This window comes from Hemitrygon akajei, chromosome 6 (genome assembly GCF_048418815.1).
Source record: "Hemitrygon akajei chromosome 6, sHemAka1.3, whole genome shotgun sequence".
In the NCBI taxonomy this organism is placed as follows: Eukaryota; Metazoa; Chordata; class Chondrichthyes; order Myliobatiformes; family Dasyatidae; genus Hemitrygon; species Hemitrygon akajei.
Genome location: NC_133129.1, coordinates 74,051,622 through 74,339,979, shown reverse-complemented (window position 1 = coordinate 74,339,979; position 288,358 = coordinate 74,051,622). Strand labels below are relative to the sequence as shown.

At 41.0% G+C, this 288,358-nt stretch overlaps 2 protein-coding genes and 2 long non-coding RNA genes across 6 annotated transcripts; 2 read left to right on the top strand and 2 right to left on the bottom strand.

Annotated features, from left to right (window-relative positions):
- The first annotated feature begins 61,911 nt into the window (after positions 1–61,911).
- LOC140729169 (uncharacterized) lies at positions 61,912–66,975 on the top strand. Its single transcript, XR_012099280.1, has 2 exons — positions 61,912–62,162; positions 65,352–66,975. It is a non-coding gene; the product is annotated as an uncharacterized lncRNA (long non-coding RNA).
- A 17,078-nt stretch (positions 66,976–84,053) lies between these two features.
- LOC140729167 (phospholipid-transporting ATPase ABCA1-like) lies at positions 84,054–249,334 on the top strand. Its single transcript, XM_073048637.1, has 50 exons — positions 84,054–84,172; positions 113,256–113,374; positions 128,004–128,097; positions 135,179–135,320; positions 136,700–136,818; positions 155,895–156,016; positions 158,545–158,736; positions 162,143–162,232; positions 170,981–171,218; positions 174,853–174,992; positions 177,156–177,272; positions 184,855–185,052; positions 185,688–185,893; positions 186,032–186,208; positions 187,460–187,682; positions 189,891–190,112; positions 191,177–191,381; positions 191,741–191,854; positions 192,945–193,116; positions 194,141–194,272; positions 195,714–195,853; positions 201,833–201,970; positions 204,135–204,355; positions 204,464–204,536; positions 205,282–205,484; positions 207,229–207,277; positions 208,910–209,026; positions 210,325–210,473; positions 212,409–212,533; positions 215,997–216,095; positions 219,581–219,770; positions 220,928–221,022; positions 221,159–221,191; positions 221,594–221,699; positions 224,743–224,817; positions 226,212–226,381; positions 228,400–228,577; positions 231,655–231,770; positions 233,154–233,298; positions 234,603–234,726; positions 237,038–237,167; positions 238,351–238,471; positions 238,558–238,620; positions 239,388–239,494; positions 241,092–241,233; positions 241,437–241,571; positions 243,025–243,128; positions 244,630–244,722; positions 246,352–246,595; positions 247,989–249,334. Exons 2-50 carry the CDS (start codon positions 113,306–113,308, stop codon positions 248,127–248,129), a joined length of 6,798 nt encoding a protein of 2,265 aa, XP_072904738.1. The 5' UTR covers positions 84,054–84,172; positions 113,256–113,305; the 3' UTR covers positions 248,130–249,334.
- LOC140729168 (uncharacterized) lies at positions 138,889–198,922 on the bottom strand. Of its 2 annotated transcripts, none has more exons than XR_012099279.1 (3): positions 198,711–198,922; positions 186,005–186,101; positions 138,889–139,004 (listed from the first exon to the last, which is right to left on the bottom strand). It is a non-coding gene; the product is annotated as an uncharacterized lncRNA (long non-coding RNA). The 2 variants fall into 2 exon arrangements; XR_012099278.1 differs by lacking the exon at positions 138,889–139,004 and adding an exon at positions 181,947–182,453.
- An 18,003-nt stretch (positions 249,335–267,337) lies between the features above and the next one.
- nipsnap3a (nipsnap homolog 3A (C. elegans)) lies at positions 267,338–287,849 on the bottom strand. 2 transcript variants are annotated; one of them, XM_073048634.1, is made up of 7 exons: positions 287,565–287,849; positions 287,331–287,438; positions 275,766–275,979; positions 275,003–275,161; positions 273,291–273,440; positions 272,017–272,103; positions 267,338–267,628 (listed from the first exon to the last, which is right to left on the bottom strand). In XM_073048634.1, exons 1-7 carry the CDS (start codon positions 287,634–287,636, stop codon positions 267,552–267,554), a joined length of 867 nt encoding a protein of 288 aa, XP_072904735.1. In that variant the 5' UTR covers positions 287,637–287,849; the 3' UTR covers positions 267,338–267,551. The 2 variants fall into 2 exon arrangements, with proteins under 2 accessions (XP_072904735.1, XP_072904737.1); XM_073048636.1 differs by lacking the exon at positions 287,331–287,438 and having other exon boundaries at positions 287,565–287,848.
- Positions 287,850–288,358: the final 509 nt, after the last annotated feature.

Genomic DNA, 288,358 nt, shown 5'->3' with positions numbered 1-288,358 from the left:
GCTATTGTGCTTTGCCTGAGTTCCTGGCCAATATTTACCTCTCAAGGAATGTAATCCAATCATTCACATGTTCTGCTTAATCAGTTTTGCTATGCACAAATTGCCTTTGTTTTGGGTACTATAATATTCAAAGTAAAATGTCAGATGCTCTGGGAGATCCTGAGATTATGTCATGTAAATGTCTGTCCTGTCAGCAAACACATGTTTGAGCACTGACTGGTCCATCACTTTGACAAAGAACGTGATTTACATTTCTGCAAGTCCCAGATACTTTACGTCAGTGATGTTTTCTGTGAAGACACATCACCCAGAGGATCCCCTTCCAATTCATACTGGGTGAACCAGAAGAAAATCTCAAAATAAGCAAGCTTTGGAAAATCAGATGACTCCTTCAGCGGGATAGAGCTTGGAATTTCTGGCTGAAAGGCTATGTTTTGAAAGAGGGAACGGAAACAAGAATGTATCAGACCAATAGCGAGTTTCCAGTAGATTAATGATTTTGCTGGTGTCACTGTGAAGAACAATCTGGCAGTTGTGTAGCAATCTTGCCAATAGATATATCTATTTACACGTTGCCTAATCTTCTCACACAGTTGCGTGTATTACATTTCTCTGAAGACGATCTAGTGAGGGTGCAATAACAAATCACTTCAAACTGCATTAATAACTAGATCCGGGCTGCTGTTCATCTTTGACACATGTTGCCAATTTGGTCATAGTATTTTGGGGAAAACATTAAGAGCCACCCAATCAAAATATCTCCAAATATCAGCTGCAGGCAGCATTTGTCATTCTGGTGTTTCTCATTAACAATAAAATAACAGAAACCCATTTGCATTTAACACACTGCAGACAATGCACATCGCACTTCAGCTGTTTAAAATGTGTGTGGGTTTTCCCCAAAATGCTATGACAAAATTGGCAATGTTTGTCAAAAGTGTGTGGGGTTACATTATGAGTGGGGTTCACCAGTTCTCTTTCTGAAAGTGAGTTTTCTCCAGTTATCTCTCACATCCCACAAACTAGAAGGACTAACCAATATAAAATGCCTTTAGTTTAGGTTTGTAACAGAATCTTGACAGCTTTGATGAGAACAGAGGAAATTTAAAAAAATGGAATTAGAGTAAGATTTGTGAAAAGTGATGGCTGATGTGAACCCAGTGAGCCAACAGGTTTGTTTCCTTGCTCTACAACTCTATGATTCTATGGAATATCATAAATCACTAGTTATATCAGCTGGTTGAGTGGTGCCACAGTAACAAACTTGCACTCAAAGACTGTAAGACCAAAGAACCGATTATGGATTTCAGAAAGGATAAAACGAGGGAACACACACCAGTCCCCATAGAGGGATCAGAATTGGAAAAGGAGAGCAATTTCAAGTTCCTGGATGTCAACATCTCTTAAGATCTGTCCTAGGCCCAACATATCAATGCAATCACAAAGATGGAATGACAGTGGTTATACTTCTTTAGGACATTCCCTCTTCACACTATTACCATTGGGAAGGAAATACAGAAGCCTGAAGGCACACACGCAGTGATTCTGGAACAACTTCTTCCCCTCTAACATCTGATGTCTAAATGGACATTGAACCCATGAACACTTACTCAATACTTTTTATTTCTGTTATTTTGCACTACTTATTTTAACTTATTTGTGCGCGGAAGGTCATGTTTGACAAATCTTATTGAATTTTTTGAAGAGGTTCCAAGCAAAATTGACAAGGGTAAAGCAGTGGATGTTGTCTATATGGACTTCAGTAAGGCCTTTGACAAGGTTCTGCGCAGAAGCTTAGTTAAGAAGGTTCAATCGTTAGGTATTAATATGGAAGCAGTAAAATGGATTCAACAGTGGCTGGATGGGAGATGGCAGAGAGTAGTGGTGGATAACTGTTTGTCAGGTTGGAGGCCGGCAACTAGTGGTGTGCCTCAGGGATCTGTACTGGGTCCAATGTTGTTTGTCATATACATTAATGATCTGGATAATGGGGTGGTAAATTAGATTAGTAAGTATGTAGATGATACGAAGGTAGGTGGTGTTGTGGATAATGAAGTAGTTTTCAAAGAGATTTAGGCCAGTTAGAAGAGTGGGCTGAACGATGGCAGATGGAGTTTAATGCTGATAAGTGTGAGGTGCCACATTTTGGTAGGAATAATCCAAATAGGACATACATGGTAAATGGTAGGGCATTGAAGAATGCAGTAGAACAGAGTGATCTAGGAATAATGGTGCATAGTTCCCTGAAGGTGGAATTTCATGTGGATAGGGTGGTGAAGAAAGCTTTTGGTATGCTGGCCTTTATAAATCAGAGCATTGAGTATAGGAGTTGGGATGTAATGTTAAAATTGTACAAGGCATTGGTGAGGCCGAATTTGGAGTATTGTGTATAGTTCTGGTCACCGAATTATAGGAAAGATGTCAACAAAATAGAGAGAGTACAGAGAAGATTTACTAGAATTTTACCTGGGTTTCAGCACACAAGTTACAGGGAAAGATTGAACAAGTTAGGTCTTTATTCTTTGGAGTGTAGAAGGTTGAAGGGGAACTTGATAGAGGTATTTAAAATTATGAGGGGGATAGATAGAGTTGATGTGGATAGACTTTTTCCCATTGAGAGTAGGGGAGATTCAAACAAGAGGACCTGAGTTGAGAGTTAGGGGGCAAAAGTTTAAGGGTAACATGAGGGGGAATTTCTTTACTCAGAGAGTGGTAGCTGTGTGGAACGAGCTTCCAGTAGAAGTGGCAGAGGCAGGTTCGGTATTGTCATTTAAAGCAAAATTGGATAGGTATATGGACAGGAAAGGAATGGAGGGTTATGGGCTGAGTGCGGGTCAGTGGGACTAGGTGAGAGTAAGCATTCAGCACGGACTAGAAGGGCCGAGATGGCCTGTTTCCATGCTGTAATTGTTATATGGTTAACAACTATTTAGTGGATGTATATATATATATATCTCCACTAAATAGTTAAGTTAACCATATATACACACACACACTTAATTTAACTGAGTTATTTTTCTCTATATTTGTTTATCACTATTCCATTGTACCCCTGCCAGAAAGTTAATAAATATCATGACGTGTGCCAGTGATATTAAATCTGATTTGGATTATGTAGCATCCAGGACATCTTCAAGGAGTAATGCCTCAAGAAGGGAGCATCCATCACCCAGAACATGCCCTCTTCTTAGTTTGGCCATCAGGAAGCCTGAAGACATACGCTCATCAATTCAGGAACGGCATCTTCCCCTCTGCATCAGATACTTTAATTATTTATATACCTACTGTAATTCACTGTTTTTATTATTCGGTATTACATTGTACTGTTGCTGCAAAAACAACAAACTCCACGACCTATGCCGGAGATATTAAACCTGATTCTGATTTGTTTGCAAGAGATAAAATCACGTGATAAGTTAGCAATGTGACATCATCAAAGATGGGCAACAAACCACCAAGGTCCAGTTTCATCATGACAATAGAAGTTTGGTTCTGTTAGAAAGGTCACAATAGATTTTAAAGAGATATGTCTTTCTATGACTGACAGTAGTGAAAACTGAGAGGAAGCTACTGACATGATGAAGGAAGTCCTGACCACCACCCGAGATGGAGGACCTTCATTGCTGCCCTGAAAGCCAGCAGTGTAACGGGCTGTTAAGTCAGTCAGAACAATGAATATCACTAACTCATGATACTGTTGGAAAGACCAGAACTATTTTGATGGTTAAGTCTCAGTTGAATTTGAAAGGAGAGTCATTGGCATGAAATGTATTTCATAAATCTAGACCATTTCTTGTAAAGCTCAGGTAACATGTTAGTCATGATCTGCAGAACGTGAATAAAAAAGTATCTGTACCTGAGCTTTGTGGATCAAGTAACAGCATGGAATGAGGTTCCTTGCTGATGTCAAATATCTACCCCAATGTCTTAGAAAGAGGTTTGAAAGCTACAGAATAAACCCAATGAAAAAATCAATTATGACAATTGGACTGACATGGCAAGAGCAACTTAAAAGATCCCAAACAATTTTGGGCATGACTGTGATACAATTTCCAGTAAAGTCTTTGAGTGGTACTTCATGCTGTCCACCTATAGAGAGTTAGTAATTTAACATCATCAATCAGAACTCAAAACGTGCAGAAAAAGTGGGAGCCATTTTCCTATTACCTCAGATTATCAAATGGAATCAGGTAATTAAAAATAGTTTGTTCATAAACTGGTGCCAAAGGACCATTTTGGAAAGCAAAAGCTAAATTTATATTTGTGTTTGAAATTGCAGATGTTGTAAGGATACTTTTTACAATATACATTTCTGTGGTCTGATGAACAAAATGCATGGTAGCATTTTTGATTGGGCCCAATAGCTACAATCTTTTCAGCTCGGGGCAAAATCAAAATTTCTGCGTGACAGCACTAATTCCTGAAATCCTTCTATGACTGCAATTATTTTGTTTAGAATACTTGCGTGGGAGTCTTGATTGAGTTTAATGCTTTTTATTCATCTAGCTGGAAATTCCTGCACCAAGCTTTCCAAACATGAATCATTGCAACAGTGAACGTCTCTGTCCCCAGAATGATAAAACTTGATTGGTATTGCTGTTACTCACAATGAAGAGTGAGAGCCAGAGGCCAGGGATGGCACAAGAAAAGATGATTGACAGAAACTAATGTCTCAATGATGAAAAGTGATACTTCTTATTACAATATGAAAGGGAAATAGATTTGAGGGGCTGAAGACTTTCTTTTACCACTGCCCCTCTGTGGTTTCACATTACCTCCTGGGTTGCAGGGTACACGTTGGTAGTCTAATCTCTACCCTCTTGTGCTGATTGAAGAGAAATTGACAACAGTGAACTTATAAAATCCCTGAAAACTATCAACATACTATCTAACTTCTTATGGAATTGTTAAATCATGGAAAAAATAAGATCTCTACTGGCCTCTCATAATTTCTACCACTCAACGAAATCTGTTTTCAGTCATCTCTGTTACAGAGAAAACAATACAACAACACCTCTTCATTCTTCACTTAAAGCTACATTTTCATTAGTTCTGGAAGTATCTTCGTGAATCTCTTCTGCACCCTCGCCAAAGCAGTTACATCTTTCCTGTAACGGGGTGACTAGAACTATACTCAGAAGTCTAACTAATGTATGGAGTTTGAATGTATCCTCCCTATTTTACATTCTATTTCTATGTAAAAAATGGTGCCTCTCAGGTCTGCTTTAGATCTCTTCCCTCTTACCTCTAGCTTTAGATTTCCCTACCATGGGAAGACTCTGACAATCCATCCTATCCATTCCGGTCATGATGATACAAACCTCTATGTCCATAAGGTCACCCATCAACCTCTTTTCTTCAGTCTCTCATTGAAAGTTAACAAATTTCATGACCCATGCCCCGTGATAATAAGCCCGATTCTGATTCAGATTCGGAATCTGATTTGGAAAAGTCAAGCTCTTCAGTCTCAGAAACACACTTGTGAATCTTTTCTCTACCCTCTCTATTCTGATCATTTGTACGGCTACCAGAAACTTATACAATATTCCAAGGGCAGTCTCACCAGTATCTTGTACAGCTACAATTTGACATCCCAAATCTTGCATTCAATGCCCTATCCAATGGAGGTAAACATGCCACACCCCTTTAACACCACCTTGTCTACCTCAGTTGCCACATCCATGAATCTAACTGAAGGTAGATTTCTTTGTTTCATAACATTCCCAAAGTCTCTGCCCTTCACTGTGCACTCTCTGCCATGGTTTAACTTCCAAAATGCATCATTTCATTCTTGGCCAAGTTTAATTCCATCTACCTTTCGTTGACCCACTTAACCAACTGATTTAGATTTTAGTGTAGCTCTGGACTTAAAACAATTTCGCTGAAGATACTCAGCAAACTGACGGTGCTAAAGGCTGTCGCATCCTCTGAACCTGATGGCCTGCTTCCTTGGTCCAACAGAAATACCGTTACTGCACAGATGGTGGACGTGTTGGATGCAATTGGCCAAAAATATCTGGATTTAGGAGAGGTCCCGGACAATTAGAAATCTGAAAATGTAATGTCAAGAACGGGCACAGCAGGAATCCATCAAGCAGTTAATCTAACATCTGTCGTCAGGAAAATACTGGAATCCGTTATTAAGTGTGATGGTATTAAGTTTGCTGACAGCAAAGTTTTAAACTCAAATACCTTAAGCCTGATCCAATGTATGAGCATGCTTACCAAAGGGAGGTTATAATATAATTACCTAATCTTCAGAGTCTAGTTCACATCACTGTTTATCATCCATGATGAGTTTAGCTGCCAGTAGCCACTATTTTAGCAGCAGGTCCTCCCTCCCTACTGAGAAGGTGATACTTCCAGCTAACAAAGTCATTTAAACACGGTTCATATATTTTCAATGATGCATGTTTAATTACAAACAACATTCTTAAAACACTTTCAAAACTCAGAGGATTTCTATCTTATAAGCATTTCCAAATTCTATACCATTTCTAAAACACAAAGGATTTCCAAAACACAGGTTGAATTCCTATAAACTAAAAAGAGATGCCAACGAATGGCAGACAAACAATTTGTCCATCGCAGAACTCGAAGGAAGACACACAAAACCTGTGAAGGAAATGGATAGGTTAAGCAAATTAGCATGTAGAATCTAATAGGAGGAAAAGCGTTTATTTATTTAGGAAGAGTACTTGAAAAGTAAACTTATTTAAATGAAATGAGCCTATAAGATGATGCAGAATGAAGAGGTTTTGGGGTACCCGTTCTTAAAAAAAACATACAGTACTTGTCGTACTTGCAAGCATGGCAAGTAATTCAGAAGGCTAACAGTTTTCCATGATGCAGTGCTACAGTGCCCTACCTATCCCTAGGTCAGTTTGAAACAGGTTTCAGTACCCAGTGATTGGCACACTGATAGAACAGAAGTGGTGAAGATAAATCACCTTTGACAACCTTGGGTAAGTATGTTGAGTTCTTTCCGAGAACAGAAAGCCAAAAGAATATTTAATATGTTTCATTCTATATTCATCACACTAAAAATCGAACCTTCAGTCGGAGGAGTACGGATTATAAAAGGAGGGAGATTTTGATGCATCATTACAGGACATGGGTATGACTTCACCTGGAATTCTGCACACAGATTTAGTCTCCACTGTTAAGTAAAGATACTTGTGTTTTGTGAGGCAGTTTTAACAAACTGATTCCTGGCATGAAGTGATTGATATCTGGTAAAAGGTTGAACTAGTTGGGCTGGTGCTTTGGGGAGTTTTCGAAGAATGAAGGGTGACCTTATGGAAACGTAGAAACAGAGGGATGGATAGGGCAGATGCTGGGAAGACCTAGTGATGGTATCTAGAATATGGGGCAAAGGTTCAAATAAGTGGTCTCTCCTATTAAGATGGCTGAGGAGAGATTTCTTCTTTAGTGAGTTGTTACTCTTTGGAATTCTCTTTCCTGCTGAACAGTAGATGCAGGCACAAGATACTGCAGGTGTTGGAAATGAGAGAAAAGAACAGACTGCTGGAGGAGGTCAGACGTTGGGCAGCATCTGCAGAGGGATATGGACAGTGGATATTTCAGGTGCTGCCCCCTAGTGTTCATTCAGCAGAAAAGAAGCTCTCTTGTGTTCGACTGCAGATTGATGCACTCTTTCATTACATGGCTTTGAGACCAATTTGTGTTTGCTATCTTGTACATGCCGTGTGTGACAGTTGGTGCTGTGTTTTGCACCTTGGCTCTGGAGTAACGCTGTCACGTTTGGCTGTATTCATGAGTATTCATGTGTGGCTGAATGACAATTAAACTTGATTTTAACATATCCAAAATGGAAACTGACAAACATTTGACGACAGGGCAGTGAAGAAGCATAAAAAGAACGTGGGGAAGTATGTTTAAGTCAAAATTGGTTCAATCATAAGCTTACTGAGTAGGGCATGAACTCAAGCAACATACACGAAATGCTGGTGGAACGCAGCAAGCCAGGCTGCATCTATAGGAAAAAGCACTGTCGACGTTTCGGGCCAAGACCCTTCGTCAGGACACTCCATCATTTAATGTTTTCTTGTTCCTGTTTGTTATGCTCCCATCATGTACCCAAATAAGAATGAAGCATCAAACATCCAATGTATATTCCTCCCTCTTCTGATTTGCAAAACCTTGCTTAATGAAGCATTTCCAAAAAAACTATCCCTTTCATTACTCAGGGTATGGTTGTGGGTCATATACAAGGAATTCTCAAAATTCAAAGGCAAGTGATAGTTCATGTGCTCCATGATGAGAAGAGATAATCAGTTACGAAACAGAAAATGTTAGAAATGCAGAGCAGGTCAGGTTGCATCTGTGGAAAGAGGATGGCATTTGTTTCAGCTCTGACACCCTTTATCAGGAATGATTTGAAATGCTAACCCCTTTTCTCTTTCTTTAAACACTGCCTGACCTGCTGAGTGCAGGATTTTCTGCTTTTATTTCAGTTTTCCTGGACATATTCAAAATCCCACTGAGTAATACAGAATTACATTGAATTAATACAATACCAATTGCCCACATGGCCCAACAGATACAGGTATAGAAACTGTTCATCTTTCATAAGAGTCTTCTCCCATCAGTGCACACTGATATCTACTTGTGTTCAATTCTCTAAGGTACTTATTTTGTTCCCTATATTTGCCTCAACTTTTGTGTGGAATCATATCTGAATTACCTCCACTCTGAGTAAGGAGATTTGTCCTGATTTTTTATCTGGATCTGTTATTCACCACTATTGGGAAAACCGTGGCTGGTGATCAAGTCTCCCCTCTGCACGCACAACTTATTCTTCCCCTGAGGCAACTCAACATCAACAGTAGCCAAAACTTTGTTGTGCTCAGCAATTCTCTCCGCTATATCTTTTGAACTGGTACTTAGATTAAGGACGGGCTGTTGCATGCCGAAATACTTTCTGTTAAACAAGCTGCTACTCATGGAATCAGTGGGCAAGCCAAGGGCCATGGATCAGAGCATATTTTAGTAATACTACCGTACTGTAAGCATGGTTTCAGCCTAAGGGGTTAGTTGTATGTGGCAATCGGATGGCATACAACAAATAGACTAACTGTGCCCTCAAGCCAGTACAGCCATTAATGTAATCATAGCTAATTATACATTGACGGGAAGTGTATGGTCATGCACTTCGGTAAAAGAAATAAAGGGGTTGACTATTTTCTAAATTGAGTAAAAATTTAAAAATCTGAGGTGCAGAGGGACTTGGGAGTCCTTGTGGAGGATTCCCTAAAGGTCAATTTGCAAGTTGATTCAATGTTCAGGAAGGCAAGTGAAATGTTAGCATTTATTTCAAAAGGACTAGAATATAAAAAGCAAGGATGCAATGTTGAGACTTTATAAAGCACTCGTGAAGCCTCATTTGGAGTATTGCAAACAGTTTTGTGCCCTTTATCTAAGAAAGGATATGCTGATATTGAAGAGGGCTCAAAGAAGGTTCAGGAATTAAAAGGCATCATATGAAAAGCATTTGATGGCTCTGGGCCTGTACTCTCTGAAATTCAGAAGAATTAAGGGTGACTTCATTGAAACCTATCAAATGTTGAAAGGCCTCAATAGAGTGGATGTGGAGAAGATGTTTCTTATGGTGGAGGAGTCAAGACCAGATGACACAGCCACAGAATAGATGGCCATCCTTTTAGAACAGAGATGAGGAGGAATTACTTTAGCCAGAGAGGGGTGAATCTGAGGAATTCTTTGCCACAAGCAGCTGTGGAGGCCAGATCATTGGGTATATTTAAGGCAGAGGTTAATAAATTCTTGATTAGTCAGGGCATGAAGGGATATAGGGAGATGGCAGGAGATTGGGGCTGAGAAGGAAAATGGATCAGCCTATATCTTAAGGTCTTATCTTATATTCTGATCTATTCCAGGCCTCAGCTCCTCTTCGTGTCACCTCCACATCACCTTCAAATTCCCTGAATTTCAAAAATTATCAAACTCTTCTTCAAATACCACCAGTAATCTAACCTCCAGAACACTTCGAGATAGAAAATTCCAAATACGCAGCAGGAATCCCGCCCCCCCCACCCCCACACCTCAGTTTTAAAAGACAGTTGCCTTATTTTGTAGAAATATTGCCTCATTCGAGACACTCCCACTAGTGGAAACATCTCAGCCTCTACCGTTTTACCATTTGTGCGATTTGTTTCATTTTTGAGCATTTTTCTTTGAACGGGTTCCATGGTTTCTTTTGTTTCGTGGCTGTCTGTGGGGAAGACAAATCTCAGGGTTGTATACTGTGTGTGTACTTTGATAAAAGATGTACTTTGAATCTTTGAGTCATGTTCTCTTCAATATAATGACTTCTCATTCTTCTACACTCCAAAGAACACTGGTTTAATCTTTTAGCTGTTGGTGATGAGGGAACTCCTTCATCCCAGGGATGAATGGAATGAATCTCTTCTGGATTGCCTCTAATGCCAGCATGCCTTTACTTAAACAAGAGACCAAAACTGTGCCCAATACTCCAGCTGCAGCATCATCAATGCCCCGTTCAGTTGTAACAATACTTCTCTATTTTTAAACTTTAAACCTTTTGCCTTCTCAATTACTTGCTGCAGCTGCCTATTAACTTTTCGTGGTTCCTGCACGGCAACATGTAATCCCCTTTAGATTATCATACAGCTGGCAGGCAGGGAACCTCGCACCAGGCAGAATTAGCAGACAAGGAAGAAAAAGACGAGCAAAGCAAACAGAGAAAGAAGGAACACATTTCCAGCCTGGTATTTATGACTGAATGATCTCATTGTTTTTCGAATCCAACACTTGCACATTAATTGCAGATGCATGAAAGATCTCACAGCAGATTGCTTTATTTCTTGCAGACCACCAATGGCTAAGTTGGTAAACCGTTCACTTCTCAGTCAGAAGCTGGTGGATTTCATTCTGCTGTGGGTTGATATTCCTTTCCAATGCTGCAACCTCCAACAACCTTCTAATTGCAAGGCTCTATCTGTTCTCTTTGGTGCCTGTGAAGTATCCCAAGTAACTGCAACTTCAGATTGGCCCATGCAAGGACATTTCTAAAGTTGGGACTTGTGTGCATCCACCTTTTCAGACCAGGCCACTAATGTATAGTTGCAAATTTAGGATGATGCTGAGATAATCAGTAACGTCCAGATGCCAACATCAAATATGTTTTAAAAATCAGTAACAGTGCCAATGACTGTGTGGTACCCCAAATTGTATTAGTATTCATGCACAGTGAATAATATGGCATAAAAGCTGCAATATCTTGAAGCTCACATGGTCTCCCAAAGGCTAATTCTAGACAGTGCAATTGTTCAGCGATTCATCTGTGCTGTGTCTTAGGCCTTAAACCAGAGGATCCCAACCTTTTTTATCCCAATCAGCCTTACCATTAACTGAGGGGTCCGTAGATACCAAGTTGGGAACCACTGCCTTAAGAGTACCCTAAATATTTCTTTAAAAAACCCAAAAATTATTACAACCCAGGTAAGTGTGAAGTGGTTCATTTCGGTAGGTCAAATTTGAAGACAGAATGTAATATTACTGGCAAGACTCTTGGCAGTGTGGAGGATCTGAGAGATCTTGGGGTCCGTGTCCATAGGACACTCAAAGCTGCTGTACAGATTGACAGTGTTGTTAAGAAGGCATACAGTGTGTTGGCATTCATCAACTTTGAGATTGAGCTCAGGAGCCATGAGGTAATGTTACAGCTATACAAGACCTTGGTCAGACTCCACTTGGAATACTGTGTTCAGTTCTGCTCACCACTACAGGGAGGATGTGGATACTATAGAAAGAGTGCAGAGGAGATTCTGTAGTGCTTGGAAATAGCTACCGAGGGGATGTCAGGGGTAAGTTTTGCACACAGATGAATAGTGGGTGCGTGGAATGCACTTCCAGCAATGCTGGTAGAGGTGACTACAACAGGGTCTTTTAAGAGACTCTCAGATAGGTACCTGGAGCTTAGAACAATAGAGGGCTATGCGCTAGGGAGATTCTAGCCTGCTTCTAGAGTAGGTAACATGGCTGGCACAACATTCTGGGCTGAAGGGCCCGTTATGTGCTGTAGACTTCTATGTTTCTATGTTAATATTGTCAGTCGCCTTTGTTCAACGCCATGAAGTTTCAGGAATGGTGAACATTATCGTCCAAAGTTTCTTGCTGCTGCCAGCTCTTATAAATGCAGCTGAGAACTCAGACAACCCTTGAAGCACAAACATATTGCACTCTAGCACCCTTCTTTCTACTGGACAACACTCTTCATTTCAATGTGGCTGCCCCAGAGAACGGTTAGGATAGCCTATGTGCTGTTAGGTTCACCAGCAGAAGCCAAGGCAGAAAACACTGGATATACTTAGGTCAGTCAACACCTGTGGTGCAGGAAATGAAACTGGTGCTTTAGGGTTGATGAATTTCCATTGGAACTAGATGAGGGAGGACAAATCTCAGTTGTATTTGGTATATATGCTCTAGTAATAAATGTCCTTTGAATCTTCAAAGATTGTAGTGAAACAAGTTTTAATTTGTAGAGAAAGGATAGGGTTAGGGCGGAATTACAGGAAAGCCTAGTTAGGTTGGTGAATGAATGAGTCAAGTGGCAGTGATCCTTGCCGAGAGGGGTGTGAATGAGACAACGTGAATAAAATCTAGAAATACCAGAGAAGTAGAAACAAGCATTCTGGAACATATGAGATACAGAACTGGGAAGGCAGGTTATATGAATTTTTAAAATTCATTGTTGAGTCCTGTAAAGTCCCTGAGGAGACGATGGAGTGTTGTTACTGGAATCTATACTGGGTTTCATTGGAACAGTACAGCAGTGAACTGACAGAGAAGTCAGTGTGAAAATAGGATGGAGATCAGCAAAGAAAACCAACTGGAAGCTTGGCATCACCACTGCAATCTGAATGCAGTGCTCCATGAAGCAGCCATGCAGTCAGAGTTTAGTTTCTCCGGTGTACTGGTGCTAAAGTAGTGAGCACGAAACACAGAACACACAATTGGAGAAAGTTTAATGAATCACAACTTCACCTGATGGAGTGTTTGGATACTAGGTGCCAGAAAAGGTAGGCAAGCAGTTGCTGCATTTTCTGCAATTGCATGGGAAAAAAAGATTGGTGGAAGTGGAAGAGCAGACCAGTGTGTGACAAAGAGAAAGGTCTCGAGGGGAAGACATGGCTAAAAGTCTCAATGGTAGCAAACCTTGGGCCAACAGCACTGAACAGTTTGGGTTTATTGCAACGTAATACAATTTTAAATATTACTGAACCTGTGTTCTTCCTTTGTGTGGATGAACTTCTAGGCATAGAGATCTATCCAGCACCTGCAAAAAACTGATTTAACTCTGCCAAATTACAGCACTCAATAATCAGCTTACCTTTATTGTTCTGGCAAAACCGGTACCACTCCGATAAAGGGTTTTCACTGAAATATTAATTGTTTCTTTTTCCAAAGATGTTGTCTGACAATGTTTACAGTATTTTCCATTTCGATTCAGATTTCCTACGTCATTGTTTTTTCAATCCAGTGCAGTGCAGTGATGCAACCAGCAGGGGCACTGTCTCAGTTCCAGGTTCAATGCTGGCCTCTTGGCTCTGTTTTGTCTGGAGTTTGCACATTCTCCCTATAACTATATGGGCTTACTCTGAGTGCTCCACTTTCCTTCCACTTCCCAAAAATGTGCCGTTGGTAAGTTAATTCCCCCTAGTGCTTTTGTACCTAGTGGTAAAATCTGGGAGAATAAAATTAAGTCAATGTAGCATTGGTACAAGTAGATGCTTGTTGGATTTGATTGGCCGAAGGGCCTTTACCTGTGCTGTATGACTCTATCAGAGCCAGTTATGGATCGTAATCCTTCTTCACCATCCAAAAAGTAAAATTTTATTTTAAAATCGGTGGTGGTACATGCATTTTTGAGTCGGAGAGTCATAGAAGCTTATAGCACAAAAATGACCCTTCAGCCCATCTAGTCCATGCCAAAACCATTTAAATTCCCATCAACCTGCACCAGAATCACAGTCCTCCATACTGCTACAATCCATGTACCATCCAAAATTCCCTTAAACATTGAAATCAAGCTCACAAGCACACTTGTGCTAGCAGCTTGTTCCAAAATCTCATGACCCTTTGAGTGAAGAGGTTTCTCCACATGTTCCCCTTAATCTTTTCACCTTTCACCCTTAAACCAGGACCTCTAGTTGTCATCCCACCCAACCTCAGATGAAAAAGCCTGCTTGCAGTTACCCTATCTATATCCCTCATGATAATACATACCTCTATCAAATCTCCTCTCATTATTCAATGTTCCTAACCTATCTAGAATAAAGTCCTAACCTATTCAGTCTTTCCTTATAACTCAGGTCCTCCAGACCCAGCTACATCCTTGTAAATTTTCTCTTTACTCTTTCAATCTTATTTACATCTTTTCATGTAACAAAGTATATAAAACAAAGTATATAAAGTATATTACAAAGTATATTATTTATTATATACTTTTTGTTATATGTTATATCTGATAACAAAGTATATTATATAAGAATTTGTGCAGGCCTAATTTGAAGTTGGTGAGGCCTAATTTGGTGTATTGTGTGCAGTTTTGGTCACCAACCTACTGAAGAGATATAACTTGAACATAGCATCCCATCTTCTGTACTCAGTACTTTGATTTATCCAAGCCAATGTGACAAAGCTTTCTTTACAATCCTATCTACCTGCAACACCACTTTCAACAAATTATGGACCTGTATTCCCAGATCCTGTTCTTCCATCATGCCCTACCGTTCATTATGGAAGACCTATCTGTTGTGATGGAAAATAACTGGTTCTTTGAGTCTCAACAGTAGAGGCCTGGACACACACAGTTTTAATAATAAGGAATTTATTTACAAGGGGAAGTCGGGTCAACACAAGCAACTACAATACACAGGAAGCGGTGTGGGGACAGGGTATGGTTACACAAACAAAGAACAAGGGAAAAGCACTACGACAGCTATCCCCCTTGACCTTGGATAGCTGCGGCTCCCTTACCAGGACAAACGATAGACCTTCCCAAACATAAATCAATGCACTTACCTTCAATGAGGTGACCAATAATTTAGGAGTGCATTGATTAGTTGGGAGGGACCAAGTGTTGATTGGCATGTGGTGTGTCCTCCGACCAGCCAGGTGGCAGTGCGTCTGTCACGTGGCCGGTATCTCTGGATACGCTATCCTCTGTATGACCTACCCTGGTTGGTCCTGCTGAAGTGCAAAACCTCCGGCTAGTCTGCACTAAATTCCACCTACCATTTCTCAGCCCATCTTTCCAGCTGGTCCGCATCCTGCTGTAAGCTTTGATTGTCTTCCTCACTGTCCACTACACCCCAATCTTGGTGTCATCCACATATTTGCTGATCTGGTTAACCACATTATTATCCAGATTATTTATGTAGATGACAAGCAACAGCAGACCCAGCATCGCTCCCTGCATCACACTGCTAGTCACAAAGGCAGCCATCTACTACCATTCTTTGGCTTCTCTCACAAAGTCAAAACTAATCAAATTTACTACCTTATCTTGAATGCCGAATGATTGACCAATCTCCCATGCGGGATCTTAGCAAAAGCCTTGCTAATGTCCCTGTGGAGAACATCCACTGCCTTGCCTTCGTCAACTTCCCTGGTAACTTCCTCGAAAAACTCTGTATGATTGGTTAGACACAATCTACCAGGCATGAAGCCATGTTGACTATGCCTAATCAGTCCATGCCTGTCCAAATAATCATATATCCAGTTCTTAGAATACCTTCCAATCACTTTCTTACTAATGATGTCAGGCTCACTGACTTATAATTACCTGGTTTATTTTTAGAGCCTTTCTTAAACAGCAGAACAACATTAGCTATCCTACAATCCTTCAGTACCTCACCTGCCGCTAAGGATGATTTTAATATCTCTGTTAGAGCCCCTGTAATTTCTATACTTGCCTCCCACAGAGTCTGAGGAATACCTTGAAGGCCCTGAGGATTTATCCACACTAACTTGCCTCTAGACAACAAACTCTTCCTCCTTTGTAATCTGTACAGGGTCCATGAACTTGATACTTTGCCTCATTACTATAGACTCTGAGTCCATTTCCTGAGTAAATACAGATGCAAGAAATCATTTTTTGATCTCCCGGATCTCCTTAGGCTCCAGGCATTCTGCTTCAAACTGTTCTAAAATCTAACTTATTAAATTATCAACAAGGGTGGAGCAGGCTGTCCGGCTCAGGAACTAAAATGAAACATGCTGTTTTAGCTTGAAGTCATTCTGACTGAAACATTTCCCTGTGTTCTGGCAGCACAGGACTTGCAGCCGGAATTATGTACAAAGTATACCTTTCACCTCCTTTCTGACGGCCTGTCTCAGGGTTACTATCGGTCAAACTGTGCGCAGGCTTCAGTGTTAACACCAGCTGTCAGAATGGAGTCTCAGGAGTTTATTGCATAAACACACACAGACACAAATAGTTTCTCTTCCTCTCTGCAGCAAATCAGATTAGCAAGCAGAAAAACTAAATACTTTGTTTTTGTCTTCAGAAAGAACAGTGAGGTACACAGAGAATGTACAAAGTGTGATTTGGGTCAAGATTGCATTCCAGTGAAAGGCTACAAAAAAAAAATGCATTTTATTTCTGACTTTATCTCTCATAGATTCTTACTTTCTTACACAATCCCTCTGGTCGGTGCCAATTCTCCTTCCAAATACACCCCCCCCCCCCCCCCCCACCCCCGGAACCTGACTGAACAAGTTCCCACTGATTCAGGGGAGGAAATCAGCATATCATTTTGAAATCTTAATTTAATATAGTGAATTTTGGAAATTTATACCATGTAATGGAGTAAAAAAAAGGATTAAACGTAATACTGTTGCTCAGTGCAAAGCAACAGAGGGGTGAGATCTGCAGCAGCAAGTCTATATCAAAGGGTATGAGGAGAGAGTTGGAATAAAGGAACTGTCATAAATGAATTGAATGACAGAGCAGACGTGAGGAGCTGAATGGCCTGTTCATGCTCTAGTTTTCTGTATTTCTATTCCTATTTTATTAATGACACCGATCAATAACATTTCCATTACATTTTTAAACATGTTTGCTGATTTTCCCTATGGCATTAAGGAGACTGAATTATCTTCATGAAGATGTTCAGTATATTTATTTACAAAACTGGATGTTACTGCTGTGTTAGTTTATTGTTATGTTTTGTAACTTCAAAGGTTTCAAAGATACATTTAATGTCAGAGAAATGTATACAATATACACCGTGAAATTCTTTTTCTTCACAACCATCTGTGAAAACAGAGGGATTCCCCCAAGAATGAATGACAGTTAAATGTTAGAACCCCAAAGCCTCCACCCCACGCTCCCCCGTCCCATGCATGAGCAGTGGCAAACGAACGATCCCCCCTCCCCCACCAGCAAAAAAGCAATGACAACCCCCATCAAGCACTCAAGCGTGCAGCAAAACATCAATAAAGACACAGACTTGCAGTACCCCAGAGACTGCTCATTCACCGGGCAATTCAACCTACCACAGGCTCTCTCTCTCTCCTTAATAAGGGGAAAAGACGTCTTCCCGTTGCACATAAAACAAATTGAAATAAAAGTATGGAGCCAGGAATAATGTTGTTTTTATTTTAAGCATGGTGCACACATAGGACACAGTGGCTTGATGATGTATGCCATTCACATACTTTTCTATGTAGCCCGTAGTTAATTATTTAAATGAACAGGAATGCTTTATCACATACTTCCCCATAGCTTCCCCATCTCCAACACCAAGCACATCTTTCCATCCCCACCACTTCCTGCTTTCCACCGTCATCACACTCAACACATTGTCCATTCGTCCACCCCCCCGCCCACACAGATCTCCCTCCTGGTCCTTCCAGGTGAGGCGACACTTCACCTGGGAGTCTGTTAGGGTCACATACTGTGTTCGGTGCTTCCGGTGTGGCCTCTTATATATCGGTGAGACCCGACATAAATTGGGAGACCGCTTTGCCGACCATCTATGCTTCGTCCACCGGAACAAGCAGGATCTCCCAGTGACCACCCATTTTAATTTCACTTCCCATTCCCAGTCCGATATGTCCATCCAAGGCCTCCTCCACTATCGTGATGAGGCTACACTTAGGTTGGAGGAACTTCAAGCTGATGGCATGAACATTGATTTCTCAGACATCAGGTAATGCCTCCCATTCCCCCCCTTCACCATTCCCCATCCCCTTTTCCCTCCCTCGCCTTATCTCCTTGCCCACCCATCACCTCCCTTTGGTGCTCCTCCCCACCTTTTTCTTTCTTCCATGGCCTTCTATCTCTTTCAGCAATCAACTTCCCAGCTCTTTACTTCATCCCTCCACCTCCAAGTTTCACCTATTACCTGGTGTTTCTCTGTCCCCTTCCCCCAACTTTTAAATCTGCTCCTCAGCCTTTTCTCTCCAGTCCTGCCGAAGGGTTTCGGCCTGAAACATTGACTACTTTTTTCCATAGGTACTTCCTGGCCTGTCAAGTTCCTCCAGCATTTTGTATGTGTTACTCGGATTTATCTTGTTTGTGGTTTGCCTACCTCACCCCTTCCTCCCTCCTGATTTCACCTATCACCTACTACCTTGTACTTCTTCCTCCCCACCCCCACCTTCTTACTCTGAAGTCTGATCCATTTTTTTCAGTTGTGATGAAGGGTCTTGGACCAAAACTTCGAATGTTCACTCTTTTCCATAGATGTTACCATGGCCTGCTGAGTTCCTCCAGCATTTTGTGTGTAATGCAAAGCGATTGCCAATTTTGCTGAATACATTGGGTTTAAAGGCAGAAGTTAGACTGTGCCAACCAAGTTAACAGAAATGAGCTTGGCTAATATAGTGAAAGTAATGCAGGAACAATTAGAACCAAAACCATTGCTGATTGTAGAATGTTTAGGTGTCATAAGTGGAAGCAAAAGAAGGTAAGTCTACTTTAGTGTACATAGCTGAATTGAAGAGCTTGTTTTAACAGTGTCAGTTCAGTGAAGGCCTTAATGAATGCACTGAGAGATCATTTAGCTTGTGGAATCTTACACAAAAACATTCAAAAACAGCTCCTAATTGAAGAACAGCTTACATTTAAAAAGCAGTTTAAATTACTTTATCAATGGAAACAGCAGATAGAGACACAACTAAGTTGCAGTCAGGAATGAATGTGAACATGAACAAAATTGCAGCATTTAAACAGAAACCGGCCTGGCTGAGCAAATTGTGTTACTGTTGTGGTAGGGGCTCGCAGATACTAGACCAATGCAGATTTATAGGTGCAACTTGCAGGAAAAGCAACAAAGCAAGACACACTCAAAGAGCGTGTCAGACAGACAGGAGTAAATGGACTGCTAGGGAAGAGGAAAAGATAAGTCAAGTTGCAGATTTAAAAGAACACTATTCTGCATGCTGTTGATGAAATATCTGATAGCGATGAGAGTGACACGGGTCCAGGTGGGATTGAAATTTACAATGTGAAAACTGGCAATATGGCTTCCAACAGAAGTGAATGGCAAGTTAATTAAAAAGGAATTGGACACCGGCTTGACTGTTTCAGTCATTCCACAAAATGAGTTTGTTCAAAGTTCAAAGTAAATTTATTATCAAAGTACATATAAGTCACTATCTACAAACCTGAGATTCATTTTCTTGCAGGCATACTCAGTAAATCTATTAAATCATAGTACAATCAATGAAGGACCACACCAACAGAGTGGACAACCAGTGTGCAAAAGACAACAAACTAGGTAAATATAAAAATTAAGATTGAAAATAATAATAATAACAATAATTGAATAATTAATAAATATATAAGAAATAAATATTGAGAACATGAGATGAAATTGAGTTCGCCAGTTGTGGGAACAGTTCAGTGATAGGGCAAGTGAAGCTGAGTGGAATTATCCTCTCTGGTACAGGGGTCTGATGGTTGAGGGGTAATAATTGTTCCTGAACCTGGTGGTGTGAGTCCTGAGGCTCTTGTACTTTGTCTCTGATGGCAGCAGTGAGAGTGCATGATCTGGGTGGTGGCAAACACTGATGATGGATACTGATTTCCTGCGACAGTACTCCATGTAGATGTGCTCAATGATCGGGTGGGCTTCACCTGTGATGGACAGGGTCATATACATTACTTCTTGTAGGATCTTCCATTCAAAGGCATTGCTGGTTCCATATCAGGCAGTGATGCAGCCAGTCAATATACTCTACACCATACATCTATAGAAGTTTATCAGAATATTAGATGTTGTGCTGAATCATCACAAACTCTAGGGAGCTAAGGTGTTGGAAGAGCTACATGCTGGGCTTGAGGCATGGTCAAAATGCAAGTGTTGGCTCAAAGTTTTGTCTAGTGACTTGGGATAAATCAAAGTTTCAGCACCTTCCATGCATTATTTGGGATGCCAACACATCCAGAAAATGCCAAGAACATCTTGGAGAAAGGAGAAGAAAGGTACCCGGAGCTGTCAAATCCACTTCCTGCAGACCCAGAGCCAACTGAGATTGCTTCACAGCCAAGAGTCTCACCCGTTAAGCATAGAGATACTCCTTGTCAGGAAAGACACTATCATATGAGAGTAAGTAATCTTCCACAGTGATTAAATCTTTTACCTTGAATGGGACAATTTTAAATTTACTTTTAAGAACATTTAAGTGCAGAGTGCAGAGTTTGTATGTTCCTGTCAGGATTAAAGGCTAAGTGAATAAGAATAAGGAACCTTGGTTCTCTGGGGATATTGGAACTCTGATTAAGAAGAAGAGAGAGATGTATGACATGTATAGGAAACAGGGAACAAAGAAGGTAATTGAGGGATATAAGAAGTGCAAAAAAATAATTAAGAAGGAAATCAGGAGGGCTAAAAGAAGACATGAGGTAGCTTCGGCAGTCAAGGTGAAGGATAATCCAAAGAGCTTCTACAGATATATTAAGAGCAAAAGGATAGTAAGGGATAAAATTGGTCCTCTTGAACATCAAAGTGGTTGACTATGTATGGAACCAAAATAAATGGGGGAGATCTTAAATGGGTTTTTTGCGTCTGTATTTACAAAGGAAATTGGCATGGAGTCAATGCAAATAAGGCAAACAAGTAGTGAGGTCATGGAACCTATACAGATTGAAGAGGAGGAGGTGCTTGCTATCTTGAGGCAAATCAGAGTAGATAAATCCCCAGGACCTGACAGGGTATTTCCTCGGACCTTGAAGGAGACTAGTGTTGAAATTGCAGGGGCCCTGGCAGATATATTTAAAATGTCGGTATATACAGGTGAGGTGCCAGAGGACTGGAGGATAGCTCATGTTTTTCCGTTGTTTATAAAAAGGTTCTAAACGTAATCCGGGAAATTATAGGCCTGTAAGTTTGACGTCGGTAGTAGGTAAATTATTGGAAGGAGTACTAAGAGATAGGATCTACAAGTATTTAGATAGACAGGGACTTATTAGGGAGAGTCAACATGGCTTTGTGTGTGGTAGATCATGTTTAACAAATCTATTAGAGTTTTTCGAGGAGGTTACCAGGAAAGTGGATGAAGGGAAGGCAGTGGATGTTGTCTACATGGACTTCAGTAAGGCCTTTGACAAGGTCCCGCATGGGAAGTTAGTTAGGAAGATTCAGTCGCTAGGTATACATGGTGAGGTAGTAAATTGGATTAGACATTGGCTCAATGGGAGAAGTCAGAGAGTGATAGTGGAGGATTATTTCTCTGAGTGGAGGCCTGTGACTAGTGGTGTGCCGCAGGGATCAGTGCTGGGTCCATTGTTATTTGTCATCTACATCAATGATCTGGATGATAATGTGGTAAATTGGATCAGCAAATTTGCTGATGATACAAAGATTGGAGGTGTAGTGGACAGTGAGGAAGGTTTTCAAAGCTTGCAGAGGGATCTGGACCAGCTGGAAAAATGGGCTGAAAAATGGCAGATGGAGTTTAATACAGACAAGTGTGAGTATTGCACTTTGGAAGGAAAAACCAAGGTAGAACATACAAGGTAAATGGTAGGGCACTGAGGAGTGCAGTAGGACAGAGGGATCTGGAAATACAGATACAAAATTCCCTAAAAGTGGCTTCACAGGTAGATAGGGTAGTAAAGAGAGCTTTTGGTACATTGGCCATTATAAATCAAAATATTAAGTATAAGGAATGTTATGTTGAGGTTGTATAAGGCAATGGTGAGGCCGAATTTGGAGTATTGTGTGCAGTTTTGGTCACTGAATTACAGGAAGGATATTAATAAGGTTGAAAGAGTGCAGAGACGGTTTACAAGGATGTTGCCAGGACTTGAGAAACTAAGTTACAGAGAAAGGTTGAATAGGTTAAGACTTTATTCCCTGGAGTGTAGAGAAGTGAGGGGAGACTTGATAGAGGTATATAAACTTATGATGGGTATAAATAGAGTGAATGCAAGCAGGCTTTTTCCACTGAGGGTAGGGGAGAAAAAACCAGAGGACATGGGTTAAGAGTGAAGGGGGAAAAGTTTAAAGGGAACATTGGGGGGGCTTCTTCACACAGAGAGTGGTGGGAGTGTGGAATGAGCTGCCAGATGAAGTGGTAAATGCAGGCTCACTTTTAACATTTAAGAAAAACTTGGACAGGTATATGGATGAGAGGGTTTTGGAGGGATATGGTCCAAGTGCAGGTCAGTGGGACTAGGCAGAAAAATGTTTCAGCACAGCCAAGAAGGGTCAAAAGGCCTATTTCTGTGCTGTAATGTTCTATGGTTCTATTTATAGAGATGCATTCTACAAACCCCATTTCCAGAAAAGTTGGGATATTTTCCAAGATGCCATAAAAACAAAAATTTGTGATATGTTAATTCACGTGAACCTTTATTTAACTGACAAAAGTACAAAGAAAAGATTTTCAATAGTTTTACTGACCAACTTACCGTAGATTTCGCACTACAGAGCGCACCTGATTAAAAGCTGCTGGCTCTAATTTTAGAAAGAAAATCAATTTTGTACTTGTACAAGCCGCACCGGATTTTAGGTCGCACCGGATTTTAGGCTGCACCGGATTTTAGGCCGCACCGGATTTTCGGCCGCAGGTGTCCCACGTTGTAATATGAGATATTTACACAGAAAGATATTACACGTGAGGATTTTTTAACTTTTAATTAAATCCATATGGTAACATAAACAAATACTTATTGCAAATGCTTTTTTTCGAACCGTGCCTGTAACGCGGCTACTTTTAAATATACGTTGCGTATACTTTTTTACTGAACAACATTCCAATATCTCCTAACGACTGGTAAAAAATATATATACTGCAGCCTACCAGGAAAAGTTATTGATCGCCTTTAACTTAAAAGCAGCGTTCGCTCAGATCTAATGCCGCTCGCCCCCACCTTCCCGTTTATCGCAAACCGGTATTTCCCACAAGACGCGGCGAAACCGGGTGTGACGTCATAGCATCCCGCGATGTAGTACAGAAAACAAATATAGTTAAAACACTTCTAACTTTAACTAGAAATTACTAACAAATGAATTACTAAGCGAAAATATTATAAACTAAATAACTGCCATAAAGGCAGCACAATGCTTTTCTTCGAGTGTTTTCCATGTTGATGAGGGTGAGTACAAATGACTGATTTACAATAATTTAATTGTGAAAGTGCGCTTGATTTATCGTACAATTTCATTGGACCTCTGTGAACTACTCATCAATTTTATTGGTCTACTGTTACGAGGCAAAATGTTTTTGGCGGCATGAAAAAAAATCATGTATTAGCCGCACCGTAGTAAAGGCCGCAGTGTTCAAAGCTGTTCAAAATGTGGGAAAAAAGTAGCGGCTTATAATCCGACATCTACGGTAATTGTATTTTGTAAATATACACAAATTTAGAATTTGATGGCTGCAACACACTCAACAAAAGTTGGGACAGAGGCATGTTTACCATTTTGTTACATCACCTTTCCTTTTAATAACACTTTTTAATCGTTTTGGAACTGAGGATACTAATTGTAGTAGATTTGCAATTGGAAATTTTGTCCATTCTTGCTTGATGTAAGACTTCAGCTGCTCAACAGTCCGTGGTCTCCATTGTCTGATTCTCCTCTTCATGATGCGCCATACGTCTTCAATAGGAGATAGATCTGGACTGGCAGCAGGCCAGTCGAGCACACGCACTCTGTGTCTACAAAGCCACGCTATTGTAGCCCGTGCAGAATGTGGTCTGGCATTGTCCTGCTGAAATAAGTATGGACATCTCGGGAAGAGACGTCGCCTTGATGGCAACATATGTCTCTCTGAAATCCTAATATACGCGTCAGAGTCAATTGTACCTTCACATACATGCAACTCACCCATGCCGTGGGCACTGATGCACCCCCGTACCATCACAGATGCTGGCTTTTGCACCTTTCGCTGATAACAATCAGGATGGTCATTTTCATCTTTGGCACGGAGAACTCGACACCTGTTTTTTCCGAAAACTAGCTGAAATGTGGACTCATCTGACCATAGCACACAGTTCCACAGTCTTTCAGTCTATCTGAGATGAGCTTGGGCCCAGAGAACTCGCAGGCGTTTCTGCATAGAGTTGATGTATGGCTTCCTCCTTGCGTAATACAGTTTCAAGTTGCATTTCTGGATGCAGCAACAGACTGTGTTAAGTGACAACGGTTTCCCGAAGTACTCCCGAGCCCAGGCAGCTATAATTGTCACAGTAGCATGACGGTTTCTTAGGCAGTGCCGCCTGAGGGCTCGAAGATCACGCGCATTCAACAGTGGTTTCCGACCTTGCCCTTTACGCACTGAGATGTCTCTGAATTCTCTGAATCTTTTCACAATATTATGTACTGTAGATGTTGAAAGACCTAAATTCTCTGCAATCTTGCGTGGGAAATGTTCCTTTTGAACTGACTAACAATCTTCTCAAGAATTTTGGCACAAAGGGGTGAGCCAAGACTCATCCTTGCTTGCAAAGACTGAGCCTTTGATGGACACTACTTTTATACCCAGTCATGATACCTCACCTGCTACCAATTAGCCTGCTTAATGTGAAGTCTTCCAAACCGGTGTTACTTGAATATTCTGTGCACTTTTCAATCTTATTTTAACTCTGTCCCAACTTTTGTTGAGTGTGTTGCAGCCATCAAATTCTAAATTTATGTATATTTACAAAATACAATTAAGTTGGTCAGTAAAACTATTGAAAATCTTTTCTTTGTACTTTTGTCAGTTAAATAAAGGTTCACGTGAATTAACATATCACAGATTTTAGTTTTTATTGCATTTTGGAAAATATCCTAACTTTTCTGGAAATGGGGTTTGTATATTGAGGTGTAGTTTATAGTTAAACAGAGAAGAGTGACAATTCTCAGTCAATCTCTTTAATTCAGCTAAGTACACTGAAATGGACTCCTTTTTGATTCTGCTAATGAAACCTAAATCGTTCTTCAATCAACAATGGTTTCAATTCTAAATGTTCCTGCATTACTTTCACAATATCAGTAAAGCTCATTTCACCTTATTTGGTTGGAGCAGTCAAACTTCTAAGCAAACTGTATGCCTTTACTCTGAATACACTCAGTAAACCTGGCATTCACTTCACAATAGCTATTTTATTTGCTTCAAAATACTGCTCATTTCTCTCAGTATACTTAAGCCAGTTATCTGTTGTGCAATTGAACACAGTTATCTTGCCAATGTAGTCAGCCATTTTTTCCTCTTTTTTTTACTTATGACTATTATCACCTGGTATTTACTGTTTATGAATCCATAATTTGTCCATCCATCAATTTTCTTCCTTTTTTTAAACTCAACTATTTCTGTCTCATCCTGAAGAAATATATGCTGTGCTGCTTTTTAAAATTTGAATGCCTGACTGTGCTTTTATTAAACTCGACAGTCTAGCTGTGCTTCAACAGGTAAGTAGTCATCTCAGGTTTGTTTAAAACTTCCTTGTCACCACTGTTATGTTTTGTGATGCCAAAACGTGTCTAACTTCATTTTCACTTCAAGCGAGGTGCACATATATGATGCAGTGGCCATGGTTATGTATGCCTTTCACACAATTTTACATATTATCTGTAATGAATCATTTAAACAAACAAGAATGCTTAATCAAACAATATATTTACTATATTTTTCAAATATTAAATACACAACATTTATGATCTTATCCCCACCTTCTGCTTAATTTGGAAAGTGTTGTAATTTGGGTTTTTGGCTCTAATAACGTCAGATTGAAGTGAATCACAGGCACCTTCTGGGAATCAGGAGAAATATGTTTTGCAACAATTAATATTCCAAATGCTGCAATATTGGCCAATCTTGTACTGCATATTTCATATCTTGTCCTCTCATTTAATATGTAAGATCTTAGCCTGGTTGGCAACTCTTCCCTATGGGCTGAAAGGTCCTGGGATCAGGACTCACGATCCTTCAGCTCAGAAATCTGAATTGCTTCTCCATATATTGGGAAGTGTTGCTCTATTAAAAGATTTCATCTTCTAGCTAGCTCAAGTGTCACACCAAGGCATAACAGCTTCCTCAGAGGGAAATCAAAAAAAAAATGCTTAGGCAATTTCAGAAAACAAGATAAGTTTTCCCTGGTCACCCTCAGTATACATCACTCAAATTATCTGATCCTTGTCGATGTTTCTGAGAGCTTGCTGTACTTAAATAAACAACCAACTTCCCTTCCATTTATTTGCAGTTCCTAAGGATAAAAGATGACTTGTTTCCATTCCATTATGGAGGACTAGAAGAGGCTTGTTGATGAAATCTTTTAATGTATGAGACTGGGGGGAGGGGGTAATTGTAGCAGACAAGATCAAACAGAGCAATGTTCAGATCCAAAGACAAAAATGACAAGGCTTAGCTACATATAGTTAGCAAACGATAGAAGCACATATGTGGTGAACTACATATACCTGGCTTGCAAGCCCCCCCAGCTGACTGCTCCTGTGGCTCCTCCTACTGACCGTGGCTCCTCCCACAGACCCCGGTATAAAGGCGATTGAGGCCTGAGCCCAGCTCTCAGCTTCCCGGATATAGCATGGTGGTCAATTGCTGCTTGTTCTTTCTTCCAGTCAATAAAAGCCGATATCTCACCTCATGTCTCAGAGAGTTATTGATGGTGCATCAACATATCCGACATAGAAAAAGAAGCACACATACACAACTACAGAGACACAAGTGCATTCACCACATACACAGACACGGTCAAATGAAACTAAATTTTTTCTGCCTGGATGTGCTTCCTCCATTTCTGTCATATCATGTGCCTGTCTAAAAGCCTCTAAAATATCTCCACCAAATCTGCTTCCACCAGCAGCCCTGGCTGCACATCTCCTTTAAACTTTCCCCCTCTCACTTTAAAGGCACATTCTTCAATATTTCATATTTCTACCCAGAAAAAAAGATTCTGACTGCCTTATTTCTATACATCATTCATTCTGATCTGTTGCTGAATTCGGTTTACCTAGGTTTTTTTCCTTTCCTTCCAGTCCTCTTTAATTCAGTATATTATTGTATATTAGGGTTTCAGTTCCACCATTGCTGTTCAGCTCAGAGGGCGTCTCAAATTTATTCTCTTTCAGGCTGCGAGTCCTCCGTACTTGCTCTGCATGAATCTCTGGCTCCTAAACTTAAGGTGGACTCTATCTCAGATTCTCCTCAGTGCAGGCATGTAGCTGTTTTATCCAGCTCCTGTAATGCTCAGGGGCCTTTGCCTCCCACTACTATTACAAAATGAGCTCCAGATTCTGTATGCAATGTACACATAAATAAAAAAAATTCTTACATCGTCCCCACTCCCACTCCCCCATATCTTTAAGCCAGAAATTTAACCTTTGCCTCAGTAACCTAAGCAGTTCATTGAAATAAAAAGTCTCCTTCTCAAAACCTGATCTGTTGGCCTCCATTAAATCTTCTTTCAACCTTCATTGATCCAAAGAGGACACCACCAGCTTCTCCAGCAAACCTTGAAATTGAAACCCCCTCATTCCTGCAACCACTTCATTACTTTCTCCAGAACCTTCATATCCTGAACTGACCCTGCAGGTTACCCAGGCTGATACAGTTAATCAAACTTTCCTCCCTATACCTTTAAAAGCAATCAAAAAACATCTAGGGCTTTTAATCATGTCTAGCACAAAGATATCCTTTTAGGTGCAAGCTCCAGAAGCTACATAACAGTTCTACATAACAGTTCTCTGCTAAGAAAAGTGCTGACTAATTTTATTCCGAAATATGCTGAGTTCAGCACCTTTTCTATGCACCATGTGGTTTGAGAACGTTGTAACCGGTGATAGTTTCTGTACAAGTCAAACAAAACTATACTCTGTTGATTATGAAAGCTGAGGTATTTTTGCCAATAATGAAATACCATGGCGCCCACTACACGACAGATGAAAATAAAATCAAAACCTATCAATGCTGGCAAATCTGTAATAAAACCTGACAAAACCAGGCAGCATCTGTAGAAAGAGTGACAATTCAGATCTGCTAATTATTTCTTTTTCTGCAGATGCTGCCTTATGTTTTTCCAGTATTTTTCTGGTTCTACTCCTCTATACAGTGAAATATCTTCTCTAATGTGAATATTTTCTCCTCCTGTTATTGCCCCATCATGCAAACTAGTTATAAATGGTAATTCTTCTGTAAAATTCCCCATTGGTGAACCTGTCCCTTGTGTTACTATGTATAGGACCTGTTGTTTGCAGTCGTCCTAATGTAGAATCTTGATCCAAAACATTGTCCATCTTTTCACCTTCACAGATGCTGCTTGAACCGCTGAGTTCCTCCAGCAGTCTGTTATTTTACGTTCCACTTTACATCATCTTGTGTCTTTTGCTTTCAGCCTATTACCAGTAAGAATGTACAGCATATTGAACGTAAGTAGTTTCACTAAGAAGAATTATTACCAAAACTGCCGCTGATTCTTGGCACTGATACCTTCAACAATGATGAGACTTCAACAAACACTTTTCAAATAGAAAAGGTTGATTTCATAGCCGGCAGAAATGAAATATTTATAATACTGAAGGACACTCGATTATCTTATTACTAAGTAAATGATGCAATAAAATCCAAAGTGGTCAGGATAAACCAGGATGTTTTATCATCCGTTTTATTACACATGGAAATTACAGAAGAGTCAAGTTCTGGTAATTTACAAAACAAAAAGGTTTTGTTGGATTTCACCAGTGTGCCCTGTTAATTTTTAACATTTTTTTTCCGAGATAGTATTTGGAGATAATTAATTGCAACCATGTTTGGGGAATCTGGTGAGCCGTCAGCAGTAGTACCTAGCATGCAAGGTAATATCACCCATTTCTGACCTGGTGCAGAGAAACTGACTGCCTGACCCTCTCAAGGGTTTCACTCAGGATTCTGATGTCCACAGCACTCTTTTGGCTGGTCTTAGTGAGAAACACTGAACCTGGAATAAATGGATAATATTGGAGTTAACCTGAAGGCTTGTCCTGCTGCCACATCTCCTTTGGCAATCATCCTAAAAGTAATTTATTGGATGTAAAACAATTTGGAATATGATGTTTTACAAATTAAAAGAGCTTTTCTTCTTTATTTATCTAGTTATTAAGAGAGAAGATGAAGAACCTCAACATCAGGAACAAAGTGTCAGAGTCTACTTAAAAGATTCAGTAGTAAGTTGATACGTTATGCAAGAAACTGCCTGATTGAAATATAATTCTCTGAAATAAGCAGAGACATCAACACCCAGCTTTCTCTCCCACACCCTAAATGTAGAAAGTCACTTCCGCTTCACCTTTTACTGTAATGCGGTCTTCGAGTCTATGTGGAGTGCAGGAGAATGTTGGGCTCCAAGATTTTTAGAGCCCCCGAATTGGTTCTTTGTTGTTTAATGAGAGTTGTTATTCGGTTACGGCAGGAGCCCCCTCTCTATGGTCTATGGACCCCCTCGATTAACGATAGGGGTAGATGGCATAAAACTTTGGGAACCCCTGGTTTAGAGTTCCTTGTCTTTTTCTCAAGTGACTCACTCTTTGTAGTGCAGGCTCCTGGAGCTTTCTGTTCAAGCTTGTTAAGCTTATTTTGATAGGCTTGGGGATTCCGTGTTAACTTGTATTATTTAAGCAGACGCCCAATTAGGTCCTAGTTTGGAGCATGTTATTTCTTGCCGTGTCACTGATGTTCTTTTGGAATTATTATGAATAAATTCTAGTCACCATCTCTACATTGGAGTCTATCTTTTCTCTGCACTTGGGTTTTAATATTGCCAGCGCACATTGTGACAAATGCTGCCTAGGTAGTAAAGGTGCCCTCATGCTGCTATTAATTAGAAACCTCTCTGCTGGAACTTAGGAGAACAGGTATATTAATTAAAGTAATCTCCAAGGAATGAGGATGTATATCTAAGGCATTCCTGTCACTGACTCGAGGATGAGATCTGCTTTGCAAATACCACAGCTGAGCATGGTCCAGCTTTGTTCCTTCTGACTGAGAAGTATTCATGGGTCCCTTCCAACAAGCCCAATTCTGCACCAGATCTCTCAGGGAGAAGAAATGCTTGTTCGCACAATGTTCTTTACCACACAATATTCCGTGCATCATTTCAGGCGTACATGGCTGGGAGTCAAGCAGTGGCAGGTGTACATTCTGTCCAGAAATGGATTCATGCTTGAATTAGGGTTGTCAGGAACAGTAGAGAGTTACAAAATATTATATGAAGCAACTCTCAAGAGTGTGTTTTCCATCCCCAGACGAGCTTCCTTGAAATTGGTAGTGTTAAACCCTAATTTACAACAGGAGCCTCCATACATTTAATAAGCAAAAACTGAAAGTTCTAGACGTACAAACAAGCTGGATGAACTCAGCAGGTCAGGCAGCATCCGTTGAAAGGAGCAGTCAACATTTCGGGTTGAGACCCTTCGTCAGGACTAAAGAAGGGGGGCAGGTGCCCTATAAAGAAGGTGGGGGGAGGGTGGAAAACCAATCAGAGGAAAGATCAAGGGGTGGGGGAGGGGAAGCAGGGAGGGGATAGGCAGGAGTGGTGGAGAAGGAATCTAAGGGGAAAGCACTATGGGTAGTAGAAGAAGGCAGAATCATGAGAGGTGATAGGCAGCTAGAAGAGGAGACAGAGTGAAGGTGGGATGGGGGAAGGGAGAGGGAGGGAATTACTGGAAGTTGGAGAATTCGATGTTCATAGCAAGGGGCTGGAGACTACCCAGACGGTATATGAGATATTGTTCCTCCAACCGAAGTTTGGCCTCATCATGGCAGTAGAGGAGGCCATGTATGGACATATTCCAATGGGAATTTGAAGGAGAGTTGAAGTGAGTGGCAACCAGGAGATCCTGTCTGTTGTGGCGGACGGAGCGTAGGTGCTCAACAAAGCGGTCCCCCAATCTGCGTTGGGTCTCGCCAATGTAGAGCATGCTGCACCAGGAGCACTGGATGCAATAGATTACCCCAACAGACTCACAAGTGAAGTGATCCAAGATGGTGTCGCGACGCAGCTTGTAGCGGCCACTCCGGAACTGATTATCTGTTATTTGTGAAGTGGGGTGCCGTGCGCAATCATAATCGATTGAAAACGGACGTGGGAGCATGGAGAAACATCAGGAAATTCCAGGAAGACCTTCTTCGTTGCTGCCGCTGCTGCTGCTGTGAGGTCCAGGACTCTGCTGGGAAGAACAGGCCCCCAGTCCTCAGGTTTGCGTTGCCGATGGCCGTTGGCGGGGCTGTCTTAATACGCTTGGCAGAGGATGGAGCTCGGAGAAGCAATGCCGGAGGGGATGGTCGTTGGCTCGGAGGTTCGATGGACTCAGGTCGCTTTCGGTGTGTGCTGCGTCTGCGAGGCTGGTTTCGATGGAGCTTCCATTGTGTGCTGCGTCTGCGAGGCTGAGTCGGGCGGCGCCTTGGAAGTCCATAGCGGGGGTATTCCCTTCTGCCGCCAGCGTGGGATGGCGAGTCTGTAGGGACCCTGGGGACTTGTGGAAACTGTGGTGATTTCTTTTGAACTTACAGTCCTTTAACATCTTGGACTATTTTTACTGTGCCCATAGTCTGTTTTTTTTATCAACCATGCTATTGTTTGCACTGTTGTAACTATATGTTGTAATTATGTGGTTTTGTGCAGGTCTTGTAGCTTTAGTTTTTGGTCTTGTTTTGTCTAGTGGATTTGAGCTCCTTTCCGGAGAACGTGCTAGACGGTAGCGCAATATTAATACGCAGCAGCCTCTCCGGACTCTGGATTGGGGATTGCCAAACATTATGTGGATTTTTCTGGTGTAGTTTCTTTTGTCATATGCTTTTGTGATATCATTCTGGGGGAACGTTGTCTTATTTTTTAACTGCATTGCATTTGTGGTTTCTAAATGACAATAAACTGAATCTGAATCTGAATCTGACCTGGAAGGACTGTTTGGGGCCCTGAATGGTGGTAAGAGAGGAGGTGTAGGGACAGGTGTAGCACTTATGCTTGCAGGGATAAGTGCCAGGTGGGAGATCTGTGGGGAGGGACGTGTGGACCAGACAGTCATGGAGGGAACGATCCCTGCGGAAAGCGGAGAGGGGTAGAGAGGGAAAGATGTCCTTAGTGGTGGGGTCCTGTTGAAGGTGGCGGAAGTTGTGGAGGATAATATGCTGGATCCAGAGGCCGGTGGGGTGATAGGTGAGGACAAGGGGGACACAGTCCCTGTTGTGGTGACAGGAGGATGGGGTGAGGGCCAAAGTGCGGGAAATGGAGAAGATGCGGGTGAGGGCATCATTGATGATGGCAGAAGAAAAATCATGATTCTTAAAGAAAGAGGACACTTGGGATGTCCTGGAACAGAAAGCCTCATCCTTGGAGCAGATGTGACGGAGACGGAGTAACTGGGAATAGGGAATAGAATTTTTGCATTTGGCAGGGTGGGAAGAGGTATAATCAAAGTAGTTATGGGAGCCAGTGGGTTTATAGAAGATGTCAGTGGACAGTCTATCTCCAGAGATGGAGACCGAGAGATCGAGAAAGGGGAGAGAAGTGTCCGAGATGGACCAAGTGAATTCGAGGACTGGGTGAAAGTTAGAGGCAAAGTCAATGAAATTGACGAGCTCAGCAAGGGTGCAGGAAGCAGCACCAATGTAGTCGTCAATGTATCGAAGGAAAAGTTGGGGAGCAGTACCAGTATAGATTTGGAGCATAGACTGTTCCACATAACCCACAAAAAGGCAGGCATAACTAGGGCCCATGCGAGTGCCCATAGCTACACCCTTGGTTTGAAGAAAGTGAGAAGAGCCGGAAGAGAAGTTATTAAGTGTGAGTACCAGTTCCGCCAACCTGAGGAGTGTGGTGGTGTTGGGGAACTGGTGAGGTCTATTGTCCAGAAAGTAGCGGAGGGCTTTGAGGCCTTCTTGATGGGGGATTGAAGTGTATAAGGATCGGACATCCATGGTGAAAATGAAGCGGTTGGGACCAGGGAACTGGAAGTTATTGAAGAGTTGGAGGGCATGGGATATATCTCAAATGTAGGTAGGGAGGGACTGAACTATAGGTGACAAAATGGAGTCGAGGTAGGCAGATACAAGTTCGATGGGGCAGGAGCAGACCAAAACTATAGGCCTACCAGAACAGTCAGGCTTATGGATCTTGGGGAGGAGGTAAAAGCGAGCAGTGCGGGGTGTGGGAATTATGAGTTTTTTGGCTGAGGATGGAAGTTCTCTGTGGTGAACTACATATACCTGTCTGGACTGCTCCTGTGGCTCCTCCCACAGACCCCTGCTGACTGCTTCTGTGGCTCCTCCCACAGACCCTGCTGACTGCTTCTGTGGCTCCTCCCACAGACCCCTGTATAAAGGCAATTGAGGCCTGATGCCCGGCCTCATTCTCCAGGATGTAGTGTTGTTCATTCTTCCAGTCAATAAAAGCCGATACCTCGCTTCTTACGTCTCAGAGTGAGTTATTGATGGTGCATCAGTCTCCGGAGTTGATAAGGGCAGTGATGGTATGGGAGACAATGACTTGATGTTTTTGGTTGGGTCCTGTTCCAGGGGTAAGTAAGAGGAGGTGTCAGAGAGCTACCATTTGGCCTCACTGAGGTAGAGGTCCTTCCGCCAGACCACTACGCCACCACCTTTGTCTGCGGGTTTGATGGTGAGGTTATGATTAGTGCGGAGAGAGTGGAGGGCAGTGCATTCAGAGGGAGTGAGGTTGGAACAGGAGAGAGGAGTGGTGAAGTTGAGATGGTTGATGTCTCGGCGACAGTTGGAGATGAAAAGATCGAGTGCAGGTAGAAGGCCCGGTGGGGGTGTCCAGGAGGAAGAGGAGGGTTGAAGACGGGAGAAGGAGTCATCAATAGGGGGAGGGGAATCCTTGTTAAAGTAGTAGGCTCAGAGATGTAAGCGACGGAAGAAGAGTTCAGCATCATGCCGGCCACGGAACTCACTGAGGTGTGGACGGAGGGGGACAAAAGTGAGGCCCTTGCTGAGCACAGAACACTCTGCCTCAGAGAGGGGAAGGTCAGAGGGGATGGTGAAGACATGGCAAGGGTTGGGGCTGGGATCAGAAGAGGGTAAAGAGTGGGAGGTCTTAGGAGGAAGAGAGGGGTTGGGTTGTTCAGGGAGAGCGGTCCGAGGGGAGGATGAGGGATCAGAGGAATGGAGGGGAGATGAGGGGTGGAGGGAGGGTTGGGAGTCGCGGGGAGGATAGGGGGTGGTAGAGGAATAAGACGAGTGGTAGGACCCAGCGGCAGTAAGAGCGGTCCGGGTCTGGATAGGGTCAGGATCTCGGTTCGAGTTGGATCTAGAGCAATGGGTGTCAGAGTCTGTGGCCTGCAGGGCGCCAGAACTGAGGTCCGAGTCAGAAGCGAGTGAGTCCATGGCGTGCTGGGGGCTGATGCCCATGTCCAGGAGGCCGTGGTTCCAGTCGGGGTTAGAGTCAGCGGCGGATGGGTCTTTGGCTTGCTGGAGGCCTGAGAAGTCAAAGTCCGAGAGGTCGGGGTCCGGGCTGGAGGCAGTTGTCGTGGGCTGCAGGCGGGCGAGCTTGTGATCCTTCTTGGACGTGAGGTAGGAGAAGAAACGGTGGTTGGAAGCGTGAATCCAGCGGAGAATGAAGTGTAGGAAAGATCCGTGGCAGACGGTGGAGAGCGAGGCCCGCAGTGGTGGCAGAGAGAGAGACAGGGTCCGCAGGTATCTCCGCATGGCAGTGAGCGTGGCAGTGAACTGAAAGTTCTAAGCAGGTACCTCAAACCTCCAGAGAGTTGGTGCCTCACTAATAATGCACTTGTCACATAGTCCACTGTTGATCCTCCTTCCACTGCCTTAGTTTATCTTTCTCAGTAGGCAATCCCAAGGTGTTAATACAATTGCCAGGATTCATGATAATCTGACACACTGTAACATATCTAGGAAGGATTTCGTTCTTCAACATTCTCTGAAATTTCTGTATTTAATACTGCAGTCCCTTTCTCCTTGATGGGAGAAATGAGGCAAAGATGGTCTGGAATCTTGTAATAGAAAATCTCAGTCAAATGATGAACAGAAACCCCAAATTAACAAATGAACCTGCAGAAAAGAAATGATTTCAATTGCAGCTTTTAAGGAGATTTTCAGTTTTGGCTAGATCTATTCCTGGAGACATGAGCACATGATGTTGACAAATATTATTGCATTTGACTTATCTGAGTATCTTGGTATTTTTAGCATTCCTAAGATAACAAGAAGAATAAAGATAAGTTGAACCAAAACAAAATATTACATGGAGAGGAAGCAATGAAAATTACATTAGAATCTATATTAATTTAGTTAGTATTTACAATATGAAACCAAGTGGAGAAATAAGCATAAAGAAAATTAGCAGGTCTGAAAAATTATATAAATTACTTGTGCACTAATTTGATGTTAAATGCAAATACGATAGACAGTTTGGTTGAGTCAAACAAGCATTCATCATGCTTTCTAAGCAGCATTTGTGTAATGGGACAACCTTGGTCTCTGCCCAATAACAGACATTCCCTATGGTCTCTACACCACTTCTCTCTCTACAACTAAAAGCAGTCTTCTTTACACACACTTCTATTTCCAGTGGGAGGCCATTGACCTGTAACACTTAAATCTGTTTTTCCCTTCACAGATCTGGATGGTATGTTGCCTCCCAGGTGCCAGGGTCAGGGACTTCTTGGATCAGATCCACGGCATTCTCAAGGGCGAGGGTAAGCAGACAGAGGTTGTACATATTAGCACCAATGTCATGGGTAGGAAAGTTGAGGAAGTCCTAAAGAGAGATTTTAGGAGCTAGGTAGAAAGCTAAATAAGAGGACATCCAGGGTGATAACCTCTGGGCAAACATGAGGAAATCTGCAGATGCTGGAAATTCAAACAACAACACACTGAAAATGCTGTGTTCCACCAGCATTCTGTTTGTGTTGTTTGATAACCTCTGGATTGCAGCCCATGCCACGTACTACTCAGAGCAAGAATAGAATGATTTGGCAGATGAATGCTGGTTGAGGAACGGTTTCAGGGGTAGGGGTTCAGATTTATGGATCTTTGAAATCACTCCAGGGAAAGGTACAACATATACAAAAGGGATAGGTTACACCTGAAGCCGAGGGGGACCAATATTCTTGTGAGTAGGTTTGCTCGAGTTCTTTGGGAGGGCTTAGGCTAATTTAGAAGGAGGATGGGAACTGGACAGGTAGGGCTGAGGATGAGGTAGTTGGTTTACAAACAAAAGCACTGTGTAGTGAGACTCCTAACAAGAAAAGGCTGATGATAAGGCAAAATTGCAGTCAACAGGATAAGTTGCAATGAAAAAGATGGACAAAATCGAGAAGGGTGAATACGGGACTGAAGGTGTTATATCTAAATGCACTGAATCATTGTTGCTAAGAGATTATAGCTGGGAGTTTAACATCCAAGGATACCCATTGAATGGAAAGGACAGGCAGGTTGGCAGAGGGGTTTGGTTAGCTCTGTTGGTAAAAGAATGGAATCAAATCAGTAAAAAGAGGTGACACAGTATCAGAAGGCGCAGAATCGTTGTGGGCATAGTAAAGGAACTGCAAAGGTAAAAAGACCCTGATGGGAGTTATATACAGGCACTCCAAAAAGTAGTAAAGATGTGGTCTACAAAGTACAACAGGAGATAGAAAATGTATGCCAAAAGGGCAATGTTACAACAGTTATGGAGGATTTCATTATGCAGGTCGATTGGGAAAATCACATTGGTGCTGGATTTCAAGAGAGGGATTTCTAGAATGCCTACAAAATGGTTTTTTAGAGCAGCATGTAACTGAACTCATTAGGGGATCAGTCATTCTAGATTGGGTGTTGTGCAATGTGCAAGAATTGATTAGAGAATTGAATGTAAAAGAACCCTTGTGGAAAATGATCATAATACAATCAAATTCACCCTGAAATTTGGGTAGGAGAAGCTAAAGTCAAATGTATCGGTATTACACTGGAGTAAAGGTTATTTCAGAGGCATGAGAGAGGGGTTGGCCAAAATTGATTAGAAAAGAACACCAGCAAAGCTGATGACAGAGCTGCAATGGCTGGAATTTCTGGGAACAATGCAGAAGGCAAAGGATATATATACCCCAAAGAAGAAGAAGTATTCTAAAGGCAGGATAATGCAACCATGGCTGACAGATGTCAAAGTCAAATAAAAGCCAAAGATTAATTAATTATTATTAAAGTCTGTCCCGAGCCTTTGTGGCTCATCAGGCCGGTGCTTATACCGGTTTCCATGGCACAAAGTGACTGAGAGTACAAGACATCCCCCCCCACCCCCCCAGATAGGACACCAGTCTATCACGAGGTTAACCCCCAGCACTTTGCCAGTACCCATTTTCAGCTGGGTGGACTGGAGCAATGTGTGGTCAAGTGCCTTGCTCAAGGACACGACACGCTGCCTTGGCTGGGGCTCGAACTCACAACCTTCAGATCGCTAGTCCAATGCCTTATCTACTTGGCCACATGCCACATCAAAAGCCAAAGAGAAGGCATATAATAGAAAAAAAAATTAGTGGTAAATTAGAGGATTGGGAAGCTCTTAAAAAAACCAACAGAAGGCACCTAAACAAGTCATAAATTAGGAAAAGATGGAATATGGAGGAAAGCTAGCCAATAATATTAAAGAAGATACTAAAAGTTTCTTCAGAGACATAAGGTATAAAAGGAAGGTGGGAGTAGATAGATATTGGACCACTGGAAAACAATGATGGAGAGATAGTAGTGGGTGACAAGGAAATGGAGAACAAACTGAAAAAATACTTTGCATCTGCCTTCACTGTGGAAGACACGAACAGTATGTGGGAGGTTCGTGAGGGTCAAGGAGCAAAAGTGTGTGAAATTGCCATTACAAAGGAGAAGGTTCTTGAGAAACTGAAAGGTCTGAAGGTAGGTAAGTCACCTGAACCAGATGGTGTACACCCCAGGGTTCTGAGAGAGGTGGCTGAGGAGATTGTGGAAACATTAGTAATGATCTTTAAAGAATCAATAGATTCTGGCATGGTTCCAGAGGACTGGAAAATTGTAAATGTCATTCCATTCTTCAAGAAGGGAGAGAGGCAGAAGGAAAATTATAGTCAAGTTAGTCTGATCTCAGTGTTTGAGAAGATGTAGAAGTCGATTATTAAAGATGTGGTTTTGTGGTAACTGGAGGCACATGATAAAATAGGCTGTAGTCAGCATAGTTTCCTCAAGGGAAAATCTTGCCTGACAAATCTGTTGAAATTCTTTGAAAGAATAACAAGGAAGTTAGACAAAGGAGAATCAGTATACTGTATGTTGTGTTCTTAGATTTTCAGAAGGTTTTTAACAAGGTGCCCCACATGATGCTGCCCAACAATTTAAGAGCCCATGGTATTACAGGAAAGATACTAGCATGGATAAGAGCATTGGTTGGTTGACTGCCGGTGACTAGTTTCACAGTGGTCTGTGCTGGGACTGTTTCATTTTACGTTATGTGTCAATGATTTGAATAATGGAATTAATGGCTTTATGGCAAAGTTTGGAGACAATACAAAGATAGATGGAGGGACAGGCAGGTTTGAGGAAGAAAATAGACTACAGAAGGACTTAGCCAGCAGCCAGCTTAAGAGAATGGGCTAAGAAGTGGATGATGGAATACAGTGTTGTAAAGTGTATGACCATGCACTTTTGTATAAGAAATAAAAGCACAGACTATTTTGTAAATGTAGAAAATATTCAAAAATCTGAAGTGCAAAGAGGACTGTGGGGTCCTTGTGCAGGATTCCCTAAAGGATAACTTGCAGGTTGAGTCAGAGGTGAGGAAGGCAATGTGATGTTAGGATTTATTTTGAGAGGACAAGGATATAATGTTGAGGCTTAATAAAGCACTGGTGAGGCCTCACTTGGAGAATTGTGAGCTCTTTTAGACCCCTTATCTAAGAAAGGACGTGCTGACATTGGACAGGGTTCAAAACAAGTCCATGAGAATGATTCTGGGAATGAAAGGCTTGTCATATGAAGAGCATTTAATGGCTGTGCCTGCTACTCACTGGAATTCAGAAGAATGAGGGGTGACTTCATTGAGTCACTGGATGTTGAAAAGTCTCAATAGAATAAATGTGGAGAGGATGTTTCCTGTGATGTGGGAGTCTATAGACTAGAGGACACAGCCTCGGAGTAGAGGAACGTCCTTTTAGAACAGAGATGAGGAGGAATTTCTGTAGGTAGAGAGTGGTGAATCTGTGGAATTCGTTGCCACAGGCAGCTGTGGAGGCCAAGTCATTCGGTATATTTAAGGCCGAGGTAGGTAGATTCTTGATTAGTCAGGACATGAAGGGATGTCGAGAGAACACAGGAGAGTGGGGCTGAGAAGCAATATAGATCAGTCGTAATGAAATGGTTGAGCAGGCTCAATAGGCCAAATGGCCTAATTCTGTTCCTATATGGTCTTATGCTGGCTGAGCTGTAGAGTGTATCCAGTATTTTAGAGTCATATAAAGTTACAGCATGGAAACAGGTCCTTCAACCCACTGAGTAAGCACCAATCATCAATCATCCATTTACACAATTCCTGCATCATTCTCCCCGCAGTCCCATTACCATCTCCTCCCACCAAATTCTAACACCCACCTAAACATGAGGGCAAGCTACACTGGCCAATTAATCTAACAACCCTCACACCTTTGGAAAGCAGTGGAAGCATGAGCACCCAGAAGAAGCCCAACAGCTACGGGTAGCACGTGGAAGCTCCACACCGACAGTACCAAAGGCCAGTGTTGAAACTGGATCCCTGAAGACAGGATGAGCAGCGGCACCAGCTCTGCCAATGTGTGACCCCCGCATGGAAATAAATGCTTAAAGCAGATTGCCTTAAAAGGAAGAGGCAACAGGTTATACTGTAAAATGGCATCCAAACAGTGTGCTGGGAGCTGTGGTTCTGCCAGACAAAGCCAACAATTTCAGCATCTCACAATCAGGCAAAGAATCTATAAATTCCTGCTAGCACCGCGACACATTAAAGAGGAAATTTATTTTGTTCCAGTAAAACTAAAATGAGGAAACCATTTTCCTCATAAAGGTACAGAGTTTTAATGATGTTTAAGTAATTGTGAAACTTTTCTGGAGTGACTATGGCATCTTCTTTATTGCTACTGCTCACAAAGGTACATGATAGATGAGGACCTATAAATCAACACTTTTTATTGAAGGTGTGGACTCCCAATGAATGGCCTTGGCTCATAAAACAAAGTATCAGAAGTCTTTACATTTGGTGCACTCATTTGTTAAAGATACCCTGAGACTACACTGACCCACCTTTACAAAAGTAGAGTAATAAATTCATACAGTCTGTGAACGATTTACAGGAAAGAAATTATACAATTGCTTAATAATTTACATCAAGCTCAGGTTAGAAATTTGATTACCTCACTCTGCTGGTCTCTTTGTTCACTGAACTCTTCACGGCAATTCCACGAAATCTTCGAACTTCCCACCTCAGGCACCAGTGATCACAATGGATTAGTTTTCCAGATTACTCTGACACTCACCAGTTTTTACAATCTGCTTCACTTGTTCATCCACAGGCAAAAGGATCTCTTCTGCAATTAGTACTTCAGCATAATTGTCTTTATAAATGTGAATGCATAATCTTACATATTTTGATCACCAGCTTCCTGGTTGTTACGTTTTGTAACTCCAAAACATAAAAAGCAATTGAAAGGAACCACAGAGCTGGGATAACTCGTGTACGTTCTTCGTTTTACTTTTAACGAGACAAAAACATATGAAGTGGTGGCATGATGATGTATACCATTCACATACTTTTAAATCTAAGCCATAATGAATTATTTAAATGAACAACAATGCTTAATTAAAGTTCAAGGTACACTTATTATCAAAGTATATCAAAGTTTACAAACATATTTTAAACTGCATTATGCAGTTTACAACATTTCTCAAGTATTAGATACACAGCACCCCTCCGTGCTTAGCTATAAACTCCAACACCATATAGAATGCATCTCAACTCAAACAGGTAACATATTGTTCTCTAATTATCTATGTATACACAGTAATCTATATAATACAACTACTATGTAGACATCCACAGCATAACAAATTTTAAATTGTCCCACTCAGGCCTAAGGATTTACTCACTGTGGAGGATTTCTTTCTCTTTTGGGATAATGACTTTCCTGACAATTGGGGTCACTTTGCTTTGCAGGTAAGACTTGTGGCTGTGGAACTATCTCTGGTCTGGGGTCTCCATTGTGGTAGTTGTAGCAGCTGACTCTGGGACTGCAGTAAGTGGTTCTAACATCACTGGACACTACTCTTCTAGGCGTATTGGCATCTCAGATAGTGAATGGAAAGCTGCTCGATCTGCTGGTCTATTCCAGGCCACCGAAGCTTTGAGCCAATGCTTTCATATTGACCATATCTGGATGACCCACATGTAGCACCTCCAACATTTTAACTGTCAGCTTTAGTGGTCTAACAACTCTCAATCCATGCAAAAGGCAACCCCTGTCCAGGGCAAGTCCATCTTGGCACAGCTAAAAATGGGGGAACTGGAATTTCTGCTGCACATTCCAGCATTTCAGGTGCTCATGTATACCAGATACAGTGTGGGATCTTTTCTAGTTTCCCTTTGGATCATCTCTCCCATAATAGGGAGAACTTTGTTTTGCATCAAGATGGCGGCGCGACGACGCAGGGCGCAGCGGCCACTCCAGTAAGGAATATCCGTTATCTGTAAGTAGGGGCCGTGCACAATCCTGATTTGATTGAGAGGGATGTGTGAAGCACGGAGGAACATCTGGCGAAACTTCTGACATGCCTGTGCTGCTGACGCTGCTACTGAGCGACCGGAGAGATCTCCAGAGAGGAAGGCCCCGAATCCTCGGCTTTGCCTGTTGCTTGGTGGCCGGAGCCGGGGTTGAAGCACTCGGCAGAGATGTTGCTCGGTGCTCGGTGTCGGAGGGCTGGTCGGAGGCACGAAGTTGTCGGAAGTTTTCGGACGGACTCACAGTTGGCTGTGCTCGGGTGCTTCCAGAGGCTGCATCGGGAAGTTTTGCCACGTTGGAGGTTTCTTCCTTCTGCCATCTGCGTGAGATGATGGGCTATCTGGGACTTTGAGACTTTTTTTTTACCGTGCCCATGGTCTGCTCTTATCAAATTATGGTATTGCTTTGCACTGTTGTAACTGTATGTTATAATTATGTGGTTTTTTTGGTCAGTTAGTCTTGGTCTGTCTTGTGTTTATGTGATATCATACTGGAGGAACATTGAATTTCCCCTTGGGGATGAATAAAGTATCTATCTATCTATCTATCTATCTATTAGGGAGAATACATCAAGAGGAGTGTCCCCTTTCATAAATTTTTTAAATATTTCCTTTTCCTAGGGTAAATGGGACAATCCATCAGCATTTCCACGATTGTTCATCTTCTTGAATTCGATCTTGTAATTGCGTCCTCCAAGAAAAAGAGCCCATCTCCACATTCATGCTGCTGCTGTTAGAGGCACACTTTTCTGTGGATTGAAAATGGATGCCAGTAGTTGATGATCAGTAATGAGGGTAAACTCTTTCCCATACAGGTACGGGTTGAAACATTTTACATCCCAAACCAGACTGAAGGACTCTCTGTCAATCTGTGTATAAATTTTTCTCTACAGTGGTAAGGGAACGTAATGCAAAGGCGATGCCATTCACACACTTTTACATATAACCCGTAATGAATTATTTAAACAAACAAGAATACTTAGTCAAACAATTTATTTACAATATTTCTCAACTATTACTGAAGTATTAAATACACCACATTGGTGCTATGCCAAACTATTCATTCAAACATTAACAGAAGGATATTAACAGTGATTACACATATATGGTATTTTGTACATTATTCAATATAATGAACTCAATTACAATCTCTGTGTTGATTGTTTCTTCAGGTTCTCTATCTTTGAGCTTCTGCTTTCATTCTATCTTGCATCCCAACTCCTGCTCTGAATTCCGGCCGACTCTGGACCTTTCCAATTTCAAGCTGTTGATTTTGAAGTCACAAAGTTATTTCCCCCATCTCCTTGTCTGAATCACCCCACCCCCTAAAAATTTTCAATTCTACTATGCCTTCTTTCAACCTCCTTGCTCCTGGAATGCTGTATTGACCTGACATTGGAGAAGCAATCTGCATAGGATCTTCAGAGACTGGAACTGCCTTCATGTTACTGTCCTCTCATAAAGCGTTCAACTCTAGCTATGTTGGACTCATGCAATTCAGCGAAGGTCTTATAGGCACTGAACTCCATGCCAGAACTGAAATTCTCTTCCTGTCCACCAGTACCACTGCATTGCATTCAAACATTACTATGTTATAGTATCTCATGCTTTTGCTTCTCACCTTGTTTGCCAGCTCTTGCAGTTGTTCTGAGACCTCTACAAAATAGATCATAGTCTATTTGAAAAGTTTACAGATTCCTTCTCAGAGCCACTTGCAATGAAAATTTAGGACAGCACCAGTTTTGTGATGAACACAGCACTGCTGAATTGTTGCCTTTGATTTGGACTTCTGGGAGTGGACCATCTTTCTATGGTCAGTATGTAGTTCTTCCTTCATTCTGGAGTACTCACCAACCTTCGCAATTATCACTGTCCTATTCACTGACATGAAGCTTCCTCACAGCAAAATATGGCAAATGCTGAAAATCTGAATTAAAGTAGAAATTCTTTTCAGCAGGCCAGGCAGCATCTGAGGGGGAAGAAAAAAAGTTAAAATTTCATGTTAATCATATTACAACATGTGGCAGACAGTTGCTTTCTTCAATATGCCCCACTCTGTGAGAATTTTACCATGGATGCAATGAGGCAGAATGACTCCTGAATCATCCACAGCAAGTCCTTCAGTCTTCTGATCTGCTGTGACCTACTGGTCTCCCCTGTAGCATCCACATGAACTTTGCAAACACCACTAATTATTACCATTATTGTCTTAGAGGGCATTCACCATGAATGAAACTACGGCATGTTTTAACAACATCTCCACACTATGGCTATTTTATGTACTCTTACATTCTAGTGAGCAGCCTTGGGAGAGACAAAGGCTACGGGAGTAAACCCAGACAGCGAATCCAGAGCGGAGTCCCTAATGTGGCTGGGTGAAATTGAACATCCTTCCAGCAGTTCTTGCAGCCAAGCTGGTGTCAAATATATTGCTTCATAAACTTTCATTTGGACTACCCTGGTGAGGCCTAGAGGAGGATCTTGATGACTGGGCATCACAGGATCTCCATACCTTTTGACCAGACTCATGATCACACATTGTCCTTCAAGACAGACAGATGCCAACCACAACCACATTCCAGTATATATAGAATTCTACTAGAATTCTCTCATTTTTTATTCCTTAAACTACGTGATCCTACAATTTTTCATCAGACATCAACCACCCATTTACATTAATCTCATATGTTATTATCTTCGCATGCTCATTAATTCAAAGATTCAAAGTACATTTAATATCATAGCATGTATGCAGTATACAACCCTGAGATTTGTCTTCCCACAAACAGCCATGAAATAAAGAAAACCATGGAACCTGTTCTAGGAAAAACAAAACACCAAACCTTCTCACACGCAAAATAAAAACAAATCACACAAATTCCAAAAAAAAGTGAAAAACACATAATTTAAAACAAAATAGAAAGTGACCTGGCATATTAAGTTGTTTGTTATTTGTAGGCCACGTTGATCAAAATTGCCCAAAACTGCACCAAAAAAAGGAGTGACCAGAAACCAGAAACACATCGTAATGTGAACTACAGAGGCCAATCCACCAACTGTGTCGATTAAACCTTGCCCTAGACCCAGAACTCCAGCACAATCTTCTGACAGCATCAAGGGAGAGAGAGACCATTTGAACGAAGGGACCTTCCTTCAGGAGCAGCAAGTGAGAGAGAGAGAGGCTGTCCCACCCAGACACCTTCTTCCAGCAGCAACGAGCAAGAGATTGGCAGATGGCACTGAACTCTCACTCACCTTCTGATCTTGCCTTAATAATTTCAATATTCCTCAATGCTTTAACCAGTGAGATCACCAAGAAATGGGGTCAATTATGGGGTCGTGCCCTGTCTTTTTTATATAAGTTGCTGTGCTCTCACCCTGATCATGTTTCATAAATTGTTTTCTCTGGGTCCAGGTTGCATGTGTAAATGGTGTCTCGAACATCTGTGAGGGTATTGATAAAAGTTTTTCACTATGTCCTCGTGTGACCTTCCTTGACTGTTTTTGTTGGCACAAATAGACTTGTCAACATATCAGAAATGTTTGAACTTTCACCAACTCTAGTCATTTTGGGTGCTTGCTGTATGAAATTTGTATGTCTTCCCTTGACCATGTAGGTTCCCAGAGGATAATCCAGTTTCTTACCCAATGACATAGTGGTTGGTGGGAGTTAATTGGCCACTGCAGGTTGTCCCTGGTTTGAGTGGATGGAAGGGCTGTCTGAGGAAGAATAATTATTATCTGAAAAAGAATAGGTTTTAAGGAAATAAGAGGGTGAATGGGATTCATTAGATTTCTCTAAGAGCCAGCAATGACTCAATGGGCTAAAGGCTCAATGACAATGAGAAATATGAATAATATAATCTCTTATAAAATTGCTGTGTTTTTTTCTTGTTCTGTGTCTTTCCATGCTTTCAAAATCATTCACTCTGATGAGCATCTCCCCTACTCGACATGGAGGGCAAATGGCTGAGGGTACTCATGTACTCTGAGCTCAGTGATGCATCCATCGTAACCCCTGTCCGTGATTATCCAGAGAATATTTCTTCACACTGAATCGCTATGTTGTTAATCCCAGAAGTAGCAAAATCCCAAACATGATGACTGTGTATTGTCTGTAGGCTCTTTAATTTTGGCACTTGCAAAGGAAAATAATACCGGAAAAACTGCCAACAGAGATACTAGAAACTGCAGTTGCTGGAACGTAGAGCAAAAAAACAAACTGCTGGAGGAACTCAGTGGGTCAAACAACATCTACAGATGCAAAGGGATAGATGATGTTTTTGTGTTAATTCCCTACATCAGGATCAGAGCATCAACAGAATGCTTCATCAGATGAAGTAATCCCCCCCCCCCCATTAACGGCAGTGCCTGGCACACACTTTGTGTTATATACATAGTTCTTAAAGATATGCTTACATTTACTTACATATCACATTTAGCCTGCAATTTTCCCTTGATGGACATTGAAGCAGGCTTTCCTTTGCTCAAATTTCCAAAATTTTTCCTACAAGCATGTGACTTCTTTGGAGTTTGGTTAGCTATTATATCCGGTACCTTTTAAGATTGTGATGGGGAGTGTTTGGTAAATGCACTCCTTGGACATGTGCATTTATACGCACGCACGCACACACACACACACACACACACACACACACACACACACACACACACACACACACACACACACACACACACACACACACACACACACACACACACACACACACACACACACACACACACACAGTCATTCAACCGTCTTACGCATTTCAATGTCTTCTCCAGTGTATTCTCATAACAGGTCCCAAAGGCATTAAGATGCCATGTCCACCATACATGTCGAAATATTCCATTTCTTTAGTTATGATGATTTGTAAATGTGTATATATTGTTCATATAGTGTTTTTAATGTAGATACTTCTGCTTATTTTGTAATAAGAATGTAACTACATTGTGGGGTGCATTATATTCTAATTCATGTGCGGTCTTAAGTTAACTTTGTTGATTATTAAATATGGTATGTCCTGGTGCCTAAAGAAACAGGGCAGTTGGACAGAGAATCAGGCTTCCGGGAGTTCACACTGGACAAAAATATTATGGAGCTATTATTGTGATTTCCTGGTAGATATCTTTTATTAAATATTGGCAGTTCTCTTTCCACTATTTTTGCTAATTTTTGTAAGTTTGGTTTTGACACTTGCATGAAAGTGCGAAGCAACTCCAGCCATTTTCTCGATTGGTCAAAACCCACGTAAGTAACAAAGACCAAGTGATAACATGTTTGCTGTGCTGATGATGAATCCTTTAAAGGAACTTTGATCAATGGCAAGCAAAACTAACTCTGGCCCGACCACCATATTTGGAAAAAGTTTAGATAAAATAACTAATCCTATAGAATGATTCAGGGAATGAACAACTTTGGTACATGAATGGATTGGAGAAGTTGGAATTTATGCCTTTGTTACGGAAGATTCTCTGAGGGGATCTGAGAGAGATACTTTGTGAGTTGGTAAAACAGTTTCTATTGTTGTAGGGAACATACAGTGACTGACAAAAGTAGCACATCTAGCGGAGCTGCTGCCTCATGGCTCCAGTAACCCAATTCTGACTGTCGATTTTGTCTGTACATTCCCCCGTGACAGTGTGGATTCCCCACATGCTCTAGTTGTCAAAGCATTCAGATATGGCCCACGTGTGGGGCGAGATGGAGAGATGGAGAGAGGGAGAGAGGGAGGGAGAGAGTGAGGGAGAGACTAGAGCAGATCAACAGTTCACTGACTTTAATAAGAGCTATCTTCAGACCTTTCAGCTTCACAAGCACCTTCTCCTTAGTAATAGCAACTACACTCACTTCTGTCTCCTGACACACTTGAATTTCTGGCATACTGTTTGTGTCTTGCACAGTGAAGACTAATGCAAAAATACATCTTAAATTCATCTGCCATTCTTTGTCCCCCATTACTACTTCTCCAGAGTCTTTTCCCAGCAGTCCAATATCCAGTCTCACCTCTCTTAAACTTTTAATAGATCCAAAAAAACTTATGGTATCCTCTTTGATGATTGGCTAGCTTACCTTCATATTTCATCTTTTATCTCCATAAGGTTGTTTTAGTTGCCTCCTTAGGTTTTTAAAAGCTTCCCAATCTTCTAACTTCCCACTATTTTTGCTATATTATATGGCCTACCCTTTCCTTTTATGCTGTCTTTGATTTCCCTTGTCAACCACAGTCGTCTCATTCTCCTTTTAAACCAGCTCTTCATCTTTGGAATATATCTATCCTGCACTTTCCACATTGTTCCCAGAAACTCCATTCACTGCTGTTCTGCTGTTATTCCTGATAGTGTACCCTTCCAATCAACCTCGGTCAGCTTGTCTTTCATGCCTCTGTAATTCCCTTTACTCCACTATAATACTGATACATCTAATTTGATCTGCTCTCAAATTGCCAGATGAATTCTATTATAATCACAGCCTCCTAATGGTTCTTTTTACCTTAAGCTCCTTAATCAAATCTGCTTCATTATGCAACAATCCAAAGTTGTCTGCCTTTTATGGCTCTAAAAGCCATTTTCTAGGCATTCTACAAGTTCCCTCTCTTGGGATCCAACGCAATCCTAATTTTCCTAATCTACCCACATTTTGATATCTCCCATGACTATTGTGCTTTTTCTACTTCCCATTGAAATTACATCCCACAAGCTGGCTACTGTTTGAGGGAGTTGATGCACCATCAATAACTCTCGGAGACGGAAGGCGAACGATAGGCTTTTATTAGCAGCAAAATGGAGCACAGCATCTCGGAGACTGAGGGAGGAGCAGTGCCTCCAATCGCCTTTATACAGGGGTCTGTAGAAGGAGCCGCAGGAGCAGTCAGCAGAGGGACATGTCCAGACAGGTATACATAGTTTACCAGAGGAGTGTATCAGGGTCTTTATACCCTTGCAGTTTTTCAATTCTGTCAAGAAGGATTTGATATCTTCTGATCTTATTTCAGCTCTTTCTAAGCATTTGATTTAAGTTTATTGTACTAACAGAGTCACGCCACCGGCTCTTCCTACCTGTCTGTCCTTTCAATACAAGCTCCTAACCATGATGTTCATTCAGTCACAACTCAATGATGCCCACAACATCATACCTGTCGATCTCCAACTGCACTACAAGATAGTAGATCCTTATTCTGTACACTGCATGCATTCAAATATAACACCTTCAGTCCTTTTCAATTTTGCACTTTAACTCACCAAAATAACTGCAATTTTGCTCTATTATCTGCCTGTCTTCCTCAGTCTCACTACACAATGCCGGGATTTGTATACCAATTTCCCCATCCATAGCCCTATCACGCCAGTTTCCATCCACCTGCCAAATTAGTTTAATTCCTCCCCAAAAGCTCTAGCAAGCCTGCGGATGGATATTGGTCCTTCTTGGGTTCAGGAGTAACCCATCCTTTTTGTACAGGTCATACCTCCCTGGAAGAGATCCCAATGATCCAGAAATCTGAAACTCTGCCTCCTGCACTGCTTCCTCAGCCACTCATTCACATGTTCATTTATCCTATTCCTCCTGTAACTCGCATATGGTGCAGGGAGTAATCTAGTGATTACAACCTTGATAGTCCTGCCTCTTTCCTAACTCCTTATACTCACTGCGCAGGACCTCTTCCCAATTTCTACCTAAGCTTTTGATGTCAATGTGCACCGTGACCTCTAGCTGCCAACCCTTACTCTTGAGAACCTGCTGCAACTGCTCTAAGACATCATGAGCCACACACCATCCTGGTTTCTCTTTTACAGCCATCGAGTCTCCTGCCTGTCCCCCTAACTATTGAGGCTCTTATCACTATCACTCTGCCTGACTTTACCCTTCCCTGCTGAACTTCAGAACCAGCCACAGTCCCACAGATGTGCCCTGATAGGCCATTCCCAACATCCAGCAGTATCCAAAAGGGTATACATTTTGCTGAGGGGAATGGCCATAGGGGAAACCTGGACTAACTAGTTTCTCCCCTTATTTCTCCTCATGGTCACCCATCTACTATCTGAAGTTTGCACTCAGTAAATCTCATCTATGAAGTTTTCAGCCTGCCGGATTCTCTGGAATTGATGGCTTTGCCGATGTTGGAGGGGTAGGTTGTGCTGAGGAAGCAAAGACATCGCAGCAGGACTTATTGGAAGAATAGTCAAAAAGTGGCTGATGGAATACAGTTTTGGAAAATGTAAGATGATGCATTTTAGTTAAAGGAACAATAGTGCTGACTATTATCTAAATGGAAAGAAGGTTCAAACATCAGAGGTTCAGAGGGGCTTAGGAGTCCTCATGCAAGACTTTCAGAAGGTTAATTTCCAGGTTGAATCTGTGGTAAAAAAGGCAAATGCAATTGTAGTGTTCTCGCTCAGTTGTAAGAGAACACTGAACTAAACACCGAGGTAAACCATAGTCAATGAAAACAGGATCGCAGTAAGATTAACCATTTACTGTTCACTCTTCCACATTAATGTATGGTGAAAACTGTTGATAAAACAATACAAGATTTGTACAGTATTTGTTTCCTTCTTGATATCACATTTACATCATAAATACTTGCAAAAGTAAACTACAACAACTACATTACATTAAAATGCAGCATACAGTTGGAATCTACCTATGCCATTGACTGCTTTAAATACACTTCAACACAAACTATCCGCAACTCTTTAACTAACGAAAACATAAACCTTATCAACCATCATTACTTTTAACAGAATCAGCGTTAACATTTTAATTCAACATATCGATTATCTCATGAACTTACGGCGTTGCTTCACTATGTTTCTAATGCGTAGAAAGACAACTTTTCTTGCGCTGATCTTGCACATGTGAGCCCTCTCTTTCCCATTTCTCCAAACCAGTATTTTCCCACAAGACGCGGCAAAACCGGATGTGATGTCATCGCATGCCGCGATATGTCACAGACAACGAATTTACTTTAAACAATCCTAACTTTAACTAAAAAATGCTAACAAATGAATTACTAAAGCGAAAATATTATAAACTAAACAAATGCCATAAAGGCAACACAGCAATGTTGGCATTTATTTCAAGGGGAATAGAATATAAAAGCAAGGAGATAATGCTGAGGCTTTATAAGTCATTAGCCAGGCTGCACTCGAAGTATTGTCAACAGTTTTGGGCCCCATATCTCAGAAGTGATGTATTGTCATTGAAGAGAGTCCAGAGAAGGTACACGAGGATGATTCTGGGAATGAATGGGTTAAAATAGGAGCATTTGGCAGCTTTGGGCCTGTACTTACAGGAATTTAGAAGAGTGCGGGGGAATCTCATTAAAATGGACTTAATATTGAAAGGACTAGGTAGAGTGGATGTGGAGAGGATGTTTCCTATGGTGGGGGTATCCATAACAGCCTCAAAATTGAGGGGTGACCTTTTAGAACAGAGGTAAGGAAGAATTTTTTTCAGCTAGAGAGTAGTGAATCTGTGGAATGCTCTGCTACAGACTGTGGTGGAGAGCGAGTCCATGCGTATATTTAAGGTGGATGTTAACAGTTTTCTGATTGATCAGGGCATCAAAGGATACAACAAGAATGCAGGTGTATGGGGTTGAGTGGGATCCAAGATCAGCCATGATGGAATGGTGAAGCAGACTTGATAGGCTGAATGGCCTAATACTGCTGCTATGTCTTATGGTTTTATGGGCTAATACATCCAGCTCTAGCTTCAGTTCCTTGACCTTGTCAGTCAGAAGCTGCAGATGTAGATATCAAGGTAAAATTAGGTACCGTGAAATCCCACATCTCATAGGAGGAGCATTCTAATGCCTAAGCTGGCATCCTGCCTACACTTGTTGTACTTAACAACTTCTCAAGATTAAGTTCTAGCCTGTGCCTGTTCTTGCCCAAGCCTACTGAGCCAAAGCCTGATCACTCTAAACCATTGGCCCACTCCCACAATGGCCGCTCCAATGATGGCCACTGCGCTTACACCTTGGTTCTTTTTATTGGATCCAGCCAAGCGCCTAAAAGGATGTGATGATTGCAGTCTGCCTAAAAGTTCCAAAAGGCCTCGAGCTCTCTTTGAAACTGGCTCACCAATTGACCACTACCCTCAGTGATTGCAGCCCACTAAAAAAAAGTTCAAACAATAGATTTAATCTTTATTTATGACACAGTAGGAGGCCATTTCAGCACATCTATGCTGAATTCTCATAGCTATCTCATTTCGTAAATCTCCCTGTTACCTGTTTCCTGCATTCCCATCAACTTCCGTAGATTTTCCATTTACTTATAAGGAAGGGACAATTTACAGAGGCCAAGTAACCTACCTATCTGGTGAAATAATAACATTTAATAGACATTTGGGCAGATACTGGGATTAAGAAAAAAGATGAATATGGGCCAATTGAGCCAATTTACTAACCTAGATTGGAATTTTGTTGGCATGGACCATTTGGGCTAATAGGCCTGTTTCCCTGTTCTATGGCTCTAGGACTAGGTGCAAAAGGACTGTTCTTTCAGTTTTTCCTTACAAGTTGGATACTTTCATTAGGTGTATTCTAACTCCATTGCTTCACTAAAAGCAAAGCATTATTGCAGGATTGTTTCAAATAACTCAATGCTGTTTTTCAACCCTGTGAGAGAACCATTGAAAAATACATCATAGAATAATGTCACCCATTTCTACCGATTATATCCAAGAACAGTGTGTTATTCCCCAGCATTTTTTTCAGTGCATTACTGTACTTTTTGTTCTCCTTTAGAAATCATTCCAGTCCCTGTTGATAGCTGGCTTGTATCTACAGGGACTTCTTGGGTTACGAATGATCTGATTTAGGGAATCCTAATCAGCCGGTACATTTTTAAAGCATTTTTCAAGATAGAACTACTACTAATAATAATTGTAATAATAATAATTCAAATTATTCATGAATAATTAGACACAGTATATATTGCATTCGTTCAATTATAAGCAGTGTTAGGGTGATTAAGTGCATTATTGCAAGGGCATACAGGGCAATATGATATGGATTTCTATTGAAAATGGACATTTCTGACTCTAAAATGAAACCCCTGCATAACCCGGGGACTGTCTATATTTCTATAGCTTTGTCAAACAGCATGCTGTAAATTTCAATATGCTGTTTTAAAAATAAGTTTTCGTTTTCCTTATATTGCCTCTCATTTCACTATTTTCTTTAAATCCGCTCCTTCAAATTATAAGCCATTCAGCTAGGAACTTCTCCATAATCAATCCAAACCCTTAACAATTTATGTGGTTCCATCAGATCTCCTGGTCCTGTAAGAGAACAGCAGTTTCTAATGTTCCTGCAATGCAACCATCATTCCACCTACCTCTCCCCATCTTACAGCACAATCCTATAGATGCAACACCTGTCCTTTCACTTATTCCCTACCCATTATCCAGGAACTCAAACACTCCTTCCAGGTGAGGGAAGTAGTCATCTTTTTCCTTGCAACCTAGTGTCCTACACTCAGTGTTCACAATGAGACCTTCTCTACGTCGATGAAGTCCAACACAAATCAGGTGATCACACTTCAGAGCATCTGGATCTAGTCCATGGGCATGTCCTGAGCTTTCAGTTGTCAGTCACTTCAATTCTCCATTGAATTCCCACTCAGATCTTTCTGACTGTGGCCCTCTTGTGCTGTTGTAATGAGGCCCAATGCAAGCTCGAGGAAAGCACCTAATCTTCCTCTGGGTATATTGTAACCTTTAGGACTCAACTTTGAATTCTCCAGCTTTAGACAACTCACTCTTTCTTTCTGTCCCTTTACAAGATTCAAAGTTGTTTAATGTCACAGTAAACAAGAGTAAAGGAAGAATGAAATAATTGTTACTCCAGATCTGATGCAGTGCAAAAAAAAGTAATGAGATAAAGTACACAATTAAAAAAACCCACAATGAATATAAATACATAAGATAGCATATATACATAAATTGATTGTATGACCATAAAGTGACACTGGACACAAAAGCATAGGTACATTAGTTGACTCTGACAGGAAATGATAAAATAGTAGTGGTGGATGGGGTGGTGTGGAGGGGATGGGTTAATGGGTGGAAGTGTTGCTCAGCCTTACTGCTCAGGAAAAGTAAGTGTTTTTACATCTGGTGGCCCTGGTATGAATGCTACGTCATCTCCTTTCTGATAAGAATGGGACAAATAGTTCCTGAGTAGGGTGGGTGGGATCATTCATGATGTTACTGATTCTTTAATGGCACCTCTCTGCATGTCTGTCCTTGACAGCAGGCAGGCTGGTGCTGATAATACATTGCACTGCTTTGAATACCTGCTGTTAAGCTTCCTGTCCACTGCAGTATGGTTTCTGTACCATGCAGTGATACAGCATGTTAGGATACTTTCTACTACACATTCCTAGAGTGTAGAAGAAGGAGGGAAGAAGATAGAAGTATACAAAATTATGAGGGGTATAGAAAGGGTAAATTCAAGCCTGCTTTTTCCACTATGATTGGGTGAGACTAGAAGTAGAGTTTGTAGATTAAGGGTGAAAGGTGAAATATTAAAGAAAACCTGACGGAGAACTTCTTCACTCAGAGGGTGGTGAAAGTTTGTAATGAGTTGCTAGCAGAAGTTATGGATACAGGTTTGATTTCAAAACGTAAGAGAACTTTTGATAAATACATGGATTGGAGGGGTATGGAGGGCTGTAGTCTAGGTGCAGTTCAATAGGACTAGGCAGAATAACAGTCTGGCATGGTCTAGAGGGGTCAAAGGCCTGATTCATTCTGTATTGTTCTTTGACTCTATGCCTTATGGTCTCAAAGTTTTATCTGAGAACAAAACAAATACACTGCAGAGGTTGAGACCAATATATTACACACTTAATGTGTCACTAGCATTCTAACAATTTTAAGATATTGATGGGTTACCTTAGAACTTTAAAACATCTGAGGACACTTCCAGATTATGAGTCAGTGTTCAAAAATATCCAGCTACAGTAAAGTGTAAGAAGCTGCCAAATCACATTGATCCTCTCACTAGTGAAAAGATTTCAAATAGTGTTCACTGGCGGTAAAACATTGGAAATATTTTAGATAGGTACAGTACATGGGTGGGAGTGGTATGGACAGCTATAGTCCAGGTGCAGGTCAATGAGACTAGGCAGATTAATAGTTCTGCATGGACTAGGTGGGCCAAAGGACCTGTTTCTGTGCTGTTCTATAATGCTACCTGGAGAATAATGTAAGTATAGATGCACAAAGTCCAAATCTCTTCAGCCCCCTCAGAAAGTAGAGGCATTGTTGAGCTTTTCTTTCCTTCTTTATCAATCTTTTTATTAATGAAAAAGAAGTACATATATATATAGACAAGAGGAGAATTATCTCAAATATCTATATCAATAACAGTTCATATAAAAGGTAATCAAGATTATACATAGTATTAATCTAATAGTATATAATAAAAAGTAAGATAATTGATTCTCCTCTTATTCCACAAAAAGAAGAAAAAAGATAAAGGAACTTTTATAATTTTTATGTACATAAAAAACCCACTAAAATAAAAAAAAGGAGAACATAAAAAGAACTGGGCAGCTCATACTGAGAGTGAAAGCAAAAACAAAGAGAAACTTTCTGATCAAATCCAACATTTCAAGAAAGTAACTGGAAGAGCAATAAATCAAATCATATTGAATTTTGAACTTTCACCAGGTTTCTTCAAATTTAGAGAATGTATCAAATGTCCGACTTTTTCTTTTCTCTGAACTTAAACAGGACATAATGGAGGTAAGCCAATAAATAACAGTAGGTGGATTAGAGTCCTTCCATTTAAGCAAAATGGCTCTCCTAGCCAATAAAGTTGTAAAAGTTATCATCCGTTGAGCTGAAACAGGAATATATCCTGCTTCCAGTGGAGTGATCCCAAAAATTGTTGTAAGTAAATTCGGTTGTAGGTCCAAATCCAAGACTTTTGATAAAGTTTTAAAGATATCTTTCCAAAAATTACTTCATCTATTTGTGCCCATCATTCCTTGATACAGTTCAAGGTAGTACATTGGGTGCATTTGTCAAAGGATAAATTAGCCCGTATCTTTTCAAATATTAATCCCATTTGCGACAGATGTAATATTGAGGTGGTTATTTTAACAGATATGTTTTGGTCTTGTATCAAGATAGATAATATTTGGTGAGCTTTTCTAATTGTGTAGGGTGTGTTCTGGGACTGTGATTATTGGCAAGCTTAATTTAGGTAAATTTCTTGCTGTGAATCTGATTTGTATTTCAATATTTTCAAACAATATAACTACAAAGAAGTTATTAGGAATGTAGGAATGTATGCAGAACAAATTACTGAAGGAAAATACTGTAACTTTACATAGAACATGGAATAGAATTGAATGACATTAGTATTACATTCTGAAAAGGGACATAACTTGCTTATCAATTAAAAGTTGAATCATTCTGCTTTTCAGAATTCTCAAACATGCATTTGAAATCTAACTGAACTTTCCTTATCCCATTTAATTTCCCACTTTTACAGTTTCTGTTTGACCTTGCCCTTCATAATTTTCCAACTTTCCAGTTACTTGTATAGCTTCACCTGCACCAAATCCCTCATCCTATAATCAAATCATAAATGACCTCATCCACATTGTTTATTCACTAAATAATAAAGTTTGATTGTTCCAGGAAAACTAAACTTTAATTGTTGCTTTCCAACAATTGGACATTGTCACAAATCTAGAGAGCCACTGAATGATAGGACCATAAAACCATTAGATATAGGGCAATTTGGCCTATCAAATTTGCCATTCCTCGTGTAATCGTTATGGGATGCTCATCCTTTATAATCTTCAAAAGGTGTTAATTATGCTGTTTTATGAACTGCTGCAGTCCTTCCGGTGAAGGTGCTCCCACAGTGTTTTTAGGCAAATGATTTCCCGTATTTAAACTCACTGGTGGCAAAAGTTTGATGAGATATTTACAAGTCGGGTTGATGTGTTGGGAAACTTGTAATTGATAGTTTTCTTGCACAAGGTGCTTACCAACAAAAAAAAATGAAATTACATTGCTATTATTTATATTGGACCTTTCATAACCTCAAAAGTGTGCTCAAACATTATGCAGCAATGAGATGATTTTTACGATGCAGCTACTGTTGAAATATAAATAATGTGCTTATGTACCATTGATATAAAGAGCATGTGTTTATCTTCATAAATCTCTTCTATTTGTCCCTAGCATTGTTTTAAAGCATCGATGACTTTAATACATTTTTGCATATTCTCCTAGATTTCCTCACTGTTCCTCCTCAGCAATTTTTACCTCTTTCTGTTTCTTCCGTGTTCACTATGTGACATTGTATGGGTTAGTATAGCTATGAAGGAAGGGCCTCAGCCCAACACGCCAACTATTTACTCTTTTCCATAGATGCTGCCTGACCTGCTGAGTTCCCCCAGCATTTTGTGTGTGTTTCTTTGATTTCCAGCATCTGTAGATTTTCCCGTTTTAAAGTTCCATGACTGTTCACTTTACGCTGCGCATCTGCCTTTTTCCAGCGGTGTACGTCACAAAAATTAACCTCCAGATTTCAAAGGAAATAAAATGTGAAAGATAACCTTTGTCTGATGATGCTTCCAACCTTGCAAAACTCTTCTTTCCCAAGGATAGAAACAGTTGCTTATTTGTAAAATCTATCTCATTTATCCTTCATTTGCAAACTATTTTCAAATATCAATTGGAACAGCAATAATTTTGAATAAATGAATATTCAACCTTGTGTCTATTGATGCCCTGTCCTTCAAAGAGGTTGAATGTAGGTGTCTCACATGGAGATGGAGATAGTGTGTTTTAAAGTCAAATCCACACACAATGCAACATTGCTGGTCATGTGAGCCTGGAGAAATCTGTGATCTGTTTTGTTATCAAGTGATTTCTAAATTTACTCACCAGCAGCTAACCTATGTTATGGTGTTTGATCATCATGTGCATGTTTGCAACAAAGTTTTGAACATGATTGGGGCCAAAGGTTTCTTTCACAGAGTAGGATACATTCAGGCAGAATGAAGATTCTGGGCTGACTATCTCACTGACATTTAGATGCAGTTTTATAATTCATTTTCATTTGCTTCTGAAGCTGTCTGATGTTGAAGTGAGGCTCTTTCTCCATTGAGTAACCTCCACACTTTCCCTATAGGGTTCTAAATACCTTGAAACGATCAAGCAGTGAATTTTCAGGTGTTCTCTAAATCTATTGCCTTATCAACAATAATAATTCCTCAGAAGCTCAGGATAACACCATGGACATTACCTTTTCACTGTGTCCAATGTTACTGTGACAGAATAATCTGTCAGTTGATCCTTCATCAAAATGCACACAATTTACACATGGAACAAAAGGCTAAGAATTACTGATTGTCTCCTGCTCTATTTGAGGGATTTTCGACTTAACTCTGCTCCAATCTCTGAAATTGCAGAAATGCTTAGTGTTTTTCTTTTCTATGAGTTGCTGAATCTAGGCATCAGTGACAAAGCCATTTTTTAATAACTGCCATTAATTTCCTCAAATGCGTCTCTTTTTTTGATGATGTAAGCACAGTGAAGCAGCAATTGGACCTATTTCTTATTTACTACCTGTTACGCCACTGGCATTTGGGGCAGCAGTGAAGGTCCTCCATCTCTGGTGGTGTTCAGGGCTTCCTTCATCATGTCAGTAGCTTCCGCTCAGTTTTCACAACCGTTGGTTATGTAAGTCCTGGGTAGAGATTCAGGAATGCCATCACACTCAGATGTAGAAAGATTCTTCATTAATGTTTCCATTACAATTTTGTTTTGCCAGTCAGGGTTGTTAGCCCTGAGCCGAGTCTCCGACCTGGAGGTCCGTTTTTTCACTCTTAGTCTGTCCTCTACCCTTTGTCCTATTTGGCATGAGTGACCCTACCACGAACCAAAACATAAATCCCTGACTCCAGCCAGCATAGCTCACTCTGTCATTGAGGCTTGCAAGCCTCCAAACTATGACTTTGTTGTAGTCCTCTTGCAGAAGTTGGACTTACATACAACTCCGGTGACTTGGGTGTGACTTGAGGTTCCTGTGAATCTGGAGATTTTGTCTTCAAACGCTGGCCCTGATAGACTGGGGGCACCTCTCTCTGTAATGCTAAGGCTCTGAGACTGTCCCCGGCTGCTGTGCTTCGTGTCTGTGAACTTTGTGGCATTACACCCCGCTAATATGATAAACTGATTACCATGGCTTTGGGCCTGCTCCAGGGACTTGGAACCAAGGACTCATTTTGGTTCAGAATACTGCTGTTGTTTGCATGCTTTGTGTTTTTTTTTCTCTTTCTCTGTGCAATAGGGTTCATCTTTACTTTTTTTTAAAATTGGATTCTTTCAGGCTTCTTGCTTTGCAGCTGCTTGTAAGAAACAAATCTCCTGGTTGTTTAATTTATACATTTTTCATAATAAATGTACTTTGAATATATTTGAATTTATATCTGTTAGATGACAGAAATCATCAGTTTGGTATGTGCTATTAGACAAGCCTTGGCAGATAACATCAGTACCTTTCATTATGAGGGCATACTGTCAACCATGGTACATTACTGATGAAAAGACTGAAATGGTATCGTGATGAACGTTGCCAATCAAACAGACTAGTTTGTTCCAGATGGTGTTGAGCTTCTTGAAGGCTGTTAGCATTGCATTCATCTGGGCAAGTGGAGGATTTTCATCATTATCCTGACATGCATCGCATGAGTGAGGGATGGAGATATCAGCAAAATATCCAAGTTCATAAAATTGTAATCAAGAAAAGCAATTAATAGTTTGTATGAACATGCGGGTATTCTTTGATTGGTCTACATAAGCTATATAAGAATAACTTATTTTCACCAATTGTGGATAATTAAAAAACAGTGTTTTCCACAATTCAACCAACACATAATCAAGTTGTTCCATGTAATAAGACAGAAAGAATAGCACCTACTTATTTATTGAATGGAACATTAAAATCAGAATCAGAATCAGGTTCAATATCACCGACACGTCGTAAAATTTGTTATCTTAGTGGCAGAGGTACAATGCAATACACGATCATACAAAAAAAAGAATTACAGTAGATATGCACATGTGTATTAAATAATTAAATTAAAAACAGTAGTGCAAAAGCAGAAGTAATAAAAAAAAGGTGAGGTAGTGTTCCTGTGTGAGTCAGTACTGTATAATTTTACCCCTTTCCCCGCTCCTCTTAGTACTTTCTGAATACCTTGCTTTTCTAACTCTAGCAACTTAAGATGCTATTTATTTTTGAATAAGTTTAAAGTCTGGGTTTTAATTAGATATTTTATCCAGAGTGTCAATATGGAAGTGAGCAGACAAAGCAAGCAAAGTGCACTTAATTTCCTTTATATCAGTACCGATTAGTTAATCACACTTTGAAAGTCTTTCAATAGCTTTCATAAATTGCATATTTAAAACTTTTTAAAGAGAAGTTGGAAAGCAAATTTCAGTTTTACCGAAAGAAAAAGTATTCTCACCAAGAAAATGAAGAATAAGCTAATGTGTCTATGTCTGAGCATGCGAATTAGAACACATCTGGTATTTTGGCATATCGACAGTGGGTTTTGTCTTGTTATAGAGAGTAAAAGATGGACAATAAGAATTGATGTCAAGAGATGAGAGAGATCAAAGGGAGAAAAGGTATGACTTTGTGCATCTTGTGAACTTTATTTTAGCTACCACTCATAGTACCCCTGGTTTCTAGACTTCATCTTCAACGTTTGAATGGGAAACTAGCCAAGTTTACCATTTCTATTTTGTTTTCCAAATCAAAAAATTACTTTCTTATCATTCGCTCCCCTTTCTAAGTTTTTTTCTGGATTATCTTCAGTTTTCATAATTCACAATACCTTAGAATTAGATTCAGTAGTATTTGTTAATCTATTGTACAGCAAGAGACTGTGCAACAGGTTAACAAAACAAGCCTTCACATCCCACAAAAATACCTACTCTTTTTATAGTATGAAGAATATAGTAGTGGTTCAAATACTTAGAAGGATGGGTAGCTCTAGCAAAGAGGAAATTAGAGCTAATAATCCTGATTTTTCAACTAAGAGCAAACAGCACAACGTAGGTACAAACACAAACAAGAAAATATCTGCAGATGCTCGAAATCCAAGCAACATATGCAAAATGCTGGAGGAACTCAGCAGGCCAGGCAGCATCTATGGAAAAGAATACAGTCGATGTTTCGGGCCAAGACCCTTCAGCAGGACTTCAGCTCTTTTCCATAGATGCAGCCTGGCCTGCTGAGTTCCTCCAGCACTTTGTGTGTGTTACATAGATAAAAGCCTAATCTAATTCTAAATTTTCAGCTTCAGCAGTTTGCTACCTTTGAACTTTGTTTTTGCTTACATTTAATGAATTAACTTTCAAGTACAATTTCCGCATCTATCTTGACTCATCAAGACTTTGATGTTCTTTCTGCAAACAATTTGGAAAACCTAATTTGGAAACATGCTTGATTCAGTTTAAACTTGTCTGTTTTTTAACAATTATCTCTTTTTACTGACATTATCTGTATTTGGAATAGTTCCAGGCATTGTATTCTTAGTCTGCGCCTTGGCACTTGATAAAGTAATGAATTGACGTGATTCTTCTGGCTGCCAAGCCAAGTTCAGCTGTAATTGACTTCACTACTGAATAAGTCATGGAAGGAGCGAGATTATTTTTATGATGGCAACTTCCTGTGAGTAAACTTCCACATTTTTGAAATGGAGTGAAAAGTACAACTTTGCTTCTTTGCAAATAATTGCTCAAGAGTTCAGCAGATAAGCAGAAAATGGCCTGGGTTTTATTGGAACATGGAGATAAGCCAGAGAGACCTGTGAATGCAGAATGAAGCATAACGTCCTGAAACTACTCTTGACTGCTCTGCTGCCTTGGCAGAGGTGAGATTTCCAGGTATCTTGTTCACCTTTTACGTGCTGTACTCAGATCCACTGATTTCAACGGTAGTTGTATTGCAGAATTGTAGAAAAGAAAGGTAACTGGAATATGTATTTTATTATTGACTAATATTGTAATTAATTATAACCAATATATAATTGTTTAATAATTTAAAAATTATTAATAAGTTCTACATTTTTTAGTTTACCTCATTTTTTGTGGGATTAACAGAAGGTCTTTGATAGCTGTCAAACCTTTTGGAATGAGGCTTCTCTATTGATTCACCAAGGTTTTGTCACTGATCAGGGCCCTCTGCAGTAATCTAGGACACTGAGCCAACAAGATAGTCTTCTGTGTCTGCCTTTGGTGATATGGGACCAGGGTTGTATGTACAGGTGATGCGCCATTGCCTGATAAATTCAAGAATGATTTCTTACAAACCCATCACCAAGATGAGCTACCTTGAATTCCTGCTTGAACACAGAAGTAATGACACCACTGAGGGGCTTGCAAGGCCATCTCACAGGGCATCTCATGGTTGACCACTTTTGGAAAGTTCTATGGCCAATCAGAGTAAGGTCAGACAGTGCAATCTCCCCTGCAGGAGTGTTGCAAATGTATTTTCCCACAATAATTCAGTTGCTTGGATATTTCTACATTCATTATTGCAAAGACAAGTTTCTGTTGTTCCAAATTCCAAATTATCAAGCAAACTCCAGGATTGAAAGGCATGTCAAATGAGGAGTGTTTGATGGCTCTGGGCTTCTACTCATTGGAATTCAGAAAAATGAGGGGTAACTTCATGGAAACCTATTGAATGTTGAAAGGCCTTGATAGAGTGGATGTGGAGAGGATGTTTCCTATGGTGGGATAGTATAAGACCAGAGGACAAAATCTTGGAATTGTGGGGTGTCCTTTTAGAATGGAGATGGAGAGGAATTCCTTTAGGCAGAGAGTGGTGAATCTTTGGAATTCATTGCCACAGGCAGCTGTGGAGACTGAGTCATTAGGCATATTTAAGGCAGTGTTTGATAGATTCTTGATTGGACAGGGCATGAAGGGATATAGGGAGAAGGCAGGAGATTAGAACTGAGAGGCAAGGTGGATTCGCCATGATGAAATGGTGGAGCAGACTCGATGGGCCAAATGGCCCCTGCATTACTAGTCTAGCTTTTTAATTGATGCAATGAAAACTCAGCTCAGCAGCAGGACATAAAACATTTTTACTGAGGGCTGGACAGCAAGGTAGGGATGGGGAGCTACGGAACACTGGTTTATTTCGGTGTGGCTCAGATCCAATTAAAATGTGAACGAAAATTGTTTTATTTTACCATGAGGAACATGGTTGAGCAGTTTACACTAGTAATGCAAAGACAATTATTTAACTAGATCCCTGGTGACAGCAAATGTTAGAGTATCTTCTTTGTAATTGCCTTTTAGCCCAAGTCCAAAGAAGTCTACCCATTCAATGAAAAATGTTTTTGTGCACATAAACACATGATTTCCTGCCCTGTGGTAAGTACTTTCTGTCACATGACCAATCACCATGTCCATAAATAACCTGTTTGCCTTATTCTTGACTTGTTTTAAAGGCCATTGGTGTGGTGATGTTAGTCACCCATGTGACATATCGGTATTCTGAACGGAGAACTAAGTCCTTGCTATCTTGAGCATCACGTTGCTAGTGGGATAAATGGAAGAGAGAAAGTGGGCAGGGAGATGAACAAATGGCCAGAGCAAAAAAAAAGGCAGTGTGCTTCTGCTTGGTGTAGAGAGAGCCAAGCAATAGGGTGAAAGGAAGTAAGAGGAATAAGGACAGTTTGGAAGGAATAAACTGAGGATGGGAAGAGATTAGGAATAGGCAAGGTTAGGCATTATAGGGGATGAGATTTGGGAACAGGGACAAGTGAGTAAATTAAAGGAAGGGTGTACTTCTGTCAGGGGGAGAAGGCAGCTGTGTGTTTGTGCATACGTGTATGTATATCTACATACATATGGAGTAGTGGTTTCATACATGTCCAACCATGCAATTGTTGTAATGTGTAGAGTCATAAAGTAGTACAACACACACAGGCCCTTCTGCCCAACTAGTCCATGTTGACCTGATCTTCTGCCTAGTTCCATCTTCCTGTATCTGGACTATATGCCTCCATAGCTCTCTCATCCATGTACCTATCTAAACTTCTCTTCAATGTTGCAATTGAACCCATGTTTACCACTGATGCAGTCAAACTTCCACATTTGGACTACCCTCCAAGTAAAGAAATTTGCCTCAGAATCGCGATCTGGTCTCACCTAACGTGAGTGGAAAAAGCCTGCATGCATTCTATACTCCTCATAATTTTGTGTACCTGTATAAGATCTCTCTTCATTCTCCTGTGCTCTGGGGAATAAAGACCCAATGTATTCAACCCTTCCCTATAACTCAGGCTCTCAAGTCCCAGCAACATCCTTACAAATTTCCTTTGCACTTGTTCAAGTTTATTAATATCTTTAATGTAAGTAGCAGAACAGAATGGTACATAAAACTCCAAATTTGGCCCTACCAATACCTTATATAACTTCATTGTAACATCCCAACTCCTATTCTCAACACCCCGGTTAATGGAGGGCAATATGCCAAAAGCTCTCTTTATAATCCTATCTACCTGTGATGCCACGTCTGAGGAATTCGGGATCCGTATACCCAGGACTCTTTGCTCTACTGCCGAATGTGTCTCCAATCATCTTGAAGGTCCTTATGTCTGGATTGAAGGGCTTTAGAAGTTGTAATTGGTGTTTAAATGCTATCCTATTTTGGCATACAAATTAGTTCCTTCCCAGGAGACAGTAGTGCATACTGCAGCCACTTTTGGAATTCTATTTCACTGGCTCTGGTGGGGCTGCATTTTGGTAGTGAAGTATAATGCCCTCACACTGTTATATTACCTTCAAGAGGACCCCAACCTCGCCATGTTTTAGAGGCTTGCGTGCTTCAATAATCCAGAGAGTTGTATTCGCTGGAGTCAGGGCTTTATGCTTGGGCTCTTGGTAGAGTCACCCATGCCAAACAGGTCAAAGGGTAGAGGCCAGACAGATAGTGGTCCACTGATCCTCCAGGTTCAGGGGTTCAGCTCTGGAATGGTAAAACAAAATTGTTACGGAAACACCAATGAAGAATCTTTCTATATCTGAGTCTGATGGCATTTCTGTGTTTCCACCTAGGAGATGCATGACGGACAGTAGTGAAAACCAAGAGGAAGCTACTGACATGATGAAGGAAGCCATGACCATTGCCATAGATGGAGGACCTTTATTGCTGCCCTAAGCACCAGCAGCATAATGGGCAAAAGAGAAAGACTGATGCAATAGAAGCATAATCAATGATGATCTCTAATCTGAAAGTTTTAATTCAAGAGGAGGAATTCTTTTTTTCATAAAGTAACAAAAGGATTGATTTTGTTTTGCTTTTTTTTAACCAACAATAATAATAATTGAAAGAACTTTGGAAAAAGATTACTCTGATGAAATGTATATTTTACATTCCAACCGTGCACTTAGCTTCAAGAATAATTTGCCAACTGTAGGTATTGTGCACAGGCATTTTGTTTGTTTATACATATTAAAACAAAACAGCCAGTGGCAATATGGGGTTTGAAAACATGGATAAGCAAAAACCTAGCTGACTTTGTATGTGCTAGTATTATTAGTGTCATCATCACTTAAGACGTACTAAAAGATGATGCATTTGCCTAAATTTTTAATTATCCAACAATACCAGTTTTGACAATGTTCACAATGCTCTGAAATAAACCAACATTGAAATCTGAAGATTCAATCCCTTCATAAAACTATTTGCCATTTGTAGAGCATATTCTGGAATTTGGGTATATAGCCAATATTAACTTCAGCTACCAATCTTTAGACCTGAATGTGGATTGTAGATTAAATTAAAAATGCAACCCTAGACAATAGCTTCCTGGAGCTGTGGACAACAGTTAACTGAAAAGCAGACACTGCTGATTAACATTCATTTTCAGTGTCCAGAGTGTGGGTGTGAAGAAGAAGGTGTAAAAATTATGTGAAAATGCAAGTATTGTATATACATTGTAACTGTAGAATTCTTCTTTGTTGAGTTGGTCTGTTGGGACAGGGCTGTCAAATAGGGCCCTCAGGCTGGAGAATTCGAGCTGAGCCGTCAGAATTTGAAACAGGCTGTTGGGCCTTAGGAGAAGCTGGACTGAGTTCAGAATAGCTGACCTAGGTGGAGACTGTGCTGCTGCCTGCTACTTGGAGGCACCAGAGCTGGCGCAAAGGTGGTGTACAGTGAAACCATAAGTGACTGTCTTGGAAGTTTATTTTGTGAGCGCAAAACCTTATGGACATTGATTGCTGCAGGCTTGCTTCCCTGCTTGGTGGTGAGACTGGCGGTGAGGCTGCAGTGTTTCTTTGGTTGTAGCAAGGACTAGGCCTCAGTTGGGGTGGGCCTCTGGGCTCGGTTGGGGGTGGTCTCACCCATTGGTGCTACCATCCAGTGGTGGATCAATGGAATTACCAGATGGACTGTCAGAAATCTTCAATTTACGGGACTAAAGATGTGTTTTCTTACTTGACTATGTTCTTTTTTCCCTTTCTCATTATTTTGAATGCACATGTATGTTTTTGCACCTTAGCCCCAGAGGAACAGTGTCTCATTCGGCTGTATCCATGTATGGTTTGAATGACAATTAAACTTGATCTCATTTGAATTGTTCTTTAACCTATAAAATGCCATGTAATATTGGGTCAAATGGGCCTCTTCCTCCAAGAGTGTCCCATTTTCTTGAATAAAGCACTTCTGCACCCACCAGCTTCAGTGTCTCTCTGGTGACTTTGTTCACCCCATTCACACCTGGCAGTAGCAAGATTCAAAACTCATGATTCAAGATTCCAGTTTCAAGATTGTTTACTGCCATTCCTCAGTACATAGCTATCACGGGGAACAAAATGATTGATACTCTAGATCCAATGGAGCATTATAAAAAACAATAAGCATAAAAAACATGATAAATACAAATATAATCCTATAAATCACAACGCACAAATAATTGTATTGTGGTCACATATACATAAGATTAGCATATATACATAGATTGTACGTACATAGAGTGAGTGATGCTAAGTGCAGGAGTATCTGAATGTAAGGTGACTGACAGGAACTGATACAGTGAAGATTTGGTGTTGGAGTGGCAAATTTATGAGCAATGTTTTGTTTTTTAACTCTCTAGATTTTGCTGGTAACTGAGATACAAATAGGTTTCTGCAACAGAGTTGAAGGTTGCTATTAATAAGAGAAAGCATGGACTCTGAACAGACACAAAATGATCTGTACAAAAATGTAGAGATGAGTTCAGTAACGAGACACAAATGGTTTAGTTATTGAACTAACTGGCATGGTTCCTGCAGCAGTGGTGAACTATGCCATTTCCTCTGAGTCAAACCGCTAACAATGAGATCTGTAGACAGAATAATTGGTGGCTTCAATGCTATCTTTAAAAAAAACTTCATATTTGTGGTATATTCTAGAACAATGCAGACTGGAGATTGAAAGTTGGTAGATAGAGTTCACCCACAAGTATTTCAAAAGCTATCTTGGATGCAACTATATTTTCAACCTTGAAATCAAAATTCCAAACTGTTCAAACAAAAATATAACTCTACAGATGTATACAGTTCAGACCTAACAAGCACACGATCTCCACTCCCATTCATCTCTGATCTATCGAGTTAAAAGTGACTGACAGGAAGAGAAATGTAGATAGCCGTGAAAATTTGCTTCAATATGTTTACACATGGGTTATAGGCTGGATTAAATCGGGAATTAAATGAAATAGAAAATCACTACAGATAATGTGAAACAAACATTTACACAAAAGACCTACTATGGCTTGCAAACTTCAATAGCTCTCACAAAGCCACATTTAGTTAAACGAGTGAGTAGTTTAGTCATAGAGGCCAAATTGCCTCCTATTTGTACTCAGTACTTCTATCCATTCTGTTATTCGTGAGATCTTTATTTTAATTCCGTCCCCCTGTACTACTCCGCTTCCTTTTATACTTATCCAGTCAAAGGAAAAGTCCACTAATATTGGTTTGAAAGAAGACCATAAGACCATGGGATATAGGAACAGATAGTCTTCTCTGCCATTTCAACATGGCTGATCCAATTTTCCTCTCAGCTCCAATTTCCTGCCTTATCCTGGTATCCCTTCATGCCCTGGCCAATCAATAATCTAAATGATTCTCCAAGATAATTACAAATAATTTAATTGCCAATATTTACTGCTTTGTGAATCATTTGAACAAGGCCCTTTAAATTATCTTCTTATAGAGCAAACAAGCCTATCAAGGAAGCTTCAATATGAAGCAAGTTTCAAAAATGAACACCAAACATTTCTGTATAATAGTACAAAATAATGAGCTCTTGGCTAAAAATTGTTTTCCAGTTTTAAAAAAACTGACATGGATGAATCAGACTTTGTTTTATATTCCTCTCCACACATGAAGAATCAGAAATAATCTCCAAAAAAACTGCAAGTATATGGAGGTATTTATTAAAAACTGAAAGATTAATAAATGGAATATTTCTACTCTTAGGTATACGAACTTCTGGCTTAGTTGCTGCTGCTGAAGGCGAGCACCTACTTACTGGCAGTTCCCAATACAAGGACTACAACTAAATGCTTCATTAATACCACTTTTCCTGTTAAAAAAAAAATTACGGTAAATGACCTCCGCAAACAATGAAGAAGCAAGTGAGTCGAGGGTTGAAGTGTGCAGGTGTGAGGGGAGGTCGGGGCAAGGTCAAGGCATGTTCAAGCAGAAGTCGAGGCATACTTGAGGTGAAGTTGGGGTGAGCAGAACGGAGTGCCATCAGAGCAGTGGAAGAAAGATTCAGATCCTATCCACCTAAACCGAGAGTGAGGTTTGATCAATCTAAGCGTTAGGCCGATTTCGAAAGGTTAGATAATGGGGCAAAACATGGTGGCGAGTTCTAGGCCCAAGGTGTATCGAAGCGAGAAGGCTTGGATCCTAGAGTGAGGAGCCACCCGATGTTTGGACGATTTAAAAGCCAGGCCAGTTGAATTGAAAAGGCAGGGTGTCAGGACCAGAATCAAGGGTCAGGCCAGATCTGCTCACTGCACCACGATACTTACCCTGCTCTTTGCTGCACTGAGGCTCAGGTTGTGGCCTGCTCCAGGCTTTATGTCTGAGGACTCACTTTGATTCTAAATGCTACTTGATTTTTTTGTTGTTCCTCCCAGTGTCTTAAGTTGCATTGGGCAGCAAACTTGCCATTTCTTTAGCATTTGTCTGTGTTTTATGAGGCCGAGTTGCTAGCTCGATGCTCAGCCCAGTGTGGATGGAAAGCTTGCAAGGATTCAAACCCAGCCCACTCACCTCAAGGTCCAGTGCAGATGCCCCTATACAACCGGCCAGTGATTTTTATTGTTTGCATGATTTTTTTTTGTTCTCTCCCTGCATATTGGGAGTTTGTCAGTTTTATTTTTTTCAATGGGTTCTTTTGGGTTTCTTCTTTTGTGGCTGCCCAGAAGAAGATGCATCTCAAGGTTGTATAATGCATACATACTTTGATAATAAATGTACTTTGAACTTTCAGCAAAAGTGTAGGAAGAAGGAGCAGGAGTTGGGCATTCAGATATCAAACATGGCTGACACTTTATCTTAGTAGCATACTCTCACTCACTCCACAACTCCTTGATGCTATCTATCTTTGTCCTAAATATAATCAGTGCTTAGGGTGGGCTGACTTCCGTGACAGTCAATTTCACAGGTCTCCTCAGAGAGGAGACATTTCTCCTCATTTCAGTCTTAAATATCTTAACTCACATCCTGAGACCGCGATCTTTCATTCTAACCCTTAGCATTTATCAAACTCCTCAGCCACAGGAAGCATCGTACCCTAACCCAACCTTGTCGAGATTTTGTACATTTCAATGAGATCTTTACTTCTTCTCCTCGACCCTAGTGTATGCACACTGTATGCTGCTTATATGCTGTGATATGCTTGTGTTGTTGCTGCAAGGGAGTTTTTCATTGCACCTGTGCATACATGTATTTTTGCATGTGATAGTTAACTCAACTTTGACAACTCAGGAATCAGTCTGACAAACCTGTCCTGCACCTTCTATTAGCAACCATATCCTTTCTTAAGAAGGGTACCCAAAACTGTACTTGATATCCTATGTATGCTCTTACTAAGGATCTGTATAATTGTAGCAAAACATCTTGTTGCCATATTCAGAATCTCTTCCAATAAAGGCCAAAAGAGCCCTTGCTTTGTCAATCACTTACTGGACCAGCTTTCTTATTTTCAGTAGCTGGTGCAATTCTCTGTGCACATATTAACACTTCCAAGTCCAATGCCATTTGAAACAACTTTTATTTATTCACTTTTGACATTTTAATAGCACAAGTAAGGCCAGCATTTGTTACCCAACTCTAACATAAACCCATCTCTAATTCCTCTCCTAAATTAAATCATTCAAATAGCACTCTGCCTTCTGCTTTCCCAAAAAAAGTGAGCAATTTTGCATGCTTTGCTGCAAAGCGAGAAAAGAAAGGTAAAATGATCAGTTGATTATAGTCTCAACTATCTGAACTACCTCTCAGCTTGGTACAGTAAACATGCATGAATAAGGACATAACCCTAAATGCCATCTTCTTCCAAATGTTTTCTGTAGAAACAATAGAGATTCTGCAGATGCTAGAAATTTTTAGCCACACTCAGTCCACTGCTGTTCACTCTGCTGACCCATGACTGTGCTGCAACACACAGCTCGAACCACATCATCAAGTTCGCCGATGACATGACCGTGGTGGGTCTCATCAGCAAGAATGATGAGTCAGCTTACAGAGAGGAGGTGCAGTGGCTAATGGACTGGTGCAGAGCCAACAACCTGACTCCGAATGTGAACAAAACAAAAGAGATGGTTGTTGACTTCAGGAGGGCACAGAGCAACCACTTCCCGCTAAACATCGATGGCTCCTCGGTAGAGATCGTTAAGAGCTCCAAATTTCTTGGTGTTCATCTGGCGGAGAATCTCACGTGGTCTCTCAACACCAGCTCCATAGCAAAGAAAGCCCAGCAGCGTCTCTACTTTCTGCGAAGGCTGAGGAAAGTCCATCGCCCACCCCCCATCCTCATCACATTCTACAGGGGTTGTATTGAGAGCATCCTGAGCAGCTGCATCACTGCCTGTTTTGGAAATTGCACCATCTCGGATCGCAAGACCCTGCAGCGGATAGTGAGGTCAGCTGAGAAGATCATCAGCGTCTCTCTTCCCACCATTACGGAGATTTACACTACACGCTGCATCCGCAAAGCAAACAGCATTATGAAGGACCCCACGCACCCCTCATATAAACTCTTCTCCCTCCTGCAATCTGGGAAAAGGCACCGAAGCATTTGGGCTCTCATGACCAGACTATGTAACAGTTTCTTCCCCCAAGCTATCAGACTCCTCGATACCCAGAGCCTGGACTGACACCTTACTGCTTTATTGCCCTGTTTATTATTTATTATAATGCCTGCACTGTTTTGTGCACTGTATGCAGTCCTGGGTAGGTTCGTAATCTAGTGTAGCTGTTTTCTTTCAGTGTTGTTTTTTACGTAGTTCAGTCTAGTTTTTGTACTGTGTCATGTAACACCATGGTCCTGAAAAAATGTTGTCTCATTTTTACTATGTACTGTACCAGCAGTTATGGTCGAAATGACAATAAAAAGTGACTTGACTTGACTTGACTTGAAAATGCAGGGGAATTTTGGTAGATCATGCAGCATACTGTAGAAAACACAAAGTACACTGCAGATGCTGTGGTCAAATCAACATGTAGAACAGGCTGGATGAACTCAGCAGGTCGGGCAGCATCCATTGAAATGAGCAGTCAACGTTTCGGGCCGAGACCCTTCATCAGGACTCAGCAATCTCCCTCCTGTATGCTGCAACATTGGTGTCATCAGCAAACTTGAATATGGCATTCAACATTCAGTATGGCATTCTGACTTTGAGCATATTGTAGAAAACTGGTCACTGGTTCTGATTCTGTGATGGCACATTGGGGTTAGGATATATCGCGATAATTGCGGACTGACAGATGGCTGTAGGTGTACTGTTGATGGAATACGACATGAGAGAGACTGCAGATGCTGGAAATATAAAGCAACGCAAAATGCTGGAAGAACTCAGCATGTCAGGGACATCTTAGGCTGAAACCCCTCAACAGGATAGGGAAAAAAGCAGGCAAATGCCAGAGTAAAAAGGTGAGAGAAGGTGGGAAGCATGAGCAGGTATGTGATAGGTAAAGACATAACTGAATGCTGAAATCTCTTGGAAATTTACACTTATGATTATGATGTTTTACACCTATGACCGTATGACTAAGTGAAGCTCCAATGCCATACTGAATGTTGAATGCCAGATTCAGGTTTGCTGACGATACCAATGTTGCAGCATACAGGAGGGAGATTGAAAATTTGCCTGGGTGGTGTCACAACAAAAAACACTCATTCAATGTCAATAAAACCAAGGAAATGATTTTAGACTTAAGGAGAAGGAAACTAGAGATCCACGAACCAGTCCTCATTGGAGGATTAGAGGTGTATAGTTTTAGCAGCTTTAAATTCTTATGTGTTACTGTTCCGGAGGACGTGTCCTGGACCCAGCACGTAAGTGCACTTACAAAGAAAACGCGGCAGCACCTCTGTTTCCTTAGGAGTTTGCGGAGATTGGACTTGACATCTAAAACTTTGTCAAACTTCCATAGATACGTAGTGCAGAATATATTGACTGGCTGCATCACAGCCCGGTATGGAAACATTATTGCCTTTGAATGGAAATTCCTCAAAATGTAGTGGGTACAGCCCAGTCCATCTCAGGTAAAGCCCTCCCCACCATTGAGCACATCCACAATATATGAAATGCTGCTGCAAGAAAGCAGCTTCCATCATCAGGGACACCACCACCATCATCAGGTAGAAGGTACAGGAGCCTCAGGGCTCATACCTCATGGTTCAGGAACAGTTATTTTCCCCAATCATCAGGCTCTTGAAGCAAAGGGGGTAACTTCACTCAACTTCACTTGCCCCATCATTGAAATGTACCCACAACCATTGGACTCACTTTTAAGGACTCTTTATCTCATGGTCTCGATATCTATTGTTTATTTATTTATGTTATTGTTTCTTCTTTTTCCATTTGCACAGTTTGTTGTCCTCTGCACTCTGGTTGAATGCTCTAGTTGAGCAGTGCTTTATTTCTTCTGTTTTATTAATTATTCTATAGATTTGTTGAGTATGCCCACAAAAAAATGAATCACAAGGTTGTATATGGTAACATATTGTACTTTGATAATAACATTTAGTTTGAATTTTGAACTTCGATATCAATGCCTAGTAATTGAACAATTTGTGTCTGTTATTATGCATATATTATGCATAAAAATTTCTCACCTTTTCTGAAGGATTTGTACCTCTGTATAATGGTTCATCCTTTAAAAATTAAAATAGGGCACCTTCTGCCATGAAACATAGAGTCACAGAGTCACTGAGCATCGCAGGACAAAACAGGCCTTTCAGGCCATCTAGTTCTAACCTTTTTATCTGCCTGGTCCAATCTACCCACAAACCTCTCCTGTCCACATACCTGTCGATATTTCTCTTAAATTTTGCAATTCTGTCTGCATCTACCACTTGCATTCGCAGCTCGTTCCACACCTGCACCACCCTTTAGGTGAAGAACATCCCCCTCAGGATCCCCTTAAATTTCTCATCTTTCACCCTAAGTCTGTGACCTCTACTTCTATCCCCAGTCAACCTCAGGAGAAAAAGCCTGCATGTGTTTACCCTATCTATACTCCTCTTAACTTTGTATACCTCTATATAATCTCCCCTGATCCTCCTACAATCCATGGAATAAAATCCTAACCTATTTAAACTTTCCCTTTAAGCATTCCAACAGAGTTTCTATTTTCCTATCAATTTTGCACATGCAATGATGTTTTCAATGTGCGTGACTCATTTCAGTTACCTAATAGCAGAAAATTGCTCAAAAACTCATTACTTTTATCTTGCATTTCTAACTTACAAATATGTTGTACATGAGGCGTATACCACACTGAAAGATTGAATAATAGGAACATTAAAGTGACCCCATGGGACATCATTATATTGGTAACAATGTAGCCTCTTTAATTCTAAATAAAAATCAAAACTGTGCTCACAGCTTCTTTTAAAGATGGAGAGGTCTGTGAAGTGGTGGTGTAGTCCGCAGATCCCTCACACTGTGGATCCCATGGCTAATGATCATAGTGGCTTAGTCCATGATCAGGAGGCAACATAGGGTTCACTTCAAAATGGGTGTCCATCTTTGAGAAGTACGCACAGCATTATGCCACTCCCATCCCATCCTTGAAGATCATTCTTTCTAAAGATTTGCTTAAAAACTCTGACCCATGCTAATGAGGTGGAAGTCAGAACTAAACTTTCTTAAAGGAAAGTAAACAATGTTCATAATCTCTGAAAGCAATGGTGTCCCAAAGTAAAATTTTATGATTTATTTTGTGCCGTGTTCAGTAACTCTTGAATGCTTTGACAGCTACTTGTGGTCCAGTTTCCTGACAGAAATGTGATCAGGTGTGTGACTCAGCAAAATGAAATACTGATAATTTTTATTCTACAAGTGGGAAATATAACTGGGAGACTATGTACAGTGAAGTAAAAATAGGGGCTTCAAAGGGCAAAGTGAGGAAAAGGTATGTAGGTAAAAGGTGGAAGAGCAGCTCAATAGGTAAATGGCCAGAGTTAAATTGGTGGATTCCAGTCCAGTGGGCAACATTCTCCCAGCTTCCTGAATGTTTTAGAAGCTGATCTCATCCAGGTAGTCCAATGTTGCTCTTCTGACTTGTGCCTTACAGGTGGTGGTAAGCCTCAGGGTGTCAGAAGGTGTGTCACTTACCACAAAATGTAAGCCTCTCACCTGCTCCTGTGGTCACAGTATTTACCTTGGGTAATGACTAGACTGATATTTATTCCTGATCTATCCTGGGAGAATGAAGGTGTGTCAACATCCAGCAGACTGAAACAAGATTTGTCAAGGGAGAAAAAACTTCTTTGGACAGATCTACTGTGTTTTTCTAGTCATGTCACACACTGACTATTATCATATGCAGACACTTGCAACTGTTGAAAAGCAAAATGCTGTCGATGCTGGAAACCTGAAATAAAAACAGAAAATGCTGGAAATATTCAACACGCAGGCAGAAGGTGTGGAGAAAGTAAGAAAGGTTAATGTCTAAGACATTTCTAAGACACTGGGAGGAACAATCCTTCATCGGGACTGGAAAGTTAGAAGGCAAGCATGGTCTAGGTTTCCGAGGGGAGGGTGGGTTGAAGAAAACAAAGAGAATGTTTGTGATAGAGTGGAGCACAGTGGAAATACAATGACACACATGGTGGTGCTGCTGACATCTATTGGCTGTGGGTTTCTGAGAGCAGACAGCTACATCTGACCGCTGGTGGATTTAGCAACCACGCTTGTATAGCTGACTAGCAAGATATTAAGAGCATGCACACCACAGGCCAGCATTTCAACACAACTAAACGGCCACTCGCTGCATCCAGACTCATCTCCAGCCATCTCAGCACTGCTGCATGCTGGATTCAGATGGCCTAGCTGAGAGAGGGGGAAGAACCTGTCAACTTTCTCATACTTAGATCAACGGGAGCATGCACTATGCCATACTCATTCACAGCATCAAAGACTAGGGTAAAACCTTGGTATTACAACTCCATCTTGACCAAAAGAAATTATGACAGGATGGAAGATAGATGGACTACTTTATGCAAAATTTAACCTTCGCACCAGCATGAAGACATTGAAGTCTTAAGGTTCCAGCAAAGTAAGAGAGGAATTTGTTTTAACAGAATTTTTGCCAGTTTCAGACATGAAAGAAAATTTGTAAGTGCCAAACGAATTCTAACAAGCTCTAGAGCAGAGGAAAATCGGTAGGAACAATAGCAAGCCACTTATCCAATTGAGCATGTTCCACTATCCACTTACATTATAGCTCAGCTATTTTCCCTGCCTTGGAATCAGCGCTTTACAAAATCTCACCATTTCCATTGCCATTAAAGTACAAACGTACTTTCCTGAGGGAAGAACTTCCTTATTTCCATAGCCTTTTATACTGGAGAGATGACTTTTCTTTCACAGAAACAGGAGTTTGGAACTCATTGCCTGAAGGAGAGAATGAGGCAAAACCCCTCACCACTTTAAAACACTACTTGGATGGGCACCTGTAGAGTCACTAACTGTAAGGCTAATGACCAAAAGATGGAATGTAGGGTAAATCTAGATAGTCCAAGACCAAATGGCCATTTTCTATGACATACATTTCTTTGATTTTATGATTAGTTTTATGAGAAGATTTGACTGTTTTCTGCTGATATTCTCAGATGATGATCTCCAATATTGCAAAGGTTTGTTTGCCAACACCATCTGACAGTTTATGACTAACAACTTCTTATGGTCCATCATTAAAGAATTTTACATTTAATTCCAGTTTTTTTTTTCAATTCTACAAAGCATTTTTACCATAATAACAGTCTTTCAATCCAATGACCTATTGAACCACAGAAAGTAACAACAGAGAGAAAGGACATTTTTTCCCATTGTTTATATGTTGAAAAAAATGAGAACCTACCAGCCTGATTCCACCTTTCACTTCCTAATCTTAGGGCTCAAATAATGAATCTGTAAATAGGCACTTCAGGTATTTTGTAGCTGTGATGAGAACTTCAGCCTCTGCCACTCTCTCAGCAATTGTAAATTATAAAATCAATTATGAAACTTATAAAAATTTTGTTTTCATGGGTTTTCTTTCTATCCTCTTTCACACCATCCACCTCAGATAGCAAGTGCCAAACATGGTATCAGCACTATGAACATGATCAACTCCTCCAATGTTGGACGCTGATGAATTTGATAAACATTTTGCATTCTGCTTTTGTACCCATGCAGGACAGACCCATCTGGCATTCAATAGAATTGCACTGAATGTATAGTTAAGGAAAAGGGAGGACCACCACAACTCTCCCACCCCATTTTTATGGTCATTAGTTACGAGCTCACAATATTCTTCATCATATTTTATCAGCAAGAGCCTTATATTCCTCTCAGTCTGCTGTGTTTCAAGCTCACTGTGACCCACATAAACAAAATCAATTCACTTCAGCTCTTCATGTGCACTGAGTGCTACATTTCCACGTAACATTATAATCTGAGAGGCGATTCATCCCATGGAGTCAGCTCTAGTCTATTCTCCCCACAGTTCTATCAATTCCTTCTAGATTCCAACACCTTGTGGCTGACTGTAAGCAGACAAATTTCAAGCTGTATAATTCTTTGATAATAAATGTGCTTTGAATTTTGAAAAGCCCTACTGAGTATTGTACATGTTTTGTATAGTAAACACGTGGTCCACCTGACAGCCACAGTAGGCCATTGGAACTGGGTGGATTTAATTAGTGAACATTTAATTGGTGGAGAGAGTCAAATGGCTGCTTTGCTCTGTGTTACAGTACTCACCCGACTGCTCTAGCCTCTGGGGTTTAGACGCTCTGATGCTCAAGGGTATGGATAGCCGGCGTGGTCCCTTTAAAGACTCAGGCAGACTTCCCTAATTTGTGGCCATGTTTTGATGCCCATATTTGGATATTTAAAAAGCACCTGAACTGAAGTTTGGTGGTCATTCATCAGCTCAACTTTGACTGTGACTGTGTTTGGGATTTCTGTCTCATCGGATTTTCATCTAGTCTTGTCAGGTTCTTATCCACCATCTAGTCAAGGACCCTGTTCTCATCTGAGTTTTGAAATCATATTTACATACAAGTCTTGGATACTCTAGATCTAACCATCCTCATCCAGGCCTCTCGTCACATTCTAAATGGTATTGAGCTTCTCCCATATTACTGGAACTGTACTCCTCCAGACAAGTGAGAGTGCTTCATTAAGCTCACAATTTGTCCTGTGTGGCTGGTGAGTCAGAATGTGAATTATATGTTACAGGAAACCAAGATCTGAGCTTTGAAGTAGATAATGTATTTATGTGGTTGATGCAGTTCAGATATGACTGCACCTAAGCTCCCCCATCAAAGTTGTTCCAAGAGCAAAAATGGACCAAGACTTGCTTCAATGAAGTATTTGGTCATTGGTCAACTGTGTAAGTATAGAAATGTTAATCAAAATCTCTTGTCATATTGTAAACAACAATTCAACTAAACAAATTTCTCTCCAAGATATTTAGTGTTTACAGCTCAGCTCATAGAAACCAAGTTTGTTTTTACTTCCAAAGCTTTATTGACTCATTTTAGTTTTTCTTCTTACTTTCTCTGGAAGCTCTCCTTCTTTTCACAAGAAGGTGTGAGAAATATCCACTCCAAACTTCTCGAGTTGGACTCTAGGAAGTGTATCGAAGTTTCTTAGGCTGGTGCACTTTTCTTTCTGGAGAAGCAGCCAGTCTTTACTTGATAACATAACTGAGAATGTTGTAAAGTCCAGATATTTACATTACATCATGCACAGACTGCATTCATTTCAAAGGACAGATTTTAACAGACAAGGCAGAAACAACCAGGGTGTGGATTGGATCTATTCAATGGCATAATTGAAGGTCATATTTGTCCATTATAATGGTGGTATTGAGGGGATGGGGAACCCTTAATGTACAAAATTTTTCTTTGGCCATCTTCAACCAATTCTTATGGTTATTCTGAAGGAATCAGGCCTTAGAAGTGCCAGGCAGATGAAGCACACCATCCCACATTTGAAAAGGCATTCAGATTCACAACATTTCAGCCAGGCACTGTTCAAAAAACAGGTGCCCAGTGTACCCAGATGTCCAAAGTTCAAATGTCAAGTTAGAAGATAAACAAAGCACAAGAAGATAGAAGAACACAGAGAAGCCCCTTAACCCTTCAAGCCTGCCTCACTATTCAATACGACCATCAATTCACTGTCATGGGCATACATTCACAGGATATAAACTTAATCCAAAGCCTATGAATGGAAAGTCCTACAAAAAGTAGTGGATTTAGCGTAATCTATCATGGGTAAAGCCCTCCCAACCATTGAGCACATCTACATGAAACACTGTTGTGGGAAAGCAGCATCCATTCTCGGTGATCCCCCACCACCCAGGCCATGCTCTTTTCTCACTGCTGTCATCAGCTAGATGGTACAAGTGCCTCAAGACTCGCACCACCAGGTTCAAGAACAGTCACTACCCCTCAACCATCAGGCTCTTGAACAAAAGGGGATAACTACACTCACTTGCCCATCCATTGAGATGTTCCCGACAACCAATGAACTCACCTTAAGAACTCCTTATTTTGTTATTTTATGTTCTCATTATTTATTGATATTTATTTATTCTTGCATTTGTTGTCATCTGCACTCTGGTTGATCTCTCATTGATCCTGTTATAGTTACTACTCTAGAGATTTGCTGAGTATGCCTGCAGGAAAATGAATCTAAGAGTTGTATGTGAAGACGTATATGTATTCTGATAATAAAATTTACTTTGAACTTTTGCAGCAGCAGCTCAGAACATTACAAGATGAAGATAAACATAACAACATAAACTTAAATCATTTGCTTTACTCTGCCAGTTCCCCAAAGAACTCAATTCCCTGATCTTTCGAAAGTTTAGCTACTTCCTCTTAAAAAGCACCCAATGATTTAGATTCCAGAAACCTCACCAGCAACTGTACAATTGCAGCAATGGTTTGTTTCTCACTCTAACCTTCTGGCAGTTGTGGCTTGTGCCCTATTTATCTTCTAGCCCATGCAGCATTTGCCTGCTAGCTCACTGCAAATTCTGTACAAAAGCACTTAGATCAGCAATCTTCCCATATTTAGATAGAAGTCTGTCTTCAGATTCCTTTTAGAAAAGTACATGATCTCACACCTTCCCACATTAAAATCCCTTCACCAGGTTTTCAGGCACTCACTCAACCTATCTGTACATCGTTTCAAATCCAAATGTTCTAATTACATCGTGTTCTCCCACACACCACGCTATTTGAATGGACAGGGTTTACCAGGTAAGGCAAAACAACTCAGAGTATGAATTGGCTCAAAGGACTGAGATGTTATAGCCATAACATAAACATGGCTAAGAGAAAGGCTGGACTAGCAGCTCAGCAGTTCAGGATACCGATGCTACAGGTAAGTGAGGAAGGGCTATAATCTTTTTGACAAGGGAGAACCTATCAGCAGAACTTCGAGATGACAACAGTCTTGGAGGATTGTCCAGTAGCCCTTATGGATAGAACTTAGAAACAAGTAGGAGAAGGGTCACTCCAGTGGGGCTCTATTGTAGAACCTCTCCCGGTGGGCAATGGGGTCTTGAGGAGCAGGTGTATTGAGATAGTGTTCATTGTTCTAAGAATAATAGGGTTCTCTGAGTGGGAGCTTTTAATTTCCCCAGTATTGACTTGACAACCCAATGTCTTAAGGGCCTAGAAAGGGTGGAATATATGGGGGGTGCTGTTTGGGTGCAACACTGGACCTCTTCTTAGGGGTATAAGCAGGGTACCTGAAATGGTAGTCAGGGAGCACTTCAACTCCAAAGATAATAGTTCTTTTAGTTGTAAGATAGTGATGGAAAATGAAAGGACAAGTTCACAGGTTAAGGCCCTAAATAGAGCAGGTCTAACTTTGAGGAAATTAACAGGATCTATAGAAGTTAATTGGGTGAGATTTTTTAAAAGGAAAAGAACAAATTGCAACTCAGAGGCTTTTAAGAGTATGATAGTATGTGTCAGGAGAAGCACAAACCTATTAGGGTGAAGGGTACATGTGGCAGGTTTCAAAGTACATTTGTTATTGAAGTATGTATACAATATGCAACTCTGAGATTCGTCCTCCCACAGGTAGCCATGAAACAAAGAAACACCGTGGAACCTATTTAAAGAAAACATCAAACACCCAATGCGCTAAAAAAGAACAAATCACACAAACAGTGAAGAGCGAGCAAATAACACACAGAATATTAAACATCAAACTTGCAGTATCCCTGAAATGGTCCAGGAGCCACAGCTATTGAGTCAGCTCAGTTTAGTGCTGTGTTGACGACTGCAGGCCTCAACCTCAGTTCCACGCAAAGCACTTTGATCACATTGCGTAAACAGCAATAGCAGAGTAAGCTGAAACACATGGAGCACCAAGTGCAGAGTCCTCCAAAAATGAGTCCACAACCACAAGAGCACAGAGGACATTAAACAGCACACCGCAAAGTCCCACAGCCACGAACCGTGCCAATGAGATCAAACCTGAACCTTCCTCTGGCAGCAGCAAGAGGGAAAGTGATCAAAAACAGGCACAGTGCTGAGCGCCCACTTGTCTTCCACTCTCATCCTTGTCAATATCAGTCTTGCTCGAATCTTTAATCGGCGAGGGGTAACGGAGCCATCCACAGGTTCATGTTCTGCCATTAGAAAAGAATGGCCACATGCTCTGCTCTCAAACTTGAGAACTCCTCAGGAGCTATCAAAATCGCCAGACCACTCAGACGGCCCAAACATACACCATCAAGATGGAAATTACAGGTTGCAATCAATCGCAGTTCAGGAGAAGGAGCATATTTATAAGAAAAAGCTTTTTTAAACTGTCTGCAAGATGTCACCGTTGGTCATGTTGCTCGCTTACGCCGTTCATATGACACAACGTGGCGCTGGTCAAGAAAATGCAGGCTGAGGATGAGTGAATCCCTTGATGACTATAAAAAAAAATTAAGAATACTGTTAAGAGGGAATCAGGAAAGCAAAGAGAGGATGAGATGGATCTGGCAAGTAAGGTTAAGGAAAATCCCAAGAGGGTCTATAGTTATATTAAAAGTAAAAGGGTGGCTAGGAGGAGAGAATATCCCCTTGTAGATCATCAGAGCTGTCTACATCTTGTGCCACAGGCGAATGGCGGGGATTTTAATGAATATTTCTCTTTGGAGATTACTGTGGAGAAAATAATGGTTGTTCAACAGATACAGGTAACACAAGGAGTGTTTTGATATCCATATTCAGCAGGGTGAATTGCCTCAACAACACTTGCTCAGCTGCACTCCCATCAACTGTGATGAAGTACTTTGAGTGGATGGTCACGCCCAGAACCAACTCCTGCCTAAGCAAGGACCTAGACCTACTACAATTCACCTATTGCCACAATAAGTCTACAGCGGATGCAGTCTCACTGGTGGTTCTACTCAGCTTTGGACAACCTGAACAATAGCAATACCTAGATCAGGCTGCTGTTATTGATTACAGCTCTGCATTCAACACCATCCCACCTTCAGTACTAATCAACAAGCTCCAAAACCTGGGCCTTTGTACCTCCCTCTGCAACTGGATCCTCGATTTCCTCATCGGGCCAGTGCAGATCTGAAATAACATCTCCACCTTGCTGACAATCGACACTGGCACTCCTCAAAGATGCATGCTTAGTCCACTGTTCTACTTTCTCTACACCGATGACTGTGTAGTTAGGTACAGCTCAAGTGCAATGCTCAAATGCTATCTAGAAACTTGCCGGTGACAGAATAGGTTCAATAGGTACATTTAATGTCAGAGAAATGTATACAATATACATCCTGAAATTCTTTTCCTTCGCAAACATCCACAAAGATAGAGGGGTGTGCCAAAGAATGAATGACAGTTGAACGTTAGGACCCCAAAGCCCCCCCCAGCTCCTCCCTCCCACGCACAAGCAGCAGCACAGCAACGACCACACCCCCCCACCAGCAATAAAGCATCGGCACCCTCCACCAATCACTCGAGCATGCAGGAAGCACCAATAAAGACACAGTCTTGCAGTACCCCAAAGACTACTCGTTCACCCGGTAATTCGACAAACCACAGGCTCTCGCTCCCTAATAAGGAAAAACGAGGTGTCCCCATTTCACAGCGAGAGGAGGGAACACAACAGACAACTCAGAGATTTATGATGTTAAAAGTCTGTTGCGTTGCTTTTTCCAAACTCTGTGCCCAAAGAACTCGGGTCGCCGGGCCTTGAACCAAGAGTGCTCACCCTAGTTTTTATGTCCTTTAATATTCTTGGTCCAGCTGAGTTCTGTCGTCCCCCAGCCCTATTCTGTATATCCTCAATCTCCTCCCACGCACCACAAGTGCTTTCCAAGTGCTGGCTAATTTGCCGAGTGTGTTGTGGTATTTTTTTTTGGCTTCATTATGCCTTTCATTTTACCTGCACTGTTTGAGTTGTGTTGACCCTGAGTTTAAGTTCCTTTAACCACTCTCTGGCACAGGATTCAAGATACCATTACTTGGTCTTCACGTATCTTAAGTGAGCAAGTGAGAGGCACAGACTGTATAAAGTATTACTTGTCTTGATGGCCACACTGTCCCAAACTATGCAAGATCCGGTGAAGACTGAGGTCCTTACCGTTCATGAATCTTAACTGAAACGTTGGACAGGAGGACAATGAAGATAGGACGGGGTCTAGTCCTTTAAACATTGTTCTACTTGCATATTAACACAAGTATGCTCCTTTTGCAACATGAACGGCGATGTTTTACATCTGCTGCTTTGCAGATTAACAGTGGGACCTCACTTTACTTTCTGTCCTGTGCCCCAGTGCCCCACCGCACAACCACCTCACACCGAGAGAAGTTCTGTCCCTTGGTAAAGCCGCTTTCAGTCTTCCTCTTCCCTTTTGTGCTCCACGTGCTTCCTGGAGCAGATAGCGACACATAAACAAGAGACTGCAGCGAGAGCAGGGCGTCTGACCGATAGTAACCTCGAGATTTTGATCAGCTGTAGAGGAGCTACTGGAGGTTAAAAAAAAAGTCTCTTGTACTTCCAACAGAGAGAGGCTCACGCACAAGAGAGATCGCGCAACCGGCAGACTTTCGTATACATTCACAGGGATTTCTTACTGGAAATGAAACGGAACTGACAACAAACCGGAGGAGAAAGGTTAGAGATTCTGCAATTTATTGATTAAGTCGGTTCTCTTTAAAAATAACGTTGATGCAGCTCCCTTGGTTAAAACGAGAATGTGAATGTTTGTTTCTTGGTATCACAGCGAGTTCGAGTCGGAGTAAATGTCCCTCTTCGGGTTGAAATTAATGCAAAAGATTTTGTTGTTTGCATCTGTGGATTAAACTTTGCAGAAAAAAAAGTGGTAGAAAGGAAATCTATTTTTGTTGATGAGTTGTTACCGATCTCTACATATTCTTGCGCTCTCATCACTTAAAACTGGTTATAGACATCCTGTTTCATCATAAGTGTGGGAATTTTCATTTTTAATTTTAGTTGGTCGGGATTACTTGCAGCAGTCCCAGTTAATTGTATGATTTTGTATGTCTGTTTATGTATAATTGTTTTTTTAAATTATTTCGAAATGAGACACATTGAACTTAGAAGCCGGGTTAGCTTTGGTGAGGGAATGGTTTGGTTAGCCCGCTGTTTGTTTCTAAGCTGGGTGTGGAAATTGGGGCAGAGAAACTAGGAATTTTTTGTGGAAAGAGTAAAGCCGGACCCCAGTGACCTGTGCCGAATTGCAAAGAGGAGGCTGTAAAAAGTAACCAAAAATTTTTAATCCGTTTCCCTTACTTTATTCTATTCCCTTTGCAATATACCTGATTTTTTTTTGGGGGGGAGTGCGGGTGGTGCAAGACTTCGTGTAAAGAAAACACGGGCTGAACTTAAGTGTGAGGGGGCTGCTGGTGTTGAAGGACAGAAAGTGTGCGGTTGTTATGTAGAGGGCAGCATCTTTCTTATTCACCATAGCCTATAGCTTAGTTATTTAACCCTTTCGCAGGTTTAGCTGGTTACACAGACCCTAATGAGTTCAGAGAACATAAACTGGCTCGTTTCCGGTCATTTTTTATATTGCTATTCTTGTTGCTTGTCATCTTGATTGCAAGAGAAAGGTAGGGAGCCTGTAGGTGACATTATTGAAACTCTGCATTTCTGAACCCTGTGTCTTAACAGTCTTACCGTCTTAGCACTTTGCTCCCTCTTCTCGGGATCTGAGCAGCCATATGGGAAATTTCTCCCACCAATTCATAAAGTGTCTAAAAGTAGCATTAAAAACTGTGGTTCTGTCAAGTGAAGTGCTTTAAAAATGCAATTCTTGTAATAATTGTCTGATATTATAATTTTAATAATTTATTAGGTACTTGGATTCAAAGACAAAATATATATTTTTGCATATTGATACACTTATTTAAAGCAAAGTCACACAGTACTTGACCGAAGGAGAAATTTAGCGTATTGTATCTAAATATTCTTTTCTAAAGCGCTTTTCAGCTCCCCTAGCCTTGGAAATATTACTTTTTCAAAAATGTGTCTGGATCGCAGTGGAAAGATAGCATTAAGTATATATCCACCCCCTTTTTAGATAGTATATTTTAGATTGTAACTCTATGATTGGGATTGATGCTGGTTCCGGTGAAGAGAACAAATCACTTTTGAAGCAACCAGTATGCCGATTGAAGACAAAAAAATCACTAAGTTATTAAATTAGGTTATGTATTTATAAAACACCATTCCTAACGTCCATTATAGATAGTTATTATAGAATTTTTTCCCTTGTTCCTTTTGTACTATCAGCAATGAGAGAATTACTTTTACTGAGACCATTTCTGGTAGATGAAAAAAAAAATCCAAAGGGCTGGTAAAAGACATTCCAGGGCAACAACTGGTAAACTATCGGAATAAGATAGAAATTCTTAATCAGTAATTTCAGCTGACTCAGTTACTAGTAATGCGGTTTCCAGTCAAAGGTGACAAAGTTGATGCAGTTTAATTTGAAAGTGATGCTACATGTTAGGTCAGGGTTTCCCAATATGAGGTCCATGGACCCCTTTTTTAATGGCATTCCTCCATGGCATCCAAAAGATTGGAAGCCCCTGTTTTAGGATATTACCACCTGGTTTCTCAAATAGATATGGGCTACTAGCTTCTAAAATTAATAGCTCGCTGGTTAAAGAGACTGTTGCCTTAGATTGGAAGGGGGTTTATGAAATCAGTTGAAGTTCAAGTTCATGGTCGTCATAAGCATATGTAAAATTTAGCTTTTTTTAACCACAGCAAGACTGTGAATTTCAAATATGACAGATATGTTACTCTAAACTTAAATTAACATAGTTTATACATAATATAATTTTAAAATAAGCAACAAAATAAACATTATGAGATAAAAGCATAATTACACTTTGAAAAGCATATCAAAGCTACAGTAGCTAGATTTCAGTTATTATAAAATTGTTAGACTATTAAAGAATAACTTCTCATAGTACAACGTTAGCATTAAAACAGGGTGGGTGCAGTTAAAATGATGATACAAAATGAACATCAAGAAAAGTTTGTTAGAGGCTCACAACATGGCTTCTTAAAAATATCACATTATGCATTTATGCTATATATTTGGGGACTCTCTTCACCAGGTTCCAGAACTGTAACTACCCCCTCAACAATCAGGCTCATGAACCAGTGGGATAACTTCACCCAACTTCACTTGCCCCATCACTGAAGTCTTCCCACAACCTATGAACTCAATTTCAAGGACTCTTCATCTCATGTTCTCAGTTTTTATTGTTTATTATTATTATTATTATTATTATTCTTCTGTACATGCACAGTTTGTTGTCTTTTACACACTGGTTGTCTGCCTGCCCTGTTGGGTGCGATCTTTCATTGATTCTGTTATGGTTCTTGGATTTACTGAGTAAGGCTGGAAGAAAACAAATTTCAGGGTTGTATATAGTGATGTATAGTATATGTACTTCAATAATAAATTTACTTTGAGCTTTGAATCTTAAGATTGGTTGATGATTGCCGTAGACTTGGTGGAACAAAGGCCATGTTCCCTTGCTGTATATCTTTGACTCTGTGACTGATATCTTGGAAGGTTGAAGAGCCTTCGACGTTTACAGTAATAGGTGAGATAGAGAATAGTGAGGTAGTGGCTGACTAAAATTTGAACAAATTTATGCAACACACACAAAATGCTGGAGGAAATCAGCAGCCAAAGCAGCCTGCTGAACTTTTCCCACAGCCTATGAACTCAATTTCAAGGACTCTTCATCTCATGTTCTCGACGTTTTGGGCTGAGACCCTTCATCGGTCCTGATGAAGTGTCTCCACCTGAGAAATGGACTGTTTATTCTTTTCTATAGATGCTGTCTGGCCTGCTGAGTTTTTTCAGCATTTTTGTGTGTGTGTGTTGCTTGGATTTCTAGTGTCTGCAAATTTTCTTGTTTTTATTGAACAAATTTATGTTCAAAGAACTGAAAATTGGATGCAGTCAAGTTTAACAAGATTGTATAATAGAATACCGGTCATGAGTACACTAAAATAATTGAATCTAGTGGCAATAAAGCCACGGATAAGGTTTTTAGGAGAAAGTGAGCTGAGGTAAAAGCCTGAAACAATATGAACTACATATAATGTTTAGTGTTAATGCAGTGTATCTGCACACCAGGTGTGTAGTTTATCTGCTAAGTAAGAAAGAGCCCTAGTTTTGATAAACCATGGGTAGTTCTTGGTGCACAAATTTTGCAGAGAAATCACAGCAGAAACAGATAAAGGATCTGCTGAAGGGTCTCGGGCTGAAATGCTGACTGTACTCTTTTCCTGGCCTGCTGTGTTCCTCCAGCATTTTGCATGTGTTGCTTGGATTTCCAGTATCTGCATATTTTCTCTTGTTTGTAAAAGAGTAGGGTGGTGTGGAAGTTGCAATGCAAAATTAAAGAATCCTAGTCTGTTTGTAAAGCCCAGGTGAGGCTTGGAATTCAAAGTTTGATTTTGATCCATGCACATAAAGTATTATGTAGGGGTTAGGACAAAAATTACAGAAAAGCACTTTTGTATTGGTACTTGTAGTGGTAGATCTTGGGGCAATGTAAATCAATCATGCAAAATGTAGAAGAAACTGTGTCTGTGTGGACAGACTATTACAATTAGGCAGTTTACAGAAAATGAGGCATTGTGATTATCTGCCAAGGAAGCCTAATTGCCAGGGATTTGTACTTGCACAAGAAGTTTACAACACTGGGAATAAGTTGACAGATTGTGTGATGAGGGTGGATTTGTTGCAAAAGTACAAAATGGAGCTGAGAGATTTCCTTGTTGTGGCTAGTTTTGCAGTTTATGGAAAAGATATATGTATTGTTTGGGTATGTCGCTCATGTTCACAGTTAATTTGTCTCAGTGAACTGGATAGGAATTTCCCCGAACAATACTGTCTTTGCCTTGCTCTAGGATTCTTTTATCTATTCTTCACCTTTCTCAGGAGATTACGTGTTTCTTTTGGTCGAAGAGAACATCGAGGACATGATAATTAGGCGTGCTGTATTATTTGTGCCTCCCTACATTTCAGACCAGCAGTTTTCTGTTCAATATTTAATGTATTATTAGGTGTATATAAAATTTTACAGTCAGGTGGAAGAATCCCTTCCTTTGTTCCAATAAGGTATTTATTATGTAGCTGTGGGTTAAACATACTACGGTGTATGTTGAATAGTTATTTGGGAACAATTTTAAAAAAGTGACATCTTATTTACGTGCTTTTCGAATGTAAATGAGTTTGATTGCTGACATTTCATTCCTCAGTTATTCTCAGAAAAAAAGAGTCGATGTTGTATAATGCTTTAAGTAAATCGAGGATGTCCCAAAGTGTTAAATAATAATCTGTACCAATTACATTCTCCTTTGATAGGTAGTGTAACACTACATTAGAATTTTACATTAACAAACTCAGTTCTTTATCATGTTCGGAGGCAACTGCCTCTGACACGGCAGGACTCTATCAGTACTTTGCTGATACTCAACCCAAGTTTCTGTTCCTAAGTTTCTAAAGTCTTGAACCCTCAATTTCTCAATTCAGATGAGGATATTTTGACTTGCAGAGCCACAGTCGTGATTCTTTTTATCTTGGAACAGGATGTGGGCCTCACTGGCATGTGCTTTCTTGGCAACTGGGCGGGTTGTTGGGCAGTTAAGAATCTGCCTCATCACAGTGTTTCTGAACAACAGATTCCTTCCTTAAAGGCCAATAATGAACTGTGTGGGATGTTTTATCTGCTAGTGTGGTAGCTTCATGAGCACCGGCATAGAAATTATTTTATTCTGGATTGTTAAAATTATTTCACTTTGGGTTGTCCAGCTGCTATGCTAGACTTTGAAGCTGTATCTGGTTCACTTGTCGCCATTTCAGGGTTAGTAAACGAGCAGTGCCCCTACTGTAGCAATTTCCCTAATGAAACAGAGATAGTACTTACATTTGCGAATTGGCTTTCGGCTTATTGGTATCATTCTGACTATTGGACAAAAACTGAATTGTTTGAGCTGTTATTTGGATTACTTTGGATGACTGGGGCTTGGAGTGTTGGCTGCCTTAATGGTTTGGCATTCAACAAGATGGTTGCATCTAGATGGCGTAACCATTGACTACTTGCACCTTTTGGTTGGAGTTAGAGTTGAGGTTGTTGGAGTTCAGGATCTAACAGTGTAGGTGTGGTGAACTACATATACCTGTCTGGACACGCCCCCCCTGCTGAATGCTCCTGTGGCTCCTCCCACGGACCCCGGTATAAAGGCGATTGGGGCCTGAGCCCTGCCTCTCAGTCTCCAGGATGTAGCATGGTGGTCAATTGCTGCTTGTTCTTTCTTCCAGTCAATAAAAGCCGATATCTCGCCTCACGTCTCAGAGAGTTATTGATGGTGCATCAATAGGTGAAGCACAACTGGATGAACGTCGGCTGATGGTAAATTATAGGGTATGTGTGTTTATGAGAGGGAATCTACTTCCTCTTCTGTGTCCACTGCTAAATGGTGGTATGGAGTTTAGTGTACCTCACCTGTATGTCAACACTGGGAGAGTGTACAAATTGGGTTAAGAGTCCCATGGGGGATGTGTGGAACTCGGGAGAAGAAGGAATCAGATGGTCCAACTTAATGATTCAGAATAGGAGAATCTGTGATTTTGATCTCAGATCAATGATGTTAATGCAATTAAATGAGGATTTTGTGCTTCACACCAAGATAGTCAATGTCTGAGCACATTAACGCCTTTGAGGCATTTGACCAGGACAGAATCTCTTGATTTTCTGAAGCTTTTTTGATTATTTCCCTTCAGTCGTTTGTAAGAAAGGTTGTATGTTCTTCCCGTGAGCACATGGGTTTCCTCTGGGTGCTCCAGTTTCCTCCCATATTCCAAAGACACATAGATTGGTAGGTTAATTGGTCATTGTAAATGGTCCTGAGATTAGGCTAGGGTTAAATAGGTGAGCTGTTGCCGGTGTTCATCACAAACCACTGGGAAGGAAGTGACTCAGTCCATCAAATATACACTGACTTTCAAAGCAATCCCATCAGTCCCATTCCCCTACTTACCCCCCTGCAACATATTCTCTCTCACATGCTCATTGACACCTCTGCCCCTCCCCAGTTCTCTTACTGTCCACCCATACACTGTGGCCAACGAACCCACCTCCCAGCACATCTTTGGGATGTGGAATGAAACTGGAGTCCTCAGCTGAAATTCACACAGTGACATGGAGAACGTGCAAACTCTACTTTGGAGCACCAGAGGTGAAGATCTAACCAGGGCTATTTAGAACTGTGAGTCACATTCCCTGCTGCAATGATATTCTACCAATTAGTACACTGAATTTGTTGATTGAAAGCAATGTTTTCAATATACACATTATTGAGTTGAATCGTTTTGTCTGTAACAATTTTAATACAGTGTCTTTTCTCGTCTTTGCAACATCTCTAAATTTTCCCAATCTGTCAGTTACTTTTTTTTTGAAATCTGGTTGGTCTCATTATTGGAGGCAAAGCAATGACCTGCAAAATTCAATGTTAGTTGCTTGATAATTAAATTTAATCTGATTTTTATGATGTTGGTCAAGGATGTCAAATGGACCTACTCTATATCCCTTCCACACTTCCCTCGACCCTCATAAAGCGTCTGTAAGCACTGTCAGCACATGATCAGCAGATGAACAGGGCACAAGTTTTCAAAAATGGCAGGTGAGTTGAGAAGGCTATTTAAAAAGGTCACATCATGTTAGCATCAGAGAATAATGGTATACAAAAGCATGGAGGTTATGCCTGGAACTGCACACAGTACTCCATTTGAGACCAAGTGTTTTCAGTTCCAGCCAGTGTCAAAGCTTAGATATTATACAGAGTAGATTCACCAGAATGATACCAGGGTTTAGTTATGTGTAGAGGCTGGAGAAGCCTGAATTGTCCTTAGGCCTGGGAAGAAGATTGAGAAGGAACTTAGTAGAAATGCTCAAAACTGTGAAGGATATTGCATTTTCACAGAGAAACTGGTTATACCTGCAGATGGGTTGATAATTGAAGAACACAGATAATTGGTAAAAACGACTAAGGAGGGAAGAAGAATCTTTTTAAGGCAGATTTGTTATGAGATAGAATGGTAGAAGGAAGAGTAACTTACCAAAGGGAATTGGATTGAAAAATGAAATGAAAGGCCCTTTGGGAAAGAGTGACAGGAAGATGGTAAATTGAGTAAAGATGGCACGATGTGGTGAATGGCTTCCATTGTGCAATCACAATCTATGGTTCAATAACCAGCTGAATTAACAGCTAGCAAGTGGTTGATGTACAGTACCTTACACGGATGACAATGCCTCTCGTAATGTAGTGCCTTCAAATTATAAATGAGAACTTAGCTTGCTCTACATGTGCAAGTCAACTTGTTTAGTGAAGATGTAAACCGGTCTCTCGGACTGTAGATTAATACAATGCACAGAGTTTTAGTAGGATCTCCGTTGATCAGTGTTGACCATGGATGTTGTGGCTTGGCTGTCTTCATAAGCCAGGGCAGTACAATATGGAGTGCAAGCTGTTGCCCATGCAGCAGACTGCCCCCCTCCATGCAGCTCAGAAATTCAAAGGAACAGGAGAGACTGATACAGTCTGGCATCGGCTGTGTTGCAGGAGCTGCCAGTTGGAGCAGATGGGGCTTGTCAGACATGGTTGGCAGCTCACCTAGGAGAAGGAAAACTCTGATCTCAAACCTCCACTGCCTTGTGACTATACCCACTCATGGGGAAGGCTTTGTGAGTAACTTATTGTTCATGACTCTGCTGGCGTTTAAGGCAACAATGAAGGTCCTCTGTCTCTGTCTGAAGGTCCGCTAGAGCATGCTTAGCCTGGCTTCTACCCTTTGACCTGTTTGGCATGGACAACCCTACCAGGAGCCAAAGCACAGGCCATGACTCCAGCCAGCAAAGCTCTCCAGGTCATTAAGGCATGCAAGCCTCCACAATGTGACAAGGTTGTGGTCCTCTTAGAGGTTCAGAATTAGACCCTGAGGAAAAATACATCACTGGAATCTCTAAGGCAGTCCTACAATAGTTCAGAGATATATATTATGTTAGTATAGAGAAACATATTTGGTTGTGAAATGAATTGCTGAGACAGAAAGAAGTTGGAGCTTATGGACTTCTGAGTGTACTGGTTAAATTGCAAAGAAGGGGAGATAATTTAATGACTTTTGCATGTAGATATGCTTGTGACAATAACTTATTTTTGTTTTAATCCTCTACCCTTTGTGAATCCCTGATTCCTGGTTAGTTGATGTGAAGCTGAATGGTACAGCACAATCATTTCAGATTGCTTTATATTGTGACCCATGTAAGAAGACTTTAACTTGCATGTGATAACTGAGCAACCATGAGAGATAATTACACAATCAAAACTTGATAACATCGTTTGTTTGCCAGAATAAATTAGTGCTTAGCTCAGTACTTTTGATCTACTGCAATGAAAAAAAGACCTGATATGTTTGCGAACCATCGTCCCATGACCTTCTTCCCCATTCATCCTGACACTCCCGTGGATCAAGACCTCAATTTTGGGCATCGTTTTAAAAAAAAATCAAGCAATCTTTAGGAATGTGGTGGATTGACTCTATCTAATTAGATGAAAATTAGCAGTACCAATTGAGAAACATTTTAGAAGTTGGGGGGGGGGCTGAACTTTTAAGTGAAGTACTGGGCTCACATGCAATACTTGATCCAAAGCAAGAGAATGAATGGGGTTCAATCAATAGAATTCTGTGCCTGTTTGCTTATCCCTAACTGTAACTATTTTTCCACAGGTTAAAAATGATGATGAAGTAAGGTTGACCTGCTTTTATACATCACTGATAATATTGCAGGATACTTACAGTAAATTACATTTTTTGAAGTATTATCCTCTCCATGTTAGCATAATAACCCTGTAAAGAGCTTCTCCCTCCTCCCTGTGAATGCATAGCTTTCCTGAGGGTGGGACCGATTTCCTCCCACAGCCCAAAGACACACTGGTCAGTAGTTTAATTGGTCATTGTAAACTGTCCTGTGATTAGGCTAGGGTTAAATGGGTGGGCAGCTGGGTGGTGTGACTGGTTGGACCGGAAGGGCCTGTTCTGCACTGTATCGCTAGGTAAATAAAATAATTGATTCAGTCATGTTGGTTGAGGGATAAATACTGACCACAGCACAAGAAAGTTCACTGACTCTCTTGTGAACTCTGAATGACATTCTTTTAAAATCATGGGACATGGAGACGTTGCCCCATTACCTCAATGCCCGCTCCTAGTAGAGTAAAGCCACCATTATATTCTCAGCTCCGTTATGCTATAACCCTGCATGTTCCTTTGAACGATAAATCCAATTCTTTCTGAAAGCTGTGTTTGACTCTGTCTCAACCATCTGTACAAAAGCGGTATGTCCCTAAGCAGAGTTACATTCAATGCAGAAAAGAATCTCCTTCTCCAATATCTTTTTCACTAAACTTTGAAACTTTCCTTCAGCTCCCTAGACCATGTACAAATGGGAGCATCTTCTCTCTGTTTAGAAGTGATTTTGCCTCAATGTCGAAACTCAGCTGAGTAATCTGCATTCTGCACGTGACATAATTTCACTGTCAGGCATGCCACAACTCATGTCATGCATTGTGCAGTGCTTCCTTTGCCCACAATCTAGTTCCCCGCGGCTCTGCGTGTTATCCCATCACCACACCTTCCTTTTTGGAACAGTAAGGAGTGAATGAGCCCACGCAGTTCTGGGAATGCCTGTCATCAGGCATACTTGGAGGAACTATGTTTTCACAGGGTAGCATCAGTCTTTAACCCATCCAAGAGGGCAGAAGGCGTGTCATTTTAAAGACTTATCCAAGACCACACTTCTGAAAGTGCAGCACCTTCTAAGGCCAGTACTGAATTCTTAGAAGCCATAGAAAACGTTGGTCTTTGACGGAGTTTCTGGACTGATTTACTGGCTGTAATAGGCACACCTACGTGGGAAGTTGTTGGCCCACTGTAATCATTTCATTCATTTCATTGGACATAAAATCAGTTTTTCAAGTTCGGAGACACATCTGACCAAATTCTTTCAGCATCTGTTAGAAGAATTACTTTTAAACTACCAATGTCAGTATTTATAAAAGGCATGGATCATAATTAAAATAGGTTTGCTTCAGTGACTTAATTAGAACTCAAATTATTGACACTGTTAATGATAAAACCTACAAAACTGATTGTGGCGTAACTGAAAATACAGAATGCAGACGTCTTCCTCTTCTAAACTTAAAAATAAATGAAGGTACTGGAAAGACAAAATAAAAATAGGAAGTGCGTAAGGATACTCAGAAGCTGAGATGGAGAAACAGAAATAAAGATTCTGAAAGGAGTTTAACTTGAAACAGTAACTCTGCTTCTCTCTACACAGCTGTCTGAACTGATGAGTGTTTTCAACATTTTCTGCTTTTCATTTTCTCCTCCACAAAATTTGGTTAATTAAGTCTTATAACATTTTAGCCCTCCTTACCCGCGAGGGATCGGTTCCAGGACCTCCCGCGGATACCAAAAAACGCGGATGCTCAAATACCTTACATGAAATGGCGTAGTATTTGCATGTAACCTATGCACATCCTCCCGAATGCTTTAAATCATCTCTAGATTACTTATAATACCTAATACAATGTAACTGCTATGTAAATAGTCGTTACACTGTCATGTTTAGGGAATATTGACTAGAAAAAAAACTGTATATGTTCCTCTCGCTCACAACAAAAGCAGCGAACGAATGAGACGCAAGGTGAACAATGATCAAACAACGAGTAAAACTTGTAATACCTGTACAGTAGTTGTTACACTGTCTTGTTTAGGGAATAAGGATGCTTTGGAGGAGGCTCAATAATACTACAGTCAGGAACTGTGGAGGTTGAGGGCTGAGGAGCTTCAAGCGCTGAATGCTGAGACTTCAGAATTGCAGATGCTTTAGTTAGAAGAATTGTTATGGGAAGCTGTCTCTTTTCCTTTGCATCATCAAACAAATCTTGCAAGGCAGCATTTCTCTTCTATGAATTTCTGGAACTCCTCTGGGAACACTGCTGCGGCTTCGGCATTAGCCGTTGCCGATTCTCCCATGATCTTTACGTTCTTGAGGCTGTAGCGCTTTACATAGCTAGCCAGCCATCCCTTACTAGCCTTAAACTCTTTTCTCTCGCTCTCGTCAACCCCATCACAGTAGTGCTCATAGAGACTAAGAGCTTTTTCATGTATAATTTGGCCATCAACAAGGATGTGCTTCTGTGACATGTCCTCTAGTCACACACTTAATGCTTTCTCAGTCTTCGCAAGCACTTTATCACAAACCAGAGAGACCATTTTTGCCATTGTAGGGGCAGCACTAACACTTCCACGAATTTGCCACTTTTCAAAAGATCTAATATTTCTACTTCCTTGGCGAGAGGTAGCACTTTACGCTCCCCCTTAGCCTTTGAGGAATTGCTTTGACCATGTAATTGCTTTTTAGGAGCCATTTTTTCAAAGGAGCAAAGTAGCGAACGAACGAGACACGAGGTGAGCAATGCTCAAACAACGAGTGCTGGAAGAGCACTTCCGGGTTTTCTCAATGCACGGTCGGTTGAATTCGCGCATGCAGAACTCGCAGATAAGGAGGGCCAACTGTACATTTTTAAAGTGGAACCTTTAGTTCTTAGAATTAATTAAAAATTAATGACAGTACATTGGCTAACTATCTAATCTATAAGGGCAATTTTAATTGAATAGCTTTTAACTAAAGTTATTTGAACATTTTATCTGACTTAAAGCAAAACTTTATTTTTGCTTTAAGTCGTATTACGGATATGATAGGGTCTTTTAAGAGACTTTTGGATAGGTACATGGAGCTTAGTAAAATAGAGGGCTATAGGTAAGCCTGGTAATTTCTAAGGTAGAGACATGTTCGGCAGAACTTTGTGGGCCAAAGGGCCTGAATTGTGCTGTAGGTTTTCTATGTTTCATTGCCCATTATACCAGTCAGAATTTTTTTTTAAAGTCACAATTTTATTGAGACTTTTTTTTATTGTTCAATTAAATTTTGGCTATATTGAGCTTGAAGAGATGTTATCTTCATACAAGAATATATCAACATATTTTTCATAATTAAACTGCTAAATTAGGGTCTCTTTAAAGATAATGTTTGCTCCAATATACTAGCACTGAATTACCAAAGAGCTGGTTAGCCGATTTGAGTGTTTTCTCAAAGCATGGCACCCTACTATGATAAATAGCAAAACATTTTTATTTCATATAGTGATGTTTTTATAATGAATACATTAATATGTTCCTGTTACTTTTTGTAAGGAGTTAGGGTAGTAGAGTAATGTAATAGTTCGTGTCATGCTTTCCAGCACCAGTGATGGGAAGATAGGGGTTTATTTCCTGCTGCTGTCTGTAAGGAGACTGCTAGTTCTTCCCATGACCACGTGTGTTTCCTCTGCTGCTCTGCTTTCCTCTCACAATCCAAAGAATTACCTGTACGGGTTAGGGTTAGTAGGTTGTAGGCATGCTACGTTGGTGCTGGAACCAAGGTGAAACTTGAAGAATGCCCCAGCACATTCAGTTGATGCAAAGAATACATTTCACTATGTTTTGATACAGGTGTGACAAATAGAGCTAATTTTTAAAGATCTTTGGAAATGGCTCTTTATGTGTCCACAGGGTCAAAGGAAAACTTTTATGATGAGACAGTTCGCTGGACATAAATGTGACTTATTCCTGCATTTTTCAATTGTTATTCCACCACTAACAGTATCGTCACAATGAGTCTTTAAGAAAACAGGAAACAGTTTCCACTTTTAAAAAAAATATTAAAAACTGCAGACCAGAGGTTCCAGTACATAAACAAGGTCTTCCTGTGATTTCCTGGTGGGTTTAAAATGGTTGTGCAAAACTGCACTGCAGTGATTTAATATTACAGAGTGGCTTAAAGAATAATTCCCAGTTTTTGTTAATGTAACTTTTTAACCATTATTTAATAAAAAGTTCTACAAATTTAATAAAAATGGATAGGAAATGTCCACATAGTCCCATAAGTCAGCTCTACCATTTCATACTGCTGCACATCTCCAGTTATAGGTCAGCACGTGCTTTGATCCATATTCCTTTTGTCAAATAAATTTCTTTAACATCCCATTAAGAAAGCTGTTGGATATTAGTAAGCCAGAGTACAATTTGTATGAATAATGAAAATATGAACTTTATTGTTCTCCTAGAAATGTCTCTGATTCCTGTTATCTGTAGAGCCATTTCATTTTGAAATTGGCTCTGAGTCATTAGGCGCATACTATTGTTGAAATGAATTAACACTAGACACTAGAATACAGCAGAGGACAGGCCCTTCAGCCCTTGATGTTGTGCTGATCCATATATTCCTTAAAAAAAAAGTACTAAACCCACACTACCCCATAACCCTCTATTTTTCTTTCATCCATGTGCCTGTCCAAGAGCCTCTTAAATACCCCTAATGTTTTTGCCTCCACCACCATCCCTGGCAAGTCGTTCCAGGCACCCACAACCCTCTGTGTAAAAAAAAACAAACAAACTTACCCCTGATGTCTCCCCTAAACCTCTCTGCCTTAACTTTAACCCATTTGGTCCTTCAAGATTGTTGCAGCTTTCATTGAAGCTGATCTATGAACAAAATCCCTGTAACCATCTTGACATGTAGTTTATTAGATTGAGCTAACAAGTATCCATTTCCCTCAGACTTCAAATACACAACTCAGCCAGCATTAGGAAAGCTTATGATTTTTACCACTGATGATGAATTAGTTTCTGTCATCATTCCTGAGAGTGTTGTTTCCAAATTTTAAACTAGTTTTGGAACCACTAACCAATAAAATAGTTTCTCACAATCTGCCCATCATTTCCCGTAGTATCTGCAAATACCTGATGTACCTAATAAATTGGCCACTAAGTATGTTTGTTGTCTTCTGCTGCGGTAGCCCATTCACCTCAATGCTTGACGTGTTGTGCATTCAGTGATGCTCTTCTGCACACCATTGTTGTAACATGTGGTGATTTGAGTTTCCGTCGCCTTCCTGTCAGCTTAAGCCAGTCTGGCCATTCTCCTCTGACCCCTCTCATTGACAGGGCACTTTCACCCACAGAACTGCTGCTCATTGGACGTTTTGTTTCTTGCACTGTTCTATGTTATTCCTAGAGACTGTTATGCATGAAAACTCCAGGGAGATCAGTAGCTTTGTGATACTCAAACCATCCCAACTGGCACCAACAATCATTCCAAAGTCACTTAGATCACATTTCTTCCCTATTGTGATGTTTGGTCTGAACAACAACTGAAGCTATTGACAATGATTGCGTGCTTTCATGCATTGAGTTGCTGCCACGTTTTTGGCTGATTAGATGTTTGCATTAACACACAAGTTTACGGGTGTATTTAATAAAGTGGCCAGCACGCGTATTATCCTTCATAATTTAACTTTTGGAGCCCAGATGCAATTGACAATATGTGCCACCTAACCCATAGTGCCCTGAATGTTTTCCAAAAGAAACAGCAGCACAACATCAATCTTGGTGATTTATTTTTGTTGTCAGTTTTCAGTCAAATTGATTTGTAGCGTCATGTTCCTTTCAAAATGGTATAATTAAACAAAAACCTGTTTGCAGTTAATATTGTAGAATCGTTCTCAAAATAAAATTCAGTGTCCAAATGCATGGCATGAGTGTTGCTTTCTAGGTCATTGTGAGCCATGGCCAGAAAATATTGGTCACTTGATTTCTCTAACTGATCTCAACCTCTCTTTTCATTCTTAATATAACTGAATGAGGTTTGGGTATTCTACTCATGTCCTAAAATGTCAAGATGGGGTGCATTGAGCAGTAATTGAGGGGAAACTCAGAATTGGCTTTATACTGGTGGGGAAAGCCTGAAGATAGCTAGCTAATCATCTCCCTTCACCTTACCTGTGCTATTACCAATCCATTGTCAAAACATAGTCTGATGCAAAAAATACCCGATTCATGGATTGCAATAGATTATCGCAATAGTGCTGTTGGCACACATTGATGGGCAACTTTGGTAGGAACAGTGATAAGCACATGATAATAAACTTACATTTTAAGCTACTGTAAGCCAAAGCATGTTGAAAGCAATCAAAGTGTAGGCCACCGATATTTTGCACTGTTTTCAAGCTGTTGTGAATTTTAAAGGTAAGCCACAATCTGGTCGCCTGGGCTGTGCTGACTATCCACTGTATCTCTGACTATCAGGAGAAATGCTCCTCTTAATGAGCACTCAGCTTATGGGAGAATATTTGCCAGTTGCTGTGGAATGGGAGGATGACCAAACTGATGTCTGCCAAAACTGAATTTGTTCTTCTGAGAACCTACAATATTCAGACATTGAGCTTAATGAAATAAAACTGTCAGGGAAGGTCCAGTGCAATTGTATTCCAGCGGCAGCAGTAGGGATAGGACTTGCAACTATGGAGGTATGGAGCCTTATCATTAACCAACAGGTCAGTGGACCCCAGGTTGGGAACCCCTGCTCTATACTGTTCTTGAATCTGTTTTCTAATTGTTGAAAACATCAGCTTTTGAGTTGCTGTGTGGATCTGGAGGTGAGAAAAATGTGATATGCAGGCAACCTATGAATATAAAGTTAAGAGCTTGGGTTCACAAACAATATCACTCTTACTGCATAGATATTGGAAGCCACAGACAGATTGGTTGGTGTGAGCAGTTGGAGAAATAGTGGCAAACATCTGAAAGCTCACCATCACTTCTGCAAACAGAACAAAGGCCAAGTGTGAGGACCAACATTGTGCTGTTGAGGAACAGCACATTGCAACCTTTGATACTCAACATCAATAAGTTGATTCAGGTTACACCCTGAGTGAGGATTTCATGAGCAGGGCATCCCAATCTCAAAGTGAAAGCTATCACCAAAATGCAGTGGATTCCATTTAATTAGGCCATTAGTTAACGGGGACAGCAGCTTATTTGGGACAACTCTCAAAGAACAAAATCTAATTGAGGAAATTGCTAGGATTATCTTTGTTTATTTGGAACAAAATGCCACTTAATTGGCAGGAGGATGTTGCCAAACAGGTACTAACTAGAGTCTGTCATGAGCACTTGTATGGCCATTAAGCACTACACCAGGGGTCGACAACCTTTTTGCCTCTGTGGGCTGGATCACGTATTAATGAGCTGACAGTAGGCCAGATAAATGCCATAAAAAAAACTTGAAATATGGGAATTATCCATTTAAATACATCTAGTTATGTTTTGCCTCAAATTAATGAATAACGCATGCTAGACAATCATTTGTGCTTAACCAAGGATGCCAATTAGTAATCAAAGAACTCAGTTTAGTTGCAGTTTATTTCAATCAAGGCATCTTTTGAATCTATTAAAAGGACACAAAGAATCTTTAAACATAAGATGTATAAACGATGCATTGAATGGTGGTAAATTAAGTATAATAAAGAAAATTTTAATGCAGTCAATAAGTCAATGTGAAACTTGATGCTGTTTGTTGCTTGAAAGCTTTTCAATATTGGGTGTCAGACTTGTTGATTCCAAGAGCAAGACATTATCCAGATGGGCATCAGTCAATCTTGTTCTTGAATGGTTCTTGGTGTGCTTCATTTTTGAAAATAATTGCTCAGACAGATAAGTGCTGCCAAACAATGATGCCATCTTTTTTGCATGGTCCACTAAGTTCGGATACTTCCCACTTGGATGAATATATTTTCTATAGAAGTCAAGCACTGACACATTTTCAGAATGAAATTTTGATCTCAATATGTCATCACACTGCATCTCAATCAATTCCATTTGAAAAATTTCTGATGCCGTGTCCACTTCCACATCAAATGGAGTAGCAAGCAGCTTGAACTTAATTGCATGCAAGCGAAAATCAGCAAAACGAGCTGATTTTTTTCTTTGATTTTATTTAGAAACACGAATTATTCAGCAAGTATCATATCACATGTAAATATCTGGAAATTTAGCGTGGATTTCTTGTTAAAACACAGTGACACTGTTTCTGTTTACAAAGTTGAACGATCCCATCTGAAAACCTGCGCGTGCACGGAGAGTATCTAATACATATTAATAAGGTAGTCTGCCTTCCTGTCATTCGTATATACCAGTGTTTGGTTTGGAACAAAACAGAACTTACGGCCAGTGCAACAAGACGCCATGCATGTCCATCAGCGTGGTCGCGCGAAACACTCAGAATAAGGAAAAATTGCTCACGGGCCGGATAAGCATAGTATCCCAATAGATACTCACCTACCCCTGCACTATACCATGCTCAGAGCGAGCAGTTTTACATAGCGTCAGTTCTGTGAGTTTGTGTTCAAAAAGCAGTAATCTTTGTCACTAATCGTTGGTGAGAAATGAGCAGTAAGTCAATTCCGAACTGCTCTGCTCACTGCGGATTCTGCGCTGGGTTGGTGGCTGGCCCCTCCTATGGGAGCTGTCCTCCATTTCTCGCTCCTGGGAAGACAAGCTCTTTTGCATTCATCTGCAGCTGCTCTTGCAGGATATCAGCAACTGCTGCAGGCTGTTGTTGCAGAGACGTGGCTCCAGACAACATCCACGCCCTATCAACCTATAGGCTTTGACACTCAGGAATTTGGGTGATATTATTACCATTTCTTAGTATTATTTTTTCTAACTATGTTTCTTCTGCTGTCATAATTACGTGTGCTGTGTGTGACTGTGGCTTTGTATTTTGCACCATGGCCCTAGTGGAATGTTGTTACATTGGGCTGTATTCATGTGTATGGTTGAATGACGATTAAGCTTCTGCTTGAACTTAAACTTGAAGGATGCCTGCATGAATTAAGCCATTTTCTTCTTCCTCTGGCCCTTCACTTTGAATTTAGGAAGCAGATCACTTACAATCAAATTAATTTTCAGAAATAAATCATTGAAGCAGTACTTGGAAGCAGTAGTGATACGGAAGAAATCAGCGGTAATGACCACACGGTTGGTTTATGTCATTATCCATTATTGGGAAATTCTTGGCATTGGCACAACTGTGTCATCCAGTGAATGCAGGAAGGATGATATGTTTTGGCAGGACTCACAACAAGCAGACGATTTTAATCATCGGTGCAACGCTGAGAGATTGCTGAACTGTTGGTTGTGTCTTCTTTCAAATAGGATATTAAAGGGAGATTGCCACTTTCCTCTTGGGTGAGTGTTTGATATCATGGTGGTTATGTTGCTTTGCATGTAACTGGAAACTTGGACCATTCCACTCAACGTAGCTAAGGAATTGAAATCAAGTAAATGAATATTTAAAATGAAAACCCAACGTCAGTGACCATGAAGTCAAGAAAATATTATAAAATAATTGTTTTGATAATGTCTACATGTGAATGTAAATCTTTTGCATCTGAATTCTAATGTTTATAAGTAATCAGTTCTATGTAAATTCTAATGTTCATAGTTCTTTATTGTCCACTGGGTTTCATAAGGTTGTTTTGGCCAGTGGGGGTAGTAAGATTACACTACCTATTAAATGCTCCCAGTGGCATGCGTCTTAAATGGTCTTTGACAACCAAGTCCTGCTCCTAAACTTCACATGTGGCTTAGCTAGTAAGCCTGGCTAAACCAGGGAGAAAGGGCAAAAGCAAGTTACTAGCACCTTAGCGCCAGTTGCTTTGGGCAGGTGTGGCTTGTCAGTCATAGTTGGCAGCTCATCTAAGAGAAAGAAGAGTGATCTCAAACTAACACTCTTTGCAGCTGTACCCACACATGGGGAAGGCTTTGTGAGTTAACTCCGAAGGAAAATGCGGAGCTGGAGACCCTAAGACCGTCCTGCATCAAGTTTAAAACTGACTAGCAGCTCCTGTGATGCTTCTGCTGCCGAACTATATGGGTAGCCTCCGTTCCTTTTTGATTCATCAACTACGTGAAGAGGGTGAGCTTGCTGCATGAGCAAAAGCTTTCTCTCCATGTCATACTTCACTGGTTTGCGTATCATGTCGACATCTGGGCTGCAAAGTCCATGGTTGACCCTGACTAATGGAGGGCCTCAGTTGCCCTCTGAATGGGGCAATAAATGCTGTCCTTGGTAGCATTGTTCACATCCTGTAAATAGAACGTAAAGAAGCCTATGCCACTAGTCAAATAAGTACAGTGATCTACTTTTATCCTTTCAATATATATTGGGGTGAGGTTTCAGGTGGAACAAGAGCTGCTTATTCCAGCGGAAACATTGCCAAAGCATAGATTTGCACAGGCAGACAAAATGAAGGAATTTTGTGGCTTTCAGCGTGGGTCCTGGCAACCTTCAGTATTGTTTTATTTGCAATAGGATCATACAAATTAGGAGTGATACGACGGAAGATGGAGTGCATCCTGTTGCACTTGGCATCATGCATTTACCAGCTGCCAACTGGGTCTTTACTGTTGTTGAGCCAGAAACTTGCTGTAAGTTTGCACCACTGTTACATATCTGAAAGTGATGGAAATTGCAAGTACAAAGTACAGAGTCAGAACAGAATGTGTATGTTTGGAGAGCGCATGGACAAGTGGAGTCAGTATTGGCATCGACACTTGTCAGTGCTAATTTTCTGCTTAGCATATTTCAGCTCACATTATGGGCTGGAAATGGCTATTTTATCTCTTAACCACTTAAGGGAAAAATCAAGATGGTTTTGTTTTAACAACAGCCATTGTTTGTTATACTTTAATATGATCTGCAGTCCCTTAATTATTATCAGTAGCAAAAAAGTCAGAACAAACTGGAGTTCCTTTAATCTCAGTAGGGAGAGATAACTACTCATTTGAAACTTATCAGAGCCACATGTTCTTGCCAGAGTCCATAGTCTAATGCAATTGAATGTTATTTACTGTTTATTTTGCCGCTGGAATTTAGGGCAGCAATGAAGGTCCTCCATCTCTGGTGGTATTCATCATCATGTCAGCAGCTTCCTCTCGGTTTTCACTGCTGTCACTCATGCAAGTCCCTAGTGTAGGCTCAGGAATACCTTTGCACTCAGATGTCGAAGGATTCTTCATTGCTATTTCCATACAATTTTGTTTTACCAGTTGGGCTTGTTAGCCCTGAGCTGAACCCCTGAACCTGGAGGACTAGTGGACCACTCTTTGTCTGGCCTCTACCCTTTGGCCTATTTGGCATGGATAACTCTACCAAAAGCCGAAGCGTAAAGCCCTGACACCAGCCAACATAGCTCTGCTGGTCATTGAGGCACACGAGCTTGCAAACCACGACGTTTGTGGTCCTCTTGGAGGAACTGAACGCTAATGTTAAAGTAAAAGATTTCATTCAGTGTAGCTATGTCCTTTTAAAAGTACTGCCTCTCTAAATCCATCTCAGAAACCTGGGTTGGTATCTGAGATACTCCGCTGGGATGTGTGTGCTGCTGCTGTAACATAAATGCATAATTGCAAAGTGATTATCCTGGATATCTGATCAATAAATTTACTGAATAGTGTGCTCTGAAACCCATTGGGGTGGAGCTAAGTGATTTAAACTGGGTGGAAGAGGAGTCCTTTCCTTTCTGTCAGTCAGGATTTCTGTTCCAGATCTCTTTAGGCTGAAGGTAAGAAACCAAGCCTTGATGTGAAGACCATCTGCTTGCTGTTCAACAGATAGGCAGGAATAGCTGGGTTTTGTTGGTTGCACTGATGATGAGGGCAGGGAAAGATAGTATCATCACATTGGAAGGTGCCTTTTGTTCTCAAAGTCTTTAAGACAATTTATTTATTATTGTGAAGTCTTCCTTGTAGCATGAGAACTTCCAGTAGGAAGATGGTATTTGTTAGCATTGTCCGAGACGGGACTCTTTTCACTTGTGCACAGATTTTGTGATGCATCAATTGGGATTGCATTGTATTTGAGGAATGAGTTAATGGGTACATCCCCGTAAAGCTTCTATGTGGCATCTTCACCTGCCCAACAGAAACATGAATGCACAGACCAACTTATTCCTCAGTCACTGACTGGAGGTTACATACAACCTTGCTCCACTGTAACATACAATACTATGAACAAAGATCTGGAAAGTAGGATTAGGCTAATCTTATTTGGTCAGCATGGACATGATGGATAGAATGGCCTCTCTCCCCGTCATGTTCTATGAATCTGTGTGTTAGTCGAACTTTCCGACTTATAAATGGTTTGATTAGGCCAAATAACAAGTTTGTTCTTCAAATGTCTTAACACTTTGATCACTTTCTCTCCCGCCCCCCACTGTCCTGCACCATAGCCAATTTTGAGCTGCCATTACAGAGGACAGAAGTCTGCAGCGTTAATCCAGAGAGACAAGTTTAAATCCCACTTTAGCAGTCAGTTTAAACTCAAATAATTAAATTAGAAGATGAAAGAAAATTTTTGGTTATAGTAATTATGTATCTACCAGATTATGGTTAAAAAATCACAGTTTGTTCAATAACATCTTTCAGGGATCAAAATCTGCCGTCCTTTCCAAGTCTAGCCTATAATCAGCTCCAAATCTACCAATGTGGCTGATTCTTAACTGCCTCCTTAATTCAGATTCAATTGTCGATACACTATAAATAGTGACCTTGCCAGAGAACATCACAATAACCAATTAAATAAAGCAAAATAGAAACCTTCTAGAGAAGGTTATACTTGGAACATTTTGATCAAAAATTCAAGTTTTTTTCAGGCTATCATTTCTAAAATTGAATCCGTTTTCAATATGGACCAGCTAACTTTTGATACTTAAATGTTGTTGATACAGTGGTATTAATGGATGATAAGTTGTGGTGAAGGCGTTCTAAGGGGAATTCTGATTGGAGAAGCATTCCATACCCAAGAATATGAGTGTGGAATACCTAACATGCAGGGCTGCTGCTTGTAAATCTTTTGTCAACTGAAGTATATAATATTGCCCCAACTAAAACTAATCAAAACAATATCTTTAATCAATGCACTTGTGATCCATTTTCAGTGAACTCTGTGCTTCATGGCGGGACTTGTTGAAATGTAAACGCGCTGACTCCATGTGTCTCAGCATTTCCATTGCAAAACTTCCACAACTTCCGTTACCAAGATGAAGGAGTCCATCTCTGTGTGGGTGAAGGTCTTTATCCTGTATGAAACCATCAGAAAGGCCAAAAATGTCTCCACTGTTTGAACTTACAGATTCCCCATGCATTCCATTCGTTGTGAAGTTCTCCGAACCATGCTTTTGGAACTGGCCCAGTATCATAGCTTGCTGACTCCACTGCCACTGCCTTCTTTGGGAAAGACGGCATTGATGACCCAAACTCAATCTTTTTTGAACACCTTTGATTTCTGTGCTACATGCAGTGACTATAGGAATGACATATTTACTTAATCTTTGAAAGATTGGGTATTCCTTAGCAAGGTTAAGTTAAGTTGATTGATGTCAAAATAAGTATAGCAACACCCCTTAAGCCTGTTCTGCCATTTGATCACCTCATTGCAGATGTGCAAGTCACCTCCATTTGTTTACCCAACTTAGTTCCAAATTAAACCCTGATTTTAGGTGTAGGATGCTTGATTATCCCAGACTTTCTCATAGAAAATTCCAAATAAAACCATGTAAAAAGTAATTCCTGATTTCCTTTTTTAAATAACCTTGTTTTGATTTTAATATGACATCATATCATTCTTAATTGTTGAAAGGTTAATGGTATTCAAACATTCAGAAAATTGAGACATTGGAGAGAAACCTTTGTATTGAGAGAGTTTTAACATTAGCAAAGTTGTCTAAATTAGTCAGATTAATATACATTTCTCTTTAGATGAAAATAAATAAGAGTCAAGAAAAATGAATGGTTGCACAGCTATCACATGACTTCAGATTAGTTTAAAATAGTGTTTTAACATAACATATTCCATACAGTCGGCCCTCCTTATCAGCAGGTTCCACATGCGCGGATTCAACCAACCGTGGTTCAGGAATACCTGGTAATTGTCATTCCAGTACTCAATTGTTTGAACATTGTTCGCCTCACGTCTCATGTACAGATCTTTTTTACTTGTCATTATTCCCTAAATAATACAGTATAACAACTATTTACATAGCATTTACATTGTATTAGGTACTGTATTATAAGTAATTTAGAGATGATTTAAAGTATATGGGAGGATGTGCGTAGGTTTTATGCAAATTCTACGCTATTTTATATAAGGGACTTGAGCATCTGCATCTTTTTGATATCCACGGGGGGTCCTGGAACCAATCCCCCATGGATAAGGAGGGCCGACTGTACTATGCAAGGTTTTTAAAAGGATTTTCCTATTGCCAGCATTTTTTGCCACATAGTTCACTGGAATTGAACAAGATCTAGTGTGTCCGATTTAAACTGACTCTGTCTTGTATCATATGCTAATCTTAGACCCGTGCAGTGAACAGCCAGATGTGTATTTGGAAAGATCTTGGGGAGCAGGTGTCAGGAGTCAGTTAAGCAGAACAGCTGGGTGTAGGGTATAAAAGAAGTGCATTGCTTGTGGTCAGAATAAGGAAACTCCAGAAAGTTTGAAAGTTACTTATTTTGAAACAGAACTTTAATTTTCCATGAATATTATTATGGACTGATCAGAATCTTTTTGTAATGTGGTACATGACAATCTTCTGGCTGAATTTGTCTAGTATCATGGTGGATTTCATTGACCACTCTTACTTGCTAGCGTTGTTTATACTTCAGAAGCATATAATTAGCTGTAGAAGTCTTTGGGCTATCCAGTCATTATAGTAATACACAACTACCTTAATGCTTTGATACTGCCTCAAACCGAAATTGATCCTCAAACTCACATACTCTGTCTGCTCTTTCAGAGGGCAGTGAGTAGTCTTCAGAAGTGGGAGGATTGGTGTTTGGGTTTTGTAAAGACAGGTAGGAAACTGAGTTGCAAAGAGCATGTGAGGCGGCTACAGTGGATCATCGGCTAACTGAGTGAACAAAGATCTGGAATGTGGAAAGTAATGTGACATTGTCCATGTTGGCAGAAGAATAAAGAAGAGACATGTCAAGTTTAATGTTGCATGCACATGTTATGTAAATTGTGAGAGGTTGTAGAGCTCTGATATACAAAGGAATCTAGGTCTTCCAGTGAATGACGTGCAAAAGAATAGTATACAAATATGCAAAGTATTTAGGAAAGCTAACTGTAGATTATCACTTACCGTTTGGGGAAATGAATATCAAAATAGGGGGATTCTGCTCCCATATAGGGGGATTCTGGGAAATTCTTGAGACTATATTTGGAATACTGTTCTTCTTATTTAAGGAAGAATTGTAACATGCTGGAAGCAGCTCAGACAAGATACTGGAAAAGTGAGAGGTTGGATGGATATTAAATGAATGTCTCCTCTTGTGGAAGAACCTAGAACCAGTGAGTCATTGTTTAGAAATAACGGATAGCCTCTATATGACAGAAGATAAACTTTTTCACTTAAATGTAAAGAGTCTTTTGACTCTGGAGGTAGCCTGAGTATTTTTTATGTCAGAAGTAGATAGATGCTTAATATAAGCAGGGATTGTAAATTTTCTCTGGGTAGATGAGAATGTTAGATTACAGCCAAATCAGTCATGAGCATCTTAATGGTGGAGCCGGTTCTAGGAGCTAATTGGCTTACTTCATATATTTATTCATTTCTCCACACTCATTAGCCAAGGACATTGTGATTATTTATGGTTCCCACCATAATTCCAGTTGAGGGTGGTACATGCTTGCCAAGAAAGACATTTTGAACAAGTGACCTTGTATCCTTTCTGTTATTTTGCATAAAGCTAAGGAAAATGATTGACTTCGTTTTGCGGTTATATGCACAGAACCGGGCTCTTCGATCTAGGTCATCTATGCCAATCAAGATGTCTAGCTGAGCTAGTCCTATTGGCCTGTGTTTGGCCAATATTCATATAGATCTTTTTTTTTATGAAGTGCCTAGCTAAGTGTCTTTTAAACATTGTAACAATGCCTACCTCTACTGCTTTCTCTGACAGCTCATTTCAATACCAAAAGATAAACACAAAAGCTAGATACTTGTCTACATAGTGTTTTTTTTAGTGAAGTACTCACATAAGATATGTCATAATAGGGTACCAAAGGAGGTGACTCTGGAAATTGCGGATGCATTGGTAACCATTTTCCAATGTTCCTTAGATTCAGGTTCAGTTCCTGAGGATTGGAGAATGGCTAATGTTATCCCACTTTTTAAGAAAGGAGGGAGGGAGGAAACAGAGAACTATCGACCTGTCAGCCTAACATCAGTAGTGGGGAAGATGCTAGAGTCCATTATTAAAGATGAAATAGTGGCATATCTAGATAGCAGTGATAGGATTGGGCCGAGCCAGCATGGATTTACCAAGGGTAAATCATGCTTGACTAATCTATTGGAGTTTTTTGAGGATGTAACCAGGAAGTTAGACAAGGGAGATCCAGTGGATGTAGTGTACCTCGATTTTCAGAAGACATTTGATAAGGTCCCACATAGGAGATTGGTGGGTAAAATCAAAGCTCATGGCGTGGGGGGGAAGACATTGACATGGATAGAAAACTGGTTGGCAGATAGAAAGCAAAGGGTAGCGGTGAATGGGTGTTTCTCAGAATGGCAGGTGGTGACTAGTGGGGTGCCACAGGGCTCGGTAATGGGACCACAGCTGTTTACGATTTACGTCAACAATTTAGATGATGGCATTGAGAATAACATCAGCAAGTTTGCTGATGATACTAAGCTGGGTGGCAGTGTGACATGTGATGAGGATGTTAGGAGAATTCAGGGTGACTTGGATAGGCTGGGTGAATGGGCAGATACTTGGCAGATGACGTTTAATGTGAATAAGTGTGAGGTTATCCACTTTGGGAGTAAGAACAGGAAGGCAGATTATTATCTGAATGGTGTAAAGTTAGGTAAGGGAAAAATACAAAGAGATCTAGGAGTCCTTGTTCATCAGTCACTGAAGGTGAATGAGCAAGTGCAGCAGGCAGTGAAGAAGGCTAATGGAATGTTGGCCTTTATTACAAAGGGAATTGAGTACAAGAGCAAGGAAATCCTCTTGCATTTGTACAGGGCCCTGGTGAGACCACACCTGGAGTATTGTGTACAGTTTTGGTCTCCAGGGTTAAGGAAGGACATCCTGGCTGTAGAGGAAGTGCAGCGTAGATTCACAAAGTTAATTCCTGGGATGTCTGGACTGTCTTACGCAGAGAGGTTAGAGAGACTGGGCTTGTACACGCTAGAATTAAGGAGATTGAGAGGGCATCTGATTGAAACATATAAGATTATTAAGGGATTGGACAAGATAGAGGCAGGAAATTTCCAGATGCTGGGAGAGTCCAGTACCAGAGGGCATGGTTTGAGAATAAGGGGTAGGTCATTTAGGACAGAGTTAAGGAAAAACTTCTCCCAGAGAGTTGTGGGGGTCTGGAATGCACTGCCTCAGAAGGCAGTGGAGGCCAATTCTCTGGATGCTTTCAAGAAGGAGCTAGATAGGTATCTTATGGATAGGGGAATCAAGGGATATGGGGACAAGGCAGGAACCAGGTATTGATAGTAGGTGATCAGCCATGATCTCAAAATGGTGGTGCAGGCTCGAAGGGCCAAATGGTCTACTTCTGCACCTATTGTCTATTGTCTATAATGATATACGCTATTATCACATTTCTTACATATAACCCATAATGAATTATGTAAACACCAGTTGTTGCAAAGAGGCTTCTCAACACATCAACAGTGTGCAGATCTGTAGTGGAGGCTATTGGGAGCACTTCCAGCCACTTTGTGGGTGTATCCACTACTACCAAGAAATTTGTGCCCGTGAACGGTCTGGCAAAATCCATATGAGTCCGCTGCTAAAGCAGTGCTGGCTATTCCCAGGGATGAAGAGGCTCTGCTCTTGGCAAATTCTTGATGGGCTGGCTTCCCGAACAGTACATGGTGAACTGCTCGATCTGCTGATTATTTCCCAGGCCACCAGACAGGGCTTTGAGCCAACGCTTTCATTTTGACTATGCCTATATGACATCGGTGTAGCTCCTCTGACACTTCAGCTCTCAGCTTGGATGGTACAAAAACTCTCAATCCCCACATAAGACAATCCCTGTCAAGGGCAAGCACATCCTGGTGATGGTAAAAATCAGAGAACTGGAATTTCTGCTGCATATTCCATCCATTCTGGGTTGCCATGTAGACCTGAATGTGCGTAATGTCTTTCCTGCCTTCCTTTTGGATCATCTCTGCCATTATAGGGAGACTTTTGACTTGTAGTAAGGAGAATATGTCAAGAGAAGTGACCTCTTTTGTAAATCTTTTGATTGTATTCTCCAAGAAACAGCCCATCTCTGCATTTGTGTTGCTGCTGTTAGTGGAGCACTGTTCTGTGGATTGAAAATGGACAACAGTGGTTGAGGATGAGTAGTGAGGGTAACTACTCCCTCGTAGGTACTGGATAAAATGAATTACACCACAACTCAGACTCAAGACCTCTCTGTCAATCTGTGTGTGATTTTTTTCTCTGCAGCAGTAGGGAACATGATGTGAAGGCTAAAGGATGTTCCCTTCCATCACTTATAACATGTGACATGTCTGCATTTATACCGTAAGTAAGGCAACACTGGCAAGCTTCACTGGGCGAAGTGAATCATAATGTGTGAGTACAGTGTCGGACATCACCATTTCTTTTGCCTTTTGAGAAGCTACCTCACACTGCTTTGACCATTGCCATTTTTTCCCAATTTGCAGTAATGAGTTCAAGGAGGAGGAGCGCAGTAGTCAGGTTTGACAGGAGCCTATTATAATAATTGGCAAATCAAAAAAGGGACTGCAACTATGACTAGGCATCCACCGCTGCATGAACTTTCTCAGCACACTTGTGTAATCTTGTGCATCAATGGTGTGACCACAGTATAAGTGATGCTCAAAATTCACTCTTGTTGCTTCATTCTATAAGCCCATAATCTTCTTAACTATTTAACACCATCTTGAGATGTTGCAGTTGTTCATTGTCATCCTCACTGGTAACAGTGATGTCATCCAGGTAACACTGAGTGCCTGGGCAGCCTTGCAGCACCTGGTCCATAGTTTCTGCCAGAGTGCAATGACAGATGCTACTCCAGAAATAAGGCTATTATAGCAATAAAGCCCTTTGTGAGTATTTATCATGAGAAACATTCTAGATTCTTCTTCCATCTCCATCTATAGGTTGGCCTCAGCTAAGACCACTTGTCTGATGTGTTCCTCAAGAAACGTTTGCAAAGGTATCTTTTAAGCTGGGCAGCACCAGAGATCTGGGTTCATTCCTGATCTTTGGTGCTGCCTTTGTGGTATTTGTATATTATCTTTATGCTCTGACCACTCAGTTCAATAATCCATCCAATAATAAAGTCATAATCAAATAGATGATAAGATGATATTTCAAAGAAGACAATTATGTTGTTTTAAATTAGCAGCAACACATTTACAGACTACATCATCATACACAGTCCACTGATAATTAATGAAACAAAAGACAGAGATGCGAAGACAGTGGTTCTCAATAGCTGACAAAGAATAACTGATTACAATCCTTTGAACTTTTTGTCTGATATTGTTGAATATGTGGCTTTCTGTGACTTTTTAAGTACAACTGCAGCTGAAGAAATTTTTTGAACATTAAGCATAGGAGCTGACTTGTTCAGTGTGGTGAGATGTTTGATCTCAAGTGTAACATGATATTCTTTTCTTCTTTCAGTGAGTGAGCAGTAGGCTCTCTGCTATACATAGAGCATCTGCTTGGAAGACATGACGAGTTTCTGGACACAGTTGGGTCTGTTGGTGTGGAAGAATTTCACCTATAGAAAACGACAGACAGTAAGTGTTTATATTCTTAAGAACTCCTCCGAACAACATTGGTTATTGAAATGAGCTAGTTTCTTATTTTTATTTCACCTGATGGAGCTGGGGTTTTAACCGGGTCTTGCAGTTCTTGCATCAGATCTCATGGTTTCATATGGGGAGAAGAGCAGATCTAGGGTTCCAGGGCGTCCTTTACTGTATGACATTGTTATTTTTCCACAGAACCATAGAACCATAGAACATTGCAGCATAGAAACAGGCCTTTTGGCCCTTCTTCGCTGTGCCGTACCATTTTTCTGCCTAGTCCCACTGACCTGCACCTGGCCCATATCTCTCCATACACCTCTCATCCATGTACCTGTCCAAGTTTTTCTTAAATGTTAAAATTGAGCCCACACTTACCACTTCATCTGGCAGCTCATTCCACATCCCCACCACTCTCTGTGTGAAGAAGCTCCCCCTAATGTTCCCTTTAAACTTTTCCCCCTTCACCCTTAACCCATATCGTCTGGTTATTTTTTCTCCCCTAGCCTCAGTGGAAAAAGCCTGCTTGCACTCTATCCATACCCATCATAATTTTATATTCCACTATCAAATCTCCCCTCATTCTTCTACGCTCTAGGGAATAAAGTCCTAACCTATTCAATCTTTCTCTGTAACTCAGTTTCTCAAGTCCCAGCAACATCCTTGTAAACCTTCTCTGCACTCTTTCAACCTTATTAATATCCTTCCTGTAATTTGGTGACCAAAACTGCACACAAAATTTCAGTTTGTTTCATAGGCATTTTAAATCTATGCAACACTTCTGGCCTTGGAACACTCAAAACAAAGAATGAAATTCTATGAAAATGTGGATAAGCCTCTTGCTAGGCTGTTCCTCGAAGCAGTTTCCATTGCAGTCCTGTGCCTCTGAGGCAGTTAATGAGTTCTATCTGATGTGCTGAGGGTCCTTTAAGAGGGAGTAGGTCAATGGATAGCTTAATAAGTCCTTCCATGATTTACTTACTTGGGCCCTTAGCTCCTAAGTGGAGCACAGGGCATTGCTGATCTCCCGTCTCCATCATCCTCTGAAATTGATAGTATGGATGGAGTTTATCAATGCTTCTGCAATCCATTGCATCCAATGTACATGGGTTTGGCCTATACAGTTATACCTGTTTCCACTTCTCACAATGGGTCATAGGGTAGGATTCTGATGGGCCCTTCCAACATTTATCCTTGACATTCTCATGCTCCCATTGTCGAGGCCAGAAATGTTTACTACATTCCATCAATTTCTTTGTTTCGAGCAGCCATGGGCTAAGCATTCTCATGAGACTGTTATATAGTTGGAAGGAGATTTTAAAAATGTCCTTGAAGTGAACTGAACTATAAACAACGATACACAGAAAAGGACTCCCTGGAGCGCCCAATCTGTCCATGTAGTTCTGAAATGTTGTGTGTATATATATCCACTCTCCTCCCCACATAAAACCATATGACGTTTTAGAAGAGGAGTCAAACCAGATTAACAACCCAGCCCCAAATGGGTGAAATAAAAATCCCAAATCAATCCATGGTAGTACCCTCACACTGATAATTATCTGCAGGGCCTTGTAAAGATCATCTCTGACCCAGTACTTGAAGGAATTGAAGGTCAACTGTTAAATCAAAAGAATACTCAAAATACTCAATAGTTCATGCACCAACTCTGATCTCTTTTCATAGGGGCTGCTTACCTGCTGAGTAATTTGCTTTAGGAAAGATTATTGTAATTGCCATGGTTGTCTAAACCTTTTCTTATTTAATCCTATGCATTGAAATGACTAAGTGAATAAATAATATGTTCCTTTCTCCTGTCAGTTTCAAAAAAATATTTCTGCAGATTCAGCAGGGTTGTTAATAGTATGGTATATTTATGCATATTATGCAATATAATAGGTGATGTCCATTCTGTACCGCAAGACTCAGCAAAAGGAATCTGCTGCCAACATTATTTGCCATTATGAAATGTTTCAACAAGCCAGGCCATCTATATTTTGTGTCTGGTGGCCTGATCTTTCCTCTCTTGGCAGAGCCTGTATTCATAAGTGTGTTAATTTTCTCAGAGGGTCTGTGAGCTGAGGGAGAAGCAGTACAATTCCTTCACTTCCCCAGTGCAATCTTTACAAAGCAGTCAATGGGTGTAGGTTGGCTTTTGCCTTGAACGTGTGAAAGAATTCTTCAATTTTAAATTTCACATCATTGTTTTAAAGTTTCTGCAGTGCCTTGCCCCCTTCCATCATATATTTCCTCTCCTGTTTCTGCAGGCTTTGTGATGGATAGTCACTGTCCAGGGCCTGAGAGCCAAGCTCAGCTTTCTAACATATCCGTTGAAAATTCTAGAGATTTAAATGTTGTTTTTGAGTAAGATAAACTTTCAACCAATATTCTTTATTTGACTTCTTTTCTTAAATTGAGAGCTAGACTTCAGTTCATAATGCAAATGACAAGCAATTATCAATCTGAAGTTAAAAGAACAACTTGGCACACAAGCACCATCTATAGGATACAGGATGCCGGCCCACGGCACATGGGCTGATTTCTCAAGAGTTAAGTGTGAAACAATGGGTTATTTAATTGGGCTTGCTTCACACCAGGTTCTGTACTAGATTTACTTCCTTGAATACAATTAAAACTAAAAATCTCTTGATATTCACAGGGTTAAGTTCTCCTGATGTGCTACATTTAAGGGAAATGGTTATGTGTTGACATTTTCTAATTTGCTGCACTGGAATTGTACAATTTCCCATTTACTCTCAACTACCCATCCTGAAATTATAGAATCTTGGTATTTGTACCATAAAAGGGTCAGCCTGAAAGGAAGGGGAGAGCAATTGTTATTTCAGCCATTCAGCACAAATAAGCTGCATTGTGGTTGGCAAAACTCTCAATAGGGAATAACAACATCCATTTTCTTCACATTGAATCAGTTCAAAATGAGGCTATTCAGCCTTTTTGTGTCTGTACCACTTATCATTATGTATCATTGCTTTCATTTCCCTTTATGTCAGTGCAAGTCTGATCACGACAAGTGATGAAATAAAAACATTTCTGCTCTACTCTTTTTATTAATTATGTTGATTCAAAATCATTTGGTTTCTGATTTAACCACTAGAAGTTTTTCTTATTATTTACTATATGAAGTTCATTTATGCTTGCAAATGCCTGTTAAGTTTATGCTTAATATTCTCTGAGCTATGGAGTGTATTCTTTTCATTAATTTAATACTATTCCCATTCATGACCACAATCACCTCCGAATCCTAACTTCTCATAGTTTTTATTCAATAAATAACTTCACAGTGTTTCGGTAAGGAAGCTTCTCAAAGTTATAATGCTGCAATAGGTAGAATTTAGAACTTCATAAAATGCTGGGATTAGATCTACAAATATATTATCTTTGTAATATAAGTCAAATAAGTCAAAAGCTTGTTGAGTAGTGTAGTCAAGTCAAGTCAATTTTTATTGTCGTTTGGACCATAACTGCTGGTACAGTACACAGTAGAACGAGACAACATTTTTCAGGACCATGGTGCTACATGAAACAGTACAAAAACTACACTGAACTACATGAAAACAACACAGAAAACTAAACTACACTAGACTACAGACCTACCCAGGACTGCATAAAGTGCACAAAACAGTGCAGGCATTACAGTAAATATTAAACAAGACAATAGGCACAGTGGAGGGCAGTAAGTTGGTGTCAGTCCAGACTCTGGGTATTGAGGAGTCTGATGGCTCAGTGGAACAAACTGGTGAGATTGTCTGCCAGATGAACACCAAGAAATTTGGTGCTCTTAATGATCTCTACCAAGGAGCCATCAATGTTCAGTGGAGAGTGGTCGCTCCATGCCCTCCTGTTTTTGCTCACATTCAGAGACAGGTTGGTGGCACTGCACCAGTCCGTTAGCCATTGCACTTCCTCTCCGTGTGCTGACTCGTCGTTGGGTGGAAACATGCACAACCACTGAAATTGAGTTGGCGTTCACTTTAAGAGGCTGGACTGACTTGGTGACATAATTATGTAAATTTTTTTACCACATTTTACATTCTTGTATTTTGTTGTCAATAAAGCAGTTATTATGATCTCTCTTAAACATATAATGCTTCTGCCGTTTTATTGATGAAAACCTGTAGTTTATTGTCATATGCAGAATTACATGTGTGCATAAGTGCAATGAGAAATTTACATGCATCATAGACACTTGACTTTAGAGACTTGACATAAACAAGAAAATCATCAACTGAACATGAACATTATACAGAGCTGTGAGATTGGTTAAAGCAGCATTGTTTTCTTTGCAATATGGATAGCCCAGAGAAAAATTGTTTCAGGTTTGTAAAAACCAGGAGTAGCCTGGACTGGGTTAACAGTAAAGATTCATGTCCCTTAGCAATGAGATTAAAAACTGGGGACATCATTTGAAGCTAATGAAAGGAAGGATTAAAAAGGACATAAAGAAAATAATATTCACTCCGATGAATAGTTGGGTCTTCAACTCATTCGCTGAATGGATAAGACAGAAACTCTGCTCCTATTTATTAAGGACATGTTTGAGAACTTGTGCATACTGCAGATTGAGAGATAGGAAGTGGGATTTGAGCTAAATAATTCTTTATTGATCAGTGTGAAAATAATGAAGTGAATGGCATTTCTTCCTATAACTTTCTCTGACTCTGACTCCTGTGCGTATTATGGACCACACCCTTGGGACATGAGGCAGAGTGTTGTTGCATCATATGCTTCAGACAGCAAATTACATGTTTGGATTCCTTCTATATTCCTGGTTTACGGATCTCAGTGCTAAGCCTCTGTGGGGACATTTTTCTCTCTTGTAATCTTAAGGAAGTATTGCTTTATCAATAAATTATGCATATAGTTGGTAGATATAATTTCATGTATAATTTTAGTAATTGATTTTAAAGTTTGCTTTATAGAATTTATAATCATCACTTTAATTTTCATTTCATTGTTTTTTTTGATATTTAAAAAGAAATCAATCTGGAAATATAACTGCAATATTAAGCGCTTGTCCCAAATATGAGTTACACCTTGGGGGTGGGGGCAGTGGTGACAATGCCACACCAAGAAATCTTTAGTCTATCTTTTATTAAAATCTTTAATGGTTATTGTCATGAGATTTGTTAAAGAACAAAGGATATCTTAGTGTGCTACTGACATATTGACAGTGACCTTTCCTTCTAGTTGTATCATCAAGTCAAGTCAAGTCACTTTTATTGTCATTTTCACCATAACTGCTATGTAGGTACAGTACATAGTAAAAATGAGACAACATTTTTCAGGACCATGGTGTTACATGACACAGTACAAAAACTAGATTGACTACTTAACATCATACTTAATGTTGTAAGGCCTCACTAAATTCTACACCCACTTTTCCTCACATCCCAATTGGAAAATCCAATTGGAATGGCTTACTGTAGCGTTAAGATTTGGATTTACAGTAAGAGTAACCCTAAGGTTTAAATCATCTTTCCTTAAATGCAGAAATCAGTCAGTTAATATCTGAAATGCCATGCTGCTCCAAAGTTATCGCTTTAACAGTGCCCTGCTCACTTTCAAATACTGATAGTGTGAATTTATGGTATATCAATGATATATGTCCACTAAACCTGCCAGAAAAAGATAGAACTGGTCATTCAGAGTAACTGAATTTTTAATAACATTACGTTTAAACTAATGTCAGCTGTATCTGTCACTGGATAACTGCAATGACAAGAACCTCATTATTCAGATTTTAATAATAACTAAGAATATTTTAATATGTTTTTGTTTTCTTTCTATCTTCCTGTTTTGTTTATCCTCAATGATTTTGCTTCTGCATTAATTTCAGCATATTTCAGCTCTGCATGATTCCATCACGTTTCTTCAGCCACCGTGGCCGAAAGCTCAGTATTTGCTTGCTCATTTTTCACAAGCCACAAACCTCCCATGGATGTGCACACACAGCTTTGTCTCTCTAATTAGTGTGAGAAAGTTAGGAGGCAGATTATGTCAAATCCCGTTTATTTGCGACTGTCCAATATGTTAGATCTTCATTAGCTTGATCTCAGTTACCTACACTCTTACTTCCAGGACACGAGGGGAAAGTTGATGGTTGACATGTTTATTGAATCTAAAGATTGAGCACTGCAAAGATAGAAGATTTAATGCAGAATGGGTTCCAATCTTTCCTCTGGATAGTCCTTGAAAGTTTTAGTTACGAGCAGATGAAAGAGGAAAGGATAACCAGGGATGGAGGGAAGGCTGACACTTGCAGGAAATAAGATATACGGTACTCTTTTTCTTCAAAGAACAAGGTATCCCTCCCTTCACTCTTGATGCTGCTGTCACCCACATCTCCTCCATTTCCCAAATATCCGCACCCACCTCATCTTCTTGCCGCCTTAACAGTGATAGAGTTCCTCTTGTCTTTACCTGCCATCCCATGAGCCTACACCTCCAACGCATCATCTTCTGCAAGTGCTGCCATCTCCACAAAGATCCTACCACTAAGCATATCAGTACCTTCTTCCCCCCCCCCCCCCCACAACTTTTCACAGCATTCACTCCCTCTGTGATTCTTTTGTCCATTTGTGCCTCCCCCTATTCTCCATCCTGGTACTTAACCCTGCAAGCTGCCTAAGAGCTAGCTATACCTGCCTGTACACCTCCTCCCTCACCTCCATTCAAGACCCTAGACAGTCCTTCCACTGCAACTTCACTTGCAATTCTGCTGGTGTCGTCTATTGCTCCCAAATGCAACCTCCTCGACATTGGTGAGACCCATCGTAAATTGGGTAACCACTTCATCGAGCACCTCTGCCACAAGCGAACTTCCAGGTGGCCAAAATTTTAATTGTGATTCCCATTCCTGCTCTGACATGTCGGTCCGTGGCCTCCTCTTGTGCCAAGATGAGGCCACCCTCAGAGTGGAGGAGCAGCACTTTGTATTATGTCTGTGTAGCCTCCAAACTGATGGCATGAATATCAGTTCCTCCTTCTGGTTAAAAAAAAATCTCCCTCTGCTCTATTCCCTACTCAGACATTTTACTTCTTCTCATCTGCTCATTACTTTCCCCTAGGCGGGTGGGCCCCATCAGCCTTGGATGGCAGCCTGCCTAGGAGAAAGAAAACTCTGATTTTAAACCTCCACTGCCTTACTGCCATACCCACCCACGGGAAAGGCTTCAGGATTAAACCCTGAGGAAGAAATCGGGAGCTGGGATCCCCAAGGCAGTTTGATGTTGTTTACAACTTTACTTTGGCAACCTCGACGACGACACTGGTGCCAAGCTGTGTCAGTGCTTGCCCTTCCCTTGGACTACATCAGTGATGTGGAGAGGGGGCATCCACTGCATGGGCAGCAACCAGTTCTTCAAATCTTCCTGCCCAGGCTTGTGCCTTAGAGAGAACACTTAACCCAATCCACCAGAGGCACAAACCCATGATTGCCTGGGATCTACAGCTGCCTACCGATGCAGATTACTTCTCCCGGGTCCCCTCCTGCTCTTTATCCTGCCCTTTTTTCTCTGGTCCACTCTCCTGTCCTATCAGATTCCTTCTTCTCCAACCCTTAACCTTTTCAACCCTACTGGCTTCAACTAGCTTCCTTCCCCATCCCCAACCTTTTTATTCTGGCATCTTCCCCCTTCCTTCTTAGTCCTGAAGAAGGATCTTGGCCCGAAACATTGACTGTTTATTCGTTTCCATAGATGCTGCCTGACCTGCAGATTTCCTCTGGAATTTTGTGTGTGTTATAGGAAATCTTTACTACTGACAGTCTAGTTGGTTTTTATGGTAGTCTACCTTCATACCCAATTGACAACATATCAAATTTGATGATGAGCTGTTTGAGTTATATTGGATAATAGCTAACCATCGTGCATCCACAGAATTAGCTGTGAAATGTTTGATGTCTCTTTCTGAATTCTTTCTCTCTACTGCAAATAAAATGTAATTATTTTAAGGTTAACTTGTGTTAATTTATATTGAGAACTAAAGTCAGAGTGATTGGGTTTCAATAAATAAATTTGATAATTGTGCTTGGATGTAATGTTGCAGCTTATGTTGCTGAGAAGTGAAGGTGATTTAAGCATTTAATTAAGCATATTAACTACCTCATTTAGACCGGAATGGAGCTATACATAGAATATAGCTTACCATTAAAGAAGAAAGTGGAATAGGGTACAGTTCTATAACTATAAATTATAATTCTAAGGGTCTAATGTTCTTCATCTCAGGATGTAGTCGCAGTGGTAGAGCCATTGTATGGAATGTCATTTACATTTACTGGTGCTCATTTTCATTGTATTCTTTTCACGATCATATTTGATTTTGTCAGCTTTATTCTTGGCATAATGGTGAGTAGGAAGGTTGAGCAATGTGGTATGATACTTCTGTTTCAAAGAGATGAAGTGTGTCTGGTCTATTCATCCCATGTCCACCTTTCTAATTATTGTTTCACTAAAAGAGGCAACTGACAGATTTCCAAGGCTTTACCTACCAAAGACTGTTCAAATGACAGCAATAAATATTCTTCATCATATTCAGAAATATAGTACGCTGCCATTTCTCTATCTCCCAGTGGATTGGCTAAGACTGTGAACAGAATTAACCAATTAATCCTGTTTACATGTTCATGAACTGTATATTGGTTTCTGTGCTGAATTTTAATATGTAAAGCATAGTAGTGGAACTAATAGACAGTTAATAGTTCTCTTTTAACCTTATTAAAACTGAAATCTGCATTTATCAGGAAGAACCAGGATGCAATGCTGAAATTTTATAAGACACTGGTCGGACTACATTTAGAGTATTGTGGGGAGTGTTGGGTCCCATGTCTAAGAAAGGATATGCCAGCATTTGAAAGTCCAGAGGAAGTGTACGAGAATGATCGTAGGAATGAAAGTGTTTATGCTTGAGGAATGTTTGATAGTTCTGAGCCTGTATTTGCTGAAGTTTAGAAGAACGAGGGGGATCACATTGAAACAAACCAAATATTGAAAGGCCTCAATGGAGTGGATGTTAAGAGGAAGTTAAGATAGAGACAAGTTTGGGAAGAATGTGGGTCTTATCCTTCCTGGAAGTTCTGGAACTATGTGTGTGCATTAACTTTGCATGTAGCATGTAAAATTGATCACAAATTTACAACAAAGGAGAAAGCCATTTGCTCCATTGAATCCATGTTGTAGACTGTGTAGAACCATGTTCATTTGATACATTGGGATAGTGATCATTTGCAGGAATGAATGGAGAAATTGCAGATGGGGCTTATGCCAGCCAAGTGTGATGTGCAGCATTTTGAGAGGTCAAATGTAATGGGACGGCAGTGTATGGTGTGGCACAAGGTGTCAGGCCTGCACAGAAAGGCAATCTCCATCCAGCGAACAGGCATCAATTGCCACTCATTTCTGACTCATCACCTGCAGCCTACTTAAACCCAGGACTCATCCATAATCCTCCTTTACCCATGGAACCAGCCAGCCGCAACCAGTTACTGCCTGCCCTCAGTTACTCAGTTGCCTGTGGTGTTTAGCAACTGTTTTTTGTTAATATCGTGACCTCTCACAGCTTAATATTTTGCAGTTTGTTATAAAAGTTATTGCTCATCACTGATTCATCTCTGTGGCTCTGCTTTTGGATCAAGATTCCTCTACATTTTCTGACAGGATGGGTGAACTAGTGATTGATCCAGTGGAGCTTGCTCACCTAAATGAAGTCATCCGTCAACATGAGGACACCGTCCAGAAGCAGCAGGAAACCACTGACCATCTGTTCACCACTCTCTTCCAACTCGCCATCTTAAAATGGCAACACAGCACCAGTTCAACTCCTCCCTGTGAGCCCCAGATTCTGATTACTGAATGCTTCACGGCTCCCAAACCTGATGCCATGACTCCCTGTGCCAGTGCATTTTACATTTAGAGTCCAGTATTATACAGACCGAGCCAAGTTGTCTTTGTCATCATGCTCTTGACTGGGTGAACTCTGACCTGGGCTGCCACTAATTGGGGCAATAAAACTACCATTTGGAATAAATGTGAGGAATTCACCACTGAGATGTGCCGGGTTTTCGACAGTCCGGGAGGCGGAAGCAAGGAAGCAAGGATGCTTGGCTTGTGTCAAGGTTTACTCAGTGCGGGGTTGCACCATGGAATTCAAGAGCCTCACGGTGGAGCTGTAAAGTGGAAGTGTTGCTGGCCCATTTCTGTCATGGCTTCTCGGAGCACTAGAAAGATTAGCTGTCTACCTGGGAGTTACCCACCAAACGCAAAAGCCTCATTACTCTGGTCTTCCGTGTTAATAAGCATCTTATGGAATGACCCTCCAGGTCAACAACCTGAACCCCATTTCCATTCCCAGAACCATTTCAGGTTGCAGGACCCCCATCATCATTGTCTCCAGAAACCTATGCATTTAGGGAGAGCTCTCTTAATGCCCCAAGAGTGTGAGCGTCGGTGGAGAAACGATTTCTGCACTTACTGGGGAGCTGGAAATCACCCACACATCAAATGCACACTGTGTCTGGAAACAGCACCACCAGGTAGAGATGAGGGGCTTTCTATCTGGTAAGTTTCCCCAGTCCCCTCATTCTAGCACTGTAGGCCGACACTCTCTGTCCTCCACACTCCAGCTCTATGCACACAGGAGGCTCTGCTGGATTTGGTTCAACAGGCAACTTTCTGAACAGACTCTGTCTGTGCAGCTTGAACTCCCTACCGAGCTTATCTCTCACCCCTTCTGCATCGTGCCCATTGATGGACGTCCCTTAGGGTGTGGATTCGATAGCACATACACAGGGCTTGAGCGCATGAACATCCTCCTTATCAACTCATTAAACACTCATCTCATCTTGCATTATCTTTGGCCCTCCGCTCACGATCCTCACTTCACCTGGAGGTCTGGTTCACTGCTGAATTGGGGACCCACCTGCCAGGTCAGCTGCCTGGAACCTCAGTTGATCTCACCTGGTAAGTCCATGGAAACCTTCGACCTCACCAAGTTCCCACAGCAATACGATGACCGAGCCCTTGCTTTCAGTAAAAAGGGAGGCCAGCATCCTGTTCTGTCACAGACTACGTGATCAGTCTTCTCCTGCGCACCACCCCTCCATGTCTGTTCTTCCAGTCCCCAGCTGGTGCAAGATTCTTCTCTGACAGAAAGAAAAACGGGGTCTTTGTCCCTGCATTGACTACTGTGTACTCAATAAAACCACCTTTAAGAACCAAAATCCTCCCCTTTTGATGGATAGGACATTCACATTACTCTGCAGGACAGAGATCTTCACCAAACAGGAAGTTGTAGAGAGCGTACAACCTGATCTGCATCATCTGGGGGATGAGCGGAAAACAGTGTTAATAACACCTACTGGCTACTATGAATACTTGGTGATTTCTTTCAGAATTTCCAATAATCCATCTGTTTTCTAAGTTTTCGTCAATGAGACCTTTCAAGAAATGCAAACCAGGTACGTGTTCATCTACCTCGATGGCATCTTCATCTTCTCCAAGGAACCTCAAGACCCCTGTCACGTTTGTTCAGCCCTTCAATATCTCCTCAAAAGCCAACTGTACTGTAAGTTCGAGAAATGCCGGTACCACACCCCATCACTTCCTTCCTGGGTTATGTTCTTTCACCCTAAGGCATAACCATGGTTCCAGAGAAAGAGCATGCCATTGTTGAATGGCCCCGACCACGCTTCCTAAAACAGCTATAACGCTTCTTTGGTTCTCCAACTTCTACTGCCATTTCATCAGGGATTAGCACCAAATTACCACACCTCTCACCTCCCTCACCTAGTGAACCACATCATCGATCATCTGCTCTGCTGCTGTGGACCATGGCTTTGAGGAGCTCAGGAGAAGCTTCATCACTACTCCCATAGTCTGGCATCCAAAGCCCTCTAGACCTTTTGTGGTAGAGGTGGGTGTATCTGACGTGGTCACTGGGGCCATCCTCTCTCAGCAAGGACTGGGTGGGAAGACATACCCTCGTGTCTTCTTCTCACACAAGTTTAACTCTACACAGCACCATTATGTAGTAGGAGACAGGGAGCTAATTGCCATTAAATGGGCCTTGGAGGAATGAAGACATTGATTGATGGGAAGCATCAAGCCCTTCCTGATCTGGACTGATTACCTGAACAGATAACAGACCCATACAACTGATCTGCCAGCTCAATCCCCAGGCTTGTTTGGCCCTCTTCTTCAAGCAATTCAACCACCATCTCCAGGTAGCTCCATGAACACTAAGGCGGATGTTCGACTAAGTTGACTAAGCTGAATTGGAGATCAACCCTCAGCCCATCATTCCATCCTTGTAGATCCTCACCCTAATCGCCTGGGTCCTTGAGAAAAGCGGGTAGGTCAGGCCCTGCAGCAAGGCCTGCTCTGGCCATCACACATGACAATCGCATATACATTCCAATGGCCATGCGCTCTGAAGCACTGCAGTGGGCCCACTCCTCAGCCCTCTCTGGCCATCCAGGTGCACAGTGGACTCTCGATTTTGTGTGACGCCAGTTGTGGTGACCCACCGTGATCAAAGACTTTGTTGGTTTATTGCTGCCTGCCCTCAATGTGCCTATCCAATTCCTTCAACCAGCAGTCCTTTGGGCTCTTCTGGTCTCTACCGATCTCTCGATACTCATAGTCTCACAGTTTCACATCGCCATGGATTTCGTCACAGGTCTGCCACCTTCTGATGGGGCCATGGTGATCATCACCATGGTGAACCGGTTCTCCCGGGTTCTTCATTGCGCTCCCCGAGCTTCCGGCAGCCACTAAGGTGGTTGACCTGATACATAAGCAGTTTCTCTGAGGCCATTATGTTGGTTTGCTGTCCACAAATCGTCTCACGTTTCTGGTGAGCCTTCTGCTTCACCCTCCACATCTCACTTAGTTTGTCCTCTGGCTATCATCTGCAGACCAAGGGTCAGTCAGAAAGAGCCAATTAGCAAGTGGAGAAATTTATGCAAACAAGAGAAAATCAGCAGATGATGGAAATCAAAGCAACACACACACACACACACACACACACACACACACACACACACACACACACACACACACACACACACACACACACACACAATGCTGGAGGAACTCAGCAGGACAGGCAAAGAGGATCAGAGGAGAGCAGAGATCACAGAGGGGGATCAGCGAGAGAGGCTTTCATTGAACTCCCATCGAAGGGAAATTTGAACTTCTTCAGGCTGTGCATTCCTGGAAAAGACTTCACAGTGTAGTAATTGTGGTGAACTACATATACCTGTCTGGACTGCTCCTGTGGCTCCTCCCACAGACCCCTGTATAAAGGCGATTGAGGCCTGAGCCCGGCCTCATTCTCCAGGATGTAGTGTTGTTCATTCTTCCAGTCAATAAAATTGATGCACCATCAATAACTCATTCTTCCAGTCAATAAAAGCCGATATCTCGCTTCTTACGTCTCAGAGTGAGTTGTTGATGGTGCATCAGTAATCGAATCATAAACAAGAGAAAATCTGCAGATGCTGGAAATCAAAGCAGCACACACAAAATGCTGGAGGAACTCAGCGGGCTAGGCAGCATCTTTTCCATAGATGCTGCCAGGCCTGCTGAGTTCCTCAAGCATTTTGTGGGTGTTGCCTGGACATTTCTACAATGGGAACTTTAAACCCTGGAATGTAAGATATTGAGGAGTGAACTGTATAACATCATGAGGGGCATAGACAATGTGAAAGCACATAGTCTTTATCAGAGGTCAAAATAGCCCCAGGATAGAACATTTAGAACAGAAATAAAGAGGAAGTTCTTTAATCAGAGGGTAGTGAATTAGTAGAATTCATTGCAACAGATGGCTGTGGAAGCCAAATTATTGGGTATATTTAAAGCAGAAGTTGTTAGTTTCTTGATTAGTAAGGGTGGCAGTGGTTGCATGGAGAAGGCAAGAGGATAGGTTGAGAGGGAAAATTTATTTGCCATAATTGAATGACAGAGCAGACTCAATGGACCAACTAACCTAATTTTGCTCCTACGTCTTGTGGTTTATCAGTGTTTTCGCACTGGTTAAGTTAACGAAAACATACAGTATTTGTAATGGGTTGAATTACAATACTGAGTAGAAACTAATTTTATCTTTTGGGTAGTAATGTGAGCACTATACATAAAAGTCAAAGAAAATATAGCAGCTTTAAGTCTGTACCATTCATTAAGCCCCAAGATGGCCTGAGTTCAGGAATTGTAGTCTGTTTAAAATTTACCTGTATGTTCACAAGAAAAATTATTGGAAAGACAATCAGCTGGGGTTGATGATATTGTGTAATAGCCTCTTATGGAGATGTTCAGTATGTATATTGGATAGAAAAAGCAGTGGCCTCAGTCATAATGGCTCCCTTTGTAAGATTGCTTGGGGTGCTCAGAATGTAGGCTTATGTGAGCACATTATGACTTGTCATTTCTCATGGAACTGCTACAAATTTCTGCTCTCCAGAAGAAAAACAGTCCTGAAGGAATTATGCCGCTGTATTGGAAAGAGGGTGATGGGAGTGATCTCAGTGATAAATGCCAGAAATGTAATGTCTGAATCTTTCCAGAATCGTGTACATCATTATTACAGTGTTTTTCTTTGTATTTTTCAGTTTCAGCTGCTGATTGAGATAGCGTGGCCTCTCTTTTTGTTCTTCATATTGATTTCCGTACGGCTCTCCTATCCACCTTACGAGCAGCATGAATGTAAGTGCCAATCACCTCGGTTTCAGACTGCACGTTACTGCGGTAGCTCATTGACCGCTGGTTTTTGGGCTCTTGATGAGTGTTGTACTCTTGGTAAATAAGATAAAAAGTTTGATTCCTTTCATGCCACCTGAAAGCAAATAAAACTGCTATTGGGCAGTTCTACTGTCAAACTCCACTAGGTCTATCATTTTGTAACAGCAAAAATCAGGTTAAACAATTGAATGTATGGTGTTGACAGGAGAAAATATAACTAGCAAAGTTATATAATTTTAGTCTCTAATCTTTAATTGTCTTCCATCTGCAAATCAGTAACTATTTTCACATTTAATTACAAGCAAAACTATTTTGTCAATTGACTGAAAGGAGAACAAATAAACCATTTCAATTGTAAATCGAGATTAGCTTCTCTACTACAAATAGAGTGTGGCACTGTGGTCTTAGTCACCAGAACACCTGCCCTGAGTGAATGCAAGTGAAGACATGTGAGATCACAGTCATCCACTATGTTGCATCCATTCTGTGATCTTTAATCTATTGCATCAGGCCTTTTCCTCATTAGCTTCAATGAACCTTGAATCGGATCAGGGTGAACTCTGGGACGTGGACTGATCGCCTGTCGGACTTTTGTATTTCTCAGCTGCGATTACAAAATACTGTCACCAGTTGGTGTGCCCAGTTAAACATTAAAACCATTTAGGGTATTTCAAAGAGCCAAAAAGCATTAACCCCAGTCCCAGAGTGCTATCCCAGAATTAAAAGCACTCTTGTAAAACAGAAAGCTATCCTCGTGTTGTAGCAAAATTTATTTCTTCAAGTATTATCACCAGAACTTAATGTTGTCATCACAGTGCTTCTTAAGGAACTTGCCATATGCAACTTGTATGTCTTATTCCCTGTATTACAATGACAATTACAGAAAACCTATTTCATTGGTTGTACATCACTTTGAAAGGTGATGAAAGTGATTTGAGTAATGCAGTATAAACCCTTCTCCTTTGGCATGTACTTACTTATCTAGAGATATCATACAGAATAGGCCCTTCCTGCCCTTCAAGCTGCACTGCCCAGTAACATTTGACAACCCCGATTTAACCCTAACCTGATCATAGGACCATTTACAATGACCATTTAACCTATCCGGTACACTTTTGGGGTGTGGGTGGAAACTGGAGGACCAGGAGACAACCTTCACTTTCCATAGGGAGGGCAAACAGAGCCTCCTTATAGAGGGTACCAGGATTGAATGCTGAACTCTGACATTGCGTCACGCTAACTGCTTTGTTATCATGGCACCCTGAATGATTGGCTGTATGGTTACATTCCAGGCATTACTGATGCTGACTTGGTTTATAAAAGTCAGTTCTGAGGAACACTTGTGACTTAAGTCTAATTATGACAGTCTGCTTAAGAAATTAATTTTATCGTTCTCCATCCAACGCCACCCTTTGCTGTGATAATACTGCTCAAGTTATGATTTCAACATTATTTTACCACCACTAATTCTTCTTGAGTGATGGATTAACAACAAAGAACACACTACTAATATATATCTTAAGAAGAATTAGAGCATAATTGGGGTTTGAGGAAAAGGACTCATTCCATTGGCCTATTCCTTTGGGAATTTATAAGTATTTATTTGGCTCCCTCCTCTAGAGCAAATTGGTGCTGCAAACATGTCACCAGCAGTCAGCACTGACATGACATAAACCTTCTAACCTTCTGGATTGAGGAAGGCTGATGGACAGTAAGACATTTTTTGGGAAGAGGGTGAGAGTCTTATAGAGTCTTCAGCAAATTTGCTGGCAGTGTTAACCATTGGAGCTCTCCTCATTAAGAGATGTAAAACACTACTGTATCAGTAAATCTAGATCCCTGTCTCAAGAAGGCCATGACCCAGTGATATTGCTGAAATAGCAATTATTGCTTTTGGGCCAAATATATGCGTGAACACATTCCCGTCCTGACTGAGATCAGGATCATTTGTTCAGAGAATCAGAAGTTTGATGGTCATTTCTAATGTAACACCCTGCCATCTAGGTCCCATTAATCCATCCTGATATGACTTTTTTTTTACCTTCAGCTAATTTTACACTAAAGCCTCATAGTACAGTATATTATCCATTGGCTTTTATATGAAATGCCCCTTTGACAGTACTGAAGCCGAATATTGGCTGTGTCAGGGTGGAGTTAGGTAAGTAGTGGTCAGTATTAGGTTCTTTTAACCTCGATTCAACATGTTAAACCATGAGTTGTTAAGTCATGGCTTCTTCTTCCCAATAGAGAATTATGCTTGAACTGTAAGAATTTCGAATGTATGATTAAATTTCTGTATGTTGGTGACCAATTTAACTCATGGTCTCTTTCAGAGTATCAGGGACAATATTTATTCCTCAGCCTACATTACTGAAATTGGTCATTAATACATTGTATTTTGTGAGAACCAGCTGTTTCCAAATGTGCCGTTTCTGTTCCTACATGATCGTACCTTGTGAATCACTTTGGGCAACCTGAAATTGTAAAAGGCACTTGCTCCTTAATGGCCTTGAGTAAGGATCTCTGTTTTTCTTCCCTGGAGGGGATTTCTGACCACCTTCTCCCTCCCCCCACCCCCAAAAAAATCCTTTGAACTGTTTTTATTGGCAGTCGGGGATGGAAAATGCATGCAACACACATTTCTAGTATCCGCAGATTTTCTCTTGTTTTTGATGGAAAATTCATACCAGTTCTGCCAGCAACATCCATATCCATTGAATGATTAAATAATAAAGTTATTACTCTTTTTTTTCCTCTCTCAGTCCTGTATGTTTTAGTTTTTGGTGTTCAAAGTACATTTACATTTATTATCAAAGTGTGTATGCAGTGTACAATGCTGACATTCAACTTCCCCACAGAAAGCCATAGAACAAAGAAGAACTATGGAACCTGTTCAAAGGAAGAAAAATCAACCCCCCCTCCCCCAGGCACAAAAAAAACAAATCACACAAATGGTAACAAAAACACCGTATCAAAAGGCATATTTCAATTCAGCTCAGTGTTCATTATCTGCAGGCCACCCCAATTTAAAATCACCTAAACTAGCAACAAAAAAGTAGCAACCATCAAACTAGGACACATCATGAATTAGAGTCAGCTTGTTACTTAAACTTATAATAGTTCACTTAACTTGGACAATCACATTGAAATATAATAATTTACAAGTTGATATTGCACCCTCTTATTTTATAGGGTAGGATAATGCAATGATTCTGATCTTGTACTTTGCTTTCAGTACTTTGCCTTCTCTAGGTTATACATGAGGTCTAGGTTTGAACTGTATTGATGGACCCTGAACCAGTATAGATTAGAGAAACAATTACTGATAGCTGATACTTATAACTGGCCGGGGAGAGTGGCATCATAGCAACAGTGCAACAACCTTTGATACTGATCAAATTTGTTAATCCATTCTTTGAGAGTTAAAACCTAACCAAAAGCTATATGATGTGTAATAATATTACTAAAGCAATTTAGAATGAAGATATACTATTAGTTAGTGTGCTGAGTAGGTTCTTATTAATATAAAAGGACTGAGTCACGTGGAATGTCTACCACATTCCCAAATATATCTCAGGATAAAGCAGGTTGCAGAAGTTTAATGAAGTTCACTGTGAAGCTTCCATTCATTCCATGCCTAATTCATTAATATTCATTATCAAAACTGTTTCATTGAGCGACAGGTCTGCCTTGCACACCTGGGCTTAGTCAGTTATGGTCTGGATATCATTACTAACGTGCTTAAAGTCTGGCTTTACTTCTTGCTTTCCTTCAGTAGATTGTAGTCATGCCAATATCAGATTTATCTTCTGCTGCTGTTTTACCAATTTAGTCTCATCATTGGGTTATGTCAGTGCACGTTGAACTAACAATGGGTAACACAGCTGCGTGCATTTTGGCTGACATCCTTCTTTAATAGATTGGCCTGCATGGCTGGTTAGATGGCTCTAAGTGAGATAATTGGATATGCAACCCAAATGGAATAATAATCATAGTAGAATTTCCAAGTGATTATTGCACCTCAAATACACCCGAATAGTTTGAATTCCTTTATTGAACCCATCCTTCACCCTTGTCCATTCAAGTTAACCATTCAGTACCTAAAGGTCCTCGAATAAACAGGGCTGTGACTGGGAAATAAGAAGCTGCTTTGTCAGGCATTTCATCCACTTCTCTTTCTTACTTCCTACAATATTGTTTGTATGTTTATATTCCCCACTTCTTTTTGCCTTTATGTTCTTTTGCTTCTATTTTTAATCCCCACCCACTGTCTCCATTCCTTATTGTGCTTGTCATCAGAGCTGTGGTTACTGTCGTCAGTTTTGAACAAATTGGGAGAGTGTTTTGATTGAGATAGCCAAGTAATTCCATAGCATACTAAGTAGCTATGACCTAGAAAATGGCCCAATGTGTCTGTTTATTCTAGACATGAGTGTTTGTCTTCATCTCAAAACCATTTCCATATCCCAGTCTCCAGTTTAGTTGTGTAAGTGATTTGAGTAGCACTTTTGTTTGGACAATCTGAATAAGTAACGCTGTCAGAGAAATGAAGTGTTTTGAGGACCACTTATTAAGAGCAAAAATCCAAGTTTATTTATTGAGATAGAGTGTGGAATAGGCCCTTCCAGCCCTTTGAGCCAGACCACACAGCAATCCCCAGATTTAATCCAAGCCTAGTCATGGGACAGTTTACAATGGCCAAGTAACCTACCAAGCAGTACATCTGTGGAGGAAACCAGAGCACACGGTCATGGGGAGAACGTACAAACTCCTTACAGGCAGTGACGGGATTTGAACCTGGGTCATCTGTATGGTAAAGCGCTGTGCTAACCACTACACTACCATGCCACTCCTTGGTTCTGAAACAAACTGTTGAAAGTATAATCACAGAATTGCAATATCATATATTATAGTAGAAAAGGAAGCAGTTTAGCCTATCACTTGTACAAGTCATTAAAGAGCTACCCCAGCCCTGAGATCACAGCATGAGATCAAGTACATGTCTATTACTTTCTCCAGTTTTGAAGAGAGTAGAATGGAGGACGGTTGAGGGCAAGACTAACTGGACAGCTCTTTCACATGGTCAAGACTGGCTCATAGCCATCTCCTGTGTTGCATCATTCTATGACTCTAAGTTAACTTTTCACTAGTCTATAGCAATAGCAGAAAAGACTCAAAAATAGTAAGTTGAGATGATAGGCCTGTATTAATATGGAAGATGTAGGAAGAGGAAATGATCAATGAATTTTTACACTTCCAAGATGTGCTGGAATAGAAGACATGGGAAGTGCTGAATGGAACATGTTCAAGAATTATAAAATCAGTAATGCACAGAAGGAGACAATTTGGTCCTTCATGTACATGAGAGCACTTCTTAAAGCAATCCCATCAGTCCTATTCCCAAATCCTTCTCCAGAGCCTTGCAGTGTCAAGCTGACCACTCTTGTGAGTTAAGAGTTATAGATCAAAATGACCAAAAGTGCAAAAGAAGGTTTTTTCCCCTCACTTGGCTATTTCATCATCGCTTGAGGTTTCCATTCCATTGCCCTCAAACTCATGGGAAAATATCTTCTGTCTTATAAATTGATGTGATAAATAAATTTAAAATTGCAGAGAAAGTGATAGGAGGGATAGATAGATAGGACAAAGGGATTATTTGTGTGGGGAAGAGTAGGTCAAGGGGTTAGGGAGACAGACGGAGGGTTATTATTCTTTTCAATGTTCTGTCACTGATGGAAGGGCTGTGGGTCAGGTCCAACAGATCAAGCTGTTAAAAAATGGAGGGATGATCACTGATGGAAGACAGGCAGAAATTATGTGGTCTGACAGAAAAGAATAATGAGATGCTTAAAGGTTGGAGAACCTGCTGTGCAGGTTGACTCTGTGGTTAAGAAGGCATACGGGTATATTGGCCTTCATCAACTGTGGGATTGAGTTTAGGAGCTGAGAGGTAATGTTGCAGCTATATAGGACCCTGGTCAGACTCCACTTGGAGTATTGTGCTCAGTTCTGGTCATTTCACTACAGGAAGGATGTGGAAACCATAGAAAGGGTGCAGAGGAGATATACAAGGATGTTGCCTGGATTGAGGGGCATACCTTATGAGAATAGGTTAAGTGAACTTGGCCTTTTCTCCTTGGAGCAACAGGATGAGAGGCAACCTGATAGAGGTTTATAAGATGATGAGAGGCATTGATCATGTGCATAGTCAGAGGCTTTTTCCCATGGCTGAAATAGCTAGCACAAGAGGGCACAGTTTTAAGGTGCTTGGAAGTAGGTACAGAGGAGATGTCAGGGGTAAGTTTTTTTACGCACAGAGTGGTGAGTGCGTGGAATGGGCTGCCGAAGACAGGGGTGGAGGTGGATACAATAGGGTCTTTTAAGACACTCCTGGATGGGTACATGGAGCTTAGAAAAATAGAGGACTATGGGTGTGCTGTAGGTTTTCCATGTTTCTATGTTTCTAATTTCCTTTTCATTCTGGGATGGAGGTGGAGGGGGGGGTGGTGTTGTGCTGCAAGATGCTCTGTTCAAGAATGAGGTATTGTTTCTCATGCTTGTATTGGGTTATCTTCTTGCTGTGTACTGTAGGTCATCCACATAGTTTACTCATCTGTATCTTCCATAATTTTTGAAAGACTACCTTGCACACCGTTATATCAATTGTTAATGCATAGATACAGCACCCATTCTTGGGGTGCACCACTGTTCAGCATTTGCTACTGATCACCCCTTTCACAAGTCTAGTTTTCGCCTGGCACAAGAAAAATGAATTATTTTAAACTATCTATTGGGGCAAGCGTGAACTAAAAAAAGTCTCATGTGATAGAAATCTCAGGTCCAAAGTTGCTTGTTCTTTCTACGCATGTTCCATTTGTGGCATGATATTGGATGTCTCCAACCTGTGCACTGATTGGATGGCACAATAGACAGGATAAAGCAAAGTCATACCATAAATGAACAGAGTAAACTGATTTAGATGAATACGCAGAAACTGGACAAGGTCTACATGTAACTACAGTTACTTTCTTTTCTGTTTATTTAGGCCATTTCCCAAACAAGGCAATGCCTTCTGCCGGCACTCTGCCATGGATACAAGGAATTATCTGTAATGCAAACAACCCATGCTTTCGCTATCCAACGCCTGGTGAATCGGCCGGAGTGACTGGAAATTTTGACAAATCGATGTGAGTGAGAGATGGGCTCATTGCGGTACTTGCAATAGTTCTCAGGGCTCCGGCAGCCTTTCTGATTTATTTTAAAACATTAATACTGAGACTGATGAATAAAAATATTTTGTGTTTTGCTTGTGACTCACTTTTTCAAATGGGATTAACTTAAATGGAAATGTTGGTCAGCAGAGATCAGTTGTTCTAAAGAATATTTTTCCTTGTGTATGAAAATATAGTAATATACATAGATGCACTGAGTTGAACTTGATACCTTTTCACATGTCGTTCCAATATATCTTTAATTCTTCACAAAACTAATTTTGTCAAAATTGTGGTACTCTGGTGTGTTAACCAGAGTTAGCTGATTTATCTTAAGCATTACTAGTTGGTTGGAAACATGCAATTTCCCCATAAAATCAAGCTGACTCTTAAACAGAGCGGATCTGAACTCCAACAAACAGAACAGTTTTGACTTCAGTGGCTGAGCTGAACATAAATATATTATTTCATATTTGTCTACCTACGTATTTCACTTTTCAATATTGAGATTTAGGAAATTGAGCAACTGATTAGTTCAAGTAACAGAGGACGAATAGACAAAGGTGGGAATGACTTACAATTTAAGAGTCAATAACAATTTATCTTTCATTCATCGTAGTTTGTCACATTTTCCTTCATATCTAGCTGTATCCAGGAATCTCAATCGGATTATTTCTAAGGGTTGTTGTTGTGATAGCAAAGATCTACCTTTTCACGTTAAAATGAACTGATGTAAAAGCCTAACTTTAAAACAGCAAATGGTGCAAAGAAAGTGTATGAAACTGATCTGCATCAGGCTGACAACGTGACTTTTCTCTTTCATTTTTAAACCCAGTGAAATGTATGAGATCTGCTTATTTTGACCTCAGTTCTAAACCTTTGCAAAGCTGGGGTGCCATGCAATCCAATATTCAGTTTAAACGTTTAGATAGAAGTTACACCTCCTTTAGATTATAAGAAATTTGAGGTTGCGTATGTGTTCTGACCTGTATTTGAGTTAACAGAAGTGATGTTACTTTGAAAGTTAAACAATTAAACCATTTAACCTAATAATACACAGCATAATCTGTCCTGCAGAAGACACCAAACAGTAGAAATCACCAAAACATTTGATCATTTTAACCCTGAAAATCATAATGCATCACTCCAAACGTATAATGTTATTGAAATATTGGATCTAACTGGCGTCACAAGTCTGTGTTAAAATCTACAGGGTACACAAGGCAGGAGTACAATTGTGTTTTAGTTCGCAGCTTCATTGCTATAAAAGATGTTTTGTTGTTGCTTTTAAGAATAGATATATAGTACCAAATTGAATTTTTGATAAAGTTGTTTTACTTGGTCTTTCGTTGCAGCATTTCCCGCCTGTTTCTTGATGCCAAGAAGATAATACTGTACAGCCAGAGGGATGGAAACATGGAAGCCTTCCACAAGCTGTATGAAGCGCTGAAAAGATTCAGCAACTCTACTCTCGGTACTGTTCTCAATAATTACTCCCCCCTAGTTCATGATGACCCCTCTTTTTATGTCTTTATCTGGATTTATCAGCAACGTACTGTGCATTTGACATAGTTGTAAAACAGTTAATGCATTGGGCAGAAAACTTAGTATTACAGCAGTTTAACATCAAGACGTGAGAGTAAAGGAGACTGAAATCTTGGTCCGAGTTCCTTTTAATAGTCATAGCAAATATGCGAGAGAGGCAGATGAATTAGGGATTGGCCCCACAAAACTGAATGAGATGGTGGAGTGATGATCATCTGGAATTTTGAAGAGTTGAGATTTGGAGGTACTCAAAGAGTCTTGAAGACTGCAGGAACATCATTAACTAATGCACATTTGCATATTTTTAATGTTCAAGGGGTAAAAGTTTGTTATTGGGTAGCTTCCCTATACAGTACAATTGACTAACTCTTATATTATCTTTCCAACACTTTGTTTTGGAGTGCAGTCTATTTTATGTGACTTAACTTTTATAAGTTAGAATGGAAAGTATTAGCACTGTTCCATTCCAGGTACTTAAGCTTTTACTGGCATAATTGAAGTCATGCCATTCAGAGAGTGTTGCACTGTTAGATGTGGCAGCTTTTAGAAGAATTATTGAAACAAGATCTAATCTATTTGGCAAGCTGGGTGTTAAGGGTGTAAAGGCCTTATTTTGAAGAAGAGCAAATGAGTTCTCCACATTACCCTGACCAATATTTATTCTTTAGGACTGCCCTAAGGCAGATTATCTGGTCATTATCACGCTGGTGTAGTGGAAACATGCTGCTGTGCTCTGATTGGTTTCTCCATTTACAGCAATACAATAATGCTTCCATTTTGCAGTGACTGAATTGGCTGCCATGGGAAATGCTGAACTTTTGAAATGGATTGTGCAATTACAAGAGAGAGAGAAAAAACAAAATATTGGAAATGCTCAGCCAATTCAGCTTCATGCATCTGTACAAGCCTGAGTTCACATTACAGAGAATAATCTAGTAGCAGTTCCGACACCAACAGAGTTTCATGGCTGGTTCTGACACGAACCGTCTCTCACAGTTCTATCAGTGCTTTTTCATCTTTACTGCCCTCACTTCTCTAACTCTATCTCCAACAGACTGAATTTGCAGGCCTTCTGTTCTTCACTTAGATACTGCCATTTTTGTTCTTGCCATCACAGGCCTACTCCCTCCACCTCTCTCTCCTTCTGTTTTACAGTTTTCATCAACTTACAACATTGACTCTGTCACATCTCCACAGATGCTTCCTGACTTGCAGTATTTCTTGTTTGTATTTCCAGTTTTCAGCATCCATAGATTTCTGGCTTGTGGATCCTATAATTCAGAATTGATTTAGAAAAGTGCTTCTTTTTGAATCTGACCGACTTTTCTGGGTAGAGAGAGTGAGGATGAGACCACTGCTATCAGCTGTGAACAGGTGGCAGGATTTTCTGTAGAATGTGCCTTCAGGAAGTGTTCATGCTCACACACTTGCAAAAGGTTGTCTGTATAGATCAGAGTTGGCTGGTATATTGCTAAAGTGAAAAATTGCATTCTCTTCCAGCCATCCCCAAGGAGTAGTTTTCCTCCACTGCTGTGTTGCTTCTGAAACTGAAATGCCTCAAACCAAACCAGTAGATAAGTTTTACGTTGATATGTATGAATGGGAGCTTTAAACATTCTGAATCAGGATCAGGTTTATTTTCACTATTATATGATGGGGAATTTGTGGTAGCAGTACAGTGCAAAGACGGAAAAACTACTATAAATTACAAAGTAAATAAATAATATAAACAGAAGGAATGATGAAGTAGTATTCATGGGTTTGTGGACTATTTAGAAATCTGGCAGAGGGGAAGAGATTTTTTCTAAATCATTGATTGTGGGTGCTCGGGCTCTGTCCCTCCTCCCTAGCGGAGAAGAGAGCATGTCTGGGATGGTGAAGGTCCTTATTGAACATCTTGAAGCACTGCCTCTTGAAGGTGTCCTCATTGGTGGAGAGGGTTGTGCTCATGGTAGCAATTCATCCAATCCATTCTTTTATTAACAAGTCCATCCAGTCAATTACAAAAATGCTTTTAACGTATTTGCTGCAAGTGTGTGGTATGTCTAGAGGGGTCCTGTACTTTTGAAGCAACACACCCAAAAGGCTGGAGGAAATCAGCAGGTCAGGCAGCATCTATGGAAAAGAATAAACGGTCAATGTTTCGGGCCAAGAACTTTCTTCAGGACTGCGAAGGAAGGGGGAAGTTGCCAGAATAAAAAGCTAGGAGGAGGGGAAGGAGACTAGCTGGAAGATGATAGGTGAAGCCAGGTGGGTGGGAAAGGTCAAGGGCTGGAGAAGAAAGAATCTGATAGGAGAGGAGAATGGACTGTAGGAGAAAAGGAAGTAAGAGTGGACCCAGGCAGAAGGAATAGGCAGGTGCAAAGAAGTAAAATGTCAGAGTGGGGAATAGAGGAAGTGGTGTAGGAAGTGGAGTTTGTTTACCAGAGAGAGGAATCAATATTCATGCCATTGGATTGGAGAGTACTTTTGAAGTATCCTCACTGTTATAATGTAAGGAACAAAGCAGTTAGTTTGCAGACATGTAACTTATAAACATCAATGCTGAAATGGCCAGAACATTTCTAAGTAGCATTGATTGATGGATAAGGAATAGCTGGCACAACAGAGAGGATTCTCTGGCATTCTGTGAGGGCCTTTGGATTGATGAGCTAAGTACATGGATTTCCAGAGGCATTGAGCCCTACAACTGTAGCAGCTCTGGAGAAGCTATGGCACCACTAATCAAAAATGCTTTGCTATAATCTGTATATTGAAATTCGTGTATGTGCACCTGACGTTCCTTCAGTGATGAGGATGGAGAGAAAGAAAGTTAATATCAATTTGTTGTTGACATCAGTTAAATTAAGTCTTGATGCACTATGATTGTCAAATATCACTTTTTTTAACAAATGCTCTTGGAAAACCTTTTAATTTTAGGATGGAGACTTTGTAAGATTAGCCTTACCCTAACTGGGCCTCCCCTGTCCTTAATATGCAGATACACTGTTGGAACAGGGTGCAATATTGATATTACAATCTTTTAAATTCCACCTTTCAAGCAGGAGTGAATGCTGCCTGAACTCCGTATATGAATTTCCTTATGACGTAGAAGGACACGTCTGTCTGTGAGCGTATGATAGCTCACAGAACACGCCCGTGACCCACTCACTTTCTCTGCAGCCTTTTCTTATCTGCTCTTCCTGTGATCCCAGCTACTCTTCTCGGAATTCTGTCATTCATCTATCCACTGGAGACAGTTCACAGTCACAGAATACCCTTCCAACTTGCACATCCTTGTGAACGTGGGAGGAAACAGAAGCACTCTGGGAAAACCCATCCAGCCACAGGCAGAACATTCAAACTCCAAAATGATAGCACCAGATGTCTAATTTGAACCCTGGTCTCTGGAATTGTGAGTTAGTGGCGCGATGGGCCAAACACTCTTCCATTTACAGCAGTTCCTTTAAAGCCGTCCTTAACCTTTTAAAGACGTCAGACAGATCCTACATAGTGTACATCACAAAAATGTGGTTGATTAAAAACCTTGTTTGCCTCAGTCCATTAGCCTTGTCCTTAAATCCTTTGACTAATTTGAGAAAAGCAGGTGCTGTGTGGTTTAATATTTGTATCCATCAGGTTGTTTCTGTGTTGTAATTTTAAGTGCCAAATAAGGCACAGGCTGTTTATGTTTCGAAAAATTCATTCCGAAGTACATCTATACTGATACAGATTAGAGGTACGGCTTGCCAGTAAAATGCTGTGTGATGAGATCTGTTATCTTGAGTTTGTGCTAGCTGGACAGTAAACACCCTAGGCTATACTGGGTAGCTGACTTCTGTGCCAAGAATAACATTGCAGTTTGCAAAGATAATTAGAGACTGGGCAGAGGGGAGGTGGATTTTAACTCCCCACGTTCAAATGATCAATGGGGTAGAACTACATCTCGGTGTTACAGTGTTGCAGCTGTAGTGCTCTTTGTCACAGCTCCAGTAATCCAGCTTCGTTCCTGGCCTCTGTGTGGAGTTTGCACGCTCTCCCTGTGATTGCAGGGGTTATTCTCCTACATTGATAAAAATCTCTGTTAAATTGCTCACAGCTAAGTAGCTTTTAGAGTGTGGTTGAGTGGTAGAAACAGGAGGGTTGATAGGAAAGTGGGGATGTTTGAATGGAATTCGTGTAAATAGGTGCTTGGTGCAGACTCTGGGATGAAGGAGCTATTTTTGGCTGTAGTACTCAAAGTGTCAATCACCAAGTTTTCAGGCAATTGCTTCCCCCCCCCCCCCCCCCCGACGTATTTGTAAGGAAATATGAGATTTGACAATTTCACATCTGTATTTAATCTTGCATTTGTTTACACCACACAAATGTTGAAACAATGCTGGCAATGTCTTAATAGGAGTTCAGTAAGCATGGGGTCTGTCCACCCCTCAGGCCACCAGGCGGGGAGGACAAAAATGAACTGCAGGTTACTTTATATGGCCAGGGGAGCATGAATGTTCTTCTGAAGCCTAGATCGAATGTGATGTCTCCAACCCCATCATGTACCCCTCCCAGCTAACGTTTTCACTCCCTACGATTTTTCCCAAAAAAGCTCTTGCTGTTAATTAAGTTTGCTCCCTATTTGAAATAACAAACAAGCAAAGAAATAACTCCCAACTGAGCATCCTTATTTGGAAGGTAGCAATTCAAAATTAAGCTGCAGTGCCTGGTACCACAACGTACTGTATCAAGAGTCCAAGCATGCTACACAAGCATTTGTTTAATACTACTCCATAACTTTAAAATTAGTTAACTATTGTATTAATGTGCAGTTTCAAATTCTGCCAGTTATGAAATTGTAAATCTTTCGATCTTTCCAGTCACTGCAGTCTTCCCAACAAGCTGCCCTCAGGTAGTACAACTGTAAGTGGTATTTGGTGCCACTTGTGAACCTGTGTCCTTCGCTTTCTTCTTAAGCAATCCCTCAGGACCACAGAGGATTTGCTTCTGCTCTGTTTTAAGGAGACCAATGGGGTCCTGCAGAATCTACCTTAGATAAGTTAGGAGGTTTCGGATGGGAAGAGTGAGGTAGTGCACTCCTTTTGCCAGTGATGTTGCACTCCCAATACAAGGACCTGAAGGGTCTCAGTGCCACTTTAAATGCACTTTATGTAGTCATGGACCCAGGATTCTTATATAGCTTTTCTGGATGCCAGAAAGTCCACCACAGCAATCCGGACTTTGGTTGCTTTCTAAAGTCTCTATCTTTGTACTCCTGTTTTCAAACCATTTTTCATCCTGATTCTGTGTAGACTTTTGACTTTGCTCCTTTATGGTTATTCATCAGAAATTAATTCCCACCAATTCCTTTTCATTCACTCCAAGATAATTATTCGATGTCTGACCTATGCACAATTGATATGTTGTGTCTGGGTGAAATTTAAAAAAATCCACACCTACAGAGGATCCTTAAAGCTTTGGAACTGCCATCCCTTTGCAACATTGTCCTTTTGCAAAATTTCCTGATCATTCTGCACATGATTCATTCTTTTCTTGCCAAACGTTTCTCCAGAACACGCACTGTATCAACTATACCAGACTCAGCTGTTATCAACTCACAGCAGGACTTAGTGCTGACACCGTAGCTACTCCCTTGTTTTTCAGCACTTGTAATGACGCAGCTGGGTTTCAGTTCATTGTGCACTGCCCAAGCAGAATGCAGACCTTTTCTCTGTTCATGAGGTTTGCGAATAGACCTGTGAATCTGGAATTGCTGAAAATAGCACTCTGAATCAAATGTATTGCATTTATGTCCATAAATTACATACAGACCTTACTTAAATCTTTGTTGTGTTATCTGTCCTCTACTTGGGTAATTATCAAAAGAGTTTGACTCAATTTTTTGTGTGACTTGTGCTGTCAAGGATCACCCATGAACAGTGTGATCTTGGGTAGGTTTCTGCACAGAGCCATGATCTGCAGAAGCACACTTCAGCAGGGCACCTAGGTAGTGTGGCAGTGAGCGTGGCACTGGTATAGCTCGGGGTGTCAGAGTTTGGAATTCCGTTCCATTGTCCCCTGAAAGTAAGTCTGTATGTTCCTTCCCATGTGTCTGTGGGTTTCCTGAGGTTGCTCCGGTCTCCTCCCACAGTCCAAGGATATACCAGTTGATAGGTCACTGTAAGTTGTCCCATGACAGTTGGGGGTTACCGGGTGATGTGGCTCAGGACGGCCTGTTCCATGCTATATTTTTAAATAAATAACCTCTCTGTTGTCGAAGGTGGTAAGAGGGAGCCTGATGAAGAGGAAAGTTTCCTATATAGTTTTAATCATTCATCTAGGCCTTCATTTATGTCATTTGCTGCACAGAAAATGATAAAAGAATCAAGGAATGTGGAAATAGGACAGTAAACAGGGAGCTAAGTAGGGTCAGCCAATATGGTGGCAAGACCTAATCCTTCTCTTAGTTCTGAATTCAAAAGTAGGCCTTGCTGGCTCTGTCATTACTCTGGTAACCAAATATTTGCAGCACCTCATTCGGTCACAATATCTCAGGGCACAATAGGCAGTTGTTTTTGATGTAAGATGCTACATAATGAACCTCAAAGTCCAGGCCAGCATCCATGACAGTACTGAGAGAATTCTGCACTGTTAGAGATGGGGTCTGTCAGCTGAGGTGTTTGGCCGTATTCGACATGCCAAGGGCACGGCCTAAGAGTTTCATTGGCCTTTGGAGGTCCGAGACTTCGTGGCTCTGGAGACAGGCGGATCGAAGGTCGGTGTCCCGGCAGGAGATCGGTGTGTCGTGGGAGCTGAAAGGTCAATGGCTGTGTGCCCAGAGATCCGAGATCTTTGGGCACAGAGCTCGGAAAAAGCGACACAATGGACTTTTAACATTGTAAACCGGCAAGTTGTTTGTTATGTCTCCCCTCTCACTGTGAAATGGAGACACCTTTTCCTCCGTTATTAGGGGGAGAGAGAGAGAGAGAGCCTGTGGTATATCGAATACCAGGTGAACGAGTAGTCTTTGAAGTACTGCAAGCCTGTGTTTTTGCCGTTGCTTTGCTGTATGCTTGAGTGCTCGGTGATGGTTACCAATGCTTTATTTTGTTGGTGGGGGGGAGGGGGGTTCATTGCTAGCTGCCGTTTACGCGTGGGAGGAAGGGAAGCTGGGGGGGGACTTTGGGGTTCTAACATTTAACTGTCATTCATTCTTTGGGGGCACGCCTCTGTTTTCGTGGATGGTTGTGAAGTAAAAGCATTTCAGGATGTATATTGTATACATTTCTCTGACATTAAATGTACCTTTGAAACCTTTGAAGCTAGTTGTCTCGGGTTGGTGCATAAGGTGACAAGGCACTTTACAATGAAGAGCGGGTGGGTTGCTGTTTGTGTCCTGGACGTAACGTACATCCAGTTCATGTAGGTGAAAGGTACTGAGGCAGATTACCCACCAACATCTGCTTAATCAGCTGGGTGACTATGCCATGGCTGGGCTACTTCCATGTGTGCTGCAGGGCAGCAATCCTGCTTGGCATTGCACTGGTGACAGGGTCAGCATTACTAATCCCTGTGTACACCCCTTGACACAGCACCAATTCTGTGCTTGGGTCATCTGCCTGCTGAGCTGGCACTGGACTAGATATGATGCAAGTACTGCAGCCCCAGTGAAAATCAACTCACGAGAACACATTCTTATATCAGATTTTATTTGACTCAGTGTGTTTATGAAAGTGTGTGTGAGAGAGAGAATGTGTGTGTGTGTGTGTGTGTGAGACCAGTAGACATTGGAGCAGAATTAGGCCATTTGGTGCTCCCCCATTTGATCATGGCTGATTTATTTTCCTTCTGAAACCCATTCCCCTGTTTACTGCCTGTAACCTTTGATGTCCTAATTAAGTAAGAGCCTATCAACTTCCACTTTAAACATACCCAATGACTTGGCTTCCACAGCCGTCTGTAACAATCATTTCCACGGATTCACCACTCTCTAGCTAAAGAAATTCCTCATCTCTGTTCTAACTGCAGGCCCTTCTTTTCTAAAGGCTGCACCCACTGGTCCTAGACTCTCGCTATAGGAAACATTCTCTCCACATCCACTCTATCCAGGCATCTGTTAATGCATGTGAGAGTGTTAGTGTGCATATGAGTGTGTTTGTGTGTATATATATATATATATATACACATATATATACAGGGGTATGTGTTAGTGTATGGGTGTGTGCGAGTGTCTAGGCTTGCATGAGTGTGCAAGGATGCATGCGTACCTGTGCATTTTTAAGACAATTTCACAGATACTGCCTGATTTTGAAATGTTTCTGATTGCTGAAAGGCATTCAGTGACAGTTTCAACAGCCTGTGGGCAAGGTTCGGGTTGGGTGAGGGAGCCTCGCCAGCTGGCAAGGCCATTCTATCCGTGTAGTGGGACAATTACACTGGGAGAGAAGATGCACCATGCAGAGCTGAGCTGATGAGCTGGCAAACACCTTCCAATGATGACTTCCTTGGAACAGGCTGAAAAGAACAATGGAGTGCAGGGGCAGGTAGCCAGAAATCACAGTCAATAGAGCCTCTGCTCTACTACTTGGTGGTTGTCAATCTGTTGTTTGCAGAAGCTTGCTCTGCACAAATTGGCTGCCACGTCTTCGATACTACATCTGTGGCTGCACTTTAGCACCGGAGTTATTTTAGTCTGGAGCAGTGGATCATCTTTGCCTGTGCCCTCTGTAACTGAGTGTCCAGTTCACAAGTAGAGGATCCAGTTCTATTTTTATTGGAAGGAGACTTGATATTTAGTCGATAGCTTTGATTATTGGGTTGAATTTTTAAAAATTTTCATTTGGCGCGGTTGTTACCAGGCAGACTGTAAGTGGATGAATGTCTTGCCTGTGATTTTATTTACTTCTGCATGTCGATCCTTTACTTGGTGAAAATCACCCTAGTAGAATCCTCAGTGACACTACCGTCTTCGGGAATGCTGTAGACACCCATTGCAGGTCTGGGATCATTCTAGATCAATAGTCCCTATGATTGACTTAAATTAGAACACCCTTAATACATACGTATGTTTCTTCTTTTCACTGTCACTATAAATGACTGTGTTCATCACTGGCAACCTTTAATTCTAGCATACTGCAACATGAAAGAGAGGTGCTGATGTTAAAACTGAGAAATCTTACATGTTGGGAAAGGCTTTCTCTCTCTCCTACCCAACACCCCTCCTTACTATCCCCTGCACAAAGAAGTAGGCCATTTGGCCCCTTTAGGCTGTGCCACCATTCAGTTAGCATTTCACTACCTTCTTCTGAATCATTAAAGTATATTTCAAATAGTTGTCGTTCAAGTACTGCTCCCTCTGTTGCCCATGGGCTGAAGTCCCCAAGCTCAAAATGACACCCTTCCATTTGTTACTTCATCCTAATAAGCGAATTCTCCATCCACATTAACATATTTTGTTGAGCTCTTAGCTTGAAATGTAATCTCTTAGTGATCTCTGTGGAGTTTTCACATTTTCTTTGTGACCATGCGAGTTTCCCTGAGTGTTGCAGTTTCCTTCACATCCTGGAAATGTTCGAATTGGTTGGTTAAGTGGCTATTGTATTATCATAACTGTACCAGTGGATGGATGTTGGGGGAATCGGGGGACATGATAGGCACGTGTAAGAGAAAGAGCTGTAGGAAGTTAGGTGGGGAATGGGTTTAATGGGATTCTTCGGATAAGGATGGAAATATAAGCGTCTAAATGACCTATACCACACAAAAATATGGGATGAGAAATTTGTGAATGTGAGACATCTTTCCTCAAACCACTTTGACTTGCACTTCCCCAAAATGTCATGTTAGTCTGACTTGATTTCCCCTTCATGAAGTCATGCTGACTCTATTGATTCCAATTTTGACTTTCTAAACCTTCTGTTACTAGCTCTTTAATAAATAATAATAACATTTTCCCAATAATAGGCATTAGGCTAACCAGTCTGTAGTTGTTTCCTATCCCTTTTGAATAAGATTATCACATTAGCAATTTTCCTTCGATGCGCACCTTTCCTCTTTTGCATAGAGAAGGAAAGGTAGAAGAAATATTTACCAAAAAAGCTGTTTATTCAAAGCAAAAGTTCTGAATTCTTCAGTGGATTTGAAACAGATGCAATCTATAAGGCTATAAATGGACTTTATGAATATATAAAGATCATAACATTACCTTTTTGAATAATCCACACATTTTGAGGCATTAGACTTTAAAATGTTGCTCAGCAGTGCTTTGCCAATATTACCCAGGTTGTTCTCCTGAACATAATCATTGCAATAAAAATCCTTTTTTTCAAACATAATTACCCAGCTGCATTCTGCTAAAGGCCACACACACAGAATACTGGAGGAACTCAGCAGGTCAGGCAGCATTTACGGAAATAAATAAACAGTCGCGTTTCAGGCCGAGACCCTTCTTCAGGACTTTTCATCAGTCCCGATGAACGGTCTCGACCAGAAACATCAACTGTTTCTTCGTTTTCATAGACGCTGCCCGACCTGCTGAATTCCTCCGGCATTTTGTGTGGTCTGCCTCGGATCTCCAGCATCTCCCGAGTTTCTCATGTTTGTGCATTCTGCTGAATCACGGACACATCCCAATCAAGCTGCATTCTGGGCAACCCTTCATCGCAAGGAGAACTGTGTCCAGATGTATCCTTTGGTATAGGATTTTGCTTATTATACAGCAGAAAGACAATTCAGATAATCAGGTTCAGATGAATACCCAGCAGAAAATTCCCATCAGTCTTGATCCCGATTTCCTCGAGGATGCAGGGAAACCCACAGACACAAAGGGAAAATGTGTAAACTCGACAGAAAGAACACCAGAGGTCAGAATCAAATCTTGGTCTCTGGCACTGTGAGGTTTGAACAAAGACAAGAAAAAATAGCCAGATATGTCTATCAAGGGATAGTGTCCAGGATGTATGTTGATGGGAAAATGTCCACTATTGGTTTGGTAGTGCAAGCAGGAGATTTTTTTTTGTGCCAGTGTGTATATAGTCTGAAGAAATTAACTTTATTAGTGAAAACAAAGCCTCAAAAGCAATTGGAAAATGGTGCTGATGTCATACCTGCCGTGCCACAGTGCTGAGAGAAAGTGACATTAAGCCAAAATCCAAGTCAGAGGAAGTCATCTGCCATTTAAAATCTTGCCCCATTAGGGTTGGTTGTCTGAATGTATCACACATACCACTATCATGGATTAAAACATATGCCACCCCAGGCTACCTGATGCATGCACTCAGAATCGCATTCTTACCTAAAATTACTCACATTTTCAGGAAAAGGCTGACTGGGGTGGAAGGAGGACCCTATCTCCCATGATCACATTTTCCAGCATCCAAATGATGTCTGTGGAAAAAGGCATTGACCTTGGGCGGGTTTTGGCACTGATATATCCATGCAGATTTGTAGAACAAGAACGGCACAAGAGCAATATGAAAGCAGAACCAGGAGTGAGCCACTTAGCCTCTCAAGTTTGCCTTGCCATTGAATATGATTATGGCTAATCTATGCCGGCATCAACTTTGCTGTATTATTTCCCCATAGCCTAAACTCAAATCTCATCTTTCTATTATTTATCTGGCCTCACCTTCATTGTATCTAATGTTGTAGCCTCCGTCATCATCAGGGGCAAAGACTTCCAGAAATAACTACCCTATGAAAGAAGAAAATTTTGCACACTTGTTTTAAATGACCGGCATCTTGTAGTTATATTCTCTTGTTTGTGACTCTCCCACATCTACCTTGGGAACATCTTTTGTGTTTGATTAAGTCAGTCCTCATTCGTGATAGCTCCAGTTAATACCAATCTGAACTGTATAATTTCTCTTGATAGAATAAACTTCTTGTGTCAGGAATTAGCCTGGGGAATCTCCTTTAGACCACCTCCATTGTTACTGTATCCTTTCTTTAACTGAGGAGACCAAAACTCTTCACAGTTGTGGCTTCATCATTACCTCGTACAACTGTAAGAAATCTACCCTAATTTTAAACTCCAAACCTTTAACAATAAATACATATATACTGCTTAACTTCTTGCTGGGTCTGCCTGCTAATCTGCCATGATTCATGCACTGGAGCACTTTTTCAATTTTGTCCCCACATTCTACCAGTTCTAACTCAGAGTCTTGCAGAAAATGATAAGATGGGAAAGACATGCTGCCTCTGTGGTGTACATGCAATGGATATTCCATCTCAAGTATGATTCTGTTGAGGTCAAAATCAAAATTCAGAAGTTGAGCTCAAGTTGCATGCATTGCTGTTGAGAACATGCAACTAGAGATGCAATACTGGTTAAGTGAAAGGAAAGTAGGCCTTTGCCATTTTACAGAAATTGCATTTTGAAGATTGATCAATGGGTGGTGCAACCAGTAGAACCACTGCCTCAAAGTTCACTGACCGAGATTCAATTCTGATATCCAGTAACACACACAAAATGCTGGTGGAACGCAGCGGGCCAGGCAGCATCTATAGGAAGAAGTACAGTCGGCGTCTTGGCCCGAAATATCGACTTCCTATAGATACTGCCTGGCCTGCTGTGTTCCACCAGCATTTTGTGTGTGTTGCTTGAATTTACAGCATCTGCAGATTTCCCCGTGTTTGCGTTCTGATATCCAGCATTGTCTATGTACTTTCTTCCTGTGATCACGTGGGTTTCCTTTGTGTCTTCAGCTTATTTCTATAGGCCAAAGATGGTTGTTTAATAGGTGGAAATTGCCTGTACTATGCACAAGAGTGGTAACATCTGATGGGTGGGGGAAGGGGGGTTGGATTTGATGGGAATCTGAAAAGAATAAGATGTGATTATTGTTAATACATGGTAATAGATAGTGAGGACTCGATGAACCTTAGAATGTGTTTCCACTTCGTTTGGATCTATGAAAATCTATTTTAGGATAGAAAACCCGGTTTTTAATAGTTCTTTCTTTGAATGCTGAAAAAAGTACTACTGACTGGTTTAAGACTATGCAATTGTGTCATCACTGTAATCAAGTGACAATTGTCGGACAAAGTTCAGAGAGGCACAGATTGTGAAAGGCACAGACGGTAGTGCTTTCATCAAGTTACAAGACACGAGTTCACAAAATCATCTGATGTTCACAGGCAATTTGTAGAGTTGATTAATGTTTCATTGGACAAACAGAAATAGGAGGCCTCTCAGCCCATTGCATGGGATGCCCGACCTTTCAAACAACAGAGGAGTTCCAGGTTTCATTTTCTCCGTGTCCCTGTTAGTTGTTCCTTTTCAAATATTTTTCCAACTTTTCTTGAACATCAAATATAGAGTCTTGCAGCAATGGACAGTAAGACTTGTGGATTAAGATATGTTAAAGGCAGGGGGAAATGAGTTTTCTATTAGGTAGGTTTAAAAATTACTCGTGGAGTGGGTGATCCCTTCAATTTCTGTGAAGGTAACATATTTCACAATACCTTGTTACTTCAAGCTTCAAATTAAATCTAACTTAGCTGCTTGTTCAGCTGATAATTGTTGGAAAATTATTTATAGAACAACAGTTACAATTGCATTCTAAAGCCTCTGCATATATGCATAATGTTTGCATTTACCATAGAATATAGAGCATAGAACAGTACAACACTGAAACAATATTGTGCCAGACCACTTAAACTAGTAATCAAATAGCTAACTAATCTAATCGCTTCTGCCTGCACAGTGTCCATGTCTTTCAATTTTCTTTATATTCATATGCCTATCTAAATATTTCTCAAAAGTCTTTGATGTTTCTGCCTCTACCACCACCTGAAGCAGTGCATTCCAGGCACACACCGCTCTCTGTATATACACAAAAAAAACTTGCCCCTCGCGTCTCCTTTGAATTTGTCTCCTTTGAACTTATCCCCTCTCACCTTAAATGTATGCCTTTTGCTATTACATATTTTCATCGCTGGAAAAAAGATCTGGTCAGTCTACTTTATCTCTGTCTCTCATAATCTTATAAACCTCTATCTGATCTCCCGTCAGCCTCCGCTGCTCCAGAGAAAACAACCCAAGTTCATCCAACTTCTCTTAAGAGTACATGCCCTCTAATCCCGGCAACATCCTGGTGAACCTGTTCTGCAACCTCTCCAAAGTCTCAATATCCTTCCTGTAATGTGGTGACCAGAACTGTATGCAATACTCCAGATGTGGTCTAACTGGTGTTTTATAAAGCTGCCACATACCTTGCTGACTTTTGAACTCCATGCCTTAACTAATAAGGACAGGAATGCTATATGCTTCTTAACCACCCTATTTACATCACACATTTGCCTCACCTTCCACCTCCTAGTCCAGAGAACTACAAAGGGAGCAAGTCCCTCTTTACCCCAAAGAATACATAACATATACAAATATGACAAACTTTGCAGATGCCAGAAATCCAAAGCAACACACACAAGATGCTGGAGGAACTTGGCAGGTCAGATAGCATCTATGGAAATGAATGAACAGTCGAGACCCTCCTTTAGGACTGATAAAGTGCCTCGGCTTGAAACGTCGACTGTTTATTCATTTCCGTGGATGCTGCCTAACCTGCTGAGTTCCTCCAGCATTTTGTGTGTGTTGCTTATATACATATTTATCTGTGTAAACCATATGTATGCAGGATTTTGACATTCATAGGCAGTGTACTATTGGCTCAGGAGATTATTTGTCTGTTCTTGGAGTGACACTGTGGCGCAGTGAGCACAGCTGATGTTCATATCTCCTGTATTCCAATGTATATCCGAGGATGAGCTGATGATTTAACAGACAGTAGAGATTCCTGCTCCACCTATGTTTCATGACATGTACTACCTACTGCAGTCATCTTAAAGCCCTAGATAGATAACACCAAGGCTGCCCTGACACAATCCTTCAAATCCACTGGAAGATTAGCAAATCAATATCAATGTCCTCTTTCAATATTAATATCAATGTCACAGCATTGAAAGATCATTGAATTCCTGAGTACACACAGTCAGTCCTTTGAACAGGTCATGTTATTTGTGTGCAACACCAAATTTGCAAAACAGACGCTCAGTTCCAAACTCTTCCATGGCATGGCAGAAGACTATCAGGAAGACAGAGGAAACAGCTCAAGACTTCCTTGAGAGAATGCAGTGCCCCCACCAATTTGTGTGGAAATTCTTGACTCATGTCTCCTCAAAATGGAGTAGAACCTTTCAAGTTGATAGTGTGAATCTAGACTTCTGTGTGCAGGGTATTACAGGTCTAGCAGAAGGAGTGTACTGCCTCCAAAACTATCCACCTACCTACCAAATAGTAAGCAGTATTATCATACAGTAGAAAAAGGGTTGGAAAGTTGGAAGGAGAGGGTTCCATCACAACCCTGAGTGGATCCCACGTCTCAACAAAATAGAGGTCGGCAAGAACAGGAGTGGCAGACAAGCATTCTTACAAAGAAGCAGAATGGGACTTTTCACTGTGTTAAAGGTATAACACACAAGCTGTGAGTGTAAATAAATGACATTTAAGAGTTCTTTAAGTGGTTTTCTTGTGATCAGTAATGCACTTTGATTGTAAAAAGTGAGGGAAAACTTTCAGTGTTTTGTAGGGCTACTGCAGTTCACTTCGCTAAATTAAGTTTTTCCATCAAAGGTTGTCCGGCTTCCAATTAAAATGATTTGGCTATCAAACTCATTGCTCAGGCAGAGAACAAAGCTTGCATGTAATCTGATAGTGCTAAATGTAGGTTGGAGAGCAATGACCGAGAGTAACCTCCTCTCTCTTTCACGCAGCTCAGCGCTGTGGTATTGCTCCTTCAGTCAGCTGAACTGCTAGACTGAAACTGCTGCCAAAAGCTGCTTCGGACACAGCACAAAGGAAGTGCTGACTGGTTGAAGCAGTCGTGTTGAAGCAACTTGCTCTTTCCTCCCACCCTGAATCTTTAGATCAGAAATGTCACAACCCAGTTTGAAACTGAATGCAAATCTTTTCAATCTTTTCCTTCACTCTATCACTCACAGATGTTCATTCTGAGGAAATCCTCCTAAATATGCTGCCTTGCTGTCTTTCATTTTGCCTTTAAGACGTTCTAATAAACCCAACACTTAGAGTATTTCTTCTCATTGTCAAAGTTCCTCTGCTCTTGTTCTTTCTACATGCCTTGGTACTAAAGGTGTTGACTTCTCCTTTTTACAAAAATGTCTGACAGGTTTGAGGGTTATTTTGTTATGTTCTGTTTTCTGTGGGTTAACGTGCGACATAATCATTGTGCTATAATTGAGACAGGAAGCTCTTGGCTGGGTAGATGTTGAGATGATTTTTTTCCTTCCAGTGTTTTGCAAAATTCCTTGTGCTGCAAGCAGGGGAACATCAGGATGTCAATGCCATCCTGAAGACTCCTCGGTTTTGAGCAGTCAGGGTCAGGAGCGTGTGGATTTACACTTTGTCAAGGAGGCTTTGAGAGCATCCTTGGAGTTTCCTCCTTGGTGGAGGAGCTCAGAACAGAGTGCTCGTTTTGGGAGTCACAGGCCAAGCATTGGATTTCTGCCCTGAAAGAGGATGCTGGGATTCATTCATTTCTCCCACCTGTAGATGTGGTGTATTTTGCTGAGATAATGTTGGTGGTTTTTCTTCTGCACTTTAAGGTATTATAGCTGAAATCATCTGTGCCTTGGAACAGGAGGGCAAGGATCACTGCTGTTTGCTATGAGTTAGGTGTCAGTTTGTAGGTCTTGATCATCAAGTGCTCTTTTCATCAGTTAGACAAAGCTGGCCTTCTGTGGACAATGGTGAATTTCATCATTTGATGTATCTTTTCATGGAAGTATGACTTCTGAAATATGGGAAGTGTTCCAGATATTCCAGGTTTCAAAGTGGACTTTCTTGTTGGACGCTGGTGTTGTACATTGGGGCCATTTTGCTGAAGAACTATTGTCTTGTGGGCAAGTGGTATGTAGAACCGTTCATCTTAGATGCTTCAGTGAATGGGTCAATGGTGACTTGGATCTTAACCTTCAAATGTACAAACACTGTCAGACTTCACATGTACACTGCAGCTCAATGACTGAAGTTGAAATGACCTTGGTTTTGGAGTGGAGGTGCTGTAGATTGAACAATTTCTCATAAATTAGCTTCATTCCAATTGGATCCTTAATGGAAGTAAGTTGCTAAACTAAACATGAGCGATGAGCCAAGGCCTGACTGAGACCATTATGGACTGGAGAGTTAGAATTTGTACTAATGAAAATAACTGCTCCTTAAGGAGTGATAAAAAGCTCTTCCACATTGCCAGAAGTAAGTAACTATGTACATATTCCTGTTTGGAGGTTATCAATGTCAGTTGGCAACATGAAGGTGTTTTCATTTTGTGCTCAGTGTCCCACTCTCCTCGCACGCTCTGAGGTTCCAACCCACCTCCCCCCTCCCTGAAACACTGCCACAATCCCATTACTGACATGCAAAACTTTGCCAAATGCTTGGTGTGGTCATATTCTGATGAGCTAATCAGAGAATGAAGATGAACACACATGGAAAAAGTATACAGCTGGAATGCAGCCGACCAGATTCTGTTCTTCATTAACCCAGTATGTTGGATAGAGCTGATTTTGGTGACATTCCTTTCTTCTCAATATCAATTTAATCAAATTTTAACTCTGGTTTGATGATAGTGCGGTTATGTTTTTTTTCGGGCTGATTTTCTACCTCTGTCCCTATTGTTAAAACCTGTTTCAGAAGTTGAACATGTTTGATGCATCACAGTTGGTGCAGTTCCTGTTAAAATGTGCAGAAGCTTTTGAAGCATATACAGGCTGAGAGGTTATTATCGGTCAGTTCACATGCCTGTACAAGTCTTTGGCTTCCCTCGTGCACGTGGTTCATCTGTGACTATGAATATTAATGAGATTCTGTTTTGAGTCCAAGTGTTGAGCACAGACACTGAACTAAAGTAACCCCACAGAAGTATTCAGTGAACATATACTTCCCTTTTAAGTTGGCAGTCTCTCAAAATTTTATTGCTTCTTTGCTTTTACTTGCCAGTTCAGATACATTGGAGAAAAGTTAGGCATGCTTTTTTTTTCAGAATGTGCCAACTTTTTATTTTAAACCGAGATTCCATCTGTTATCTCAAGGGGTTGTAAAAGATCCCATGACACTATTTTGAAATGCAGTAAGAGAATTGTGAATGCCTTAGCCAGAATTGACTGCTGACAAAATATCACTAGAAGGAATGATCTGCCACCAATTACATTATTGTTAGGAGGAGTTTGTTGTTTTCAAGTTAGCTGCATCAGGACAGTAATACACTTACAAAAATACTTAATTACTTAATTAATTAATTAATTAATGTAGCATTAATACTTAATGTTGCATTAGGTGTCCTGAAATGCAAAGGAAAAGCTAAGTTTATTAATATAAGTATTTATTCTGAAAATACCCTGAACCAAAAGCTAAAGCTTGGTATCATCAGGTGGTAACAATAAATCAAGACTAAGGTTACTTGTTGAGGAACAGTGAAGGAGTGAACCAATAAACAACAATATAAGCCGAATGATGGGTAACCTTATTCAAGCATACAAGGTCCTAACAGAATAGATGCTGAGGTAGTTCCTCTTGTGGGAAAGTTACAAACAAGGTTACAAAGTAGGAGGTCATATTTAAAACTGAGCTACATAGAAATGTCTCCTCTCTGGAATTCTCTGCCCCTGCAGGTGGTGGTGCAGATCATTAGATATGTTTAAGATGGAGATACAAATACTCAAGAAGATAAAGGTAATGAGGCTTACGAAGGAACAAACAATATGCTGGAGGAACTCAGCAGGTCAAGCAACATCTGTGGAATGAAGGAATTGTTGACATTTTAGGTGAAAATTCTGAATCAGGACAAAAGATAGAGAAGGGTGATGGTTGGTATAAAGAGGAGAGGCTAATGGGGAACTGACACAGAAGAAGAGCTGAGGATGGTGTAGAACAGCCATATTTTTATTGATTGATAGACTACGCTTGATTGCAGTGTCAAACCTGCTCAAATTCTTTGCTTACTGACTGCATCTTATTTTTGTGTGTAGATCTCAGGCTCCGGGATTTCTTGATTGAAAATGAGACACTGTCAGAATTTCTGTACCAAAACATGTCGTTTGATCATCAGACAGTGGATAAAATTCTGGATGCTGATGTAAATTTTGAAAAGGTAAAAAAAAATGACAGTAGTTGTAGAGTAATATAGACAACAACATTCAATCTTAGTCCGTAATCCATCATAAGACTTTGTGTCTGGTTCTACGTTGTTCCAGCTTTTCTTGCTATATGTTCCTGTGCTAAGATTTATACTATCAATATCATCTTGTTGCCTTGTAACAAATCTGGTTTTCTGGAAATTTATATGAAACTGTCCATGTAAATTTCTAATGCAGTAGTTAATATTATGTGTCCATGCAACAATATGGAAGATTGTCCAGATATATCTAATATATGAAAGTACAGTCCAGCAAATCTTCCAATCGGTTCTGGTCTCAATCATCAACAAAGTGAATGAACGTGCCATCTACAGTGTAATTAAGTGCTATTTACTAACCAATACCACCTTAGTAATGCCCACTTTGGGTTTTGCCAACATGTCTTGGTTCCAGACCTCATTACAACCTTGGTCCAAATATGTCCCCAAGTGTATAATCCCAAACATGAGGTATAAGTGACCTTACTTAATACTAAAAGGCATTTCTTGACTGAGTAGGATATCAAGGAGCCCTGAGGGAAAAAACAGTCAACAGGGGCATCAAGAGAAAAGAGTTGCATGTAATGGAAAGAAAAATTAAACAATCATAATGTTCTAGTTCAAACTGTCTTTAGTTGCACCATATTCCTTCTGTCATAAGATCAAAAGTGAGATTTTTGCTGATAGCTACAAAATGTTCGATTCCATTCTCAGCTCCTCATTAAAGGATCCAGCAGGTCCTTTTGCATTGCTGTCACCATCCCTTACTCCTGGGCAGTTTGAATTAGTTAATTTTGTGTAATTTCAGTGTGCTCTCTGAACATTTATCATACAGTAATTACCTCTTCGGAACTTAAAGTTCTACATTGGAGGTGCACTATGACATGTTGCATTGACAACTTCCTACACAAACTCAGTTGAAGGAATTTATTGTAGAAGGATGGGAATGGGTAGCAATTGGAAAGTGTTGAATACTTCGAGTCATGTGAAGGATGGAAAAAAAACCCACCAGTTTAGTGGTCTTTTGGTGTGGATCATTTACACTGGCTATTCCCACTTCAATACATATTGCGACATAAAATCTTGCACCTTAGAGTGTGCCACTCAGCAGTATTCAGTTGCATTGTAAGACAGGTGAGTTTAAGGCAGACCAAAGTTTGTCTGTCTCTGAGCTGATGGTCTAACAGTAGCAGTTGATATGAGTCTCGGGATGAATCCCTGGGTATAACCTTGTAGAATAGAGATAGAACTGTGTAATGCGGCTAATTGTGATGAACTTTAGAGAAAAAGCACACTACATCCCTTTGAAGTTCTTGATTAAACATATAGTCCAAAGAGAGAGAGATGTTAGTCTCATCCTATCAGTTGAGGTAAAATGCTCAAAATCTCTGGAGTGGGACTTGATTCTATAATATTTTCTCTTCAATTATGCTGCTGAGCCAAACATACAGTCCACTGATAAATAAGAAATTCTACTTGGATCAGACACTTTACAAATGTTGGTCAGAACCAATAAAGCCAGCCATTTTACAAAAGATCACTTAGACGCTAATTCAGTCATTCACTGTGCATTTTATATGAGACACGTGCAAGAAAGTACTGGGAAGAAACAAATAGTAAACATACGGGTTAAATTTCAGAAAAATTGTGAAACTTGGAGTTAAATTCAATCAAATTAGTACTTGCATGACTTTGTAAAAAGTGTCATCTTCATATTTATTGCCCTGGACATACATACCCAGGGTGTAAATGCCATTAAAATTAGCTTTTTTGCAGCAGCAGCAGAAGCTGCAGTACTGTAGATTACAAAAAATGACAAACATAAATTGACATAAACTTAAGTTAACATAAATTACTGTTCATGAAATGAATGAGGAATGATTATTTGGTTAGCTTATTTACAGGTTTACTGTACTTCAAGTCATTTAGACATCTTATTTAAATAACTTTAAGGCTGTAATCTAATTTCAAGTCTAAGGTAGCAGTTACACTCTGCTGTGACATTATAGTATCAAGTGTGGCCTCTTGAGGTCATGTTAACCTGATAACTAACAAATTGTACTACATAATATGTATAATCATTATGTTTTAAATTTTAACTTAGACAAGATTTGTATGAACTGGGCTTGGTGGCTTGTGCAAGATCATATACGGTACATTATGGATAATGTTTATGGAGCAATCAGTTTTGATTTGGAAATATTATTTTACATTATTAATTTCACAGCTACAGAAAACTAATCCTTTTTTGTTTCACAAGGGTGTTACGGAATATTGTAATTAAGGCAAGATGGGTAGGACAGCTCATCAGTCATGACACAATTTGAAACATGGATCAAGCTCAGAAATCTATGCTAATCTTATGTTCCTAAATATACACTTTGGCATAACTAACTTTATTGCATGGAGCACTTAGCACAGTGGTAATGATGCCGCTGCAAAAGCACAAGCTTTCTGTGCACTCTTGACATAGAGATCTTTAACCATTATGTCACTTGTTCCAGGTCATTACAGTTGGGCAAGGGTTACAGCTGAAAGACCTTTGCAATGGCACAAAACTGGATGACTTTGTTATCATTGGTGATCCCGCTACAGCCACAGACACTCAAACTCTCATTTGCACACTGTCTGAGGAAGAGCTAAGAAAAGTCGAAAGAACATTCTTCTCTAACCTGGATATCCTAAAGTTAACCAAAGTAAGTGACTGAGTTATTACTCAGACAATACACCAAACATAACTTGACTTTTTTTGAGAAAAATGTTTGGGATTGGAATTCTCCTAATCTTCATACTTTGGGCTTATTCACCCCTGCCAATATTTTCCATGAGAGAAAGAGAAATAAAGAATTTCGCAGAAATGTAATTCTCAGAATGAAAATCAGGGTTAATATCACTGGAATACTGTATGTTGTGAAATTTGGTGTTATTATGCAATACAAATTTTTTAAAGATCTATAAATAACAATAAGAAATATGGTAATTGATGCTTGGGTTTCCTTCCACAGTCCAAAGGCCTACCAGTTATCAGGTTAACGGGTCACTGTAAATTGTCCTAGGTCTAATCAGTGGGTTGTTGCATGGTGCAGATTGAAGGGCCGGATGGGCCTGTACTGCGCTACAAATAAAAATAAAATATTAAATTAAATGAGTAGTACAAGAAGAATGCAAAAAAACATGTTCGTATTCCTGGAAGCTATATAGCAGTGAGGTAATCCTGGGAACTTTAGACCCATGAGTCTCAAGTCGGTGGTAGGGACGGTACTGGAGGGAATTCTTAGAGATAAGATTTTTGTGTATTTGGAAACATATGGCCTAATTAGGGAGAGCAGGCTTTGTGCAGGGCAAGTCGAATCTAACAGACTTGATTGAATTTTTTGATGAGGTGACGAGGGTGATTGATGAAGGTAGACCGTGGTTGTTATCGACATGGATTTCACAAGGTGCCCCATGGAAGGCTCATTTAGAAGATTAAGATGCATCAGATCCATGGTAAATGGCCATTTGGATTCAGAACTGGCTTGCCCATGGAAGACAGAGGGTAGTGATGGAATGGACTTGTTCGAGCTGGAGGTCTGTGATTAGTGGTGTTCCACAGGGATCGGTACTGGGACCTCTGCAGTTTGTGATATAAATAAATGACCTGGATGAAAATGTAGATTGGTGGGTTAGTTTTCAGATCATAAGATGTTTGCTGATGTTGTGGCTAGCGTAGGTGACTGGCAAAGAATACCGTAGGATATAGATCAGTTGCAGATATGGGTGGAGAAATGGTAGGTGGAGTTTAACCTGACCAAATGTGAAGTGTTGTATCTTTGCAGGTCAAGTCTAAAGAGTACACTGTTAAGGGAAAGATTCTTGACAGATTTAATGAGCAGAGGATCTCTGGATCCAAGTTCATAGCTCCCCGAAAGTGGCTACACGTGTATATAGGATAGTTAAGAAGGCATATGGCATGCTTGTCTTTATTATCTGAACATTGAGTTCAAAAGTCAGGAAGTTATGTTGCAGCTTTATAAAACTCTTGTGTAGGCCATATCTGGAGTATTGCATATCGTTCTGATCACCCCATTATAGGAAGGATGCCAAAGTGTTGGAGAGGGTGCAGAAGATGGTTACAAGGTTGTTGCCTGGATTAGAGGCTATGTGCTCTGAAGAGAAGTTGGACAATCATAGGTTTGTTTTCCCTCGAGTGGCAGAGGTTGAGTGGAGTAGTGATAGAGGTTTGTAAGATTATGAGAGGCATAGATAGAATAGACAGACTATCTTTTTCCGAGGATTGAAATGTCTAATAGTGGTGGGCGTGAATTTAAGGTGAGAGGGGGCAAGTTCAAAAGAGATGTGAGGGGTAAACTTCTTACACAGAGAGTGGTGGAGCCTGGAATGCACTGCTGTGGAGTGGTAGCAGAGGCAGCAGCATCATGGACTTCTAAGAGACATTTAGATGGGCCCATAGATGTGAGGGGAATGGAAGGATAAAGACATTGTGTAGGTATAAAAAAATTGCTTCATTAGCTATTTGATTACTAGTTTACGCGGTTCAGCACAATATGGTGGGCCAAAGGGCCTGTTGCCGTGCTGTACTGTTCAATGTTCTGGTGTACATGGGTTTTTTGTTCGTTCAGAAATCTGATGGCGGAGGGGATGAAGCTGATCTTAAAATATTGAGTGTGTGTCTTCAGGCTCCTTTACCACCTCCTTGATGATAGCAATGAGAAGAAGGCATGTCCTCAGAGATTGGTTCTTAAACAATGGATGCCACCTTTCTGAGGCATCGCCTTTTGCGCACGTCCTTAATGCTGGGGAGGCTAGTACTCATGATAGGGCTTGCTGGGTTTGAAACTTCCTGTACCTTTTTCCAATACTGTGCAGTGGCACCTCCATACCAGACTGTGATGCAACCAAATAAAATGTTCTCCACGCTATATCAGTAGAAATCCACAAGAATCTTTGTTGACATACCATATCTCCTCAAACTCCTAATGAGATGTAGCCATGTCATGCCTGCTTTGTAATTGCATCAATATGTTGGGCCCAAGATGGATTTTCAGAGATGTTGACCCTCTGGAACTTGACGCTGCCTACCCTTTCTACTGCTGATCTCTGGATGAAGATGGGTGTGTGTTCTCTTGCCTTTCCCTTCTTAAAGTCCACAATCAATTCCTTGGTCTCACCAATTTCTTACTGGTGTTGAGTGAAAGGTTGTTATTGCCCCACCACTCAACGAGCTGATCTACCTCGCTCCCTTATATCTCCTCGTCGCCATCTGAAATTCTGCCAACGTTAGTTGTGTTATCTGCAAATTTATAGATGGTGTTTGAGCCATGTCTAGCCACACAGTCATGGGTGTAGAGAGAGTAGAAGCATGTATCCTTAAAGTGTACCAGTTTTGATTGCAAGTGAGGAGGAGATGTTGTTGCCAGTTTCCACTGACTGTGATCTCCCGATGAGTAAGTCAAGGATCCAGTTGCAGAAGGCCATACACAGGCCCAAGTTTTGGACCTTGTTGACTAGTACTGAGGGTATGAACACTGAGCTGGAATCAACAAACATCAGGCTGACGTAGCTATTGCTATTGTCCAGGTGTCCAAGACTGAGTGGAGAGCCAGTGAGATTGCTTCTGACTTAGACCTATTGTGGCTATATATATCAATGCTTCTTTCTGTAATTTACAGTTTTTATTATTATATATTGCAATGTACTGCTGCCACATAACAGTAAATTTCACAACATGTGCCAGTGCTATTAATTCTGATTCTGATAAATTATTGGGGAAGCACATGGGACTGAAGGTGAAAAAATCACTGGGAGCCGAAGGCCTGAACCCCAGGGTTACAAGGAAATGGTCAGAAAGATAATTGGTTGAATTTTTTTTCAAAACTCACTAAATACTTGAAATATTGATGAACTATAGGGGATTGGCAGAGATGATGCGTGCTTACATTGAAAATTTGGACAAGCAGGAAGGGTCTGGTAGCCTTTTCCTGCTCCTATAAACTTGTGTTCTTGTGATGATCTGAATTAAATGCTCACTCTCTCTAAAGGAGGGTGATCATTGCCTGTGCACATTTGTTTTGTTAATATTATCTTGTCTGTTCTTTACAGAAGGGAATGGCCATTGATCCTCTTGCAACGATAGAGGTGTCTAACGCCATTGACTCTGTGCTTCAAAACGTCATGATTCTCACTAAAGAGGTGCGGTGAACTATTTGTTAAATTAGCACATTGGGATTTGATATCAGATAATACCCAGGAGACCAGTATTGCTCCGGAAGTCCTTGTCCTTGTTATGCTCTTGGTGTTACTGTTCCAGAGGCAAATGTAGCCTCCTGCGTCCTGTACTGAAGTATCTATGTGTGACAGAGTTAGTCAGCTGGCTTCACAATTTTTACCTTCAGTAGATGCTTGATACTTTCCCTATTTTTTGGGTGAACTTCCAAAACAATTAAGATGAGGATATTTTCCCTGTTTGGTTCCCAGTGTAGTGCCAAGCAGTTTAGTCTGTCACTGAGAAATCCTGGGCACCTGAGGTATCGACCTCATACAATGATTTTGACCCAGTCATAAGAAATCATATCCCATTAGATGACACTTCCCACGACTGTGTCTCTCAGTAGGAAAGTCAATGCAGGTCTCAGGCCGTGTTAAAATTCATTTGAAATAGAACCAGAAAATACTCAATGGCTCAGGTAGGATAGGCAGAGAAAGTTAATGTTTCAGGTCCAAGACCCAGATTGCATTAACATTGGTGAAACTCAGTCCACGTGGGTCCTCCATTGCCTTAGTTATTTCTCTGTCAGCTTAAACTGGAAGGGCAAGTTGCAACATATCGTGGGTAGATCATCATTGTTCATTGTGAAACTTCCTGATTTCACTCTTCTGAGAGCAGTGGGCTAAGTATTGGGTGTATTTATCCATTCATTCAATGCTGATGGTGCAACTTTGCACCAATTATTATGAGATATTTCTAACTTGACACTGATTAAGCTGGCATTCTATATCCATGGGTTGGATCCTACCCTAGTTCATAGTTTCAATAGAAAACCCTGAGGGTAACATTTACCTTTGCTGCTGTTGACATATCAAATTAACCCATGCATGAAGAAAAAGCAGTTGCTTGGCTACAAGCACGTAGTTCCTGCTTATTTGACTGACAACTCTCCCTCAGAAACAAAATGTTCTTGCCATCTGTCAAAGGTGTAATGAATTGGGGATTTGTGATTTTTAGACTGGCATTGTTGCTTCTCTTTCATATTGCAATGCACATCCTTGAACTCATGAAATCATATTTTACACAGAAAACTTAGAAAGATTGCTGTCCCAGAAACTTGGCATTAAATTAGCAACCTCACAGTACAGTCGGCCCTCCTTATCCGCGGGTTCTGCATGCACGGATTCAACCAACCGTGGATCAGGAAAACCCGGAAGTTCTCTCTCCAGCACTCGTTGTTTGAGCATGTACACACTTTTTTTCTTGTCATTATTCCCGTAACAATACAGTATAACCGCTATTTACATAGCATTTACATTGTATTAGGTATTATAAGTAATCTAAAAATGACTTAAAAGTATGGGCAGTCCCTGGGTTATGAACGAGTTCCATTCCCGAGTCCGTCTTTAAGTCGGATTTGAAGTCGGAACAGGTACATCCGATATTATGTAGCATAAGTTAGTCAAACGTTTTTCTTAGTACTGTATATAGTACATATTTTGCCTTTCTATTCATATAAAACACTTAAGAAATATACATATTTCCATAATTAAACCACTGCGTTGCTTAGTAATAATTGTAGCTTTCATCGGGGCAGGGCCTTTCACATGCTCCATTAAAATTGTTCCGATCGTTGACCGCTGTAGCCTGATGCTTTTCCAATGACCGATGGTGTTTCACCTCTTTCCGATCGCTTTATTACTTCCACCTTATTTTCAATTGTGATCGTGATTATTTTCGTGAACAGAAACACTGCGGATTCAGAGCTGCGCAGCCAGGTCCTAATGTCCACCGCACTGAGACAGGTTAAATAAAGTCCGGAGTTCCGCTGGGTCCTAAATACCACTAGACTGAGATAGGTTAAATAAGAGACTTGAGTATTTGTGTTTTTTGGTATCTGCCGGGGGGGGGGGGGGGGTCTCAAAACCAATCCCCCGCGGATAAGGAGGGCCAACTGTACCACTGGGCCCACATTGATGTACCAAGCAAGCTGGATGCTTGTTTCTCCTTTCTGTCCTGAATGGACTAACTGCTGTTGGAAAACAGTTCTATGAAAACAAGTTTTCACTACTTTCCTCGACTCCTACATCTTCAGCAGTTGATCAATATTAAGAAGGCTTAAGGTTCTTTGCAATTACATCCAGTTATTGACTCGCTCTATACCTCCAGCAGAAGCCGGGGAACCGTCCATTCTGAACACAGCCCCCAAAACATGAACTGTTTCTGTTTCCATAGATGCTGCCTGACCTGCTGAGCTTTTAGAGCAATTTCTGCTGTTATCTCAGAGAAGCAGGCCATTCTGCCCCTCAGACTATGCCTGAATTGGTGTTGTACGTGTCAGTACTCTCAACCCCCTTCTTCTTAGCTTTGTTTCCTGTCTTACTCTTTGCAGCAAGAAAACTGAAAGTGCCAGAAATCCAAAACAAAGCCATTGGATGCTGAAAGTGCTCAGTTATGGAAAGAAATTCAAAATGTTGAGTCTGGCCCTCTTCCAACAGAAGCTGCTTGACCTGCTGATGCTCTCAGTCTATGTTATTGTTTTTTTTGCTCTGGTTCTTATTCAGTTATCCTTCCTGTTTATGGAGCTTTCTCTCACAAACTGGCAGGATACTTGGTAGTGTGGAGGAGCAGAGGGATCTGGGGGTACATGTCCACAGATCCCTGAAAGATGCCTCACAGGTAGATAGGGTAGTTAAGAAAGCTTATGGGGTGTTAGCTTTCATAAGTCGAGGGATAGAGTTTAAGAGACGCGATGTAACGATGCAGCTCTATAAAACTCTAGTTAGGCCTTACTTGGAGTACTGTGTCCAGTTCTGGTCGCCTCAGTATAGGAAGGATGTGGAAGCATTGGAAAGGGTACAGAGGAGATTTACCAGGATGCTGCCTGGTTTAGAGAGTATGCATTATGATCAGAGATTAAGGGAGCTAGGGCTTTACTCTTTCAAGAGAAGGAGGATGAGAGGAGACATGATAGAGGTGTACAAGAGGAATAGACAGAGTGGACAGCCAGCGCTTCTTCCCCAGGGCACCACTGCTTAGTACAAGAGCACATGGCTTTAAGATAAGGGGAGGGAAGTTCAAGGGGGATATTAGAAGAAGGTTTTTCAATCAGAGAGTGGTTGGTGAGTGGAATGCACTGCCTGAGTCAGTGGTGGAGGCAGATACACTAGTGAAGTTTAACAGACTACTAGACAGGTATGACTAGTAACAGACTACTAGACTGTAGCCTAATGTTCTATGTAAACCTGTACAACGCCCCTCAAGTACAAGTCGTGGTAGAGAGTCACAAGTTGCTGCCCTCTCATTCTGAAGAAATTCCCTGTCTATATTTGCGACCACTTTACAACAAAGGCCCTTGGACCTCTCTGTAAATGGAAGTTTCTTTGTTCGGTCTAGTCTGTAATTTTTACAGTCCTCAAAGCCACGCTCAAGCCACACCTCAGTCTTTTATGTTCTCTTCTCCTCTGTTGCGGGTGTTTGTTTCTGCCTTGCCTGCTTTGTGTTGGCATACTGTTTGCGTGTTCTGACACATTACAGTGGTGCAATATTCCAACTTGTCTGCAGACTCTCTTTGTTTGATCGTTTGCAATATGAATAGTGGCTATTATCCCAGGAGCTCCCCCTCCCTTGAATGCAACGTTTATGAATTATGCATTTAAATTAGTTAGGCGCCTTCTGTCAAATGAACTCTAGTAACCCCACAGTGCATGAGAGGCTCTCAAGCCACTTACGGTTACTTCTGGTTTCAGATTTAACTGTGTGATCACACATCCTTTTCCTTTTCAATCAATGTCACGGAAAGTAAAAGCACCAAAAGCAAGTAAGTTGACTGGAAATACTACTCCACAGAAGTTTAAAAAATTATATATTTCTGTATTGCATAAGTCTAGATGAGCAGAAATAAGCATATGAGCAAGCTACAGTGTCAGGTTACAGTACTTTGGCTCGCCTTTGTCTGTTAAAAATAATTGAAGCCATGTGATACCAAACGAGCTGACGTGTCCAAGTTGTCCCAGTACACACTGTCAAGGGGAACTAGCGTTTCTTTTGGACTTCTGCCAACTGGCCTGTTAACTCTTTTTTTCGTATTGCCAATCAGACAAAACAACATAATCTGCAGATAACCAAAACAGAAGATGCTGAAGGTACTCAGCAGGTTGGGCAGCATCTGTGGAGAGAGATACAGAGTCAGTGTTTCAGTCAATGACCTTTCACTCATTCTACCCTGAGATGTTGGCTCTCTGTCGGTGCGTGTCTCCCTCTCTCTCTCTCTCTCTCTCTCTCTCTCTCTCTCTCTCTCTCTGGCTCACTCTGTCACTTTTGCTTTGTCTCTCTGCCTCTTTGCCAGTTTGCCACTCTGCTAATCTGTCTCTCCATAAATTCTCTCGGACTTCCCAACTCCTGGTTTCTAACGATAGCTGCGCTTTGCTTTTTGCTGATAGTCGTCAGATCCCAAAGATATTTTAAAACTGTCCATGACGAACAGTTGGTGTATCCCGAAACACTGGTTGTCCTGTTCAATGTGGGTGCATTTGCAGACAAGCCATAGATTCAACAGTGATAGTTCTTTCCTGTGGAGAAGATTTATTGGGTGATCGTTACAGTTTCAAAAGTTTCTGATCGAAGTTTTTTTTTGGTATCATTTGTGATGTGATAGGATGAGAATAATCCATTTTAAAAAAACAAGAAAAGTCTTTTAACTGTTCTCTCACTGACACAGTGACTATTAGTTCATCTAGGAACAGAACAAAACATGTGTATGAGATAACACATTTAAATCATCCATTCTCTGGGTCAGAAAACCCATGGTTTCAATCCTGTTCCAGGCACTTGAGCAGAAAAGCACTGCAGCTACTGAGGGAGCTCCAGAATCATAAACATGGAACCAAGCCCTTCTGTCCATACTCATCTTCAAATACTCAGTTACACTCATCTTATCCTAATGTCCACTTATTCTCCCCAATACCCAACAATTCCACTGTTCACCCATGCACGAAGGACAATATGCAGTGGCCAGTTAGCCTTTTGATCTTGAGAGGTGGGAGGCAACCCATGGGGTCATATGAAGCACGTGCAAACACTTAAGTTGAGGCTCTGTCTGCCTCTTAGGCTGATGCAAAAAGTTCCGTGACAGTTTTGATGAGCGACAAGTTTTCACCAGTTTCCTGGCCTGCATTTACAGTTGGCCCTCCTTATCCACAAATTCCGTATCCACGAATTCAACCAACTGCGAAAACCCGGAAGTGCTCTTCCAGCACTTGTTGTTCGAGCATGTACAGACTTTTTTTTCTTGTCATTATTCCCTAAACAATGCAGCGTAACAACTATTTTACATAGCATTTACATTGTAATAGGTATTATAAGTAAATTAGAGATGATTTAAAGTATACGGGAGGATGGGCGTGGGTTATCGTGGATCAGGATCGAAAAAAATCGGAAGTTCTCTTACTAAGTAAATCAACAGGTACATCCGGTATTATTTAGTGTCAGTTAGTCAAATGTTTGTCTTAGTATATAGTATATATTTCACCTTTCTTTACATATAAAACACTTAAGAACGTATGTTTCAGCACCGGGCTTGGGAACTTCTTCCCGAGTTCGATCCAGTGACAGACCGCTTTCGAGTGCGCTCTCCATCCATGGCGGGTTGATGTGGAGGATCAAAAACGCAAAACCCTAAAACCCAATAATTAAACCACTGCATTGCTTAGTAATAATTGTAGCTTTCATCGGGGCAGGGCCTTTCTCACTTTATCCTTTAAAATTGTTCCAATCATTGACCAGCGTAGCCTAACACTTTTCCAATGACCGATGGCATTTCACCTCCTTCTGATCACTTTATTATTTCCACTTTATTTTCAATTGTGATCGTGATTATTTTCGTGAACAGAAACACTGTGCATTCAGAGCTGCGCAGCCAGGTCCTAATGTCCACCGCACTGAGACAGGTTAAATAAAGTCCGGAGTTCCGCTGGGTCCTAATGTCCACCGGATTGAGACAGGTTGATAAGGGACTTGAGTATCCGTGAATTTTGGTGTCCGCGAGGGGTCCTGGAACCAATCCCTCGTGGATAAGGAGGGCCGACTGTATCTCTTATTCAACATTGATTTGGAGAATGTCGCATTGCCATTTGAGAGCTTGATGTGACATGAGAACACTGCTTACTCCTCTCATTATCTGTATATCACCTTGGGTACCACATTAAATTCCCCATACAATAATTGCAAGCATACATGCAAATTAGGAGCCAAAGTCTTGGCTTTTTGAGCTTGCACTGTTTTTCAATAAAAATATGCCAGTTCAACTCCACTCTCCTGACTACCCTAATAGCCTTGTGCCCCATTACTTATCAAGAATCTTTCTCTCTTTGCATTAAAAATTTCATGAGAAACCCCATCGGTGCTGTTCACACAGAATTGAAATGTTAACAAGGGAAATGCAGAACATTAATTAGAGGCACGGAAACAGCCCCTCCAGCCCAGCTCGTCCATATTATTCAAGTTGTCTATCTGAACTAGTCCCATTTGCTTGCATTCATCCCAAATCCCTCCAGATCTTTTCTCTCCATGTTTCTGTCCAAATATGTTTTACCCATTGTGGTGATAACCACCTCAACAGCTTCCTCTAGCAGCTCATTCCATCACCTCTATATGTAAGAAAAGTTACCTCGCAGTTCTCTATTAAATCTACCTCCTCCCATCTTCTCTTCTAATATATTTACATATATATGTGCACTTGCAATGCTACTGTCACACTGTAATTTCAATCATTTGGAATCAATAAAGTATCTATCAATTTCTATCTTAAATCTATGTCTTGAGGTTTTAGACTCCCCGACACTTGAAAAAGACTGTCCTTAATCATGGTCCATCCACTATGGGGTGTCTCCTCAATCTCCTGCTCTCCAGGGAAATGTCCTAGCCCACCCAGACTCCCCTTATAACTCATACCCTCCAGTCCTAATGACATCCTTGTGAATCTTTTAATGCCATCCTTCCTACACAAGGGAAATCAGAACTCAACACAATACACCAAGTGTGGCCTCACTGATTTCTGTTGTTAATGCCAACTGAATCTCAGAATACAAGTCTCTGAGTTGGAGCACATCTCCCCATCTCTCACTTGACATTTCGGGTCCATGAGAGCTACTTTGCCTTTATTTTTTAAAATATAAAACTCATCCACCTTGTGAATTGGAACTATGTAGTTGTTATCACTAAGTATTATTCTAAAGGTGAAATTCTCAAAAAACAGAACATTGAAGCCATTGTTAAAAGGGGAAGTTTAATATCATATGTAGTTCTTTACCAAATAATAATTTATGACAGTTACTAAAAAAAACTCAGTATACACATTGAGGAACCGCACGCCAGTACTATGAGGTGGGTGTTTTGACACATAAATCCTTGTACTTGCAATATATACAAATTCTACAAAGCTGAGTTTCACTCTATCTCAGAAACATCTTACAACCTAACAGCACTCCAAGCAATCAAAGTTCAGAGTAAATTTTATTATCAAGGTACGTATATGTCTTGTAGGTCTCGTGTGTGCTTTCCCACACTTGCTTCATCACCGAATCAGATACTTATCAACTCAGTTTGGGCACGTACTCTGGAAATCCCTGCTAAATGTCTCCACACCCCTTTCTTTAAAAACTTCTCTGAGAAATAAAGGGGTAAAAGTGTACCCTCAGTTACATAAGCCACATGTGTCATTTAGTAGCTTTTGTGTGTTACTGTTAAAGTCGAATCTGAATAGAACTCAGGACACCAGCTTCTTATAGTTAAAGCAGTTTATTGCCGCACCCTCCTGCAGGAGTTTGAGATCCAGTTGTCAAAGGGAAGGCACGTAAGTACTGCCACCATCCGACAAGTGGACCCCTTAGTCAGGTTAGAGCCGTGTACTTATACTTCGTAAGTCCCGTACATTACTGTTTCAGATGTTATTAGAACTGCTACTCCCACCAAGTCTGTTGGTGCAGAACCTAGTTACAGATAAGAGAGTTTTTAAATGAAGGTTTTAATTACAGATGGATGTACTGTCCAATCCTTATCAGTTATTCCCTTTACAAGACCCTGACGGATGTACATTCCTGTCCTTATCAGTGAGCCCTCCTCCTCTTACTCAAACGAGGGTACAATATAGAATATTATCAACTCTCAATGTCTCTCTCTCTGCATACCAAAGGAGAACTAGTTATAAGCCAGGTTTTTTTTTGGTAACTGCTGAAGACAGAGTTTACTTCAGTTCAAAAATTCCTATTCAGTCCCAATTATTCTTTTATCCAGAGGTTACATAGGTTCAAAATGATTTTTTTTTTAATAGCCTCAATTCTTCATTACAACTTCTGAAATTCAAGGACAATCAAACTTCCGGAGGATAGTGTAGATGCAATACTCCATTCTGCATTTACATCAGGAAAATGTAGATATATTTCTATCCTTCCAGAACTTTTGTTTTAGTTAGTCACATTCGCATCTGTGGTGACACCATGACCTTGACTTAATTCATAGAACACTAAATATTCGTTGCATTTCGTAGAATCTTTCATTTCCAATGATCAGATTCCTCAGCGTGTTGAAGTAAGCTCGTTTCACTGGTAGTTTACTGGAAGGAAAGCCAGAGCAGAACTGTTCACTGGTTAAGAGGAGCAGAAGGTACCAGCCATGCCCCTGGGTCCAAACAGCTGCTAAACCCTTGGTTTCCTGTGTCTCTTGTCTTTGCACAGTTGACTGAGGTTAAGAGTTGGAGTGACATGAGAAAAGAGGTGATGCTGTTTCGCAACGATAGCTTGTCAGGATCGCCCCAGGAGCTGTACCAAGCCGTGACGAGGATTGTGTGTGGACATCCAGAAGGTGGGGGCTTAAAAATCAAATCCCTGAATTGGTACGAGGACAACAACTACAAGTACCTTTTGGGCAGAAACAACACAGATGAAGAGTCCTCACAATATGACAATTCAACAAGTGAGTATCTGCATTTGGTCATCTCCATGGGTACTTCCTTAATAAATGATTCATGTAACAGGCTGAAATACGATGAATAAGGGAGTTGAGAAAGGGGTGCTAAATGAGCCATAAACAGGTTGCCAGCTTGGCTCTGGTGTTTCCAGAAATTAAAGATTACTCAATGGGGAGTAACTTTGGGGGAAAGTCATAGGGACATTAAAACTAAGCTGTTGGTCCTTTGTCTGATGTTTTTGATACTTTTCTTCAGTCATGCTAAGGACCTTGGAAAAGGGAGAAAGAGCTGTTGAAGGCAGGAGTCACGTGATGAAACCTAAACTATGTCCAGTCAGAGTGGGTGACCTTCCTTAAAGAGATTTGGAGAAGAAATCTTCCCCCTTCATTATGCTGTTCATATTCAGATTTATTTATTACATGTACATGAAAACATACGGTGAAATATGATGTTTGTGTTAACAATCAGCACACCCAAGGATACTCTGGGGATAGCCCACAAGTGTTGCCACACCTTCTGGAAACAGCATTCTGAAGGACCCCATGCACCCCTCATACAATCTCTTCTCCCTCCTGCTGTCTGGGAAAAGGCTCCAAAGCATTCGGGCTCTCATGACCAGACTATGTAACAGTTTCTTCCCCCAAGCTATCAGGCACCTCAATACCCAGAGCCTGGACTGACACCTTGCCCTTTTGTCCTGTTTATTATTTAGTGTAATGCCTGCACTGTTTTTGTGCACTTTACGCAGTCCTGTGTAGGTCTGTAGTCTAATGTAGCTTTCTCTGTGTTGTTTTTTTTTTACATAGTTCAGTCTAGTTTTTGTACTGTGTCATGTAACACCATGGTCCTGAAAAACATTGTCTCATTTTTACTATGCACTGTACCAGCAGTTATGGTCGAAATGACAATAAAAGTGACTTGACTTGGTGCCAATATAGCTGACCCACAATGTTCAGCAATGCAAGCAAGAACAAAAAAAAAACAAGACAACAGCAAAGCAAGCTTCTTTTCCACCTATTACTGGTTTGACCTTCGGATCTAGACCATAGGACTCACTGATCAGGAGATTAACCTCTGAGCCTTGGCTTCCAGACTCATACAAATTTCCGACTCCTTCAGGCCTCTACCGTGCTCTGTACGTTGATCTTTGGCTTTGCTTTCCATCTGGGTAGCAACCTCAGAACCGGCCTATCATGGGTTCGAAGTAAGGGCCTCGACTTCTGGACTCCCATGGACCTCTGACCCTGACGACCTGGGGAGCTGCCAACCCTCGTGCCTCCCGGCCATACCTCACACCTACTGTCTGCCACCAACAAGGGGATTGCTGGTTTCCTCAGTGCCTGCTGATCTCACCTCTGGGATTTACTGACGTTCAATCACAGAGCATTCTTACCTAGACTCAATCTCTTGCTCAGACCCTTTATTTACTGCCTCTGACCTCTAACTCCCCCCTCATTCCTGTACCAAAACCTTAACTCGACCCCTAACTCCCCGCACTGTCCCCAAAACCAATCCCGCAAACAATATCATCAAACATTGTAACTGGGTACCAACTTGACCTTGTTCTTACAGAGGACAGATCAGCAACTAATTTGGATGTGGGCCGATGAGGATGTAATTGCACCCATCCCTCCACCAATGATGTTGGAGAAATTTTAGGTACCGCATGACAAAAAAAAACCACAGCTTGTGACTCATAGCTGTATTTTCATAATGCAAGCCAGAAGCTGATTTTCATATTCTATCCTGCCAGACCACTTTCCTGAACGAGCAATGTACAGGTAGCCCTTAAAAAAGTTGACTATCCACTGCGTTTAAAGAGATATATTTCTTTTGACTCCCTTAATACATTATATTCCATGGCATTATATGAGTGAATTCATTCATTAAATGATTGCTAATAATTAGTGTCCTCCATGCACATAGGCCTCTTTTGAACCCACAAACATTTACAGTATGTTAGCCAGGCAAAGCTGAAACTTCTTTGCTGCTGGATAGAATACTGTTAGATACACAGGGACTGTTTCTGCAGTCACAGACCTGCGTGGAATATTCACAATGTTGCAACAGATACCAAGGCATTCTTTTTGCTGAGGTACTGTCAGTAAACTTATCTCCAAACTCCTAGACCGGTGAATCAACACCTCTCTCCGCAACTGGATCCTTGACTTCTTGACCAACAGATCACAAGCTATAAAGATAGGCAGCAATACCTCTATAACAATGATTTCAACACTGGTGCCTCCCAAGGCTGCATCCACAGTCCCTTACTCTACTTTCTTTACCTCATAAGTGTGTGGCTAGATTCTGCTCTATCTACATTTACAAATTCGCAGATGATATGACCATAGTGGAGCATATCTCAAATACCAATGTCCAAGTAGAGGAAGGAGATAGAGATCCTGTAATGTGTTGTTATGACAACAGATGATCTCAGCGAAGCAGAAGAGCTGGTCATTAACATCAGGAAGTGGAACAGTGCAAGTGCTCCTGTTTACATCAACCGTATTGAGGTTGAGAAGGTCGAGAGCTTCAAGTTCCTAGGAGCCCATCCTGCTCCAACTTCCTCATGTAATTAAGGAATTTTGACATGTGCCTTCTCACCCTCATAATTTTTTATCGCTGCACCATGGAAAGGATTCTATCTGGACGTATCATGGCTTGGTATAGCAACTGCTCTGCCCAAGACCACAAGAAATTGCAAAGAGGTGTGGGCACTGCTCAGCACATCACAGGAACTAGCCATATCTCTATAGTCTTTGTCCACATTTCATGCTGCCTTGGTAAACCAACCAACATAATCAAAAACCCCACCCACTGGGCAGAAGATGTAAAAGCCTGAAAAGACATACCCACCCAAGATCTTCTATCTCGCTGTTATAAGATTGTTGAATGGCCTTCCAGTACAAGATAGACTCTTGACCGCAGGATCTACCTCACTGTAGCCTTGCACCTTATACCCTCACTGCCCTTTCTCTGTAATGGTAACACTTCATTCTGACATCACGTTATTGTTTTACCTGGCACTATGTCATCGCAGCGTTGTACTGGAACGATCTGTTTGGACAGAATGCAAGACTTTACCTTGGTACATATGACAAAAATTAAACAATTTGCCAGCTTCAGGTAAGACATTAAGCAAAGGCTCCATTTATTCTCAGAAGTGAATACTAAAAGATCTCATAGCAATATTTTGAAGAAGAACAATATTGGATACCTCAACCAACATTTAAAAAATGCCACTGTGGGAGTTTGCTCCGGACAAACTGCATTTGTACTTTATTGCAGTAGTGCCCATACCTCAAAAACATTTCTTTAAACTGTTCGGCAGATTGGGAATCCTAAGGTTATGGAAGATGTTTCTCTCTTGTTGCATTCCCCTCTCTTCTTCCCATCACCCTCTCTTCTTTCCACCACCCTCTCCTTTTCACCCTCTCTTCTTCCCACCCTGTCTTCTACCCCTCTTCTCTCCCCCCCTTTCTTCTCTCCCCTCTTCCCCCCTTCTCTCTCGGTCCTCTCTTTGCCTCACTGTCTTATTTGTTTTTTTCTGCTTTCCTTCACTGATATGTTTTCAATGAGAACTATCACATCAAATATCAATCATTCCCAAAAATAAAGCTGTTCTGTTTCCCTTTTAAGCTCCATACTGCAATGACTTGATGAAGAGTTTGGAATCCAATCCCATCTCAAAGATGATCTGGAGGGCAATGAAGCCATTGTTGGTTGGGAAAGTTCTGTACACTCCTGATACTCCTGTAACCCGGAAAATAATCAAAGAGGTAAGCTTTATAATTAAATGTGTGGGGGAACCTTGATCCTTTTAATCTCTTTTTAAATCCCCAATGTCATTTTCTCTCAACCCACCCATATTCTTCCTTTGTTACGTACTTATTATGAGAGCACCTTAATATGATAAAATGCTGTCTGACAAGTTACAGGATTCCAGCCTATCACCTTCAGTTGAATAAGTACAGTCATCATTCTAACTTTAAGATCAGTTTTATTTTTAGCTGGGTTAAAAGGAACTTTTTGAAATTCTCTGTTTAGTGGATTTCAAAGTACTTTTTTTTTGTTGGCAGTAGCTCAAGTTAATCTGAATGCACTTAAAATCTTATGAATCTGATTTTTCACCCAAGGGGTGTGCATTAGTGGGAAGAGTTAAGTTAAGTGATCTAATTGAACAGCATAATTGGCCTAATGGTTAAAAGGTTTACTCATGCTTTTATGTTTTGCAACACTGAAGTGATCAATTTTACTGGAATCAGTTGCATTAGCTACTGCTGGTAAAATTGTGATCTCATGACCACTGGGTCATTTGGACCATTACGGTACCAAATCCAGGCACTATTTTCTGTCACACTGTTTTATGTAGTTTGTTCAACTCACTGTGCATTGAGTTTCCCATTCAAACTATACAGTTTGTACTAATAACCCTGTACTATTCACCCATGATGCTGTTGCCAAGAAGTTAACCAGGTCTCTTTGGAAAGACAAACTTCTTGATTGTATTTATCATTGTAGGTTGATCATCACTATATGTATTTAAAAGAATTTTGTTTTTCTTTAGTGATAACTCCCCCGCGACTGTGCATGTATTATTTATTGTGTAAAATTACTGTTCAAAGTCTGATTGGACGATGAAAAGTGAAAGGACACCATAGTGACACAAAATGTAATACTTTAAAATAATAGGTTTTGTACTCACAAGAACAGTGAGACTAATTCAGGAATGACAAATATTTGTTCATAATTAATTTCGGCCCTCACTTGTTTTGAGATGGTAAGTGGGTTCAAAAGTAATTACATAAAACTGGTCTGTACTGGTATTGTGAGCTCTGTAGTTGTGAGTATTGAATTGGAAAAAATATACTAATGGATTGTGTGACTAAAAAGAATTGTGGTTAATTAAATTCAAATGGGCAACATGATATTTGGACTCACAAAGGACAGGATTCTTTCCAAAAAATAAAAAGCTGGAAACAGTTGAATTCCGAGGAGACTTGAGGTTCTATTTTCATAGCTCAGTACAAAATCGTGGGCAGAGCCAGAAGCAATCCCATGCTGACCTTTATTTCCGGATGACGAGGAGATAGAAAGTATAATTGTTGGTATGTGTTGTCCTTCTAAGACCACAAGTGAATAATTCTAGGCAACAAGCCATCAGAATAATATATTGGCTGTGGAGGGAATGGAACATAGATTTGCCAAATTAATATATGGCTCCAAAGGTCAGACCATGAAGAAAAATGCAAGTCCTCTGGAATGTAGAAGACAAAAGAATAATTTGATTGAAGTCTTTGAGACATCCCGAGGTGCCAGTATATTAGAGAGTTGAAACTTATTGAGACTAGTTGGGTAGGCGAAGATCCTGGGGGGGGCAGGGGCAGGAGCGAAATTGGAAAGCATTCCCACACAGTCTGGAATTCTCTTCAGCAAATTACACCAGGGTTGATTATTAATTTTAAATCTGAGATATGAAGGATATTTTATCCAAAATTATTTAGCGATATGAGATAGAGAACCAAAATATAACCTCATTCAACAATGGAACAGGCTAGAGTATCTGTATGGCCGTTCTCTCTCTTATTTCCCTGTCTTATTTCAGGGCTTAATTGATGCTATAAACCATGTGTCAGTAGGTTATGAGATATTGGGTAGTGCATAGTGCAAGAAAATTATCCTCAAGGTAGTACGTGGTGACATATAGTATATGTACTTGGATAATAAATTTACTTTGAACTGTAAATGTATATTGTAAGCATCAATATTATTTTGATACTTTTAAATTAGGAAAACAAATAATAACTTGGCTTTTTCAGTGCTTTGGCCTCATATCTAGAACAAAAGTTGAAGAGATAATTTTAACAATGTCTATCCTTACTGATCTTTCGCCAGAATGCCTGTTTTTCATGCTTAGCAATGTTGTCATTTGTTACTTTTAGGTTAACAAGACCTTTCAAGAATTGAGTGTCTTCAGGGAAGCTGGAGGAATGTGGGAAGAAATTGGACCAAAAATAAGGGAATTTATGGAAAGAAGCCAAGCAATGGATTTGATTCGAGTGAGTTACATGCTTTCTAGTATGTGTCCATTCTAAGCTTGTTTATTTTGTCATCATTTGTCATCAAATCAGACATTACTGATTAATTCTGGGATGTTCTAGTAGTTGAATGTGTGTCACAAACAAAGTGTGCTCATAAGTCTAAGCTGGTTCTGCGTTATATTGGGCACAAAATATGAAGGGGGCTTGAGAGGGTGAATCTCTAAGTTGTTTCCTTGGCTGGGGCAACCACCAACTAGGGTGTCCATTTAATATTACGGTCAGGAACAGTTTTCTTCTTTGTTTGAATCTTTAGAATCATTTGTTCCAGAAAGATGCAGACGTTGCATCATTAAATACATTCAAACCAGAGATTGTTTTGACTAAAAGGGTTTATAGAACCTGACGGGAATCTGGATAGACAAAAAAAAACTGTAGATACTGAAATCCGGAGCACCAAAATCTGCTGGAGGAACACAGTGTGTCAAACAGCATCTGTTGGGAGAAAGGAATTGTCGATGTTTCAAATCGAAACTCTGCATCAGAACTGATTAACCATGATCTTATGTCCTGGCAGAGCAGACTCAAAGGGCCTATGTCTATCTGTTGCTTTATTATGGTTCTTATACGATGGTTGGGTGACATAAAGTAGAGAGTGAAGCAAAGACTGCAGAGGATTATCTCTGGCATTGCCAAGTTGGGCTGAATGGCCTATTCTCGTATTTTGAATCTGATAAGAATCAAGCAGGGGAAGAAAAGAACCATGGAAACTTCCACATCAATCCTCTCAAGTAACTATGGTCAGTATTGGAGATGACATAGAATATTTGTATGGAGTTTGACTACCTACAAAATTTACTAAGTGGCTGATACAGTTTCAGCCACAGGGCCTTCTTTGGACTATATTCCAGTGGGCAAGCAATAGGTTATTTTGTTTGGGAAATGAATTTGAGGTGAAATCACTTGATATCATGAAATACACATATTAACAAGCTACAAACCTTTTAGTAGTATTCTTTTAAAACAGTGACCCATAGTTTAAGACTCCCCCACAAGAGGAAACTTTCTCTGCACATCCACCTCATTAATACCCTTCAAACAGTGTATGTTTCAATCAAGTCCCTTCTCACTTTTTAAACACCTGAAGATAGATGCCTAGCCTGTCTATCCTTTCCTCTTTGGACCACATTCCCATTCCAGTTTTGGTGCAGTAAACCTCCGAACCAATTCTAAAGCAGCAGCATCCATTCTTCAAATAAGGGAACTGATTATTCTCCTCAGTACTCCAGATAAGGTATTGATGGAATAAGGAGAAAAGGATTGGTTTCGGTAGCTGGTCTATCAATAATCAGTGTTAAAGTGATTTCCTCCTATGCTTCTTTTAAGATATGATGGAAACATCTTACCAGGGCTTAGAGATATATCCCGATTTAAAGATGTCCGACCTCTTATTTTCTTCTCTCTCCCTTGCGGTTTGTTTTTTCCAAACATCCACATCAACCCTTCTTCCAACTTGAGAAGTCTTGAATAGTACTTATTCAAGACATTCACAAATTATTTATTTCTACACTCAGGCTGCCGATTGGGCCTTCCTGAGGACCTACATCCCCCTCTTTAATTCTGGTCACCTTCATATATTCACACAATATCTTAGTGCTTTACCTGTGGGTACTTTTTATTTTATCCTCTTTCTAATTTCCCTTTGAATTTCATCCTTCTCAGTATTTGCTACATTGGTGTATTATTGTCATGTGTATCAAGGTACAGTGAAAAAGTTTGTTTTGTGTTCCACCCATGCATACCAGTTGATTACATCATCACATTGAGGTGGTACAAGGGAAAAGCTCTAACAAAATGCAGAATAAAATGATTCAGTTATGGAGGAAGTGCAGTACAGGTAGACATTAAAGTGTATGGCTATGATGAAGTACATTCTGAAGTCAAGAGTCCATCTACTTGTAGCGAGCTTCCTCTTTTTATTTTATCTTACAGTATATGTTTTCTCAACGTCCAAGAGCCTGACAGCTGGGGGTATCTTCTTTTCATTTAATTATTGAATGCTTGCCATAAACCTCACAGTCTGAATAGCAATGACTTCTTTGAAACATTTGTTTGAAGTAGTCACTTCCAATTCATTTTTGCTAAGTCAGATCTCTGCCTGACAATTGACTCTACCAGCCCTCTACCTGGCAATAATAAACCAGCTGCACAAACTTATGTGACTTCTGTGCTCTTCACCCGTCTTTCACTTCTGTGGTAGTCAATCCTACAATTTCTGCTTAGACCCTTGTGGGATGTGGGTTTAGCAAATACTTATTATATATCCATAATTAATCTGAGATGTTTGTCCTGAGTTACCTCTTCAATTGCAATTTGGAACAACTGCTTGCAAAAAAGTATCAGTGTTAGTGCTACAGTTGCTGGCATCATTTAGACAGTTTACCCCAACCTATCTATATCATTTTCAATAACTACCAAATCCAGTTAGATTATGATTGCTTATTCCATAAGCTTCCGCCTTTACAGTCCGCTGACCCACCAACCTGGGGATTGCTGGTGACTTTTCTCTTGGCCAGGTCCATTTCCTAAACCTCTCTGGTAATGTGCTCTCTCTTATTGGGCTTTTCACGTAGTGATTTAAAAAATTCTCTTGAAATCACTTAAAGAATTTTGCCCCTTTAGTTCTCTTTACACATACAGTGTTCCAGCTAATTTTCGAGTAGCATTAGTTTGTTAGTTTTGCACTTGTCTGTATATAATTGTTCTTTTACCTCCTCCGTGGAGTCAGGAAACCCATATTGCACTCTTTATTTGTTCTTCAGTTTATCCCATGCAAGTCTCATTTGATGATTTTGACTTGCATAGTTTATAAAATTCTTCATCAACAATCTGGAAAGAAGACATCGTAGAAACAGTTGTGCAGTGTTTATGGAGGAGGAATCAGAGTCAGCGTCGGGTTCTGCCATACAGTTTAATTAATTGAAACAGAGGATAAATCATTGTATTGAATCTGTACCATAGCCAGTTGTGCAGGCATACCTACATGTGTGTTTGAGTTGGCTCGCCTTACTGCAATCATAGTCGTTGAGCTACACGTTAGGACTTTCATTCTCATATTCCATGGCTGACAGCTAAGTAAAATGGCAATTGTTCAATGGGAGGTGCAATGGATCACAATTCTAGGCATACTTCTCTGAAATCAAACACTGTGTTTGGTATGTCTTACCTTTTAGAAATTGGCACAGATGACCGGAGTTGGTAATGTTACTTGAATATTAATCCAGATTCCTAAACTACTGATCTAGGGACAGATTTCGAATCTCAGCACATCAATTTCAAATGAACTTAATCTGGAATAAAAAGATGCCGTTGATTATGGAACCACTGGGTGATCTCAAAATCTATCTAGTTCATCAATCTTTTGGGAGGCAAGAATGATTTACCTGTAATATTTTTCAGAATGTTTCAATGTTGTCTATAACCAATGAGGCACCAGTGATATTGAGATAACAGCTTGTGCACAGCAGGACCCTACAGGCAGGCCAGATAAGCTGATTTACCATTGTTATCTTTTGAGGGTCCTGTACACTTACGATAGCACTTCTGCCCTACTTCAGTGATCACCAGGGAATTGTTTAATTTATCTGGAGGAGCAAAAAGAATCTGAAATGGAAATCAGCACCTCTAATAATGTGGCCCTCCCATTAGTGTCGATCTGGGTTTCCTGTGAAGTAGTTGGACTGGTGCCTTCTGACTCTCAGGTATGGGAAAGGAATTCTGCTGTTCCATACCAGCATCTCCAGGTCCACAGTCCCTGAACCACTCATGCTCAATTGATTATAGAAATAAATGTAGCTTGTGTTGTAGAGTTCCAGTAAAAAGTCTTCAATTTCAGATCTCCAACATCTGCTTTTTTGACGATTTTCGTTTGTTACTCTATATTATGATTCAGAACACCTGACATTGAACAATTGCCATTTTGTTCAGCAGTCAGAGCATTAAAATGAAAACTTCAAAGCACATCTCATTGATTACATATTGCAGCAACATTAGTGCTAACACTAGCTTTTTGAAAAAGTGCCTCAAGCAGTTGTATCGAAGTACCATTGAAGAGGGAGCTCAGGACAAATATCTCAGATGAATTACAGATATGTAATAAGTATTTGCTAAACCCACATCCCACAAGGGTTCAATGCAAAAATTGTAGGATTAACAACCACAGAAGTGAAAGATGTGTGGTGAGCACAGAGGAAGTCACATAAGCTTGTGCAACTAGTTTATCATTGTTAACCATCAGACAACTTACTCTGCTAAACAGAGAGGGGAAATAGACTACAGACTTAAAAATTCTTCATCAAGTCAGGTCAAGTCACTTTTTATTGTCATTTCAACCATAACTGCTGGTACAGTACACAGTAAAAACGAGACAACATTTTTCAGGACCGTGGTGCTACATGAAACGATACAAAACCTACATTGAACTACGTAAAAACAACACAGAAAAAACCACACTAGAATACTGAGCTACTCAGGACTGCATAAAGTGCACAAAACACTGCAGGCATTACAATAAATAATAAACAAGACAATAGGCACAGTAGAGGGCAGTAAGTTGGTGTCAGTCCAGACTCTGGGTATTGAGGAGTCTGATGGAGTCAACAATCTGGAAAGAAGACAGTGGAAACAGTGTGCAGAATTTAATGGAAGAGGAATCAGAATCACATCAGGTTTAATATCATGGGCATATGTTGTGAAACTTGTTGTCTTTGCAGCAGCAGTACAATGCAATACGTAATATATGAAAACTGAATTACAGTAGGAATATATTGATTAAATTATAAATTAAATAAGCAGTGCAAAAATAAAAATGAAAACGCAGTGAGGGTGGTGTGCACTCAGAAACCTGGTGTCAGAGGGGAAAAAGCTGTTCCTGAATCATTAGCTGTGTGCCTTCAGGCTCCTGTACCTCTACCCTGATGATAGCAATGAGAACAGGGCATATTCTGGGTGGGGGTCCTTAATGATGGATGCCACCATCTTGAGGCATCGCTCCTTGAAGATGTCCTGGACACTGAGGAAGCTAGTGCCCATGATGGAGCTGACTAAGTTTACAATTCTCTGCAGCTTGTTTTGATCCCGTGAAGTAGCACCCCACCATACCAGATGGTGGCTCAGCCAGTTAGAATGCTCTCCATGGTCCATCTGTAGAAATTTGCGAGAAAGACAAGGTTGTGATTCGTCTGTGGGTTGGTCAGAAAGCCTGTAAAGGTTAGTGAGCCCATGGGAATGGGAATGGTTGGGTGGGAAGGGGCAGTAGAGTGACATGGAATGTGAGATAGAGAGGAGCGTTGTCTCTCCCATTGTCTTGAAGTCACTGCCTTCTCTGGAGTTCTGCACCTGCACTATGAATGATTACACACACTGACACAGATAGGCAGGTGTGTGCACACATTTAACAGCCTCCTACCAACCACCTACTGGACCATACCACCTAACACAACCTCAAAAAACTGACATTAGTGCAAACTCTATTTGAATGCACAGTGACACTGAAACATAATGTAACACATATACCAGTGCATTTTGATCACCTGCAATTATTACATTTTTTTCTAGACACAAGAAATGATGTGAGATTCTGACTTGTATTGGTGTCTAGAGATTTGTGAATAATCCATTTAAAATACAAAAACATAAATTTTATTGCAGACAGAACAAGCCTAGTTAAAGAAAGGCAAGTGTGAAATCAGTTTTAATGCTCATAAATCTGATTTTTTTTGTTTATGGCACGATATTTATTCAATGTATTCATTCTTTGTGAATAAATAAGCATACAATTTGAGTGGTTTGTAAATGAAGAAATTGCAGTCTGCCAAAGTGTGGAGAGTTTGCATTGTGTAATTTGTTCCTGTGAATGGCTCTCTACATTGTATTGCCCCCTAGTGGTTAATTCAGGGATTGAAAGGTATCACACTTTTTCAGAAATGTTGCTCCCTTAACGTAACAAAAAGACATCCTTGCGTGTACTGCATAGTGCTATCAAGTAAAAACTCGCGCTATGCCACAAACTAGAGAAGAGTTGGGTAAGGAAAGGAAAGGCTCTGTCGTGGGCAAAGTACTGGAGAGTTTAACATCGGTAGCTGAGCGAAGGGCGCTGAGTAGGCTACGGTCAATTATGGAAAACCCTGAACATCCTCTACATAGCACCATCCAGAGACAGAGAAGCAGTTTCAGCGACAGGTTACTGTCGATGCAATGCTCCTCAGACAGGATGAAGAGGTCAATACTCCCCAATGCCATTAGGCTTTACAATTCAACTGCCAGGACTTAAGAACTTTTTTTAAAGCTATTATTAATGCTTTTTGAGTTAGTGATTTAGATGCATATCATATTATACTGAGTTAAGTATTGTATGTAATGAGTTTTTGCTACAACAAGTGTATGGGACATTGGAAAAAATGTTGAATTTCCCCATGGGGATGAATAAAGTATCTATCTATCTATCTATCTATCTATTAGGAAGCACGTTAAAGACTGAATGAGAGGCAGAGAGATTTTGGGCTTTTTAAGAGTGTAATGGATTGCCATTAAGAGAGCAGGGAAGATCAGAAGTTTGAGTTAGAGTGGAGAGTTCTAAGTGGGTTCTAAAGATGGAGGAGAATACAGAAAGAGGGAGAGCCAAGACCACAATAGTTTTGACAGTGGAGTAAAAACTTTAACATTAAAATACTGCTGATTTAGGAAGCCAGTGTGAGACAGCAAACACTGGGAATTGGTGAGCAGGATTTGGTGTGAATTAGAAGAGGGCAGATTAGCCCTTCATTGTGCATCTGATATTAAAAATATGGATATCTTCTGAGAATGGACAACATTATTTTGCCAACAGATTGGTTGGTGCATATAATGAGCCCAATGTTTGTGACTAATGATACCATATTCTGAGGCCATTCATCCCTTCAGCTCTCTTGAGCCAGTAGATTATATCACAGATGATCCATATGCTCATTCAATCTAACTCACTTATTACTGGATCCTTTAATACTTTGCCTAAAATTAATTCCTTATCCTCTCCTCTTTTGAGACATTCTATTGATGGAACGGATTTGGACTGAACTTCCAGCAATTCAGTGGTCAGGTCTATTGTTTAAACTCATACTGGGCTGAAGGTCAGGGAAGATTTCAAATGGCTGATCCTTTCCAAGGTTGGGAACCAAAAACCTGAAATAATTACAATAAATTTGAACTGCTTTGTAAGTACAATTAAATTAAGTATCATATTCTGATGCAAACATAAACAACAGCATCTGATTCAAGGAAATTTTCAGCCACAAAAGAAAATAGCGGATTACTTCCAAAACCTGTAATGAAAGTAGAGTGCAGAAATACGACAGCTGATTATATAAAGCACAGGCTGTGATTCCTTTATGGTAGATCTAGGCCTGGAGTTCCCAGCCTTTTCATGCCACGCAGCAATACCATTAAGCAAGGCATCCATGGATCCCAGGTAGGGTACTCCTGATCTAAACTAACATTTCAGTTTGGTCGAGTCAAGAGGCCATGGTAGTTTGGAGGCTTGAGCACAAAACTATCCTTATCTTTGCAGAGTCTACTGAAGAAAGAAGTTATGGGTGACTACATTAACTCAAAGTTGGCTGGAACCTCTTGGACAGTTACTGACATCTCCAACTTCATTGCAAAGTACCCAGAAGAGGTCCAACATTCAAATCACTCAGCATATACCTGGAGGAATGCTTATAATGAGACAGAAGAGGCAATTCACAAAATATCACATGCAATGGAGGTAAGTTTTATGAGCTCTAATAACTTATTTTTCAGTTCCAAGTCTATATAACATTTCCTATGGATTATGCATATTTGGTGTTGGGATCCAGAGGTAAAGATCCAGTCTGCCTTAGATGAGAACCAGATTTGATCCCTACCTAGTGAGGAGTTCCATTTATTCCCAGTCCTAAAACATTTGAGGCACTTTTCTCTAGAAAATAGAAGCTTTAAGAGAAGGACAGGTGGAGTGTTCAACACTGAGAGGGCAGACCCTTATGTGGTGAAACTAGAAGTAGTGATTACTAAAAGTTTAATAGAGAATTTAGAAGAAGCAATATCCCCTGAAAGTAGCTGGAATATGGGACACACCACCTCAGGAAGTAGTTGAGGTGAATATCATTGAAGGGTAAGTGAGATCATATGCAGATCAAAGATTCCATCTTTAGACATAATTGCTATAAATCTAAGTGGTTTGACTAATTTTTTTTTATTGTATCCTGCCATGTGCAGTTGAGCAGAAGTCAGTTTCTTGTTAGAAGAATATCTGGATCAGAGGACATTCTGGTTTAGGATTGTGTTACAAACAAATGTTGGTATTTAACAACCGATATGCTAATTACCCTCATGTTAACCATAACTTGTTACTATTCCTAGTGCATAAAATGGGACAAATTGGAAGCTGTGTCTACTGAGGAGAAACTAATTAATAAATCCATGGAACTGCTGGATGAGAGGAAGTTTTGGGCAGGGATTGTGTTCCTTGGCTCTAACTCCAACAGTACAAAACCATCAGAACACATGAAGTACAAGATCCGGATGGATATTGACAATGTGGAACGAACAAATAAGATAATGGATGGGTATGGTTGAAACATCTGTTGTCACAGTGTTAAAAGTTGCAATATTTTTAGTTAACGAAAGTTGTGTTGTGTTGCTGCTTTGTGTAACCCTTGTTGCTCAGAACCACTCACGTTCATCTTGCACCCTTTCTCCTGAAGGTACTGGGATCCGGGGCCACGTGCTGACCCATTTGAAGATCTCCGTTACATCTGGGGCGGCTTCTCCTACCTGCAGGATATAATAGAGCACGCAATTATCCGCACGGTGACTGGCAACAAAGAGGAGACAGGTGTATACATCCAACAAATGCCATATCCCTGCTACGTGGATGACTTGTAAGTTCAAGAGAAGTAGATTTTAAACTTCCATTTAATGTGTTTTGCTTTACCTGGAGTACCTGCCATAATAGGTACTTCCCTAGGTGTAGGAGAGAGTAGACAGCCTCCCTGCTGTACTGAATTAATAGTTCAGAACATCAAGAGAATGGAATGCAGTGCTTCCCCCTAGGAAGTCTTTGGGACTCGCATCTAACATCCCACTAACTCACAGAAAATGCTAGAGGAACTCAGCAGGCCAGCAACATCTAGGAAAAGAGTACCGGAGATGTTGCAGGCCGAAACCTTTTGGCAGGACTCACATCCCATTAACATTCCACTGACAACTTTAAGATGAAGGGTATTGAGACAAAACGTTGAATGTCCATTTCCCTTCATGGATGCTACCTGACCCAATGGGTTCCTTCACCAAACTTAAAGTCAAGTCTGTTATCATTAGCACAAGTACATATATGAACAGGTGCAATGAAAATCTCAGTGCTCACCCATTCATGCAGTACAAGTAGCATTCACAAGAACAATGTAAATTAAACATAAATTATACACGATTTATACGAGAAAGAACAAGCAGATACCCATTTTAGTACAAGGTGGTCATAGTGTTTCTAAACTGTAGCCATTTGCTGCTTGACTCAAGATGCAAATCGTTGAAAGGTGACAGCAATTCTTGACCTAGTGATGGGAGATTCAAAGCTTCTGCATTAATAGCTGCAGAAAGATGGTATGGCTGATATGGTTGGGGATCTTCAATGATAGATGTTGTCTTCCTGAGGCAGAGGTAGATACTACCAGTGGTGGAGAGGGGTATGCCTGTGATATTAGGCAGAGTCCACAATTCTTCCTTACATCCCTGTGCAATTGAAGTGACATACCAGACCATGATGCAACCAGCCAGGATATTTTCAACAGTACCTCTGTAGAAGTTTGTTCGAGTGCTTGGTGACTAGATGAATCTCCTTAACTTCTTAAGAAAGTGAAGGTGCTGGTGCTCCTTGCGATGTGTTCTGTCAGGACAGTGATTTCAATCTTTGCTTCAGGTACCAGCATCTGCAGCCTCTTATGTCACCAAATGATAATCGATGTTCTGACGTCAGGCTCAGGAAGTCTACAAGAACCTATGTCTGATGCAGGCAGTAGACTGAGGTTTTCATAATTTTCACAAGAATGCCTTTATGTAGGTGTACTCACTCGTGCTTTGATTTGTGTACTTCCGGGGAAAAAAAATCTTCTTCTTCTGCTGTTTGGCCTTAGGTTTCTTCGCGTCCTGAGCCAGTCTCTGCCTCTGTTCACCACGCTGGCCTGGATATACTCTGTAGCTGTGATAATCAAAGGGATAGTGTACGAGAAGGAAACCCGACTGAAAGAGACCATGAGGATCATGGGCTTGAGCAGTGGAACCCTGTGGGTTAGCTGGTTCATCAGCAGCTTGATCCCTTTGCTCATCAGCGCTGGCTTGCTGGTCGTGATTCTAAAGGTAAGTGGAAATTTGTCAGGTGATGGTTAATAAAAAAAAAGAAAGGTTTTACATTGACTTCATCTTTTGCTAACTCATTCTGGACCACCATTAGCTCGGTAGATGTCACTAGGTAATTGAAGGTGACTGCCAGGAAGAGTGTCCCTGATTCTCCTGTTTTGGAACTACTGACAGTGCTTCAGCTGGGCATCCATGGATGATCCTCCATCCTTGCTTCACAATCCTGGTGTTTGGATTACCGACGAGAGCCCAATGTCTGCTGTAGAGTCAGATGTTTATAGGAATTCAGTGCAGGATTAGACGCTCAGCCACTCATTCCGACTCCACTAACCAGACTGTAACCTCAATTCTATACTTTAAACTCTTCCTGGTAAACACCCTCCCTCCACCCCACCTTACTTTTCAACTATCTATCTACCTCTCTTAAAGATATTCAATGGCGGTAGGCTTATAGAAGAAATGGCATATTTGCGTAAGGTTTCTTTTCTGTTATCAGAAATTGATAAGCATAGGTTCACAAGGATGATTCTGGGAATGAAGGGTTATCATACAAGGAATGTTTTATAGCTCTGGGTCTGTACTCACTGGAATTTGGAAGGATGGGAGGGAGGGTATCTCATTGAAACCTTTTGAATGTTGAAAGGCCTAGAAAGAGTAAATGTGGAAAGAATGTTTCCCATGGTGGAGGAGTCTAGGGCAAGAGGGCAGAGCCTCAGGATAGAGTGGCGTCCAATTAAAATGGAGACGTGGAAAAATGTCTTTAGCCAGAGGGTGGTGGATTTGTGGAATTTATTACCATAGGCAGATGTAGAGGCCAGATTATTGGGGGTATTTAAGGCAGAGCTTGATAGGTTCTTGATTGGACACGGCATCAAAGGTTATTGGGAGAAGGCTGAGGAGGGGGGAAAAATCAACCATGATTGAATGGCGGAGCAGAGTCAATGGGCCAAATGGCCTAATTCTGCTCCAGTGTCTTATGTCTTATGGTCTTCCATCACCCTTTAAGGAAGAGGGACTCGTGACCCTCACAAAAAAAACATAGATGGCACATGCTATATATCTCTAAATGGTCAACCCCTTATTTCTTTAAACAACTTCAAGTTCAAGTTTGATTGTGATTCAACCTTGCACACGAATACAGCTAAATAAACCAGCATTCCTCTGGGCCAAGGTGGAAAACAGCACATATAGCCATACATGGCATATACAGTTGTGAAAGCACATACAAAGAATAATATTAGCACAAGTCCCCGAGTGGCATGGCATAAAGACTGCTGGTGCCTGGGATGTCCTGGAATCACGTTTTTGCAAGAAATCAGCTTGTCTTGTGCTGGGTCAGCCGCAGACATAGGAAATCCAGTTCGTCTTCCAGGAAGCGAACACTGGAGAACAACACCAACAGGAGAGCTGGCGTGCAGAAGCTAACTCCCATCCCAGCACAGGTTTCAGCATTCCTGCCATCTCCACTGGGTGGCTGTAACGGGTAACACTGCAGCATGAGGGCCTGGTTCATGCAGCGACCGAGGCCACTGAGCTCCCTTCACTGTTGGTCTCGCCAATGAACCAATTAATTGGACTTGCAGGATTTGGTATTACCAATGTCCAACAGGGTCTTATGATCACAAGACACATATTTGCATCGTTTGTTGGGCCCAGACAGGTTGCTGTGACTAAGCACGCTGCCATCTTGCCAGAAGAAATTCAAATTTGAACAGAGACCCGCTGGTCCTTTAACCTGTGAGGGCAAAAGGAATATTGATCACCTCACCTGAGAATCACTGACTCTAACTGTGCGGTATTCCCACATTCCTGCAGGGGAAGCATAAATACAAGCTTTGTATTCAAGTCTCCGGATTACTGTGGCCCGTTGACGTCACCAAACTGAAGTGTTAGCCTAGATTTACAATGAGGATTCACAGCTGTTGCTTTTTGTGATCAGCTATGCATTTGAATCATATTTCTACACTTTAATTTCTTTGTAGGTTTTTGAAGCAAATGAGATTAAAATTCAAGTACATGTTTCTTTTTTTAAGAGTCAGCTATTTTCCTTTGGGGATGCACTTCATCTTGGATCAGGTGCTGTCGTTTATGTTTGCATCAGAATGTGACGCTTAGTATTACAGAACAATTCGCATTACTTTAGAATTTGCTTCTCAGTGTTGGATTTTAAATTTTATTTAAATTTCTCTTCATTCTTTATTTTTTCAGGAAGGGAACATCTTGCCTTACAGTAACCCTGCTGCCGTCTTCACATTCCTCGCAGTTTTTGGAGTGGTCACCATCTTACAATGCTTTTTGATCAGCACATTGTTCTCGAAGGCTAACTTGGCAGCAGCTTGTGGAGGGATTATCTACTTCACCCTCTACCTCCCTTATGTGCTGTGTATGGCTTGGCAGGAGCACATTAACTACTCGATCAAAATCTTCGCAGTAAGTAGGCCTTTTCACCACCAAACCTGACTTTGATATTACAAAACCTGTTTTGGAGGTAATATGTTGGCTCTGGGAGCAATATTATCAACACAGTCGTGACTTGCTTGCTCAGATTCAGCCTTTAATGCCTCAAATCAGAAGAAGCAGTTGAAGTAGTTTGTTTCCACAGACTGAAGCAACAAGGTGAATTGAGTCGTATCAGATGATGACCATATCTGTGTATGTTAAGTGACACTGCCAGCAGTTTGATTGTTTGTTGCCTTGCTAATGTATTTTTTTCAAAAAAGCTGAACACTAATAGCATGAGTAAACAGTATCCTTTGTGAGATATACTGGATTTCAAGTGAGTATGTATATATATTAATGACACATAAGTGTATCACTTCATGTCAGTGAAAATCTATTTGACTTTATTACACTTAACAGTGTCCCCACTGAGACCAGTAAACAAAACTGGTGCAACTTGATTTCTGACATTACTGTTTCTATGGGGGCAGTGGTGATCTTGGACTCTGCCTTTCCACTTCCTTGCACGTTTCATTTTGATTAAGGCAAAGCTGAGAGCACTGAACTTGCTTTTTGGAGTTTCCACTTTAGTTACTGATCATCGGTACTGTACCTATCTTGTCCTTGGGATACTGGAAACGCTCCACAAATGGGTGAAGGTTCTTGGAAGTTAATTCGCTGTTATATATGGCACGATAACCAACATATAAGTAATGCATTCTACAAAATAGCGAAGGGTTGATGGAGAGGTGGTTTTGCTTTTGACATGTTGATTGAGGAATGATGAGTTCCTCATGAGTTTGGCTTCAGCTCTCAGCCAAAAGATAGAACTTTCAACAAGATGCAATAACAGGCCCAGAAATTGTGTTCAAACCCATAGAATATTTTTGTGTTTCTTGCTGAATGACTTTAGTTGCACCCAGAGTAGCTCTGACTACAATTTTCAAAAGGAGCTCCTCATTGTTCCCAGCATTGTTGTTAGTGTACATGGCACACACCAGATCAATTTACTGACTGGCTGACCTTCTCATTCCCTTCTCTAATTATATCTACAGAGTCTGCTATCCCCAGTTGCATTTGGCTTTGGCTTTGACTATTTTGCACAGTTTGAGGAGCAGGGAGTTGGTGTCCAGTGGCATAATCTCTTTGTAAGTCCATCGAAAGGTGATGAGTACAACATCACTACATCCATCATCCTGATGATAGTCGACACCTTCCTCTATGCAGTTATGACCTGGTATATTGAGGCAGTGTTCCCAGGTATGGAAACAATCATATCTCTCTTTGTTAACAAGAAAAGCAATTTGTAGTCAATGTATGAAGGAATAATTCTGGTCATCTACCAACACTGAGTCTTCTAAGATTGCTCATACATTTTAAAATCATTTTGCACTATAATAGATGAAATGGTTTTTGATATCTGTTGAGGATCTGTAACAAATCTCACAACAGTGTCTATCTGAAATCAAACCTTGTCTATTTATATCAGCCTATTGGCTCTGAATAACTATCATTCAACATGTACGTAAAAGAAGATGATTTTTTCTTGATAGAACACAATGCATGTATTTTTATTACTGCATTTCTAAAGAATTTATTGTGTCTTGTTTCTAATTCAGGACAATATGGTATTCCCAAACCTTGCTACTTCCCTTTTACTAAGTCCTATTGGTGTGGAGACCCAGTTCAGGATATTAAACAGTCTCCATACGTAAACAGTAAAGATTCACGACGTAAGTGTTTAAGAACAACCTTTGAATGGAAACTTCTTGAAAACTTCTTTAGAACTACTGTATTTATAAAATATTGCTTTCTACATTTCAATGAGCGAACTGATTCAGAACTTGATGAAAGTAAATGATCACCCCAGAAACATTCTGGTATGTGGAATCCAATGCTTGTAGTTGAAATGCACAGTAGCATTTACCAGCTTTACCAGTGAGCTAGGTTGAATTCCTGATACTGTCTGTAAGGAATTTGTACATTCTTCTTTTCTGGGTTTACTCCAGAAGTTCCAGTTTCCTCCCACAGTCCAAAAATATACCAGTTGATAGGTTAATTGGTCATTGTAAATCGTCCAGAGATTAGACTGGGGTTAAATCAGGGGTTGTTAGGTGGCTCGGCTGGAAGAGCCTATTCCATGCTGTATTGTAATTAATAAATAAAATTTAAAAAGTGACTGTTATCACGGAGACAGAGTCTACTGTTCCTTGGATTTCAATCGATCCATTAAATCCAAAGGCCACCTTCCAGAATCCCATTCCAGTCAGTGGTAGGAGCATGGCCAATTGTTGGTGAACTTGCTGATAACTTTCTCTCAGACTCTAAATTTAGCTATCATAGCCTGGACTTTTTTTTCTTGGTGTATTAAGAGACCACTCTTTCAGCTGTTTTACCTTTTATTCTTGTTGCAAATAAATGTTGCAGTATATATTGTGTTGTAGCAATGTATTCAGTTGAGGAAATAGGCATTACTTACTGACCTTGCACTCAGCACTGTAAATGAATGAGAAGTATCTGCATCAAGTCAAACAGTGGGCTTCATTATATACCAGTGTACACAGTACGACTATCTCACAATCTAAAACATGCCATTCACAGAGCTACTGTTGGTCATGAAGATACACCTGTAGAGTGAACGCTGTACTTGCCCTCAGTAGGACGTTTATATATGTGAAGGGAGAAACTCATCCAAATGTTTTCTGATTTTATTTAAGATTTCCAGCACCTATGGGGTATATTTGTGTGATTTTATTGTTTGTGATGAACTTGAGCATGGTCACTAAGTGGTTGCCCAATCTGTCCCTTTTTATTCTCTTTCAGTCTGCATGGAGGAGGAGCCAACTCACCTTCGGCTTGGTGTCTCCATTCAAAACCTGGTCAAAATTTACCGAGATGGCCAGAAGCTGGCAGTTGATGGGCTCACACTGGGCTTCTATGAAGGGCAGATCACATCTTTCCTGGGACACAATGGCGCTGGCAAAACTACCACAATGTAAGGAGATAATGGAAGGAATAAATCCTAGCTTCTTCCCTCTTCCTTTCCGGTCCCAATGAAGGGTCTTTGCCCAAAACCTTGGCTCTTTACTTCTTCCCATAGATGCTGCCCGAACTGCTAGGTTCTTCCAGCATTTAGTGTGCTTACTCTCAATAAATCCTAGCAAGTTATATTATCTTCAAGACTATATTTAAATCATTCTTTGTGTTAATAATACACCCAGTAAATGTTCTGTTATCCAGGACATGCCAAACTTGACAAGTAACAGGTATTCAAGAATTGTATTACACAATCAATGTGTGACATTGTAGAGCAGAGGTTTCTCGCCCTTTCTTATTAAATGAACCCAAGGGATCTGTGATCCCCACGTTGGGAATCCTTGTTGTAGAGGAATCGATTACATAATAAGGACAGTTGACAGTGTGGGTGTACGGAAATTTCAGAGGAGCCGCAGTTTCTGAAACTACATTCAGAAAACCCACTACGGTTATTCACACAAAATGCTGGAGGAACTCAGCAGGTCAAGCAGCATCTGTGGAAAGGAATAAACAGTCAATGTTTTAGGTCGAGACCCTTCATCAGGATGCAAGATATTGAGCACTATTTTTCCAGGGCTTCTCCAACAGTATCTGGATATGCAATAATGTCCGTCACCAAGAATAGTAGGAGAGTAATTACATCAGAAGTCCAACATCTACAGGTTCCCATCCAAAACTACTGAGTGAAAGATACATAACTTTTCCATCACTGTCACCGAGTCCAGGTTCTGAAACATTCTGTTCAACAATGTTCAATCTTTAGCTTTGTAAGCAAAAAAAAACCTTGAACTACAAGATCAGAACATGGCAAATTCCTGTGATCTGAGTATGATCCTTGAAAATCAGAACTGAATTTAAAAATAGGGAAAAACTTAAAATACTTTCATTCCAATGCTTGTCTATTTAATATATATTGTCAGATAGTTTTAGATTTTGTAGCAAGTTTGTGGTACAATTTCTAAAGTTGTCAATCCTACTTGCAGGTCAATTTTGACAGGATTGTTTCCACCAACCTCTGGAACAGCCTATATACTGGGCAAAGACATTCGTAGTGACCTCAATTCCATCCGGCAAAATATGGGGGTGTGCCCACAGCACAACGTCCTCTTCGATCTGTAAGTATAGTTGATGCTTTTTATTTCCCATCTCAGGTGATACCGTTGTCACCGGCAATGCCAGAAATTATTGCCCCCACCCCTCTAAATGCCCTTTGGAAAGTGTGTGGGGGGGGGGAGCTTTCTTGAAAAAAGTGCAGCACTTCTGTGAGGGCAATCTCACATTATTGTTGGACAGGGAATCGTGGTGGTTTGATGTAACCCTGCGGCTTGTCGTGGTATCTCAGTGGACATCCAAGCATGCAGCACACTGCTGTGTGTCAGAATAACAAAGGGTCAATCTGTGTGAGAATCTGCTTCCTCAGAGGATACACATAATTCACTAGAGCTCTCAAGTAATCTTCACCACACTAAACATTCATCATAGTTATCCCATTGCTAATCAGATAATATCTAAATATATAAAAAGTAAGCAATCTCCCTGTGGAGCAATATCAGTCCTAACCCTCCAGTTGGTAACATATCTTTCAATAATGGTCATATTTTGGCCGTCTCTTGATTTCTGAAACTCCTGAAAATGGTTGTAGGAACTGGCAATAGTGATGATTACATACTGTGAGTAGGACTTGTGTCGAGGGGCCATTTTCACCACAGCCCTTGTTGGTAGCTTAGAGAGATATTAAAATGTGATTCATTATGGTTTAACAGTAGTTATGTATCACATAGACTGACACAAGTTTCAAGTCTGCAGGATGTGATAAATTGCTGAGACAATCTAAATTTAGGCAATATGCAGAAGTGAAGAAACCTCAATGATCTTGAAGTTTTGGATCTGATTCTCCGTCAAAGCTAATCACAATGGGATGGAAACAGAGTGTGGAACTAAGCACCTCAGCTTTTGGGTTCTAATTCTTATAACCATTAGTGACTCATTCACACACTCTAACTGCAACTCAGCAGAAGAATGAGGGGTGCCTTCATTGAAACCTATCGAATGGTGAAAGGCCTTGATAGAGTGGATTTGGAGAGGATGTTTCCTTTTGATGGGAGTGTCTAAGACCAGAGGACACAGCCTCAGAATTGAGGGGCATCCTTTCAAACAGAGATGAGGAGGAATTTCTTTAGCCAGAGAGGGGGATTTATTGTCACATGCAGCTGTGGAATGCAAGTTTTTATGTAAATTTAAGGCAGAGATTGATAGATTGTTGATTGGTCACGGCACGAAGGGATATGGGGAGAAGGCAGGAGATTGGGTCTGAGAAGGAAAATGGATCAGCCATGATGAAATGGCGGAGCAGACTCAATGGCCTAAATGGCCTAATTTTGCTCCTATATCTTATAGTCATTTGGCAAACCTGTTGTGCACATAAGGGCTAAACTCTATTTTCAGACTCTAGTTTGCAAGAAATGGCTATTTTCCTTTTTCCCCATAGTTGTTGCCAAATGCTGTGCAAATGCTCTGTTAGTCAGTTTTAACTGAAAGCTGTTATGAATCTGTCAGGCTTACTGTCGAGGAGCACGTGTGGTTCTATGCACGGCTCAAGGGGCTGCCAGCGAAAGACGTGAAGAGAGAGGTGGAGCAAATGGTCCTGGACGTGAAGCTGCCTAGTAAACGCAAAGAAACAACTGACAAGCTTTCAGGTAGGCCTTCCCTCTGTACAATGCAAGGATTTACAATGGGTGGCAATTCATATATTTCATTTACCTTTCTACATTGTACCCTGCCATTGTTCTTCATCAATACATTGTCTTTCTGTGAAGAAACACACCGTGCCTTCTCATCTAGCTCATGTTAAGCTTTGCAGATGTTGTTCTTGGAATTGCCTCAGGACATTATGCTATGTGTTCTATTGTTGTTAAGGGTAGTTTGAATCATGTCTCCTCATCCTACCACCACTGTTTAATTGTAAAAGTGTCCAAAATAATTTATCTGATACTATTTGCCCTTGTGTGTATGTCCATTCAACTATATCCCAAGTGCTTATCTTCCATGGTCAAACACTGAAATCTGAGACTTCGCTTTTATCTCAAGGTGCTGATGATCAGTTAACTTGCTCTACACTACACCATTTCTAGTGCCTGAAGGCCTCCTCTCTTAGGGGTCAAAGTTACTGAGAGTAATCAGGGGAAACAGAAATACCAATGACACGCAGATGCAGGAAATCTGAAACATAAACAGAAAATACTAGGAACACTCAATATCTGTGGGACAGAGAAACAGAAAAAAATCAGGTTGAAGATCTTTCATCAAACATGGGAAAGAGATTAAAAAGATAGCTCTAAGTTACTGAGAAGGTGGCAGAGGGATCAATAGGGCAAAGGGGATAAGATTACTGTGAAGATTGTATTAGTTGTGTAGTCAAGTGGAGTTTATTGAGTTAATTGTTAAACACAGGAGTACATCAACGCAGAGATGCTATGAAAAACTTGCTTGTAGGAGCATCATAGAGACATTGCATTAGAGACACTATTCTCAAGAAAAATAAACATTAAACATATACAAAATTGTACAAGAAAGAAGACAATTACAACAAAATAAAAACAGTATTCAGTGGACCTTGTCAAGAGTTCCACAACAGTACTAAAATGTTTTTAAATTAGTTATACTCACAGCTACATACTGAGTCAAGTGCTCAGTTAGATACTTCTCAAATGCACGAGTGCCTGCCTGCATCTTTGACTCAGGCAATGCATTCAAGTTACACACTACCACTTGAGTGAAAAAACTCTTCCTCAAATCCCCTCTAAACATCTTACTCCCTACTCTAAACCTGTGTCCTTATTGCTGACAATTGTCAGCTGACCTAGGTTCGACAATTCAGTGCACAACTCTTAATCAAAACTTGCACGTTATTGCCTCTGCACGAAGATCAACATAACTGTTGACCCCGGGCCAACAACTTAAAACAAGAATTCTACTGTTCCCTCTGTGCCTCTACTCACTCAGATCACTTCTTCAATTTATAATGCTGAAATCGGGCATGTCCCATTGGCCCACTGATCGATCATTCTTCTCCCAGCCCCTGGCATGGAGGTCTTTCTTGCGATAGTTAACCTTTGGAGTTCTTGATTCTTGTCATTCGAAGCCCGTCATTCTTGTACTCTTTCCTTATCAGTTCAGATGTTGCGTTTTGACCTGGTTGGCTCTGCCCTATCTGGCTAATGTGTGTCAGCTTCCCATTGGCACTGGTCCCAGCCAGCATCCTTTTATTGTCCAGTAACAGCTTCTCTTTGATCTGAATCAGAGTAGGCCAGCCAGTTATTAGGCTCGAGTTACTCTGGCCAGACACAGACTCCTCTATTCATATGTCTATCTTACCAAAGAACACCTCACAGATAAATTCTTGTTTGGAAATTGTCTCTAGTTCAGCCTGATTATCAGGAACATCACCGTGTCCATTTTAAAGCATTTTGATATACCTCTTCCTGAGTAAAACCAGTTCAGAGAACAGCTCACAAAATGGTTACAGAGCAGCATCACAAACTGGCAGCCTCCATTCTTCAGCCACGAGGCAAGAAGACATTTGGTTTGCTGAATTTCATTGTCCTTAACTCATTCGAGTTTGATGTTTTCCTCCATACTTTAATTCCTCCGTGGCCCGCATTATGGGGCAATCCAAAATCAGGTATCACAATATAGTACAGAATTCCGGAGAAATGTATTTAGTAAGAGCTCAGCTGGCGTGTGGAACCTGCTATCCCAAAAAGCAGCTGAGGAAAGTAGCTTAGACCTTCTTATGGAGGTTATGCTGGTGGAATGAGTGAAAATTATTGTGTAGCAAACAAAGACCACCAGAGACCTGTGGAGCCTGTTTCTGTGCTGCAACTTCCATGCAATCCTTATAAAAATGTGGTCAGCTTTATCAAATACTTTTAGGGAAGGTTGATTAATTTACTTATTTATTGAAATACTGTGTGGAATAGGCCCTTCTGGCTCTTTGAGCCGTTCAGCCCAACAACCCCTCAATTTAACACTAGCCTAATCACAATTCAATTTACAATGACCAACGAACCTACCAACTGGTAGGCCTTTGGACTGTGGGAGGAAACCTGAGCACCCAGAGGAAACCTGCGCGGTCATGAGGAGAACATACAAGCTCCTCATAAGTAGAAATTGAAGCCGGATCGCTCTTCTATGAAGCTTTGTGCTGACCACTATGCTACTGGAGGTAATATGTAGAAAAAAAACTCTTTACTTGCAAGTGCCAAAAGGGTACGTAAGGATGGTGGTACTGGTTACACCCTGCCATGCACCAAGACCCACTGAGTGTGTCAATAAGACAATTCTTCCCCCATCATGTTGTAGGGTTCGCTCCAGTTGAATTCAGATAATGCATGAACGAATGAAGGAAATGGTTAAGGCAGGAAGAGCCCTTTGTTTGAAGTTATACACAGGGCCGTTGATTAGTACAATATTGTTGTTGAATTATGTTGTTCATCCTTAGTGCTGTGAATACTCAGATCAAGAGTTCTGACAATTTCCCAGCAATTATCTTACCTTCTGTTTACGTCCTTCATCTTGAATTGGTGAAAATATCAGTGTTCCCCTGTTGCCAGGAAGCAGGTCCATGCTTGCGATGACTTTTGCTCGGACTGGAGACCGTGAAGAAATAAACTGGCCTGCCTCCTGTTGACAGTTTCACCCTCTGACTCGACAGGATACTTGAATTTAGACTGCCAGGAACTCAAGTGTGGCGTCTCTCCAGAACGATTGGAGCAATCTCCTTGAAATACAGCTCGGAATTGTATCTCAGATCAGCTCCAGATGTCAGTTTTATTAAGTGTACACAGTGTTCAGCCATAGGACTGCAGGTTCCTGATGAACTTGCAGTACTTTCATAAGGGTTACTTGAGTTCATTGGCAGCAACAACTGAAAACAGAGTGCCTTTCCTCTCTTGTGAATTGGCTCTGTACTGGAGAGACAGAGAATAACTCATCCCCAATCTCAGCTGCCAAAGGCAGGAGCCAGCCGGGAGTTTTGTTTTATTTTTTTTAATTCCCACCACCACCTCCCTGAACTAAGGGCATACTGTCATCATTATTACCATGATTCAGGTTAGCTAAATCATCCTCTGTGGTATTTATTGCACATAAATATTCAGTCCAGTTGGACTGTCTCCATGTTTATGCACCACAGTGGCCTTTGTCCAATTTACTTCTCTCCACCTGTCAACATACCCTTCCGTTCCTTTATCCCTTACATGTTTGTGCAGCTTCCACTTGTTCGGTTCAATACTACCACTCCCTGTGATATCAGGCCATACTTTGCAGACCTACAATCATTCAGCCAAGTTACTTTTGGTGACCATCAATTCAGAATCCTTTTCATTTTCCTCTCTTTTCCATCACTTCCCCCAATGACACCATTCAACCTGCCAACTAGGGACGGTTTAGAATTGACAATTAATTTACCAGTCTCCATGGTTTGGGGTGTGAGAGGAGACCATAGCATCTCATTGAACCAGTGCAGTCACCAGGGAGAATGTGCAATCTCCACACATGCAGCACTCAATATCTGAATTGAGCTGAGGTTGCTGCACAGTGAAGCAGTGAGTAACTGTTAGCTGTACCACTGTGTCATCCCTTGTCTCACCACTTTAAGGTAAGGAGGTTACCGTGATGCCTTATTCAGTTCTCTAATGATGTCTTATAATTGTGATGCTTAATTAGACCCACCACAATATTAACCAGGTTTTCCAATAGTTTTCTGAATGGATTACCAGTGGTGAAGGAAATGACAGTTAGGAACTCTTCAGCAAATGGTTGTAGCCTTTGGACCAGTAGATCACTCTTTGTGATATCTAGTGGAGACCACGTGTTTCATCTTTTTAACAGGATAGTTCAGCTTATTCCAATTACAGTCTCATTGGATTCGAAAGACATTAGAGTTAACAGAAGCAAATTCTTCTCTTTGAACTGGTAAAAGACAGCTGGGTAAGGATTTAGTCAAGAACTTGCTTAGACCTACCTCTCTATATTATGTGGCAAAACCCTGCTTGCAGGCCTTTGGGAATCCTTCTTCAAGGTGTGATTCTATCAGGAAAATTCCACCCACTTCGAAAGCTCTTCCACGACTCACCACTGATCTGCAAGGGTAATTCTGAACAATCCTGGTGGAGCTGTAGCCTAGTTCCACACAGAATGTCACTTCCCTTATGTTGAGCTCTGATTGTTTAGCCATTGAACACAAGAACACAAGAATGTAGGAGCAAGAGATGGTACCCTGTTCCCTCAAACCTCTCCCAGCATTCAATATAATTATGACTGGTCAGCCCTGAGCCACGTAGCTTCTTCAGGTAAAAACAAAGTACACTGCAGATGCTGTGGTCAAAGCAACACGTACAACACGCTGGAGGAACTCAGCAGGTCGGACAACATCCATGGAAACGAGCAGTCAAAGTTTCGGGCCGAGACCCTTCATCAGGACTGAAGAGGGAGGGGGCAGGGGCCCTATAAAGAAGGTGTGGGGGACGGTGGGAAGGAGAATGCTGGTAGGTGCCAGGTGAAAAACCAATCAGAGGAAAGGTCAAGGGGTGGGGGAGGGGAAGTGGGGAGGGGATAGGCAGGAAAGGTGAAGAAGGAATGTAAGGGGGAAGCACTATGGGTAGTAGAAGAAGGCAGAATCATGAGAGAGGTGATAGGCAGCTGGAAGAGGAGGCAGAGTGAAACTGGAATGGGGGAAGGGAGAGGGAGGGAATTACCGGAAGTTGGAGAATTCAATGTTCACCGGAACATTCTTTGGGTCCTTTATGTGTAAGATCGAATTGTGGAAAAAAAAAGTAAACTTTAAATGGACTATTTAATAAATATTTCTGGATCTACAACTAAAATAGTTGGTTTGCTTAAATGGCTGTGTAGAAGGCTTCTTCAAAGCTGTCACAGTAGCAGTAACAGCAGTAGCAAGGGAAATTGGAGACAAAAGCCCTCATCAGGGGAATTATTAAACTGGAATCCTTGGCTAACAAGTGGGTTGAGGTGAGCAGGGGTAGGCAGGAGTGTGAAGTTCAGGTTGTAATGAGATTATAGAAGATTCTTATTAAATGGCAGTACATGCTCCAGGGACCATGTGATCAGCAACTGCTTCTAATTCATATGTTCACCTGGAACAGGTTAGTGATCAGTAATGTGCAAACGTTACTGGGCTGGTGACCTGAATTAACAATTAATAGTGAGACAAGAGTTTAAAGCCAACCACGTCAGCTCAGGACTGATAAAAACGTTGGAAACAAAATAGGTATCGTTAACCGTGATATTCAAACTGCTCAATTGTTATTAGAAACCCATCAAGTTTAAGGAAAGAGATGTTCCATTTTTACCTGTTTCAGCTTCAAAGTGAATTGAGCATAACACTCAGTTCATCCTCTTGAGTGGTTAGCCAAACCAAAAATATACAAAGCATTTAAGAATTGACAATACATGCTGGTCTTCCCCAATGTGCCCCTGGTCTGTGACTTCATAAAAACGATTGTATTTTGCACTTTCAATTCTTCCTCAAGAGGACAGATGGAAACTTCCAGTGAAATCTTTATAAATCTTATCGTTCATTAAAGTGTTCTTTATTGCCGTGCTTATTCAACTTCACATTGAAGCTAACATAGTGACTTTTGTTTGCCTAACAGGTGGAATGCAGCGCAAACTTTCAGTAGCCCTTGCTTTTGTTGGTGGCTCTAAAGTTGTCATCTTGGATGAACCGACCGCAGGAGTTGACCCCTACTCCCGCCGGGGAATATGGGATCTGCTGCTCAAATATCGCCAAGGTAAAATCACGGCATAGTCTGGAGTGATTGTGTTTTTACCAGGCTTCCTTTTAAAATGTCAAAGCTAAATATAGCAGGTCACAGAAGACTGACATCATAAAAGATAATGATTCAGCGCATCATTCCTGTGCTAGTTGGAAAAAAATTCTCCAGCAGAATCCTACCCTTGGGCACTTGGTTTATCATTTTACAAGTCATGGCTTTCAAATGCACATCTGGGCATTTTTTAATTGTGTTGAAGGTTTCTCCCTCTATCACTCTTTAAGAGTTCCAGGGTCTGCTGACTTCTGCTTGAAGTAATCCAGGATCTCACCTGAAATGTTGACTGTCTCTTTCCCTCCACAGTTGCTCCTAGACCTGCTGAGTTCCTCCAGCATTTGATTTTGCTCCAGAATCTATCAGTTGTGATCTCTTATGTCTCCATTCTCACATTTACTCTGTCTAGACCTTTCAATGCTTGATAGGTTTCAACAAGATCCTCACTTACTCTTCTAAACTCCAGTGATTTCTGGCCCAGAGCCATCAAATGCTCTTCATACTTTAACCCTGTCATTCCTGGGATCATTCTCATGAACCTCCTCTGGACTCTCTCCAATGCCAGCTCATCCTTTTTTTAACTAAGGAGCCAACAATTGCTCACAGTACTCCAAGTGTGGTCTGAACAATGTCCTATGAAGCCTCAGGATCACATCCTTACTTCTGTATTCTAGTCCTCTCGAAATGAATGTTAACATTGCACTTGCCTTCCTCACCAAAATCTTTCACGAAGACTCTCTTTGTGTCTCTGATTTCTGAATTTTCTCCCTGTTTAGGAAGCATTCTGTGCCTTTATTCCTTCTCTCAAAGTGCATGACCATACACTTCTCTGCACTATATTTAATCTGGACTTCCTTTACCTTAATCTCCCTAATCAAATCCTGTTCATTACACAATACCCTATCCAGAAATGCCACCCCCGAAGTTGTGGGTTCAATCACAATCTGCTCTAAAAAGCCAGCTCATAGCCCCATTCTATAATTTCTTTCTTCAGGACAACCTGAATTTCAAAATCTACCTACATATTGAAATCCCCGATGATTATTGTGATTTCTGGCCCAGAGCCATCAAATGCTCTTCATACTTTTTACATGCCTTTTCTATCTCCTGGTCTAATTTGTACCCCAAATCCTGGATGCAATGCTTTTTGGGGTCCTGTGTATAACTCCCATTGGGGTCATTTTATCTTTGTGCTTTCTTAACTCCACATAAAAAGGATTCTATATCTTCGAGTCATACGTCATCTGTTTTTAAGGATTCAATTTTATTTCTGAGCAAAAGAGCCACTGCACCCGCTCATGTATTTGGATTGCATGATGATTGAAGTATGTGGTATGTGATGATTATACAGGAAGGATAGGCCTTTTTTTAGCAGTATAACTAATGTAATTGGTTTATTATTATCATATGTACCAGGCTACAGTGGAAAATCTTTGTTTTGCGTGGTATTCATGCAGATCATTTAATAGCATGAGTACAAAGGGAAAAACAATGACAAAATGCAGAATATTATGATACTGTTATAGTTACAGAGAAAGTGCAGGTAGAGAATAATGTGCAACAACCATGAGGAGGGTGATTGTGAGATCAAGAGTTCACCTTTGTCGTACAATAGGTCCATCAATTTTCTTGTGACAGTAGGCATGTGTTTTCAGGCTTTTTCATCGACTGCCCGATGGAAGAGCATAGACGAGAAAATATCCAGTGTGGGTGTGTTCTTTGATCATATCGGCTGCTTTTCTGAGGCAAAATCCTTTGAGGGCAATCTGATGTTCATGAAGGACCAGCAGTGTCCACAACTCTGCAATTTACTGGTCAGAGCAGATGCTGTACAAAGCTGTGATGTATCTGGACGGGATGCTCTCTATGATGCATCTATAAAAACTGGTGAGGGTTAATGTGGACATGCTATATCTCCTTAGCCTTCTAAGCAAGTAGAGGCATTGGTGTGCTTTCTTGGTCTTAGTATCTACATTGTTGTATATGGTCAAGCTAGATTTGAACACTTTCAAATCTGAGTTTTAATATATCTTGAAAGTCTGCAGATTTATACAGAGTGACCTTAGGTTAATAATAAAGCCAATGTAAATTGCATAAGTAAATAACCTAAATATTTTGATTTCCCCAGGTAGGACTATTATCCTCTCTACTCATCATATGGATGAGGCAGATATACTGGGAGATCGGATTGCCATTATTTCCAATGGAAAGCTATGTTGCTGTGGGTCTTCACTATACCTGAAGAACCAGCTGGGAACAGGTTACTATCTCACCCTGGTCAAGAAAGATTTGGAGCCATCTCTTAGCTCCTGCAGGAACAGCAATAGCACTATGTCCTACCTGAAGAAGGCAAGTGGCACTTGCATGGTTAAATTGTGAGAAGATGGTTGTAAATGTTTTCAAGGCAACCATTCTCATTGGACTAATGGTGATATATTCTCGTGGTTCCTTTCACAGGATGACAATGTTTCTCAAAGTAGCTCAGATGCTGGACTTGGCAGTGATCAAGACAGTGATACTATGACAATAGGTAAGCAAAATCCATTAGCTGCCAATTAGGATTCCTTTGGGATGAATAGCTTATTCACCGTAGCACTTAATTTGCTCTGCATTTTTGTAAATATTTTAGCATTTCTAAAAAGGGAAAATAAAAACTTGCATTCGTGAAATGGAGTCCAAGTTTCCAAGTTTTCAGACAGCTGCCTCTGCAGTGTGGTCACTGAGGTTTTGCAAATGCAGCAGCCAGTTTATGCAGCCACAACTCTCACAAATGCCACTGTAATACAGACCGCGTAATTGTGAAGTGATGGATAAATGTCATTCAAAACACTCGAGATGACTTCCTTATTATTCCTCAAAATCATGCCATCATTTATTTCAATGTGAACAGAAGAGGTTATCTGGAGGAAGGCACCTCCAGCCACGAAGCGTTCCCTCGGGACTGATCCGTGTGTCCAGAGACATTTGTTAGAAGGAGAAAAGGTGCCTTTCCCCTCACACCTTCCTGCTGAAATTGCAGAATAACATCAGGTGAAGATAGTCCAGTCAAGGGTTTATATTAGGTAAGAGCCCAGATCCTCCCACATTCACAACACTATGGCTAGCTGAAACTGGAATCCTGGCCCCTCCTTCTGCCTTGTTGTCCTCTCTTAAGTGTAGGAACATATGGCCTTCTGAACCCAGTTCTTTAAAGTATTAATAACGCAACATGACCAGTACATCCAGGACATCGTATTGTAGCATTATTACTAAGCTCCTTTCACTCCATTTTGCAGATGTCTCAGCTATCTCCAATCTGATCTTAAAGCATGTGGCAAAGGCTCGCCTAGTTGAAGATATTGGGCATGAACTGACATATGTGTTACCTTATGAAGCTGCTAAAGATGGTGGTTTTGTGGAACTTTTCCATGAGATGGATGACAGACTCACTGACTTGGGAATTTCCAGTTATGGAATTTCTGACACCACTCTGGAAGAAGTAAGCATTCTGAACTCACTGTTTTATCTTCAGTTTTAGCCCAGCCATCTATTCTTCATGCAATGAGCACTGACAAGAGACACACGTGATTTCAATTTTGAATTGTCTTTGTATAGTTTCAGGAAAGTGCTGCCTAGAGGATACCCTGTTATAGAATATGTGGCTCTCTAGAATGTTTGATCTTGTTTGATGCCTGATGAAAGAAATTATCTATGCTTTCTGCTAAGGTTGTTGAATAAGTCCTGCTTTGGATTTGGGTATGAGGCCCCCATGGTTGAATAACCTTTCAAACTTGACATTTGAGGCTGACAAATGAGAAACTGTCTCTTAAACAATAAAAGTATCCATGCCTAAGGGATTGTATAGTGAAGGAGAGATGTGTAGAAAACATGATGTCAGTGAGGAGGGTGGATGGGGAATTCTTTTGAAGCAAAGATGTAGAAAATTGCTAGCATTCATTAGTAAACCACTGCATTTCCTTTTCAAGGGACTTCAACTTTTAAATATTTCACATTTACACCAAGGAGCCCAGGCTTATCCACATGGACATTCAATTTTCAGAAAAAAATTTCTTCCTGAATTAACATTACTGATTAATATTTAACACTTAATATGTAAGCACACTGACTGATTACTGGCCCATGCATGATATATCATGCACAAAGCCATGCTGACTCCTTCTAGTGAGACACTTCTGTCCAAATAATGGTAGATCCTGTCTCTCAGAATTCTCTCCCAACAACTCTTCCCATGGCTGATGTCAAGCTGATTGGCCTCTAGCTCACTAGTTTTCCTTTCTACCCTTTTTAGACAAAACAACATTAGCCATTTCCCATTTTTGAGGAACTTCACCTGTGGTCAATGAAGAAGCAAGTATTCTCCACAAGCACCTACGATATTTCCCCTCTAGCCTCTGAGTCTGAAAATGCACTCAGTCAGGCCCTGAGGAATTATCCACTTAACGCACTGTGAAGCTACAATTACCACTTAATGCACTGTGAGGCTACAAATACCTCCTCCACAGTAATATGAATGTCCTCTGGAATTTCTCCACTTGTCTTGCCCCCTCATCTCCTAAGCAACCATGATTTTTTTCCTCAGTAAACACTTGAGGATCTCTAAAGGACCCATCCTCTCCCTGCCCGAAATTTTATTTTTAATATAGCTGTAGAGCCTTTTGGGATTTTCCTTAATCTTGCCCACCTGTGGACCTGATCTGTCCTTTTCTGTAACTATTTTATTGTCTTTCTGGCTGGCACTTAAGTTACTTGTTCTGCTTTGTTCCCTATGAGAAAGTCTGGTATTGCTCCCTCTTGAGTAGTGCCTACTATCTGCACACTTTCTCTCTGAATCTCAGAGCCAGTTCAGCCCCTGAAAAAACATCCCCCTCAACAGCATTCAAAGTGTTGCTGAGGGGAATGAGGAACCTGGCTGCCTACTCCCCTTATTTCCCCTACTGGTCACCCAACTATCTTGGACATATAAGAAGAACCTTGATGTCTTTGAAATTGTCTCATTTGGAGGTTGCTTGGTGACTGAGAACAGTGGATTTTTGAACATCGAGGGATAAGGGTATAAGGTGAGTGTGATCAGCATAATCATATTGAACAGAGGGCCAGTGCTGAGACGATGCTTAACCGCCATTGCTACCCTTAGGAATGTACAATGAAACCATTAATCAGCACATCCTGGAAATGTATGAAACGTCTTTCTTATGTTTTTTTTTTATTACTTCTATTGACAGATATTTCTGAAGGTTGCAGAAGATCATGGAGTGGACGCTGAAATCTCAGGTAACGTCATCTACACCAAGTGCTTGGGCAACCTGCACACTTTTCTACCACTAGCTGTCTCTCCAGAACTGTGCTAAATGTCCGTACGTACTTCAAATCAGAACCTACGTTTACTACTGCGAAGTGTACTGACTATAGTCAAATCTCAAAAGTACAACCAGTTTTTAGCATGTGGTGAGGCAAATCTGCTAGTAAGCAAAATACAAGGCAGATGTTATCTTTAAGGACACCACCTTTAACTCCATAAATTTGTCTGTGTTCTCCAAATTATTGTCTTAGATAGTTATGCGTAGAAGGCTGATATATAAACTACACCTTTTTCTTTCAAATTTGAATGTTGTTATTTGCTTTTGTAGAAGATTTGCATATTTAATTTTCTTGGATTGGAATGTACAATGCTTTTTACAAAAATACAGCTGCTGTTCCTGCTCCTTGGCAGTCTGGTACATATACTTCTAGAAACAGTTTAGATCTTTATGTTTTAATCATTACTTTGCAAGGCTGATCATACAGAGTCACAGAAAAGCTCTCACAAACAGTTGCATATCATTGTCCTCAGTTATTATCCCAGCTATGCTGTAATCAAGTATTGAAATAATTCATTCATTAATCACTACATGAAGGAGTTTAAACAAGTAATAAATATTGGTGAATTTCTCAGTCACATCCAGCACTTCTCTTTCTTATTCAGTTTCAGAATGCGCCACTTTTGGCAAAACCAGTATTTATTACCCATCTCTGATTTCCTTGAGAGTGTAGAAATTAATCTCATGTTGAACCATTTACGGTCTGGGACCCCTTCTCCTTCCCTTTCTCCTATAGACCACTGTTCTCTCCTATCAGATTCCTTCTTCTCCAGACCTTGACCTTTCCCACCAACCTGGATTCACCTATCACCTTCTAGCAATCCTTCTTTCCCTCCCTCTACCTTTTCATTCTGGTGTCTTCCTCCTTCCTTTTTCACCCCTGAAGAAGGATCTTGACCCAAATCATTGACTGTTTATTTATTTCCATAGACACTTCCTGACCATCTGAGTTCCTCCAGCATTTTGTGTGTGTAGCTTTGGATTTCCAGCATCTGAGACTTTCTTATGTTTACTGTTATAGTCGGATGAATGGTCATGACCTGAAACATCAATTGCTTACTTTTTTCCATAGATATTGCCGAGCTTGCTGAGTTCCTCCAGCATTTTGTGTGTTACCGTTGCAGTCTGTGGGTCAAGGAACTTGCTCAGTGTTGTTGGCTAGGAAGTTCCAGGTCTTAAGATTCTATGTCAGTGAAGGATTTGAAGATGGTAGTGTTTCCATGCACCTGAAAATTCTTGGTGTTAGAGATCAGAGAAGTGCCAGATGCTGTAGGCAGATGGTGCAATGAATTTTGTAGATGCTATATATTTCAGCTATTGTCTGCATTAGCAACAGTAGCATTACCAACTCAATTAGTGACCCCCAGCATGCTGAGGGTAGAGGACTGAGCAACAACAAAGCCACTGAATTTTCATGGATAGTTGGCTAGGCTTTATCTCATTCAAGATGGTTACTGCCTAACTTTGTAAATAGAAAATACCAGTTTAAATGTTGCATCTTCCAAGGTTAAGGCTGGTCTAACCAGCAAATGTGATTTCACTTCAGATGGCACTATCCCTGCCTGCAGAAACAGGAGATCGAGATTCGTTGATAGACAGAGTTGCCTCAGACCATTCACAGATGATGATGCTACCGATGCGAATGACTCAGATGCTGACCCAGGTAAATACAGAGTTGTAAAAGTGATGTGCTTTCATAATATTTTCTCCAACAATACTTAAAGCAATGTCACTTGCTTGGCTCCATTGTAAATTGTACGTAGATGATCTTCCCCCCCCCCCCCCCAGTTCATGCTGACACAAACCACTGACACTCAGGGAAGTACAGTGACTCTGTGGTTTGCTGTTCATCTAATTACTGTGCAAAAGACTGTGTGTTCCTTTGAACACCCCAAAAGTAACATCAAAAAGAATCTAGGCTGTAATAGAGTAACAGATACACTTAAAACAAAAAGGAAAAACTTGCTTCTCCGAAGTGCTTTTCACATACCTCTCAGGATATTCTAAAACACCCGGTGATCAGTGTGGCCTCTGTTGCAATATGCAAATAATTGCAACTGAGTTGTATATCTCAGAAGTCATAGAGTGAGTTCAGGAGCAAAGGACAAGGAAATATCTCCGTCATTCCATGAATTCTTGGGTGATATTTTATCTTGGTGCCACTTCCTTGCACTTAATATAGCATTCCTTGTTTCCTGTAATCATGAGTGTTTACATCAGGCAGGGGAGAAAGTGGACTGTGAAAACCCAACCCTTTCACTAGTTTAAATCACTTCCTCTCATTTTCGCTCTTGACTTTATTGTTCTTATGTTTCATAGGAATTAAATGTAAAGTGAAAATCAGTTCACGGGCACATTCTCTCAGATGTTGAGTTATTCAGTTAGTTTTTAGCAGCTTGAACTTGGAATAAAAATATTCCCGGTTTCTCCTTTTCTGCTCTATCAGGGTCCTTATCAATTGGTTTTCTCCATTGACAAGTACTGATGGAGCTTTACTGTCATAAGTGCTAGCTCCTGGCTGATTCATTAAACCAAGATCCTCTCAAGTAAACACAAAAGACCCCAAGCATAATACCTATGCCATTTAACCAACTCCACCAAAGTAAACTATTTGGTGTCCATTATGTTATTTCTGGACAAATTAACTACCATGTTTTCTATATCATGAGAGTGATTAGGCTTCTTAAGTAATGAATTGGCTAGAAAGTTTATTGGGATATCCTTGAGGCATACACAACAATATATCCTTTCTTCAAAAATGTAAGATTTCAGTGTTGTTTCTTTATCACCATGATTCAAGATCATTGAAATTGTTATGGAATAGCAAGAGCACATTTGAACTGTTTTATTCTAACTGACTAAGTTTTATTGCACAACTGAATTTGGTACTGTGGCACCCTGTGTACAAGCTAAGGAGATTGGCAGGTTATATATGTATAACATCCGTGGATGTATTTGCAGAATCCCAGGAAACTGACTTCTTGAGTGGGATGGATGGGAAAGGATCATACTCAATAGGAGGCTGGAATCTCATGAGGCAGCAGTTTGTGGCATTGTTCTGGAAGCGATTGATTTATGCCAAGCGTAGCAGGAAAGGAATCTTTGCTCAGGTAAGCCTGCTTCCTGTCAGAACTGACAGAAGGGGATAGACGATGGACAGCTGTCCTCGCCATATTCTGTGAATGGTGACATCAGAACCATTCTTAGGACTAGTTAACATAAAGGAATTACGCAATCTTATTGAATTCTAATTTTGCAATGCTAATCACGTCTTTACAAGTCTTTGTGATATTTCTCATAACTTGTGAGATACAATCATTTCCACATGTTTAAATGTTGCAATAGGCCTAATATGTATATTCTACTGCTTCATCTATTGCTCAAGGGGGCAGTATTTCCCACACTGATACCTCTCCTGCCTTATTTATTAAGAATATAAAATCTAGGCTCATTCTAGCTGTTGTCTAAAGATGCCTTAGAAGTTGGTATGACTGCTCATTGCATCATGCAAGCCACAACCCCGTGGAGCATCTCTCTTCACGAACAGTTGTGTAACTCTTGCTTCAGCTAGCGGCTTAATATAGGGGGTGATAGCCCCCTGCCCGACCATACTTAAGAAACCTTGTTTGGGTGGATGTTGCGTTATGTGCCACCTGTTACAGATCAGTACTCCAAAGTTACAAACAGTACACAATATGCGATTAAATAATTAAGCTCTATAATTCTTACTTTAACTATATGGTTAGTAGGGAAATGAAATAAAAGAACAAAAAGGGCCCAGTCTTATGAAAGAGCTTGTTGCGCAAAGTTGGAGCTCACTGATAAATCAATCGTTCACCCTCAATCTCCTCCAATCATTGCTGCCCTTCGGACCCTCGCTCCGAGTCCACCCCCTACGGCGGTCTACCAGTTCTCTCCATTTGCGTCTTCTCTCCTCATCTCACCCCAGCAAAAGTCTGCGAAATATCTACTTACAGATTCACAAGACAGAGCAACAAGATCCTGATTGGCTAACATGCATACCACAGTCCTGTTATCTCCAGCCATAACCCAAACATTGCTGCTACAGAGAAACCATTACCTCAGCAGTGAACATTACAGAAAAGCCATTTCATTAGCCTTAGCAGTGAAACATTACAGAGAAGCTATTACAGCTCATTACAGTTGTGTTGTCCAAGTCTTTATAGCATAATAAGGTAAGATTTAAGTTGCTAGGTCATTAGTTAAAGTGTGAAATAGAGCCAGTATACAACTTGCCTGAGGTACTTCACATTTTACTGGAATTTCCAGTTTCACGCATATTGTACTTGGAATAGCGTATCCACAATAATCTTTGTAGACTCAGAGAAAACCTGTGCAAATCCATCTCTGGCAGTGCTACAAGGTTTGAGCTAAAATGATCCATGGACTCCCACTGAATTCCACAACTGTGCTCCTCAAACTCTGGACTATTAATCCCTACACCTCAGCAGTATTTCCCACTTTAGGGTACTCCACTCTCTCTGCAGCAGGGTAATGGTCACCCAGTGACTCCCATCAAATTATATTTGGTAACTTTTCTCTGCAGTACTGAAGGACCTTTGCTTTGTGTGATATGTGTCTAAAGTATGCAATTAAAGACCCACATTTAAATGCCATTTCTTACTAATTGAGAAGAAAATACTGAAATATATGTCACTATATCATAAAGTTGGATCTGTCCAACACAACACACATCTGCTACACACAATCCTTCTCTGTTTCTAAATTCATATTTTTGTGGATTCTCTGTTATAGAAACAAGGAACTTGCTATTTTCACATGAGCTGTCTTTAGTTGCAGCTTATTTTATGACCATAACATTCATCTAATATTGGCAGTGTTAGCCTAGCATTAAAGCAAGGGGAGTTAATTATCTCAGTGCCTTGTTTAAAGACATTATGTCAGCAAGGGTAATATTACAAATGGAGAGAACAAAACTTATGTAACCTTAATGTGGTAGTGCTGTAGAATATGAAACGGTCCAGCCTAATTTTTACATGTCTGAGGAATTTTGTTTTTTCCAGATTGTGCTTCCCGCTGTCTTTGTGTGCATTGCATTGGTGTTCAGCTTGATTGTGCCTCCATTCGGTAAATATCCCAGTCTGGAGCTGCACCCCTGGATGTACGAAGAGCAGTACACATTCATTAGGTACGTCTACACAAAGGTTACAATTCCCGTAAAGCCACCATTGTTTCATACAGTATCACAATATTTCAACTGAGAAAGTTAAGATATGCCATGACTCAAAGACTAACACGTGAAAAGCTGAGTTCAATTAAATTTTTGCATTTATTTATTTTATTAATTTATTTATAGTGTTATATTCTGGTTTATATGTTATTTGGATATGTTATGTGGATACACCATGGTCTGGAGGAACGTTGTTTCATTTTGTTGTAAATATGTACAGTTAGAAGGCAATAAACTTGAACTTGAAGTTGCTTGATGGCTCTGACGTTTGTCAAGAATCGCTGCTTTTTGTGGATGCAGACTTCAAATGAGGTTGGTTTATAACACTGGAACTGTAGGGAAGCTGCCTACACGACTGTTGACATTCCACATAATCCTCTTTCTCGCTGAGCTCCCTGGATGCACAGGGAGGTAAACCAGAGCTTTTGCACTTCAACCTCACTTCTAGACTGGCAGGCTGGAGGAATGAGGCTTAAGGTTAATCAACAGCAGAAGTAGTATGCCTATTGCATTAGCTTTGGTAACATGACCCGAGTGCCTCTTTCTGGCAGTGTTGAATGAAAAAATGCAGCTCATTGCAAGAGAATGTCAGATGATGCTGAAATCATGCTGAAGTGTTGTAGGGAGTACAACTTGAAAAGTGGCAAAGGTTGTAGTTAGAAGCAGGATTTGGATGGTGCCCTCCCATTACTACTGAGCATCAGTTTGAGGTCATGGCTATTTTAACTTAGTAGCTCCATTTATTGTCAGCCATTAGTGCAATTGGTTGGAGAATGCTGGTGTCGCAGAGGCCTGGAACAGTACTCTGTAACATTATGTCTTCATTCTCTTCCCTCCTCTGATCGTAGATTTTGCTTATCAAAGAGATAGGGTATCGATCCTAGAATTGTCAGTGACTAAAGAAATGACATGTCAATTACACGAGAAGCAAAGGCCCTGAAATTTAACAATTCAGGGTGCTGAAGATGAACCAAGGAACATTTTGTTTGCGGGTTGCCACAGGAAAATGACAGCCTGGGCTGCTGTAGGAATTGATACTTGGATCCCAGTTGTTCATAATCTGTGCCAAAGGTGCAATGTTGCTGTTGGTCCAAAACTACTTGGTAGTGTGGATTGTCAGGAGGGATGCAGAGAGGCCCTGGGAGGATGTAGTCAGGCTAACCAGATGAGCGAGGACTTGGCAGGTAAATTAGATCGCCATCCTGTCAGCCTGACCAAGTCTGGTTATCCTCCTCTGACCTTTCTCATTACCAAGGGGTTTTCACACACAGAACTGCCGTTCACTGGATTTTTTTTTTGTTTTATGCACCGTTCTTTGTAAACTCTAGAAACTGTTATGCATGAAAATCCCAGGGGATCAGCATTTTCTGGGATACTCAAACCACCCCTTCTGGCACCAACAATCATTCACGGTCAAAGTCACTTAGATCACATTTCTTCCTGATTCTGATGACTGATTTGAGCAACAACTGTATCTCTTGAACATGACTACATGCTTTTATGCATTGAGTTGCTGGCACCAGATTGGCTGATTAGGTATCTGCCTTAATGAGCAAGAGTACCTAATAAAGTGGCCACTGAGAGTAATGTAGCAAATGATGTTTCTGAGCGTATCCAGCATAATATGATCTAATTTACTAAGCCATACTGTAAAGGAGCTCTTCTGATGAGCATAGCATCAACAGGGATAGCCTCTGGCAAATTCTCATATCGTACAGGATCCCTTCCAAAATTGTCCAACTTATCCAGAGTTTCTATGCTAACTTCACCTGCACAGATGGGGTCTGCAGTTTGAGCTTTGAAGTCATGACAGGAATCAGGCAAGGCTGTGTGGAGTCAGCAATATTGTTTAATCTGGTGATTGACTGGGTTACTGAAGATAAGCAGAGAGGCATTAAGTGGACTGTTCTGTACTTTAGAAGACCTTGACTTTGTGGATGACCTCGCATTACTATCACATACACACCAGCATATGCAAGAGAAAACTGAGTGCCTTTGTACCTTCGGAGGTCAGGTTGGACTCAGTCAGTCAGAAAAAGACTGGGACCACGACCCTCAATGTAGAATTTCCTCCTCCCACCAAAACATCCGTTATCAAGTTACCCAGCTCTGGCAGATTCACCTACCTGGGCATTCAGTAGGATGGTGAGACCAAGGACAACATCCAGTGCGGATTCAGCAAAGCTAGAAACATCTTCAATTCAATGAACAACTTATGAGGATCAACTAAGTACAGCATTCACGCCAAGGTGAGGCTCTACCGAAGCTGTGTGTTCTCTCCACTCTCTTGTATGGGTCAGAATGCTGGTGCCTGACAGAGAGTGACATTGCCAAGCTGTTCAGCAGAGCTCCATGAACTTCCGGACGATCGTCTGTATTTTCTGGCCAAGGAAGATCTCTAATTACGTTCTACACCTTTGGTGTCATCGAGGGGACACGGTCACAATCAGGAAATATTGGAGATGGGTTGGATGCACGATGAGAGGAGAAGCCAATGCCATCATCAAGACAGCACTTCATTGGACCCCTGAAGGATGGAGGAAATGTAAGAGACCAAAAACAACTTGACCCCGTACTGTAGTGGCAGATGTGAGGACCGTGAACCATACCCGGGGCACAATAGAGAAGCTGGCCAAAGACAGACAGAGGTAGAGGATCTGTTGTTCCCCTAAATTCCAGCTGCATAGCAGGCAGTAAGGAAGTAAGCTGATGTGTCATGCACATCTGGTATGTTAATTGTATCACTGTCTGATTCACGACCGGTCTAGTCAAATTTCTGTAGGAAGTCAGTTCAACCTACAATTGTTACAATCAAGTTCAACCTCTTGAGAAGTGTTTACCTTGGAAGAGGAGTGTGTTACACATTTAAATTTATTATAGGCCCTGCTAAAAGAGTGGAGACAGAAAAAAAGTTATGGTTTCCCTAATTGGAGTTATAAGGCTCCCTACCAATTCGGACTCTTCTCCTTGATTAGGCATACCATTATCAAATCACTAGCCAAGAGCACCCTCAGAGCACAGAATCACAGAAGTATACTGCACAGAAGGAGGCCACAATTCTGCAGTGTTATTCCAAATGTACTTAATTAACTGAATTAAAACTCTCTGGCTGCCATGGTAGGATTATACCTTGTGCCTCCTGATCATTTATACACGCCTCTGGATAAGTGAGCTCTTAAGGGTTTGCTTGATTTGCACTGACTTCCCGCTAAGCTAGAGTGTTAGAAAATCTGACTCATCTACTAAGGAAAAGAAAAGATGGTCACCGGAAAGACATGTTCAGAATCATGTAAAAATATTGCAGTGATATTTCCCAATAATTCTCCAGGAAAGGGTGAGATTAGTGCTTAGCTTGTACTGATCCTACTGCTGATCCAGCTTAATTTGAGACTAATGACGTTTGTGTTTACCTTCCCTGCAGTAATGATGCCCCTGGAGATGCAAACACAGCAAGGCTGATGGATTCTCTTATTAATGAACCGGGATTTGGGACGCGGTGTATGAGAGGAGACCCAATTTCGTGAGTACATTTGCTGATGTTAGTTTTCACACATTTCATAATGCACAATTGGACTTGGTGTGGAAGGATTAGCTTAACTCAGAAATATTAATTCCATGGCCAGTGCATATTTAGTTCTGAATCTGTTACTGAAGGTTATGTAAATTAGCATCCCTAATTGCAATCACATAAAGTCTGCACAACATACTTTAAAACCTGCTGCTCCACCCAATTGCATATTTCCCTTGTATCAGTAGTTCAATGCAAGATACTGTCAGCTACAGACCTTGGACAGCATTGTGGGTAAAAGCAGAAATGGCATACACTCAAGCTAATAGCATGAATATTTATTACAGGAGGTTATTGTGCAATTCATTTATTGTAGCTAACTGTCTGGTTATCGTGATGCACTTGTAAAATGCTCCTTAATTTCTTTTGAGCAGTCATGATGCAGTGCCCAGAGTGTGAATGGGTCATTGTCCTAAAACTGCCCCGTAAATTTCTCCCAACCTGATCTCAAACTGAGAAGAACAAATGCAGCTGATTCTCTTACCTGACTTTTATTCTGAATTTTTATTAGTCTCTATGAAATGCTGCCCTCTGATGTAATTTCACCCCAGCCAATCAATTTGAGGAAAATAGAGCTGGTGTAGCTATTCTGGATCTTGACACAACTTGTGATTTCTCACTGCAAATATATAACAGGGACGACTGAGCAGAACAGGAGACATCTGAGAGTTGATCTGATATGGGTCTTCAAAATTATAATATAGTCAGAGAAACGTTCTTTCTTACTTCTGCAGTCCCTTTACACTTCAATCCCCACCAGGTAGGCCTTAAAGCTCTTAATTTCTTTCTGAAAAACAGACCCTACCTGTTCCCCTCCACCATCACCATCCTCCACCTGATAGAACTGGTTCTCATCATTAACAGTTTCTCTTTGGCTCCTCTCACTTTCTCCAAACCCAAGGCATAGCCATGGGCCACAGCTATCCCTGCCTTTTTGTCGGCTATCTGGAAGACTACATGCTCCAAGCCTACACTGGTAACACCCCAAAGCTCTTTCTGCACTATACTGACGATTGCATTGGTGCTGTTACCTTCATCCCTGCTGAGCTCATCAATTCCATCAAGTTTTCCTCCAGCTTCCATCTGCCCTCAAATTTACTTGGTCCATTACTGACACCTCTCTCCACTTTCTCGATCTCTCCATCTCCATTTTTGGAGACAATCTATCTACTGATATCCTTTATAAACCCATTTACTCTCACAGCTACTGTATTTTGACTATACCCTTTCCCACCCTGTCACCTGTAAAATTGTTATTCCCTTTTCTTAGTTCTGCTGTCTCCACTAATTTGTTCTCAGGATGAGGCTTTCCATTCTAGAACATCTGAGATATCCTCCTTTAATGACCGTGTTTTCCCTTCCACCACTATTGATGCTGCCCCCACCCGCATAGCCTCCATTTCCTGCATATCAATCCTTACTTCAACCTCCCGTCACCAGAACGGGGATAGAGTTCCCTTTAACCTTACCTCTCACCTGTTGAGCCTCCATATCCAGCCTTCATTCTCCACAACATCCACATACAACAAGATACTACCTCTAAGCACATCTTCCCCTACCCCCATTCTCCATTTTCCTTAAGGACTGCTCTCTGTCCTTATCCACTTGTCTCTCCCCCCTGATCTCCCTTCTGGCACTAAACTCTGCAAGTGGGACAAGTGCTACACCTGCCTCTACACTTCCTCCCTCATCACCATTTAGGACCCCAAACAGTCCTTCCGAGTGATATAACACTTCACCTGTGAGCATCTCGGGGCCATCTACTATACCTGCAGCTTCCACTGCATCCTTCTCTACATTGGTGACACCCAATAGAAATTGAGGAACTGCTTCATTGAGCACCTTCACTCTGTCTGCCACAAAGACATGATTTCTTGGTGACAATTCATTTCAATTCAACTTCCCATTCCCATTGAGCATGTCTGTCCATGGCCACCTCCACCGTCATGATGAGACCACACTCATATTGGAGAAGCAACACTTCAGTAGTCTATCTGGGTAGCCTCCAACCTCATGGCATGAACCAGTTCTGCTAAAAGGTCTCGGCCCGAAACATCGACTGTATTCTTTTCCATAGATGCTGCCTGGCCTGCTGAATTCCTCCAGCATTTTGTGTGCGTTTCACTGCATGAACATCAATTTCTCCAACCTCCGGTAATTTCCCACCCCTCTTCCTTATCCTTTTTCCCATTCACCAGTCTGGTTCCTCTTTTCTTTTCTCCTTACCCGCCCATCACCTTCCTCTGGTCCCCCTCCTCATTCCCTTTCTTCCATGGTCCACTGTTCTCTTCTATCAGATTCTTTTTCCTTTAGTCCTTCATCTCTTCTACCTTTAACCTTTTCACTTCATCCCCACTCTCCCACCCGCCCACCCACCTTCCTCCTCACCTGGTCTTAACTATCACCTGCCAGCTTGTACACGTTCACCTCACCCCCTTCTTGCTTTGGCTTCCTTCCCCCTTTTCTAGTCCTGATGCAGAGTCTTGGCCTGAAACATTGCCTGTTTATTCTACTCCATAGATGCTGCCTGACTTGCTGAGTTCCTCCAGCACTGTCTGCGGGTTGCTCAAGATTTCCAGCGTCTGCAGAATCTTCTGTATTTATTATTTCTTGTAGGCAATCTGAAATGTAGGGGAAAAACCATGTGACTTCATTGATAAATCAGCAGCAATATCAGGGGAGTGGGCCAAAAACAAGTGATGAGGGGAAAAATACTCATGCAGTTTCATGGAAGTTCTGGACATGTATTTGAGAGCGAAATGAAGGATCTGCTGATATGATGAGATGAGGTAGACAAGGAGGAGGACCAAGTAAAGAACAGACTAGATGGACAGAATAGCCTGTTTTTGAGCCTTGCATTTTATGCAATGGCATAAAATTCCAAGGTTTTATGTAACACATGGCCTGTCCTATCCACCAGAATTGGGAATAGCAGTAGATGCTGCTGATGAAAAGGATGCCCTTTTGTTCTTGATGTGAATTGCACTGTCGTGCTATCCTTGTTGAACACAGGCTGTGTAAAAATACATATTGTTTGACCAAATAATACCCACCTTTTTAAAAAAAAAGAGAGATAGAAATGCTGGATTTACTAGTCTGTGTTACCTTGATGGTACCTTGTTAGTTACAAAGCACACTGAATATGGTGATGCAATTCTGGTAAGGTTTCTCAGTTTATTTTTGCTAAACTTATTCATTAATCTTATCCCAAATATCAGTACTTTGAACCCTGCCTCTGAAAACAGGTTTGATGAAGTGATTTGGTGACTACTATAAATTTCTAAAGGTCTATTAGATGATATTGTTAATGTTTAGTCTCCTTTAATAAATGCCACAATTATTCAAGAGCAAAAGCCATGGTATCCAAAAATGGCAATTTATTTATATAAAGAGATGTTTTGATAAATAATTTTTGTCTTGTTTATTGCTTGATTCAGGAATGTCCCATGTAAGCCCACAAATGAGAAATGGATTACTCCATCTGTATCAGATTCTATAATGGACGTCTTCCTCAAAGGGAATTGGACAATGGACAACCCTTCACCTTCATGTCAATGTAGTGATAATGCTGTGAAGAAGATGCTTCCAGTGTGTCCTCCAGGCGCAGGTGGACTTCCTCCTCCTCAGGTATGGGATGCACTACCCTATTTACAATAATGTTTTATTATTGGCAAATAATGACAAATACTTTTTGAGAGAGCTAATTCAGTTTAAGTGCACTAATGGACAGCATAATTATGTAGTTGCACTGCAGTTGAATCAAAGTATAGCTGAGATCAGTGACTAACTGATGGCAAATCAATCCAGTTATGAAATTATTGCAGTATCATTTAATCATGCCCAGAATACCATATTTTAAGGTAAAACGTTAACATAAGGAGATGAAATATTTTGGTTAGAAAGATATATCACTGGAAGAGACTAAGTTTTGGTGATTCACCTGCACTTGTAGAAACTGGCATGAGTGATGTAGTGCTTGTCTGGCATTTGTGTTATTAGATTTGTTTTTGGATCTGTGATTAGATTTGATAAAAGTAATGCTTGAAAGAAAGAGAAGATTGGTAGCTCGGATTGGCTGCTTGTTTGTAGGGTCATTTGTCTCCAGTCTCAGCAAACAGCCCTACGAACAAGAAGTAATGCTTTTAATGTTACATCAGCATTATTAATTCTTGTTCAAATTTCCTATACTGAGGTTCATTTACCATTAGAAATCTGTAAATCCAATACAGGGTGCCAGGTTTAAAAAAAACCATACTTCCTTAACGTTATAAGCACTATTTTAAGATATGTGCTTTACTTTTGAAGATAAAAGATAAGTAAATATGACACTGCTCGTCATCATTATGTGTTGTGTCATATGACATGGACTACCATGGTTATGATTGTTCTTGGCAAATTTTTCTACAGAAGTAGTTTGCCATTGCTTTCTTGTGGGCAGTGTCTTTACAAGACGGGTGACCCCATCCATTATCAATACTCTTCAGAGATTGTCTTGCTGGTGTCAGTGGTCACATGGCCAGGATTTGTGATAGGCACCAGCTGCTCATGTGACCTTCCACCTCCTGCTCCCGTGGCTTCATGTGACCCTGATTCCCGGGGGGGGGGGGGGCACTATGCAGCTGCTACATCTTGCCCAAATAAGGGAAGGAGCACCTTTACACCTCCCTTGATAAAAACGTATCGCTACCCATCACCCAAAATATGACACAACTGTAACAAAATGATCAATTTGTAATCACTGAGAAGATTAACTTGTTTTCCTTATTCCCTTCCCACTTTTCTAGATTAAACTGAACTCAACAGACATCCTTCAGAACCTGTCAGACAGAAATATATCGGACTACCTTGTGAAAACCTATGCACAGATCATTGGAAGAAAGTAAGTTGTCACATTGTGGTAAAAGGGTTCCACCAGATTGCAGTGCTAGCATTTGCCCTGGAGTATTTCATAGTAAATTAGTATTTGGTTTTGTGCCTTTGAGTGTTTTAACTCTGTTTCTGTTTTGTATAAACAGTCTGAAGAACAAGCTCTGGGTGAATGAGTTTAGGTAGGTTTGCATCTATTTTCTACACCTCAATTGATAATAGTTTATTAATTTTAAGTAGATACATGGGATACAGAGATGATTTTACTTAGAAAGTTACAACCTAAAATGTTTTTTTTTGATCTATCAAATAAGAATAACTGGACCAGTGGCCCTATTGACTAGTAAACTGGTCCTGATGTAAGCTGTCAGCCCAAAACATCAACAATTTACTCTTTTCCATAGATGCTGCTTGGTCTGCTGAGTTCCTCCAGCATTTTGTGTGTATTATTTCGTTGTAGACCATGACTGTTCTTATAGCTTGTGTCATTAGGATGGTTTTAGGCAGTGTAACTGATGACTTTGTCAGAACAGGACCATTTATAAGGAGAAAAGCAGCTACTGATAAGTTCTTGTGTCTCCTAGGTATGGTGGATTTTCACTGGGGGGAGTGAGCTCACCGTTCCTGACTCCAAAGGAGGAAATAACCAAAGCTATCCAACAATTGAAGCAGTCACTTGAGTTAACACAGGTTTGTGACAGATATTTTGCATTCAACCTGTGAAATTAACAGCAAAAATGAAAAACAAGGAAAAGCTTTTCACCTGCACAAATTATTTTTCGAAGGTAGTTTATTATAAATTTTGCGGCACATCTTTATCAGCTTGCCTGGGCATGCACTGCTCCCCACAGCGTGCTCCCAGCCACTGGCAGAAATGCTTTAGCTGTTATGGCGGGCAATAGACAGCTACCCTTCAAGCTGGACAGTCCAAATTTACTATAAATCTCCTCTAGCTAAGAGACACCACTTTTGCTGCTCTGTGGTCCCTCCACTGCCCACATCATGTTGCTCTGATTAGGAACCATGAGAGAAGTTGATCCTACTTCTTCCTATTTTTCTGGACTGACAGCGTTGTAAATATTAGCACCACAGCCCCTACATCATGGACCAATTGCAATCACTTTATTCATAACTTTGAGATTGTTGATAAACCCAGGAACCAAAAGGCTATTGCACATTCCTGGCTGCCAGATACAATGATTACTTTCCCAAGCCACATGGGGACAACATTCCTGGTAGAGTGCTCAGAGGATGTGCAGACCAGCTAGCAGATGTTCTCACTGACATCTTCAACATCTCCCTGAGCAGCGCCACCATTCCAACGTGCTTCAAGGCCGCCACCATCGTCCCCGTGCCGAAGAAATCTTTGGTGTCCTGCCTAAATGGCTACCGTCCCGTTGCACTTACATCCATCATCATGAAGTGTTTCGAGAGGCTCGTCATGAGGCATATCAAGACCCTGCTGCCCCCCCTCACTGGACCCCCTGCAGTTTGCATACCATCCCAACCACTCAACAGATGATGCCATTGCCACCACCCTCCACCTGGCCCTAACCCACCTGGTCAAAAAAGACATGTACGTTCGGATACTGTTCATAGACTTCAGTTCAGCATTCAACACAATCATCCCTCAGAAACTGACTGGAAAGCTGAGCCTACTGGGCCTGAACACCTCCCTCTGCAAACTGGATCCTAGACTTCCTGACTGGGAGACCTCAGTCAGTCTGGATCGGGAGCAGCATCTCCAACACCATCACACTGAGCATGGGGTCTCCCCAGGGCTGCATGCTCAGTCCACTGCTGTTCACTCTGCTGACCAACGACGGTGCTGCAACACACAGCTTGAACCACATCATCAAGTTCGCCGATGACATGGCCGTGGTGGGTCTCATCAGCAAGAACAACAAGTCAGCTTACAGAGAGGAGGTGCAGCGGCTAACGGACTGGTGCAGAGCCAACAACCTGTCTCTGAATGTGAACAAAACAAAAGAGATAGTTGTTGACTTCAGGAGGGCACGGAGTGACCACTCCCCGCTGAACATCGATGGCTCCTCGGTAGAGATCGTAAAGAACACCAAATTTCTTGGTGTTCACCTGACGGAGAATCTCACCTGGTCTCTCAACACCAGCTCCATAGCAAAGAAAGCCCAGCAGCATCTCTACTTTCTGCGAAGGCTGAGGAAAGTCCATCTCCCCCCCCCCATCCTCATCACATTCTACAGGGGTTGTATTGAGAGTATCCTGAGCAGCTGCATCACTGCCTGGTTCGGAAATTGCACCATCTCGGATCACAAGACCCTGCAGCGGATAGTGAGGTCAGCTGAGAAGATCATCGGGGTCTCTCTTCCCACCATTACGGGCATTTACACTACACGCTGCATCCACAAAGCGAACAGCATTCTGAAGGACCCCATGCACCCCTCATACAATCTCTTCTCCCTCCTGCCGCCTGGGAAAAGGCTCCAAAGCATTCGGGCTCTCACAACCAAACTATGTAACAGTTTCTTCCCCCAAGCTATCAGACTCCTCGACACCCAGAGCCTGGACTGACACCTTGCCCTATTGTCCTGTTTATTATTTATTGTAATGCCTGCACTGTTTTTGTGCACTTTACGCAGTCCTGTGTAGGTCTGTAGTCTAGTGTACCTTTCTCTGTGTTGTTTTTTTTTACATAGTTCAGTCTAGTTTTTGTACTGTGTCATGTAACACCATGGTCCTGAAAAACATTGTCTCATTTTTACTATGTACGGTACCAGCAGTTATGGTCAAAATGACAATAAAAGTGTCTTGACTTGACTTGACAGCTGCTGTGAAGGGCTCCTTGAAGAACTCTCACAATCTCAGGCCATTCAGAGGTGGCAAGTAAATGTTTCTCTTCCCAACATTGCCCATATCCCAAATACAATGATAAAAAGCTTAGGACGCTGCTATTTTAATATAGAATTGTAAAAGCAAGAAGTTGAAGGGGTAGGTTCAAGGGGGATGTGAGGGGTAAGTATTTTACTCAGGGAGTCATGGCTGCTTGGAAGGCACTGCCTGTTATGGTGGTGGAGGCAAATGCATCCGAGAGTTTTAAGAGACATTTGCGTAAGCTCATAGATGTAAGAAGATAGAGGAAGACGGACCTGGTGTCGGTAGACGGGAGTAGTGTTTATGTGTTTTGATTTGCTTTTTAGCTGGTTTGGCACAACACTGTGGGCTGATTGGCCTGTTCCTGTGTGTAGTGTTCTCTGTTATATGTTCTACATTTAGAATAATATTACCAAACAACGTACTGGAATTGCAAAACTGCATTTAGAAGGAATTTGAGTCAATACCTTCTTTAGCTAGAATTGCGTTCTAGCAAACTGACTCAACCATTAACAGCATTAGTGACAAGAAAGGAGCATTGTCAAGCACAGTACCAATTAAGAACCCTGACCATCACAGAATAGCTGAAATTGACGTATTAATTTACACACTAAATGTGTGATATTTTATAATATGTATGTTCTATTCTTCTTCTAAAATTTGGTTCCATTTTCAGCTGAAATATAAAGTTTATGTTGTTCACATAAAGTTTTACCCTTTGATAGAACAGTTTTGGAGATAGGATATTCCCTCCATTTTGCCATGGGAGCAGTGCCTCATCAGTGAAGCTGGCATTTATTTCTGTAACCAACTGAGGAGCAAGCTCAGATGAAGATATTAGCAAGATTGAGACTGGTTAAAAGTTGTGCTCTTTGTCTTCCAGGGCAGTGCTTCGGACCGATTTATGAAGCAGCTCCCAAAGTTTATATCTGGACTCGACACGAAAGATAATGTGAAGGTATGATCTGACCCTTTTGAACTTGAACCCAGCAGTTGCTTTGGTCAGTTAATGCCCTATCTGAAACAAATTTTGGTTTAGAAAGGGTAAAAAGCTGGAATTTATAGGAGTGATATTTCAAGTTATTAAATTGATTGAAACAAATACATATTTCTGAGGAATTGGGTTTACCTTTGTATTTTGTAAGCAGTGTCGGTATTACTAGGTAAGAATAAAGATTTTTTTCTACTCTTATCTATGAATTCAAGTAGAACTACGAAACTTCTGAGTCAGCCAAATCCCAGTCCAACTTGTCTAAGACCAATTAGACAAGTTCGCTTGCCATTTTTGCTCAAGAGTTTTAGTAAGTATTTGGATTGAGCAGACAAGGTGAAATTGTATTTAGTGTCAGAAGGAGACATGACCAGAAGGTACAGATTTAAAGTAACTGGGGAAAAAGCAATAGGGGTGTTTATTCTAGTCGATAATCTTGAATACACTGTCCAAAAAGCTGGCGAAAAGAGTTTCGTATATTACTTATCAATGTCATATTGTTTTTGTACCATATTACTGGGACTTACTGCAAAATAGGCCAATGCTAATGCAAACTGAGTGTTCTTAAAAATATGGGAACATCTGTTGATGCTGGAAATCCAAAGCAACACACACAAAATGCTTGAGGAACTCAGCAGGTCAGGCAGCATCAATGGAAATGACTTAAACAGTTTACATTTCAGGCCGAGATCCTCCTTCAGGACTGAGAGGAAGGGGGTAGATACCAGAATAAAAAGGTGGAGGGAGGGGGAAGGAGAATAGCTGGAAGGTGATAGGTGAAGCCAGGTGGGCAGAAAAGGGCAAGGGGTGCAGAAGAAGGAATCTGACAGTAGAGGAGAGTGGACCATAGGAGAAAGGGAAGAAGGCAGGTAAGATGAGGTAAAAGGTCAGAGTGGAACAGAGGAAGAGGCGTGTTCTTATCCAGGCATGTTCTTATCCTTGCTGAAAGTGCTGTAAGTAGGAATAAACTGATTGGGAAATAAAGGACTGGGTTTATGATCTTAAATCTAGACCAGGAATGCAATTAGGAAACACAACTACAGAAAGAAAGAGAGTTTAAAAATTACATTTCTCTTTAACAGATGGTAGCTGATCCATTGATAATTTTAGATTTTACAATCCAGTGCGGTTCAGGTGGGGGGGTGTTCAAAAGTGGGGATACAGGTGACATCTCTGATCTGCTGTGATCCATTGAACAAGTGAACAGGCATAAGCGATGGAATGGTCTAGACATGATGGTCCCACAGTTCCACAGTAAGCAATAGTATTTGGTTGGATTATGTTACGCTCTTAGATACCATCTCATTACCTATTTTGTAGATGGTAATGTTTTGAAACATCTATTTGGCTTTTCCATTCAGATCTGGTTTAACAACAAAGGCTGGCATGCTCTGGGAGCCTTCCTAAATGTCATGAACAATGCCATTCTGCGCTCCAATCTACCACAAGGAGAAGATCCAAGTGTATATGGAATCACTGCCATCAATCACCCACTCAATCTGACCAAAGAGCAGATCTCTGAGGTAGCCCTGTAAGTATCAGCTTCACTCTCAACCACCTACGATAAACTAAACCATTCTCACTTAAGAATAAAAAGATGCTTTTTTTAAAATTACATGGTTTTATATGATTTCATTTTGTCAGCTGTAAGTTGTGCCATGGATTACCCTCAGCAGAATCAGTCTAAAGCATGCTTTAATCTGATTTTGGATCATGCAGCAAAAGCTGAATCTTTGGATGATGGAAATGGGAAATAAAATGGAAAACCCTGGAAGTACTCAGCAAGTCAGACTGCATTAATGGAGAGGGGAACAGAGTAATGATCAATAGTTCAATAGCTCAACTGCAATGTTGACCTCCCCCCCGCCCACCACAAACATTGCCTAACCTACTGAGTATTTCCAGCATTTTATAAAGGTTCAAAGATTGATTTTATCGTCAAATTAGGAATGAAATATACAACTCTGATGTTTGCCTTCTCCAGATAGCCAAAAAACACAGAAAGAGCATACATCAAACCCCCCACATGAAAAAGAAAAAAACTCGCAAACCCAAACCCCCCCCACCCACTCCCCATAGAATAAACAGCGACAACAGCATCAAATCCCCCACCACCCTCGCTCACAGAAAAAACAGCAATCCCTGACCCCCTAACTCACAAACAAAGAACAGCAACAGTAGCATCAAACCCTTGATCCCCACCCCTCGCACACAGAGAACTAACAGATCACCCACCAACCGGCCATAAGAAAGAAAATGCTGAAAAGCCAAAGGAGACTAATACAAAGTGCAGTCCAATCACATTAATCTCAAAACATCAAACAGTCCATCCGCTGATCCCCTCTGCATTCATCTTGCTGGCCTTTGATGGGGGCAATCACTAACCATCTGGCCTCCATTAGGAACAATTGCTGACCACCTCTGCATTCACCTTAGCGGCCTCTGTTGAAACCGATCGCTGACCGTCTGGCCTCCATAGGGAGCAATCGCTGACCGGGTCCGAACACTGCCAACTCAGTGGCTTCCATTGGGAGCAATCACTGACCCCCTCTGCATTCACCTCGATACTTCAATCTCCCTCTCTGCTTTGAGATAGAGTCCATCTTGACCCCGTGTCCTGTCTCTGGTCTTTTCCACGAGTCAGCTCGTGATCTCAGTCCTTTTCAGTTCCATGTCTCTGATCCCCACGAGCCAGCTCTCTAGACACAGCAGAGCACTAGATTATTTAATCGAGTTCCAAACTGTACACCACATGCTTCAGCTGTTTCCGTAACACGAACAGGACAAAAAGAACAAGCAGAAGGCCCAGAAAAAGTGAAAAAGATTTGCTATCTGGAAGATGTTCAAAAAATCATTGTTCGCTGGCACCATCTTAATGGAGGAGTGATGCAAGCTCCTTAAGCTGCTAGTAATAGTGATACCTACTGTAAGTAGCAGTTGTAGTAAAAGGATGAGTTTGTCTTTTGTCCCACAACCACCTTCTCATGATATTCCCTTCAGACTTGGCAACTAAAAATTGTAGTTCACTTCAACATAAAAGATTATTTTGTATCTCTAAAATCAGAAAGCCAAAAAATAACCAGACAGTTTCAGGAAATGCGTGCTCGTTGGGAGTGGCATGGTTGCTATATGAGGTTAACTCACTTTGCAGATCTGTAGAAAACGACCATGAGATATAACACCTCTATGTATCAGAAGAAGATGTCCCTTCAAAAGTCTTCACCATCAGGGCAATATGCTAGCCCTCAGCATTTGAAAGTTCAACCCCATGGAATAATTGTTAGGCGATTATTGCAGCTGGATTATTAACTTTTCCCTAGGCTCCATCTACATACTTCCCTCTACCACTTCAACTTCTGTTTGGTGTACAGACTATTTGATTGAAAAGCAAGCAAACACATGTTATAGATCCAAAATAAAAACAGAAGATGGTGGTCCTAATCAATGGGACAGGCAGCATCTGTAGACAGAGACACAGAGTTCATGTTTCAAGCTGTTGAGCTTTAATCAGAAATGTTTGATTGACTCTGGAATGTGTTCATTTTGCAGAATGACTACTTCGGTGGATGTTTTAGTTTCCATCTGCGTGATCTTTGCCATGTCCTTTGTCCCAGCGAGTTTTGTGGTTTTCCTGATCCAGGAGCGAGTTACCAAAGCCAAGCACATGCAGTTCATCTGTGGAGTGAAGCCGGCCATCTACTGGCTGGCTAACTATATGTGGGATATGGTAAGTTATAAACTGTAACCACCCCCATTGCTCAGGAAATGCTTCTGTTGTTCCTATACAGCAGGTACCGGGGAAAATGGATAAGCACTTGGATAGGAAGTATTTGCAAAGCGGTGGGAGTAGAGCAGAATATTGGGAGCGATTGAACTAGGCCAATAAGGACACTGTGAATTGATTAGCCTTCTTTGATGCTGGATCACTGTGAGATCTGACTGCAGAGTTTTATCCTGTATGGGTTTTCCGTACTTGATAGAAAGGGAAAATGTGACTCTGAATTTATCCTCAAAGGCTGCAGAATTTCTGATTAGATTTCTCCATTTATTTTCTGTATACCTATCATAGCTTTGTACACTTTGCCTTGATTTAGTGTGGAGCTGATTATCCTTAATTCACTGGCCTTTAGTGAAAATATATTTCTGGATCTTACAAGATAGGAGAACACTGCGGCAAGAATTGAATGAATAGTTAGTCCATCAGCCAGTAGATTGGGATTATACAGTAATATACATGTGACAAACAGTATCTGGGTGTGGTGGTGACTTCTGTGTTCCAGTATCATTGCAGGAGCCCTCTAGAGCAATGTTTCCCTACCTGGGTCCATGGACCCCTCAGTTAATGGTAGGGGTCCATGGCATAAAAAAAATCAAACTGTGCCATGGACTGTGAATGATAATATTTCATACAAGAATCTTGATCATCCCTAAACTTTCATTAGTAATGTCATTGTCTTCAGCTGCTCATGACTCCAAACCCCTTCAGCTCATTTTCCTCTTGCTATGAGCTGTTAACACCTGGCCCTTTGACAGTCTTTTTGAACAACTGCTCCAAAACATTGTTCTGAGCTTCATTGTCAGATTTTGTTTGATAATGTTCTGTGATGCTTCCCAGGAATTTTTCACTTACTAACTGCTTCACAAGAATACACTTGCAATATGTAGTTCAATATTATAAAAAGTTGAATGGGTGGCATAAGAAATAGAAGCAGGAGTAGGCCATCTGGCCTGTTGAGCCTGCTCTGCCGTTCAATAAGATCATGGCTGATCTGGCCCTGGACTCATCTCCACCTACCTGCCTTTTCCCCATAACAGTTAATTCCTCTTCTAGGCAAAAATCTATCTAACCTTGTCTTAAATATATGTACTAAGGTAGCCTCCACTGCTTCATTGGGCAGAGAATTCCACAGATTCACCACTCTCTGAGTAAAGCAGTTCCTCCTCATCTCCATCGTAAATCTTCTTGATGCACCATCAATAACTCTCGGAGACGTGAGGCGAGATATAGGTTTTTATTGGCTGGAAGAAAGAACAAGCAGCAAGTGACCACCACACTACATCCTGGAGACTGAGTTTAAAGTATCCCGGCTTTTAATACATCCCGGGGCTGTGTCTCCAATCGCCTTTATACTGGGGTCCGTGGGAGGAGCCACAGGAGCAGTCAGCAGGGGGGGTGTGTCCAGACAGGTATATGTCCACACTACTCCCCCGGATCTTGAGGCTATGTCACCTAGTTATAGTCTCACCTACCAGTGGAAACAACTTTCCTATCTCTATCTTATCTATCCCTTCTTTAATTTTAGATGTTTCTATAAGATCTCCTCTTTTTCAATTCACAGTGTTGGCCATAAAGTCATAAAACCAACAGAAAAAGAGTATTTGGCCTAACATGACAACCATCAATATTACATCGCTATTAGGAATAGATTAGTATAAACAGATATAATATCAATGAACAAGCTTAAAGGTAACAGTGAAGATGATTACATGATTTAAGCTAAGGGGAGCAGACTTTTGGGTGACCACAGGTTAATGGAGGGTAGAAAATGGTAGGCTTACAAGCAATTCAAAGAGGAATGCTAGGATTTCTTCTCTTTGGAGGGAGTGAAGGTAACTTGATAGAAGTGTATAAGAGTAATAGATAGATTGGACAGCCTTTTTCCCAGGACAGAAATGGTTAAAACCAGAGGATATTCTTTGAAAGTGAGTGCAGGAACATTTAGAGGAGATGGCAGAGGTATGATATTTACACAGACAGTAGCAAATGCCTGGAATGCAGTCTGGAGCTGATACTGTACTTAGGGACATTTAAGAGACTCTTGGATTGACACATGGTTGAAAGAAAATGGACGGTTATGGGCTATGTAGGAGAGAAGGGTTAAATTGGTTGTGGACAGGTTAAAAGGTACTGTGTTAAAGGGCACATACTGTATTATTTTATGTCTTTAATGGGTTCATTTCAGAGGTAGTAAAACATGAGTTGGGGTTTATGTCAGTACAAGCTCTTTGATGTCTCAGTTCTGTCCATAAACAGGTGATGATGAACGCCTTCCTCTCTTGTTTAGTATCACTTCATATTGCTCATTGTCAAATTTTGTTTAGTAACGTCTATGGAGAATCTTGAGATATGTTAACAATATAAAGGTCTTCCAAAAATACAAAGTTGTCGATGATGTTATTTGTAAATGCCTATTCTTACTTTGTTAAGGCATGCACAGTTCAAAGGTAATGAATGATTTCTGTTGGTTATGGATAGTAGAAGTGTGCCCTGTGTTATATGAGCTCATGGTATAAGTCCACTGAAGACCATTGCTGAAATTGAGCTGAGTGCTACTGAATTTCCAATGTGGAGCTCAGTGTGCAAATGTTGCTGCTGTATGTATTTAGCCCAGGCATCTAAGGATGAATTTTGATCCCAATGGTGATCATCAGCTTTTCAACCTGAAGCATATGAATATTGAAATAGAAACAGAAAATGTTCAAAACATTCAGCAGATCAAATAGTATCTGCAGAAGGAGAAACAAAATTAATGTTTCAGGTTGGAGACCTGTCAAAAACTTGCACTGTTAATACTGTCCCTCTACAGATACAGACTGTCAAGTTGTTCTGGCACTTTTCAAATTTTCTTTTAGACTCTTAGCATCTGCAGTTTGTTGATTTCATTTACAGTACAATATTGTTATGTTCCAAATGAGAAGAAAGCGTAGTGTGGAAAGGATAGGAGTTCTAAATAGTTCATTTATCATAAACCTATTGATGAAAGATTGGTATTACTCATATGTTTTGTGCTTGTTTCTTTGCAGTGTAACTACATCATTCCTGCCACACTGGTCATCATCATTTTTATCTGCTTCCAACAAAAATCTTACGTGTCCTCCTCAAACTTACCCGTGCTTGCTCTGCTTCTGTTACTATATGGGTAAGTCAGTCCTTCATGGTTAGGAAACTTGAGCTTATAAGGACAATAAGCAAAATAGAATAGCATTTCAAAATGCCCACACGTGTTTTTCATTCCAATGCTTGCTTGCTATCAGAAAAGTTTGTCTCACTTTTGGAGGATGGGTTTGACCCCATACTCTCATTAGCGTTCATCAGTGCTGAACATCCACCACCTACGACAGATTCCACTGAGGCTATCACTTAGTGGACAATGTATTTAAAGTTTTCAGAGTTCTGTATAATGGCTTCCTCCTTAACAGGAAAAAAAAATCTGAGGAAATGCCCTAAGAATTAACCCAAACAAGAACACACCAGGATGAGAGGGATGGTATCATTTTCACGACAGCAATCCCTCCATCATCTGTTATACTAAGTTTTGGAAAAGCAAGAACTGAACCCATCAGCTTCTGAAACATGAATGGCAGTACTCAGTCATCACGTTGAGTAGCAGAGGGACACGGCTCGGTAGCGGGCTTTTTGGCCAACAACTTGCACTGACTATCAACCCCCTAATTACACTAACCCTACGTTAACCGCATAGTGTTATTCTTCCCACATTCTCATCACCTGCTCCCATATTCTACTGATAGGTGATTGAAAAATAACATAAGACTATAAGATATAGGAGCAGAATTAGGCCATTTAAGCCATTGAGTCTGCTCTGCCATTTCATCAAGGCTGACCCATTTCCCCCTCTGCCAAAACTCTGCCTTAAATATACCCAATGATATGGCCTCCAGCCGCCTGTGGCAGTGAATTCCACAGATTCACCACTCTCTGGCTAAAGAAGATTCTCCTCATCTCCGTTCTAAATGGACATCCCTCTATTCTGAAGCTGCGTCCTCTGGTCCTAGACTCCCCCACTATAGGAAACATCTTCACATCCACTCTCTCGAGGCCTTTCAACATTTGATAGGCTTCAATGAGATCCCCCCCACCTTCATTCTTCTGAATTCTAGTGGGTCGTGGCCCAGTGCCATCAATTGGTCTGATATGGTAACGCTTTCCTTCCTAGAATTCCTCTCGTGAACTTCCTCTGAACCCTCTCCAATGCCAGCATAATTCATTTTCACTCTCCGCACATTGCCAGCAACCTCTGCCAGATTCTGTCTCTTATCCGCACATAAGAGGCCATTAAGAGTGACCGATTAACCTAGGAGCCTGTTTAGGATATGGGAGGAAGCCAGAGCACCCCTGGGAAACCCCACACGTTCACAGGGAGAATATAGAAACTCCATACAAACAGCACCTACATCAGGATTGAACCAGGATCCCTGGCACTGCATGGAAGAGACTCTACTAACTGTGCCACTGAGCTGCCCCTCAGTGTCTGTTTCTTACGAGTGTTTCTTTTCACTTGCAGGTGGTCCATCACGCCTTTGATGTACCCGGCATCCTTTATATTTCGAATCCCCAGCACAGCCTATGTAATCTTAACCAGTGTGAACTTGTTCATCGGGATCAATGGCAGTGTGGCTACCTTTGTCCTCGAGCTGTTTAGCAACAATGTGAGTCACTGAACATTTTCACTTATCATATTGTCCACTTTCCACCCAAATGGAACAATGTCAAGCTGCTGATTGAATATTTTCCCTGATGAGAACTTTTGCTTAATCACATGATCAGGGAATCTGTACTCATTGGGCAATGATGCACACTGTAATGATTGTAAGAGGCTGAATCCAGTTTCTGATTTGTCTGGAGACACAGCATGATGGAGCTGGGAGCCACAAACAGTCTGCTGGAGGAACACAGCGGGACTGGTGCTGATGCATTCCTGAAGGAGGGTTTTGACCTGAAACCTCAACACTATCTTTAGGATGGTGGTCAATATTGGCTGCTCAGTTTGAGGCATTTGATTTTGCAGTGTTTGCCGAGCTTGGGAATTAGCCTGCAGACGTTGCATCACCAGTCAAGGTGACATCCTCAGTATTTAGTTGTTGGTGTTTCTCCCAGAGCTTACTCTCAGAGAGGAACACCAACAGTTACGCCCTGAGGATGTCACCTTGACTGGTGATGAAACGTCTGCAAGCTAGTTGCCAAGCTTGGCAAACACTGCAACATCAAATATGATATTTCCCTATGTAGCTGCTGCCTGGCCTGCTGAGTTCTTGCTGCATATTGTTTGTTGCTTCAGATTTATTTGTTGGATTTAGTATCATCTATAAAGTAAATTTTCCTGATTTGATTCACTGCCATTGGCAAGAGTTGTATGCATAATTTACTATAAATACTTTTTACACATGCTGAAGGTCTATAACTATCATGTATATATATGGTCAAATAAAATTGGATAAGATTTACAAATGATTCTGTCATATTAGAATTGCAAATATATAATGAAGATGGTGTTGACTGTCTAAAATAAAATATTATTGGTATGATTAATGTAATGACAGTGTGGACGTGTGCATGGATAAAGACAAGTTGCACAGTAAAGGCTGGTGTCCTTTGAACTAGCCAGTTCATTTACTTAGTTACCAGTGGGTGTTGTTAGATTCTGCTGTTATTGAGCCTGATAATTACAAATCTCACTCTTTCAAAATGGGCAAATTCTTACAGTTTCAAGGTTGTCACTTCAATTCTGCTTCAGTGCCACATTTTGGCCTGTGTGATTATATGACTTAAGGCGGTGAAGGTTTTGGCTGTCTATATAAAGATAACGGGCAGTAAGTCTATCAGCTCAATGTTTAGGCATGATAAATTTAAAAGATGATAATGATTCCCTCGCTTCTTAGAACATAAAGTAGCAGATTGTAATTAAACTTTCAACATTTATCTAAATACGTAAAAGATTTCTTCTTTGTTTCAGAAACTGAACAGCATTAATGAAGTTCTGAAATCTGTGTTCCTGATCTTCCCTCACTTCTGCCTGGGTCGTGGGTTAATAGATATGGTGAAAAATCAGGCAATGGCAGATGCCTTGGAAAGATTTGGTGTGTAATAGTTTATTGATTATTTTTGAAACCTTAAGTCTGTTACATTGTGTAAAGAAGTTGTCTTAGAGTACTTGGCACAGTCGCTTTTAAGCTTGCTGAGAGTAAAAGTCTTGTTAGTACAAATGATGCGAATGTCAATGCATAAGTGTGATAATTTCCACAAAATATATTTCTTTATTGGTAGCTGTGGGTAAAGCACTAAGCTTTGGGTTTTTACCCCTATCTTGGTCTATTTGAACCCCACCAACCCCCTCACCTGTCTATTTCTAGCAAGCACAAAGAATTATAGAGAGGTGTAGCACTGAAACTGGCCTATCGAGTCTCTCTGAGCAACCAACATCCGTTTTAGCACTCACCATTCCCAGACCCATTTTATTCTCCTCACAGTGACATCAATTTCCCTCATTGCCACCATATTGTACTGATCATCTACACATTAGCTTCAATTTACTGTGGTCAATTAATGCAACAACTTGCATATTATTGGGATGTGGGAGAACACCAGAACACTCAGGGGAAACCTAAGCAGCCACAGGGAGAATGTGCAAACTCCAAACTCTCATCTCCAGAGGTTACAACTAAATTCTGGTCTTAGGAACTGTGAGGAAGTATATCTACTGGCTGTGTCACAGTGCTAACCAATAATCTCTTGATTGTCTCTTCGTATAGCTTCGTTTGTTTATAATAAGACCTTAAAACTTGGGAGCAGAATTAGGCCATTCAGCCCATCGAGTCTGCTCTGCCATTCCATCATGACTGATTTATTATCCATCTCAACCCCATTCTCCTGCCTTCTCTCCATGACCTTTGACCATCTCACTAATCAATAACCTATCAACCTCTGCTTTAAATATACTCAATATCTTAGCTTCCATGGCTGCCTGTGGCAATGAATCGCACAGATTCATTACCCTCCAGCTAAAGAAATGTCTCCTTATTTCTATTCTATATGGGTGTTCCTCTATTCTGATGCTGTGCCCACTGTTCCTAGTCTCGCCCACTGCAGGAAACACCCTTTCCACATCCACTCTATCTAGACCTTACAATATTCAATAGATTCCAATGAGATCCCCCTTTGTTTTTCTAAACTCCAGCGAGTACAGACCTAGAGCCAACAAATGCTACTGATACGTTAACCTTTCATTTCCAGAATCATTCTCCTGAGCCTCCTCTGGACCCTGTCCAATGCCAGCACATCTACCTGTAGATAATGGACCCAAAACTGCTCATAATACTCCAACTGCCACCTGACTGATGCTTTATAAATACTTAGTATTACATAATTCTGCTTATATTCAAGTCCCCTTGAAATGAATGCTAATATTACATTTCCTTCCTTACCACTAACTCAATCTGCAAGTTAAACTTTAGGGAATCCTACACAAGGACTCCCAAATCCCTTTACATCTCTGATTTTTGAATTTTCTCTCCATTAAGAAAATAGTCTTTGCCTTTATTCCTTCTAGCAATGTGCATGAACATATACTCTCTGAACCATATTCCATCTGCCACTTTTCCCATTTATCCAATCTGTCTAAATCCTTCTGCAGACTCCCTGCTTCCTCAACACTACCTGCCCTTCCACCTTTCTTCATATCATCTGAAAACTTAGCCACAAAGCTATCCATTCCATCATCCAAATTATTGATGTATAACATGAAAAGAAGCAGTCCCAAAACAGGCCCCAGTGGAACACCACTCATCACCAGCAGCTAACGAGAAAAGGTCCCTTTATTCCCGCTCTGTCTCCTGCCTGTCAGCTTCTGTCTATCACCACCTCATTCTCCCTATGGCCTGAAAATCATTCCCCTGCAGCTCCAGTCCTTTAGCACGGTTTCTAAGGAGCTGCAGCTCGGTGCACTTCATGCAAATACACTTATCAGGGAGACTGGAGATCTCCCAGTCTCACACAGCTCACAGAAAGAACATACCACAACTTCCATATCCATTCTTGCCTACTAGCTATGTACTAATAGACAAAGAGAAAACAAAAGACTTACTGGAAACTTACTTAGAACCTTTGCTAGTGCCTGCCCAAGCCTGTCTCACCAAAGACATGTTGAGCCAAAGCCTCCCCCTCTAACACTGGCCCACTCCAACAATGGCCTCTCCACTTACACTTCTCTTCTTTTTATTGGCTCCAACAAAACTCACTCCCCGACGAGACATGTTCTTTTCAAATGGCACCTGTTCTGCAACAATGTTGCTCTTTCTCTCGCTACTTCAAATTATAATGGGGTGGGTATTGTATAAGAACGTGTCATTGTTGTTTAGGTCTGCTGCTCATTCTGACTCTGTTTTTCTTTAGGTGAGAATCATTTTGTTTCTCCCCTTTCCTGGGAGCTAGTTGGAAGAAATCTATTCGCCATGGCTGTGGAGGGAGTGGTTTTCTTTATCATCACAGTGCTGATCCAGTACAGGTTCTTCATAAAACCAAGGTAAATGTTGCCAATACAGCTCATCTCTAGATTACAGAAGGGTATCATTCCTGTGAATTGTTCATAAACTGAACTGCTTGCAAGTCAGACATGTGGCCCCGAGCCAAGTTCTACCCAGCTGAAAAAGCAGTAGGTCCACAGTAGCTGTACTGCTAGTTTCCCACGTCCTCTTCCATGTATATCAGCTGTGCATTTGTCACACATTCATACTATGTAGTTCATAGAGTTCAACAAAATAAGGAGGGGTGGTTTATGAAGAGCATTACACCAGTTTAGAACAATAGAGCCCAATGTCTTGTTTCTGCAGAGCTTCAATGTTTTAATGCATACTTTATACCTCTCAATCTCCACTTAAAAAAACACAATACTTTAAAATGAAAAATATAGATTTTGTTATCAATTTACTTCTTGTTTCATGGTTATCCTCCCGTTCAATCCCTTCAATAGATGTATTTACTTAGCACCTTGCCAAACAATGTTTTCGGTCCAGTAGGTTAATTTGCATATGGAAGTCATTATGGTAGGTAATGGGTACCCATTTGATATCATGAGATTTGTGTAAAGTTGTGTTTCAAAGTAAAACGTTAGTCGTCTTCTTCATGTGCCTTGCGCGTTACGTGCTTGGGCGATCATGGCTCTCCTCATCGACGATCCCTCACAGCGTCAATGATATCTCACACACTTAGATTTGTTAGTTTTTTCACAGTGTGCATATATTTTCTTCTTTGCCTTCCTTTTCTGCGTTTCCCAGGCATACAGCCTTGTAATGTAAGGCATTCTATTTCTCCCTTTCTGATGACATGACCCAAGAAATTAAGTTTCCTCTCATTTAATGTTCTCATTTAAGATCTTTTTGTATGGGCACGTTGGAGTACTGTCTCATTAGTAACCCTATCTCTATATGATATTTTCAGCATACTTCTAAGAAACCACATTTCTGTTGCTTCTAAGTTTCTTTGGAGTTCTGGTGTTATAGTCCACGTTTCAGAAGCATACAGTAAGATTGACCAGATGTAACATTTTAGTAGCCTAAGCCTTGTTGTCATAGAAATGTGTTTGTTGGTAAAAAGAAAATAACAGTTGATAAAAAATGTTCTGTGTCCCTGTTCAATTAAATCAGTGACTCATGTGGTGTTGAGACAGGAGAAAGAAGGGCATTAATGTCTTTTTGCTGTTCATCTAGACCCTCATCTTTAAAGCTGCCAGAGGTGACTGATGATGATGATGATGTGGCTAAAGAGAGGCAGAGGGTCTTGAGTGGTGGGTGCCAGAATGACATTCTGGAGCTGAAAAGCCTCACCAAGGTGAGTTACAAATTGTGCTTTTGAGCAAAATAGGAAGACAGGACAAATTTTTATTGCTTCTCACAATGAGTGGGTTTCTGTTCCAGATCTACAGGATGAAGCGGAAGCCTGCTGTGGACCGACTTTGTGTGGGGATCCCACCTGGAGAGGTAGGAGGTGCTAAGGGTCATTGACTTGCATTCTTTGGACTGAGATAGGAATCAGAGGTAGAGATTGTGTTTCTAATTTTTGTTATGGCATGGAATGAGGCCGTTCAACCTATCCAGTTTGTAGCTGTACACGAAACAGCCAACTTCCCCTGCAAGAGTTTCCTTGCAAACACGTCTCCTTACTTGCCCTGCCCTCAATAATGTCAAGATTCCACCACCCACTTATAATTTAAAATGGGCAATTAATCTACCAAACCACTTATCACTGGGATGCAGTAGGGAACTGGACTACCTGTGCAAACCCACACAGTTGCAGCAAGAACATGTAAACTCTTTGGAAGACTGCATCAGTGGTGAGGATTGAACCTTGATTGCTGACACTGTGAGGCATCAGCTTTACTAGTTGTGTCACTATACTCATCATCTTCAGGTTATTTAGAAGACATGATCCTCCAGAACATAATTAGGTAATTGTTAGTATCTAGCGTACAAGCAAGTTCTCTTACTAACGTACTTGGGCCCTTAGCTCCCTGTGGAGCATAGGTCATTGATGACCTCCTGTCTCCATTGTCCACTGAAGTTGATGGTATTGTTGGAGTTCATCAATGTTTCTGTAATCCATTGTATCCACTCTACAGAGGCCTGGCCTATACAGCTTCACCAGAGCCCTGTTTGCCGGCCTCACCTAATTGCACCTCACGACAGGGACATAGGTTTGGTCTTCAAGAGGCAAGCAAGTTCCCTGACACTATTTTTTTCCATTCCAGTGCTTTGGGCTTTTAGGCGTGAATGGTGCTGGGAAAACAACAACCTTCAAGATGTTGACAGGTGATAGTTACGTCACTGGAGGAGAGGCTTTCCTAAAAGGACACAGGTAAATCAGAGTGTTTGTGACTGTTCAAAGATAACTAATTAATCACAAAAGCAATTATGTCAGTATTTATCTACTCAATGCAATTCAGGGCTTGGTTGTAGGAGGTGCACCAGTGTATGAATGGCTCTGACACTAAGTCAAGTTCACATCATCAATGTTCTGAGGCCTTTCCAGTGTCTAAGTAGGAGAACCTAGGAACTAAACAGTATAGCTGTTATTAGTATCCTAGGAAAGAGCCATCTAGTGCTTGCCAAGTAGAGGAACACAGTGACAATTTCTCCCAATACTTCTCATTGCTTGCAAAACTCCTGCTCCTAACTTGTGTCTTCCATAGAGATTTTGCTACTAGATCTATGGGTGTGGAGCAACCCGTATAAATAAGGTGGCAGAGTAGCAGAGTGATTAGCATAACGCTATTACAGTGTTAGTAATCCAGGTTACATTTTGCCGCTGTCTGCACGTTACAAAGTCGTATGGGTTAGTAGGTTAATAGTCACATGGGTACAATTTCTGACACAGGCTCGTTGAGTCTGGATGAGTTTGTTACCATGCTCTATCTCTAAAAATAAAGGAGAGAAGATTAGCCAGTGTAGAATTGTGCAGGGAAGAATGATGGCCCAATATTCCAGGCACTTCCCCAGGACCTTTCCAAAAACCCAAATTCCAATGTATTATTTTTAACAGACTGGATCATGTTACTTCACAGCAGAGTATGTGATGCAGACTACATTTATGTATAGTAGCAGTCAGATACATTATTTCACTGTGGAGACACAAGAAAGCACCTTATTTCATTAGCACATCCTTTCAGGAAGATGAGGAATGGAAAGAGGTCATGGGCACACTAGTTGTTACGGGGGATATTTGGCTATTAAACAACTGAGATATGTGTAAGTAGAAAATATGGAAATGTGACATCATTTTGCTAGTGTCTTTTTCTATAACAAAGGTAAAAGATGTGAGATAGTCTGTCATCCCTCTCCAGCAATTAACCTTCTCTTTTAGTACCCAGCCCTGCGGCCAACCTCTGAGAGGGTGGGCTCAGATGATATGTGTTGATTGTAGTTCCACCATGACAACCTTGCTCATGGATGCCCGGTCTGTCAGTGAAAGCCAACTAGATTGACATTGGATGATGTACCAGAGGGCAAGAGATATGGGAGGAACATGAATGGGATACTGGAGTCAAAATTGGAGTCACTACGGGGAAATATTGACATGACTTAGTAAGATCACATCACAAAGCTCCTTTACAAATCTCAGAACTTTTACTCTGCACATGTGCTGAGGGTTCATTTCTTTCTTGGCACACCACATATTTCTAATATTTATTTTTGCATAAAAGCAATTGGGATAAAATGATCATAAGAAGCAGATTGAGCTTTCTAGGATTACTTTATATTCCCCTAACTTAGTTGATCTAATGCAGCATGATCAAAAATTTATGTTGTTTTTTTTATGTGAAGGTGAGAGATTTCTCTATCTTGTGCCTCAATTACCATTCAATAGATGACTTATTATCAAAAACGAAAGTGCAAGTTACAAAGAAGACTTCACTAAAAATAAATGGCTTAATTTCTTGTATTTCTTGCCACAGCATTCTATCTAATATGCAAGAGGTCCATCGAAACATGGGCTACTGCCCTCAGTTTGACGCCATCAATGAGCTGCTGACTGGCCGGGAACATCTGGAGCTTTATGCACTCCTCCGTGGAATTCCAGAAAAGGAAATCTGCAAGGTGAGGTACTGCACTGGAGCCAGTATCGTAGCTCACGTCATCTATCCAAGTGACATTTTGCCAAAGCTTGTATGATCAGAACTTACTGACTTAAAGAAAAATTATAGGAGCAGTTTGGGATACATGTATCCTTGCAGTTTGTGGTTGTATAATGATGTTGTAGCTGGTTATCGATGTGCACTGACATCATTTCTACCCTTCAGATTGCTGAGTGGGGAATTCAGAAGTTGGGAATTGTGCGCTATGCAGACAAAAAGGCCGGTAACTACAGTGGCGGGAATCGGCGCAAGCTCTCCACTGCCATGGCCTTGATAGGGGGACCTCCAGTTTTATTTCTGGTGAGTGTTCACATTTCTGTTTCCTTATAATATGGAGAGATACAACTTCTGACCCATTAAATCTATGCTGAGTGAACAATTCCAGTCCCATTCTAATTTATTCTGTAGCCTAATCTCCCGTGTTCTCTTCAATACCTCCCAAGTTCCAACTCCCAACAAACATTAGGAGCAATGTACAGTCACCAATTAAATTATTAACCTACACATCTTTGGGAAGAAACTGGAGCACCTGGAAGAAAGTCACAGGGAGAACATGCAAACTCCACACAGAGAGCACTGGAGGTCAGGATTGTACCCAGAGTGCTGGAGATGTGAGTCAGCAACTCTATCAGCTGTACCACTATACCTCCTTAACCTATCTAACCTCCAACCCTGCAAATTGAACTCCATGCATGGAGGTCAAAGGCATCAAAATTCTAAATATTGCTCCCTGGCTCCCTTCCTTCATCCCTTTCTCCTATGGTTCACTCTTTCCTATCAGATTTCCTTCCCTCCAGCCCTTTACCTTTCCCACCCATCTGTCTTCACCTATCACCTTCCAGCTATTCTCCTCCCCCTCTCCTCACTTTATTATTCTGGTGTCGTTCCCCTTCCTTCTCAGTCCTGAAGAAGCGCCTCGGCCCGAAACATCTACTGATAATTCATCTCCATAGATGCTGCCTGACCTGCTGAGTTCCTCCAACATTTTGTGTTTGTTGCTTTCAATTTCCAGAATCTGGAGACTTTCTCATGTTTATTTTTATAATTTATTTTTTGTAGCAAAATATATATTGTTCTTTATGTTGATTTGGGTTGTCCATCCCTAATCGTCCCTTAACTGAGGGAACAGTTATGAATCGATGACATTGGTGGGAATGGAGTTATATTTATACCAGACACACACACCAAGGATGAGGGAATCAGCAGGTTACCTTTTAGAGCAGTTCACCTGTTTAATAATTACTATTATTGTACGTAGCTTTAATTCTAGAATTATTTAATTATCTGAACATAAGTTTTACAGTTTCCATTTTGGGGTTTCAACTGGAGCATCTGGATCAACAGTCCAAAGCTAGAGTCATTAAATCATGGATCTTGGTGCTGGTTCAGTCACTAAACTGTTCTACAGCTACTAAATCAACATACTGAGTACAGCAGAGCTCTGTTGTAATCAGTATGGTGACTGAGGTTAGATAGTTATAAACATTACAATAGTTCAAACTTGACATTGTACGCTAATGGAGCATTTTGGATTCTTCTGAAGGTGAAGAAAAAATGTTTAAACCAATGCATCGTTGCCAAAATGATTAAGATGTCCACCATATTTACATTTTAAATTTCAACCCACTCATTTCTCTAATTTCACTGTCATGGGGATGTAATATCTGTTGGATAATTTATTTGTGCTGGATACATTGGGTCTGTAATCATAGTGAGTGACGTTAAAGGGAATCTCTTTTGTTGTCAAAAACAGGATGAACCCACAACAGGTATGGATCCAAAAGCACGGAGATTCCTGTGGAACACAATTCTCAGTATTATTAAAGGAGGTCGATCAGTGGTTTTGACATCACACAGGTGCGTGGATGGGAGCATCAGGGAGATTGCATTCATTCAGATGAACCAGTTGTTAAGTTGCAGCTAAAATGTGTGACGTTCATCATTCATCTCTGAGACACTGTTCCCAGCAAATTTAGTATGACTTCCTTTTGCCACAGCAGGGGCTCATATAGCCTCACGGCTGAGATCCTGGAGATGCTGAGGACATGATGGTTCAGGACAGGAAGAGTCTTTCACTCTTATTAAATGTTGAACCTTGTAGAACATAAAATAGACCATCTACAGTACACTTCATTCTTGCAGAGTTATACAACATGGAAACAGGCCCCTTGACCCAACTTGCCCATGCCAACTGTGTTGTCCAGCAAGCTTGTCCCATCTGCCCCCATGTGACCCATTGACCTCTAAACCTCTCCTATTCATGTACTTATCAATATGGATATTAAATGTTGCTTAAGTGCCTGCCTGTTCCTCTGGCAACTCATCCCAAATAGACACCATCTTTCACATGAAAATTCTGCCCCGATGTCCCTTTTAAATTTAGTGCCTCAGATCTTAAACCTACTGTATGAGCTTTTGTTTTTAGCAGACCCCACTCCCAGGACTATGTGCTTTCACCCTGTCTAATCCATCGTAATCTTAAATATCTCTTTTCTGGTCACCTCTCAGTTCCCTGCATTCTGGAGAATATTGTCCTATATCTGGAATCAGTTCCTGTAACTCAGGTGCCTGTTGTCCATGTCATTTGTTTATGGGTGCATGCTGGGGGATTTAATCTTGCTTAGTAATACTGAGGACACATTGTAGTAGCCACAGCCAGTTGAGCAATATTATTCTCCTCGTGTTGTAATGATTTCTTTAGCTGGCTGATCAGATTAACTGGGTTCAAGGCATATGATGGGCTGTGTAGTTATTAACCTCTGGCATCACATCACTTACGCAAGCATATTAAATAGCAGTGTGAGCAGAACCACTTCCCAGTGCTATAAATATTCACTTCCTAACCCTGTAAATTCTTAATTGTGCCAGCAAATGCTAAGCCATCGTTCTGGTCCTTAAGGAAGAACAAAATGCTGTTAATATTGAGCTAACAGCATTAACAACCACCTCCTGTATATGCTTCATTCTGAATCTTCCGTAGAAGAAAAAGAGATGATTTTCATATATATATCTGTACCCAAACTTCAGAAACTCGTTTAATAGATTGTGCATGTGTAAATAAATATACACCAACTTCTTAAGATGTATTTTAGACGCATATGTATAATTTGCATGACTATATTTACTATGGATATAAACATTTGTCCCTCATGTATCCAGAATCCTGAGGACTAGAGAGTTCTTCCTCTACTACTCAGGGTGCTTCACATCAGTGACTTTGCAAGTGACATTTATCAATATGTAACAACTCAGGACTTGATTTAAATCATATTTCAAGCTGACTGCTTGCTTCTAAGTGTAGAGTAGTGCCTCCAGTCAAATGTAAAGCTAACAGCTTTCCCTGCTTGTTTCCATACAGTATGGAGGAGTGTGAGGCTCTGTGCACTCGAATGGCAATAATGGTTAATGGCAAATTCCGCTGTCTGGGTAGCGTACAGCACCTCAAGAACAGGTAAGACCCTCGGTAGTCTTCTACCTGAAGCTGAAATGAATCAGTGAATTAGATGGTTAAGTTGGTTTATTATTGTCACATGTGCCAAACTTAGAGTGAAAAACCTGTCTTGTACATTGCCCATACAGATCACTTCAGTGCAAATGCATTGATGTAGTACAACGTAAAGCAATAATAGAGTGCAGAATAAAATGTTACAGAGGACAGTAAAGTGCAAGGTCACAGCCAGGTAGGTTGTGAGGACAAGAGTCCATTTTGCATTATTAGGGAACCAGTGAATAGTTTTTTTTAACAGTGGAGTCAAAGCTGTCCTTGAGACTGGTGGTGTACGCCTGTTAAGATCATCTCTCATTGTTAATCATTGGGAAGGTTATCAAATTAATAGAAAGTATTTAATTAGTTAGACAAAGGGAGCACATCAGGAGGAAATGAATTATACTGAGTTAAAATTCCTAGCAATATTTGAAGATTGAAATGAGAAACAATGAAGCATCAGTGAAATCATACTATGTTATAGTGAGTTCATTTCCAATTAGTTTTCAAATCGACAATGGGTAGTCTGAAAATTCATAGACTACCTTTACCCTGCCAAAGAAGAATCTCATGATGAACTTCTCAAACTATATCTGTTATATAATTCTATAAATGAAAGACAGAACCCAGAGTTCCAATAATTAAATTGTGACAGACAGGTCTGCAAATTGTGCTTGGATATCTTGTGGCTATTAATCAAGAGAATTATTTCATTGCGTCAAATTTAGTTACCTCTATATCATCAATAAGTACTTTTCATGATGCCCTTTTTAGAGCCTGGTTCACTAAAGCACCATTCAATATAATTTTGCATTAATATTCTTGGACTTCCTTTTGGATGTAAGGCAAATGTTGCCTTTGCTGAATTCTTGCATTGCAGAGAGGGGTATTGGATTTTTTGGTTTCCCTGTATCAACATAACATTTCTCAATTCAGATATGAAACTTCTAAGAATAAGGGTCTCTCTATTTAAGGTACTTGCAAAGTGTCTTTGTACCTCGTTTTGAGATGTCACCAAAGCCACCATTCTGAGGAAGCTTCCCATTTGGGGTGCAGATGGGCTGTGATGTTACAATCCAGCCAGAATGTATGAAAACTACCATCTGCATGTCTCTCTCCAATGGCTGCTGATCTGGAAAAGTATCATTATTTTATCATCATCTAAATCCTGGAACTACCTTCCCAACAGCATTGTTGAAGCACATTCAAAGTGTGGATTTCAGTAGTTCAAGAAGGAGGCTGACCATCACCTTTCAAGAGTATTTGATGACTGGGAATAAATGATGGTGATAGCCAGTTCAATTTGAAAAGTAATTTTCCCTAATTTCACACAAAATATTTAAAACCAATAATGAAAGGAAATATTTCTGTATAATTGTTGACTAATTTAAATCCTAGCTTCCACGGTTAGCATCAAGCTACTGCATCACTTTGTTGAATTCACCAGTGTGTGTCACCATCTCTTTACATAGTTATGTAAAGGATACACAGAACCCATAGTTCCAGTTGTTAAAAGTTGTGAAACACAGGTCTGCAGATTGCAGTTGGATATTTTGTGGCCATTAACTTTAACAATTACCATTGTTTTCTTTCCAGGTTTGGTGATGGATACACAATAATCGTGCGGATAGCTGGTCCAAACCCAGACCTGACTCCTGTGGAGCAGTTCTTTAAGCGGGCTTTTCCTGGCAGCATTCTCAAGGAGAAACACCGCAGCATGCTCCAGTACCAGTTGCCTTCATACCAGTCCTCCTTATCAAGGATCTTCAGTATTCTCTCCAGCAACAAGGAGAAGCTTCACATTGAGGACTACTCCGTCTCACAAACCACATTAGACCAAGTAGGTGCTTGCTTCTTTGTTCATTGAAACCTAAAACTATGGGTGCACACTAGTGCGGATTTAGAATAGCATGTCCCCCAGCAATACCACAAGTTTAAAATGGCTTTGTCTTTTTTGCTTCCCTTTCTCATTTCTTCCTCAGGTAAAGATCCCTACATTCCTATTTTCCACATTGATTATTTCTCTTGCTCACTTTGGGGACCGTACCATGGCCCTTCAGTGTTGGACTCCCTTTTTAAACTAGTGTCCTCATCAATTCTTGCAGTTAGAATGAGAATCAGAATCAGGTTTAATATTCCTGGCATATGTTGTGAAAATCATTAACTTTGCAGCAGCAGTATAATGCAATACTTGATAACAGAGAAATAAAACTGAGTTACAATGAGTTAATAAGTAGGGCAAAAATAGAAATAAATAAAGTTCATGGGTTCAATGTCCATTCAGAAATTGAATGACAGAGGGGAAGAAGCTCTTCCTGAATCACTGAGTGTGTGCCTTTAGGCTTCAGTACCTTCTTCCTGATGGTAACAATAAGAGGGCATGTCCTGGGTGATAGGGGTCCTTAATGAAGGACCCCACCTTTTTGAGGCATCAGTCCTTGAAGATGTACTGGATACTACAGCGACTAGTACCCATGATGAGAATGACTAGGTTTACAACTTCCTGAAGCTTACTAAGATCCTGTGCAGTAGCTTTCCCTACCAGACAGTGATGCATCCTTTCAGAATACTCTCCACAGTACATCTGCAGAAATTTGCAAGTGTTTTAGGTGACATACTAAATCTCCTCAAACTCCTAATGAAATATAGCTGCTGTCTTTCCTTCTTTTTAATTGCATTGATATGTTGGGTCCAGGATAGATCCTCACAGATGTTAACACCCAGGAACTTGAAATTGCTCACTCTTTCCGCTTCTGATCCTTCCATGTGTATTCCCTTGTCTTACACTTTCTGAAGTCCACAATCAGTTCTTTGGTCTTACTGACTTTGAGTGCAAGGTTGTAGCTGTGACACCACTCAATTAGCTGATCCATCTCACTCTTGTATGCCCTTCCATCACCATCTGAAATTCTACCAACGGTAATTGTATCATCAAGCAGATTTATAGATGGCATTTGAACTATGCCTCACCACACAGTCATGGGTGTAGAAAGAGCAGAATCATCTAGTTCTTTGACAAAAGTTGGGCAGACTATGCTTGGGAGGTGCTGTTTAAAAATATGTGGTCACCTATTTTAGATAGAGATTATACTTTTGTCTCAGAGAGTTGAGGATCTTTATAACATTCTTTCTCAAAGGGTGATTAGGAAAGGCCCTATTCAAGTACAGATCTTCTGCAAAGGGTAGCTTTATGAATTAAATTCTGTTCTTTCTCATTGTGTGTTTCTCTTCAGGTATTTGTAAACTTTGCCAAGGACCAAAGTGACGATGACCTCCTAAAGGACTCGTCCATTCACAGAAACGACACCGTCCTCAACGTTGCACTCCTGAATTCATTTTTACATGACAGCAATGTGAAGGAAAGCTGTGTGTGAACTGACAAACTGAATGTCAGACCTGTACAGAAACTTCCCTTCAAAATCTGAACTTGTTTTTCAGTAAGTAAGAGGAAGAATAAAACTGGACACTCTACTGATGCCATTCAATGCAATCCAATGCAACAATTCCACTATTTTGTGAGAAGGCGGTGCCTCTGTTTATTGTTAACTAGTACTGAGGTTAAGTCTAAAACTTGAATATAGTTTGTATTTCAATATGACGACCTTGTGAAACTCTAGTATTATACGGAATTTCAATTTAACAATAACAATGCAACAATCCAACAGTTAATCACTTGTCAGGGGTGCTACGGTAGCGTAGCGAGTGGTACAACTCCGTTAAAGCTCAGGGTTTCGGAGTTCGGCGTTCAGTTCCATAGAATTGTGAGAAAGTTCGTACGTTTTTCCTCTGTGTGCCTGGGTTTCCACAGCATGCTCCGGTTTCCTCCCACAGTCCAAAGACTTACCAATTAATAGGGGTTAATTGGTCATTGTAAATTCTCCCGTGATCAGGCTAGAGTTAAATAGGTGGGTGCTGGGCCATGCAGCTTGTTAAACCACTAGGGCCTGTTCCACACTGTATCTCTAGATAAATAAAAGTTAGCAATGAGTTAACAAATCAATAACTCATCCACAAACAAATACATACAAACCAGTCCACGTAGTTGATAAAATATTTACCAAATTCTGAAGCTTTCAGAAGTCGTAACCAAAGCTGGCCTCAATTCCTTTAATAACCCTTCTCTGAGACCACTTTTATAGATATAAACAAAATATCTTCATAAGTTATTTATTTACTGGCTACAGATATAACGAGTAAAACACAAGTGTTTACATTGCATCCTATCAGGAATAAAATTACACACTTCCATGAGCACTAGAGTTTTTTCATCGTCATCTTTAAAAATACTTTGATTGTTTCATTCCAAGCACTTTATACAGAATGTTCTGGAATATATTGTTTTGTTTTTGTTTGCACTGTAAAATCAATTTAGTCATTATAAATGCAAACAAAGAAAAATAGCAAAGCTTGGAGATGATAAAGTTTTAATGTTTATAACTTAAAAGTCATTTTTCATATCAAAATGTTACAGTACCAAAATAATAACTTGTTTGTGAGAAAAATTTTAATGTCTAAATATATTTGTATGTTTTTTTGTTTCCTATGCTTTATGTTAGAAATAAAATTGTGATAACATTCATTTTATTTTGCCATCTGTAAGAAGTAGAACCAGGACTGGACCATATGGACCGTCTTGCCTGCTCCATCACCTAGTAAGATCATGGATAACCTTTAACCTCAGCACTGCTTCCCTACACCCGTCCCAAATCGACGGAACAAGACCATTATCATCCCCTATTTTTCATGCTCAATCCTTCTGCTCTTTTCTTGAACACATTAATAGTGCTGACTTCATTGATTTCATCTGGTTTGCAGGCTGGGCATGATGGGGATTTAGGCTGGTAGTACAGTCTTTTGAGGGAAAGTCAGAGGTTTCCCTGAACGGTGGAGGGCCAGGCTCAGACAATGTTGCAGAGGGAGAGATAAGAGGTTCTATGTTCCAAAGGCTTTATGCACAGCTTAACGTTTCAAAGGTCAGCACAGTCAGTTAGTATTAAGTTAATTCTCAATATTAGCTAGTAGTTCACTAAATCTAATCACTTAAGTGCAAACAGTTAATTGGGGATGAAGCTTTTGTGAGGGATAGTAATTATCCTGCCTTAGAGAACAAATATGTATCTCACCTACTTTGGCTCTTGGGTACTTTTTTCCTTCTTAACAACCCCTAGACATCAAGCAGTAGTGCTGTCTGATTCTGCAAGCTATCTAACCTACTGTCATTGGCAGTCAGCCTTAATCTGACTTTAATACTCGAGGGACTGGACCACAAGATCTGGGCAGACAGTCTCAGGCAAGGCACCAGTGACGCTATTTTCAAGGATCAGGGTACAACACCCATGATAAAAAGATACAAAATGATTATCTTTACTGCCAATTGCAGCAAATGATTTTATACAATCCACGAGCAGTAAGAGGTTTTCACAGGAAACATCTCATGCCAACTTGCAACCAGTTAGATGGTAATAAGAAGTTGGGATTTTGGATGATACATTTTGAAATCCTCACAGTATTTGGATAGTAAATGGATATAATCCCAGCACTATTGAGAAATGTTATTTTCCAATTGTCTTTTTAAAAGATTAACATTAATAATCTTTGAACAGGAGTTCTAAAATGCTTCATTTATTTCAATCTGTCTCTGTTTTAATTAATGGTAAAACAATGAATACACACAAATAAGCAAAAGGACTCATCTATTTTCCTTTAAAACATGTCTATCATTACTGTTACCAATTGATTAATCAGTGTGATCTCCAGTCAAAATTACCATGGCAAAAGAGCATTTTTTTAGATTACCACCAGTTTGGGCACATTCTCAAAAGATCGCCACCACTGTTCTAGGCATTTAAGATGTTTAATCATAGCCCCCTCCATCTGCTTAGTTGATTCCCAGTCTCTACATTGAGTAATGGGTCATCCCAAAGAGTCATTGCCAATAATTGTTCCTTCAGACATCATCACTGGATGGGTTATCTGAGCATTATGCCTCTGTTCGAAGGATCCTGCTTTGCGTAAAGCTGCTAAGTTTACAACATTATATCACTGGCTGTACTTCAAATGTACATAATTTTCTTTGGAGCATTCTGAAGACTGGAAGCTTCTATGTAAATAGATAAATACAAGAGAAAGATGCTGCCTGACCTGAGTTCCTCCAGCAACTTGTGTGTGTAAATTAATGTTTTTTTTCAAAGTCTGAATCAAAACGTTCAAACCAAGGTATCCTGTTTTCACAAAGCTTGGTATTTTCAGAGGTGAGGTTACAAATGATGTGAGAGAGAGAGAGAGAACACAACGGTTATGCTCACATAGCTCACATCCTCTCATTATTAAGAGAGAGAGTATTGGAAGAAAGAACAAATACTTTTGACAGTCCCCTCATTTTCCTAAGCTCTAATGAATGGACATCAATCTAAAAGATTTCCTTAGTTTCCATTTCCACAGATGCTGCCTGACCTACTGAGGGCTTCCAGCATTTTCATTTGTTACTGCAACAGTGAAATGTCTGAGCTTTTCCAAATTACTGGATCTTCCTTGATTTCAATGAAGATTTGGCCATGGCTTCTGCTTTCTGTTCCCCATTCTGGAGGTCCCATCCTAAAGTTGTCCACCACTCTTCCCCTTTCAGAAGCACCTTAAAGCCTGCCTTTTTCAGTCAATTGCTGTTCACCTCACCTAATACATTGACGATTGGCTGATGGTGTTTCTATTAAGAACTATCGAAATATTATCACACACACACATATATATTCAATTTGCTGTACATTTTTTAACATAATCAGTAGCAAACACAAAAGAGATGGATCTAGTCTTCAGGTTACCCCTTGTAGTCATTCATTAGATAGGTGTAGATATGAGAAAAATATGAGAACATCATGCATGGCACATGATCTATCCAACTCTTGCCAATTTTTTTAGGTAGCTGCCTTGTTAGCATCAAGAAATAGCCAAGCACCTGTTTTAACTGGTACCAAGTGGTGTCTTGGCACAGTTCCAAGGATGATGGGGAATTCTGGGCACTTGGGACTTGAGCACCTGAGATCACATTTGAAATTGGCCTCTTCTCCATATTAGTGTTGCATTCCTGCATACAGGATGAGGCTAAAGAGCAAGGCTCCAGAGATTAGGACAACTCATCTGTGGATCTGAATGAATACACCATAATTGACACGGACCATGATTAACTAAAACTGTTGTAGACAACTGTCCCCACAAAATCATTCAGCGTCTTCCCCAGTGAGAAGCCCTGGATGAACCATGAGATTCACAATCTGTTGTGGACAAGATCAGAGGCATTCAAGTCAAGTGATGAAGAACATTACAGAAGGTCCAGGTACGATCTCCAGAACACCACCTCAAAGGCAAAGTGGCAACTCCGGATTAAACTTGAACACAAAAGGATGCTCAACAGATGTGTCAGGGTTTGAATACTATCACCTCTTATGAAGTTAAATCAAGCCACAAATGCAACACCAAGGCTTTGATTCCAGGTGAGCTCAATACCTTATATGTTCTCTTTGACCGTCAAAACACAGAGGAACCATCACGAAGCTCCACAGCCCCTAAGAAGAACGTTGGACTACTAAGGTGAGAGGCTAACAATCTTTGTGAGCACACCAGCCAGTTTTTCGTACTTGACGGCATCCCCCACCTAGGCCAGATGCTTTTCATGGGTTCACCCTCCTGAAGGCTGCTTGCACTGCAGCCTTGGGGACTTCTATAAAGTCAAGTCAAGTCACTTTTATTGTCATTTTGACCATAACTGCTGGTACATAGTAAAAATGAGACAGCGTTTTTCAGGACCATGGTGTTACATGACACAGTACAAAAAACTAGACTGAACTATGTAATAAAAAACAACACAGAGAAAGCTACACTAGACTACAGACCTACACAGGACTGCATAAAGTGCACAAAAACAGTGCAGGCATTATAATAAACAATAAACAGGACATTAGGGCAAGGTGTCAGTCCAGGCTTCAGGTATTGAGGAGTCTGATAGCTTGGGGGAAGAAACTGGTGCATAGTCTGGTTGTGAGAGCCTGAATGCTTCGGAGCCTTTTCCCAGATGGCAGGAGGGAGAAGAGATTGTATGAGGGGTGTATGGGGTCCTTCATAATGCTGTTTGCTTTGCGGATGCAGCATGTAGTGTAAATGTCCGTGATGGCGGGAAGAGAGATCCCGATGATCTCAGCTGACCTCACTATCCGCTGCAGGGTCTTGCGGTGCAATTTCTGAACCAGGTAGTGATGCAGCTGCTCAGGATGCTCTCAATACAACCCCTGTAGAATGTGATGAGGATGGGGGGTGGGAGATGGGCTTTCCTCAGCCTTCGCAAAAAGTACAGACACTGCTGGGCTTCCTTTGCTATGGAGCTGGTGTTGAGGGACCAGGTGAGATTCTCCGTAGTGTAGTAGACAGTATATTGACTTGCTGCATCACAGCTTGGTATGGAATCACCAATGCCCTTGAACAGAAAATCATACAAAAAATAGTGGATATGGCCGAGTCCATCGCGAGCAAAGCCTTCCCCACCATTGAGCACGTCTACATGAAACATTGTTGCAATAAAGCAGCATTCATCATGAGGGAACCCCCCTGCACCCAGGACTTGCTCACTTCTTGCTGCTGCCATCGGGAAGAAAGTACAGGAGCCTCAGGACTCACACTACCAGGTTCAGGGATGGTTAGAACCCCTCAACCTGAAGCAAAGGGAATAATTTCGTTTAACTTCACTTGCCCCATTATTGAAATGTTCTCCCAACCTTTGGACTCACTTTTAAGGACTTGTTATCTCATGCTCTCGATATTTATTGCTTATTTACTTATTATTTCTTCCTTTCTTTCTGTATTTGAAGAGTTTGTTGTCATTTGCCCACTGGAGTTGGTGTGGTCTTTCATTGATTCTATTATGTTATTATTGTGCTTCTGTATTTATTCAGTATGCCCACAAGAAAATGAATCTCAGAGTTGTGTGCGGTGACATATATGTACTTTGATAATAAATTTACTTTGAACTTTGAGAAGACATGAAGATTAATATCTCTGCAGGAGCATGAATTGGAAATGTGGAAACGTGTAACCCTCATGCTCTGTCAGCTGTGTAAGTCTAGGGAAGACAGTTCCTGGCCCCACCAAATGGGTGAGATTGAGATGCGAGTCCGCCCCAAAACCTGTGGATGCTGCGTCATTTGTAACCCTGTTACAAATCAGTACCACAAAATGACAGACAGTACACCACATACAATTAAACGATTTAGCTTTATAATTCTGAATTTGACTACAGGGTTAGTGAAGAAAAAGCAAAAAAGGAAAAGGGTCCCTTTTAAAGAAATAGTCTACTGTGTACCAGTAGGAGCTCACTGTTTCCCCTTTGCCGATTCTCCTTCAATTTCCTCGGACTTTATCGGATCATGGCTACGCTCCAGCATCTTCTCTCTTCATCTCCCGCTGAACAAAAGACCCAGATCACCTTGGTGTCAGGCACACAGCACAAAAACACTTTCTTGTCCTTGGATGGCTCACATTCTAAAGCACCTGTTAGCTCTGACCATAACCCAAACAATGCTTCTACAGAAAGAGCATTACATTAGCAGTGAAACCTTTCTCAGGGTGTTGCATGCAGACAGTGAATGAGAATGTGAAAAGAGAGAAACACACATGTAAAATTAGTTGATAATTGTTAAGGACAATGATAAGTTTGAGATTAAAATTGTTTGACCATTATTAGGTTTAAACTTAATGACTGGAGAAAGATGTCTTTGCATATTGAATCTTTATTAACTTTGCTGCCACATAATACAATGCCACAAGTTCTTCAAAAGATGCATATTTAATAAAATATTTATAAAAAAACAAAACTTTACTAATTGAAATGGAATCTTTAAAATAAACAGGAAATAAATTGGTGAGGCATGCATGGTTTTATAGACTAGCCACAGCGATTTATGGAAAGACATTGGTTTGGATCATGCCAATGACCAGCTAACACAGAGAAAGACTGCAGATGCTGGAAGACTGAATCAGCGCATCAAAGTTCTGGAGGAATCCACCAGGTCAGGTAGCATCGATGGAGAAAGCTGAACAGCTGACACTTTGGGTCAAAACCCTTCATCAGTACTTGATACAGAGTGCGTATCATATAATTCTAGCCCATACACAGAATCATGGATTTAAGAATATTTTGAAGGTCAGTTGCACAAGCATATCTTACTTTTCCATTTGCTACTGATTTCAATAGTAAGCCCAGAACTTCCTGCATCTGGCCCCTCTATATTTACACCAGCCAGTAAGGTCACATTCAATTGACTGAGGTTGCTGCTTTCCTTGGAAAAGTTATTGTTTTGTTTTACCTTTCTTGTGATTGATATGAATGGGATTTTATTTAATATATCATGACTTTATAAAACATTGCTTTCAATTTTAGTTCTGTATTATTTTTCTGTATTTCATCATCAGAGGCATATAAAAACAATGAAATGACTTTAAACAGCATTAACTGTCAGCGGCTCCATGGATACGACCATACTTTACATTAGTAAGTGAGGCAGCATCTATGGCATGGAATAAAGAGTTGACATTTCGGGCCCAGACGCTTCCTCAGGGTTGTAATAAACAGTGTCAGCCCGAAATGTCAACTCTTTATTCCCCTCAATAGGTGCAGTCTGACATGCTGATTTCCTCCTGCATTTTGTTTGTATTGGTCAGAATTTCTAGCATCTGCTGAAACTCTTGTGTTTATATCTTACATCATCAACATAGAAAACCTATAGCACAATACAGGCCCTTCAGCCCAAAATGCTGTACTGAACATGTCCTTACCTTAGAAATTACCTAGAGTTACCCATAGCCTTCTATTTATCTAAGCTCCATGTAACTGTCCAGGAGTCTCTTAAAAGACCCTATCGTATCCACCTCCACCATCGTCGCCGGCAGCCCATTCCACGCACTCACCACTCTCCGTATAAAAAATTCTTACCCCTGACATCTCCTCTGTACCTACTTCAGAGCACCTTAAAACTGTGCCCTCTCGTGCTAGCCATTTCAGCCCTGGGAAAAAGCCTCTGACTATCCACACGATCAATGCCTCTTATCGTCTTATACATCTCTATCAGGTCACCTCTCATCCTCCATTGCTCCAAGGAAAGAAGGCCAAGTTCACTCAACCTATTCTCATAAGGCATGCTCCCCAATCCAGGCAACATCCTTGTAAATCTCATCTGCACCCTTTCTATAGTTTCTACATCCTTTCTGTAGTGAGGAGACCAGAACTAAGCACAGTACTCCGAGTGGAGTCTGATTAGGGCCCTATGTAGCTACAACACTACCTCTCGGCTCCTAAACACAATCCCACAATTGATGAAGGCCAATGCACCATATGCTTTCTTAACCACAGAGTCAACCTGCGCAGCAACTTTGAGTGTCCTATGGACTCGGACCCCAAGATCCCTCTGATCCTCCACACTGCCAAGAGTCTTACCATCAATACTATATTTTGCCATGACATTTGACCTACAAAAATGAACCACTTCACAGTTATCTGGGTTGAACTCCATCTGCCGCTTCTCAGCCGAGTTTTGCATCCTAACAATGTCCCGGTGTAACCTCTGACAGCCCTCCATACTATACAACACCCCCAACTGTTGTGTCATCAGCAAATTTACTAACTCATCCCTCCACTTCTTTATCCAGGTCAGTTATAAAAATCACAAATAGTAGGGGTCCCAGAACAGATCCCTGAGGCACACCACTGGTCACCGACCTGCATGCAGAATATGACCCATCTACAACCACACTTTGCCTTCTGTGGGCAAGCCAGTTCTGGATCCACAAAGCAATGTCCCCTTGGATCCCATGCCTTCTTACATTCTCAATAAGCCTGGCATGGGATACCTTGTCAAATGCCTTCCTGAAATCCATATACACTACATCTACTGCTCTATCTTCATCAATGTGTTTAGTCACATCTTCAAAATATTCCATCAGGCGCATAAGGCACAACCTGCCTTTCACAAAGCCATACTGACTATTAATAATCATATTATAACTTTCTAAATTTTCATAAATCCTACCTCTCAGGATCTTCTCCATTAACTTACCAACCACTGAAGTAAGACTCACTAGTCTATAATTCCCTGGACTATCTCTCTTTCTTGAATAATGGCACAACATCCACAACCCTCCAATCCTCCGGAACCTCTCCCATCCCCATTGATGATGCAAAGATCATTGTCAGAGGCTCAGCAATCTCTTCCCTTGCCTCCCACAATAGCCTGGGGTACATCTCATCTGGTCCCAGTGACTTATCCAACTTAATGCATTCCAAAAGCTCCAGCACATCTTCTTTCTTAATATCTACATGCCCAAGCTTTTCAGTCTGCTGTAAGTCATCCCTACAATCACCAAGATCCTTTTCTGTAGTGAATACTGAAGCAAAGTACTCGTTAAGTACCTCTGCTATCTCCTCTGGTTGCAGACACACTTTTCCACTGTCATACTTGATTGGTCTTATTCTCTCACATCTTATCCTCTTGCTCTTCACATATTTGTAGAATGTCTTGGGGTTTTCCTTAATCCTGTCTGCCAAGGCCTTCTCATGGCCCCTTCTGACTCTCCTAAATTCTTTTTTAAGCTCCTTTCTGCTTGCCTTATAATCTTCTAGATCTCTATCATTACCTAGTTTTTTGAACTTTTCATAAGCTCTTCTTTTCTTCTTGACTAGATTTACAACAACCTTTGTACACCACAGTTCCTGTACCCTACCTTCCTTTCCCTGTCTCATTGGCTCGTACCTATGCAGAACTCCATGCAAATAACCCCACATTTCTTCTGTACATTTCCCTGAGAACATCTGTTCCCAATTTATGTTTCCAAGTTCCTGCATGATAGCTTCATATTTCCCCTTACTCAAATTAAATGCTTTCCTATCTTGTTTGTTCCTATCCCTCTCCAATGCTAGAGTAAAAGAGATATAATTTTGATCACTAACTCCAAAATGCTCTCCTACTGAGAGATCTGACACTTGACTAGGCTCATTTCATAATACCAGATCAAGTACAGCCTCTCCTCTTGTAGGCTTATCTACACATTGTGTCAAGAAACCTTCCTGAACACAACTAACAAACTTTACCCCATCTAAACAGCTCGCTCTCAGGAGATGCCAATCGATATTTGGGAAATTAAAATCTCCTTTCCAGAATCTGTCTCCTATCTGCTCCTCGATGTCCCTGTTACTATTGAGTGGTCTATAAAAAACACCGTAAAGTTATTGACCCCTTCCTTTTCCTAACTTTTACCCACAGAGGCTCAGTAGACAATCCCTCCATGACTTCCTCCTTTTCTGCAACCATGATACTATCTCTGGTCAACAATGCCACGCCCCCACCTCTTTTTTTTCTCTGAGTCATTGCTTGGGCTGACTACTTCAGAGCTGTGATCCAGCCCAGTGACACAAAATAAGAGAGTGGTATTCGTACAAATGAATAGGAGCCTCCATCAGTTTTTAAAACGTCAATGCTGAAATTTCCAGATTTTCTTGTTGCTTTTGTCCTTGAAAGCCCCTATTGTGTAGATGAGTGGCAGAATCTGACAGGAGTTTCAATGAACAAGGGAGTGCAGTTGTACCATTATTTAAGAGGAACATAATAAAGATGTTCCTACAATCTGTGGATTTACTTTGGATGACTCCTCATCTTATATTCTTGATATTTATTGCTTATTTATTTACTGTTATTATTTCTTTTTATATGTGCACAGTTTGTTATCTTTTGCACACTGGTTTAATGTCCAAGTTGGTTTTTCATTGATTCTATTATGGTTATTATTCTATTATGGATTTATTGAGTGTGTCAGCATTTTATATGGTGACATATATGTTCTTTGATAATAAATTTACTTTGAAGAACAGTATGGGTAAATATACTACAGCCATTCTAACTGGTTTTTGTGCTTGGAAGGCCACCACACAGATCTGGCATGGATTAAAGCTGAGATACTAACCTTTACAGATCTCACATTTAACATGGAATACTGACCTTTCCATGGAGATCAACATTCCTCTGCAAACTTATTTGTGTTGTTAAATGTCCTTTGCGGCTGGCAATTCTGGGATCACTGATCTGTGTTAACTCATCTACTAACCAATTGCTACACCATTGTCATAGTGTTCAGTTCAATGTGGGTCACTCCATTATCTCAGAAATTGCAGCATATAAGCCTGAATCTCCTGTACTTACTGACAAATTTGATGCCAGTAGTACTTCGTAGGCATCCGTAAAATGGCAATTCAGCAAACAGTGTGCGGGTGTGTTATTGTCTCTAGTAAAACAACAATTCTGTGCATATACATATCATGGTATAGAGAGCTGGATTCACATTCTTCTGCTAGATATAATGCAGGATGTAATGCAGCAAGTGCATTATACTAACAAGTGACAGTATCACTTACTTGTTAACTAAAGGTGCTGACATACCATAGGCTCTTGGATCTGACAGGTACCTGAAAAATTCAACTCTGATTTGTGAACTCTGGGTTGTGAAGTAGAGATGGTGTGTGGGTGCGTGTTCTATTATCTAGCAAGAGTTTTATTTTTCTTCTTAATGTCCACTATACAGTTGATATTATAGGGTTCCTGTTTCTCAGACATCAGACACTTTTCTAGCAACTCAATGAAGCTGCCTTTCCTATCATGTATTAGCAGCAACTGACATCTTGCTATTTCCATGCCAGATGCAGGAAAGCTATGGTCAATATTAATTTTATTTTTGACATTCCAGCTCAAATTTCATCTATTTATTACAACACAGGACCATTCAATCTTCTGGTCCATCACAGCTCCCAAGGGAGCAATCCCATCAGTCCCACTCCACATTCTCCTTGTTTACCTGTGGCTCTTGAGTGTTTTCTCTCTTACATGCTGCTCACCTGCACTAGAGATATCATCAGCATGCCCTTGGTATATGGGAGGGAATGTTAGAAATAAGACACCTAGGAGAAAACCCATGTTTGGGTTTGCAGGGAGAACATGCAAGCTCCAAGTAGACAGGAACAGAGGATTAGTCTGAATCCAGGTCCTTGGATCTTTAAGACATTATCATTACCTACCACATCCCATGCTATGCTTCACCTGATTGAACCCAAGCAACAATTAATAGGAATTCAGTGGGTTAAGCAGCATCTGTAAGGTGAAAGGAGCTGTTGATGTTTTGAGTCGAGACCTTGTATCAGGGCTGAGAATAGAGATGATGATAGTTGGAAAGAGAAGAGGGAAAGTGGTGAGAGGGGGCCAGCAGATGATTGATGAACTAAGAGGGAGTGAAGGATGAAAGGCAGATGGAGCCAGTTGGGGCCCGGATGGCAGTTGTCCTGCTTCACCTCTCCTTTTCTCCTGTTTATGCCAACTAGCCTCCTTCTCTCCTCTCAGCCGTGATGCTGAGTTTCACAACAGCTCCTTTCCTTTCTCTGATGCTGACTGAATGTCCAGCACCTGAATTCCCTTGTGTTTCTAAATGAAACCAAGGACATCGGTCTTGAATAGTGCATCTCCTAGAATAACATATAATTTCAAAAACTATAATTGTCAATTGATCAGCAATCTTCCAAATTCTATAGACTGATTAACTATAGAGATTTGTTTACTTCTTTTGTTTGACCAAATTTGTACAGAAAATTTCTGGCAACCAGCTTTAAGTTTCATTGTGCCAAAAATAGAAACTAGCGTATAGCACTGGTGTAGCTCAATTTGATTGGTGTAACTAAAATAGTTCATCAGCTGTTGTTTGAAGTTGTGGCACATTAACAACATTCAACACTAAGCATTTTCACTCAGTTGCTGGGCACCATAGGATTGCAGATGAAATGGATTCTGCTTCTGAAATTCAGTCACATCGTAGTCAAAATAACTAAATATTGAAAATACCATAATATAGGTACAGTATATAAAATATATAAAATAAGTGAAGATGTTGAAAATCTGATGTAAAACATAAAATGCTTTTCATAATTAGGTCAGGTGTTACCGATGAAGGGAGAAACAGAGTTAGCATTTGAGGTTAACAACTCTTCATCAGAGCTAGCCCGAAGACATTTTCCACATTTCTCTCTTCACAGGCACTGCTTGTCCTACAGTGTATCCATGGCACTTTCTGTTTAATGTATATACAGTACAGCAATACCATGTCCTTATCACATATTTCTCCTATCTTTTACCATATTTCCTTGTGATGTCAAAGATGGCCATTCAAGTCTATACTGGCCAATCCGTTCCCCTATAACCTAAAACCCTGATTTCCCTATGACCTCTTGTTTCTCACACACACCCTGAATTGTCGACCGTCTTTCACATTCAGGACAATTAAAAGTGTCAAATTTACCAACCAAACAGCATAGTTACTAGTAACATAAACATTACTAGTAACTATTACTGGATTTGTTTTGTCTTCAAAATATATTTTGATATTCAGCTTTAATATTAATAAAGAAATGCTCAAAACACATGAAGGGCTGTAGGAACTCAGCAGGTCAGGCAACATCTATGGAAGAAAACAGACTGCCCACATTTTGGGTTGAGACCCTCCATCAGGACTGGAAAGAAAGAGGGAAAATAGCCAGTGTAAGAAGATAGGGAGGGAAGAGCAGCAGCAGGAGTTAGTGGGTGATAGGCAGGAGAGGGAGGGGGTAAAGAAGGAATGGTGTAAGAAGCCGGGAAGTACTAGGTGGAAGCGACAAAAGGCTGAAGAACATGTAATCAGACAGGAAAAGGCCTTGGACCATGGGAAGGAGGTGGCAAGGGGAACTGATGGGAGGAATGTGTGGGTGATGTGCAGACGGAGAGGGTGAGAGAGAGCGAACAGATCAGGTGATGGGGGCTCTTGGGTTATGGAAAGATAAAAGGGAACAGAGGAGAGTGCTTTCTGGAAGTTAGAGAAATTGATGTTCAATGATGTCAGATTGGAGACGACCAAAATTAAATATGAACTGTTACTCCTCTAATCTGCATCTGACCTCAGGTTGGCAGGGGAAGAGGCCATGGACAGATTTGTCACTGTGGGAGAAGAAAGTGGAACTAAAACAACTGGCCACTGGGGGATCCTGGCTGGTACAATAAATGGAGCGACTCCCAATCTCACTGATGTAGAGGTGGCTGCACTGGGACCACAGACAGATCCAATAAATAACAACAATAAAGTCACATGTCAAACGCTGCCTCTCCTGGAAGGATGCTTTAGGGCCTTGAATGTTGGTGAGGGAGGAGATGTAGGGGCAGCTTTGCTAGGTAGTCTTTGACAATGTGCATGATTGTATTTTAGTGAGCTATCTTTAGATATTAGCAGCATCTATATTTGCAACAGTTTTTTTTTATCTATGTACTGCAGGTGGCTCTTTCAAATTTATTTTTGGATAGTCTCAATCATATTACATTTACCCCTTTCATATAGGTCATGAATATATAAACGTAAATAACTAAGGCTCAAGCACTAATCTTTGCAGTACAGTTACTGCTTTTCAGCCTGAAAATAGCTGATCTTCTGCCCATTAGCTAATGCTCTATCCTTTCAATTATTCTACCTTAATGAGATTTAACTTTGTGAAGAACCTTGCAAAGCAGGAGCCTGGTCAGCCTATCAAGATCACTCCAGAGAAACACAGTTAATCCTATTCATGCAACCTTGTAAGCCATTCCCCCTGTGTCAGTTATTCTGTTTCATTTTGCAAGCCCTGTTTGAGGGACTGCTGCAGGTCATAACCACTTTATAGAAAGTGTTTTCCTCACATCCTTCACGCTTAGTTCTTGGACAAACCTCCGGTGACATCTCATCATATCTATGTTCAGGTATTTCAGATTATGGTGGCCCCATGTCAAGGTACCTTTAACAAATGTGTCAAAATGTCCTTTCACAAGTCTGTATAGTCTGTCCAATCACATCTCTAAACTACTGCATTTTCCCTCCAAACTATTGTACTTCTATCAAGTCTATAGTTCACTACATCCTTCATTGAAGAACAGGGTAACATTTATGGTTTCCTTCAGTAGAACATCTTCATATTGTGTGCAAGCAGGAGGGTCTATGAAATTCTGAAAGAAAAGTGGAACAGTGATGCTCTGTGGGATATCAGCCACTGAGTGAAATAGTGATAAGACGCTATGGGCATTGGTGGTGTCACTTCAGCCTAGCGAATGAAATCAAGTCATTCATTACAGTGAAATTGGTTCTGAATTTGAACATTCTCCATTAAAGCCAGAAAATGCCAGAAATACTCAGCAGTTCAGGTAGAACCTGTAGATGCAAATTAGTTTTGATGAACTGTCACTGAGCTGAGAGGTTACCAGTGAATGCCTTACCTTCAGCATATTTCTAGTATTGTCTTTTTCAAATTCACTTTCCAGCTTTTTTCCAACTTTTTTCTTGGCTCAATATTTTTTTAAGTCATGAAAACAGTATTTCAATAACCAAGCTGGCAACATATGTTTTTTATATTCCAAAGAAAATTAAAATTTCACAGAACTCCAAGAATAGATAAATGAACTGCAATAACCTTCACAAACTTAATTATTCTACAGGAATTTCCATCCATAATTGTTCTGCTCCCAAACATCCAAATAAACGTACCCGCTCTTGTGTGTAGCTTTGCTTTTGATACAATATCAATTTAGGAAATTTGGTAAACTACCTATTGTCCTATCGGTCTGTCACGTGACATCACACGATTGGCTGATTTTGTGGGCTTGTCCATCTATCAATTAACGTTGGCATACTAATCCTGTGCAGGTGAATGTGTTCTTTGTTTTTGGGTGACCTGCGAGTCAAGTAAACCTATTAGGCTGCACTGTACATGATAAATATTCTGTTCAAACCTCCGGGTTTTTCCTAAATTTTAACAGCGGCAACGAGGATGGGAGCCGTGTCAGTCACTCTTTTGGAATACAGGTTCACATTTGAACAATAAGCACAGCTGAAAAAGTTAAGGAATACCGTGACTCACAATACCCCTGGAACGTGTAAGTCGAATGTTTGGACTGTTTTTTTCGCGGCAAACATCATCGCTAATCCCAATTAAAAAAGCCAGCATCTTGCTCAGTATATACAGTTCAAAACATATAATATCTGAAGTTTGATGACTCCTGATTTTCCCTCTTCGAAACATTATGGAGAACTTGTGGGACTAATTGTGTCTCACTACAATCCTAATCCATTGTCATTGTGCAATGCTTTAGACTCAATACTTCTGTTCAGTAAGAAAACGAATCAGTAGCAACATTTGTTGCTGAATTAAGAAAACTGAATTTTGTGATTTTGCCGTAGTTCGAGGAGATATAATAGGTGATCACTTTGTCATCAGTGTGCGTGACATTCGCATTGAACGTCGCCTATTGGCAGAATCAGAGCGCTCACACTTAAGGCAGCGTTTGATATTTGCAAATAGCATGGAAGTGGCAGATAAGAATGCAGTTTTGCTGCAATAGTGCAAAGTACAAGGAGAGGCAACAACTGCAGCAGATTATTCAGGCGTTAACAAAGTGTCCCTAGCTAAGATTAAAAAAAAGAATTAAACATCAGGTTTCCAATGTTACTGTTGAGGTGAATTTCACCAGAAGCCTACTGACTGTCGACCCCGAGACTCCATCTGTCAGATTTGCCAAAGAAAGGACACTTGGCAAGACTTTACCGATCTTGGCCTCCATCCAAACCAGAACATCCCACAGCAGCACTGTACGCGGCTGCGGTTAATGCACTCAGATGGTCTAGGGCCAGCTCCCACTATCCAGATGGTTTTATAGATTACCGACCGATCTATTCCTTTTAAATTTGACACAGGGTGAGTTATTACTCTCTGCAGTGAAAAGACAAGGACAGACTCTTATTGGCCCTGACACCTGGAAGACACTTACACCACCGCATTACAGATCGAAGACACACACGGGGGAGCAGTTACTGCTGTTTGGCTGTCACAGGGTTTTCTGAGCATGAAAATCAACCGCACCAACTACCAGTACATATCACTAAGGGATATGGAATGAACTTACCTGGGCGTGATTGGCTATGGCAAATGCCTGTCTTAGGTGTGCATCAGGTGAAAACCAACATGTGGGTCAACAACTTACTCAAGCAGCAGTAAACTTCCTTTCGGCAATCCTGATGAAGGTAAGCTCAAGGGTACCAAAGTACATCTTCCAGATTCAGGCACAGCAAAACTAAAGTTCTTCAAGGCACATGCTTTGCCAGATATGCTTTGCCCCAAAGTTGAGTTCACCGTTATAAGAAAACGGGATATTTGAACCTGCGAACCTCGGTGTATTCGGTGGCTGACGATAATGTTGTTTCCAAAGCCTCCCATGGAGGCAGTGGTAGTGCCTTGTTCTCGTTGTACGACTGCCATCAGATCTGATATTGTGCCAATAGTCATGAGCAATGGGCGCAGAAGAATATGTGGAGATCACAAGGTTACAGTGAATTCAGGCCTACCCACCGAGACATACCCAATTCCAAAGACAGAAAACATTTACATAACACTAAGAAGCGGATTGTTCTTCACTAAACTTGTCTGCGCATATGCATACCTACAGCTCGAGCTAGAAGAGCCTTATTATATTACAGCCCACAAATGCTTGTTCCAGTCTACAAGGCTCCCGTTTGGCTTAAACCCATCTCCAGCAATATGCCAATGTACCATCGAATCCTGCATTAAAGACCTGCCCAATACAATAGCTTACTTAGATGATACTCTGATTACCGGGTCAACCCTAAAAGAGCACGTGAATAATCTTGATAAAACCTTCTCCCGACTGATGGAACTTGGTGTAGGACTAAAGTACAAGAAATGCATCTTTCTGGCAAATCATATGGAATGTTTCCATTTGGATTCCAAAGGTATACAACCTATCAAAGAAAAGTTTTGTCCTATTCTTGGAGCCCCAGCACCAAGAACTTCTCTCCTTCTTGGATACATACAATCATGTCAGATTTTTGCAGAATAGATTCTTGCTTCAATCTATTGAAGAAAGATAAGAGGTGGCATTGGGAACAGGCAGAGGAATCTGCTTTTCAGAGAGCCAAATACTGACTCAGCCCCAAGCATAATGCACTTCAGACCCCGGGCGCCAATAATTGTGTACCACGATGCCTTCCTGTATGGTGTTGATGCGGTACTAACCCAGAAGAATATGGACGGTCATGCGGTCATAAAAAGCCTATCGCTTTCGCGTCATGCACCCTTAAACCAGTGTGAACAAAACTCTGCACACTTGGACAAGGAAGCATTGGCAGTTGTGTTTGTGGTCATGCATTCTCACCATTACATGTACGGCCAATGTTTCAAGATTCATACGGACGTCAGGCCTTTGGGACTGGTACTACTGATGGATTGGGTCAACCTATCTCCGATCACCGCCTCTCGGGTAAAGGAAGAAACTGAGCGAGATGTAACATTGGCACAAGCAAAACAGTACGTAGAAGATGGATGGCCAACTAGTGTGCCTCAAACTGTGCAGACGTCAAAACAGGCTTAGCATTCTATGACGACTGTCTACCGTAGGGAAGTCGTAATTCCTGCACGATTACGGTCCCCTATCCTGAATGAGTTGCAATGTGAGCATCCAGAAATATCACGTATGAAGGCACTAGCTCGGAATTATCTCTGCTGGTCGAAAACTGATGAAGATATTGAACACACTATTCGTGTGTGCGACCCATGTCAGCAGTTTCAATCTTTAATTGTTCCCGTACCTATGGCTCCATGGCATTGACCCACCAAACCCTGGGGACTTTGCGGGGCGATTGGACGATCACGTGATATTGGTAGTCACCGATGCGCAATTCTAAATAGATCAAGGCCAAAGCAGTGAAAACTTTGATCAGCCAGATGCTGACTGACCCACAGCCTCTTTCTGCCCTGTACAGTATAGCTGTTCATTTGATATATCTTACCACTGTGAAACTGTTATCAGAACCTTTGAACCTCAATGGGTGTCACCATCTGGCAAATACTCCATGGCATTTCAGCCTCCATGGATTGTAGCTCTTCAACCCAAATCTCACCAACACAGGAGCAGGTTAGTCTATTCAGCCCATCAGGTCTGTGCTACAATTTTACCATCTGATTTTTTTTTCCCTTCCTGCACTTTTATCCTGTCGTCTCCCCATACTCATTGATGACCCTCCTAATGAAGAGCCATCAATCTCCACTTTAAATATACCCAGTGACTTGGCCTGAACAGCCACCTGCAGCAATGAATTCCATAGACCTACCACTTTCTGGCTAAAGAAATTCCTCATCTCCATTCTAAATGGCCGCCCCTCTATTCTGAGACTGTGTCCTCTGATCTTAGACTCCCACATTGAAGGAAACATCCTCTGCACATCCATTCTACTGAGGCCTTTCAACATTCAATAGGTTTCATTTAGGTCACCCCTCATTCTTCTGAAATCAAGTGAGTAGAGGCCCAGAGTCATTAAAAGCTCCTCTTAAGACAAGCCATTCAATCCCGAATTATCCACAGTTTGCTGTAAGAATCTATGTGTATAGACTCTTCCCAACTCTTTGGACATTCACATTTATCAGGGAGTATAAATAGATATGAAATGAAAATATTTCAAGGAATTTTAATGGAAAATGCAAAAGATTTCACAGAACAACAAATTACAATTAATGTTTAATCTAATCAGTACACACTATTATGAATATAAATTAAAAATCAATGCCTAAGCAAAGTGTTCATCAACAAGCCTCGAAGAAAGACTAGAATTCTGTAGGTCAACTTCTCTCTCAGAAGAAAACAAGACTGTATTTTCAGTATGTGGAATCATTTCAGAGGCGAGAAAGGTGTAGGAATTAGAAGTCTGTTGTTCTGGGTCATCAGGTATGTCGCACTATCCCTCACTGTAAAAGAAGGAATTACATTTTACTATCCAGTAAGCTTTAAAAGTTATCATTGCAAACCATAAGATGGGTTCAAATGTTACTAATTTCAAATATGGAAGCATTAACAGGCATATACTGAAACAATCACATTAACCACTGTATTAACAAGTTTACTTCCCAGTTTTAACAAAACGCAGTCATTCACTTCTTTAGAAATTCTTACAATATGCATACTATTACTGTACTTAAATAAAGCAAAGATATAGAAGCAGAATTAGGCCATTTAGCCAATCATATCTGCTCCACATACATGTATACATTAACATATATTATGTATTTTTATTTAGAGATGTATCATGGTAACAACCCCTTCTGGCCTAATAAGCCCACACTGCCCAAATAAACCCATGTGACTAATTAACCAATATTTCTTTGGAATGTGGGAGGAAACCACAGCATCAGAAGGAAGCTAATGCAGTCATGGGGAGAATACAAAAACTTCTTACAGACAGCAGCAGAGTGGTACTCTAATAGTGTTACGCTATCATGCTGGTCATATAATTAATATATACAGTGGATTCCAGTTAATTGGATCACATAGAGACAAGTACATTTTGGCCCAATTATGCAGCTGATTAGCTGAAGTTTCATGGAAATAATCAAAGAGGTGTTAAGAAAAGCCAACCTACTGTTTAACAGAGTAACAAGTTATACATTTAAATGAACTACAGAACAAATTAGAACACCATCAGTATTGACAGTACTATAAAACTGCATTAGTTCCTAACAGTTATTGATGGAGGAATTCATCCAGAGTATGCTGGTGCGTTTTTTTATTGACTGTAAATGAACAAAATCAGCTCAGACATCTAGTGCAGATAAGGGACTGCCTGCATACAATACTATTGGCAACTGCAGCCTCCAAATCTTCATTTTGATTGTAACATTCAAACTGATTGCTGATACCTTCAAATTCCTTATAGGACCTAATTTGTTGGAGTAGTGAAATCGTTTCATCTTCACTCCTGGCTGCTTCTGGCACCTCCAAGCCTGAAATCTTGAAATTGCACTGAGCAAAATACTTCTGAATTTTCCTACTGCTTATTTCTCGCCATCTATCAGTAACAAAAATCACTTTTTTTTAATACAAACACACGTAGCTGGTGCTATTTAAAAACTGGCTGCTGTAAGCAGAATGCAGTATCTACCAGCTACAGAGGTGCAGGCGTCTGACACTAGTTAGAAACTGTTCACAAAAATCTACTGTCCCAATTAAGCAAATTAGTGTTCCAAATAAACAAAAGAATCTCAGCAATTTCCTTGATTAGTTTCTGTTCTTTAAGAGTTCTTCTGTGCTCCCATATAAGCAGCTGCCCTAATTAACCAGAATCCTCTGTATTAAAATTATACATTCATTTCTGAAAAAGAGTAGATGCAAAGATAATTCTTGAGGTAAAAATGATTGTGCTGAGAATCACCAATTCAAATTCTCTTCAATCGTAATACTGAGAGCTCATAATGCACATGCTGAACACAGAGTTCATGCTCTACACAATCTTCTTCCTCTGTTGTTACACTATGATGGAAGTTGCATTTTAAAGCACAGATATCTATCATTCAGATTGTCATCTAGTTAGACTGCTGTGACATCAAATGACTTAGACCATAAGATAAAGAAGCAGAATGAGGTCATTTGGCCCATCAAGTCTGCTCCGCCATTTCATCATGGCTGATCAATTTCCCTTTGACTGCTCCTTTCAACGGATGCTGCCCGACCTGCTGAGTTCATCCAGCTTTTTTGTACATCCATTTCCCTCTCAACTCCAATCTCCTGCCTTCTCCCCGTATCCCTTTATGCCCTGGCTAATCAAGAATTGATCAACCTCTGCCATAAAATTTACCAAATGACCTGGCCTCCACAGCCACCTGGGGAAATGAATTCCACAGATTCACCATTCTCTTGCTAAAGAATTTCCTCCTCATCTCCGTTTTACATGGATGACCCTCTATTCTGAGGCTGTGTCCTCTGATCTTAAGACTCCCCCACCATTGGAAACATCCACTCTATCAAGGTCTTTCAACATTCAATAAGTTTCAATGAGATCTGCTCTCATTCTTCTAAATTCCAGTGAATTCAGGCCTAGAGCCATCAAACACTCCTCATATGATAAGCTTTTCAATCCTGGAATCATTTTTGTGAACCTCCTTTGTCCTTTGTACCTACCCTCTGCATATCTGCCTTCGGTCCCATCTACTGCTGAACCCTCCCAGAATCTATAACCTCTGGGTTTCACTTGTACAAGATACTGCTGCCCTGCCTATTATTCTGTTCACATCTAATTCTTTTCTCAACTGCTCCTTGGCTCTTTTAATATATTGATCACAGAATCCTCTACATTGCTTCAAACCTTTTCACAGTCTCAACCTTCCTGGATCTCGTCCAACCAATCAACCTGTTAAGATTTTGTCACCCCTTCAAATAAAGATCCTCAAATATCCCAAAGTTTAATCAATCCATCCCAGGCAGCCATGCCATCAGCTCCAAGCATGATAATTTTCCAACTCTGGTGCAGGGAAACACCATGTATACCAGGGAGCATTTGAGATCCTAGATTCAAACTGCTCTTTCAAATGGGAAGTAAACAGACATTTGAGAAAGGACAAATTGAAAGGTTTGAGCTAATGAGTAAGAGCAACCAGATGATCCAGCAAAGTGATGACATGGGATTAATCAATCAAACTGCCTTCTTCTCAACTTCTGACCCCATTATTTATCCCAGATTACAGCATCCTTACCCAATCTTTAAACACACAACTTTAAAAATTATTTGAGGGAATATTACATTTCTACAGTTGAGAGCAGAATTAATATTTGTGATTTAGTCAGATCTGTTAGAAAGATCGCTTTAATAAAATCAGAACAAGAGTGATAAGCAAAATAATTAGTAGGATCTAACAGTTACTTTAAAAAGACAGGATATTTGTGTACAAGAAAAAGCACCTCCAAAAAACTCAGGAACAAAAAACAATACAAATATCTGAAGTGAAAGAAAAATGATGGCCTAGAGTAACGTGAGTCAGCTAGATTGTAGATAACCGGGAGAATACTGAACACATCAATTATGTCTGCAGTCAGCGCTGTCACAGTGATTCAGGCTGACAGTATGCGGCGAGTTTGTCTTTTGTATTTCTCTGCATCCAGAGGAAGCAGGATGATGGCAATGATAGAAGATGGTGCCCGCGAACAATGTGACCAAAGGCAACATCCTTCAGACAGTTCACAAGACTACTTTTTTCACTTCTTCTTTCAAATATGATTCTGTTACTATTGGGACCTGTGATCTATATTTTGGTGGTGTGTTTTTGGGCCGATTGAGCTACCTGACACTTTACTGTCACCAAGGGAGTTCAGTGAAGTTTCAGGTGGACTGTGCGGCCTGGAGACGGGGTGCAGGCCCAGGATCATCGCCATTTCTCACTGATTGAAGGGGTGAGCAAAACTGACATCAACAAGGACAGGAGTGGAAGGCAAGCGGGTGCTCATCACCATCTGCCTGGGTTTCACTAGTCTCTGTCTCTCCCTCTTACTCGTTGCTCTCAGAGAAAGGTGCCTGCGTTTGACTGGTTCATCTCTCCCTCTTGCTTAATGCTGCCAGAGTCTTGGGTCTTGGGTGGGGTAATATCAGCACAGTTTGTGGAAAGGACTCTGAAATTCATGTTATGATGTGTTTCTGCTTACTCCTTTTTTTAATGCTATTTTACGCGATTTTGATTGGAATGGACAGGCTCTGTGGCCTGCAGTCGATGAATGACACAGAGCTAAATTGAACTGAACTGAACTAAACCAAACTGACCATTCCTAGACTGCTCAGTGACTCTGTGGTTCGATGTTTTATATTGAGTTGTCACTTGTGGTTTTTTTGCACCTTTTGTTCTTTTTTTTTGCTCAGTGGGTGCTTGAAGTTTTCTTTGAACGGGCTCCATGGTGTTTTTTTGTTTCGTGGCTGTCTGTAGGAAGACGAGTATCAGGGTTGTATACTGCATACATACTTCGACAATAAATGTATTTGAATCTTGAATCTTTGAAGTAAGCCTCATTTTAAACTTTGCTCTAGTTTCTGTCACGTGTTCTACTACTGTAATTCAATGAGACTTCATATGAATAGCAACACACACACAATGCTGAAGGAACTCAGCAGGCCAGGCAGTTTCCAGTGTCTGCAGGTTGTCTCGTGTTTGTACTTTGTATGAATAATTCCAGCTTTTGCTGTGGAATAGTCCATTTGCTGGAAATTCAGTCGCACTTCCAGTCACTATCATTCTGGCCAGGAGCAGAAGCATCAACAGATATAACCATGGGTCTCTGATGTGAATACAGAACAGAGAGAAAATAAATCAGTCTTTACCTGCTGCCACCACCCTGACGTCCTCGTGAGCCCTGCGCCTTCCAGCTGCTCGTGCATCACAGTCCTCATACCACCACAGGGCATGGACTATAAAATTAGATCACCGCAAGTTAGAACAAACATTAGTTGGGAATTAATAAGGGATAATTCCTAAGAAGCTCAAGATGGTAGATGCTTTCCATGGCTGAGAGATCAACAAGTGATCATCATCTTAAAAGATGGGGTCAACAATTCAGGACAAAGGAGTTTAGTTGCCCACCATTGTAATTCTTTATCCAAAGACTGGGACTGGGGAAGATCAGTCACCAAATATATTCAAGGTAGATCAATTTTTTTTGTATATGTAGGGAATCATTGGAAAAAGATCAGTTATGATCAAACTAGAAGGAACTGAATGGCTAAGTAATGCTTCTGTTTCTTGCTCTCTTCAGTTAATTACTTGACACTAGTTTGACATACAAACCTGTTAGAAATATTCCACAAATAATTTGTTTTTAGGCAGTGCTGTATAATTTAATTTAATTTAATTCACAACTTAACACAAACTTCATTGGGTCCCCGGCTTCCAAAAGTGGCACACATTTAGCTCAACTATCCAAAAATCAGCCGTCTTAAGGTAGTTTATTTTTCAGATTGATGGCCAATTTGACTGCACGTAAGGAGCTGTGGGGACTTTAATGTTCAGACATTAGATAGGTGAGTCTGGAATGCCCAAGAGCTTCGCTGAAACACCCAAGCCCATCTCTGTAGAGGGCCAAGATGGAAAAGTTTGTCATTCCAGGTGACACAAAAACAAAACTAGCAGAACCAAGACACCTGAGAGAAGACAGGTATGAGAACAACTGTAAATGGATATACTAAATAAACTGCCCTTATTTTATCTAAAGACAAAAATGACACAATATTAATACTAACTCCAGAGCAAGACAGTAGGTGATTTTACTGAATTCTCATATTTTTTTCATTCTCTTAGTGTCTGGAAATGAATTGGTCTCAATCTTAAATGTGCTGAAAGCCTCAGCGCCCACAGCTCTCTGAAGTAACCAGCTCCAAAGATTCACAACCACCAGACTGAAGACACATCTCATCTGCCCTAAACAGCTGACCCACTTGCCCCAGGACAGTCCTACCTAGAGACCATCCATTCTGGGGACACAGCCACCCTGTCAATCCCCTTCAGAATCGTGCTCGCTTCAAAGAGTTGGCTCCATCGAACTGTGTGATGTAAATCCACTAACTAATCCTGGGGCTTCTCAAAACAAAAGCAGTTTTACCTCTGTTGAGTTTGCCAAATTCGCTGTGGAATACCCCAATCAACTTGCAGTATCCAACGTGCTCGTGTGCACTCACTGCTTTCTGGAAGGCTTTTCCCCACACAGCTGGTCCGCCTGGCACCATCTGATAGCTTATTAATTCATATACACCTGTTTCAGGAATGAAGACAAATCAAAAATTAGGGCAATGTAATATTCGACCCAATAAACAACACAGAACATTACTGCACAGAAAGAGCCCAATGAATAAAATCACGTGGGTCTAACTTGTCGCAGTAATTAACTGCACACAAATACAGTGCATAACTTTATATTAGCATAACAAACCATGTCACTGACATTCAATGTTCACAGGACCTTCAGTACATCTCTTCAGGAGTTTCAAACATACTTTGGTCAAGCTGCTTTATGACTTCTGATCCTTGAAATATTTTCTCTCTAGACATGGAGAAAAGCAATGTAGACAGAAAGTCTGAGGTGCATTCAAAGGCTCACCTTATCAATAAAGGCTGTCCACTAATTAACCACAGCATTACATGCATGTGCAGCTTTGCAGCCCAGGGTGGGAGGAGCAGAAACATAAAATTCAAATATCTGGTACTTCATTAAACTAGAAGACATTTCAGAATCAGGTGCTGGAAGTTGATGGAATTCAGATGAGGAGTCCTGAGTTATACCAGAATTTTCAGTAGCCACAACAACATGAAACTTCATTTCGATCCACCATGCAAATTTAAAGGATTGGCTACTACCTAGGGCCACTCATGCTTTTACAGAAGTTGCTACTCCACGCGTCTTGTAAACTAGTTTGCAAAATCAGATTTAATCAATGAATTCATGTCACAGCTTGGGATCAAAGATGGTAGGTTAGAAGCAACAACATCCTGTGAACATTCATTAAGCCTTCGTTACATTACATCCGCCCACCCTCCCCACTCCCCGTAATCTGCTCACCCAACAAAGGAAGTATTCTTTTGGTCAATCAGGATATGTTTATTCCTAACGCATTCCCATTAGAGCTATTTCCACTACTATTTTTCTGTAATCTATTATCTCTTGAATGTCCATCAAATACCCTCATGCTCCTGCCACCCAACTATACTAGGTATTTCACCATATCCAACTAACCAACCGATCCTCGGTGTGTAAGGGGAAACAGGAGCACCCAAAGGAAAGCTATGAGCTCAGAGTGAAAACATGAACATTCCATACAAACAATACCACAGCTGTATCAGGTCAATTCATCTGAAGTCCAGTCTTTGTGTTTCACATTAAATTGAAATTTCACATTTTTTTTGATAAAAGCATGCATTGCTGTATCAGCATATAGCTTTATGATTATTACTATTCCTAAGTGCCCGGGAATTTGGATCTGCAATCCCAAATGGACCATTTGAGATTTGCATTATTTGAGTAATTTAGTGAACAGGAGGTTTATAAAGTAGCATAATAACTTCTATAGTTTGAATGCTTATGTTTTCATTCCAGTTTAGCATAAAGCATCCCACTGCCACACTGGAATTCCAACTCAGTTCCAGATCAATTGTCCAAGCTTCTGGACGTCAGTCCAATAGTTAACGTCCCTGTGCAACATCCCAATTAATCCCAAGTTAACGTCCCAATAGTGCAACACCCTCCCTGCCCTAAAGAAAAAAAAGGAAAGGTATTTGATAAAACTAGATTGAGGAAAAGAGTCACATCAAGATGCTCACCTGGTTTTGATGGTGTATACATCTGTGCCCAAGGTACCAGGTAGGTGACTTCATTTGTTTGCTTGGTGACCATTGAGACCATTTTTGAAATATAATACTGTTGCCAATCTTTCTCATTTGCCAGAGCTTCTCGCACTGCAGTTCGCTCCTTATAACTACCTAAGGAGAAAGTGATTTGATATATTTAAGAAGGTATATGATGTATTGGCCTTCATCAATTGTGGAATTGAATTCAGGGGCCGAGAGGTAATGTTGCAGCTATATAGGACCCTGGTCAGACCCCACTTGGAGTATTGTGCTCAGTTCTGGTCGTCTCACTACAGGAAGGATGTGGAAACCATAGAAAGGGTGCAGAGAAGACTTACAAGGATGTTGCCTGGATTGGGGAGCATACCTTATGAAAACAGGTTGAGTGAACTCGGCCTTTTCTCCTTGGAGCAACGAAGGATGAGAGGTGACCTGATAGAGGTGTATAAGATGATGGAGGCATTGATCGTATGGATAGTCTGAGGCTTTTTCCCAGGGCTGAAATGGCTGCCACAAGGGGGCACAGATTTAAGGTGCTTGGGAGTAGGTACAGAGGAGATGTCAGGGGTAATCTAGTGAAGGAATGAACTTGTAGTTTGCATCTTGCCTTTTCTAAACTCTGTATCAAAGCCCCACAAGTGCATTGTGCTATTGTGGCCTACGGTAACGCATTTCCTATTCCTCAATGGAATAAAATGGACAAAAGTCATTTCCCAAGAAATAGTACTTTTCTTACCATATTTCCATATATGTAAGACTTCATTGAGAGCCCCCAACTCTACAGACCAATAGCCAACCAGCTCTGAATGGGCAGTGCGCAGGTGAATATTATCACCTGTTAGCTTTAAAAAGTCAGCCATCTTCCCTGGCTGTATGGCATAGGTGCGGAATTCATAAAAAGTGCCACCTTGCTGCTGGGGTCCCGTGGAAGTTCCTACAAATCTGTGGACCTAAGAAAAGTAATTACATAATGACATGAAAACATCTCAGGTATTTAACATTTAAATTATCATCCGTATCCCCACTGCATCAACTGTAAATGAAGCGGAGTGTGCTGAAATCTCTCCACAATTAATTTGCATCACAATGTTGTCAATGTCATGAATACGTCATTCTGGTTTATTAAAGGGGCCACAAATTAATGAAGATCACAAATTATCTATCACCGGTATGAAAAAAATAAGAGATTTAAGTATTTGCCTGTGGTTTGAACACAGGTTAAATCAACATGGAATATTCACTTAGAAGTTACAAATAAAGAAGAATTTGTAGCTTTTTAATGTCCAACCAGACCTGTTAATTCATGCCACTTACTTGGAGAGATTTTAATTCTTTTGTAGGAAGCGTGCAATACAGGCAGGACTGGCCACTGTATTCCTTTTTGAGGAGGCAGTGGCGAGTGCCTACCTTGGATAGTTAAAGCCTACATGCTGTTGGGTAGGGGGTGCCAGCATCTGGCAACAAGGCGCTCTTCAGAAACCATTAAGCAATGACTGAACAATGACGGTTCGCAAGTCTGATTTCCTTGTCTTTGTTAACAGAAAGCTACAGATACAACGGCAGGACAGTAATGTGAAATCTCATAAAAGATGACATAGTTGATGACAGCACACTTTAGAACCCATGAATAAACAAGAGTTACTAAACAGCTCCAGGGATCAGCAATTTTAGTTACCATAGATACCGGATTATAAGCCGCTACTTTTTTCCCACGCTTTGAACAGCTTTGAACACTGCGGCCTTTACTACGGTGCGGCTAATGCATGTTTTTTTTTCATGCCGCCAAAAACATTTTGCCTCGTAACAGTAGACCAATAAAATTGATGAGTAGTTCACAGAGGTCCAATGAAATTGTACGATAAATCAAGCGCACTTTCACAATTAAATTATTGTAAATCAGTCATTTGTACTCACCCTCATCAACATGGAAAACACTCGAAGAAAAGCATTGTGCTGCCTTTATGGCAGTTATTTAGTTTATAATATTTTCGCTTAGTAATTCATTTGTTAGTATTTTCTAGTTAAAGTTAGAAGTGTTTTAAGTATATTTGTTTTCTGTACTACATCCCGGGATGCTATGACGTCACATCCGGTTTTGCCGCGTCTTGTGGGGAAATACCGGTTTGCAATAAACGGAAAGGTGGGGGCGAGCGCATTAGACCCGCACGATGATGCAACTTTTAAGTTAAAGGCGATCAATAACTTTTCCTGGTAGGCTGCAGTATATATTTTTTTACCAGTCGTTAGGAGATATTGGAATGTTGTTCGTGCACTGTTCAGTAAAAAAGTATACGCAACGTAATTTGTGTGTTACCGATACGTATGTATATTTAAAAGTAGCCGTGTTACAGGCACGGTTCAAAAAAAAGCATTTGCAATATGTATTTGTTTATGTTACCATACGGATTTAATTAAAAGTTAAAAAATCCTCACGTGTAATATCTTTCTGTGTAAATATCTCATATTACAACGTGGGACACCTGCGGCTTAAAATCCGGTGCGGCTTGTACAAGTACAAAATGGATTTTCTTTCTAAAATTAGAGCCTGTGGCTTTTAATCAGGTGCGCTCTGTAGTACGGAATCTACGATATAAAGGTTATATTCGAGAAGCTGGGTTATTTTCCTTGGTTATTTGGAGAAATTGAATTGAATTGAATTGACTTTATTTCTTATATCCTTCACATACATGAGGAGTAAAAATCTTTACATCTCTGTCTGAATGCGCAATGTGCAAATTACAGTTTGTAATAAATAATGTGTACAGTAAGATGTACAACATAACAGCCAATATAACTTAGAAATACAATTGTGTCAGCGTGAATTAATCAGTCTGATGGCCTGATGGAAGAAGCTGCCATGGAACCTATTAGTCCTTGCTTTAATGTTGCAATAACATTTCCTAGATGGTAGCAACTGGAACAGTTTGTGGTTGGGGTGACTGGGGTCCTCAATGAACCTTTGGGCCCTTTTTACACACCTGTCACTGTAAATGTCTTGAATAGTGGGAAGTTCACATCCACAGATGTGCTGGGCTGTCCGCACCACTCTCTGCAGAGTCCTGTGATTGTGGGAAGTACAGTTCCCATACCAGGTAATGATGCAGCTAATCAGGATTCTCAGTTGTGCCCCTTAAGATTTGAGGACTCATGCCAAACTTCTTCAACCGTCTGAGGTGAAAGAGGCGCTGTTGTGCTTTTTTCACCACACAGCCAGTAAGTACCGACCACGTGAGATCCTTGGTGTATACTGAGGAATTTAAAGCTGTTCACCCACTCAACCCCAGATCCATTGATGTCAATAGGGGTGAGCTCTGATCGTCTTGTAGTCCACAACCAGTTCCTTTGTTTTTTTGCGACATTGAGGGAAAGCTTGTTTTCTTGACACCACTGTGTCAGGGTGATGACTTCTTTGTAAGCTGCCTCATTATTATTTGAGATAAAGCCAACCAATATAGTATCATCTGCAAATTAGCAGATTGGAGCTATAGGTGGCGACACTCTACATGGCTGTACAGACAATAAAGTAGGAGGCCTAGGACACAGCCATGGGGGGCTCCTGTGTTGAGGGTCAAAGGGGCAGCGGTGAGGGAGCCCACTCTTACCACCTGCCAGCGATCTGACAGGAAGTCCTGGATCCAGCTGTACAAGCCAGAGTGAAGGCCGAGGTCTCTGAGCTTCTCGGCAAGCTTGAAAGGATTTGTGGTGTTGAATAAGGGTTTGGAGGAGATTTGTTAGAATTGGACAAGATCACAACTGATTTAGATAGGGTGGTGAGAAGCTATTCCACTTCTTCAAATGACCAAGAATCAGTGTACAGGTTCAAAATGATAAGCAGAACAGATGGGGAGATGTAGGGAAAGCCTTATTGATTAGAACATGTAGTAGAGATAGAGTCAATCAGGGCTTTCAAAGTGGTACTGAATAGACGTAAGAGAAAGTAATATACTGGGGAAATGGCTCCAAATTAATTAGAAACTACCCCTAACATGCTGGGTGGAACAAACACATTGAAGGGCTTATGAGAAAGAATAAGTTTATTCATAAGAATTGAGAAATGTGACTGAAGGGGTGTCTCTAAGTTAGCAATGACTTGCTGGGTTGATTGGCCTATCCACATACGTAGAAGCAACATGTGGAAAATTAAGAGGATGACCGTTAAGGACACAGCATGGACTCAATGGGTCAAATTGCCTCCTTTTGTGCCATGTAATTAAGAGTATTGGCACCAATTGCAACCATAACCTACGATGGTGTATGACTCTATTTAAAGTGAGAACAACCTCTGAACAGAACTGCAGACAAGATTACACATTTCAAAACCTTCAGTGCTGTTAAGGAAGATTAACAGAGACTGGCAGACTTAAGTAATGCATCAAAGTTAAGACTCTTTATTGAACAGCTTTAACACACATTTACACTACCAGTCATAATTCACTATATCATGCAACATAGATGGAGGCATGGTGAACTTGTACATGGATATTTTGATATTGTGGATATTTTATGTCAAATATATACTGTTGGAGATTTCCTCAATGCTAAAGTTACTTTAGATAATGAAGGCTGGAGTGCATTTTTCTTAGGTTAAAGAATGGTGTCAAGAACTAAAAAGATTAAAAAAGCTTGTGTATGATAAATAAAGTAATAGAATGGTCTATTGAAAAAAGGAAGGATTATCTGGGTAAGGGAAGCTCAATCTACACTGAGCAATCCCTCCATTCCGTGTATTTCATGATGTCAGGAAGTTTATATACATATATAAAGGGTGGAGTGACAGCCTGAAAACAAAGGGTTACTGTGGTAACACGTGAAGAACGGTGACATCTGTAACATACATGCCACCATGGAAGTGCTCAAGAAGAAAGTTAGTACTAGATGGTATCAGAAAGAATCTGGCAAGAGTGGATTGCGACAGACTGTTTTCTGGATTTGTAGGAACTTCCATGGTGCACTTGATAAGTGGGAGACCTTCAAAAGTGACATTTTGAGAGTACAAAGCTTGTATGCGCTGTATAGAATACAGGTGTCCCCCCCCCCCCTTTTTTACAAAGGTAGAGCGTTCCTATGAAACCTTTCTTAAGCCAAAATGGCGTAAAGCGAAGAACCATTAATTTATATGGGAAAGATTTTTGTAAAAGTGAAAATCCTCTTTGTAATGTGAAAACAGGTTACTAATGTAGGTCTTTTGTAAAAGCAAAGTGGCGTAAAGCAAACATTTGTAAAGCTGGGAGGGGGGGGACACCTGGTATAAGGTAAAGATATCAGGGAACCTTGGTTTTCAAGAGACTTTGAGATTCTGGTTATGGAAGTAAAATAACAGGTGCATAGCAGGTATAGGCAGGTAGGAAAAAATGAGGTGCTTATGGAGAATAAGAAATGCAAGAGTAAGAAATCAGGAGGGCTAAAAGATGGCATGAGGTTGCCTTAGTAGACAAGGTGAAGGAGAATCCTAAGGAATTCTACAGATATGTTACGAGCAAAAGGATTGCAAGGGACAAAATTTGTCTTCTAGAAGATCAGAATAGTAATCCATGCATAGAGCCAAAAGAGATGGGGGAGTTCTTAAATGATAGTTTTTGCTTCTGTGTTTACTCAGGAGATGGACACACAGTCTATAGAAGTGAGACGAAGCAGCACCTACATCATGGACCCTATACAGACTACAGAGGAGGAGGTATCTGCTGTCCTGAGGCAAATCAGGGTGGATAAATCCCCAAGTTCTGGCAAGGTGTACCCTCAGACCCTGCCGGAGGCGAGTGCATAAATTGCTTGTGCCCTAGTAGATATTTAAAACATTCTTAGTGACAGGTGAGGTAGCAGAGGATTGGAGGATAGCCAGTGTTGTTCCACTGTTTATGAAGTGATCTCAAAATGAACCAGAAAATTATAGGCCATTATATGGTAGGGGATTCTAGGACAAGAGGGCACAAGTTTAGGACTGAAGGACGTCCATTTAGAACTGAGATGCGGAGAAGTTGCTTTAGCCAGAGGGTGATAAATCTGTTTTTTTTTGCCACGAGCAGCTGTGGAGGCCAAGTCATTGGGTGCATTTAAGGCAGAGGTAGATAGGTTCTTGATTAGCCAGGGCATCAAAGGGTATGGGGTGAAGGTAGGGGAGTGGGGATCACTGGAAGAATTGGATCAGTCCATGATTGAATGGCGGAGCAGACTCGATGGGCCGAATGGTCTACTTCTCCTATATCTTATGGTCTTACGATTGGAAGCCTGAGACTAGTGGAGTGCCACAGGGGTTAGTGCTGGGTCCATTTTTGTTTGTCATCTATATCAATGATCTAGATGAAAATGTAGTCAACTGGATCAGCAGATCTGTGGATTTCACCACGACTGAGGTTGCAGTGGACAGCGAGGAACACTATCTTGGCTTGCAGTGGGATTTGCATTAGCTAGAAAAATGGGACGAAAACTGGCAGATGGAATCTAAAGCAGGCAAGTGCGAGGTGCTGCACTTCGGCAGTACCAACCAGGGTGGGTCTTACAGTGAACGGTAGGACGCTGAGGAATGCAGCAGAACAAAGGGATCTGGGACCACAGGTCCATAATTTATTGTAAGTGATGTCACAGATAATTAGGGTCATGGAGAAAGCTTTTAGCACAGTGGCCTTCATAAATCAAAGCATTGAGTACAGGAGATGGGATGTTATGTTGAAGTTGTGTAAGACACTGGTGAGGCCTAATTTGGAGAAGTGTGTGCAGATTGGTCACCTATCTACAGAAGAGATATAAATAAGTTTGAAAGAGTAGAGAGAAAATTTACAAGGAGTTGCTGAGTCTGAAAGACCAGAGTTGCAAAGAAAGATTAAATAGGTTAAGTACTTTATTCCAACTTGTATAAATACAAGTTGGAACTCCAACTTGTGAGTGGGATAGTTTCTCTCAGATGGCGACAAGCTTCGGCTGACGAAGGCTACCGGTCTCAATGCTTTGCCATGCTCCTGGTACAGAACAGCCCCGTGACCCTCTTGGCTGGCATCCGTGTGCAGCACATATGACTTCTGGGGATCGGCAAGAGCCAACACCGGGGCCTGGGTCAGTGCACTTTTCAAAGATCGGAATGCCTCTTCACATCGATCATCCCATCTTGAGCCAAAAGTTTCCACCGAGTTCCAGTATCCTCCAGCGTCTTGCCTCCGGTCCCCCTTCCTTTTCTTTCCCACCGGGGGATAGCCACACAACAGCTGAGTCAACAGGTGACATATTCTGGCGTATCCTTTCACGAATCGGCGGTTATACCCACAGAACCCCAAAAATAAGCGCAGAGCGCTCACGTTCTGCGGTCTTGGCCAGGTGGTCACGGCCTCTATCTTGGTTGGATCAGTTGCCACTCCCTCTTGCGAAATGATATGGCCAACGTAGCTGACTGACGACTTGCAGAACTGGCATTTGTCCAGGGAAAGCTTCAGCCCTTCCTCCTTAAGCCCGCTTAATACCTTTAACAGCCACTCTTCATGTTCCTCCAAAGTCGATCCAAACACTATCAAATCATCCAGGTACTCCAGCACCTCCAACAGATTCATATCCCCCACAGTCCTCTCCATGAGCCTCTGGAAGGTGGCTGGGGCCCCCGATATGCCTTGGGGCATTCGTTCAAACTGGAAGAACCCCAGCGGGCAGATAGAGGCTGTCTTCTCTTTATCGCCCTCACTCATCGGGATCTGGTAATACCCACTTCTTAAGTCCAGCACACTGAACCACTTCGCTCCACTCAGGCAGGCCAACGCGTCCTTGACCCTCGGGACAGTATATTGATCAGGGACAGTTCGCCGATTCAAAGTCCTGTAGTCAACACACATGCGCACCCTCCCATTCTTTTTCCATGCCACCACTATTGGGGACGCATAGGGACTTCGAGACTCAGCTATGATTCCAGCTTCCTTCAATTGGCACAAGTGCTGCCGCACGTCCTCAACATCTGCCGGGGCCAGCCGCCGGGATCTCTCTCCCGTCACCCGGATGGTGTGGCGAGTGCTTTTGGAGCAGCCCACGTCAAACTCGCCCCGAGAAAAAACAGCTTCCATCTTCAGCATCTTCTCCACTAGCCTGCGTTTCCACTCCGGCGACACTGGAGAATCCCCGAAGTTAAAGGCTTCAGCGGTCAGCTCCCTTCGATGCTCCGATCCCTCCCCATTAGGGGTCCTCACTGGTGTGCTAGACATTACCGTCACTGGGAACAGATGCGCTAGCTGCATTTCCCTCTTAAAGGTGACTTCTCTTGCCGTAGTGTTCCTGATACTTAAGTCTATACGCCTCACATGTACCGCCCCTGGTCTCTGCACTTCGGGCCTCAGCAGCGCCCCCGCCGGAAATCGTGTCTCCCCTTCAAGATCGTCTGGGGCGTCTACTAACAGGGCTTCGCCCGTCGGCACTCCTGGGAATCTGGGGGTCCCCATCACTAGTGCTACCTCCCCGGGTCGGATCACCTTGGGCCTCGCCTGCGTACACCACACCGTCCCTCGTTTACACTCCGGGTCCAGCCCTTGGGAGGCAACCCCTTCTTCGAATACCGCTCAAAACACTGGATGCACCGAGAGGGTCTCCAGAAAGTGTCCCCCCCCCCTTCTCCTTACAAGCTCCCAGGAGCTGTCGCACAATGGGGGAGGTAGTCCCCACCAGGAGGGCAACACCACCGGTTTCCACCGGGTCCGGACACACCAACACCAATGTCTCAATAGCTTCGGACACTCCCACATCGCCCTCTGAGAACTCCAATCTCACCAATAGGTACCCATCATACGGGTAGTCACCCTCGCTCACACCCCAAATCTGCAGGGCGTCAAATGGGGTTACGGGCAAATGCTTTAGATATTGGTTGTAGAACGACCAGTACAATAAGGTCACCTGCGATCCCGTATCAAGAACGGCTTTCGCGTAAACTCCCTCTATCCGTAGACACACACTGGCACGGGGTCCTACCAGCCCATCCGGAATAGAGGCGTGAGCACCCGGTGGTCCCCTGGCTGATCTCTGGGAACGTGTTCCTCCAGAGGCTCCAGTCCGTTCCCTCACTGTGCCTCTCCTAAGTTTCCCGACACCTCTCCCTTCTTAGTCGCAGGGGGGCTTGCCCTCCGCGGGACTCCTTGTCTCTCACAATCCCACCGCAAATGTCCCTCCTTTCCACAGCTATAGCTCACCCTTGGCTGCCCACAGTCCCACCTGAAATGCCCCTCTTTCCCACAGTTAAAGCACACACTGCCCGCCGCCCCTCCTCTCCCAGGACAGCCCCCGCTCCAAACCCACTGCACGGGCCGTCCCTGGGAGTGAATACATTCCCTGTTCTTCCCCTCCAGAGGGGGGTCCCTACTCCCCTGGGGGTTTTCAGTCCTCCACCCAGCCACCACTTCCTGTATCGCTGAGGATCGCTCCTGGTGGCCCGAGCCCCTTTTCCACCCCAACGCTCTCTCTTCCTCCCGCACCTCTCTGATCAGTTGCCCGAAGGATGGAGGGGGGCCCTTCCTATAAGCCTGCCAGATAGTCCACGCCACCTTGTCCTCCTCCAGAGAGCCACTGAATATCTGACTCATCCTCACGCTAGCCACGTCAGGCGCCTTCACTACCCCCCGGCGCCGCAACCCCGTAAGCATCCCTCCATCCTAAATATGTACTCGGAGAGCTTTTCCCCTCTCCGTTGTTCCAGGCATTGAAACTCTGCTAAAAGCAGCCAGGGTTCCCCTGACAACCCAAACACTCTCTTCAAAACTTCTATACATTCCTCCACTGAGGCCGCAGACTTTTCAGCTTTCAACTCTCGGACTGTTTTGGCTGCCGAACCCCTCAAACTTCCCACCAATCGCTGCCTCTTCTCCTCCTCTGAGCCTGGTTACTCCTCTAACATCAAAGACGTATGGTCCATCCAGGTCTCATAGTCCACCTCCCCGTCCGGAGTAGGCTTGGCTCCGGAGAACACCCCCAGCTTCAGCCGTGGCCTCTCGGCCACTCCCACCAGGGAGCTAAGTGCGGCTGCCAGCTCCGAGGCCTCCACCGTCCCTGGGGGGTTGGGGCCTAGTCACGCCTCCCTCCTCCGACCTCCCTTTACTAGTGACGGGCACCTCTCTGGGGGCCACCTCTAGCTCTAGTTCCTCCTCCAGTGTCTCGTCATCCTCATCCTCGGAGAGGGTGTGGAGCCCCCACGGCCCCGCCTCCCCCGGAACACTGACCGTCGCTGGCAGTTCCAACGTCCTGACGTCAGCACTCGTACGAACCAACACCCAACTAGACTCTACCTCTTTACCACACCGTCTAGCTACCAATTCTACCTGCCCAATACCTTTTACCAAACTTAACCCCCGCACTAACGCGTCTCTCGAAACTCGGAAATCCACTCCGCTCACTACACAGGCATACTGCACCGGTACATCTTCCAACTCGCACCAGCTAACAATCTTATCTCTGTCCATCTCCGCTTTGCTGCCTGCACGATTCCACAGCCCCCGATAATCCAATCCTGGACAAGCCCCCACAAATGTAACACTTACCCAACAGGCTGGTATATGTCTAGGGGAAAAGGAGATCCAGCCACTCACCAACCCCACCTGCCGTACACGCAGGTGCTGTGAGAATCAAGTTTATGCCGCGCGTACACACACAATATCAAACTCACACCAGATACCGTTATGGAATACACTTTAAAGATTTTACTAAAACTAAAAGAGTACTATGCAATACAGTATATATGAAGGAAAAGAAAATAAAGTAAAAGGCGCCAACTTATCAAAGTTCAGTCAGTTTAGTGCACATCGTTGGGAGCTCAACCATCGAACCATTCGACCCCTCGTCACTTTCCTCCGACCTCCACGTCCTCGCACCTGGGACCACCCACGGTGGTCGACCGAGCAGTGCAGCGCACACCCACTTTCCTCGACGTCTCCTTCCCGCCTCCCCTGAAAAGACTGCGAAACCCCCAAGCTTCCAGTCTCACAAGACAAAATATCATTCCCCATTGGTTAAAAAATGAATACAATCCCCATATCAGCAAGTCCAAAGCTAAACAACTGCGAGAGAAAACACTTATCAAACATAAAAGCATTCCTACTCTAGCAAACCAAAGAAGCCATTTTCATTAACATACACAGTACACTGAAGATGATGATTTCTGGAAGTCCACTGGTGCACTCCTCTTAAGTGATACACGTGGAATTTTCGCCTCACTAGTTTCCTACATCCTCCAAGAGGACCACAGCCTTGTCACGGTTTGGACGTTTGTGTGCCACTGTGACCCAGAGAGCTAAGTTGGCTGGGGGCAGGGCTTCATGCTTTGACTCTTGGTAGGGTCACCCATGCCGAATAGGTCAAAGGGTAGAGGTCTGACGTGGTTCACTGATCCTCCAGGTTTGGGGGTTTAGCTCAGAACTAACACCCCTGACTGGTAAAACGAAACTGTTATGGGAAACAGCAGTGAAGAATCCTGCTTCTGAGGGTGACAGTACACCTGAGTCTCCACCAGCGACTTGCACTAGGGACAGTAGAGTGACTACCTGGAGGAAGCTAATAACACAATAAAAGAAACCCTGAACACCACCAGGACCTTCAGTGCTGCCCTAACAGGCAGTAAGTAAGTAACTTTCCTACGTAACCAAATAACAGCTTCAATAACTTCCTCAAAATATCATGCCTCTCTACCCGGAAGATGCTCAAAAACTTTAGCCAGACTTTTAAAGCGCATATTACGTGCTTCAGTGTTCAATTAACACATCCAATCACACACCTTGGGACATTTTACTACATTCAACGTGTTACAGAAGTAAATTCTTGTTTGGTAGTTTAATTGCCTTATGAACATCTCACAGCCTGCTTTCTGGCAGAACAGCGAGTGCATTTAGCAAGAACGGGATGTTCAACGTCCTTCTTTAGAGCACAGATCGGCATTAACTCCACTGCAGCAATGTGTTATATTAAGCATCGGTGCAAGGTTATTGATTATTGCTACCTTAGGATCAATGTTAGTTTCCAGACTACTTAGTTATTGAAAACAATCCATCTTTTAAACTCAGCAGTCCTGTACACAGCAGTTTTGCCCGAGTGATTACAGAAACTTGGAAACAAGACTGCTGGCTGATACAAGTGCTACAGGTGCCTTATTTCTTTCAGAAAGTTACTCCAAACACATGCAAGTATCTTATGGAACTCTTAAGAAATATTGGGGAATAATTACTGTTTTACTTTATATTTTTTTTAAAGATGTAAAACTACAGCCAGTTTGCATTACAAGTTTCTGTTAACTGATATCACTCCCTAGTTCTGAATTAAGTCTTTAATGAGCAAGCTTTTCCTCGACACACTCCCTTACCCAGCGGTTGGCTTCCAAAGAAAGGCTATGCGCAGCTGGCTTAGCTCCACTGTTCCACGACCCGAGCTGCTGACGTGCTCCACTGCATGCAACTTGGAGAAACTTATCCTGGCCCAGAAAACAAAATAATTCTTAAGCGCCGACTTGTCCATGAACGATTGCAAGGGCAGATAACCATAAAAATATGAAACGTCACCCTCCCATTCGGCCTGATGGTCATTGTTGCATGTTTACCTGCAGTCTGGGGAAGAGGGAGCATGCCGTGGCTGTCCGGAGTTGGCCCAGCCTGCTGCCGAGGCTGTACATGATCCTGGAAAGTGGAAGGCGAAGAGTCAGCGAGGGAATGTTGTGACAGTGTTCTGGAACGCCGTGTCAACACTGCGGACCGCTGAAACGGCGGGCTCAACCCCTGTCACAGGCAGGCCGAGCTGCACGTCTCTCCCGAACTACCTCCACCTCCCAGTCAGTAGGACAGTACACTGAGCGCAGCGTAACACTGCCCTCCCATAACCCGACCCTGCAAACGGAAGCCGTGCTGGTTCACACGCACATACTGTACCCTCCCCCTTTCTCAAACTCTGAACCTGTTAGAAGTTGTACTGGTCGTTCATTGGCGCTCAGTTTATGGACACCCTCCCTACGAACGAGCGCCTATTATATTATTAAATTCAGAAGTTCGATGTAAGGCTCCCCGCCCCCATTCTAACTATAGAGTGTCGAGCTGCATCATTCTGTGAAACAAAAGCTGAAACGTATCCGATCGCAAAACCCTACAGAGGGAAGTAAAAAAACCATTGATAGTATCACCCTAGTCTCCCTCCCCAGTATCTGTGACATTTACTGGGACTGTTGCAGATAAAGGGCCCAAAGCATTGTTGACGGACGTTACTAACCGTTCCACAATCTCTTCGACCCACTGCCGCCAAGAAGGAGGTACAGGAGCATCGGGACAAGGACTGCCAGGTTGGGTAACAACTTTCCCCCCCAGGCTGTGAGACTAATGAATACCCCGTCACCATCGAGGTCTC

Coding starts and splice junctions, on each gene's coding strand:
- LOC140729167 (XM_073048637.1), top strand. CDS start 113,306: ATGACGAGTTTCTGGACACAGTTGGGTCTGTTGGTGTGGAAGAATTTC. Junction 231,771..233,153: donor CTGCTTCTGTTACTATATGG/GTAAGTCAGTCC, acceptor TTTCACTTGCAG/GTGGTCCATCACGCCTTTGA. Junction 238,621..239,387: donor TGGGGATCCCACCTGGAGAG/GTAGGAGGTGCT, acceptor TTTCCATTCCAG/TGCTTTGGGCTTTTAGGCGT.
- nipsnap3a (XM_073048634.1), bottom strand. CDS start 287,636: ATGTACAGCCTCGGCAGCAGGCTGGGCCAACTCCGGACAGCCACGGCA. Junction 275,980..287,330: donor CTTTGGAAGCCAACCGCTGG/GTAAGGGAGTGT, acceptor TACTTTTCTTAG/GTCCACAGATTTGTAGGAAC. Junction 272,104..273,290: donor ATTTGGCAAACTCAACAGAG/GTAAAACTGCTT, acceptor CTAATTTTATAG/TCCATGCCCTGTGGTGGTAT.